Below are 288,358 nucleotides of genomic sequence, written 5' to 3'. Positions count from 1 at the left end.
AAAGAGATTGACAAGACTGGGTCTGTTTAAAAAATCACTCCAAGTGCTGCAACTGTTGGCCTCCTCTGATTGAAAGCGTGGTCCAGCTTCCAATATGGCAGAGTATACTGGTGGCTTAGTCCACTGGAAGTGGGAAGTTCCCTGTGCTTCTTTGGTCCTAGCATCTGGTTGTGTGTCCCCTATGTCAGAATGCCTACTGAATTCTGTTACGATTGATGCTAGCAGAACATGCTGAAATCTCTTGTTCCCTTTCGTCTTTCCTACCTTGTCGTAGAGTTCCAGACAGCTCCAATTCTTTCTCTAGATCCATAGCTCATGCTAGGCGAGCACTGAGAATTTCATTCACTTGAAGAAGAGGTTGTTACAACTTTAATCTGGAGGCAAGCAGCTTGCTTGCTACCCGCTGCTCAGTATGGGGTGGGGGGTGGGGGCGGTCCAGCTCCATCAGATAAAACTAATTACCTTGATCGTTGCCCGAAACACTCTCCCCTTCATGCTGTTCGCTGTTCGTATTGGTTGGCCCTGAGCTGGAGTATGCATGAGGCTTTCTGAGGAAGGAGCCTTACCTATGTGGGGGTGCTCCTGTGAGTATTTTGGGTGATATTTATTCTTCTCTTTTCTGCCCCAGCAGAGAAGGAACTAGCAGAAAGCAGGAGATTGACAATAACCAAGGGAAGAAATAATTGACAAAGCAAGTTCCCTGAGGGTCTAGAAAGGATAGAATTGACAACACAGGCAGAACAAGAATAGCAACATTTTTTCTTCTGTTAAATGGAGAGAAGATGGGAAAGCAAGGACAGCCTTAGATAAATTACCACAGTGCCTTGCAGGTAATCGGGACTCAAATAAATACTTACTGAGTTCAACAGATTTAACTAGTAAGACAAACTGCCAGCTCCTAGTGAATAAGAAAAGATGTCATTGGAACCTTATGGGCAGCAATAAGCCACATGGAAATTTAATATAGCTATTTAGAGCAGAACATTGGGCTGGGTAGGCCCTGTAGTTGAGCAAATAGTATACTCAGTAGTCACCTATTCTTTTAATTATAATAATTACCAAATGTACCTCGTTAGTCAACGTACTAGAACTAACCTGCACCAGCGCGTAAATCCTTTCCCACCTTTAAACGTTTCTAAAAGATTAAGGAAGGAAACTAACGAGGAGTGAGCTCTTAAGTGTCAGGCTCTGTGCCAAATACCCTAATACATTGTAGTTTTGTTTAATTCCTCACAACAACATTGTTGAAGAAAGTGACTCAGAGAAATTAAGTATTTTGCCAAGGTCATTAATCTAGAAAGCAGAGCTGGGCTTCAAACTCAGATTTGCCCTGCGTAAAAGCCCACTCTTCCCCCAGGCAACAATGAAACAGTGCAACCAATGCAAAAGAAAAAAAGAAAAATTTAATCTCCAGTCAATTAATTTCATGCCAGCAAGAGGCCATTCATGTACCTAACAGAGACAATGTCCAGCAGAAAAACAGTCCCACTTAACCTGACTTCTCTGTAGCTCTATAAAGTGTCACAGATTTGTGGGTTTTTTCAGAAAACTGAGAACTTGTGGATGGAGCATAACTTTTTGTTCATCTCCAGACTTCCTCTATTCTGGTGAGAAAGCAAATTTAAAATGCTTCCTATTTCTTTCCCTCTGAATTTGAGGTCCTCTATTATTTTCTGTCATCAAAACTCAGGAAACCTTATTATTTTATTAGGTCATTGGATGTGATTTATATGTCTCCCAGGAGGAGTGACTGCAGAAAGGGAGAGTGATAGGACTTATCAGGCCCGAGTGGACTGAGCTCACCTGTTAAGTTAGCCTGTCTGCCCTGCTCTTGACAGTTATTAATGCTCCCACCTCCTGCCGCTTCCAATGCTTGTTCTTCTGGAGTGCCAATTCTGGATGTTATTGTTATATTGTGGCAACATTTATAGCCCAAACATGCCAGTGGTTTTCATGTCTTGGGCATAGTCCTGCTGTGACAGTTTTCTGGTTGACCCCCTTCCAATGCATCCTCCAAGAAGCCCAAAATGACCAGCATGAGCCAGTCACAGCCTCTGAACAACCAGCATACCCTTGCTTGGGCCACTTTCAAGTTCAAATTGTTTCTCAGTAAGCAAAGCATTGTGAGCTGCTAACTCTCCATTTACCTGACAGTTCCTGCTTTACCTTCATTGTGTTATAACCCTACATGCCTGATGACCCCTATAAGCCGACTATTTGCCCACACTAACAGATGTTTCCTGCCACGGGGTGGGCGAATGGGGACAGTGAGAGATGTGATTTCCTTGTATCAGTCAGGTACACGAGGTTATGCTGTGGTAACAAATGACCCACAGAATCTCAGCAGCTTACAGCAACAAAGCTCTATTTCTCATTCATATGATATGTTCATTGTGGGTTGGCTTCAGCTCTGCACCATATTGTCTTCACTATAGGACCCAGGCTAGCGGAGCAGCCTCTCTGGGGGAACATTAAGTCTGCAACAGAGGCAAATGAAGCATGACAAAACGCAAACTCGTTCTTAAAGCATCTGTCCCCACTTCATCAACCAAGCAAGTCATATGGCCCCTCCTGATATCAGCAGAGAGGGAATGTGAAATCCTCCTTCAGGGAGCAGCACACATTTTGAGCGTTAATACAATGTACCACTCTCACTTTGATGGAGACCTGTCACGACATCACCACGTTGCCTTAGAAGGAGCACCAGCTATGGAGCCCCAGTCTCAAGACCCCACAAGATTCTGCCAGGACAGCAGAGAGCCGCTCATTTTCTCAGCTGCACTTGCCATGTTGAGTTGAGCTCCTCTGACACTGACAGATGGAGCTGGTTTCCTAGAGACTCCCTGAGGTGAGTCAAGGTGTTGCTCCAGGTCTTTGTAATTCCTAGGCTGTATGATCCCGGTACCTGAAGAGGCAGACCTCAACCCTTGCCCAGCACCTGGGGCGGGGTAGGCTGAGAAACTCCTCCACTGGAGGCTGCCTTTCTGTCAGTGAAGGACACTCTACTCTGAGTTACTTCTTTTTACAACCTGTCGGAGACCAAATTAGATCACTTTGAAGGAATACATTATGACCCATCTGTCCATTCGAATAAATCACTGACCTTCCTTTTTTTCCCCCAAGCGGAAGGGTGTTCCAAACAGTTGTCTCTGTGATAAATCTTTACCAGTTTAGTAGTATAAACATGGTTGTGCTTGACATTTTGTACTATGATTGTTTCTGTACCGAAATGTATAGGACTTAAGAAGATAATGCTGTCCTCAGCAACGTGAGAGACATATGAAATAAAGATGATTTAATGATTTGAATTATATTAATACACAGAAAGTGCCTGTGCAGGAAGTTCTTCTAAATATGGTTATTCAAAATCTAGTTGAAAATCATTTCAAAAGTGTTAATAATATAGTAATTTTAAATACACCATTTGGGGGCTACATTTACACAAATTATATATAAAAAATGTGTATATATAGGAAATTTATTGAGTGTCAAACATTTATTACTCATATAAATCAGGGAGATGAAGAGGACCCACTTAAAAAATGTCTCCCATGGTGATATATTGTAAATAGCCTATAATTGCTGTACCATTGTCGTTGAGCTTTTAAACTCACTTGAAACAACTGATATTCCTTTGTTCAAGAAATATTTATGGAGCACCAATCATGGGCAAGGCACTGTTCCAGGCACAGGGGATACAGCAGAGAACAAAGCAGATAAAAATCCCAGCCCTCATGGAACTTAGGTTCTAGTTGGAGGAGAAAGACAGCAAACGAAACATAGTGGCTATCTTCTCTATGCTCCTCCTGACCGCTCTCCAGCCTTCTCCATCCTGATCTGTGCATCTAAAAAGACCACATCAACAAGCTCACTTGCCCTCCCGTCTCCATTGGATTTGGCCAATGGGAGGCATTTGTGACATGAAAGGAGAATCAAGTTGGGGAGTTTATTCATCATGGGAGGGCTGTATCCTTCTCCCAAAGGCGGCCCTCTTCATGCTGCTATCCTCTCTAGATTCCTCTTTCCATTCTAGTAACTGCGCTTTCACTTTGCCCCCACAGGCCTCGGGGTGGCAATGGCTCCCCACCGCCACTGCCATTGTTGCTGGCCCCAAAGCACTACCTCAACCCTCACTGGATTCCCTGCACGTTGCCCACACCTTTGTTAATAGTTCTTTTATTACACTGTCCTAAGATCACCCAGTTCAGGGATGCTGTTTCCTGTTATAACCCTGACCAATACACAAAATAAAGAAATAAATTATATAGTAGTTTAGATGTTAGTGTGCTGTCAAGAAAAACGAAGCAGGGAAAGGTGATAAGGAGTACCAAGTCAGGGCAGGTGGGGGCTCTTAAAATAGTGTGGTCAGAGAAGCCTTCATCAGTAAAAGTATGTAATACTACAAATTTACATATCTCCCAGCAGAACTTTCCTTTCAAAGGACAGCTTGCAAGGAACCACAAAATGTAAAACTGGAATTGAGGAACATCACTGGTTGAAGCAGAGGCAAGAGTAGGGGTGAAGGCTGAGAGCTCTACCACGTGGCCTAGTCCTCCCCCGCCCTCAGGGCTCCACAAAGTCTTTCACCCTTGGCTTCAGACGCACCTCTGTTGACCCTAGGGCTCTGAGATACACAGAACCAAGAGTGATACAAAATATTCAGTCCTTAATCCTCTCCGAGTTTTACGCCACATCATTCCAGAGAGACAGAAAACGACTCATCTCACCCTTAGGAACAGCTTTTATAGAACCATGATTTAACATGATGTCCTCATCTCTCACCCACTGCTGAAAAAAGAAGTAGCCTCACTTGTATTCGTCTTTTCGTCTTTATTTGTAAAATTGACATTAAGGATCTTGTCCCTCTTTTTCTCAATATCCTCATTACAAAGACCCGTATAATAAGTTATCTCAGATCTCAGGACCAGGAAAATGTTTCTCTGTCCTGATAAACTAAGGTGTTTCCTTCTACTGGACAAGGAGAAGGATGTATTCCTTCATGTTCTCCCCTCGGCTGATGGGAATCTCAGAGCTAAGTGTCATGCTCAATTGCTATGACTTTTCTCAAAAATGTTTTCTTAATGTAATTTTCTTTTCTAGCTTCTCTTTGGTTTTTCTTTTATATGTTTTATTGTATTTATGATTTTCTTATAGAAATAGATAGTCTGGAAATAAATATTATAATGCAATCTAATTAAAATATTTTATTTTGATTTTGGTTGACTATTCTTCCTAACTCTATCTATATCAAAATAATCTATAAATTATGAAAACTTTAGCCAATTAATAATTTTTGGTCTCTATGCTAACCAAAATAGGCAATTTGACTGATTTTTCTTTCCCACTTAAGAGACTGTATTTCTTCATTTATGAAAAGAAAAAACAATATTTCTGGGTAATTCATTATTGCCAGGATCGGGTGCTCAGTCCTGAGGGCTCAAAGATGAATGTGGTAGAGACCCTATCCTCAAGGAATTTACTGTCTAGAGTTAAAGTTATTTTATTCTTTCAAACTTCTCATTCAGAACCAGTATTTATTTGTAGTTAAAAACTAATTTGCAAAAGAATATATTTTTGAAAGCAAAATTCGTTTTCCCACTTAGTTCTGTTCTTTCATGCCAACAGATACAGAGATAAAAGAAATAAAAATTCTAAACATTCTACAACCGTAGCTTGCCCCCAAAGAAACATAAGATTGTTTTTACAATACTTCCTGCAACAAGCACTTGCGGAGGCCAGCCAAGGCTGCTGGCAAGCCCCTGGGGACGTCCCACTCCCTTCAACGTCAAATCCTCTTACAGCATTTAAAATCAATTTGGTTTTGAAAGTCTGAAAGCCTAACAGGTCAAGCTATCTTTTTATATCAGTCATAATTCCGAGCAAGTTTTTAGCTTTCCAAGTTTGGTAAATCATTTTATGCTGTTGACTATGTTAAAACTATCCACCAAGATATTTTAAGGCCTCCAGGTGACAGGACCAGCCCCAGTGAATCTCCAACTTCTATGCCACTCATTCATTTGACAGATATTCACTAAGCACCTAGTGTTCCAGGCTCAATACTATGTGCTGAGATATAAAATGGTAAACAAGACAGATGCATTCTCTGCTCTGACGTGGAGCTGCATCTAACAGAGAACAGAAACAGTAAACAAATACTTTAGGTGTGATGAGGGCAAGGATTTTGGTCTGTGGCCTTCACTATCGTGTCTCCCATGCATATGCTAGGATCAATAAATATTTGCTGATTGAGTGGTGATGGGTGGAAACTAGACTTTTGGTGGTGAGCATGCTGTAGTGTATACAAATGTCAAATTATAATGCTGTACACCTGAAACTTACATAAGCTTATAAACCAATGTTACCTCAATCAAAAATAATTTTGCTGAATAAATAGTATGAAAGAGGAAGGACAGAGAGCTACAGGAGCATATGCCAGGGGGACCTCATCTAGCCTGGGGAGCTGAGGAAGGTCATTCTAAAGAAACAGCATTTCATCTGATACTCAAAGAGTGAATTGAAGAGAAAAGGGAAGAGTGACACAGGTGAAAGAAAAACTTTGTTTAAAGGCCCAGAAGTAAAAGAACTGAAATACAAAAAAAAAAAATAATACATACATACAGCCATACCCAGAATGACTGATGGGGAAAGAGCGTAGAGCAGAGTGACAAGAGACGGGTTGAAAAGTTTGATAGAAGCGCCTGCTCAGACGATCTCACCAAGCAAGTTAAGAATTTTATACTCTATCTTACAGGCAACGTTAAACCATTGAAGTGTGTCAGGTAGATGGGCAATGTGATCAGATTTTTATTTTTAAAAGATCCCTCCGGATATAGAGAGAAGTCCTTGTAGCTGATGTTAAAGAATTTTGCCTTCATTCTCATAACCTTCTTATTGTTCTACACTCTTCATTCCCGTTCCTGCTTACTCTGTAATGTTCAGTCTATAAGACATCTTTATCAAAATCCCATATCCCTCCTGTGTGTCCAACTTACCCTTCAGAGACGGCAGCATCATTGTCTCTTAGACAGAGACCTTCTTCACTCATCTATGGTTTTTTACTCCACGTCCCCTTTCAACCATAAACATACCATTTCTTGATTTACAATACCATATACATGTAACTTACATCCCAAGATGTTCCTTCTTCTGTGATGACTCAATACCCATAATATCCAAACAAGCAAATTTAAACTCCCCTGCCTCCAGGAAATCCAGAGCCCTGCACAATTCTGTGACTACCCAGGAAATGCTCACATTCCTCTGTTGTTGTTTGTTCTCTCATTCAAAACTGCTGCTCCCTGAATTTCCCTTATCACCTCTGGCACTCCCATCATCACTTTTATATGTTGCCCCACTAGTCTGCAGGTGCACATTGCCCCAAAACACAGAGCTCCCTTCGTTCCCCAAAGTACAACTGAAGCCTCGAGAACAGAGGAGAATCCCAGGGAAGAAAAGCAGAGCCTCAGTTTGGTTCTCAGCTCTCACTGTTATCACATCCTTTAAGTGGAGGTCCTCAATTGGCAATCTCCTCCATAGCCCCCAGCCAGCTGCTGTGTTGCTGGAACCAATATCAGTTCAATTGAGAGTCTGGCTCCTGCCCAACCTCTCCCCCTGTGTCTATGGCCCAAACATTCCTTTTCCCTTAACCCCAACCAGTGGGGGCTGAACCTGGAAACCCCATAACAATCTGCAAGTGTTGCCAACCTATGCAGAATGCCGATAGCTACTTATACTCCTAGAGGAAAGAGTCTCAGTCCTCTGTGTTTCAACCTCCCTTCCAGACTAGCCTCTGGAATGTACTTAACTTGACAAACCAAAAAGCCTTCTAAAATGTTTTTTTCCCAAATTGAAAAGCAGTCTTCCTTTGAAAGACAATTCTGCTACATCTCCCTAGGACACAGACATGGGGGCAGTTTTTGAAGTAACATTTTTGTTTCACTTTATAGATGTACAAATATGTTTAATGTTAATGGAGAGAAAAATTATACATACACCCACACAAAATTCTCAAATTTTCCAAACTAATTACTCCTAACAAGTGAGAATTCCAGGAGGAACTGGACATGTTATCTCAAAGCAGCCTATGGCAAGCATATTATTTCTTTGGAGTCTTGTATTTTATCTTCTAAAATACACATACATTTTTGCATTCCACTGCATAATATGTCCATTTATTTCAATGTGTAACAATAGTATGAAATACATTTAAACCTGGCCATAGTGCTACAAGTGGGATCCACAAAATTCTATCATATAAAATATAAAATTGCATCATTCCAAGATTATTGAAATATCCAGGGCAAGCCTACCTAGCTAGGAGTTCTGGGAGTCCCCAAGTTATACATACATTTGCATTATCATGGGCAGAACGACATCCTGATACTTTTTGAGAACACTATAGTATGTGATTTATACCACAAAATGTGGTAAGGAGGGGCCAGCCCTGTGGCGGAGCAGTTAAGGGCGAGTGCTCCGCTGCTGGCGGCCCCGGTTCGGATCCTGGGCGCTCACCAACACATCACTTGTCAGGCCATGCTGTGGCGGTGTCCCACGTAAAGCAGAGGAAGATGGGCACAGATGTTAGCTCAGGGCCAGTCTTCCTCAGCAAAAAGAGGAGGATTGGCGTGGATGTTAGCTCAGGGCTGATCTTCCTCACAAAAAAAAAAAAAAAGGTAAAGAATGAATATGGACTAATCAAACTCCACTGTGATATGGAATTTTGGCACTTTTCAGAGTTTACTAAGTGACTTGATCCCACCCATCAACTTTGATGAACATATGATTCAACTTCTTGCCTAAACAAAATTAGAAATTACTACGTATGATAAAAGCCTGATGTCACGTTCAAAGAGTTGAAACCTTAAACGTTTTCTTCACCTATGTCTCCTAGAAAACAGAACCTGATGCAAGGATTAAGATGCTAACATTTTATGTGAGAGGAACAAGCCATGAGCATGAGGGTGATGGAAAAAGGGAAGTCAGGCAAGATGCAAAGCACTGCCTTCAGAGCAGGTTGCTTATCTCAAGATCGGGATGATAATCCTGAAGGAGACTTACTGGGTGGATTCACTCAGCACATGCAAACTCTCTGGAAGAGTAACAACGACAAGCCATACCTTAGGGTAGTCCATGGGAGAGAAAAGAGGAAGAATTGATCTGTCTCCTATCTCGCAGGCTTACTTCAAGAGGACCTAACTCCCACACGCCTCCATTCTCTGGGCAACTGCTCAGGAAAATAGAATCCATTCTCTACAGTGAGGAGTTTTATCTAGGTCCAGAAGTGGAGGGGACTCCAGTGTAGGTAGAATGGCTGAACCAGAAAAAGAAAGAAGTCATCAAGGGACTCTGAGAAGGTTCACAAGGTTTGTGTCCCAGAATAAGCAAGTTATACAAAAAGGTCAAAGTTCTGTCATATTCAACAGTCGCTACAGGATGTCCAACAAAAAAGATTATCATCCTAATCCTAAAATGAATGAATTTCACATAAAGCCTGCATTATTATCCCTCTAATTTGAATTCCTCAATCTATACAATTTTATAGCATTTGCTAATCTGTAACCTTTAAGCTTAGTATTTAATTATGTTTCCTGTACAGTTTTCTAAGTGTTTGTGTAATACTTGCCCTCCCATCATGGGCATTGGACAATTTACAAACCATTATAAGTCTCCACTTCTTCATGAACTCATTCCTTTATAAAGAGTAAATGAGGGCCGGCCCTGTGGCTTAGCGGTTACATGCGCGCGCTCCTCTACTGGCAGCCTGGGTTCGGATCCCGGGCGCGCACCAACACACCACTTCTCCAGCCGTACTGAGGCCGCGTCCCACATACAGCAACTAGAAGGATGGGCAACTATGACATACTACTATCTACTGGGGCTTTAGGGAAAAAAAAGAAGAAAAACAAAAACAAACAAAAAAAAAGAGTAAATGAGATTATTACACTTTGTAAATGTCTGGCACATAGCACTTAAGACATTTTTGATATTGTTACTGTCATAATTGTTATTAATAATTTTTAATACCAGAAATCAATTAATAAAGTGTGTAATATACCATAAATGTTCAATAAAAAATTTTGTTTATTGAATGATCCACATAGGCTATGCTTTTTAAAATAACGCATCTATACAAGAAGGACTGAAACACATCTCTGGGTCTTTTTTGATTTGTCAAATGAAGGGATTAGACTAAATTACCTCAAAACTCCATAAAGTTATTGTTATTTTTAAAGTTATTTGCTATTGTTGAAATATTCACTTGCAATCTCTTCTAGTCACTAGCAAACATAAGTACAACATGTACTATTATGGAGAAATTATGAAAATAAGCACTTGGTGTGTAAGATATGATTCATAATGATGACACAGAAGATGTTCCACTTAGATATCTAACTGTCCTATCAAAATAGAGTATATGCAAAACTAAACTCAGCATCCAACCCCATAAAGCTTTTCTTTTTCTCTCTATCACAACGAGTAGTACATCCATCCACTCAGGAGCTAATGGCAAAGACCAAGGTGTTGGTCTTGACATTTCTTTTAATCTCAACACATCTTGTTATTTCTATCTCCAGTATATATATTTGAATCCACCAAATCCATCTCCATTAGCATCATCTAGTTCCAGCCACCATCATCTCTCTCTTATTGTAACACAGTCATCTCCTTATTTGTTTTCATACAATTATTCTTGAATCCTCTAATCCATTCTCCACACCCCCCACTATGCAGATTTTAAAACCAAATCTATTTTTTCCCCTACTTCTAGGTTATAATCACTCGATGTCTTCTGTGGTAGATTAGATTATTATAGAAAAAATTCTCCCTCCCCAACCTGTCTCCTTAGGAAGATTATACTTCTTGTGCCATTGATGTTGGGCATGGCCATGCAACCTACTTTGGCCAATGGGATGTTAGTTCATGTGACACAGCCTGTTGTTTGCTGTCAGGCATGCTCTTTGTGCTTCTGCCATTATCATGAAAAGAGCTTCCTCAGGGCTGGCCCCATGGCGTAGCAGTTAAGTGCATGCACTCCACTGCTGGTGGTCTGGGTTCAGATCCCGGGCGCGCACCGATGTGCCACTTGTCAGGCCATGCTGTGGCGGCATCCCACATAAAGTGGAGGAAGATGGACACAGATGTTATCCCAGGGCCAGTCTTCTTCATCAAAAAGAGGAGGATTGGCATGGATGTTAGCTCAGGGCTTCCTCACAAAAACAAAAAACAAACAAAAAAAAAGAACTCCCTCAGGTAGCTACTGGCCCTTAGGCCTATGCCCCAGAATGATACATGTGGAGCAGACCCTCTTTACCTGACCCTCAGATCTATTGCCTCAAGCCAAGCCAACTCAGTTGACTTATGTAAGCAAGAAATAAATGCTTATCATCTTATACTCCTGAGATTTGGTGGTTGTCTGTTATGCAGCAATAGCTAACTGATACAGCTTCATGTAAAATTAACTTAAAAATTCTTACTATGACCTAAAAGCCCTATTATGGTTCTCTTCAGCCTCATCTTATAGCATGCTCCCTCTTCTTCCTCCCCACACTATGTTCTAACCACTCTTTCAGTTCTTCAAATATGCCAAAGTCCTGTCCCACCCTGGAGTCTCTACACACATTGTTCTCTTGGCCTGGATGTTATTTCTCTCTCTCTCTCGGTCTAGCCAACTTCTACTCACCATCAATCTCTCCTTATACGTCCCTGCCTCAGGGAAGCCAGCCCTAAAACTCCTCCTCACCCAAATACCAGACTGGGAATCATCCCCATATTACATAGTTCCACCTCACTCTGTGCATTTCTTTCATAGCACTCATAAGAATTGTAAGTTATTAACTTGGGGAAATATTTATTTAATGTTTTTTACACTAAATAGTCAGCGTCATCATATCAGGAACAAAGTCAGTCTTGTTGACTTTTGTACATTCATCACTTGACATGATAAATACTCAAATAAACAACTTGAGTCACTCATATTTCCTTGATGAGTGCAGACTAAAATAGTATTTACACACTGTTTATCTTTTATCAAGTAATGGCAATAAAACTATCATATTTTAGAGCCCTTCAATTGCAGGTTGTTTTGCTTGAGCAGACAATTTTCTAGTCTTTCTAGAATGCAGTGTTCCTCATATTCTTGTCACTGCAATACATCTAAGTACGTCACCACTCTGAAATGACAGCTAACAATCTACCTTTCCTTTTATATCTCTAGTAGTAACATTTCACAAATTGCATTATGATATTCCATATGTAAATAAAAATATTAAAAGAAATTATAACATGCCAGAGCTTTTTTTTTTAACTTTATTTTATTTTATTTTTGTCCCCCAAAGCCCCAGTAGACAGTTGTATGTCATTAGTTGCACATCCTTCTAGTTGCTGTGTGAGCTTATTTTTTAATAAAGGAATTTTTAAATTAAAATGTTGCTAAGAGAGAAGGGTAAAATGAGAAGATCTTGAGTCCAGAATTGTGATAGAAGAGGAAGGGGCATACCAGGTAGCATTTAAAAAAAAATCAACCTGTTATCCCATGTGTGCAAGAAATTGTAATTGTGAGATAAGGGGGCGGGGAGGGAGGAGGGAGGAAGGGAGAGAAAGAAAGGGAGGGAGACAGGGAGGGAGGGAAAGAAGGAAGGAAAGGAGGGAGGGAGGAAAGGAAGAGAGGGAGGGAGAGAAGGAGCAAGAAAGGAAGAAAGAGAGGGAGAGAGGGAGGGTATAAGGGAGGGAAGGAGGGAGGAAGAGAAGAAAGGAAAAAAGGAGACTTGCAGTATCATCAGCCCCACTGGTTGAAACTGGATTGGAACAGAAGCTCCTGTCTATAAAGTAAGTATCCCTCATCAGACTTCTAAAACAGCTGTTAAGGGGTTAACAAACAATCTGAAGGCTGGAACTCTGCCTGGCTACTCTCTGCTAAAGCAGCTGTGTAAGCAACAGACTCTGTAACCTTCAGAGCAGCTGTTAGGAGCAGCAGAGAATGAGGGTCAGCCCATGTGGGAGAATAGGTCAAATCAGCATTTTTGCACAGAAAATTTCAAGGTAAACCTTCTTGCAGACTTTTTTGATAGTACTTTCTATAGTACCTAAAATCTGTTCTTCCACCACTATAAACCATTAGCAAAAAAGACCAAGAAGGCCAGATTTTATCAGGCTTCTCTTCAAGAATGACCTACATAGATGAGCCCCAAAGCACCTGTGTTTCTATACCTGAAGACAAAACAATTTGACGATACACTGAGCTGAATTTTAAGTGTTACTGCATACCATGGCTGGATTCTCTTAGGTAGTATGTGTAAGATACCTAACATTACACCCATGTAGTGAATGCTTATGGGCTGATCCACCCAAAATAGCACCTGTTCCTGGGATGTGTTGTTGCCTCTTCTTAACCATATGATTAAAAGGGAAATTGCCATTTTCTTACAAATTCCAGCTAGTCACCACCACTGATTGGCCCAGGGATGCTTATCTGACAGAAAGTGGATTACTAAGAGTATCCCACATCCTGGACACAGATTATTGGTCTGGGACAGGGTACGTGACATCTATTGAGGTAATTCAAACTTTTCCTTAGGCTCCAGTTTTTGGTTTTTTGTTTGTTTATTAACTCGGGCCTAGGGAGAGTCTTGACTCCTCCTCAGCGGTGCAGTGGGGAGGAGAGCTGCTGGCATCTGTTTTCTGCTGTGTGGTGAAAGCCAGTGTGAGAGAATGAAAGCAACAGGCAGAGAAAAACAGGGAGAAGAAAGACAGACCAACCCAGTGGCTGTCAAGTCCGCATTCCAGTTACCTCTAAAACCAGCTGGGGTCCTGGTGTCTGTCACCTGCAACCCAAAGTTCTGACCAATATACACTGAGATCTAGTAGCAGTTCAATAAATGATGAAGAGTATTGTCGAGTCTATTGACCACAGTTTGGAGAGCCCAAATCAAGATTCTTAGTCTGAAAAAGGATTTCTCACATTTGTGATTTTTCTATATCAAATTCTTACAAATGTGTAAATGCCTGGTGATACTTTGTCAAACATTTGAAGTATCATCTTTTTAAAGAGGAATAAAATTATATAGTGGTGGGAATACCCTGAAATATCCAATAAGTATGGGTGCCAAAATCTGGAATGCAGAGAGCAGCAGACATCATATGGAAAGACACAGAATTGGACTACTCCTCCATAAATGAAAACAATTCTGAATTGAAAACATAACTTAAACTACAGTGTGTAAAATCTACATTAAGATTGTTATTATACTCCTAGCGTGCCAGAATAAATATATGTTATCTGATTATTCCTGTGGAGAATTTCATATACAAAACTATGAAGAGAGAATATATATATATGGTATTAAAATGCATCCAAATGCTCTCAAGCTCTAAGCAAAATAGCTTCCGTAGCTAGGAGTCCAACGTTGTTCTTCTACCCAGGCTGGGCCATTCAGAAGTGTGAAAGAGAGGCTGGCCCAGCGGCATAGTGTTTAAGTTTGCGTGCTCTGCTTTGGTGGCCCAGTGTTCCCAGGTTTGGATCCTGGGTGTAGACCTACACGCCACTCATCAAGCCATGCTGTGGCAGCATCCCACATACAAAATGGAGGAAGATTGGCACAGATGTTAGCTCAGGGACAATCTTCCTCACTAACAACAACCAAAAAAAAAAGTGTGAAAGAGGCAAAACTTGTCTTCAATGTTTTTCTAATGAGCACTAGGTATGTACATCTTTCGAATCTAACTGTGAACACAGTTCTTAGGAAACTATCCTGGCAAAATTAATTGCTTCCTGCTCTGGACTCCTGTAAGATTATGCTTCATGTTGACTCTCCCATATTATATAGTATTTCCGCCTTCCCTGCTGGAATATGAGCTTTTCAAGGGCAAAGGTTGTTTTGAAAAACAATGTGTTAACCAAATTGATTGTTCTCTCCTTGAAAGAATTGAAGAAATGAGTTAAACTTCAGTAGCTAAAAAATTACATTGAGATAAGCTCCTTGGGCCGGCCCCGTGGCTTAGTGGTTAAGTGCGTGCGCTCTGCTGCTGGCGGCCCGGGTTCGGATCCCGGCTGCCCACCCACACACCGCTTCTCTGGTCATGCTGAGGCCGCGTCCCACATACAGCAACTAGAAGAATGTGCAGCTATGACATACAACTATCTACTGGGCTTTGGGGGGAAAAAATAAATAAATAAAATCTTTAAAAAAAAAAAAAAAGATAAGCTCCTTGTATTTCTGTTCCCTGAGGACAAAAGCAGTGGCTGTTTTTGACCATGACCGAAAGTAAGAAATACATTTTACTTTGTCACACAGTACACATGTACAGAGATGCATAAAACCAAAACAGAAATGTCACAAAATAGTATTTATTCTTAAAACATGTGACAAGAGCTGACACCTATTCTAGTCTTTTTTTTTTCTTTTTAATAATAATGGTTGTGGGGGCCGGCCCCGTGGTGTAGCGGTTAAGTACACGTGCTCCACTGCTGGCGGCCCGGGTTTGGATCCCAGGAGAGCACCAGCGCACCGCTTGTCAGGCCATGCTGTGACAGCGTCCCACGTAAAGTGGAGGAAGATTAGCCAGATGTTAGCTCAGGGCCAGTCTTCCTCAGCAAAAAGAGGAGGATTGGCATGGATGTTAGCTCAGGGCTGATCTTCCTCACAAAAGAAATAAAAAATAAAAAAAAATAATGGTTGTGATCCATTAAATCAACTTCATGACCCCTAATGAGTCATGACCCATAGTTTGAAAATGTTGCTCTAATGAGAACTACGGCTTGGTGCATGTCGATCACAGAAGGTGGGAAAGTTGAGTGGAATCCTCAAACCAGGTGAAGCGTCAAAAATAGCCATTATGTCTATATGCTTACTTAACTTACAGGGTCACAGAAACATAAACTCATAGAAATATTAACCCAGAAGCAAAATTTAGAGGACTGATTCTTCCACTCTCAGAATATTTTTCATCTACAGATTACAAGATCTGTGCAAGGTAAAGTAAACAAAATCTCGAAGGATTTATTCATTCCTTCAACCATGTTTTAGGTGTTGGAGCTACAGAGGTGAATGAAAATACAAAGTCCCTGCCCCCATGGAGTTTACATTCTAGTGAGGGACGTAGAGAATAAACACAGACACGTTTAATACAATTTCAGGTAGTGATAAAAGTTATGAAAGAAAAACAAAACATAGTAAGACAGTGATGGGGAAGGGGAGAAGGCTATTTTAGACAGGGTGGTCTGGAAAGGCTTCTCTACAAAGGTAATATTTGAACAGAATCTGAATGAGCCACTCAAATGTCTAGAAAGAAGACGTATAAAGCAGAGGGAGCAGTGAGTGGCATAAATATGTTTGCTAAAGTAAGGGGGTTGTCAGGGAGGTGCATGGTCAGTAGATTTAGCCATCATATCTGGGGTATAGGTGGCCCCAACCACACCCCCTCCCAAAGGAAACCACCATGAACATTATCACTGGCCATCTGGCAGATACAGGCAGTCATGATGGTAACATGTCCTAGCCTCCTCTCCCAGCATGCCAGCTACAACCTTTTGGACCAGGTATGGCCACTTGACCCAAGGTTCTTAGATTTGGGATTGGTTTCAATGCCTGGATAGAAAACAGGGGTTATATCCTGTTATGGGTGAATTTCATCCTCCTCCAAATTCATGTTGAAGCCCTAACTCCTAATGCCTCAGAATGTGACCTTATTTGGAAATAGGGTCGTTGTAGATGTAATTAGTTAAAATGAGGTCCTACTGGTTTAGGGTGGGTCCCTAATCCAATATGACTGGTGTGTCGTTACAAAAAGGGGAAATTTAGACATGAATATGCATACAGGGAGAACAGCAAGTGAACATGAAGATAATCATCTACAAACCAAGGAGAGAGAACTGAAACAACTCTTTCACTCACATCCTTCAGAAGGAACCAACCCTACCAACACATTGATCTTGGACTTCCAGCCTCCAGAACTGTGGGACAACAAATTTCTGTTGTTTAAGCCACCCTGCCTGGGGACACTTTGTTATGGCAGCTGTAGCAAAGTAGTACATCTCCCTTGGGGGGAGTTGAGTGTGTTCTATATGTAGTAAGATGGATGAACTGTGGCACATTTGGCAGACTGCTAGTTGACCTACTTCTGCAGTAAGCATATCCCCACTTTTTAGCTGAGCCAAACTACATTCCCACACTCCAGTGCAGCTAGGTGTGGCCAGATCACTAAGTTCTGGCCAATGAGTTACATAATCAGATGTATTCAGTGGCACCTTGCAGCAGTCTTCCTTAAAAGATAGCTGACTGCTGTCTTTTGCCCTGTTATCTTCCTCTCTTCCTCCTTCCTGGTGGCTGGAATGCAAATGTGATGGCTGTATTTAAACCATGAGCGACATTGGGAGTGGAAGCCAGGAAGGATGAAGAACCGGAATAAAAGGAATAGGAATGTGGGTAACTAAAACCTCCGTGGAGCCCCGTCGTCATACCAACACAAGACCGCCCACATCTGGACTTTGACATGAGAACGTAATGGTCTTTTATCTTGTCTAAACCATCATTTTTGGAGAGGGGGGTACTCTTACTTGCTGTTGAATCTAATCTTAACCAATACAAGCATGCAGAGTGAAAACAGGAGAAAAACAGAACCTGAGGGAGGATTTTGCCTATAGAGAGGGGAAAATCAGATTGAGAAGGAATAATCAAAGAGATGGGGGAAAACCAAGAGAAAATTATATCTGGAAAAGTAAAGGAATATCAAAAAGAGGGGAGAAATAAAGCATCAGACATTACTGAATCAGCTGATAGAAGGACCAAGCAGTATCTAATGGGGGGCCTGTGCTTCTCACACTTTAATGTGTATAGGAACCATCTGGTGTCTTGTTAACATGCAGAATATAATTCAGTAGGTCTGGGGTGGGGCAGTTCTGAAAAGCTCCCAGGTCATGTCAATGATGCTGGTCAGCTTGCAGTGGCAACAGTTTAGGCCAGAGTGGTTCTGGAAGTGCAGGTCTTGAACCAGCAGCATCAGCATCACCAGGGAACTTGTTAGAGATGCACATTCTCAGGCCCACCTCAGCCCTACTGAATTGGAAACCCTGGGAGTGGGGCCCGTCAATCTGTTTTAACAAGTCCACCAGGTGATTCTGATGCCCAAAGAAGTCTGACAGCCACTGGTGAGAGCAATAATAATAATAACAATGACTTCCACAGATGTTGAGCACTGATTGTGGGCCAAGCCCCTTCACACTTTTATTAGATTATCTGATTTGGTCCTCACAACAATCTATTTTATCAGAGGAAACTAAGACTGAGAGAAGTTAAATACTTTGCCAAGGTCACACAACCAGCTAGTGATGGTCCAGGAAACCACATCTGTCTGACCCCTATGTCCATTCTGGGACCACTCTGCCAACTCACCTTCAAGGGTCAACAGTGATATCATCATAAACAATTTCAGCAGGGAATGAAGACGGAAGCCAGACTGCAGTGGCTTTGAAAGGGAGGAAGTGGGAAAGGTGAACGCAAAATAATTTTTCAAAAACTTTGACTTTGAAGGAGAAAAGAGAAAATGAATACTGGAAGGTAATGGAGAGTGTCTCTATTTCTTTGTTTGCTTGCTTGTTTTTAAGAGGAGAAACACTCAGAGATAAAAGAGAAAAAGAGAGTTTCAAGATACAGGAATATGTTAGAGATTTCAGACAATCAAACTTGAGCGCAATCAGGGGAGGATGAATGAGGAGGGAAATGATAACTGCTCAATACAAGTTTGACGTAAGGGAAGCCATATGGTAGAAAAGAAAGCCTATTGTAACTTTTTTGTGTGTGTGTGTGAGGAAGATCAGCCCTGTGCTAACATCTGCCAATCCTCCTCTTTTTTTGCTGAGGAAGACTGGCCCTGGGCTAACATCCGTGCCCATCTTCCTCCACTTTATATGGGACGCCGCCACAGCATGGCTTGCCAAGCAGTGTGTCGGTGCATGCCTGGGATCCGAACCGGCAAAGCCCGGGCCTCCACAGCGGAGCGCGCGCGCTTAACTGCTTGCACCACTGGCCGGCCCCCAACCTATTGCAACTTTGAATGACTTCTGATTAACTAATCCAGACATGCGCTGTAGATTTTGGGGCCCCTCCTGGCTGCTATAAGTTGATAACTTTGCTCTTTTGAGTTCCTTAGGAATGTGATGACCCCTAGGCAGAGAGTCTATGCTGATAGCCATCATCAATGACAACTGAAAGATCAGGGTATAGGGCGTTGCTCCTGTCTCTGAGGCACATCCAGTAAAACTAAAGACTATCAGGAACTAAGACAAGATGTCTGCCTCCACCCGGGGATCAGATGCCTCCCCCACCCTGAGACCAGCCCCCTATATAATTGGCCTGTAGTCTTTTTTCTGTAAGATGGTTCTTTTTGACATTAGTCAGCCATCTTCCCCCTTGCTAGCAAGCTGTAATAAAAAGTCCTTTCTCGGGGTGGCCCAGTGGCATAGTGGTTAAGTTCACACGCCCCGCTTTGGCGGCCTGGGGCTCGCAGGTTCGAATCCCAGGCATGGACCGATGCATTGCTCATCAAGCCATGCTGTGGTGGTGTCTCACATACAAAATGGAGGAAGATGGGCACAGATGTTCGCTCAGGGCCAATCTTCCTCAGCAAAAAAAAAGTCTTTTCTCTACTACCACCTTGCCCCTTGACTATTGGCATGTCTTGCGGTGGGCAGATGACCTCCTCCACCTTGGGTGGTAACAGAAAGATTATTGATTATGTTAGGAAAGCTTTGAGGAAATGGGATATTTATCCAGGAAAGGACAGAGACTTAGTTAGATGGAACGCAATAGTGAACTTTAAATATCTAGTGGGCTGTTATACAGAAGGGGAACAAATCTTATTTTTATAGCTCCAGAGAGTAGACCAAGGGATGGAAGTTACAGGGGACAGATTTCACCTTAAAATGAGAAAGAACAGTCTAATGACTCAAGTTATTGGAAAACAGAATGACTTGCCCTTTGAGATGGTGATTTTCTTGCTACTGAAAGCACTTAGGGAAAAGCTATTTGACATCCCAGAGGCAAGTTGTAGTAAGGATTCCTGTGAACTCCTTGGGGTTTTAAGTATCATAAAATTGTCCTCTATGTCCCTGCACTGCCTGTTGCTCTGGTATACCACCAAGTACAGTTCTCCTTATGGTAAGAAATGTATTCTTTGTGTAGTTTACATCTTGAAGGCTTTCTGCTACAATTTACAAGTAATGGAGTTGGAAAAAGGTGATTGCCTACATCTCCGATATTATCTAAAACAATTCATGTATTTGATGTAATTTAAGTCACTATTTAGACTTAAAATGAGGGATTCTAAATTCTCACTTCTTTTATATATCCTGTTTCTAAACCTCCACTCATTTTCTTTTCCTAGATGATTTTGACTATATAAACAAGTGATTGGATTTTTCTATCATGCTGAATTGGAGTCCTTTTATTATGTATTTTCAGCGTTACTGGCTTGAGCAGATTTTGTTCAGAGCGTTCTGCAGACATCACCATGATTTAATAGGTAGAATGTCTCCCGCATGATAGATGCCATTATTTCCAAAGCAGAGGAAATCATATTTTGACGAAGTTATGAAAAGAAAGTCACAAAACCCAGCACATCTCAACAGATCTCAAATCGACCCTGCAGAGCCTCGATCTCATCTTTTTTCCCATAGCCTAAAGACAGCAGCATGACCTGAAAACTTCCTGGTCTCTCCACTAGGGACAATCAGGCCATTGGAAAGGGAGCCCAAACTAAAGCCCTCTACCCTCCAAGATGATGAACACAACTCATCACGTAAGTGGTGGCTTTTCTGCACACTGGTGAAAGGGCAGAACAAAGGCGTCTGGGGTCGTGCTGGAAAGCGACGCCATCTGTTGCACCTGTTGTGAAGAACAGGTGGTCCTGAGACCAAATTGTAGACTGCAATCAAAAGTTGCCATTTACAGAATTGCTCTCTCCTCTTGGGTTCATATTCATTGCTGTAGCAAGTGCTTTGTGAAACTCGATTTAAACTTATATTTTGCAAACTTTTAAGTGACCAGAACTCTCCATCTCTGAGAGTAAACTGGAGAAATAGGGCATTGACCTTTGGTCTTGGCTTGTGAATTTGGAAAGATGATCTCTAAGGTTACACTCAGGTTTTTACCTTATTTTTATTTTATTGAGGTCACATTGGTTTATGACATTATATAAATTTCAGATGTACATCATTATATTTTGGCTTCTGTATAGACTACATCATGTGCACCACCAAAAGTCCAGTTTCCACCTGTCACCACACATTTGTGCTCCTTTTCCCCTTTCGCCCTCCTCCCCACCCCCTTCACCTCTGGTAACCATCAATCTGTTCTCCTTATCTACGTGTTTGTTTGTTTGTTTATCTTCTACATATGATACACTCAGGTTTTTAACTTGAATCACAACATATGGGTTTGCTTTTGAGCAGAATGTCTTTCCCTTCACATAACTTTGTAATATTTAGTAGAATACAGTAATTAATATATAATTATATATACATGCACATGTATATATGTGTGAGTGTGAACATATTATATACACGAAATTTTAGAACTTACCTCTGAAGCTTCAGATTGAAAATGGCAATTCCACTTGACATATTGTCACATATATTTGCATGCACATATATTATTAGGAACGTGTCAGGAGAAAATGAAAAGAATATATACCTAGTGCAGTCCATTCCTTTGAAATGCTTTAAAGAGAAACAATGTTTTTATATGGCAGTATTATATTGCCAATATGTGAGTCATTCCCAAGACTTGAAGGTCTATAAAATTTATAAACACTATAGTCTAGAAAGGTGGAATTCTAAGATTCTAGGGTACTCCTGAAAAATAATTTGCTGGTGGCCCATACTACAGTATGTCTCAAAAGCTACTATACTTATTTTTCTCGCCTTTTAAAATACCAAATAATCCTCAAATGGGCCTTTTAAATTTATTTGTAATGCAACCGTGGCATTTTAGTTAAATTAGAAGAATTTTTGATAGGGTCATCATTCCTCAAAATATTTGGAAGAACTAGTTTGAAAACTAGTGGAAAATATGGACAAGAAGATTTCTTTCTGACTCATCTCCTGAGTTGTTCTGTGAGTCAGTTTATCTATTCTTCGATTTCATCTTGCAAGGGAAGGGAGGGAGGACGAGAACCTTTCTGTCTTTGTGCCTTTGGAAGTAGGGCTATTAACAGTGGACCACTAGGGGGCAGCCCAGAACTGGCAATCGGGAGCCTTGGGTTTGGTTCTGCTCAGCACCAGCTGTGTCCCCCTGGTTGCCATCTAAACTCTTGGAGCTTCGGTTTCCTCATCATAGCCATGCCAGGATTTTGATATAGCTGTTGTTGTTGTTGTTTTTAGAATCTGTTGAGAATATGACCCACTTGGAGGCGCTGAAGTGCTGGGGCACATGGGTTGGAAACCCGAGGGCGGGCCGCCAAGGTCTACTTGTTTGAGGGAAGACGGAGCCTCCTGGGGACTCTCCATTCTAAGGCACAGTGGCTTGATCCAAGCTCAGTGAGAGGGTTGGGAGAGGAAGGGACTTGGAGCACAGCCAGGGGTGTGCTGCTCACTCAGCCCTCTACCATCCCCTTACATCTAACGCAGCGTGTGATGTGGTCAATTCTTGGGGCAGGGCATGTGTAAATAAATATCAGTCTGTTAATTTGTAAGACATTACCGTTTCAGGGATCAGAATACTCATCTCCCTGCAATCAGAGCATTCTCTCCCTTTGGGAAGACTGACATGAAAAACCAAATGATAATCAGAAGGTTACTGGGTGACACCTGTTAAACATCATCTGGGTCTGATGCATCTGCCTCCCACAGACACAGCCTTGTTGGTGGGACCAGAACATTTGAAGTCTGACAGCTCAAGCCCCCTTTCCGCTCTTGGTGTGGCATACACACTGACCACCAGTGCTGTTTTGTGACATTAGTTTCATCCATGGGCCTGGGAAAATGACAGCTATGTATCTTTAAAAGTACTCAAATAAATGACCCCCGATTTCTCTTCTGGGTTAGTATTTGTGATTCGGTGGAGTCACTAGGCAATAGCAGAGTTTAATGGTAAAGACTCCTGGCGCTGAAGCCAGACTGCTCGGCTCAGATCTTGATGCTGTAACTTGCCATGCCAGCTGGGCAAATTACTTAATCTGTCTGTGACTCTACCTTCATCTCTAAAACTGGAGAATAACAGTATCTGTGTTCCAAAATTGTGATGAAGATTAAGTGAGTTAACACATAAAGCATTTGACATAGTGCTTGCCACATAGTGAATACTTAAATTTTAGCTGTTTTGAGAATGTATTTGCCCATTTTCTTCACAATTTTTTTTGTGGCCTTAATGAGTCTAATATAAGTAATGACTTATTGTGGTCCATAACGAGTTGGTGTTATAACATGGTCCAGTATTTAATATATAGATACTGATTAGTTAGTTGACATAGCCAAATTTTTAGCCTAAGTATTTAGTATGTACATGCTGATGAGTTAGTTGACATAGCTAATTTTTTATAAGTACTGTTATTATTACTATTATCATTGTAATGAATCACAACGCTAAAACAAAACTTTTTTTTTTAATTAATGAGCATGTATTCCTTAAGCACAAAGAAAATAAACATCTACTCTTGGCTGAAGTCTTTTTCAACTAGAGTCATGGCCTTCACAGGGAGACAATCTATTGATCACTTCTGCAGCTGTGCCATGGAAAAAACGAGAACACAAAAAGGAAGCCTTGGGGACATGTTTTGCATGTTTTGCATGAATTAGCAAAGTCCAATGTGAGCTTTCTGCATAAGTGTGTAAGAGTGTGTTTCTGTTCTTTTATTCCCATTCCCATTATATGTGTAATTAAGGAAAACAAATAGTTCCAAAGTACGGGGTAAAAGTTGCAAAATAAAAATGGAGGATAATTTTAAACCACATGAATGGAACTCATTTAGCTGTTCTAAGTGGATGCCACTGGATTTGCTTCTTTTGCTGTTGTTTTTGAACCATTTAATTCATGTAAAATATATCTCAAGCCATTTTTTAATCTCATCTTTTAAGAGTTTAAGACTTAATAAGCAGCAAGCTAAAAATGTAGTTAAATGTGTAAATCATTTGTACAAATAATCGATAATAGAATTTATTTGAGAATATAATAGCCAGTCTAACACTTAATCTTGAGTAAATGCATAATTTGTGAAGGGCTTCATGACTTTTCAAGAAATTTATAAGCACATGGTTAGATTTAGATCAGCGCCTGGGGTAATTTCAGGATATAAAATAATAAAAATATTATAGGATGAATTCTTGAAATTTGGAATATAAAGAGCATGATTAATGCTGTGAAATCATTGTTTTAATTACACTTTCTTTAGCAGTTGGATTATCTCCACTGCCTTTTAATGCCAATTTTTTAAAAATCCCCCTCACATTCATCTCTGTTTCTGGCACCCTCTCCCTGCTGTTTCACCTTTCCAGAGTTGCACATGCATATCATGACGAAAGTTAGGAGCAGGTCAACAGACACTGCCATTAAAAGCAAAAACAAGGGGCCGGCACCATGGCCTAGTGGTTAGGTTCAGCACCCTCTGCTTTGGCAGTCTGGGTTTGGTTCCCGGGTCTGGACCTATACCACTCGTCGGCAGCCATGCTATGGTGGCAACCCACATACAAAATAGAGGAAGATTGGCACAGATATTAGCTCAGGGTGAATCTTCCTCAGCGAGAAAAAAAAATCAATCTTTATTTTTCAATAAGGGCGTGTGTATGGTGGTAGGTATGAATTGGTTTAAGAACTGCTCCCTCCTACTGAAAGTAATGAGAATGGGCTAGAATTCTCCAAGAGATGCCCGCTGAGCACCCAGAGGCAGTGCTCTGGGTCATAGTGCCTTGAGTGGGTCTCCAGGGACCATGGTTTGGCCCTCACCTTAATAGGTTCAGAAACTCAATTTGGCCCGTGTATCTAGATAATCAGCCTCTTGGGGACTCCATTAACCAAATCATCCCAGATTGATGCATAAATCAGAATCCCAATTAATTAGAGTGCAGTGAAAAATATGTACCCTTTCCTGTGACCGTACTGTCTAAGCTGGCCAGGAACAGTGTCTCATTTTGCCCCCTGTTGTGACCAGGGTGCCCAGCACAGTATTTTGCACATAGCAGCCATTCAATAGGTATTAACTACATTTTTTAAAAAAGAAAGACAGAACGGGAGTCAGATCAAGGAAGAGATGTAACTCCGAGTGAAATGTCATCCAAATCATAAAATCATATTCCATCCCACCTCCTCAGAAAACATAGTTGTGATATACTAATTCATACTAGTTTATACTAGTTCTTCAGATAAAATGAATTGAATTCTTTTAGCCTCCTTGGTTTTCATTCTTCATTCTCTTTGTAACTCAGTCTTTCTTAAGAGAGATCACATTATAACTGACAAAGTGTCAACTTTTCCAGCGCTTCCTCTCAGAAACTCAACCCTGGTCAGCTTGCTCAGACTTCCCGGATCTCCCTGGGTACATATCAATAGACAGTCCCTTCGTTCTCGGGGGTAATCTCTTCCAAATTCAGGGTGCCCTCTTCGCCTATGTGTATCATCCACAGAGAGCATCTGAAAGAGGAGCTAATGCTCCATTGAGTCGATAATATATTTCAACACCTCTCTCCCAACCCCAAACAGTAATGGCAAGTCCATGTTAGTGGCCGGTACGCCCTCCCCAGCAAAAAAAGGAAAAAAGAAAAAGAACCTCTTATATCCAATTTGTGAACTCCTATATTTTAAACAAATTGCTATTTGTTACTTCAGAATTATGCATACATATTGACAATACAAATCTCATCCTGTCTGACTTTGGGTCCAGAGTTGTGCAACAGTTTTCTATGTGAAAAAGTTAAAAAATCAAATAATTCCCTCATTCTAATTCTTGACCCAAATCAGGACTATGCGTACCTGAAATAAAGAACCACTTAACTGACACTTCAAGGATTCTGTGGTTGATCAATTACCTGAGCAGCTCTGAATCCTGCTTAGAAAGTGTACAGGAGGTGAAGACCAGATGGTGTCCCCTGGATGATGCCAAGGAATCCTGTGGGCCTTTTCCTGCCCTGGGTCACAGTCTCAAACATAGTATTGAGTTGGGAGGGAGCATGAACAGAAGTCAGACTTCCTCTCTTAGCTTTCTTTCCCAGCAAATGCCTAGGGAAATTTTCCCTGTTAAGGCTGTTACTATTATCTTTATTATTAATGCTAAAAATAATAAAGATAGTGTTGAGAGTTACAATCATTATGATGATGCTAATAATGACTAATATTAATCAAAAGTCTGTTCTGGCCAAGTCTTTCCCTAGTATTTTACAGATATTGTCTCGTTTAATCTTCTGAACAACTCTATGAAGTTTTATCTTTCTCATTATACAGATGAAGAAATTGAGGGCTGGAGGGTTAGAAAGCTTGCTTAAGATCACAAAATAGTGAAGTGGCATAACTGGTATCGGACTTTTGGATTTTTTTTTTTTTTTGGTGAGGAAGATTAGCCCTGAGCTGATATCTGTTGCCAATCCTCCTCTTTTTGCAGAGGAAGATTGGCCCTGGGCTAACGTACGTGCCCATCTTCCTCCACTTTATATGTGGGACGCCTGCCACAGCATGGTTTGATAAGCGATGGGTATGTCCGCACCGGGATCCGTACCTGCGAACCCTGGGCCGCCAAAGCCGAGCACGTGAACTTAACCATTATGCAGAGTGTGGTTTCTTGACTAGTACTTTTGGCCTCTCCTATCTTAAATCCCAGTAGGGAAATTAGTTGCATTACACATACCAACAAGAGAAGCTCAGATTTCTAAAAATCTCATTAGATTGCTTTTTTACATTTACCCTTTGGTCAATCTTGACTTATCTGGGGGCAGCTATGTATAACTAGCTCTCTTGGCTCACTTACCTTTATGCTCTGCTAAACTTTTTATCCCTTTAGGATTTACATTCCATCCTATTAGAAGGAAAAGAGGGAAAACTAAGACAGGTAGAAGATAAATCAGTTAATTGTGTTACCATAACAGCTTTGGGTACAGCTGAGAGACTTTGAAACTAATATATAAAATTCAGCTTCAGAATTATCTATTTCTTTAGTACTTCATTCATCTGGGTATAAAGAGATGAGTCAGCCAGTAGCCAGATCCCACTTACGATTGTGATGTAAATATTAGGGGGGAAAATTGCATCTATTATACTTCTGCCATTGTTGTGCTAAGATCATTGGCTTTATGTTTTTTTTTTATGGTTGGAATTCTGTAAAAACAATTTATGAAGAGCATTTAATTGCTATGAAACCATAGTTTTCCAGTTTCTTAGTATTGACTCAGTTTGTAAAAATGTTTATAAAGGCAAGCTATATTAATTGCTTTCATGTCTATGTTTTCCTATTATTTTGTTTTTCTATGGTTTTTCAGAAATTAGTAATATTAATAACAGAAACATGTGCAGACAAATGAGAGTCTATCCCATTTCTCTCATAGGAAATGAGAGACAATCCACAATTTCCCTTGATGTTTCTTTCCTGAATTTTTCAGTGTTCATTGAAGGAATTACTCTCTAATATCTAAATCCTATTCCTGTGGGTGAGTTGCATTTCCTTCCGCTGCATCCCCAGGAAGACAGAGAATAGTTTGTCATAGGAACAGGGAAGGGTTAACTTATACGCTATGAAATGTTCTGAGTTTGATGTATATGGAGAAGACCTAGAAATTAAATTTTAATAGGCCTCCAGATTTGGGCAGCAATCAAAGATTTTCTCTATAGCAACAATTACACACACCACTGATCTGAGATCAAATATTTATGTCTTCCCCTACGCTAGAGAACTAGCATTTTGCTAGTTACTGTTAATACCAGGGCAATTCAATAGAGGGCAAAAGAGACTAAAAATGTCATTTCACAGTGGAAACCATAAGAGAAAGCAATAACAAGCCTGGAAAAGATTAGGCACAATTGGAAATGAGTCTAAACTGAAATAAAATACTGTATTTGAGTAGATCTTTTTGAGGGCTATAATTTTAACTTCTACTAAAGGATCGTGGTTTTGCCTATCACTAAAACACACACAAAAGGAGACAAAGAAGCCTGATGCTAGCAGGAAAAAAAAAAAAAACTCTCCCCCATTTCCTCAAAGTTCTTTCTTTTCTAGAATTATATGGTTTGAAAAAGACTCTTCTATTGTGCCTTGGGGCAAATGTAACCATTGTAAAAATGAAATATAAACTATACTTTCCTTTGGAAAAACTTTGTTTCCTTTGGTGTTGCTAACGTAGAAAGCAGTAACAGAGTAAATTCTGCTCGTGCAGGATGCCATCCAACAATAGCAATGTCTCATCCACCTTAGAGGACTAGAGCTTTCTTCACATTGCCATCATGATTACCACCACCATGATCACATTACCAATTGCTATACCATAATATCTTTGGGGGTGCAATCTTACAGCAAATTCCCCCAAACAAGGTACTTTTCAGGAACTATTATAGAACTGCCCTTGAAGAATTTATGCTTCAGGAACTTACATTAGATTATGTTGCCATTCTTACATGACTTTATTTCTTTCTGTTCACATTTCTGCTGATTTTATTTGGTTCCAGGGAAGCTGTGAAATTCTGTTATTTTTTCCCATTTGGCTCCAAATATACAAGCCAACAAGCTTCCCTAAGACCTCTTCAATCTGCACTAGGCCCTCGAAACTGGGAATGGCTCCAATGAGGATATGGTCCCTCAGCAAAGTGCTTGTATAATCCAAAAGGGCAGATAGGACCAGAGGCAGGGGAAGATAACTAGTAATAGAAGGCAGTTCTGAATGGATGGCATGCTTGGCCAGAGTTCAGAAGAGGGAGAGAACACTGGTCTGCTGGCGTCTAGGAAGGCTTCATGGAGAAGGGTCTTGAAGTAGGGACAAGGTTCTCAGGTGGCCGAGACTGGAGAAGAGTTGATTTCCAGATGATATAAATAGCTAATGTGAAGGCTGGGAGGATGGAAGGAGTAAGGATGCCCATGGAGCAGTAAATAGATCTGTCTGTCTGTGATGAGGTGTTTATGAAGACGAGAAGTAGGAGATAAGGATGAAAAGGCAGGTTGTCACAGGCTTTGAATGGTGGAGAGAGACTTGATCTTTATTCTCCATTCATGTTGGAGTTGTTAATTTCTAGAATACAGAAGTGACAGGATGAAGATGGTATTTTAAGAAGATTAATGTGGAAGCAAAGTACAGAACGGATGTGAGAGGAACAGAAATTCCCTCCCTGGAATGGGAAGACACATTAGGAATTCCTATAAAATGCCAGGCATCATTCATATTCATTAGCAAATACTTATTGAGTGTTTATTATGCACTAGGCATCATTCCAGGCCCCAGGAATTCACTAATTAACAAAAGTGGGTCCAGACTGTGTGGGGCCTGAAGTTCAAACAATTTGAGGAGACTTCTTTAAGAAAAAGAATACAAAATTACAAATACAAAATTAAAGATAGGGCTTTTGAAGAGGCTCATGCAAGTGAGGGCCCCCGAGATAAGCCTCATGAGCTTATTGGTAAATTTCCATCTGGTCAATGAGACAGACAAGGTATCTACTGTCTCGAAGCTTATGTTCTAGAGGCAATGGGGAGGAAAGATAGACAATAAGCAAGTACACAAGTGAGATATTTTTCAGAAAGTAATACTTGCTTTGAAGAAATAAAATGGCATGATAGAGGGTGAGGAGGGGGAGGGGAGGACAAGGAGAGAACAGATTCTGATGGGCTGTCTGTCTGGAGGGGCTTTCTAGGAGGATGGCCAGCCTTCCAGGCAGAGGGCCTGGAGGAGGCGCTCATGTAGCATGTTTGAGGAACAGATACAAACCTATATGGCAGAACATAGTGAGTAGAATAGAACATTCTAAGAGGTAGGCAGGAGCCTGATCATGTAGAACCTTGTAGGCTACTGTAAAGAGGAGCTGGATTTAATTGTAAGTGCTTCGGTATCTATTGCTGTGTAGCAAAACACCTCAAAATTTAGCGTTGTAAAACAATAACCATTTTATTATCTCTCACAATTCTGTGAGTTGACTTGGCTCAACTGGGTACTTCTTCTGCTTCACATGATGTCAGCTGAGGCTGCACTTATCTGAGGGCTATACCAGGCTGGGACAGTCAAGATGGCTCACTCATTTGTCTGGTGCCTTGGCAGAGATGACTAGACTGCTGGACTCAGCTGGCCACTGGCATGGCTGGGCCTCTCCCTCTCTCTCTCCATGTGGTTTCAGGGTCTCTCCTATGAGATCTCTCCAACAGGATAGGTAGACTACTTATGTGGCAGCTCACGGCTTTTAAAAGTACAAAAGCGGAAGCTGCCATGACTTCTTAAAGCTTCAGCACAGAATTGGCTGCCAGCGTCACTTCTGCTGCATTCTTTTGGTTAAAGTGAGTGACAGGGCACTCAGATTCAATGAGGGAGGTGAATACATGAAGGTGTGAATACTGGGAGACATGGTTCATCAGAGGGCAGCTATCACTGAAGCCATTTACGTTTTAAAAGACCACTTGGCTGTGGAGAATGCATTGTAGTAAGACAAGAATGGAAGTGAGGGGCCAGTTAGGAGGTAATGATAATATCCTCGTAAGAGGTGGTGGTCGCTTCAACTATAGTGGTAGCTGTGGATATGGAAAGAAGTAGATGGTCCTGGGGATGGGGTAAGGAAGGTATGTTCACCCAATAATTAAAAGCATGTCTGGCATATGTTGAAATAAAAAGTAGAGTAAGGTATTAGGACTTAAGTCATCACGGGGTTACTGTGATTTCTTGAGTGGAGAATTGATAGAATGAAAGTAGTGCTTCCAGAAGACTCATGGGGGAGCAGAGCACAGAATGGATTCAGGTAGAAGCTGAGTGCAGGAGAAGAAAAGAGATGGGAGACAGGAGACAAGTTAGCAAATTCATTCTTCCCATGGTCCAGGGATTAGATGCTAAATCCTAAACCGTAGTGATAGCAGACAAAATGGAAAAGGAAGAGAAGCAACAAATGTGAGAGCACCATGAAGACAGAGGTGATAGTACTTAGTGACTGCTTTGATATGGGGATTAGGAAAAAGAATCAGTGATGGGTCCATTAATGGGTCCATTAATCAAGTCTCCAAGCCAGGGTGATGGAGATGGCTGGTACCATTGATAGAACTAGGAAGGTTAAGAGAAGGAGCTGGCTTTCGAGAAAAAGATGTGTTCACTGTTACACCTGTTGCTTTTGGTAGGGCCATCCAAATAGAAACCCTAAGTTGGAAATGCCTTGGAAATACAAAGTTGGACCTCGTGAGGAGTGGAGTGAGAGGTAGGTCTACCTGAATATATGTAGTGGTGCAGGTTGAAGCAATGGGAGAGATGAGCCCTGAAAAAATGAGAGTTTCAAAAAGGAAGGAGTGGTCGGTAGAATCAGAGGCTGTAAAGAGTACTCGGATGAGGGCTGGCCCCGTGGCTTAGCGGTTAGGTGCTCGTGCTCTGCTGCTGGCGGCCCGGGGTTCGGATCCCGGGCGCGCACCGACGAACCGCTTCTCCGGCCACGCTGAGGCCATGTCCCACATACAGCAACTGGAAGGATGTGTAGCTGTGACATGCAACTATCTACTGGGGCTTTGGGGGAAAAAAAAATAAAATAAAATTATAAAAAAAAAAAAAAGAGTACTTGGATGATATAAGCATTGAGTCTGGCAATTAGGAGATCTTCAGCAACTTTTAGAAAGAAAGAATTTTGGAGTGATCAGATCAAAGATCAGCGAGACAGGATTTAGAGACTAACAAAAAGTGAAAGAAGGGGAAAGGGTTTGTGGTGACTGTGGTCCAGACAACTACCTTCTGTTTAGTGACTACCCACTGGGTGCAGAGGGAAAAAAAGAAAAGTGCATGTTTTAGGAGGAGGCCAGCTTTAAAGGAACCTAGGGTGCTGAGTTATCTGTTATCCCTATGCATCAATCTATGCACGAATTGAATTTACTTATCAAGATGAAAAAATGAATAAAAACAAACAAAGCTTTCCAAATTATAGAAACAATAGTTTAAAATGGGCATGGAATTTTTTCTGCTCTGAACTAGAAAGACAGTTGTCCTCCCTTTTTTAACAGAAATTAATCACTCTTTCTTTCTTTGCCAAGAATATAAATACATGCTTTATTCCTTTTTCATCCAGGATATAGTTTCGAGGATCTCTGTAGCGGTGATGGGGGAAAAGAAACCTTTAAAAAAAGAAGGGCATTTCACTGAGTCTTCCTGATTGACTCTTCCTGTATCCTGATTGACTCTTCCTGTATCGGCCAACTTTGACTAAACCTATAGTTTGCTGCACTATACTACCTTTAAAATATCTCCTGTTACAGCTTTGGCAAGGAGATGGCAGTTTTTTTGGAAATGGCTATATTTTTCTCTTTTTCTTCTGTAACTCATTTAGCAAGTCATTACGTTAGTCACAAGGCCAGGCTGCTAGAAGTTTGAGATGTTTCCAAGAAAACTGGGGGGAAAAATGTCGACAACTATAGGAAGCAAAGTTAAAAAAACACCTCTAAATTTCTGAGAAATTGACACACAATTCCAATGGCTTACTCCTAAACTATAATGATAATATATTATTTATTATCGTTCTTGTTATTATTCTGCATTGCAGACAAATGGATGGAAGGCCAGAGTTCTCTAGCTCTGTGTCTAAGAAGCAGTGGTGTGGGATTGGATTCAAGCAAATCTGGGTTTGAATTCCTGCTTCATCGCTTAGTACCTGTGCCAGGGACTGCTAACTGCTCTAAGTGTTCATTGTCAACTTGTGTTTAGTAATAGAATATCCTAAGTTTTAGCAGGGCACATGGCTTCCCAGCCACAGACTACATTTCCCAGTGTCCTTTGCAGTTAGGTATGGCCATGCAACTAAATTCAGGTCAGTGGGATGTGAGCAGAAATGATTTCCACAATTTCTGGGTCATCTCCTTCAGGACAAAGCTACTTGCCCTAAATATTGTCTTTCCCCTTTCCTTAGGCTGGAACATGTATAGGGTGGTGACCAAGCTTTGGCCATGCAGGAGATAGAAGCAGCAATATAAAGGGAACCTGGGTCCCTGAATGACCTCATGGAGTAGAGCTGCTCCAACAACCTGGAATGCTCACATGGGGGTTGTTAAGAAATAAGCATTAATTTAATTAATTAAGCCACTATATTTTGTGATGGCTTTATTACAGCAGTTCAGACTGTAACCTTGAAAATACACTTGCTAGGAGTCCTTGGTATTTTTTTTTTCCCCTAAAACCCCAGTAGATAGTTGTATGTCACAGCTGCACATCCCTCTAGTTGCCGTACGTGGGACGCGGCCTCAGCATGGCCGGAGAAGCGGTGCGTCGGTGCACATCCAGATCCGAACCCGGGCCAGCGGTGGAGCGCACGCACTTAACCGCTAAGCCACGGGGCCGGCCCAGGAGTCCTTGGTATTTAACCCCTCTGAATCTCAGTTTCTTCTTCTGTAAACTGGAGATAATATCTACCTCACATCCTTGTTATGAAGATGAAATGAGAAAATTCACAGGAGGACCAGAGCCTGGCACGTGAGGGATGCATGAGAAATATTTGTTGTCTTCCCTTCAGCCACTTAGGAACATGTGTTTCATGTACCTTTTCAATGAATCTAGAAAATACAGAGACTAAATATCAACCACCTGAATAATATGATTTCCACTGTACAGGAGACACCCTAAGACACTCCAAGTGTTGTCTGAATAAACTCAGGAAGTAATCATGTTAATCAGATGGAGTCTGATTGAGTTGGAGTCAGTTGATGGAGTCAGTTGATCCAGCAACAAGGTTCCCCATGAAATCTCCACTGCCTAGCACAATGCCTAGCACATAGTAGGCCCTTAATAAATATTTATTGAAAGAAGAATTACTCAGCCACAGACCATTCAGAGTGGAGGTTGTGAGTGCTGAGGAATCCTGAGTGATAACACTCCTGTTGTGAGGTTAGGTTGACATTATGTATGTTCAATTCCCTAGCAAATACATGATATATGTGTATATATAATAGGCACTCAGAAGTTTTAATCAGACTTGAAGGCCTCTTCTTGAAGACCAGTTCTGTGTCTTGTTTACCACTGTATCCCAAGTGCACAGCACAGAGTAAGACTAAGTAAATATTTGTTGAGTGAGGAGAACATTGATATAAATGAGTTAGCTGTTTTTGTGTGGATCACTTCCCTCCCCTGACTCCACCCAAGGAGGAAACAGACACACCAAGTGAAGTAACTTGCCCAAGTTGACACAGTTCCTAAGTAGCAGAGTAAAAACTTGAACCAAACCCAGCCCTTCCTGGGTCCACATTTTGAGGTCTTTCCGCTTTCAACCTAGATAGATTCTCTTTCTTGAGGGCAGACTTTGAGACAAGTAAGATATCTGTGCACCAATGGATGAAGAAAAACAACATTAAGGAGAAAGGGGAAGTTAGAAGGAATATTTTTTTCTTTTACAAATTTGCCCATGTCCTACACAACCCCACAGCAGTGGTATTTCTTCCCAATCCTTGTTTCTTAGAGGAGATAAACTGTTCTAAAGCACCCCTCCCATTTTCTTCCACCAATGTATGGTTAACTAGAAATCTTGGATCCCTATGGATAAAAAAGTTTAAATAATTTCTTTAAAGACTCTTTGTTAAGTGGCCACATTAACAAATCTCCAGCCTTCAGCCCTGGGTGTTATTTACACTAGAGGGGAGAAAAAGAGAGAAGCCACCAGCAGGGCTCTCATGTTCTAACTCTAGCCGATTTGCAACACCCCTTACACTTGCATCATAATGTCAGAGCAACAAGGGGCCACTGATCCTCAACAAGATAAGTCACTGCTCCTCAGCAAGGGGATAAGCAGAACTGGTTCTCCTGGGCCTACAGCGGCTGAGGAGTTTATGAATAACTTGGGTAGGACTGGCTCAAGATGAAATTCTGAAGGGAGTAGGCTTTTCTCCTCAACATATCCTCCCCTCAATTTATCTATTCTATGAACCACGACTGTTTTTAGAGGCATATTGTTCTTAGCAACTATCTGATAACCAAGATACTGGCTGACTAGATTTTAAGTTGGATGATTTTGCAGGGCTATTTGTATATTAAAAATGCAGCTGAGGATGAAAAATTCCAGATGAGAAAAATGCCCTTTTGCAGCTTTAGATTCAGAACTGCTTCTGTCACTGACTAGGTGCCTCCAGAAACTCCAAGAGGGGTTTGGAAGCAATTAACTGTTTTTCCAAGTTGTTTCTATTCCTTTTGTGTGTTAAGGAGATATAACCGCCAGACATCCTGAAACTGACCAAGCCTCACCACAAGAGTTATGCCATGACCTTTGCCTTATTTTTAATGCAAAGATCTCTCCAGGAGGGGCTTAGGCCTCATTATGTGGAAGCATATTTTCCAACTGAGCCTGTGCAAGTGAATACCCACCTCTCTCTTTTGAATATTCATTCCCCAACCAAAATAAAAGTTCCTGCTTCCCTTCATTTGCAGACATCATGACTTTGGAGATGATTCCTCATGGCCTCCTATTTGCTGCACATACACTTTGTGAGACTACTTCCACTGGTGTAGAGTCTTATTTAACTCACCAGGAGGCGAGCCCACTTGGTACCGTAACACTTCCTCCATGGTATCTCTGGATACTTGACTTGAAAAATAGAAACCTATAATTGACCATCCTTCCGTATTTCTTCTCAGGACCAACTCATTCCTAAATAAATTAATATTTATTTGTATTAAATATTACATGTATGTGTGTATGTGTGTATGTGTTCCCAGGTTTAGAAAGTTCCTACATGTATTATCTATAAATACTGTATTTGGTCTAAAATATCCATGATGATATTTAATACTTTTTTCTTTCTGTTTTCATTCTTCCTTTTTAACTCCTTTTTTCTCTTACCACTTGTTCCTCTTTTTCTCTAACCTGAATCACAAAGGTGGATGCTGTCCACAGTGGACATTTGGAAACCATGTCAGTTCCTTTCCCATTCTGCCCCCGGATGTAGAGAAGAAAGATGCTCTTAAGGTTTTGCCATCCCAAGTCTAAACTTGTGGATACTCTTGTGAGAAGCTGTAGCCCCAAAAGACAGTAGTAGAATCTACCTTCAATCCAACTTGGTTCTCTGGGGCCATGATTGCTTCTACACGTGGAAGCTTCCATATATGGATGCTTTGCACTCATGCAGAAACCAAAACCACCCCTACATTTACCCCAGTGGTGGTGAAATATATAGACAAAGAAGACCTGCCCTCACCTGAACTTTGTGTCTTCTAAGGTTTGGATTAGATCCTTGTGGGAAAAAATTGTTCTCAAATTAGAACATATAAGGAATGATAATAAGGGAACAGAAATGCATTTGGGGAGGGAGAGAACTTGGGGGTAGATTGGGGTTTAAATTGTTGACTTAGCAAACAGAGGGGGAAAAATATCATGAAGACATTTTGGAATTTGAAGACTTTTGGTAAAAATGCTGAGCCTCTTTTCTGTTTTCTTGCCACTGTGTGTATGGGAGACAGGAGTGGGAGTGGCAGGGAACAGTAGATAGAGCAGGTTGGGTGCAGCCCAGGGAGAAAAGAAGGGAGGGAGGTAGATTTAGGTCAGAGAAATTCCTTGTGAAGAAGAAACAATGTAACTTCTTCCTTTCACACCCACTTTTTAAAATGTAGTCAATCTTCTACTTGGAGTGTGGAGGAGATGTGATAGCACCAAAAGGCTGGTAAAACCAAACCAGACTAAACATGGTACTAAATGGGTGTAAAATACACTTCCTTAGTAACAATTAGAATCCACATGTGGAAAGATAATGAATATTCTCGAAAGTCATTCAAAAGTATAAAAAAAATGCACTTATGATTGTTTAGGAACACTATACTTTACATAAATTGCTAGACAAAAAACTTAATTTATGTTTTGTTATGTTGCTAAAGTTATGTCGCTTAGCTGAGCTCTCATTTCTGGAATCCAAGAGATACACGATAATCCCTTATTACCTACACAGTTCTTCCCCTGGTGTCAACAGCAGGGTTAGAATCCACAGCCTGCTCTCATGCCCCTTTGGCACAGCAGCCAGTGAGGGAGGGACATGGCACATCTGATTATCAAGGATGAGGCAGCCCCACTTCGCAGTAAACACAATGTGGCATCCATGGCTTCATTGTTGGGTCAAACAATAGACACCTTCTGATGTGTTTAGAGATTTTTTAATTTTTTCACATATATATACACCATGGTTGTTTTTTGCCTCTATTATTGAGCATGGAGTACAGAAAGATCCCAGCACAGTGTTTTATATTGTCACATCAAATTGAAAAGAGGATTCCATGTTCAAATACAGTTGAGACATGCTTTGTTAAATAAAGATAAGCAGGATTCATTTTAGGAGGGCTTCTGAGAGGCTTTGCGAATCCCAAAGAAGGGGGAAGGTGTGGAGCATTTGTCTAATGTATTGGCCACTAAACTCTATTTTCATCTTCTTCTTCTTTTTTTTAATTTTTTTCTTTAACCAGATCATGTCAAAGGACTAGAATACTAAATTAAAAGACTTCTGGGGCCGGCCCGGTGGCGCAAGCGGTTGGGTGCACGCGCTCCGCTGCGGCGGCCCGGGGTTCGCTGGTTCGGATCCCGGGCGCGCACCGGCGCACTGCTTGGCGGGCCATGCTGTGGCGGCGTCCCATATAGGGTGGAGGAAGATGGGCACGGATGTTGGCCCGGGGCTGTCTTCCTCGGCAAAGGAAGAGGAGGATTGGCGGATGTTAGCGCAGGGCTGGTCTCCTCACAAAAAAAAAAAGACTTCTATAGAGGCTCAATATGTCATTTTTGTGTTTGTGTGTGTGAGGAAGATTAGCCCTGAGCTAACATCTGATGCCAATCTTCCTCTTTTTTGAGGAAGACTGGCCCTGGGCTAACATCCATGTCCATCTTCCTCTACTTTATATGGGACACCGCCACAGCATGGCTTGACAAGTGGTGCATCAGTGCGCGCCCGGGATCCGAACCTGCGAATCCCAGGCCGCCAAAGTGGAGTGTGCGCACTTAACCGCTATACCACCGGCTGGCCCCTCAATATGTCATTAATCCAACAAATGTTTCAAAACCAGTCAGACAGCCATACTTAATAAGCACCTGTTATGCACCAGGCACTGTCCTAGCTGTCAGGTATATGGGGCGTGAAGGAAACAAAATCCTTGCCCTCAGTGAACTTTCATTTACTCAAGAAAGATAGGCAACACACAGATAAACAAGTAAGAACGTTTCATAAGTGCAGTGGAGAAAATAAAAGAGCCTAATGTGACCCATTTGAGCTGAAAGCTGAATGAAAAGGAGGGAGCCTTGTGAAGACTGGGTGGAATCTTTCAAGGAAGGAGGAACAGCAAATGCGAAGACCTTGACATAGAAACCCATTTGGTGTTCATAGAAGTGAAAGACGACGAGGGTGGCTGGAGAGCTTTCAACAAGGTTCCAGAAGGGAGATGAAAGCAGGGGCTGGCAGGCTCAAGTGAGGGATCACACTTATCCAGCTACATTCAGCGCTAAGCCACTGGAGCCTTTGTTGGGGGTTTGTTTATTTGTTTTTACTTTTTATTTTGAAGTACTTTCCAAGTTACAGAGAAGATGCAAGAATATACAAAGAACTCCCATATACTTTCCACCCAGATTCCCCTACAAACCCATAGTACCACTGTTACCGAGCCAGGCGGGCTCGCCTCCTAGTGCGTTAAAGAAGACTCTACATCAGTGGAAGTTGTCTCACCAAGTAAAGTCCGTTTGCAGCAAATAGGAGGCCATGAGGAATCATTTCCAAAGTCATAGTGTCTCCAAACAAAGGGAAGCAGGAACTTTTATTTGCCATGGGGAGTGAATATTCAAAAGGGAGAGGTGGGTATTCACTTGCACAGGCTCAGTTGCAAAATATGCTTCCACATAATAAGGCCTAAGCTCCTCCTGGAGAGATCTTTGCATTAAAATAAGGCAAAGGTCATGGGCATAGCTCTTGTGGTGAGGCTTGGTCAGTTTCAGGATGGCTGGTGGTTACATCTCCTTAACACACAAAAGGAAAAGAAACAACTTGGAAAAACAGTTAATTGCTTCCAAACCCACCTTTGAGTTTCTCGAGGCACCTAGTGGGTGACACAACCATCTAAATCAGAAAATTAATATTGATATAAACCTATCAGCTAACTGATTCCATTTAATTTCTACAATTATCCTAATAATATCATTTATAGCAAGTTACTTTTTCTTTTGGTACAAGATCCAATCTAGAGTCATGGGTTGCATTTAATTGTCATATCTCTTTAATCTACTTCAATCTGGAATCGTTCTTCAGTCTTTCCTTGTCTTCTGAGACCTAGACATTTTTAAAGATGGCAGGCCAATTATCTTGTAGAATGCCTGTCAGTGTGGGTTTCTCTGACGTTTCCTCAAAATTTGATTCAGGATATGCCTTTTTGGTAGGAATTTCACAGAAGTTATGTATTCTTCTCAGTATGACATATAAGAAAAGCATGATGTTAATTTGCCCATTTCTAGTGATGTTAATTTTGATTAAGGACATGTCTATAGATTTCTCCACTCTAAAGTTATTATTTTTTACCTGTGTAATAAATTATTTTGTCAGTAAAAAGCTTTGAGACTATGTAAATATCCCATTCCTCAATAAACTTTTACCCCTGGTTTTAGTGTCCATTGATGCTTCATGTCTCAACCACTATCACGGTGGTTGCCAAGTGGAGATTTCCTAATTTCATCATTCCTTCAACATTTATTAACTGCAGTCCAATGTAAGAAAGAGTTTTCCATTTCCCCCATTCATTAATTCTTCCACTCACTCATTCATTTATATCTCTGTGGACTCATGGATTCCTATTATATTCAATACATTTTTTATATTCATATATAAATATCATACATAATTTATTCCTTTATTATGTCTCTGGATGCTCAAATTGTCCCAGATTTGGCCAGTGGGAATCCCTTCAGGCTGCATCCTGTGCCCTTCTGATGTGTCTTCATCATTTTTTAAGCTCTTCCTTACTTTCTGGTCCAAGAAAATGTTCCAGGCTCCTCTTGTGCTTCCCCTGCCCCAGCCCTGGCATCAGCCATTTCTCCCAGGAGTGCTGGTTCCTTTTAGTGGGGAATGGCATTTAGAAACCAAGATCTAGGTGCTGAGTGTGGTCATGATTATTAGGATGTTTTTGCTTCTAGACCTTCTCATTGGACTGAGGTAGGATATACACACACATAACATATGTATATAGCATATACATATAACATACACATATAACACGTATAGCGTCTATTTCTATATCTAGCTAGCTAGGTATATATATTTTAAAATACCATGACTTCTCCAATATCTCCAGTTCCAATCAAAACCACAGGATTTATTGTAGCCTTCATCCTTCCATATTTGTACCTTATTTATGTGGGAGATCAAGATTTGGCCACCCTGAAATCCATCTCTTTACCTTGGTTGTTTTCTCTGAGGACATTTGACCTCCTCCACTAACTGCCTAAAGAATTTGACAAGGTAGCTCCTTCCTGGAACAGATCTATCATGATGGCTGTAAAGATAACGTAGGGTAAATGTTACAATAGGAAAGGCACCAACAAGCCCCTCTTATCAGAAGTTCTGTCTCTCTGGCCACATTCTCTGGATGACCCTTCGAAGAGTTGCCAGACAATCATTTACATTTATAAGGGAAATCTCCATTTGTAAAGGTATCTCCCTCTCTGTTTGGAGAAGACAGGGGGATGAGCTCATTTCTAGTGACTTATCAATGTGGAAGGTGAGGCCTTGAGCTACATAATAAACCTTACTCTTGTTTACTGTGCTTTAGTGGTAATCTCCTGTAACTGACTCCCCCCACCCCCAAAATCCTCCTTTGTCATTGGCTGAACATGGTATTTAAGACGAGAATTTCTGCTATTGTGTTGAGAAACGCAGTGTCCCTACTTTCTCCCATGTATACATGTTATTAAACTTGGTATTATTTTCTCCTGCTAACCTGTCTTGTTGATTATTTGGCCAGCCAGAAGAACCTTAAGGGAAAGGGCAGAGAGAGATTCTCTCTCTTCCCCCGACATTTACTTACTTGCTCTTTCCTCCTTTACATAACCAATCTTTTTATGTGTGTGTGTGTGAGGAAGACCAGCCTTGAGCTAACATCCGTCGCCAATTCTCCTCTTCCTCTACTTTATATGGGACGCCACCACAGCATGCTTGACAAGCGGTGTGACAATGCGCGCCTGGGATCTGAACCTGTGAACCCCGGGCCGCCAAAGCAGAGTGCACGCACTTAATCGCTGCACCAGCGGGCCGGCCCTATAACCAATCTTTTAAGTCCACCACTGCTTCCTCACCTTGGAACTCTGCCTCGCCCTAACCTCTCCACCTCCTCAGCTCTGACTGTATCCTTGGTCCCAGCTCTTCAGGCCCTGCCAAGTGTGGCTACCTCAAAAGAAGGCAAAGAAAGAAAACCAATGTTTGGGGCCGGCCCGGTGGCGCAAGCAGTTAAGTGTGCACGCAGTGCTCTGGCGGCCCCAGGGTTCGCCGGTTCGGATCCCGGGCGTGAACGGACGCACTGCTTGTCAAGCCATGCCGTGGCAGCATCCCAAATAAAGTGGAGGAAGACGGGCACGGATGTTAGCCCAGGGCCAGTCTTCCTCAGCAAACAAAGAGGAGGATTGGCAGATGTTAGCACAGGGCTGATCTCCTCACAAAAGAAAAAACATAGAAAACCAATGTGTTTTCTTAAAGGAAAAAATAAAGGAAGAGAAGGGAACAAAAGAGTAAGAGAAAGAAAGACACTGAAGGAGTTTTTCCCCCTTTCTTTAAAAAATAAAATTTAAAACATACAAAAAATAGCGAGAATAGTATACTGACCCCTCCCCATCACCTCACATTGACAATTCTCAGCTCCTGACCAGCCTTGTTTGAACACCCCTATCTATTCCCCCCTCTCTCTGGATTATTTTGAAACTATCCCAGAAATCACAGCATTTCATTTATAAAGATTTCTGTATGTATATCAAAGAAATTTTTTAACTACAATACTATTATCACACCTTAAAAATTCACAATTGTTTCTTAATATCATCAAATATCTAGGGACTGTTCAAATTTCTTCAATCATGGAGGGTTTTAAGCAGAGAAGAAACATATTCAGATAGAGATTTTCAAAGGATCTCCTCAGACACTGAATGGAGAATGGGCTGTAGAGAAGAAAGAAGCAAGTCAGAAAGATCAGTTAGGAGTCTGATGATTGCTTTAGCCATGGATGATAGTTACTTGGTTCAGGGTGTATCATGGGAGATAAGAAAAAGGGGTCAGGGCCGGCTCCGTGGCTTAGCGGTTGAGTGCGCGCACTCTGATGCTGGCGGCCTGGGTTCGGATCCCGGGAGCGCCCCGAGGCACCACTTCTCCGTCCAACGTGAGGCCGAGTTCGGATCCCGGGAGCGCCCCGAGGCACCACTTCTCCGTCCAACGTGAGGCCGAGTCCCACGTACAGCAACTAGGAGGATGTGAACCTATGACATACAACTGTCTGCTGGGGCTTTGGGGGGAAAAAAACTGAATAAATAAAATCTTTAAAAAAAAAAAAAAAAAAAAAAAAAAAAAAGAAAAAGGGGTCAGATACTTGATGTATTTTGGAGACACAGTGAGCCAGATTTGTTGAATAGATTGGATATGGATATGAGAGAAAAAGGAAAGCAGAATGACTCCTAAACTTTTGGCCTGAGCAAGGGACTAGTTGTTATACTGTATTAATTATCTGGTGCTGTGTAACAAATTACCCCCAAACATAATTATTTATTATCTCTTGTGGTGTCTGTGAGTCAGGAATTCAGACAGGTCACGGTAGAAGTGGTTTGTTTCTGTTCCATGTGTGGAACCTTAACTGGAAGGCTCAAAGGCTAGAGGCTGGAACCATTGAAAGGCCCATTCAACTTACATGTCTAATGGTTAATGATGGCTGTCAGCTTAGCCCTTTCCTGTGGCTCTCAGCTGGAGTATGTATACAAGGCCTCCCCATGTGGTCTGAGCTCTTTCACAGCATGGTCTTTGGCTTCAAAAAGTGAGCATCTCGAGAGAGATAGAGAGCCAAGCAGAGGAAGCTCTGCCCTTTCTATGGTCCAGTCTCAGAAGTCACATAACATCACTTCCTCTGTATTCCATTGATCAGGGCAGTCACAAACCCTGCCCAGATCCAAGGAGAGAGAACACAGAACCCACCTTTCAGTGGAACAGTGTCAGTCACGATATAAGAAGAGCATGGGAAACAGATAAGTATTTTGGTGCAGCTATCTTTATAAAGTGCAATCTGCCATAGGTGTTATTCACTAAATGGAGACAGCTTGGGCAATGGTATTTGGTGGTGTCTGTTTTCACCAAGCAGGAATGTAGAATAGACAGTTGGACATAAGAATCTGGAGCACTAGGGCCGGCCCTGTGGCTGGGTGGTTAAGTGCGCGCGCTGCGATGCTGGCAGCCCGGGTTCGGATCCCGGGTGCGCATTGAGGCACCACTTCTCCGTCCATCCTGGGGCCGAGTCCCACATACAGCAACTAGAAGGGTGTGCAGCTATGACATACAACTATCTACTGGGGCTTTGGGGGCAAAAAATAAAATAAATAAAATTTAAAAAAAAAAAAAAGAAATAAAAAAGAAATTAGAATCTGGAGCACCCAAGAGATGCCCTGTTTAGAGATAAAGATCTAGCAGTCAGCAAGATGTAGATAATATTCTCAAATCATGAGACTGGATGAAATAACCTCAGGATAGGGGGGAGATAGGATAGAGGGCTAGAGGTCTGGTAGAGGAGGAGTGGCTGTGAAGCACAGAGGGAATCAGATGAGTCACATGTCCTAGAAGACTAGAGAAGAAGAGTTTCAAGAAGGAGGAAGTAGGATCACTTTCAAGAAGTACTTTCTATGAAGGATTTAAATAGTGAAAAAAAAATCTTAGATGCTTCGTATATAGGGTGAGCTATTCATACAGGGTCCCTCTCCTCAACAGAAAATATAGAATATAAAATATAACTAAACAATAAGCATTAAAAGTAAAGAGTATTAAATGCTAGCATGGGAAAATATAGGATGCTCTGCAAGTGTATATCAGAGGCATTAATACAGACTGGGGAAGATCAAGGAAGTCTTTCAGGAGGAAGTGAAATTTAAGCTGAGACTTGATGGATAAGTGAAAGCCAGTTCAAGATGGGGAGAAGTGCTCCAAGTAGGGAGAATACCTTGCACAAAATCTTGGAGGTATGATAATGAAATCTTCAGACAGTGGAAGGTGATAGAGGTATTGAAGATGCTGAAGAAGTGTTGAGAATAACGCTTGAGATGTAGACAGGGCATCGAGTCATGAAAAAGTAAGCCACCATCCACAGTGCAATGCAAAGCCCTTGGGGAATTCGAAAGGGACGATTCTACCAGATTGTCACATCAGGAGGATTGTTTCTGACCACAAGAAGGAGAATGGATTGGAAAGAATAAGAAAATCAGCAAGGAGGCTTCAGCAGTAATCCAGGCGAGCAATAGCTCCAGCAATTCCAAGAATTCCACCCACCAAAATATTCAACTTTCTGACCTTACCACTTTTGTTCAGTCGTGTCCTCACTTCTCTATCTTTTGGATCCTATAATACACTGTTAAAACCATTCCCTTGCTTATACTCCCCCTCCTTCCTCTGTTGAACTTACCTGGCAAAACCCAACCCTAGTTATAGCCACGTCCACCTATTTGATACGTGGACCTGAGCAGTGGAATGTGCCTGGAAAAAAATATGACCATGATAACAGATTTCATTTTAATTCCTGACCTCATGTGGGTTTTCGGTGGATCCTATGCTATTTCCCTGGTCCATTTACTTTCCAGCTGTCTTAGATAACTATTCCAAACTTTCTGTCTGATTAAACCTCCTTCCACATTCTCACCCCCTGCTAATGACCTTTGTTTTCTATTTTACTGAGAAAATAGAATTTACCAAAAGATACTTTCCAGACCTTGAGGACATTATATTAAGTGAGATAAGTCAGTCACAAAAAGACAAAAACTGTATGATTCCATGTATAAGAGATATTTAAAGTAGTCAAACTCAGAAAAAGAAAATAGAATGGTAGTTGCCAGGGCTGGAGAGGAGGGGAAAATGGGAGCTGTTTAATGAGTATAGAGTTTTAGTTTTGCAAGGAGAAAAAGTTCTAGACATGGACTGCACAACTATTTGAATATATGTAACCCTATCGAACTATACACTTAGAAATGGTTAAGATGATAAATTTTAGGTTGTGCTTTTTTTACCACAATTAAAAAAAAAAAATGGCTTTCAGCCTGCAGCCTGGTCCACTCTGAGCTAGGTGCACTGCACCCACCACAGGTCTCCTGTTCCTGCCGCTGCCTCCCCACCTGGCCATATGGTCTCCCACCTTTTCATATTCAAGCAGAGGTGCCAATGAAAACAAACCAGACCTGTGTGCACAGAGTTAATGCCCTAATAAAACCCCAAGGCAGAAAAGTGAGCATGTCTAATGTAAAGAGTCTCAGAGCTCTTAAAGACTGCAGCCCAGAACTGCAGCAGATGTTGCCAAGTGAGACCATCACTGAGGAGAAGCTGATGGGACTCCTGAACAAGTCTGTGGGAGATACAGAATGGAATGTACCCAAAGGGCTGGCCCAGTATGGCACATGGAGTGACGAAGATAAACATCGCCGAACAGAATCCATGCCCGGACCTGAGTGAGCAGAGGAAAGGTGGCATGCATGCTGCCCAGGGTGGGTGAGATCCGACCTGGTGAGACCCAAGGCCACCTGGGCCTGGAAGAAACAGCAGAGACCTAAGTATTTGGTCCTTTTGCCCCGAAAGATTGAGGGGCCTCAGGGACAGTTTGGGAGAAAAATTGAATGCTGAGCTGGACTCACAGCTCCATTCTTGGGCCCCATCTTGTTGCCTGTCCTGACTCAACCAGAAAGACAGTTAACACTTGTCAAAAGTATGCCTATGGAGCACTCACCTTGAGTTGCCTGCTAATTCTATGAAGTCATCTATGGTTCTTCAATGATAATCTATAGGGGGAAAATGTGTAATTGCTGAAAATAATGAATGGAAATCAACACACAAATAAGTGGTTCTTTGTAAATACCCATTTGTGCAGATTGTTTACCTGCTGAAACAGCTCCATCTCAAAAGTATAATATACCATTTAAAAGTTAGGTCTATAACTCAGGGGTTAACTAACTTTCTGTAAAGGGTCAGATAGTAAATATTTTCAGATTTGCAGGCCACACGGTCTCAGTAAATGAGGCAAAAGGTGCCAAGAAGGCTTAGATAACTCTGTGAGTTGACTGTGAGATAAAAACATGCTCTTTCTGTCAATTATAAAAATATCTATCGATGTTCTAGAAAAGGAGATTTTACTTCTCTTTCACTCACAAAATTATTTGTGAATTAAATGGTAGTGAAAATGGAGGCTATATGGCAAATCAAAGTGCCATGGGGAATCATGCCTTCATGTGGTTTGTCCACTTCCCTCAATCACTGTTCTAGTTGTTGTAGGAAATTATTTCTAATTTCTTTGTAAGTATGAGACCCTCGTGTCTTTTTTTTTCCTGAAACCTCACCTTGCTTTATAAAATGTTATATATTTTAAAATGGAATTAAAATCAAAATAACTTTGAGATTGCATTATAGAAATCCATGCTGCCCCCCTCCCCGCCCCCAGCAATGCCTTAGATTCTATAGTATTGAACTGGGCATGTGAACATTTGGGGTTTTTTGATATTTCCCATCCCGTATGGCAATTGAAGACCAGCTATTGACAAAGCTGTGGATTCCACTCAATTTCATAAACAGAAGAAAAAAAACAAGTAGGAAAGTCTCTTTTTTAAAAAAGCATTCTGCCTACCACTAACCTAGCTGTCCTCACACTGTGGTTCTAATCTAATCCAGCAGTGCAGGTGGTTGTAAGCCTAATTGTTTGCCATGATTCTTCTGCCACTACATGCAAGTAAAGCAGTCCGGCATGAGGGCTTTGGAGACCCATGGGAAGAGACACTTTGTTCCAAACTCTTTGAGTGGAGTTCATTTGCCAACCTTCTCTAGCAAAACAAAAACAAAAACATCTAACTCTGAAAATTTAGTAACCAAAAAGTTATCTGGATTGCGTAATTGCTTTGAAGGGGAGGAAGACTATCCTCTACCCACTCTGGGTCCTTTCTGGCTGGGCTACAAATTAAACTGACATGAGACCCAATAGCAGAAGAAAATCAAACACAGCTTTATAACACGTATACTTGGGAGAGACCCACTGGGTAACTCGAGAAAATATGGTGGAGGTTCTCATCTTAAATACTATCTTCAGCTAAAGACAAAGGAGGATGTTGGGGGTGAGGGGAGTCAGTTATAGGAGATTACCATAAAAGCACAATAAACAAAAGTAAGGTAATTATGCAGATTTAAGGCCTCAGCTTACGCACTGATAAGTTTCTAGAGATGAAGTCATCTGCCCTTCTTCATGGTACAGAGAGGAAGATACCTTTACAAATGGAGATGACCCTTACAAATGTAAATGTTTGGTAAACAGAACTTTGATAAGAATGGGCTTAGCAAGGACCCTCCCATTCTATCCATACCCAGAGTTATCTATGGTGATGGCCTGTCCTGGGGACAGGCTTTCTATCTTAAATCCTTTTAGGCAGTTGGGGGGCAGGGGGAATCAAAGTTTCTTTCAGAGTCTTCTGAGCCTTTACTGTCTTCAGCTCGAAATAATCTGCATACTAGAGTGGCACGTCTTGGGGCAGCCTGCCCTGAACCCCATCACTTTCAAGCAGGGCTACAGGTAATCTGGCCTCAATCCCCCCTAAAAAAAAACTCTAATCTCAAGTTTCTGCCTTTCCAACATTAGAACCCTACTTCCTCAGAACCTAGGTTATCATAGAATCAAAGAGATTAATACCCACATCAAAGACTACTTTCCCATTTCATTTACTCATTTTTCTGCGTGTTAGAAAAATGGATCTTGGGGAATGACAATGAATCCAAAGGGAAACTGGAAAATCAGGTATAATCTGAGTTATCTCTTTACTGGAGCAAATCAACCCAGCCCTTGGTGCCAGCTAGTAAGCTGATAAATCCATTTGTCTCTTCCTTAATAAATAGAGAGCACAAGAAGAAGGAGTTTGCTTTCACCATGAAGGTACAGCAAGTTCCAAGTGCTCTTTTTTAAGATTCTAAACTGACAAAGCATTTTCATGTAGTGGGTGGGGCAATCAGCTTTGGAATCCTAGCCTGATTGCTTATGTATGTGCTCTTGGTTCTTGAGCCCTGTGCATTTACTCAGAGAAGCAATATTACAATGTGGTTAGAGGCCCAGACCCTGGAGTCAGACTGCCCAGGTTTGAACCCTGACCTAATAATGGAAAGATCTGGTATTCGCCATGTACCTTAGTGATCAAACTTAGCACCAGTGATGGTGGTACAGTCTGCCAGTGTACATCTCCTACTGTAATGCCAAATGACAAACACATCTGTCATCTTCTATGACAGATTCTTGCCAAAAATGTTTAACTTGAATCTAATTAAGCCTCTGACTTAACGTCCCGTTTACAGGGAATACTAAATTGAACAATAGCATTACGGGCAAAAATCATGCACAGCTGTTCTGTTCACCTGAAAAAGTCAAAGTCATTGGGGAAAAAAGTCAGGGAATACAATCAATAGCAGTGTGTGAAATGCGATTGAGTGCTTGTATGAAAAGCCTTGGCCATTAAAGACTCTGAGACTTGAATATGGAATGGGTATTAGTTGGTATGAGGGAAATATTGTTAAATCCTTTCTATGTGACTATATTATTTATGTAGGGATGACACATCATGAGGTCTGCAACATTAATGTGGTTCAATGAAATATATACAGAGAGATAAACAGATAAATCATATATAGCAAAATACTCACAATCATTGAAGCTTGGTGGTGGATGTATAGATGTCTTTCATACTATTCTTTTTTTTTTTTTTTTTTGGTGAGGAAGATTGGCCCTGAGCTAACATCTGCCAATCCTCCTCTTTTTTGCTGAGGAAGACTGGCCCTGCACTAACATCCATGCCCATCTTCCTCCACTTTATATGGGATGCCACCACAGCATGGCTTGCCAAGCAGTGCGTTGGTGCGGCGAGGATCCAAACCAGCGAACCCTGGGCCACTGCATTGGAGCACGCGCACTTAACCGCTTGCGCCACTGGGCCGGCCCCTATTATACTATTCTTTCAACTTCTCTATATGTCTGAAAGCTTTCACAATAAACATTTGGGGGTAAAAAGGGTAGCTTCCACAGGTCCTACGAATACATTTACCAATATACCTTCATCTGTATCCATATACTATATCTTCCCAATGGTTTTCATGATGGATGTTTTATCCTGCTTTTTTACAGCAATATCTTCATGTGTATTAGAGCTCATCACTTTCACTTACCCAAGGACATCATGACAGCAATTTTCCCTTCTCTCCCACATTATGACCTGTCCCTCTCTTGGCCCCACATACCCTTCTACTACTGCGCTCTCCATTACCTTTAACAGAAAAACTCAATTCAATTCAATAAATATTTATTGAATACCTACTATGTACTGGCCATATGGTAATAAGCAAAAGACAAAAGCACTGCTCTCATGGAGCTCATCTTCTAGTTGGTGAAGACAGATAATAGACACAGTAAGTAAACAAATGATGTAGGATGTAAGAGAGGGCTAGCTGATAGGAGAAAATAAAGCAAAGTAAGAAGGATGGAGAGTACATGTGTAGAGGTGTCCAGGGTTGCTGACGACCTATATGGAAACTTGTACAGACAAAGCCTTGCACCACGGCACACGGCAAGCAGAGCCTGAGCTAGATTTCAGGGCTCATTTTAGTCCCCTTGTCCAGGCACCTGTGTAGAGTAAACATCTTGCACACCATATGAGATGACTCTGGAGATTTTGCAATTTAAATCGGGTAGCTTTGTAAATACCTTAGATTTTCCTATAGTTAGAATCGGGAGTTGTTGGCAGTTTGAGCAGAGAGTAATATTATCTGACTTATGGTTTAAAAGCATCACTTTGGCTACTGTATTGAGAATGGATTCCAGGGGGACAAAGGCGAAAGCAGGGAAACCAGACAGAAAAATAATCCAAGTAAGAGAGGATGATGTCATAGATGGGATGTTAGTGGTGAAGGTGGTGTGTAGTGGTCCAATTCTAGATATATATTTTAATAGCCTTAAAAGGATCTGCTGATTGAGTAGATATGGAATGTACAAGAAAGAGAAGAGTCAAAGATGACTGCAGGGTTTGGGGCCTGAGCAATCAGAAGGATGGACTTTTGATTATCTGAGATGGAGAAGATTATGGGTAGACCAGGGTTTGGGAGGAAGATCAGGAGTTTGATTTTGGATGTTAAATTTTAGCTGCCTGTTAGAATCCAAGTGGAGATGGATATAGAAGTCTAGAGTTCATGGGTCTCAAGGAGTTTCAGTCTCCTCAGAAGAGCTGTCTATAGTCATTGTTACCACTTCCTCTTCCTTTGTTCTCCAGTGAACTTGTGGTATAATAAGAAATATATTTGGTCTTGGTCTCCAGTTCCTGGCACAAACCTCCCCAAACCCTTGGAATTTTCTGAGTGATAAGTGTCTTTTATCCTTCATAAGGAGCCCCTTTTGAGCTTATGCTAATGAGGTAACTTAGAGTGGCGCTCCTAGATAGCCTCAGGATGGGGCTGGTCACCAGAAAGACCAAGTGATTAGAGGGTTGGAACTTTTAACCCCACCCACTAACCTCTGAGAAGGGGAAGTGGGAGGGTGCTGCAGATTCAGCTCTATAAAAACTCTTTTTTGTGTGTGAGGAAGATTGGCTCTGAGCTAACATCTGTTGCCAATCCTCTTTTTGCTGAGTCAGATTGGCTCTGAGCTAACATCTATGCCCATCTTCCTCTATTTTGTATATGGGGTGCTGCCACACATGGCTTGATGAGTGGTGCATGGGTCTGCACCCAGGATTTGAACCTTCGAACCCTGGACTTGCCAAAGCAGTGCGCACAAACTTAACCACTACACCACCGGGCCGGCCCCCTAAACTCTTGAACAAGATTTGATGAGCTTCTGGGTTGGTGAATTCATTCACATGCTGGGAGGGTGGTGCACCCCAGTTCCATGGGGACAGAAGGTCCTGTGCTCAGGACCCTTCTGGATCTTGCCCTATGTACCTCTTCATCTGGCTGTTCATTTGTATCCTTTATAAAATCCTTTTAATAAACTGGTCAACGTAAGTAAATGTTTCTCTGAGTTCTGGGAGCTGCTCTAGCAAATTAATTGAACCTGAGCTGGGAGTTGTTGGAACCTCCAGTCTTAGCCAGAAGCACAGGTGACAACCTGGACTTGTGATTTGTGTCTGAAGTGGGGGAGGGGGCACAGTTTTGTGGGACTGAGCCCTTAACCTGTGGGATCTGATGCTATCTCCAGGTAGATAGCGTCAGAATTGAGGTAACTGTGGGACACCCAGTTAGTGTCCATTGAGAATTGGAGAACTTTGGGGCTGGCCCCGTGGTGTAGCGGTGTGCACACTCCGCTGCTGGCGGCCTGGGTTCGGATCCCAGGCACACACCAACGCACCGCTTGTCAGGCCATGCTGTGGCAGCGTCCCACATAAAGTGGAGGAAGATGGGCACAGATGTTAGCCCAGGGCCAGTCTTCCTCCGCAAAAAGAGGAGGATTGGCATGGTTGTTAGCTCAGGGCTGATCTTCCTCACAAAAAAAAACAAAAAAAAGAATTGGAGAACTTCTTGGTGGTGTTGGAAAAAACACAGTAGAGAACCCAGTCCAGACTTTTGTCCCCTACCACTTCTCTTAACCTGAGGTCACCAATGACCTCCCATTGCTACAAAGGTCAATTCTCTTCATACTCCAAGAAAACTATTCTAGCTACAGGAAAATTTGAGTCTTATCAAAATCATCTTAGATTCATTCAACACAGGAGACACTTCCTCCTTTTTTGAAAAAATTTTAACTTAACCTCACACTTTTCTGTTGTTCCTCATTCCTCACTGGACACTCCTTCCTTCTTGTCTCTTTTGCTGGTTTTTCCTCATTTTCCCAATGCAAGTATTGGAGTGGAGAGTCCTACAGCTCAGTCCTTGAACTTTATCTCTTTATATAGATGAACTTTCCAAGCATTCTTATCTAGTCCTAAATCTAGTCTATCTCCAGTGTAGATCTCTCCTCCAAACTCTGAACTCATGATGTTTAATCTCAAATTCAAATTTATGGGTCCAAATCCAAACTCCCCCATCCCCTTTCTCTCCTGTAGTCTTCCGTGTCTCAAAAACAGCAATTACATTCTCCCAGTTATTCAGGGCAAAACGTTGGAGTCATCCTTTTTTTTTTTTTTTGTGAGGAAGATCAGCCCTGAGCTAACATCCATGCTAATCCTCCTCTTTTTGCTGAGGAAGACCGGCTCTGAGCTAACATCTATTGCCAATCCTCCTCCTTTTTTTTCCCCAAAGCCGCAGTAGATAGTTGTATGTCATAGTTGCACATCCTGCTAGTTGCTGTATGTGGGACGCGGCCTCAGCATGGCTGGAGAAGCGGTGCGTTGGTGCGCGCCGCATCCGAACCTGGGCCGCCAGTAGCGGAGCGCGTGCACTTAACCGCTAAGCCATGAGGCCTGCCCGGAGTCATCCTTGACTCTTTTTTTCTCTTACCTATATCCAGTACATCAGAAACTCTTATCTATTTATTATAAAAAATCGATTATTACTTATTATAGATAAGAGATTATGTCTATAATCCACATCTACCACTACCACTCTGGTTCAAGACCATCCTCCTTTGTCCGAATTAAAGAACTGGTCTCTTAACTGGCCTCCCTGCTTCTACACTTGCTCTTCTACAGTCTAGTCTATTTTCCATAAAGCAGTCAGAAAGATCCTTTTAAAACATAAGTTAAATTATGCCACCCATTTATTCAAAACTTCCCAAAGCCTTTCTGTATTATTCAGAGTATAAGCCCAAGTCCTTCTGATGGCTAAAAGTGATGTGCAGCACTCCCCCTCCCCCACCAACCCTGCCTTCCTACCACTCCCCTCCTCCATCACTATGCTACAGTCACCTTGGCCTCTCTGCTTTTCCTGAAGACGGTAAACATGCTTGTCCTCAAGGCTTTTGCCTTTGCATTTCCCTGTTCTTAAAACTCTGTTCCTTCAGGGACTTACATGTTTTGTTCCCTCACTTCCCTCAGAATTCTGCTAAAATGTCACCTTATCAGAGAGGGTTTCCCTAACCAGCCTGTATAAAGTCCTTCCCCGCAACCATCGTTCTCCATTGCTCTTGCTCTGCTTCATTTTTCTCACTAGTACTCATCATTTCCCGACAAATACTTCTCTATTCGTCTCTATCCACTGGAATGGAAGTCGGGAAGGCAGGGATGTTGTCTGTCTTTGTTTTTTGTTTTTACTATTAAATCCCCAACACCCAGGAAAGTGGCCAGCATATAGTTAGTTCTCAATAACGAAGAATGAAGAATGATGGTGGTATGTATCAGAACAGTAAGAGTGGAGATGTGTGGCAGCCAGCCTCCAAGACGGCTCCCAACAATCCCTGCCTCTGCTTTTCATGCTCTTGTATAAGCCCCTCCCACAGTGATTAGAGCTGACTGACCTGTGTAACCAATGGCAGCCATGGCAATATGTGTTTTCCAAGCCTAGGTCATAAAAGATATCGCGGCTTCCACCTGGTCCACTCTCTTGGAGTGCTCGTGCTGGGGGAAGTCAGCATCCTGTCATGAGGACGTTCAAGCAGCCTGTGGACAGGCCCATGTAGGAAGGAACAGTGCTCCTGCTAAGCAGCAGCAAGCTTTAGAGAGAACTATCTTGGGAGTGAACTATCTTAGGAGCAGATCTCAAACCCTAGTCAGGCTTTCAGGTGACTGCAGCCCTGTCCAATGTCTTGACTACAACTTCAAGAGAACCCCTTGACTATGCTGCTCCCCAATTCCTGACACAGAAACTGTGTGAGAGGGGCCACCCCCGTGGCGTAGCAGTTAAGTGCGTGCGCTCCGCTGCTGGTGGCCCAGGTTGGATCCCCGGCGCCCAACGGCACATGGCTTGTCAGGCCATGCTGTGGCTGCGTCCCATATAAAGTGGAGGAAGATAGGCACGGATGTTAGCTCAGGGCCAGTCTTACTCAACAAAAAGAGGAGGATTGGCATGGATGTTAGCTGAGGGCTAATCTTCCTCACACAAAAAAAACAACTAAAAAAAAAAACTGGGTGAGATAATACATGTTTATTATTGCTAAGCTGCTAAATTTTGGAATAATCTATCATGCCATAGTCGCCATGATCTCTTTGCTGGTTCTTCTCTGGACTTTTGCACCTGCTTTTCCTTCTGCCTAAAACTCCATTCCCTCAGAGAGTTGCATGTCTTAATCTCTTACTTCCTTCAGGTCTCTGCTAAAACGTCATGCTATGCAGTTATGCAGCAATGCAGCAGTAGATAACAAATACAGGATGTGTGTCAGATATTCAGGAGGTAGATGCAACAGGATTTAGCAACTGATTCGATATGAGGAATGAGAGAGAGGAAGGAGCCAAAATGATTCTCAAACTATTGGCTTGTGTAACTAGCTTGTGCCATTCCTGGATTTAGGGAAATAGGTTTGCGGCAGAGATTATAAACTTGGTTTTGGACCTGCTGAATTTGAAATGTCTAAGAGATATCCAAGTAGAGATGTCCAGTATGCAGGCAGATAATACTATTTACAACACAGAAGAGAGATCTGGCTGGCAACAAAGACCCTGGAATCAGGTCAGCTATATAACTTGCAGGGCCCAGCACAAAATGAAAATGCAAGGTCCCTTGTTCAAAGAGCACATGAGGCCGACCAGCTGCTGAGTCTCCATCCCACCAACTTGTAGGACTGACAAACCACGCTCTGGCTGAGGGTGGGGAAGTTGAGTCAGGCATCACCACTTCCCATGGACTCTATGCTCCAACCCACTTTGGAGGGACAACCTACAAGAGATTGCAATTTCCTTGCCAAGGATGCACTTGCGTAGGGGATGGGCAAGAGATTCATCCTTACCAAGTGGCCCACTGGATATAACACGGCACTGCCAGTCCAGGTCAGGGAAGCTGCCACCATGCCTGGTCCTCAGCTCCAGGACCTGGTGGTCCTGGTCCTGGGTGCGGCAAGGTGGAGGAGGGCGGCAGGGCTGAGGTGCCAGGGAATCAGGGGCAGCTGGCAGCTGAGAACCTGTCCCAGGGAAGCAGAAAGGTGGTGGGAGGCAGGCCTGCTTATGAACTGAGGCATGCTCCATTGTCTCATTGGACTTCAGTTACAAAACAAAAATTCAAAGAGAAGGTTATTAAGAATTTCAAGCCAGCAACCGCAGAGCATTAAGACCCCAAGCATTATGTCCTTCTGCACACAGGACCCTGAGTGAATGAACTGTTCGTACGCCCATGAAACCGGCCCTTCTTAGGATAATAAAGTTAAGACTGAATGAGTTCAATAAGGAAAGATGAGAAGAAAAGAGGCCCGAGGACTGAAGCCAGAGAAGCACCAACATTTAAGGGATGGGCAGAGAAAGAGCATCCTGTGGCCAAAAGTTGTAATTCATCAGAAGACCAGTTAATGAGAAAATACTTGTTTTATGATCCCCAACTTGGAAAAGCTTTGCAAATACAGTAACTTGGCCACATATTGTTAGGCATATATATATATATTGTGTGTGTGAGGAAGATCAGCCCTGAGCTAACATCCACGCCAATCCTCCTCTTTTTGTGAGGAAGACTGGCCCTGAGCTAACATCTATTGCCAATCCTCCTCCTTTTTTTCCCCCCTTTTCTCCACAAAGCCCCAGTAGATAGTTGTACGTCATAGTTGCACCCCCCTCTAGTTGCTGTATGTGGGAGGCCGCCTCAGCATGGGCGGACAAGCAGTGTGTCTGAACCCCGTCTGCCAGTAGCAGAGCGCATGCACTTAGCTAAGCCACGGGGTGGCCCCTGTTAGCCATATTTCATTTCACAAACTATTCACGATATAGACAATAATTTTTCAGGGTCAGGTCAAGGGTGTGACTTACATAGGCCCATTACCTTGGTTATTTTTGAAGCATATATTACTCAAATTGAAAAAAAATAATGCATGAGAGAAGCTGCAGGAAATATACGGATTAAAGGAAAGAATGAAATTTACCAATAATCGACTCATAGCTAACCTAAGTAAATAATTCATTTCCCTTCCAGCAACAGTCACCTCTACATATGAGGACGCCAATGTCTCTCTACAACATTTATCAAGTAAGAAAAATGTAAACACTAAAATCTGTGAAGAATTTCAAGTGACTCATTGAAACCCGTTGCAAAATCAACCACAAGAGTTTTCTAACTGCTAATTAACCTTGAGCAAAGTCTTAGGCCATAAAAACTAGACCATTTGGTGAGAGGACTGTGGCAGGGAGTTGATGAGACTTCGAGAGCTTAAAATTGGTGGGAATAAAAGTGATTTTTTTTTTTTTTTTAATAGACTCAGAAATGTCTCTAGAGGTGGTTTATGAAGCGGCTAAGAGCACAGATTCTGGAGGGAGCTGCTCAGGTTTCAATCTCCGCTCCGCCACCCACTCCCTGTGTGATTTTGGACGTTACTCAATTGCCGCCCCGGTGCCTGTGTAAAAGAGTAGTAACAACTCCTAGGGGTGTTATGCGAGTTAAATGATGGAATGTAAAATATTTAGAACTGTGCCTAGCACGTAAAAAGCACTAAATACACATTTGTTAAATGAAAATTGTGAAAACTGATCCTGTAACCAAAATACCGCTGGAATTTCTACTTTAGTAGGTCTCATAAGCTTTGAGAAGTCATTAAAAGAAACAAATCTTTTCTCCGTCTCATTTTTTTCTTTATTCTCCCAACTTTTCTTGCCCCCTATCTTCACAGTACTGTTGTTTTCTCCCTATATTAAAAACAATTTTCTTTATTCAAAAAAGTTCTTTAAGAGATAAATATAGTGTTTCTTGGATATTTTCTTAAAAGTAATCTCATGTCTTGTAACATATTCACGGCTATTTTCCCACTTATGATTGGTCTCAATGTTTTGTTTCTTTCATATGAAAATATCAAAAATAAGTATATGGGAGAATAAAATACACAGATTTAGTGTTATCGTAATAATCCTGATACTTCAGTGGAAAAAAATATAGAAAGTGACAATGAGAAGTATGAGAGAGACAATATAACAAGAATGTCAAATATATCTTCTAGCCCTTTTGAGAAGCCAAAATTGACCCATCTGAATTCACCAGCTCCTTCAAAAGAAGTTCTGCAGACACACAACCCCAGGAACCTGCAGTTTAAACTACTCCGTGTTTTAAAAGCAGAAATGTCTTTGTATTTGTCCTACTGTTCCTTTTGCTCTCCAGGAATGCATTTTTTTCCTTTCTGCTTTAATTTTGTTTCATTACTTTCTTTGTTTTCTCTGGTCATTATAGTATTTTTCACACTGCTTTAGAATAGAGCTTACATCTCACCAAAGCGGAGGTCTTGGGCTTCTTTTGCCTTTTTGACACGGAAGGCTGTTTTCATCGCCCACATGAGCTGCATACCTCGGCGATCATCTTCCGACCACTCCCTGTGTGTGCTCACCCGGGCAGAGGCAGGGGGCGCTTCGCTCGCCTCGGAAACCTCACTTTATGCGAAATCCTCCTGCCTTTGTGAACATGTTTATTTAGATCTTGCTCTCTTCAGCTTTTTCTTCTATTGCTTATTATCTACGAGTTTTGCCTCTTTTCTCTGTAATCTCACTGTCCCCTTTCTCCCCCAGCATACACTTTCCCCTACTTTGGAGTCAAAGGAATTGATACTTTAAGATCCTCCATTGGTTCCACGTCGCCTTTAAGCGCCGGTTCGGACATGCTCGCCTTCAGGGTTCTTCATGTAAGCTGCAGCAGGATTTCCCCCTCTCCAGTAACAGATGTCAAAGCACGCCAGCCCCGGGATGTGTCCATATATGACCTTGGAACAGAATGCTGCCTCGTTTGGGGGCAACATTTGAGGAACCCTGTCCACTCCCATCCTCGCGTGCTCCCGCCTCCCCCTTTTGAGAGGTCACCCGCGTGCAGAACGCAAACGCCAGCTACTCCCTCTTTTCTCCCGACTTCCTTCTGAGAGCCTAATAAAACCCGCGGAACTTCAATCATTCCGCAGCGAGCCTCGGCTCTCTCACTGGGCATGCTCAGTGGCCAGGCCCCGCTCGGGTGGCGAGTGGTTGCCTTTGGGGTTGGGCTCGGGTCGGCGATCGCCTCGGCTAGGCTTCCCAGAGCGCGGGCGGGACACAGCTGCCCCTGAGCCGGAGCCGGAGGCGCCCCTCGGTCCCCTGCTGGGCGCAGGGCCCCGCGAGAGCCGCGTCGGGCCGGAACCCGGGAGCCCCCAACTTCGCGCCAAGTTCGGAGCCGCCTTCGGGGGAGGCCATGCAAATGATGACTAGGGACGTTTTGCTAGAAATGGAGCAGGAGGAGGAGGACGACGAGGATGGGGATATCGGTGAGCGAGGGGTTCCCCGGGGTGGGCCGGGGCGGGTCCCCGCGTCCGAGGCGGGAACAAGTTGGGGACTACGCCGGAGCGCTGCACCCTCCGCGGGGGAGGTTTGCGGGGACCCTCGGCGGCTGCTGGGGCGCGCGGGCGCCGGGGACGGGGAGGAGGAAGCCCGCGCCGTGCGCCGTCCGCATTGCGGCCCCTCGCGCCCCGGAGCGGGCCGCCTCCCGGCTCAGCTCCGGGCGCGCCCCGGGCCCCAGGAAGGCCGGGGAGGCGCGGGGTGCGCACGGGCCCCCAGAACAGTTTCTGGACCGGCAAGGGACGCAGCCCCTGCCAGTCACGGTAGACACGGGGACGCCTCCGCGCGCGGAAGTTTTGACTCAGAAGCAACAACTTTTGGTTCATTTCCTCCGTCTAGAAGTAGCGCTGGGGATTCCGGGGAGCCCGCGAGCCCGTAGGCGGGGATCGGGGAGCGGGCCCGGGGTTGGAGAGCAGGAGTGTGACCCAACCTGAATTTTTTTTAAGATGAAAGAGGATGCCCGGCTCTGGGAGGGAGGGTTGGGGCTGGGTGGGGCGGCCGGGGGAACGGATTTGTGGCTGCTGGACGCGGGCCAGATCCTTTTTTCAGCAGCAGAGCTCGCAGGGGAAGTGATCGGACGAGGAAGCCCTTTGACAGAGTAGTCCGAAGGGCATTTCCGACTCGTTGTGGGGCCCCTGGAGCTTGGGGGGCAAGCCTGGGGCTCCCCATTTAGAGTTAAAAATGCACAGAAGCGGTAGACGGACCATTGGGAGAGATGTTTAAGCGTAAAAAAGCAAACAAAAGGGGGTGGGAGGAAGTGAGGAAGAAGAATAGGGGGGGAGAAAATCAGGTCCCTAAAGAGAACACTGTCGGGAAATGATGACATATTGGGTCCCTCTAGAAGACTGGCAATTAAATTACCATGCTGGTTTTGTTAAGCAGACTCCGACTCGGTTTCCTGGCTGCCGAATCAGTTTAAAACAGCAGTCTCTGCTTGTGTCCTAAAGCCCTGTTCTTCTCTAATAACTTTAGATGTAACTTAATTTTAGGAGTTAGGTGTGGTTTTTCTTCCTTTCACATTATAGGCCCTGCTCATTTTTTTTTTTTTTTTTTTTAAAGATTTTATTTATTCAGTTTTTTCCCCCCAAAGCCCCAGTAGATAGTTGTATGTCATAGATTCACATCCTTCTAGTTGCTGTACGTGGGACTCGGCCTCGCGCTGGACGGAGAAGTGGTGCCTCGGGGTGCTTCCGGGATCCGAACCCAGGTCGCCAGCATCAGAGCGCGCACACTTAACCGCTAAGCCACAGAGCCGGCCCAACCCTGCTCATTTTTAAATCATTTGTTTTTCCAGCTTTATTGAGATATAATTGACACATAACACCGTAAGTTTAAGGTGTATAACCTGTTGATCTAGTACACTTACTCCAAAATGATTACCATCATAGCGTTTGCTAAGATCTCCATCACCTCTCATAGTTACCATTTCTTTTTTGTGGTGAGAACATTTAAGATTTACTCGCTTAGCAACTTTCAAGTATATGATAAAGTGTTACTAACTATAATCACCATGCTCTATGTTAGATCCCCAGAACTTATTTGTCTTATAACTGGAAGTTTGTACCCTTTGATCAACATCTCCTCCTGCCCCCAACCCCATTCTACTGTTTCTGTGAGTTCAGCTTTTTTAGTTTTCACATATAAGTAATATCATACAGTACTTATCTTTCTCTGTCCGACTTATTTCACTTAGCATCAGGGTCCATCCATGTCGCAAATGTCAGGATTTCCTTCTTTCTCATGGCTGAATAATATTCTATTGTGTACATATACCACATTTTCTTAATCCTTTCATCTGTAGACGGACACTTAAGTTGTTTCCATATCTTGGCTATTGTAGCACTGCTCGTTTAAATCTAAAGAACTGGATAACTTCCTTGTTGACCAGGGACAAATTGAATAGAGGGGATTATACTCCATGGTTTAGCTTTACCTTTCATTCATTTGAGAAGAATTTATTAGTTTTCTTTCCTGTGGAGGGAGCAAATAGTAGTAGTCTTTTTTTATAGGAGAGAAAACTGAGGCTCACAGGTTGATCTCCCTAGCTTGTCACAGAGTTACTTAAGATTCAAACTGAGGTTTTCTGACTTGCAAGGCCTGTGCAGATTAATGCACTTACCACCTGGTCACTCCGGCCGTCAGATAATGTATTATGCTACTATTTAGCAGGCTTTAACAGTAAATTATGACTACATAAAAATATAAATCATAGGAGCAAACTTTAAAAAGTCATAATAGGGCCGGCCCGGTGCGTAGCGGTTAGGTGTGCGTGCTCCGGGTTCGGATCCTGGGCAAGCCCCGTCACACTGCTTGTCAGGCCATGCTGAGGCGGCGTCCCACATAAAGCGGAGGAAGATGGGCATGAATGTTAGCTCAGGGCCAGTCTTTCTCAGCAAAAAGAGGATTGGCATGGATGTTAGCTCAGGGCTGATCTTCCTCACAAAAAAAAAAAAGTCATAAAATTAGCAACATCTGTTTCATAGGAAAATACTCTTGTCTGTTATAGTAAAGTGTCACTGTTTATTTTGAGAATTGTAAATAAATAAGGGTGAAAAACCCAAATGGACTTGAGGTAAGCACGAGGCTCTGAGCTTGGTTCCACTGTGCCATCAATAGATCTCAGTTTAGAAAGAAAACTAACTTGGTCTAGTCTGTGTTTACTTGATGAGGCATCATAAAATTCATCATAAGTGTGTGGCAATAGGCTCTTATTTTTAATTACAGGTGTAATTTAAGCTGGTTTGATCAAGTCAAACAGCGTTGATGTATTTAAGAAAAAGGTAAATATGTCTACCTCTCTTTCACCCTGCCCTGCATAGGTACTGATATTAATTCTTTAGTGTATACAGGGGTCAAGTCAACATATTTTATGTCAGGCAGCAGATATCATGTAACAGGTCTCAGCAATTTTTGGTTGTTCTACAAATTTAATGTGGGCTGCAGTGATTGTATATCAAGGGAAAATGTTTACCATGCCAATGGAAACTTTATGTCATGGTAAAATAATAAGCCTTTTAAAAGATTCCCAGAAGTAGGCTGATGGTGTACAGGCCTTTACAAAATAATTTCCAACTATGGGAGAGGAGACTCTGGCGAAATGACAATTATAATTTTAACCTCTGTCTCTAGTTGTGTAATGTAGAGCTATATTAAAGCTGTTGACTAACATATTTCTCCTAGTACTTGATGATCACTACTAATAGTTGTATAATAATTTAAAACCCACTCAAGTACTGAAGATTTCTATCTAATCCCTTTATGAATGTTAACTTTATAATTCAGAGCAGAGAATTATTTTGACACAAGTTCCTGGGTAAAACATCTGACATTATCATCAGCTAATTTACAAGAGACCAAAAGAAAAGAAAAATAAACTTTTTAAACGAGGCGTGGTCCCTGGTTATGTCTAGAGATGTTTTACGTGCGTATATGGAAGTGTGCCCTCTAGTCTCCTGGGATTTAGGGCCCTTTTTTACCAGTGGGTTTCTGCTGACTTTTGAAGCACTATTCACTACTTAAGTCCCAGGGTTGCCTCCTTATTTGGGATGCACTGATTTAGAGAATCAAAGATGGTAAATCTCACCACGGGCGTCTTTTCCGTATTTGAGTAATGCATGGCCACCAGAAATTGTACTCAAAGGTTTTCTAATGAAGCAACCTATTAGCACGAGAGCATTTTTGCAAAAGGGCACTTAGTTTCTAAATCAGCTCCAACAACCACCACAGATGTTACAGCCAGGGAGTAGGGGCAGGAAATACTTGGCTTGTACCCTTTATTGCACTGGGGCCGGTGGAGATCCATGTTGTTCCAAGACCTGGGGAGGCAGGTTCTATGTACCTGGTGTGCGAAGAGGGGCCTTGGCTGCTTTGCTTCCAGGAGCATGTCCCTGTCTCCGCCCCCCCATGCTTCTCCCCCCCAGTTAATCAGTGAATTGAATTCCATCTCTTCCTGTTGATGTAGAAAGTCATAGAAACATTTGTTACAGCCAGAATGTAGAAATTATATTTAGTATGCTATTTTATTTTGTTTCTTACATTTCTATGGTTCCAACTTTGCTGAGGGAGGAAAAGTATTCTCAAAAAAGAAGGAAATTAGGGCCGGCTCCGTGGCTTAGCGGTTAAGTGCGCGCGCTCTGATGCTGGCGGCCTGGGTTCGGATCCCGGGAGCGCCCCGAGGCACCACTTCTCCGTCCAACGTGAGGCCGAGTCCCACGTACAGCAACTAGAAGGATGTGAACCTATGACATACAACTGTCTACTGGGGCTTTGGGGGGAAAAACTGAATAAATAAAATCTTAAAAAAAAAAAAAAAAAAAAAAAAGAAGGAAATTATCAGGAGCTAATCAGACACTAGCCAGCCCTGGTGGTCTAGCGGTGAAGATTTGGTGTTCTCACCACTGTGGCCCAGGTTATTTCCCCAGTCAGGGAACCACACCACCCGTCTGTTGGTTGTCATACTGTGGTGGCTGCGTGTTGCTGTGATGCTGAAAGCTATGCCACTGGTATTTCAAATACCAGCAGGGTCACCCACGGTGGACAGGTTTTGGCGGAACTTCCAGACTAAGATGGACTAGGAAGAAGGACCTGGCCACCCACTTCTGGAAAAAAAAAAAAAAATTGCCCATGGAAACCCTATGAATAGCAGCAGAGCATTGTCTGATACAACACTGGAAGGTGAGAAGATGGCACAGAAAGACCGGACAGGGTTCTGCCCTGCCCTACACAGGGTCGCAAGGAGTCGGAATCAACTCCTCAGCACTAACAACAAGTCAGATAGTTCAGGCAAAAAGTTTTTTGTTTAGGTGGTTGGTTGCTATGGGTTTCCAGTCTGTCTGTGGTAGAGCTTACTCTCTCATCCCCACAGCTCAGAGTGGGTCTGAGAGCTTATGAAAGAGGCAGCATCTATAAGGTCTCAAAGACCGATTGCTTCCAGCAAACAAGAGGAGTCGGGGATGACACTTGGACCCCAGCTGAATGATTAGGTGGAAAGTGGCGGCAGGAGAGGAGAATTTCCTGTTGTTCCAACAAGTCTTCCACTTTTCTCCTCTGCTTTGGCTCAGACCGTGCCCCTTCCTGGTAATAACCAGACTCACCTCCTCTTTTTCACAGTGGCTCCCCCTCCTTCTAAGCCTGTCACCAACCCAGAAAGCTATTCCTGATCCTTCTAGCTCAAGTGCCCTCCAGTCAATTCTCACACCCCTTATTTTTCTGCTCTGTATGATTCACATTCACCTTGTATTTTGTCTTTGTTCTTCATTAGTTATCCCCACAACTAGAGTGTAAATTTCTTGGGGACTAGGACTACATCATTTGGGTCTTCTAGAGAGCATGCAAAACATCCCAAATGTTATAGACATTCCATTGCTGTATTTAAAAAAAAATTCTCTCTTCCTCACCCTCCTCTAAAATGTAAGCTCCGTGAAGGCAGGTGTCTTGTGTGCTTTGTGTTCTAAGCTATGCCCCTAGTGCCTAGAATGGTGCTTGATATTCAGTAGAAGCCAAGCAAATCATTGTTGAAAGAATGAATAACTCTTTTGAAATAATGTGATTAACAGAACGCTTAGTGGTTTATGGCCCTAGTAGAATTCTCTTCTATTGCACTTTGAGATGCCCTCAGTTATCTGTTATAAAAATGTTGTTGTGCATACTCTGCTAGGTTCTAGGGTCCCTGATGTCCACCACCTCAGTATCTAGGAAGGAGGCAGATATGTGAATAGATAATTGCGGTAATCGGTGATTAATGCTGTAATCAAGATGTGTACCAGGGTGTGTGTTGGTACCAAGGAGAAAGCATGTAACTGTGCTTAGGGGAAGCCAGGATGGCTCTACAGAGGCAGCGTCTGAGCTGGCCCTGGAAGGGATGAAAAGATAAGGGAGGGAGTGGGGCTAGGACAATGGAGTGTCCTGAGCGTTCCTGAATGTGCGATGATTTCTCGAAAAATAAGCCTTCCTGTTGCTCTTGCCTTATTTGCTATGGCGAGGGGATTTTTTATATATATATATATATATATATCATAGGATATGTATATATATATGATGTGTGTGTGATTATGTACATTCATTCTATACTAGGGGTATGACAGCTAAAAAAAAACAAAGCAAATTATCCTTAAAATTTTTCTCTTTGAGCATAGTCAGTCTTGCCCTTTTTCGTAAATCTTTTGTTATTTTCGGTTTCAAATTTATAATCATGATTTATCTTCCATGTTCTCTCAAGTCAAATAATTGCTTTCCAAAAGCTTCCCGAGTCTCCTCTTATAGTTCTTGTTGTTCTTGGGATCTGACAGACACAGCTCTAAAAGAGATCCACACACACCCTTTTCTTTTTTCTCACGTGGTTGTAGCAGTCACATATGTTGATGGTTGTACATTTATTTATTTTTCCTTCTAGAAACCAAGAAATTTAGACCAAAAGCTCCTGCAAAGATTTCTGTCAGAGATACTATTTAAATTCTGACTTTCTTGAAGGGAGATCAGATTACATTAAGAATCCTACAAGCTGGCTTTAAGTTGAAGGATTGTCTCGAACTCTCAAAGTGGTATTTTTAGCAAGTTAGATTTAAATGATTATATTTTAATAAAAGTTTCCACTCTAGCTAATATTTTAGATTTTCTGTTCTTTTTTTTTTTTGTGAGGAAGATCAGCCCTGAGCTAACATCCACGCGAATCCTCCTCTTTTTGCCGAGGAAGACTGGCCCTGAGCTAACATCCATGCCCATCTTCCATCACTTTATGTGGGACGCTGCCACAGCATGGCCTGACAAGTGGTGCGTTGGGTGTGCGCCCGGGATCTGAACCTGGGCCACTAGCAGCGGAGCACGCGCACTTAACTGCTATGCCATGGGGCTGGCCCCTTAGATTTTCTTTTCTTATCATACTTATCAGTTTGCGTTTTGTATGCTAGCTGATTCAATACTTGTTAACAATAAGTTTGTAGTCTTGGAGGGAGAAGCACTATCTTATTCACTTTTGTACCCTCCAGCCTGTGTATCATAATGCTTTTCACATAGTAGAGACTCAACAAACATTTGTTAAAGGACTGTTTTTTAGATTGTAATGGAAGCTTTGAATGTCATAAGGTTTAAGTTGCTTGTTTGATATAACGCATTCGGGGCTGGGTCTGTGCAACAATCACTGGTTTTAGAACAGAAAAACATCACTTCCAATTACCTTCAACCAAAGAAATGTACTTCTTGACTGACTGATAACTGATATGTAAAGACAGAGATTGTGAGAATTTGATACGTAAAGACAGAGATTGTGAGAATTTGATACAATCAAGTGATTATCTTAAGTCATTATCATTATTATTGCTTTTCCTTTAGTTTTGTCTTGCCTTTTAATACTGCAGCTCAATTAGCATCCATCCCGAGAAGCAGCCAGTTTCAAGAATACTGGATGAAAATGTCAACAATAGAATATTTTGGACATGTACCAAAGAGCAATTCAAATATTATTCAGCCAAAACATCAGATGGAACGTTTGCACAGAAAAGTTGAGGGTTAATAGGCAACTTTCTCTGCCGTAGTATTTATTGCTACCCTGGCTACATGTCTGAATGCTAATCGAAGGAACTTGCTGCAGTAAGTTCTTCAGCAGCCAAAAATACAAATGAAAGAAAATACATTCTTTTGTGAAGTCCAGATGTTGCTTTTATATTTAATGCTTCCAATCCTGGACATTGAACTTCTATTTCCCACATTATTTTAAAATACAAATACTTGAAATTGGAAAAAAAAAGGATATTGGTCTTTAAAATTCTCTTTTCTGTAATTTTTATTTTAACTTTGGCAGAACTTTAGCCGTAGGTCAAAGTCATGTAAATATATGTTCTTTCACAAATTACAATTATGCAAATTAGAGGCTTGTTTATAAAGCTTGTTTTATATAAACTAAGATTGTGTTTACATAATTGAATTTTTTTTGATTTCTCCAGACAGTCTATCTAGATGTTTGAAAATAATCTTTGGCTTTGCACAGACAAAATGACGGCTAACTTTTTTTTGCGGCATCACGAAGACACAACATTAAGCTTTTTTTTTCCCTGATTTGTGCTGTTTTTAAGAAAAATTATTTCCTACTAATTCTAAACAAAAATGCACCCTCCCCACATGTAAAACTCAGTCAGACCCTTAACATTATTTTAAGTTTTGTTTTAATTTATATTATGGTTTGAAAGAATTGCCTCCATTTGTTGTATCAAGTTCTTGTTGTTGTATCTTCTGCTGTTACTTATTAAACAAGCCCTGAATGCTTAATTTGTGTAAAACATAAGATACTCTTTCTAAAAAAAAAGAAAAACCAACACACAAAACCCACCATTGTTTCTAAGTGATACAAATAGTAAAGAAACAGAATACATTCACTGATCTTAGATACTTAGGAAAAGTAGAACATTTTAAAGAGAGCGCTTCTTGGTTTCTTTGGGGAAAGTTAATCCCTGAAGAGAGGACAGGGAAAAAAAATTAAAAAGAAGCGGGTGAAGGCTGTGTTGATGCAGAGCCATAAAGAGGGGGGAAGAAAGGCTGGTAGTCAGAAGACCTGAGTTTGTGGTTGGCTTTGTCCTAGAATCTGTCACCTGAGGCGGGTTTCTAGGCATCTCTGAGCCTGTGGCTTCAGCCCTGTGGGGTTACTGGGAGAATGCAAGGTGCTGTGTAGAGTGCTGACTGTGGGGCCTTTTCACTCACACTCCATGAGTGGTGGTTACATCACCATCATAATGAATTCTTTTATTTGAAAGCAGTCATGGGAACAGCTGCTCTTAACCTCAGAGATCTCTAAGTCCTTTCCCCTCAAACATTGCTGTCTGTCTTGTGTTGCTCGGTGTCGCATTATGGATGCAGGAACTGCCCACTAAATGTCAGGTTAAGGAAGATCATGACAGTGGCTGTGCTGCAGACACGTGTATTTAAAGATAAAGGAGTTGAAGAATAGCATGTGGTTTCTGCCAAGAGATAATTATCGTGTGTGTTTTTTCCTATAATCTCACAGATCTTCAGACAGACTGACAATGCTCTCCAAATTCCAGGAAACCTATTTCAGGGGGAATCTCCTTTAGGGAATCTTAGCAAAATGTCCTGGGGGTTGACGCTTAGCAGGCTCCCAATAAATGGCTCATAAATGTGGGGATTGTATTTCCATTGGTAGTACCTGTGGCTTATTCCATTCTCCCAGTTGCTGTCAGGCAGTTCTAACCAAAGTATCTGTGCTCCCCTGTGTCACCATATAATTGTATGCACAAGAATTGAGGCGGGGGGTAGGGGAGGCAGTCTGGTGGTTAAGTTCGAGTGTTCTGCTTCGGCGGGCGGGGGTTCACAGGTTTGTATCCTGGGTGCAGACCTACATACTGCTTATCAGGCCGTGCTCTGGCGATGTCCCACATATAAAGTAGAGGAAGATAGGCACGGATGTTAGCCCAGGGACAATCTTCCTCAGCAAAAAAAGAGGAGGATTGGCCACAGATGTTAGCTCAGGGCTAATCTTCCTCAAAAAGAAAAAAAAAGTGAGGTGGGAGACATGTAAGAAGTGAATAGCTTTTATCACGAATTGAGCCTTTAGAATATCATGGGAGAACAGAGGAGAGGAGGATTAATGATGAGATTCTCAGTGGTCAGGATTCTCCTTGATTCCATAGTTACTACTAAAATGTGGAAACATGGAGGATGGTTCAGAGAGCTCACCATTCAGTGGAGGGAGGGCAGTCAGGCAGCATGTGAGGGGAGCAATCATTGACCTGATGTTAACCTATTTGACTTTTGCATTCTTCCCACTACCCCTTTCCTGGTTTTTGACCATTGCATATGCAGACAGTCAGTTTTGGCCCCTCATTCTCAGAATTGGAGATTATGGTGGGTCTCTGAGAGGAAGGACCTTGTCAGCCACCTTGTTAACCTGCACACCTAAACCCCACTCTCAGGGGCCTATGGAGATGCCTTGGGAATCTACGTCCACTTGGATGTGGAGGGGAGGAGGAGACACTAGGCCCTTTGTTCCCCTCCTTGAGGGGATCCCAAACTCTGGATAAATGTAGGTATTAGAGATCAGGTGAAAATGATCTTTTCTTGAGGTTTGGATTTGCAGGTGAAAACCTGAATTTAATTAGAGGTGCTTATACTGGAGATTAAAAGAAAAGGATGACTCTTCCCTGTGTTCAAAGATTATTTCCTCCATCTATTGTAGATAGCCTCCCCTCGGCCAAGGATGTGGACTGGCATCCTGCTGTACAGCCGCTGTCTGTGGTGAGGAAGAAATGGGCCTCTCTGCTGGCCTGTGGTCCTTTTAATTTATCCATGTCAGCTCCTTTTCTTGCTCCTCAGTTGCCCATCATTGTCCTTAGAGTCCTTTATCCTGCCTCTGTCCCAGTATTTTCATCAGACACTTAGCCTGCTTCTGCACAGAGATAGAGACCTCCGATACTTAAACTTGAGCTTCAGACAGTTATGAGTTCAAATTCTAGCCCAGACGTTCACTAGCTGAGTGACCTTGAGTGATTGACATAACTTTCCCCTCCTGTAAAATGGAGCTAATATTAGAACCCACCTCAAGGATGATTATATCAAAAGTGATATAATCTGAAAAATCTTACTTTGCAGGATTGTGGTACCTGATACGCTAAAAGCCCTCCATAATTAGTAGCTAAAGTTGTTAGTATTATGGGTAGCTGTTTTTACCTATATCTTAACCCAGATTTACCCCTTTCATTTATTACAGATTTCACCTTTCTCCCCCAGGCCTATACCTTCCATTTATACAGCTCGTTGTCACTTTTTGTCTTTTTCATTAAACTGTGAGCATCTTGAGGAGAACTGTCACCTCAGTGAGCAGCTTAGTGCCTGACACACAGTAGGTGATCAGTAATTTCTTGTTGTATGAAGGGGTAAATGAATGAAAGATATTATTGAAGAGCTATATGGTGTGATTGGAAAGGTAGGGTTTTGGATATAGATCAACTCTTGGTCAGGTTCTTATAACTTTGGAGCCTTGGTTTCCATATCAGAAAAATGTAGTAGAGATAATACAGAAGGGGTAACAATACTTACTTTACAGGATTGTTATAAGGCTCAATATATTAATATATACAAAGTATGAGGGATAGTTCCTGGCACATAATAGACCAATAAATAATAGTCACAGTCATTATAAAACAACTAAATATGGAGAAATGTAAGTGACTGAGGTAGCCTAAATTGGATTTTCCAGTACATGCATTTCACAATAGAATTGTTTCATCACTATGAATATATATATAATTTTAGTAAGAAAGGTAAGAGAATATAATGTAAAGATTCATAGTGAGATATTAAATGACAGTTTGATAGCCTTTACACTAAAGAAAATGTGTAAGAAATAAGAACATTTCTTAATCTAGCAAATTTAAGATTTTAGAGTATCTTGTAAGAAGATACAAAGCGTAGTGTTCTTGATATGGACTGCGAAATTTTAATAAAAGCATATTTGTAGTTTTTACTTGTCATTTGAATGGTCAGTTATTTTAAATGGAAAAATTCTTAAATGAGTATGATTTAAAAAATTCTAAGATATGATACAGAGCAAAATGGTGAAAGTGAGGACGTGAACACAAAGAAATTGCTACCCTTATCGTTTGGATTGTTTTGAATTTAGTGGTATGAAAAATGAAAAGAATCTTGAGTTTGCAAAATAGATAAACGAAATAGTGTTTCTCATTTTGTATGTTTGAAGTTTGGGAATGATTCGGCCTGTACCCAATTTTTAGAGCTTAAACACTGCCAGGCCCCCTCCAGCATCAGACCTAAGAAAAGTTAGACATTCCATTCCATTAGGGTAGATGAGAGCAAAATGCAAGGAAGAAGGTGTTTTTTTCTCTCCAAATAAGGTAGAGTTTAAGATTATTTGCTTTATACTTAAGCCTCGCATGGAAGTGACTTTTCAATAAAAGCCGAAATTCCATCCTTCAGTTACTACACTTAGAATTGCTGTTCTTGTCATCCACTGGGTTTCAACCTATACTGCATCCAGAAGATTGCCAGACCAAACCCATACTGCATCCAGAAGATTGCCAGACCATCTCATATTTCCTGCCTCCATTTAAATTTAAATAGTATTTAGTACCCACTGAGTACATGCTTCTATAACAGGCGTAGTGCAGCGTACAAATCACAGAGGAGATATGAACATTTCCACACAGGCCTTGTCATCTGCTGTAAGGGTAAGCAACACAGCGGACGGCTTTTGAGCAATGGGGTAATCATGGTTTTCCTGAACGTTACAGTCGCCTAAACTGTGGCTAGTGGCTTGTTTTGTATTCCAAAATACTTGTTTTGAAGAGTTCAGTCACAGTCTTGACTAACTTATTTAGGGAAAAAAAAATCCCTTTGAAAGCTGACTGTGGAATTTGCTGGCAGTGGCCTTCGTCAGTTAGTTCTGTTGCTCTTTTAGAAAGTCATGTGCATAGAGATTTCGTTTAGCTCAGAGCACTGGATTGATCTTGTCTCACCGACTTTATTAATTCAGTAAATATTTCCTGAAGATGTCCTACTGGTCATGTGCTATTTAAGGTCTGAGGATACAGAACCAGATAGAGAGGCACCTGTCCTCAGTGGAGCTTACATTCTAATAAGTGATAAAAAATAAACCAAAAACTCATGCAGAAATCCATTCGTTCAGAGATTGGATTGGTGGTTACCAGAGGGGAAGAGGGGAGGGAGGAGGGTGAAAGGGATAATTCGGTGCATGTGTGTGGTGATGGGTTGTAATTAGTATTTTGGTGGTGAACATGATGTAATCTATGCAGAAATAGAAGTATACTGATGTACACCTGAAATTTTTACAATGTTATAAACCAGTTACTACAATACACAAAAATTAAAAAAAAATAACTCAATTAATTTTTAATAAAGCTTTAAACTCATAAAAAAAAACCAAAGAAATCCATTCGTTTATCTAATGTCTATTCACCACCTTCTGTGCCAGGCATTGTGCTCAGCACTAGGAATTCCTCAATACACAGGCAGAAACGGCTCTGCCCTCAACAAGTAGGCAGACTGGCGGGGAAGACGAACATGCCAACAGATTGTCAGCAATTTATGTTTAAAGATTGTGAAAAAAGAGACTTAAACCACGATAGCACAGCTAAGAACAGAACTTGGGTAACCACGATAGCACAGCTAAGAACAGAACTTGGGTGTATCCGAAGCCAGTTCAAGGCCCACACTGGGGGATGGTTGACACACAAATGCAGCTGTTATTTTCATAATTCTAAAAATAACATGGCCAGGGCCGGCCCCGTGGCTTAGCGGTTAGGTGTTCGAGCTCCGCTGCTGGCAGCCCGGGTTCGGATCCCGGGCGTGCACCGACGCACCGCTTCTCCGGCCATGCTGAGGCCGCGTCCCACATACAGCAACTAGAAGGATGTGCAACTGTGACATACAACTACCTACTGGGGCTTTGGGGGAAAAATAAATAAATAAAATTAAAAAAAATAAAAATAAAAATAACATGGCCTTAGACTATAAGCTTTAAAAAGCAAGTCTTGGAGAAGGCTCAAGATGTGCATTAGATTAATGTGTAGAACACCACAGATGTGTTCAGGCTCCCAACTCCAGTTGAACGGGGGGAATGCTTCAGGCGGAAGCTTTGTTTATATTGATTTCTACAGCTGTTCATGCACCTTGCGAAGGTGAGCAAGTAGCGTTGTTGCTGTATGGTCTTATGCCCCTTTATTCCTTGGTAAATTGGCTGAAATATTAGCACTGGGTTGGAAAGCAACAGAACTTGGTAGGTCACTCGTAGTTCCCTTATTCTTGTGTAGGTGACTTTAGCATAATCTCCCTAGATTAAGTTAAAGGAGCTGAGAGGTTGGGCTTAAGCACTTCTGTGCAGCTTCCCTGAGTTGACAGGAGGGAAGAGAGAGAGAGCCAGGGACATCTGTTCCCCGAGCTCCACCTTTTCCTCTCCTGACTTGAAAGGGGTAGGGAGCTAGCAGAGGCCCTTTCCTGAATTCTCAGCCAGGACCTGGTTCTTTCCTCTTCCTGACCTGATTGCTGAGGGTGTGACTCGTTCCTGTCAGGAAGTGACTGACTTTGGCTGGGAGTCATAACCAAGCCCTTGAAGCGTGAATCAGAATTTGGCTGAGGGTGGAAAAGCCCCACAGGGATTCTGATGTCCTCCCTCAAGGTTTTTCCCCTTGAGAAATCCTAATACTACAGAATCACTCTCTAAAATGCCTTCCCCCTGAATAGCCCAAGTAGCCTGGTAACAGGGTAATATGATGCAAATTAAAACTTGTTTTGTTTTCACTTGATAGGGCAGAAAGAAACGGATGCAAATTCTGTTTCCATTCACTGTATACAAATCCTGTTATATTTTGTGTTAGGATCTTTCATAAGTGACTGAAATCTAGCAGGCTATATGACTATGTTATTAAACTTATTATATCTGTTACATCTGATTCCTTCCAAATTGGGAATATTTTCTTCATAAACGCCATGGAGATCAAGTGTAACAGATACCAGCATTTACCCTTTGCAATGCTTTTATCTGAACCCTAATGATGTTTATTTAGTCCAGTGTATTTTTTTAACATTTATAAGGCATATTCTACATACAGTAAAATGCATAGTTAACTTTTCAGTTCAGTAAGTTTTGACAGTTGTATAACTACTACCCAGAACAAGATAGAGGATATTTCCATCACCGTTTCAAATCAAGCCCTCTCCCCTCAATCCAGGTGAACACTTAATGACTTCTACTACTGTAAATCAGTTTCACCTGTTCTTGAACTTCATCTAAATGGAATCATATAGAATGTGGTCTTTTACGTGTCCGGCTTCTTTCATTTAGCTTAATATTTTTAGAAATTCCATCCGTGTTGTTGTGGGTATCAGTAGTAGTGCAGTATATTTTAACTATAAGAATATCTGGAAAAATATTTTGAATTAAATCTTGAAGTATTACATCTCTGATAAAGAGCAAACTAACAATACTTAACCTTTTAATACTGTTTTTACTTTCAAGTCAAGTAGTTTTTGGTCTTGGTTATTTTTGTAATCTCTTTAGCAGCTCACACAATGCCTTGCCTATAATAAGAAATTAGCAAATGTTTTCTTAAGTTGGGAGGGAGTGTGTGAGGAAAATTAACTCAAACATCTCATTTTATAGAAATTCAGGTTTTAATTGTGCTGCTGTGATTGTGAAACCAAACTGCTCATTCGTTCTGGGCGTTAGTCCACTGACAGTTTTACTGAGGAGTGTGATGCCGGCTAGAGTGGACTGTTTGTGGATGCCTGCCTTCCGGGTAAAGAATTCAAGTGTAATAATTCATTTTTCCAAAAGGTCACCTCTTATTGATGTTTTTTACTGGTAAAAATATTCTAAAAAAATATTCTTAGCCTCATGTGGTAACCGAAGAGGTCTGAGAATAGAAAAGTAAGCGTTGACCTATCCAAAATGAAGGAGCGACTCAATGTTGTTGCAAGATATTAGATCCAAAATATTTGTTGAGGCACATGTGTTCCAAGTTCGCAGAGAAGTTATTGACACTGATGTTGGTTTCCCTTCCGGATGACTCATGATTTCTTGAGTCTGGTTTCCACCATTAGTCATCTTCACTGCTAGGCTAAAGCAGGCTTTAGACGCTGCCTGGATTCCAGCCTTCACAGACCACCCCCATCCCCACCTCCTTGATTCCTGCCTCCTGACTGACTCAGCCACACCGAGGGCTCTGGAACCAATTCTGATTCCAGCCATGAAGGATTTTAAAATTCAGCATTTAGTGTCAGTCCAGCATTAACCTTGTGTTTCAGTTTTGATAATTTGGCTTTCTTTTGGTTGCCTCAACTCTTTTCTCAGAAACAGGCCTAGGACCCCAGTCTCTTAAGTTCCTCAGGTCCTCCTGTCAATGTCGCCTAGTTGCCTCTGTGCCCTGGAAATGAAGCCCTTCCTCCCCCATGTGGTATTGCCTGTAGTGGACCTTGACAATGGCCTGCCTGTGTCCGCAGATTTAATAACGAGAGCTGTATCTCTGTTCCCTTCTTTAGCTGTTATAAGTGGTACCTCAAATCGTGGGTCCTAAACTGTGATGGAAGTGTCATATTTGTTTTCACTCCACTTCATTTGTCATGCCGTGCTGGCTGCTGTAAGCGGGGCTGTGAGCAAGAGTGGGATACAGTTACCTGCGGTGAGAGATAGGAGACTTAGCTTCAGCCTGGCATCTAAGAAGGATCAAGTGTTTACTGGAATGTGGGAAAACCACCTCCTGGGCCTAGCAGAAATCAGTGCCTGGCAGTAAACAGTTCTATTCAAAAGCAGTTCCCGGATGCTGAGGAGTGACCTAGTTGTGCAGCAAGATATCTGAGCAGAGCTAGCACTCTGTTGCTGATGGCTGTGAGCCACCCCTCCCCATTCCTCAATATGGAAAACAGGTATTTTCCTCAATCTTGTGCACAGACAGCTTTCAGAAAAACCCCCTAGTCAGAATTTCCAATATTTGAAAATGTGCTGGGAATCCAAAAAGTTGAGAACCACTCTTGGCTTATTCCTTCCCTGCTGGACGCTGGTGGCGTTCCTGAACTAGCCTGCCTGTTTATCTCCACATGCTTGGTTACCACATCCTCTTGCAGGTGGCTTCCGCCCGGCTCCCACACTGGGTTTATTCCCAGGCACCTGACCCACCCCGGAGGAAGGCCTCCTTCCTCCCAGGCAGCCTCCAAGGCCACGTCCTGGATCTTTCCTGGGCCAGGCTGACTGTCTTTGGAAATGAAAGAGGCTGTTTGTGAAGGGAAGAAGAACCTCGTCTGCCTTAGGGGAGGGAAATTAGCTATAGGTGAATACACAGGCAAAACAGTCCTGTGTTGTGACAGAACCTAGAAGACGTCTGGTTCAAATTTTAGTAAAACAAAAAAAGATAAATGTGGTGAATATGTAACCTGTCAAGTTTATTGTCAGATTTTTGATAGAACTAGTGTGCGCCACTGCCATTCATTTTATTAAACTTCATGAGCTCTCACATATGAAGTTCAAAACGGATTGGGAAAGGTTCCCTTCTGAATTTTTTATTTTGTGCAATAAAAGTTTACTGTGTTTCACATGCCATTGAAAAAAGTTGATTGTGACTACTGACTTTTAATCTGCAACTAGAATAGAAAAGTATATTAATATTTTACAAATTTTGTATGTAGAAAATCTGTTATCTATACTTATGCTGTATACCGTGTTAATTTATTTGTGACTTTGTCCACAAGTAGTGAGAAATTATTTGGATAATAAAATAATTGTGATAAATTGCTTTGTAGCTTTTTGAAGTCTAAATGAATTTATCGTACATAGGAGTCGCCTTGGGGCCGGCCCCGTGGCTTAGCAGTTAAGTGCTCGCGCTCCGCTACGGGTGGCCCGGGTTCGGATCCCGGGCTGGCACCGACGCACTGCTTCTCCGGCCATGCTGAGGCCGTGTCCCACATACAGCAACTAGAGGGTCGTGCAACTATGACATACAGCTATCTACTGGGGCTTTGGGGGAAAAAAAAGGAGGAGGATTGGCAATAGATGTTAGCTCAGAGCCGGTCTTCCTCAGCAAGAAGAGGAGGATTAGCATGGGTGTTAGCTCAGGGCTGATCTTCCTCACAAAAAAAAAAAAAAAAGGAGTCACCTTGGCCATGCATTCTGAACTTTTAAAAGCATCACTTTCTTAGTATTGTCCAGCCATGACAACCTGGAATAAAGCAGTTAATTTTTCTACATCTCTCTCTCCTGATATATAAAGCAGTAATTGAATTTACCTGCTTCTTGGTCTTATTAGAGATGTTTACAGATAAAAATTTTAGTGTCATTAATTACTGCAGATTAAATGAGAGAGATTCAGAGGTAGTACACGTTGTCTTCTCATTTACAGCAAGTTACCTCCTGGAAATGTGCAGTAGAGAGAAATAACTCAAATCGAAGCTCTTTTTCTCATAGGGATAGTGTGTGTATAAAGGGAGATCATACTGAGGGCCTTTTGTCCTGTGTTTTATAGAAATAATAACAAATGCTTTATTTAATCTAGTATAAATGCTATATAAAGCTTTCCCTGTCTCTTAAAAATTGATTGAACAGGGAAATATGGTAATAATATAGAATCATATTTGAATTTTGACGACAGAATAGTAAAAGTTTCTGTACATGTTCATCATGATTCCTGCCTTATATTTATTATAGAAGACAAATGAATGAAAGCCTTCCCAGGTTGGTGGGATTCAGAACGGCTTCTTAAAGGAGAGTGTCTATTTGAGGCATCTTTGAGGAGACTTCTGGGAGTTTCAGGCAGAGAGGATGACCTTTTTGAGAAACCGACCAGGAAGATGCTAGTTGCTCCATTTCTGTTTTTCATATTGCGTGAGCACTGGTACTACATGGGTTCTAGGGGTCTGTAGATCTATATCAGTGGGCTTGGGGATGGGAGAGTTCTTGAATCACCTAAACCATATGGGAAATGGGTATTATTTGGATATTTACAGGTCTCTGGAGAAGGGAATCCATAGCTTTCATCACATTCTTAAAGGCTGCTTGATCCAAAAGGACTGAATTGCCAGTTCAGTAAAACTGCAACAATTATGATACAGAACTCACAAGTTAAGGTTTGTCAACCACACAGTGCTGTAAAATTGTTAACCAACACTGTTGCCTGTTGAAACTGAAAATCTCTGTTTTCCTGTGTTGTCATCATCAGCTCCTACACTAACATTTCATAAGGTTCACCTGTTTAAAAATATGTGCACTACAATGGATTCCCTTAGGTAGTTGTGTTGGGGAAAGATCAGAGAAGGAGTAGAGAATGTTGTTACTATTTTTTAATATTTCTTGACTTTTGACTTCCTGTTTTAATTAGGAATCTTTGGTCATAGGGAACAGAAAGCCAAATCAAATGGCCTGAATAATAAAGGGAATTCATTAGTGCAATAACCGAAGGGTTCAGAGGTAGTTTTATCTTGTAGCTAAGTGGCAGTGGTGGTTTCCCACCTGTTGATCCTGTATCACCACATCATCCACAGGAAGAAAGAGTTCTGATAACTTCTCTCTTTCCTAGAACTCCCAGCAAATAGCTCTGATGGGCTCATATGCCCATCCTTGAAACTACCACTGTGGACATGAGTTACAGAGTATGTTGATCAGCCGTAGATGAGAGTGGAGTTACTTAAGCCACATACATGAAAATGGGGAATGTGTACATTTCTTTTGAACTTTCGTATTATCTTCTTTTTTTTTTTTTTTAAAGATTTTATTTATTTATTTTTTCCCCCAAAGCCCCAGCGGATAGTTGTATGTCATAGCTGCACATCCTTCTAGTTGCTGTATGTGGGACACGGCCTCAGCATGGCCGGAGAAGCGGTGCGTCGGTGCACGCCCGGGATCCGAACCCGGGCCGCCAGCAGCGGAGCGCGTGCACTTAACCGCTAAGCCACCGGGCCGGCCCTGTATTATCTTCTGAAATTAAAACTGCAGTGAAATAATTTGTCAATTCATTGTACTGAAATATAATTTTTAATATCATAATAATCTAATAGTTTTATGTTTGCTTTTCCTAATATAAAAATTGGAGACATAAGATATTTTTTATTGCTCTGTCTTAAAAACAAACAAAAAATTAAAACGTATTTTTTGGGGGACCCTCATTAGAGCCCTCCTCTCTCTCCTTGGGTTGATGGTGTTGGTGGCTCTTTATAGAAAAGATATTTCGTTGGCTTAATCTGCTTTTTCACTGTGCTACTGCAAATGTTTCTCAAATATCTCTCCAGTATAAAGCAGTAGAAAAGACTCATTGGGAAGGGTTTTCTGATGTTAGAATGACTGAATTAAAATCTTTACTTTGCTTCTTACTGGTTGTGCAACCTTCAGTAAGTTGAATGAGCCATTTTTTTTTTCTCATTAGAAAGATAAAATGAGATAATGTACTTAAAGGACTTAGTACAGTCCTTAGTACAGTGCCTGGGACTAGTAGCTGTTTATATTAGCCAAATTATGCAAATTTCATGATTTCAAGTAAAATTATTATAATATGTACAAGAACTTAATTACAGGCCTTCATGAATGGGCCCATGGCTAATTACCGTGCCTATAGAATGAATCTGTTCATTGTAATTTTGCATAGATTCTCTTGGGTAGGATTCCAGAAATTAGATTGACATTTTAGTAAAAAAAAAAAAATCCAAGAAGATTATTAAGTTGACAGAGATAGCATATGGTACATTAATATTACTAATAAGCATTACTTGTGTTACTGAGTTAGGTCTGAAAATATCAAGAGGGAGATTAGCTTAAAGCACTGAATTTCCAAGTCTGTCTGACGCTAAGTACACAGTACGTCTTTAATTGATTTTATTCCTTGAGTGACTCTATTCAGTTTATACTGGGGCTCACTTTTCATAATATTATAATAGGAATGAATAAAAATGAATATATTCACTTACCTTCTGCAATATGTAGTTCCGATCAGAATTGTTGAATCAGCCAACATTTTTTGGAGCCAATGAGTACAAGACTGAAACCTATTAAAAGTTTACTTTGTGGTTTTTGGTTTTCTTACACTTTCCAGTGTAATCCTTTTTGAGTTTTTCAGGATTTTTTTAACCTGGGTCAATATAGTGCCTGAAATATTTCTACACTTGGGAATTCAAGTCAAAATAAACATTGTGAGGAAAGACTAGTGGGGCTGAGGTTGTTGGGCTTTGGAAAAAATTAAAAAGGCTGACCAGTAGCCTATAATGCTGTAGAGAGGCCAGTTGTGGAAATGGATATGTAGAGGGAATCCTAGTGGATTTAAGGAATCCATTCTTATAATTAACCTAGTGGTATAGGTTGTTAAACACTTGACAAGGTCCAAAAATATAGACTTTTCTCTAAGAATGTTTAAAAATAAACAAGGCATTGATTGGTCTGATTGTTTTGATACAGCCTTGCTTCAAATGGGAGTAGACCGGATGACTTCACATTGGTCAGTTCCATCCTACTTTCTAGTGAAATCCATCAACCCAGGATTTATTAAGTGTCTGCTCTATGCCTGTCAGTGTTACAAACTAAGAAGGTGCATAAAAAGAGTTACATATATTAAATGCCAGGTATAATTATAAACACTTTATATGTATTGATACATTTCATAGTTATAACAATGCTATTAGGTAGGTGCTGTTATTATAATACCATTTTATGGATGATAAAATGGAGGGTCAGGCAAGTTAAGTAATTTGCTGAAGTCACACAGCAAGTAAATGGTGAAGGCGGGATTAGAATTTAGGCTAAATCATTAAGCTGATTCCTGGATAGTCTAGTTATGGATACAAACATGAAAAATAAAATAAGAACAGTGTAAATATTTGATTAGCTAATGCACTGGGGGATTATGGATCTTATTTCATAATCTATAGAATCTCATTGCTATTAATTTTGTTTCATCCACTTGAAAATCCTGCAAATTTCTCCGTAGGTGGAAGGCTGATCTGGATAAGACATGAGTCGTTGGAGTTAATGGAAGGAAAAGTTTTATACTTACTGCTGTAAAGTTACTTTTGTTTTCCCCCTGGCATGCATAGATAATAGCCATAACTTCATTTTGTGTAGCCCTGGCACCTTACAGTTAACAAAGTACTTGTGTCTCACTTGAGTCTTAACAATCATGTAAATTTGGCAGGACATCCATTTTATGGATGAGGAAACTAAAATGTTAAGTCACCCTGAACTGTTGCCAATACACTGTTCTGTTACTCAGTTTAGAAACCTTCTGCCAAGTAGTACAGCTGAATTCTATAGGGAATATACGTGAGTTAGTAAAGAAAGTGTATTTCGTGATAAGTAAACTTTTTAGAAAAAACAAAACCAGCAATTTGAAGTCAATTGACCTGAAGTAATAGGGAGGAATTTGGTTTATTAAGTATTCTGCAAGTTCATAAAGGTTTGCAAATTCGGAAAATCCTTTTTAATGAAATAGAACTCTTCTGATTCTCAGGGATGCAGTCATGCATTTGAAAATTGGTGTTTTTTTCCAAGGACAAATGCATTGGCAGGGCAGGGCCTTCCCATTTTGAGGCATTTCAGGATCTCTCTTCTTTGTTGAAGGTAGGATATGGAGGAAATAGATTTGTTGAGGGAAGAAGAGGAAATCTATCAGGTAATAAACTTGATTTTCAAAAATCTTCATAATATTTCCTGTAAATTTAGAGTAAAGCTTCTGCTGGGGGAAAATGTTAGACACTGATGATTCTCTAAATCATTTAGCCGTTTATGGCCATCTGAGCTCTACATACCACGTGCTGGTTGCCTGCATGCCAATATCTTATCTACTTTTCCTTTTAAATGGCTCCTAGAACTAGTTTCTTTATCCTTGGAATTGTCTTATTTTCTTTGCTAAGTAGCAATGTAATGAACACAGTACCCAGAAGTCTGAAGCACTTAATGAGAAGGCTGCTTACTGAGCAGATCATTAATCTGCAGTTTCAGGTTCATATGGCGCCTGACGAACACCTGTAATGTTTCCTGTAAACTGTTCACACACAAGACTAACGTTGGGAAGCTCACTATTGCCTTTTCATATGTATTTCGGCTAACTAAAGAAATTAAACTGAGGAACTGTTACTAGATCTAATGAAAGGTCATAGATTGCCTTGACAAGTGGGAGCAGAACATTGACTGTATAAGTACTGGAAGAAAGTAACACCAAGGTTTGCCTGAAGATACTTCACGTGAAATGGAAATGAAGAGGTGAAATCTTATGCATACTTTTTGAAGCTAACACTACTATCCACATTACTGAAGCAAATTTCGGTCAGAAGTTTTATTCCATACTCTCCAAATAGTAATTCTTCCCCAGTTTCACCCATTAAGATAAAGGCATAAGAAAGAAAATATGTCAGAATTATCCTTAACTTTTAAATAAGTAGAAGATACAACCTCTGAGAACATGCTCTGGGAGTTCTTGAGTTCATACAACCACAGAATGAAAAAGTAGAGGTGGGATGTGATGAAACCAAGATGGGCTGAATGAAAGAACAGAGCTGGGAGCCTGGAGACGTAGTTTCTAGTTTTAAACTGATTGCTAACTAGTGACCTTGGAATCTTAACCAGTCTGGATATCAGTTTCTTCAAAAGCAGTGTTTCACCAGCAGATCTTGAAAGTCCCTTCCACATTCTGTGATTCTCTAGGCTGCACAGCAAACTATCCTAAAGCTTAGTGACTAAAGCACAAGCCATTTTATTGTATCTTGTGATTTTGCAGAGATTCAGCCGGGGCTCGGCTGAGTAGTGTTCAGCTGGCAGACGGTCTGGTCCAAGACGGCTTCGCTCATGTTTCTCTGACCTTGGCAGGGATGTCTGGAAGGCTGAGCTCAGCTGGGGCTGTTCATCAGAGTACCTCCATGCGGCCTCCTAAGCATGGCGGCCTCAGGGTGTGGGACTTACTACATGGCAACTCAGGGCTCAGAGACTAGTGTTCCAGTGGACAAGACAGAAGCTGCTTGGCCTCTTACGGCTTAGCTTTCGAAGTCACAAGCACCCTTTCCATCAAACTCGATAAGAGGAAGCAGTCATAAGCCTGCCCGGATTCAAGGGGAGGGGACATAGCTTCCACCACCTAAGGAGAGGAGTTTCAAAGGATTAATGGCCATATTTTAAAGTTGTTGTAGTCCCATTCACCATATATGGTCAAGTTTGTTCAACTGTGGTAAAACTTGCTGTTTTAAATTTAGCCCTCTCCAACTCTTGACAAGCTGGAAAAGTCATCCTTATGCCCTAGGAGAGACTGCTGCTGACCAAAACTAACACTCCATTCTTTCTTTCTTGCCCGTTCTCCTGTAGCATTTGCTTATTTATTTAATTTTTTAAACACGTTTTATTCAGCCTACGTCTCAGGGTCTTTGGCTCACTGCTTAAGCTTTTGTAAATTAATGGTGTTATTTAGTATAAAGAATACCGAGATCTTGAAAAGCAGAGGTGGAGAGCATTTCCATGGGCTTGACTTGGGTGAAGTGCACAGGCCGTTTCCCAGCCCTTTCATTTCCAGTAAGTGGTGGCTTGAAGAAGTTGATGATAGTGCCAGCTGCACCTGGCAGAGCACACCGACAATCACAAAAAAATCATTTCAGCGGTTGGACAACAGAGAGAGTAATTTATGATTAAACAACCAAACTGCCTGATTTGATGCATTGTGTTTCCATAATTTTGAAGTTAAATGAAATACTTGCATTCATTTCTCCTGGAGACTTGTATTTATCCTGAATATAACAGGTGGGGTTGTAAAGAAATCATTAAGCAAATATTTCAGGAAAGTGGTCAGAAAACTCTAAGCACTAACACATCTGTATCTTTGAAGATGCTTAATCATTTTTTTAAAGTTGAGGTGATTTTTATTAGCTACAGTTTATAAGACATGACATCTCTCCATTGTTTCTTAGACAGGGGCACATGCTGAAATTTGGCTGACAGTGTTCTCATTAAATACTCATTTCACTGCTGTGAAGGAATTTTGTTACCCAGGCCCGTGAAGCTCAGTATTGTTGGAACACAAAATCATAAAGTGGTATACTTGGACACAGGTCGGGCCCAGCCTTCACATAGAGGGTAGGCAGTTTACCCTCTATTAAGCCAAAACAATTCTCACATTTTTCTGAGACTCAAAGTTAACCATAAGGAGGTAGTGGGGAAAATCAGCATTTATTTTATTTCATTTTTAGTTTTAGTTTTTTTATAATTTTATTTATTTATTTATCCCCCCCCCCCCCCGCCAAAGCCCCAGTAGATAGTTGTACGTCATAGCTGCACATCCTTCTAGTTGCTGTACGTGGGACGCGGCCTCAGCATGGCCAGAGAAGCGGTGCATCGGTGCGCGCCCGGGGATCCGAACCCGGGCCGCCAGCAGTGGAGCGCGTGCACTTAACCGCTAAGCCATGGGACTGGCCCATATTTTATTTTATTTTTTAAAAATGTTATGTTGTGTCATTTCATGTCATTACGTTTTATATATAATGGTCTGGTCATTGACACACATAAACATAAATATAAGTTTTGGCTCTGAGGGGCAAATTACAGTAAGGATATGATTTTTATAATCTCTTTCTGTAAGTTAGCTTTGGAGATTTGTGGAAACCTTCACACAACAGGGATGGTGATTCCTGACTCATTCAGGTGTTGGTGTCTTTCTTTTGAGACTTCCTTAGGGAGAAGAGTTACCACTGTATTGTTCTGGCTTACTCTCTGCACATACTGACATAATTAACACTATTTTATTAAAGGCATATGGTGTCTACATTTGAAACTCGCCACCCTTCCTTGTTCTGTCAAAAAATTGCTTCATTGATGGTGAGATGTTCTGTAGACCAGCATAATATAAATCAAGATCTTTACAGGGAGTAGGGAGCATAATTTGGGCTATTTAATATCACATTTATTTAATTGAGTAAGTATTACATTGTCACAGGAAGAAAATGAGAATATACAGAGGAAGAAAAAAAATGATAGCACCTAATAATGTCTGTTAACATTCTGGTTTATATCAGGAGTGAAATAAAAAATATTTAACAGCCAGTATGGCCCATGCACCAACTAATCAGAATGGACTCTGGCCTTATACAGTGTAGTGTCTGGTTAAAATTGGTCCTGGGTTGTATCCCTCTGGATATTTTCCCATTCGTACGTAGACATGCTATATATTTTAAACAATTAGCTTTATTACTATGGCTCCTCATAAAGTGTCTGGAAAGCACTTTCATAGGCTAATTCCACCAGTTTAAATCTGTGTATGAGATACAGAAGTTGAGTCCACAGAACTGAAAAATAAGATTATTTACTTACTTGTTTCAGTTTACCTTTTTTTTTTTTAAAGATTTTATTTATTTATTTTCCCCCCAAAGCCCCAGTAGATAGTTGTATGTCGTAGTTGCACATCCTTCTAGTTGCTGTATGTGGGACGCGGCCTCGGCATGGCTGGAGAAGTGGTGCGTTGGTGTGCGCCCGGGATCCGGCCCGGGCCACCAGCAGAGGAGCGCCCGCACTTAACCGCTAAGCCACGGGGCCGGCCCTATGAGTTTACTTTTGACTTATCTTGTTAAACATATAATAATGGGAGATTTCCATTTAGTAAATGTAACTTGATATGTACATCTTTTTCTTTTCTTTTTTTTTTTGTGAGGAAGACTGGCCCTGAGCTAATATCTATTGCCAATCCTCCTCCTTTTTTTTTTTCCCCCTTTTTCTCCCCAAAGCCCCAGTAGATAGATGTATGTCATGGCTGCACTTCCTTCTAGTTGCTGTGTGTGGGACGCTGCCTCAGCATGGCTGGAGAAGCGGTGGGTCGGTGCACGCTCGGGATCTGAACCCAGGCCGCCAGTAGCGGAGCGGGCGCACTTAACTGCTAAGCCCCGGGACTGGCCCCTGTTCATCTTTTTCAAAGCAGAGCACATCTGAGGGAAAGTGCAGCCTTACAGATTATCCTCATCCTGCTCATCCCCAGTGGGCTTTCCTATTTGAAGTCAGTGGGAGTCCAGAGCTTGCTTCTCAACCCACTGCAATCCCCCTGCCACCGATCCAGTTGCAGAGAAGAAAAAATAGAATGCAGAAATCTTTAAGTATATAAAGTTATTAATTGTTTGAAATAATTTATGAGAGGCATGTTGATGCCATTAATAACAATGAAATGTGAAATTGGGGGCCATGGAGGAAGCACACGATTTAAAAAGTTTAAGTATTACCTCTAAATCTGCACATGATTACAAGTTCAAAGATACACAATATCATTAACAACCTGGCTTTAAATAATTAACCTCTTGCAACATGACGACACGAAATATGAAAGTGTTCACTGAAGTTATATGAATGTGTTAGATGACTTTAAGTCAGATGTTATTTTAGTTATAGTTATAGGTGGTCGCCAGTATCGTTCCCTTATCTATAAAAGAAGAGGTTTGGACTAGATTATGTTCAAGATTTCTCCCAGCTTACTGATTCTATAATTGTATATTGACAACCCCTATAATGAGACTAGTGATGTTTGGTTTATGCTTTGGATTTGCAAAAGCTCTTCAGAACGCTTCATATAATAATTCCAGAAAGTTCAATCTTATGGATGAGGAGATTGATGGATGCTACATGGTATAGAAAGGAGAAGGCGGTAGGGGAAGGCTTATAGTTTGGAAAGCTGGGGGAGGGTTACTCCAAGATTCTGGAAACCCAAATTTGTAACACAGTTGTCCACATCTCCTGAAGATGGGCCAAGAATTAGGGGGAGAGAGGAGGATGGGATGTTGGTGATGATTGCTTGGGAAGGCAGTACCTGCTAGATCGTAGCTCTGGCCCGGTAAAGATTATTTTCCTGTCATGTTCTCACACAGCTGTCACATGTGGTCAAAGAATCTGGGCCACAGAACCGTACAATTGGATGTTTTGAATATATGTCCTTTGTTTTGACTGTGATCGATGGGGAAATATTTAACTTGGTGGGTTATTTATTTATTTGTGGCCTTAGTTTTGTACCTGTTGCTATAGTTTACTCAAAGCCTACCAAGATCAAAGGTCACCGTGAGAAGAAGTAACATCAACATGAGTCAGAATACCTGGTCCAGTCCTCTGTCTCCCCATCCTCGCCTTTGTTAATAATTGTTGTTTATATTTCCCCGAAAGCATGCATAGATCTTAAAATTTAATTATGGTATAGTGAAAATATGGTATTATATTAGTAACTGATTATTAGTTAGAACTGAGCACTCAGACCTGAGTTGATTTTTGTTTCGTGGAAAGCCCACAAAACAGATAATAGTTATAATAATAATGATGATAATAGTAACTATAAGAATATAATAATAAGCCAATCCTTATTGAGTTGGTACTGTGTGCCAGGTGCTCTTCTAAGTGCTTTACATTAATCATTTACTCCTCACAGCAACCTTGGTTGGTAGGTACTGTTATGATCCCATTTTTACAGGTGAAGAAACTGTGGTGCAGAAGAACTAACTTGTCAAGTGGCTGAGCTGGGACTTGAACCGAGGTCGTCTGGCTCCAGAGTCCGTGCTCTTGACCGCTATGCTGTACTCTCTCCCAGAAGATGGGGCTGCATAGGACTGGACAAGTTTGTTGAAGGCATCATAGACACTAACTACTGCTTGTACTTAAAGAACCAACTCTTTATTGTCACATTTTAAGTTTGTTTTTAGAAAATAATATAATTACTGCTTAGTTTCAATAATTTGTTTGTTTTTTTTTTAAACTTTATTTATTTATTTTTTTCCCCCCAAAGCCCCAGTAGATAGTTGTATGTCACAGTTCCACATCCTTCTAGTTACTATATATGGGACTCAGCCTCAGCATGGCCGGACAAGCGGTGCATCGGTGCGCACCCGGGGTCCGAACCTGGGCCGCCAGCAGCGGAGCGCCTGCACTTAACCGCTAAGCCACGGGGGCGGCCCTGTTTTTTTTTTTTTTAATTTGGATACTCAAATGTTAATCATACTTTGGTGGAGTGAATATAAAATGGTGACATTTAACTTTTTTTACTAGTTACACTTGTGATGAAATGAATTGTGGGAATTTCCCAAAATTACAAATACAAAAGCTTAGACCTGGCTATCAGTTGAAAATGAAGTAGAAATAAGCATTATGACCAAGTTCTTCTATAAACAAACTCAATATATTTGAATGCATAAAAGGAAAGTTTCCTGGTTCTGTTACTGTATATTTTTATCTGAATGCTAAGCCATGAAATAATCACATTTTAAATAACCCTGATCAAGATTTGAGTCATCAAATTTTTAACTTCCTTAACATTTTATAATTGACTGAGAATAAGCTAGTTTTTTACTTAAATTTGCCATATGTAAGTAAATATCTGTTACATTGTAAACACTAAAAAATTCTTACCATAGTTTTGTATGTCCAAATGATCAAAGTCAATGAAACTTTCTTCCTATTTGTTAGTGGTCTTAATTTTTTTTTTTTTGTGAGGAAGATCAGCCCTGAGCTAACATCCATGCCTATCTTCCTCTTTTCGCTGAGGAAGACCGGCCCTGAGCTAACATCTATTGCCAATCCTCCTCCTTTTTTTCCCCAAAGGCCCAGTTGTATGTCATAGTTGCACATCCTTCTAGTTGCTGTATGTGGGACGCTGCCTCAGCGTGGCCAGAGAAGTGGTGCGTCGGTGCGCACCTGGGGTCTGAACCCGCTCCCCCAGTAGTGGAGCGTGCGCACTTAACCGCTAAGCCACGGGGCCCGCCCCTAGTTTGTTCTTAATTTTATAGCATCTTATTTTCTATCATTTATTCATTTATCCCTTTTCTCTCTCTTTCCTTCCCTGCTTTGATTATTCTGGTATTTATTAAGTGTTTAGCATCTTGGAAGCCCTTAATCTTGGTCACCTTTGACCGCCTGGAGAAGATTAGCCATCATTGCCGATTCTCCCTCTTCCTTGGAATTCTTTCCTCCAGTGAAAGCAGAAATGTTGGTGGAGGAGGTTGAAATGGACATTACTCTTTGGCTATTATTCCTAAAGGAATCATTAAGGAATCATAGGATTCTTCTTAATTTAGGAAGAATCATTCTAGAGTCATTTTCATTTCATTAAATTACAGTTTTATTAAATTACAGTCTCTGCTAATTGTGACTCCTAGTTCTGGATGGTGGTTAAAAGGGGAAATTATGACTCCATCAGCTCCTTCTGGATGGGTAGATCTTGCATCTCCTTCTGGCCTAGGTCTCGCCACTAGAATCTTGCAGAGGTTGCATCTCTTCTTATGGTCAGGATGTCATCAGTTTGAGTGTGCATGTGTGTGTACACTACACGTGCATACATGCTGTTGACAAAGATGAGAAAGGATGAAGAGTTAATAGTAGTTTGCCTTTTTTGACCTTATCAAACACCACCGCAGTAATCATTTCAGATTCCGGTTCTTTCCTAGCTTTCTAAACCACATTTACCTAAGGCAGTGAAGGTAATTTATTTTCATATCTGTCTGTCTGTCGTTGCATTGGTACCTTGGAAGGGCAAGTGTTTTCCATTTATTAGATTGTTACTACTGTTAATCATTATAAAATCTTATTATTACTGCCCATATATAAATCAGGAAAAACAAATTTGACTTCTAGCATTCTAATGTGGTTAAAAAAATTCGTGAATAGAGGAAACTTCTTATGCAAATGTAAGCAACTGACAGAATAAATGTGGGCACCAACTCTTGCTATTATATTCATCTTTTGACCTCTGCCACCCTTTGTATAGTCCAAGTAATGACTGTTTGATATTTATTATAAAGCATATTAAATTCCTTGATTAACTGAACCTTTCATTTCTCTTTTTTGTTTCATGTAGCAGTGAAAATAGATTGTTCTATTATCATTCTTGCCAGGAAATTTATAAAATGTACAAAATTATTCATAAATATATTTTAAACTGGAGATATATTAATGTATTATTGGGTGTACTGAGCAGAAAACATTTCTTTTCACATTTGAATGGCAGGCACATGATTATAAATTCACTTCCTACTGAATATTAATCATCAGCTCCATATGGCTGGTGGATAAAGCTGTGAGAGGCAGCTAGGAGATGTAAATTGTTACCCTCATCATGGACATTTTATGGAATTTTGTTTAATGTTTAAAATTGACTGAGTGGCCTTTGAATAATAAAAAAAAATCATTCTTCCTGGGAAGTCCAAGGGAAGTATTGTCTCAAGATGGGTTGTTATCCTTCCCCTGCTCTCTGGCTTCTGTGATCTGGGCTCTCTTGGCCCTCTTCCTGCATCTGACTATTCCCTCTTGGTCTCCTGCTTCCTTGGCTCTACTTAAAACACTGGCGTTGCTTAGCCTGCCAACCTCAGTCCACTTCTGTTCTTCTCTACGGTACATGTTTTCTGGGGGAATTCTTATTCACACTTGCAGTTCATAGGTTCTGGCCTGTTGTTGGATTTCAGAGCCCTCTCCAGGCTGTCTCCACCAGAATGCACCCCCTCTGTGCTTCCTTCTTTCTCATCACTCTGAATTAAATTTTTTTTTTTAATTTATTTATTTTTTCCCCCAAAGCCCCAGTAGATAGCTGTACGTCATAGTTGCACATCCTTCTAGTTGCTGTATGTGGGACACGGCCTCAGCATGGCCAGAGAAGCGGTGTGTCAGTGCGCGCCCGGGATCTGAACCCGGGCTGCCAGCAGCGGAGCGCGCACACTTAACCGCTAAGCCACGGGGCCAGCCCAAAGGTTTTTTGTTTTTTTTTTTTTTGTGAGGAAGATCAGCCCTGAGCTAACATCTGCCAATCCTTCTCTTTTTGCTGAGGAAGACTGGCCCTGGGCGGCTAACATTCATGCCCATCTTCCTCTACTTTATATGGGACGCTGCCACAGCATGGCTTGACAAGCGGTGCGTTGGTGCGCGCCCGGGATCCGAACCGGCGAACCCTGGGCTGCCGCAGCGGAGAGCGCGCACTTAACTGCTTGTGCCACCGGGCCAGCCCCTTTCTCATCACTCTGTTACCCGCCCTCCACCTGTCTGTGACCTCCTCAGTCTGGTTTGACACTGACTCCCCAGCACTCAGCAAGGTACCTGGCACACGGTAGGCACTCAGAATGTGTTCAGTAATTTAATGTTCAGAGTTGAACCTCTTACCCCCCTCCCCCCACCATGAAAAATGCATCTCTCTCAATGAATGGCATCCACCATCCAGTCTCCCCTACCTCCTCCCTCTCCTCACACCACCCTGCTGCTGCTGCTTCTCCACGTCCAGTCCTTTAAATTCTGCCTTCTGTGTTTTCTGAGTCCATTCCCTCCCCTCCATCCCCAATATCCCTGCCTCGCTCCTAGGCTTTAGTGTCTCTCACCTGGACTGTGACCATATCCCTTAGTTCGTATTTCAGCCTTCCAATCTTCTCAGATCCACCCTTCTTCATACTGTTGCCAGATTAATCTGTCCCAAGTACACATCTGAACATGTCACCCTCCTGGACTTACAAGCCTTCAATGAAGAAAACGGCAAACCTTACCAAGACTGCAAAAAGATTGAACTAAATGCCAGAGGCGTTTTCTGTGCTCCTATATGGGAAGACAACACAGGAAAGTGTCCGTGCTTTCCAGGTTTATTTTTTCAGTTTATTACAATGCTAATCAAGATCTCAAGGGAATTTTCTGAGAAAATTGCATAAAATGATTCGCTCTTATAAATTAAATGAGTGCGAATACATAAGAAAAATTGAAGTGAAAGAATATGGTCTTTGCAGTAAGAAAACTTGGTGTTGAATCTTCGCTCCGCTACATATTAGCTGTGTGCCCTTGCAGTTTCTCCCCGCCCTCCATGATGTCTTCCTCTTTAAAATGGCCTTACAATAGTAACTACCTGTAAGAATTTTCATAAGGATGAAATTGACATAATGACAGAATGCATGTTGTGCATTTAGCACAATGTCTGGTACCTAATAAATGCCCAATGAATGTTAGCAGAATCAAAGTAGCATGAAAACCATAGTCACATACACATACACACATGTATACATAATATATAAAGATGGAAGAATTGTAATAGTAGTTGTCTCTATATGGTGGGGTTATAAATTTGTTTTCTTGTCTGTGCCTTTTCTCCATTTTCTACAATTATCATTTGTTACTTTTTAAGTATAAAAGAAATTTTCAGTGACCTTTAAGCAATGAATCCAGGCTCCCTCACACCTCATTCAGTGCCCTCCCTAACCTCACCCCTCTTTACTTCTCTCTTCTCATCTCTCACAACTTCCTGCCTACCTTTTTAGTCACCATGAATCCTGAATTTCTTTATTCCCTTCACACACTGGTTCCTGCCTGCATGCCTTGCTGTCCCCTCTGTCTATAATGTCCACCCCTAACTTTGTCTAGTTTATTGCTTCTCCTTATTTAAGATTTAGCTTAGAATCACTCATCTCTTCAGGTTGAGCATTAAGATCCCTTTGTTAAAGTGATCTGATTTTGTATTTATTTCCCTCAATGGAATGTTTTTCTCCCAAATGAGGACTCCACTAGAAACTGGAAATAAAAGATGATTAAGTTACAGTCCATACCCTCAGGCTGCTTATAATCTAGCAGGTGGAGAAAGACATGTAAATACAGGAAGGTAATAAGTATTGTAGGATCTCTGACCAAAAGTACCTGCAGAGTATAGTGGGACATAAAGAAGGATGCAGTTAGTCTCTCTTGGGGAAGTAGGTGAATTAGAGTAAAGGGTTCAGAATGTTTTCATTCAAGAGGTGATGCTTTGCTGAACAGGTGTTTCCTGGGCAGAAAACATGGGGACGAGTGTTCCAGGCAGGATCCTGGGTGGGAGAATGGTTCAACCTTCAGAGTGGTGGTGAGTTGAGTTTGAGATGGGGTCTCCATGGTATATGGCACATGGTAGAAGCTCAAAAATATTCCAGCTGAACAGTATGTCCCCTCTTGGTGTCTGGCTTCAGGGGTGTGTGAAACCCCAGGAGTTGTATGCAATATTTTATGTGCTTCTAAGAGTTTTTCTGGGGATAGGATCCTTGAATTTCACCTGATTTTCCCAAAGAGTTGCATGGCCTATAAAAGGTTAAAAACAATTCTTTTGACAAATATTATACCACTAGACATGAGTGAGGTGAGGGGCAGAGGATAGAAAATGATTTGAAGATAAACTGTCCCCAGCTACAGCTGGCAGGGTGTGCCTGGGCAGCCACAGGGCAATTAGTCACCTGCTGGGACCACTGAGGGCCCGATCACAGTGGGCCCTATGTAATGGTTCCACACACCCTTTTCTAGCTCCTTTCAGCGAGCAGGCTCATTCCTGCCTCTTTGCTCCAACTAAGCATTTACAGTGTTCTTTCCCTGATAGTGAAAGCAACTCTCCAGGGCAGGAAACGTTATGGGGTTGAAAGACTGGGGAGAGAATGGAAGCACCATATGTTTTATTTTGAAAATAAAGTAAGGAGGTCAATCTGTGAGGAGAGCAAGAAAGCAAATACAGCAATCAAAGCAGTTCAGTGTCAGTGGTATTAAATGACGGCATTAAAAGTCTGCAACAGCATTAACCCCCCAGGGACACTGTAGGTCAGCTCATTCATTCCTCAGTGGCTGATAAAGAGATGTGTGAATTATCCAACTCTTAGAATCCTGCCCAGGCAGATCCAGTGTCCTCCTCCTCTGTCCCTCTGTGCAGCTATAATACTACCCTGTACTTACCTTTGTTCTAGAACATATTACACTGTGGTGTAATTGTTGATATTCTTTTCTTCCATAAGGCAAGACTGGCGCATTTTTGAATGCCCAGCATTTAGGGCTGGGCTCAGGACACGTGGATTGAAAGAATGAACTTGAGTTTTCTAGCCTGAAAGGTAGTGGAGTTCCTAGTTCAGCCTGCACAAAGGAAACCACAAACAGCTGAAGATTTCCATTATCCTTTGCCCAGTGAGACACTCAAGTAAAGGAGCCAATCAAGGAAGGGAGCAGATCTACGGCAAAGATAGGGGCTGCTCTTTTGAAGGGAGGGGTTTGGTGCAGTGTTGAATCTGATGCAATCTCAGACACTATCAGTTTGCTACAGAATGTTGGTAACCACAAGGCAAAGTGAAGGACAAAGGTTATGGGAGGGGATGTGGAGGGCACTGTTGGTCACGTGTGGACTTTTGTCTTAGGAGCACACAAATACCCCAGTCCATCGGCCAAAGTCAAGTAACCTTCAGAAGCATAATGATTAGTTGTATGTATTTTTCAAAGCTCCACACTGGGATGCATGAATCAGGCTCCCCCCTTGCGCGATGCTCAGCCCCACTCAGAGGGATTCCGGGATCCTCAGCTACTGGAATGTGAGGGGAGCTTGCAGAGGGCTTGGAGGAGTAAACATCAAGATTTAACAGTGGGAATGTTAAAGAAGAAACAGAAGGGTGGCTTCATGGTTTTAGATTAATATTTTCTTATTACTGAGAAACAAAGAATAGGAAAATTGTTTGGAACTGTATCATGAGGGCTTCTGAGTTGATGGGGTGAATTAGAACATTGTTGCAAATATCTTCCTGTACTCCTATCATGTTAGCTTTATTAGTTGTAGATAGTTGGTCATTTTCACATTCAAGTCATTTACACTGTTGCCTTCCCAAATTAGATACTTGATCTAAAGACAGAGAGGGAAGGAAACTAGTGCTATTGATTGAGCACCTACTGACAGCAGGCTTGGGGTTTTCCTGCATCTCAGATTTGCAAACATCCCATTTAATACTAAAAGGGTAGATATTATTATGCCCGTTTATTTGTGGGGAAACTGAGGCCAGGAGCATTCAAGATAACAATCATAGGTGGCAATCCTAGGTCTATATCATATGTTACTTCAATCCTGAGTTTGTGGGACTCCAAAGGCCTTTCTTCTAATTTATCCATAAATATGATGAATCTAATGTTTGCTGAGCCTGTCTCATTCTCTATGAGACATTCCAGACTGGCCAGTCACAGGTCCTGAAAGCCTTCACCTCTGAGAACAGCTGTGCATTTGATCCAGTTTGGCACTTATATGTCCAAAACAACCATCTATTGCAGCTTCTTAGCCTGGACAAAGCTTATTTATGGGGCAGCAGATCTGTAATGCATGCTTTCTGGCATAGCAAAAAGAAAAAGAACAAAAATTCATTTCAATATAATAAAGATAAAATTTTAACTCAGATGGTTTACCTTTGGACTGTCTCCACAGTGAAGGAAGCACAGATGGTATGCAGTGTACGAGTGCACCAAGGATCATAGCAAGGTGAATGATTCCCATCCAGATTAGACTTGCTGGTAACCAAACCTTCCTATCCCTGACGTCTGCGAGGCCACATCTTTTTCTGATTGCAAGCGTTGGCTATTGTAGAAATTTTGGAAAATACAGAAAATTGCAAATAAAACAAAAATTACCCCTCATGCTGCTGCCCGAAGAGAAACCAAACATGAATACCTTAGTGTGCTTCTTTCCAGCCTTTGAAAAATGCAGATGTAATTTTATATGTTTTAGACAATACAGTATCCTGCCTTTTCACTTAACTTGCCTTATAAGCATTCCCTAATATTTATTTTTTCATTGTTGTAAAATTTGCGTAATATAATTTACCATTTTACCCATTTTTCGAATGTACAATTCAGTGGCATTAAGTACATTCACAATGTTGTACAACCATCGCCCCTATCCACCTCCAGAACTTTTTCATCAGCCGCATTTCCTATACTTTAAAATGCTTCACAAACCACATTTAATAGCTGTAAATGTGGCCATAAATTTGCTCCCTTTGGGTTAATCAGTAATGTCTTATTTTGCCCTCTTTGCTCCCTTTGTGTTAGTCCCTTTCGGTAATTATGTTGGGTTTTGACTTTTATTGATTTTAAGAAGTAATACACCCTCCAGTGATATAGTAAATGTGGGAACCTGGTCTTGGACCAAAGAGTAAACAGTTTTTAAATAGATCGTTAATGTTGAGAATAGGAATTAATAGGAATCAGCACAGATCTCTGCTGTATTAATTTCATGATGGCTGATAGAAAATAATGGTTAGTTGGTAAAGCTTTACCATGGGGCCGGCCTGGTGGCGCAGCGGCTAGGTGGACGTACTTGGCTTCAGTGGCCCAGGATTCGCAGGTTTGGATCCTGGCGCGCACCGACGCACCGCTTGTCAAGCCATGCTGTGGCGGGGTCCCATATAAAGTAGAGGAAGATGAGCACGGATGTTAGCCCAAGGCCATTCTTCCTCAGCAAAAAAAAAAAAAAGGAGGATCGGCATTGGATGTTAGCTCAGCGCTGATATTCCTCACAAAAAAATAAAATAAAATAAAAACTTTACCATGAGGACACATGTATATATTTGTGTAAATGTGTGTGTACTTTTTTATGTATAGTAAATCTCCCTTCTAAGGTCAAATTTACAAAAAAAGTTAGCATTACTTTATGTTAGACAAAGTGCCATTATCTTCAGCAGAGTTTCATATTTTCATAAGGACATTAAGTATAGGACCACGGGCCCCCTGATAATAATTAGAAAAAGGAACTTTAAAAGCCAGAGGACCAAATTTGGTCTGAGGCTGTCAGTCCCAACATGAAGTGATTAGTATGCAGTTAGGAAATCCTGTAGCTTAGATTCTCAATAATTTCTGGTAATCAGTATCTCAAAATAATTCATGGAGTTATCAGGTCCTTTCATTTATGAGAGAGAGGAATGACTCCTCATTTATCTTATGTCTTTTATGTTGGCAATTCCATCCTTAATTAAACAAGCATTGGCATTTTCATTATGAAAATGGTCTTCCTGGATTTATGGCTGAGTCCATTAATGTAGTGTTTCAAAACTGATTGGCATTAGCCTATAGAGTTACTTGTATACAAAAGCAACTTAAAAATTGATTTTGGAGTGTGTTGGTTTTAAAGATCATTTCAGACATCTGTTCCTCCTGTGTTGAGTCTACTGAATCCACATTAAGTTCTGGAGAACTAACGAATAAACACAGCACACTTCACTTCGTAAGAAGGTGGATACCTATGACCATTCTCTGTATAAGGGGCTCTATACCTCACACTTGCTCTCTCACTCGTTTTCTTCTATATCTTTCAGTATGAAATAATAATGATAATAGCAATTATATTTCTTAAGTGCTTACTGTTAGGCCACGTGTTAAATCCCATTTAGTATTCACAAGAGCCCTATGAAGATAGGCAGTATGATGCCCATTTTACAGATTGGAAGCTGAGACTTTTCCCGATTGATCACCTGATTCACCTCCTGATGCCCCTTGATTGATTCATTCTGATCGTTTCCCTACCAGCTCTAATCCATTCTGCATATCGCTTCGGGTCACATCCATGTGGTTTATAACATTCTTCAGAAACACCTTTGAAGACCCCACAATGCGTAGGGATAAAGCTCAAAGTTCAGTATACCTACAGGTTGGCCCCAAACTTTATAGCCCACAATCTCCTTACAAGAACGTGTACCTCAGACCTACCCTAAGGTGAACCTACTGTGTCCTTTCCCACTTGTCTCCCCTGCTCTGGCATTGGCAAATGCCTATGATTTGCAGGCACTGTGTTAGAATCCTAGGTATGCAGTTGTTGCTTTCAAAACTTTGTCCTCAGTGGCTAGACAGACCTGGACGTAAATGTCTTCTCCTTAACCTTTAGGTATCTAATCCCAGATTGGTTTAGAGCTCTTGTGCTTGGTGAAATTTTCCCTAACCATTTGAGGCAGAAGTGATTCCGCTGTCCTCTGAATGCAGCCTGGACTGACTGTACCAAGGATTTATCTTCAAGTTTTGATCTTCGTTTCATGTGTCTGGATCTTAACCCACTTCTAGGTTGTGGACTCCATAGGCAAAGTCTGTGGTTTTAATATATCTTTGATCTCTAAATTCTAATTTTTCAAAAGAGGATTGATTAATTTGTAAAAATCTATAAAATTTCATAAAGAAGCTTTGGCTTTGGACCACCTACTTTTAATATATTGCATTGTGGCTGAGACCTCATGTATTAAAGTATAAAAAACTGGGTTGGCACACAAATATGGTTTGTTTTTCTGGATTTTTTAAAACCCTAGTGCCAAGTCTTTTTTTTTTTAATTGGATTAATAATATTACTGTGACACCTTCCTCTTCATTAGTTATCAGCACAGGAAGAAAGCCTTTTGATTATAAGCCAGGCCTTAAAAAGACACTAATAAATAAAATATCTTGGGCTCCAGTCCTTCGAGTTATGGGATTTGTTTAGATTACCATAAAAGATAAATGGTGTGAGCAGAAAGAGTTCTGAATCAGGAGGTAGGAAAGCTATTCTAGTCTTGGCTCAAGTCACTTAATGGGGTGATCCTGACTTAGAAGCACTGTGAGCCCCAATTTCTTCACATGCCAGCTGAAGCTATCTGCATCACAGCAGACATAGTGGGGTTTTGACCCATCGAAGACTTTTATGGGTGCCTCTCCGTGTTGTGTTAGTTGATTGCATCTGTGTATTTATTTATATATTGTACTAGTTTGCTAGGGCTGCTGTAACAAAACAGCTGCAGACTGGGAGGCTTCAACAACAGAAATTTATTTTCTGACGATTCTGGAGGCTAGAAATCCAAGGTCAAGGTGTTGGCACATTTGGTTTCTTCTGGCCTCTCTCCTTGACTTGCAGGTGCCACCAGCTCTCTGTGTCCTCACATGGTCTTTCTTGTGTGTGTGCTTCCCTGGCGTCTCTCTGTGTGTCCGTATTTCCTCTTCTTACAGGGACACCAGTCAGATCGGATTAGGGCCCACTCTATCAACCTCATTTTAACTTCATCACCTCTTTAAGGGCCCTGTCTCCAAATATAGTCACATTCTGAGGTACTGGGAGTTAGGGCTTCAACATATAATTTTGGGGAGATACAATTCAGCCTATAACATCTATTTAAAATAACATTCATTTGTTTTAAATTATGTATAGTGAGACTAGTATAAAGAAGAATCCAAAAATAGCCTTCCACCTACATAATGCCTATTATTAAAAAGGGGAGGGTGTAAGTACACGAAAAGGTAATTCAAACTGTATTGAGGAATACAAAGGGAAAAATAGTCCTTTCCTAACCCCCTCCTTATACATGAAGGCAACTTCTTTCAATATGTTTACACCCATGTTTACTAAACAGAGACCAGGTGCATTTCTTTTCATGTCTTAATGTATTATTACAGAATACGGATCTCTCTGTATCTGCATGTGCTCTGTATTGGTCTTCTTTTAAATGGCTACGTAGTATTCCATTGTGTATGACCAGATTTTAATTTAACTGGTCTCCTATTAATGGGCATTTAGGTTGTTTCTAGGTCCCTTCCTGCCCTTCCCTTCAATTACAAACAATGGAGTTGGATTCCTTTTAAAAACTCATGATGGAAAGAATAGTGAAGACCCACCTAACAAAAATAACTAGCCCCCGATTTTGGTGAAGACAGCCTCTGTTTTTCACCTTCCTGTTTATTGGTCCTTACGAGAGTTGTTGTGAAAGGTGTTTCAGTCTTTCTTAGCGGAGGGTAAGTACCTGACCATCTGCCAGTACCTCTCCTTCCTGCCTAATGTGGAAGGAGGGGCTTCCCTTGGTGACCTCAGGTCATCTCTATGCAGCAGTCCCTCCTCCTCAGGAGGAAAGACTCTCCAAGTCATTAACAGGCATCAACTATTTTTAGTTAAGTAAAACAGTTTTTCTTGTAAGAATTGCTGTTTCTGTGCCCACGACGGCACATGAATCCTTTCTGGCTGCTTCCATCCTTTGGAGAGGGGCCAGTTTTCTAATGGAATGTAAGCAGTCTGACTGCTCATCAAGATTTACAGCTGAGACCGGGGTGCCCGGGGCTCACTGGCTTTGCAGACCCTCTGAGCTAACAGGGCAGATCTGAGATGAAGCGCGGTGCAGAGGCCCCGTCCTGTTCTCAGGCCTCCCTCCTTCCCCAGGTCCGGCTCTTAGCCACAGGTACCTTCTGGCATTATTTTATAAGCTGTGCCGCGGTGTAGATGTTCTTTTCTGAAGAACTCCTTTCATTTCTGACTCATTTCAGGAAATGAGGCAGTCTATCAGAGGTGTTCTTCATTTCCAGACCCCCTGGAGAGTTCGTTTTCTCCAGGGATTTCTAACCACATGTGGGCAGTGCTTTATTTACCCAGATGTGAGAAATAGCAGTAATGAACAGTCCTCTTCTAAAGCAACCTTCACTTCCCTGCAGAATCCAGCGTGAAGGCCCAGAGGTAACTTATGTTGTTATTAATGCAAATATTTCTGAGGCTTTGGTTTCGTGATGCTTGTGGACATGCTGTGTGTATGGGCTTTGGTGCAGGAAAAATATAATTTAGCAGCCGATTTAAGAGGTAGTCTGGAGTGTTTCTAATTACCGTTTGTTTAGTTCACCATTGCCTAATAAGTGAGTTTAAGTAACCTTGGGGGTAGGGAATGTAATGTTCATATTACAGTCAACCATGCAAATCAAATTCTAACTAAGTATTGCAGAGAACACACCATGGAGTTATTTTATAGACGTAGTCTATTGAATTTTAAATTTAGAACTGAGAGCATTTTGGAATGGGCATTTTCTACCTGTCATACATCAAGATGAGTTGTGCACATGTCCAAACTCAACCCTACTGTGTGGTACAATCCCATTTAAAATCCCTCAGTGGCCTTTGGCATTCAGTTCTCTTTTTAATTTGACGTAAGAATAAGAGAGGGAGGAACTTAAGGGCTTCTCTTTCCTTCCTTTTCCCATCCTTCACTCGCCATAATAGGAAACTGAGTATTAAGGGGGCCTGAAATAGTCGTTCTCAACCTTGGCTACACCTTGGAATCAGCCTGGAAACTTTAAAAAATACTGATGCCTGGTTCCCACCCCTAGAGATTCTTGTCTGGAATGCAACCTGCCCTGGGATTTTTTTAAAAGCTCCCCAGGGGATGTTATTGTGCACTAAGGGTTGAGAACCACAGACTTGAGAAATCATCTCATCCAGGGGTTCTCAGCCTTGGCTGCAGATGAGCATCACCAGGAAAGCTTTTGAAAGAAACACCGATGCCCCACCAATGGAAACCACATTTCTAGGGGAGGGACCCAGTATTTTTAGAAAGCTCCCAGATTATTCTGATGCACAGCAAGGGTTAAGGTCAACTGACATAATCTAGCCACCCCGTATCATAGATGAGGAAAAATGAGAACTAGAAAGGTCAAATGGCTTGCTCACGGTCAGATCCTAGTTGTTGCAGAAGCAGTTGGGGATTCAGGTCTGCTGCCTCCAACCGGTCTGTCTGCTGCCTAATACCACCCCCCTTATATTTGTCTGTTGTATTTATTGATGCCTCCTCGTCCCTCAGGTGATGATCCTGCCTCCAAGAGGCCTTTTCTGACTCCTCCCACTCTCCTCCCATCCAGTCAGGGTAAGATGCCCTTCCTTTATATTTGAACAGCACCCTTACTTACCTTTCCCTTGGGCTGTCAGCTCCAGGAGGACAGGGCCATGTCTCCCTTGTCCTGTCTGTAACTCTGTAACTTGCTGACATGTAGTAGGGTTCCAGATAATATTTGTTGAATTGAAGTTCCCTAACTTTTTATTCATCAATTAGTCTACATGCATTGCCAAAAATAATCCATTCCTATATGCCAGCTTCTGAAAATAGCTTCTGAAAGCAAACGTTACTTCTTAATCTGTCTACAACCCACTGTACTGTGGGGTCAAGGTCCCATAGACAAGGATTTCCCATCCCTCCCTTCCAGGAGAGAGATTTTTTGGTAAAAAAAAATTTTTGAGGATTTTGATGACAAAATAGTGAAACAAGAGTTTAGTGACCTTGGGGCCGGCCCCGTGGCTTAGTGGTTAGGTGCGCGCGCTCTGCTGCTGGCGGCCCAGGTTCGGATCCTGGGCGCGCACCGACGCACCGCTTCTCCAGCCACGCTGAGGCCGCGTCCCACATACAGCAACTAGAAGGATGTGCAGCTATGACATACAACTATCTACTGGGGCTTTGGGGGGAGAATAAATAAATAAATAAAATCTTAAAAAAAAAAAAAAAAGAGTTTAGTGACCTTACATGTTGCTCAAGGTATTTCTAACATCCAGGGATTTTTGAATGTCGTACTTACAAGTGTGTATGGCATAAGGGAAGGGAGCATGTGCATATTACCTTAAGACAAAAAGTTGGCTCAAGAAAATAATGCTATTTTATGGAAATACGTTTTAAGGACTAAATTATTTGCTTTATCATACTGCATATGTAATTCTGAACAGCCACATTCCATGAGCAACAGCTGAATTAAATCCTTTGGCGTCTCTGGATTAATATGTTAATGTCTTTTCAACTGATTAAGAAAACACTATCAATCTTCTGTCATCTCAGTTTACTTAAGGTCATGCTTGGCCAGTGTCTTATTTTTATTTGATAAGTATTTCCAGATTCGCAGTGTTTATGTTTACTCTTGTAGCTGTAGCAGAGATTTGTCTCAGAAAGCAGGGTGCAGCCAGTATCTCTTGAGCTTACCCGTGGCCCCGAGGCTGCACGTGGGGGAACGGGAAGTAGCTGTTTTTTGTTTGGAGAATTCAAGAGTTCAAAGCTTTTGGAGTCAAGACTGCAAACTAGGCTGAGTTGTAGGGTAGATGTTAAGATGATGTTAAGATGTTGCAGACAGGAGAGAAGAATGACCAGAAAGTGTGACATCATTTTGAAGTCTTAATGAGACTTCATTGTTTCATGCTTTAAAATTGGGAAAGTGGTGGGGTGGCAGCGTGTAAGGGAAGCCAGTGTATATAGGGGAAATCTTCCTAAAACAAATATTCTTAAAAATTTCAGGAGACAGCTAAGTCATTTAGCTGGAGGTAAATGTAAAACATTTTTATATTAAAATAATTTTGATTATATTGTGAAATATAAAGTGCAATGTTTGCGTGACCTTTTTTTTGAGATAAAATATGAAATTTTAAAGAACCACCTCTGTCCAGTCTCTCCTCTGTGCTATTTGGATGAAAAATTAACAAACATACAAGTTTTTGCTAAGTAACCAACTTCTATTATACTAATTTCAGAGGCTCAGCAATACAGTCTGGAAGAGAAAAGAAAGGGAAGGAGAGAAAGGAGGGATTTATTAAATATGTAACACACAGTATTCAGTGTTTTAACACATGTTGTACTGTCGAATCTTGGTAACTGCTCTGCAAATTAGGACTTATTTACACCAGCTTTTACATGTGAGGAGGTATATATGCACCTGTCCACTAGGGAGCAGAGCTCAAATTTGAATCCAGGTCTGTCAGTTTCCAAAGTCCTTGTATTTTTCCACCCAACATGGCCTCTTATGTCATGAGAGTGGAGAAGTTTCCACAAGAGACTTGTTATTGACTATGAGTATTTACCATACTGGTAGAAGTGAGCTGACTTTAGCTTCTCTTAGAGTTGTTATTTAACACCAAAAGTTAACATTTATAAACTTCTATGACACACTTAAAAGCATTTTCTCATAATGGTCTGTAAAGTTCTGACTTGAAAATGATGTGTTGTTATTGCAGTGACCCTCAGAGGGTTCCAGTGTATTCATTGTCATGATTTACAAGGGAAGAAAGGAACAGTCAGCAATGGCCATTTTTGGTCAAAAGACACCGTATCAGGTAGAATTTCGTGATCTGTCTCTCAGACATCACGCATTTGACTTGGGGGAGGGAGCAGAGCAAAATGGTTGATAATTTGCACTTTGCCATGTGATTCCTGAGTTTGAGAATCCTGTCTCTATTACCCCCTGGCTGTGTCATCTCAGGCAGGCCACCTGACCTCTTTGTGCCTTAGTTTCCTTTTCAGTAAGATGGGAACAATAATAACTTGATTGTTCTTTTGAGAATTAAATAACATAAGGCATATAAAGAACTTAGAACATTGTATGATGCAAAGTTTGTGCTCAGTCAATGTTTAGCTATTCTTGGTGGATAAAAGCCGGATGCTACATGGCCCAGTGATCCCACCCCTAAGTATTGACCTGAGAGAAATGACAACCTGGGTCCACATAAGACCTTTTAGGAAAAGTCCATAGACGTTCATTCATAATAGCTAAAACCTGGATACAACTCAAATGTCCATCAACTGGTGAATGGATAAAGTGTGGTACATCCATACAATGGAATACTGTTCAGTGGCAAAAGGAAAAAATTACTGATTCAGGCAACAACATAGATAAATCTAAAAAGCATTATGCTAAATGAAAGAAGCCAGACACAAAAGGCTACATACTACTTGGTTCCATTTATATGACATTCTGAAAAGGCAAAACTATAGAGACGAAAATCGGATCATTGCTTGCCAAGGACTAGAAGTGAGTGGAGGAGATTGACTGCAGAGGGGCAAGAGGAAACTTTCTGGGGTGATGGAAATACTCTATATCTTCATTGTGGTGGAGGTGACATGATTGTATACGTTTGTCAAAACGCATCAGGCTTAAAAAGGGTAAATTTTTGCTGTATATAAGTTAAACCTCAATAAACTTGATTTTAAAAAAAAGTCAGATGCTGCAATATGAACAAAGAATAGTGGGAGAAAAAGGGGTTAGAAATGATCAATAATCCGCAGTTTCAGCAACTGCAGCTGTTCTGCAGTTTCAGTGACTGTATAAGATGGGAGGAATGATTTCATTAATTTTCCTCTCACAGGCTGTGAGTTAGAAAAATGTAGAAACCTATAGAGTAGTTGTGTCCTGCCCTAACATATCTGCTTCTCTTTGCTGTGAGCACTGGTCTGCTTCCTCATTTTTTAAGCCTGCCCATTGGAGCTGTTTCTATTTCGCAGGCACAGGGATCTCCTGGGTTGCTTCCTGGGAGAATCCTGAGGGAGGGCTTGCCATGTGGTGAGGCATTCACGGGAACAGAGTGTTGGTGTTCTAGATGAACTGAGAGTTACTATTCCAGAAACGAAGTAGTTCGAGTACACTTATGGGTAAGGAATGTTATCTCAGAGCATTGTTCATTCATCAGGAGTCGCAGAGGCCCTTGGCACTTTCTCGTGAAACACATGCTTATCTCAGCAGCACTGAGCACACTGGACCACTCCCTCCTTCCTGAAATTCTTTCTTTACTTGGCTTCTGTGACGCTACTTCATCTTGATTCTGCTCACAACTCACTTGCTTTTTTCTCAGGCTCCCCTGCTGGGTCCTTCCCTTCCTATTCCTGGCCTCTAAACTTTGGAGTGCTGAGAGCTTTGTTCTCTGACCTCTTCCCCATCTCAACTCACTCCTAAGGTCATCATTCGTCTCCAGGGCCTTACATACCATCTCTATGTCGATGACTTCTGCATACTTATCTCCAGTCCCTGTCTGTCCCTTGCTTCTCAGCTGCCTGTTTACCTCTCCACTTGGTCGTCTAATAGACGTCTCAGATGTAACATGTCCAAAACCAACTTCTTGATTTGTTTTCTAAAACCTACCTAGACTTCTTCTCTTCTTCCTCATCTCAGCGCTGACTCCACCCAGTTGCTCAAGCCAAAAACCTGAAGTCATCCTTGATTCCTGCCTTTCACTCACACCTCATATTCCATTAATTAGCATCCACCCCAAATCCAGGCACTCCTGATCTCCCAGCCCCACACCTAAATCCAAGCCCAGGCCACCACCAAGTCTTGCTGGGGCTTCTGTGGTCGCTTCCTAAGCCAACCTCCTGTCTCCACTCGTGTACCTCGTGGTCTGAGTTGACACAACAGCCAAGGTAATTCTTCTGTTTTGTGCTTTTATACTACCTGCAGTGGCTTCTCTACAAACAGTATCAAGTCCAAACTCTTAGCCGTGTTGTACTGTAAGGCTCCTTCTACCTCTCTGTCCCCATCTCTTCCCACTCTGCCTGTCTCTCAAGGTGCTCCAGCCACACCGGGCCTCTCAGTGTCTCTTGACACGCTGCCCTCCTGCCTGGAACACTGTTCTCATCCTCCTCTCGTCTCCTTTCACCTCCCAGTCCCTTCCTGTCTAGGATTCTTGCTCCTGTGCTTCATTCAGTTCTCCCTCAAATGCCGCCCCCTCAGATCTGGCATCTCTGACTCACTGACCAAAAATATCACTGTTACTCTCTATCCCCTTAACCTGCTTCATTTGACTTCAAAGCATTTATCTCCACCTGAAATTAGTATATGTGTATTTGTTTATTGCCTCTGTGCCCCGGTAGATCATAAGCTCCATAAAGACGTTGTTCTGGTGCTCGATAAGTATTTTTTGAATGATTGAAGGAATAAGTGAATTTATGCTCTAGTACCCGTATATTAAAAATTAAAGAACCAGGGCCGGCCCCGTGGCTTAGCGGTTAAGTACGCGTGCTCAGCTACTGGCAGCCCAGGTTCGGATCCTGGGCGTGCACCGACGCACCACTTGTCCCGCCATGCTGGGGCCGCGTCCCACATACAGCAACTAGAAGGATGTGCAACTATGACATACAACTATCTACTGGGCCTTTGGGGGAAAAAATAAATAAATAAAATTATCAAAAAAAAAAAAAATTAAAGAACCAAACACCTTCCTAGACCCTAATATCCCTCTCCATCTCACCTCATTTTTATGTTCCCTGTTAAGGCAGATTTTCTAAAATGTTACCTAGATGTACTATAGCTCTCCATTACTCATTTACTCTTCACCCTGTTACAATCTGGCATCTTTTCCCATCATTCTTGTGATGTTACTCAGCGTCATTCCAAATCTATGTGTTCCTGCTTCCAATAGATAACATTCCTTTCCTGTCATACTGGATATCTGAGTATCTTCAAGCAATTTTCCATTCCTTTCTTGAAATTGCCTCTTAATTTGACTTCCCCTTCCCTACTAGCCATTCCATGATAATTGCTGGCATTTCTTCTTTTTGGGACCTCTGAATGTTGAGAATTTTTCAGGGTGTGGCTTAAGCCCTCTTGCTCTACACACTCATCTGTTCCTAGGGCTTTAAAATACCGTTAATGAGCTGATGACTCCCCAATTTATGTGTTCAACATTAGCCTCTCCTGAGTGCCAGAGCCTACATCTGACTGCCTCCCTGATGTCTTTTTGCATGTCTCATGCCCAAGGAGGAACTCTTGATTGACTTCCATATCCCATTTGCCCAAACCTGCCTTTCCACATCCCGTCTTTGCCATCCCAGTAAATGCTACCACCATCTTCCCAGTTTCCCAAGTCAGAAACCGGGGCGTCATCCTTGGTTTCTCCTTCATTGACACCACCACCCCCTTCCCCCAGTACTTTTAGTTCTACCTTCAAAATATATTTTGAATTTGTCTTCTCTGTCTCTACGACTACTATCTTAGGCCAGCTTTGTCACCTGGACCTCAACGGTATCTGACACCTGGTCTGTTGTTTCTGTTCTGGCCACAGGGGAGTGTTCTGACATGCTGTGATGCCACACACTGCTTATCTGTCCACCCATGGTGGAATATGGTGCCTGCCTCCTCTTCAACCTCATTTGGTTCCCCACCCTCCCATCTCTTCACTACCTTCAGTCACACTGACCTCTTTTGATCATATCCTTGAGCACACCAAGATATTTTCTGCTTCAGAACCGTTGGCTTGCTTTCCCTCCTTCTTTGAATGTTATTTCTTTAGCCCTGCATGGCCAACTCCTCTTCATCCTTCAGGTCTCAACTTAAATATCACCTTTCAGGGAGCCTCCTCTGAGCACACTGCCCAAAATACTTTCCTCGTTTACTCTCTATCATAGCAACCTATGTATTTCCTTCTTATCACTAAGCAGAGTCAGTTATTTAAAAAGTATTTACGTTTAGTTTTTATTATGGAATATAAGTTCCGTGAAAAGGGACTTTTTCTGCCTTGTTAGCGGTTGTATCTTCTGCATCTAGCACAGTGCCTGGCACATAGTAGGTGTCAGAACAGGGATTCTTATGTTTATATGTGTCATGTCGTGAGATGCTTGACATGAGACCTTGCCCCCATTTTTTAAAAAGGGAAGAAGTTAAGTTTTTATTTTTGTCAGCTTTATGTAATTAGTTAAAGTTTACATAATTAGAAAATTAAAGACTACTACAAGATTTGTTATGAAAAATAGCAGCCATTTCCCCTTCCATTTTCTGTTCCCCAGAGGCAAGTGTTTTCAACTTTAGCTGATTATTTTTAGTAATTACTTCTATAACTTTAATTAACATGTTTGTATTGCTGCTTATCTGTTTTTTAGTTTTAGACATTATCTATTGATGAAAAAGTGAGTAGCTCCCTTTCATCTTCCCCTGCTCCTCTCTCCTTCTCACACAAACTTTCCCATCCTCCCAATTGTAATTGTATTGTAATTTTGGTAAGATCAATATGCAGTGTTTACTTTATTATAATTGTGTAATTCTTTCCACACAAGAGCCCTGTAATATAGTTTGATTACTTTTCCTGTCAAGACTACACACAGATATTGATTTTTTTCTCTCTTAATTTTTGACATACTTATGAATATTCAACCTCAGACTCTACTCCAGTTGTAATCTCCTCTTAATTAGTCACCCACATAGAGAATCTATCACATTCATCTTTTTGGGGGAAATTCCTCCCAGAGCCTTCTGATCTTCAGTCTGTCTAGGTGCCTCTCTGGGCCCCAGAACAGCCAGGGCTTCCCCTTTATCACCCTGCTGAGGACTCCTTGTGCCTCTCTTGTATAGGAGCTGTCAATCTCTGGAACTTACGACTTACTTCTTTGTTGGTTTACTACTTCATTTTGGTGGAGCCACATTCTCTGGTTTCTTATGGAGAAAGGGTGTAAGAGAGGTACTTTTCTGAGACTTGCAGGCGTGACAATGCCTTTATTCTCCCCTGGCTTTTAATTGATGGCTTGACTAAGTCTATCATTCTAAGGTAGAAATCATCTGTTCTCAGAATTTTGAAGCTTCTACCTTCCAGAGTTGCTTGTGAGAAGTTCCTGCCATTCCGACTTAAAGTCCTTTGTATGAAAACTCTTTTTCTCTCTGGAAATTCCATAGTGATGTACCTTGGTGTAGTTCTGTTTGCATTTAATATGCTGGAAACTCGGTTAGCCTTTTCACTATGGAATCTCCCTTACTCCCACCCCTACCCTTGTCCTTTCTTTAAAGGAAAACAGTGTCCACCAGTTCTGGGAAATTTCTTCCCTTGGTAATTACTTCCCCTCCATTTTCTTTGATCATGGACACTCTATTACTGTTTGGATATTGGCTATCCCAAATTGGCCCTGCAACTCTCCATCTTTCCTGTTTTCCATCTCTTAGTCTTTTTGTTCAGCTTTCTTGGACATTTCCTGAATTGTATCTTTCAAGCCTTCTGTTGAATTTGTTGTCATCTGCCATCATTTTAATTTCTAAGAGCTCTTTTTTATTTTCTGAATCTTTCCCTCTCTCTCTTTGATAGCGTCTTGTCCTTATTTCATGGGTTCACTTTTCTCGGATCTCTGAAGATGCTGGAGTTTTGATCTTTGTTTTTTTAAATGTCTTCTTCCTGTGATTTTCTCTCTCCTCGAAGTTGCTTTGCTGTTTCTCTGTTAGATGCTTTCCTTAATATCCGGAAAGTCTTGCTCTTGCCTCCTGTTTTAGATTAGCTATCTAAAAAGATGACTGGAAGTTCTTTGATAGTGGATGGGGTTTGGCAATTCTGGGCTTCCTTCTAGGGTGACCTGGCTGGGATGTTTGTTTTTGTTTTGTTTAGGATATCCTGGTATTCGTATTTTTAGGTGTTTTTTTTTGTTTGATTGAGCTCATCAGATTTCCCAGAGAAAATATAACTAGTCAGAAAGCTAAGTAGAAGGCTGGGGTCTCAACATTCAGCAGTAATCTTTTGTGTAATCTCTCTTTAGTATGGAAACCCCATTCTCAACTATGCCTGGAATCCTCCAGTCCAAAGATCTTTGTTGATTCTTTTCAGAGAAGACATTTCCAGTCTTCTCCTAGGTGGGGCCTGAGGGTTTAGAGGTAATCACTTGTCTTCAAGGAGTGAGAGGGAGAATCTGAGGGATCTAACTAGTTCTCCAACACACTTCTGCCCAATTCTCCGTCCTACCTTCACCCCCACTTCCAGAGAACCTGGTGTTGCCAGTCCCTCAGCCTCAATGAAATTGCTTCTAGGTGGTCCTACTTTTGGATTGAGCTTTCTCTAGTCGGTTAAGCCAGTTGCCACTTGTCTATTTGCTCTCCATTTTCCAAAATTGTGTTACTGTCTCTTCTGTGCTCCTTGTCTTTATGTGTTTATGTCCTGGTTTTTGAAGAGGGAGCAGAACTAAATGCATGTGTTCAATACTCTATCTTTAAATAAAAGTTTCACTTGACATGAGTTTTTAATTTTTGTTTATGAAGCATTTGATCACACTTGTGAAACGGATTTCTGTGTCAGCTGTGAATCTCCATTTTCACTGACTTCAATTCTTTTCTTACCTACAGTGGGGGTGAGGTATGGTGGAGAGTTCCCTGGGCTGGGAGTTCTATTTCCAGATTTGCTACAAACTATTTAATCCTGGGCATTCTCTCTCATCATTGTTTCCTCATCTATACCACCAGGGAATTGAAATAGATGATTTTAAGGTCTCTTTGTACCCATAGATTGATTTTATTTCTAAGAAGTTGAGATAATCATGTGTAACTGAACACCAGATTAGGAAACAGAGCTACAGCAGCCAACTGGAGAAATGCAAAATTTAACCTTCTCCTTGTATTTGTCAGTCAGTCTCTGTAACTCGGACATCTTTAAAGTCTCAAGTAAAATTGCAACCACATTTCAAGAATAAGCAACTGTTAAAAGGTGTTAAAAATTCTGAATTTTTTTTTTCTCTGGGCTATTTTCAGCTGATTGCAGTTCAGCTCCAAAACATACTTGGATTCATGTTCTCGATAGCTAGATAAAGTGCTAGTTTTGAGCCAGAAAAACAGGCAAGATAATAGAGAAAGAGGTCTGTTTTTTCCCCCTTTTATCCTCTGGCTGGGATGGCCATCCTGGTAGCACCCCACCAGGAAATGTGTCCTTCCCATCCACGCCATGTGTGAGTAGATAGTAGCCTATCTCTGTTTTCTCTCTCCTCCACGTTGCTGTTTCTCAGTGAGATGGAAAGACAGAGAGGACATCACATGTCACTGTGGTTTCGACTGGCGGGTGTGATCACTAACCCTGTGTGCTCAGCAGTGGTCAGCACCATGACTGAGGAGAAATGTGATCTCTGAGGCCAGGGACCTTGTGACCCGGAGACCAAAGGGAGGTTCCTCAGGGCAGCGCTTCACAAATCCAGTTGCACAGTAGAACCACCCCTGCCCCCATTACTAAACCAGTCTCTGTGGGGTGGGGAGTAGGAATCATTTTGTCAGGACTCCCCAGGTTATGATGATACATTTGATCCTTGTACTGACTCTGGGGAACTACCATCTTAGGGATAGGAGGCCAAAAAGAAAATCAGAGTCGTGAGCATTTGCAAAACTAAGGAAAAAACAGCAGGACAGACACTGAACCCGGCACACCAGCCAGTGGATGCACGTATCCATCACAGCAACAATTTCAAACTCACACTGCCTTCCTCAGTCTCCGCTGTGCGCCCTTTCCCCTCAGCTCTTAGTGGATCATCTTGCTTCTGAAATCAGAGAGGAAATGAAAACTTTCCGGGGGTCCTGCCTCAACCTCCTTTTTCTGTTTTCCTCAAAAAAAAAAAAAAAAAAAAAAAGTGTGTGTGTATGTGTGTGTATAATGCATATACAAATTTATGTTTACACTCGTCTTTGCTTTTCTGATTAAGGTTAACCCCTCTGCCTATGCCTCTCTCCATGAGTGATCCCTCCTATGTATTTTTTGTTCACTCTTTTCCATCAACATTTGTGTGTATTGTTTGAATATGTAATATGAATACGTATTTCATCTTATAAAACAAGGCACAACCAACAAAATATACCTTCCTCAAAAGGTTCAAAAGAGACATCTGAAATGGAGCGATGCCTTGGGAACCTTTAATCTAGAGGTGTTAACAGATGCCATGGGCTAGATTACAGGGGAGCGGGCCTCGGGTGGTGCCCTGAATATTTTCAGAAGTAAAGGTCTAGTCGGGGAAGAGACACCAACAGGGGAGCCCAGAGAGCCAGAAGAACCTCTAAAAGAAGGAAAACAAGAAAAGAGAGTCTTCAAAAGAAGTCGTGGTCAGCCGTGTCAAAGATTGTTGAGATGTCAAATAAGGGGGAAGTGTAAATGGGCGTTAGGTTTTAGCAGTGTGTAAGTCTTGGATGACCTTAGCCAGAGCTGGGTGGTGGGTAGTAGAGGCCGAATCCCCATTGGAGGGGTGCCAGCTCACCTAGAGCCCTGGCAGAAGTACTAGGGATTTTGGACTGTGTTATAATGCAAGAGATGCAGTGGGAAAGGCTGATAAAGTTGTTGTGTTTCCTTTTTATGATAGCCTCTTATCTTTATTGTTTTATTCTGATTACCAAAGCATTACGTACTCATTGTAAACGTTTTAAACATTAAAAAATATCACTGAGAAGAATCTCCATAATCGCATTCCCTCATATATAACCACTGTTAATAATTTGAGGTGTTTCCTTCAAGATTTTTCTGTGCACATTCTACCACATACACACACTTATACACATTTATTTTACAAAAATTGGGTCTATTGCATATAGTCTGCTGAAGATTGTATTTTTACCTGTATATTTCAGACGCCTCACTGCATAAAGCAGATGTGTAGTGTTCTGTTGTGCTGTAGTATTCTCTGGGTATTTGTTTTACACATTTTTGCTCTCTCACATAATGCTACACTGAACACTTGTGCATTCCTTTCATGTATGTACAGGAATTTTTGTGGAACAAGTTCCTAAAGTGGAATCAGGGGTCAAAGGGCGTGCACTTTTGACATTTTGATACTGCTACAGTTTCCAAGGGGAGGTATTTTTTTTTTTTTTTAAGATGGAAGAAATTTGAGCATGATGAGGGGCAGGTAAAGAGTAGGTTGCAGTCACAGGAAAAAGTGCAGAATATTCTACAGTGAGAAGGCCAGTGGGAATGGAAACCAAGGCAAGGGAGGAGGCTTTAGGCTGAGGAGGGTGGATAGTGGAAGGGGGGACAGGGTCCCTAGCTACTTGTGCATCTCCAGAGCCTTGCCCAGTGCTGGCATGTGGCAGGCACTCAACAAATACTTGTTGGTTGAATGAATAAACGAATGTAGTTTGGTTGATTTGGCAATGGAACTTAATGATGTATCCATCGGAAAGCATCTAGTTTTCCACTTTTTCTACAAAATATAAGGTTAAGATTTCCTGCTGAAATGGGTGAAGGAGGAGTTGGAGATTTGAAAGGCCCTTCTTGCTTAGTGAACCCAGTCGCCCCGGTCAGCCAGGACTGCTCGTCTAGGCATCTCTTACCTTCCTTTCCAGTCAGCCTGCAAAGCCTGTTGATGCTGGCTGGGAGTCTCTTCTTCTGCTCCCCAGCCCTGTGCAGGCATCAGTTCTCCCTGGATGGGCACTTATATGTTTTTATACCTAAAGCCTTCACACGGAAATGTCCTAAGGGCCGTTTTACATCTCTAAGACCTACTGTAGTGCTTACCTCATGTTGCATGCTAAATAAATGACAGATATTATTTTACATGTGAAAGTCTGATGCTTACATAAACTTGGTACATGAAAAGGAATGACAAGGACAAAAGAAGGCATGAGACGAACTCACAAAGGACCAGTAACTTAAGATCCTGGAACAAGCCTCAGGATTATTACTCACTCCCTAGGGAGAGGCAATCTGATTTAAGTGTCGTTTGTATTATTATTTTTGTAATTAGTATGTTTAATGCATATTTTGAGAAAATTTAAATACTTGCATCTCTGAGGTGATTTAGGTCTATTCAGATGATCTGTTTATTTTTAAAATCTCAATTAAAGAACTATTTTGTGGCTAGAATAGAAATGCCTGACCCTCCTTAGCGGCATCTGGCCCAGCTGGAGGATAATCACGTGATTGAAGTCCCTGATGGGATTCTAAAAGAAATGGCCTTCCAACCCATTAAATAAAGAGCTCCCAAATTGGGATGGAATGTTCCAGTTGGGATCTGCCTGCCTCCCCTTCATCAGCATGCCCCGCCCCCATCTACTGGGGAGAGTGGTAGGAGATCCTTAGCAGCTGGCGACTGAACTAGTGTTTCAAGTTATAGAATCAAAGTGTGGTGAAAGGAGGCACAAGGAGTTGGTTGTTTTTCTGTGGAGCAAAACAGCATGGGTTCAAACCTTCTAAAGCATTATATTCACAGCTGAAAAATGTCGTGGTCAGAAGATAATGAGAGTGACGGTCTGGAGTCATCCACATCACTAGGACTGTCTAGAGAGGCACTTGTGAGGGTTGCAGTTCTGTGTAAAGAGATTAGGACCCCGTGGTGCCGAGACTCCTCCCTCCCCACTGGCGATCTGAGTTTCCCTCAACAGCCACCTATTCATAGCACATTTTCTGGGCCATTGGCAGTCCTTCGGCAGCATGGAATGGCTGGGGCCCGATGTGGGTGCCCCACTTCTGAAGAGTCATCCGAGGCCAGTGGGCTGTTAAAAGGTGAACAGCGAAGAGGATGAGGCTTTTGCTGCCAGAGTCGCACTTGACTCTCTCATTGTGTTATTGCTGAGCAGCGACAGCACAGTGGGTGGTGGCCGAATATAAATTTAAATCACCTCAACCATATAGGCATTCAGTTCTATTTAGCCTAAAATAATATGCTGAACTATTAAACTGATCCATTCAGAAGGAATTTTTGTCGTCTCAGTCTATTTTTAATGAATGGCTTAAAAAATGTACTCATACATTCAAAATTTAAGCAATGGGCATAATTTAGAAATATCTAAATAATACAGTAGAGAATGTATAAAAATGGGATTAGATAAAGTAACGTGTTTCTTGAGTTTTCTTCATTTTCTGTATAGACTAAGTTTATAGACGCTTTCCTAATTATTGATGTAATAGATCATTTAAGAAACCGCCATCAGCATCTTTATTTCTCAACCTATTCCGAAGGCTATACCCCTCTTTAAAAAATGCAAAGAACTTCAGGGAGGTTCAGACAACATTTTTTCCCTCCCATTGTGTGACACTTGTAGCTAATATTTATCTAGTGTTTACTCTGTGCAGGCACCATGCTAGACACTTCACCTGCCACAACTCATTTCATCTTCAAGACAACCCTAAGAGGAAGTGCACTTATCCTTATTTTTCAGGTGCAGACACTGAGGCATAGAAAGGTTGAGTAAGCTGCCCAAGGTCACACAGTTAGGAAGTGACAGGTCTGGGATTTGAATTCACGTATGTCTGAGCCAGCAGCCAGCCTTAGAGAAGCTGTGCATCCATTTGGTCAGTCATTCAGATAATTATAGAATGCCCAACGTGGCCCAGACACTATTCTAGGTGCTTGGATCCAGCTACAAATAAGGCCAAATCTCTGCTCTCGTGGAACTCACATAATATATAACAAGTTATTATTAATTAAGTGCTAAAGGAAAGGACAGCAGGGCAAGGTGACAGAATGATGGCTCTACCCTGGGGCTGCTTAAGTTAGATTTTCAGGGACAACCTCTCCGAGGCGGGGATATTGAACAGAGACTTGAATAATGCAGGAGAGCAAGCTACTTAAGGTCAAGGGGCAGTGTAATATAGTAGTTATAAGCTTGGCCTGTGGGCTCTTGGGTTCAAATTCTGATTCTCCTGCTCATTAGCTGTGTGATCTTGGGCAAAATACTTGAGTTCTCTGTGCCTCTTCATCAGTGATGTAAAGATAGCTATGATACTTATCTTTACCCTATAGAGCTGTTGAGAGGATGAAATGGGTTCATATATAAAAAGAACTTAGCTATATAATAGGCACTAGAATATATTAAGCACTCTTTAAGTGTTAGCTATTATTCTCTAGGCCCTCTGGGAGTGGTGAGAAATAGCTGGTTTCTGGGTAGATTTTGAAAATTCAGCTGACGGGATTTATTGACCAATTGAATGTGGGGGTATGAAGGAAAGGAGTCAGGGATGACTCCAATAATTTTGATCTGATTGATTTGGGGCACATTTACCAAGATGGGCAGACCTGGGTTGTAGCAAGTCTTTTTTTGGGGGAGAGGTACAGTGGAGGGTAGAAATCAAGAACTTTGGTTTGGACATGATAAGACTGAGATGCTTCTTCACATGTTCGTGTTTTGTATATGTTCACTGTAGAAAATTTGGAAAACATATAGACAAGTGGTAAGAAGAGAATAAAAACACCTGATGTTCCACCACCATTATCTTTTGCTTAAATTAATTTTTACCTGCACACAAATTGTAGATCATACAGTACATATAGGTTTCGTTTGTTTTATATACTATTCAGTTTATTGGAACGTGGTTCATGGCAAAGGAGAGTTAAAATATAGGCAAAGTGATAAAAGCCCTAGTACCATGAGAGCCGTCTGCAACCCTCACCACGGAAGTGGGTATGGACTCAAGCCTCTGGAAAGGTCTCTACTTAAGGAGAGTAGAGCATGTAGCAGATCTTGTTTCTGCTCCTCTGTCTAAAGAACCCCCAGCCCTTGCTGCCTGCTACAGTCTAACCCACAACTAGTAGCAGATTTTTTTTAAACTACATTTTTATTGTAAAATACACATAACATAAAATTTACCATTGTAACCATTTTTAAGTGTACAGTTCAGTGGCATTCACACTGTTATGCAACCATCACCACCATCCATCTCCAGATCTTTTTGATCTTGTAAAACTGAAACTCTGTACCCATTAAACAATAACTTTCCATTTCTCCCTCCCCTCAACCTCTAGCCATCATCATTCTGCTTTCTGTCTCTATGAGTTTAACTACTCTAGGGACCTAATATAAGTGGAATTACATAGTATTTGTCCTCTCGTGACTGGCTTATTTCACTTGGCATAATGCCCTCAGGGTTCACCCATGTTGTAATGTGTGTCAGAATTTGCTTTTTAAGGCTAACTAATATTCCATTGTATGCTTTGTTTCTCCATTCATCCTAGGTGGACACTGGGATTGCTCTCACCTATTGGCTATTGTGAATAATGCTGTTATGAGCATAGGGGTGCAAATATTTGTTCGAGTTCCTGCTTTCAATTCTTTTGGGTATATACTATATACAGTTTTATAATCTCCTTTTTCACATCGAAATATATTGTTAAAATTTTCTCTGTCATGAATATTCTTCTACAAAATTATTTTAAATAACTGTATTATGTACTATCATAGCTGTATCCTAATTGATTTAAGCAATCAAGTATTGTTTCCTAGAAATAGAATTATAAGATCAAAGGGTATGACTAGTATTAAAGCTTTTGCTGCATTTGCCAGGTTGCTCCCCAGATAGCTCATACAACCTGACACTGACACTATCTGTATGTGTTCTCTGCGTCTCTCCTAATATTAGGTATTAATAACTATTTTCTGTCAATTTGGTAATTAAAAATGGTGTCTCAATTCCGGTTTTCCTTTTATGCAAATTTTAGTGTTCACTTTCTGGGTTAGATTTTATTTGTAGCTGATTACTGGGGGAAAGATTGCCTCGGTAAACACTCAACTTGTGAAATGACAGGAGGCGGCAATCTATGGGGTCCGTCCTTCTTAGTCTTTCATTGTAAGCCTTTTGCTCTGTGTGTATGTGACAAGCTGCTGTAATAGAGATTTGAGTTCTTCTGTTATTGTGTGATGAATATGTTCTTGGTAGTTATACTTTCACAGTTACCTACTTACAATTCAAAAATCCAAAAGGTGATGAAAAAAATTTTCTTTGGTAATTCATTTGGTTGCAAAACCTGACAGACCTGAACTCATACGATGGAGAAGCCTGACCTCAACCGACATGAGACTACTTATATTTTTTATTTATCCCACTTAGAGTGACTGTTCATATTTTTGGCTGCAAAATATGAATGTGTTTGAGGAAGGGGTGCTGTTCTAGGCCCCACTGGGGGTGCATAATAATATACAATATATGCATGTGAGTTATTTTGTTTTTGAATTCTGAAAAATTCTGAAGCACAGGTTTTGGCATCAAAGGTTTTGGATAAAGAATGTGGACCTATAGTTTTTTTTTCTTGTTGTGTTTTTCTTGTTCTTGTTCTCATCCTTCCTAGGCTTCAAAAACTGATTTTGAAATTAGGCCTACTTTGGTAGTTAAGCACGGAGTTATGAGTCAAATGTGCTTTGTGTTTAGAGACAATAGGAATTTAAGAGGGGTGTCTTCTTTCATCCCCAGGACGTGTACAATCACTATAATCTGGGAACTGACTGGTTGGTGACTAGAACCGAGTTTCGATTGAGCTGTAGCCAACTGCAGACTCAGGGTGGTGGTCAGTTGGGAACGCTGAGGGTCTGAGGAGACCTGAACCAGTTGGACTGTGAAGTGATAGTGGTAGCTTTCCAAGCTGTTGTTGGAACGTATTTCTATAATTAATACCATTTGTCCTTTGTAGAGCATCAGCTGTCTTAGCCAGGCTTTTAAAAAACAACATCAGGGCCGGCCCCGTGGCTTAGCGGTTAAGTGTGCGCGCTCCACTACTGGCAGCCCGGGGTTCGGATCCCGGGCGCACACCGACGCACCGCTTCTCCGGCCATGCTGAGGCCGCATCCCACACACAGCAACTAGAAGGATGTGCAACTATGACATACAACTGTCTACTGGGGCTTTGGGGAGAAAAAGGAGGATGATTGGCAATAGATGTTAGCTCAGAGCCGGTATTCCTCAGCAAAAAAAAAACAGGAGGATTAGCATGGATGTTAGCTGAAGGCTGATCTTCCTCACCAAAAAAAAAACAAACCACAATATCAAATTGGTAAAGTTAAATAAAACTACTTTTCAGTTATATGATGGATTATTGTTAGTTATTAAATTTAAATTTTAAGATATATATTTATTAAAATGGTAAAAGTTGCAGAAATGGAAAAACTGCCTGAAATTCATTGGATTTGCAAGGGGCCCCAAATAGCCCAAACAATTTTGAAAAAGAACAAACTCAGAGGACTCACATTTCCTGATTTCAAAACTTACTACAAAGCTACAGTAATCAAAACAGTGTGGTATTGGCATAAGGATAAACATGTAGACCAATAGAATAGAATTGAGAGTCCAGAAATAAATCTATACATCTGTGGCTAATTGATTTTTGAAAAGGGTGCCAAGTACACTCAATGAGAAAAGAAGAGTCTTTTTAACAAATGGTGTTATGACAACTAGATTTACATGCAAAAAGAATGAAATTAGAGGGCCGGCTGGTGGCGTAAGCGGTTAGGTGCGCGCGCTCTGCTGTGGCGGCCCGGAGTTCGCTGGTTTGGATCCTGGGTGCGCACCGACGCACTGCTTGGCAAGCCATGCTGTGGCAGCGTCCCATATAAAGTGGAGGAAGATGGGCACGGATGTTAGCCCAGGGCCAGTCTTCCTCAGCAAAAAAAGAGGAGGATTGGCAGATGTTAGCACAGGGCTGATCTCCTCACACAAAAAAAAAAGAGAATGAAATTAGACACTCTACTTCACGTCATATACATAAGAGCTAAAACCATAAAACTCTTAGTAGAAAACATAGAGATAAATCTTTATGACCTTGGATTTGGCAATAGGTTCTTAGATATAACTCCAGAAGCATGAGCAATGACAGCAAAAAAAATAGATAAATTGGACCTCATCAAAATTAAAAACTTTTGTGCATCAAAGGACATTACTGAGGAAGTGAAATGACAATTAACAGAGTGGTAGAAATATTTGGACACGTGTATTGGATAAGGCTTTAATATCCAGAATATATAAAGAACTCCTACAACTCAACAAAATGACAAATAACTCAATTGAAAAATGGGTGAAGGACTTGAGTAGACATTTCTCCAGAAAAGATATACAAATGGCCAATAGCACACGAAAAGATGCTCAACATCATATGTCATTAGGGAAATGTAAATCAAAACCACAGCACTACTTCACACCTGCTAGGATGGCTAGGATTTTTAAAAAACAGAAAATAACAAGTGTTGGTGAAGAAGTGGAGAAATTGGAACCCTGATACATTGCTGATGGGAATGTAAAATGGTGCAGCCACTGTGGAAAACAGTTTGGTGGTTCCTTAAAAAGCTGAACGTAAAATTACCACATGACTCAGCAATTCAACTGCAAAGTATATAGCCAAAAGAATTGAAAACAGGGAGTCAAACAGATATGTGTATGCTGCTGTTCATTGCAGCGTTATTCACAGTAGCCAAAAGGCAGAAACAACCGAAGTGTCCGTCAACAGATGAATGGATAAACAAAATGTGGTATGTGCATACAGTGGAACATTAGGCATAATAAGGAATGAAGTTCTGATACATGCTACAACATGGATTAACCTTGACATCATTATGCTAAGTGAAATAAGCCAGAAACAGAAGGACAAATACTGTATGAGTCCACTTATATGAAATATCTAGAATAGGCAGATTCATAGAGACAGAAAGTAGATTAGAGGTTACTGTGGACTGGGGGGAGGGCGACGTGGGAGTTACTGCTTAGGGGTTACAGAGTCTCTGAGGTGATTAAAAAAAAGTTTTGGAAGTAGTGATGATGTCCGCACAACATTGTGAATAGAATTAATGCCACCAAATTGTACACTTAAAAATGGTTAAAATTGGCAAATTATATGTTTTATTTGTCACAGTAAAAAAAGTTTTTTTAGGATGGTAAAGGAGCTCAAAAAGAATTCAGTTGGAATCTGATAAATTTATGATATGCATTGGCTTTTCTATAAAAGTATTAGCTAATCTGGTTGGGATGTGAGAATGAATAATGTGATGATAGTTCCCAGCTCTTCAAAAGGAGACATGTTTAACTTTCAGATATATTTTTAGAGCTGAATTATTGGGGAGGGGTGGTGGGAATAGGGAAAGACAGTGCATAAGAGGAGCTAAACATCACCGGAAATGTAACGAGAGGGAGAAAGTTGTTTACCGGAGCTCTTCTCGGGGAGGGTATTGTTATTTGTAGATGGAGGAAATCCTTCGAGTTACCACGTGGAGTAGGGCGGGGAGGGTGGGATGCCCAAGGGACTCACTGACCTATTCCCCTTTTGTTCTGTTGTGGAGTCTTGTGCGGTGGATAGGAGCATGTTTCTGTTTGAGGCATTGCTGGAGCAGTGGGCAGGGTGGAGAAGAGGCTGAGACCCTCCTTTTTATAAATATTGTCCAAATGTTTGAAGAATATTGTCTTGGAGGGACACTATATTATTAGCCTGGTTTGTGTGTGGACATATCTCATTGTGGCCTAATGCAATACGTTTCTGGAAATGTAAAAACTCTCTTACTATTAGGTAGGTAATTAAAATTGCATTCTGAGGAACTGAAGAGCACTAGTAACTTTTCTGGAGTGACAAAGAGTTTATAATTCATTCCTTCATTTGTTCCTTCACTCACTTATGGAGCATCTGTGATATGCTAGATATTGTTTCAGGTTCTGAGGAAACAAAGTAAAATAAGACAATGGCTTGCCCTCCAGGAGCTCATGGACCTGTGGAGAAGAAAAATCATGACTATACAGTGTGATAAGGGGGGTGCACACCTATCTTTTCCCCGGTTTTATCTTCTGTGGTGGTGGCCGATTGTGAAAGAGGAGCTACCATGTGGTTATTTGAGACTCTGTTCAGTGTAAGCTGCAGATTTGTTTATAATAATCATCATTTTTATTCCTCTCTTTTCCACACTCTAACTAGAAGACCAACTGAAAAATACTGTATTTTAATAACTAGTAATGCAACAATTGGGTTTTTGGACCCCTCCTATAGTGATATGACAAGTTTTACTAGATGTGCAAAGAGCTATAGGAGCGTGAAGGTGAGGCAAGTAATTAACCTGGTACATAAAAGTAACATTGAAATAAAAATTTAAAGAAAGGGTAAAATGAGGGAATGTGCATTCCAGATAGAATGAGGTTGAAAATAAAAAGGATGAAACTTGGTGACTGAACAAATGACAAGAGTGAGAGAAAGAGAAAAGTCAAGAATGGCCCCAGCTCTGACTTAGGTGGGTGAATCGATGCTAATACATTAATCAAGAAGGCAAGCACAACAGGGGAACTTTGGGTCAAGAAAGTTTTTACCATAATGTAGGGAGAACATTTATTAATTTTCCCAATTGCCTGATGGATAGTACTGGGTCTCAGCCATGAGTCAGAAATTTTCTTACCTGAAAATTTGACGTCTTCGTGAATGACTTTTTTCCTTCTTCCCACTTCAGCCATTTCTTCCACTTCCAGAATTATTTGTGTGAGAGAGAGAGAGGGAAAGAAAAAGAGAAAATGCTTTTGTCTTTCTCAAGGTGGGAAAATCAGAGCGCTTTAATGGAAACCATCAACTTGAATTTGGATTTTACATTCCAGGAATGATTAGAGGAGAGTGCCACATTTTTTTTTCATTTAAATATAACAGTCATTGGGCCGGCCGCCGTGGCTTAGCGCTTAAGTGCGCCCACTCCGCTGCTGGCGGCCCGGGTTCGGATCCCGGGCGCGCACCGATGCACCGCTTCTCCAGCCATGCTGAGGCCGCGTCCCACATGGAGCAACTAGAAGGATGTGCAGCAATGACATACAACTATCTACTGGGGCTTTGGGGGAAATAAATAAATAAATAAATATATATATATATATATTATAGTCATTGAATTTATATGCCAGTAACAAGCTGGGGTAAGAGATTGGTCAATCCAGATTCAGCAAAGTGAGGAAACATTTCCTGATTCACATTTCTTTTCATGAAATTTCTAGCTGACAGTGCTTAGGACATTGAGGTCATTCAAAAATATTTGCTGAATTAATGTTATCTTCTTCTATGTTTAAATTTATTTTATAATTAAAAAATGGAATGAATGGCAGGGATAGTCAGTGTAAGAAGTCAGAAGGAAAAATTGGTGCCTAACAAGGTCAAGGATGCCAAAATTTATTGAAAATTGAAGTAAAGAAATAATAGCTGATATTTCTATAGTACTTAACAGTTTTCAAGTCACTTTTATATATGGTCGGTTAGTTTATTCTCCACAATGACCTTTTGATGTAGGTATTATATTCTACATTTTATTGATGAGGAAACTGAGACATAGGGTTAAATGATTCGCCTGAAGCCACAGGGTTATACTGTGTAGAGGTCTTACACTTCAAGTCCATTGCCCTGTGTAGTAAAACATAGCCAACCTAGCCTTTAAAGAAACTCTCCTGTCTTTGTGTTTTATATTTCACTATTAACTTTCTTTTCATTAATAATGACTTTTGGGCCTCATTTTAGAATCTCATTGTAATATTACAGGGCCTGTAATCTGCAGGCCTACAATCTCTGGATAATATGAGAAGTAGATTTCTCACTACCTAATTGCCACCAAAACGCTGTAGATCCTGTTAAAAACTGAGGCCAGAGAAAGAGACACTGGAAGCTAGAGACCAACTATGACTGCCACAGGATGATGTGAGACCTGGGGGGTAGGGTAGGCTCAGCAGTAAGTGATGTAGGGAGTGAGACTGGGCAGGTCCACATAATATCTGGAAAGTATGAAGTGATAGGAAATGGTGGCTCAAGTGTGTGGTTGCTTTAAAAATAGTGACTGATGACTGCTGGCATTCAGGTCAAACATCAGGTGTATGCTGAGATCCAGTTTTCAGAGACTTCTAGTCAAATGGGAAGAGAGTTTCAGGTACAGGATTGTCTCGCAGATCACGAGATTTCCTGCCCAATCTGGATATGTGACCACATCTTCATTCCCAAGGTGATATGGGCCACTCTTTTTATTTTTTATTTTTTTTGGTTATACATTCACTAAATCATGGAATTCCTGAGGATAGTTTTTATACCCTCTTCATCTTGGTGTTTGTACACGTATCACCTAGCTCTATCCTTGGCACATGAATACCTTTAGCCACTTGCCAAAATATTGTATCTCTTTATTTATTTTGTGGAGCTTTTCCATTAGTTTTTCTCATTGTAACTGCTATATCAATAAATTTCACTGCATTGTTTTTTTCATTATTTGTTTTTCAAGCTATCTTAATCTGTTATTTGTTAATACTTTTTTGACTTACACTCACAGTGCTATTTTAATTCCTTATCAACTTTATGTGTGGCATCAGGGGGCCACTTGGAATTATTTAGAGCAGCTCAGGAGCCAAATTAGTATATTAAAAAAGATGTCTAACTTTGGAATCAGACAGATTCAGATTCTCACTGTCATTTCTAGTGGTTCACTTCAGGCAACTAATAACCTCCACTTTTTCATCATCTGTGAAAACGAGGATAAAAATAGGATTAAGTAAGATCAGACCTTTAGAAGCGCCAGGCACAAAATAACACACTCAGAAAATTTCTCTTTACATTTCTTCATATCACTGGATCTGTGTACATGAACCTAATTTATATTTATATAGTGCTTTATTTTTTTACAACATCCTTTTGAATAGTCATTTGTATCCTTTGCACAACCCTGTGAGATAATCAGGGGAAGTAGTTTTATCGCTAGCTTCAGATAAATAAACTGAGAATAAGTGATTGCTCAGCATCACATAGGTAAGTTGCAGAGTCAGGACTTGAACTCAGTCAATTGCCTTAATCCATGCCCAGTGCCCTTTGCACCAGGCCGTGGTCTTTTTTTACCTGCTGTCTCTCATATGCTCACTAGGTCTCTGATCATTTCAGTGGTAACCAGTCACCATAATAAACACGTCATTTGGACCCAACCACCTGCCATGTTGGTGCTGTAAGCTAGACGAAGTGTGGATGCCTAATTCTGATTATTTTTATTGCTAGGGTACTACTTATCAGGCACTTTGGGTTTTACCCATGAGTTTCCTGAGAGGTTGTTTTGTGTTTCTGAAGGATAATAGATTATCTAAGTTATAAAATTGTAGATAATGGCTCTTTTTATTGGCCACTGTGAATGAGTCTCAATCATCTTTGCAGTAGAAGTTATCTCTGCTTTGCGATTGGGATAATAAGTGTTTGTTACTCGGTTTCTGATTGATAGACAAGTAATCATGTGATCTGCAACTTTCTGGTGAGGTTTCCAGTGTTCTGTTATTAATCTGTTAATGTGACTGGACCTCTAGACGTTTCTGTTGGACTCTTCATTTTGTACTGCCAAGTAAGTTATGTCAGAACTTGTACCACCAATGACTTTATTGCTTCGATCTTACTATACTAACTGCATTCTGTTTCTTTCATTTTTAACTAATTGTTATGTGATTAAGTACTGTTAAATTTAGGAAAATATTTAGTGGTTTTCTTTTGACTTAAATCCTCTATTATTTGATTTTTGCCTGCAGTAAGCCAATTGATAATGTGTGTGTACAGTGTTTTCCTCAGTATTCTTACCATACTCTGTAAGTCTGTCTAGCCTAGCACTTACTAATTATGCTAAAATTAACATTTGTCATGTCTCAAATTGTTTTCCTCAAGAAGAGGGATCCTTATCTAGTTCTTCTTGGTATCCCCAGGGCATAACAACACAATGACTATGCAAAATATAAACTAGGCAATGAATATTTGTTGAACATGGCTTTCAATTGCACTTTCTTTGTGCATCCATACAAAATTCCATTGACATGTCAAAACCAAAGTTTTTCATCATATTAGAATAGCTGGTTTTCAGTTCTCTAGTTAGCTTTTTGATGAACAAATAACATAGGGGTACCAAATACTTTTTATATTCCAAGTGCAGAAATTAACGAACTAATCATGATACCATTCAAGGTGGTACTTTTGTAGTATAAATCAAGGCTTTGTGACAATACTAAAAATATACTTCAAATTATTACATTTAAAAACTGATGTATATAAAGAAAGAAATAAAATGAACATGTTTGCCTTTTTAAATTTTCTTCCCTGATTCTACCCCTATGAAAATAAAAAGCCCTCCAAGTGTCACCTTGAATTTGACTCTCTTATTTTTGCTGAGAAATGAACTTTTTCAGTTGTTATATTACCAGAAATGAGAATCAGACAGTAACTGGAGACTGTGAGTAGTGGAAGGATAATTATCATATTAGCATCGTAAATCACTTGCTTCTCAGTACTGTATTAGGTCATGAGATCAACAGCTGCGGCTTTGTTCTACCTAGCTGATGTTTCAATAAAACCATTTCTGTTTTTATTCACTCACATTTATAGTTCCTCCTTTGTGTTGACATTAACCAGTGAATCTATTAGTTTCCATTACCAGCAGAATAACTGAAACTATAAATAGTTCTGTATTTTCTCTCACAAATCCTTTCAAGCTGCATAGATGCCTTTAATTTGATAGAACATCTGGGTAATGCATCTTATTTCTCCTCTGTCTTTAGGCAAAATGCATACTTTCTTAAGCCTGTCCTTTCATTAGAGAGGGAAAAAAAAATCAACGATAGCAGTTCTGTCCCATCTGTTGACCCCAGATACATAATAGATAAGTTGGGCATCTAATTATAAAGGAATCCAGATAAAATCCAAAAGTCCGGTCACTCCATCAGATTTACAATACTTATTTAGAAAATAGCTGCAGTATTGTGTTTCATTGACTTGCTAGTTCTGCCAGAAAACAATGTATCCTAAATACCACAGATATAATTTCTTCAGTACCTGTCTTAATGCTATAAAAAGATTGGGTCTTTTCTTTCTAATGTAAACTAAGCTGCAAAACACCAATGTAAAACATACGCTCATAGCCAGATATATCAACGTATTTTAGCAAGTTTTAAAGGTGGTCTGCAGGAATGTAATTATTCTCCGCCAAGTGTTGTTCTGATATTAGAATAAACAGCTTATCACGTTACAGTTCTCTAAGTGACTGCGGTAATTGCTGTCACCCTCCTGGAGTTCTCAGAGGCAAGCACCTTAATTTCAGCTTTGGTTGCAACTCTGCAAATCTTGGCTCACCTCATCTGTTTCCTGTTTCTGCTTCAGTTGACATCTATGGGTCCTTTGATGACCTCAGTTTTTCGGGTTAGAATCACTTGTTTGTGCTGTTGTTTCTACTGTCATTTCCTTTCAGTTCATAGACATAGAATGATATGAGTTCAAAAGACAAGATTCTGAGTGAATCTAAAATCTAATCCAGATATTGGAATGTTTCTTAGTAATGTGCCAAACCTAAGTATTTGGTAGCTGAATTGTTGGCTGATATTTGGTTTTGTTAAACAGTCACTTAGAGCTGCCCTATGAATCTCTCCTGTGCTTGCTCAGCTCTCTTTTGGGCCATTGAAGGGAGTTTTTCTAGATCGATAGGAACCCAGCCTTTTCTTTCACAAAAGCCTCTAATGAATTAAAAAAAAATGGTATGCATTAAGAAAAAAAGTCAGTACACAGTCAAGAGAACATCACACTTTATACAATTAAAAGTAGTTTCTAACATAATTTAATGCTTATTCCATACCCAGTCTTCCCAGTTTTGATAAATGTCCTTTACAGCTGGTTTGTCCAAGGTAGTGATACCGAACCAAACCTCTTAATCTCAAGTTCATGTGCCCAGTGCACAGCAAGCCAAACACTGGGGTATCAGTGCTTGGAGATGGAGAAAAATGTATTCAAATTGGCCAAAAAGAGAAAGTGGGAGCATGGGTTCTCTCAAGTCCACCTTAACAAGAGCAAAAAGCAGGGGGGTTTTATAGAGCTAGGGGGCTTGACAGGAAGAGGTTCGGAAAAACAAAGGGATCACTTCCGATAAGCCCCTGGGCAATCTGACTTCTGGGCTTTAATGGCTGCTGGGGGCCCGGCCATCCCGTCATGGCAACCTCCCCAAAGGCATTCTCTTCTGCAAGACAAGCTCACAAATCTGCAAAGCAAGCTCACAAATCCTCACGATCCGTGAGACACCCCTCAAGTTAAACAGGAAAACAGCAAATTACTTATTGAATTATCTACAGTAACTCTTGGGTACCTGGCTTCAAGTAGGATCCAGTTAAGTACCGCATATTGCTAATGGTTGTCGTGATATTGTGATTTATAATAAAAAAATAGATATTTGATCTTCCTCCATTCCTGGCAAGGTTTTAAAAACTCCTAAAACCCTTGGAATTTACTAAGAGATAAGAGCAATAAAGGTGTCTTTTGTTATATTAATGAGGTGACTTTTGGAAAGCCCCTAGGTAACCAAAAGATGGGGGCTGGTTGCCAGAGGAACCTACCTTGTGATTAATAGGTTGGAACTTGCATCGCATCCCCTGACCTCCCGAATGGGGAGAGGGGCTGGAGGTTGAGTCAGTTGCCAATGGCCAATGATTTAATCAGTCATGCCTATGTAATGAAGTCTCCATAAAAACCCAAAAGGACGGGTTTGGAGAGCTTGTGCATTGGTGAACATGCAGAGATTCGGGGAGATGGTGCACTCAGAGAGGGCGTGAAGCTCTGCGTCCCTTCCCCTGTACCTTGACCCACGTACCCCTTCATCTGGCTGTTCATCTGTGTCCTTTATAATACCCTTTATAATAAACTGGTGGATGTAAGTAAATGTATGTCTGAGTTCTGTGAGCTGATCTCACAAGTTAATTGAACCCAAGGAGCGGGTTGTGGGAACCTTTGATTTATAGCCATTTGGTCAGAAGCACAGGTAACAACCTGGACTTGGAATTGGCCTCTGAAGTGAGAGGGGACTTGTGGGACTGAGCCCTTAACCTGTGGGATCTGATGCTATCTCCAGGTAGAATTGAGTTAATTGCTTGATGATGATGTTGGAAAAAACACACATTGGAGTTATGTTCCTTAGGGCTCTTTAAGTCTTTTAACAGTCTGCCTTTTTCATGTCATTGATTAGTTGAAGAGGCTGGACCAGTTGATAAATGAGAATATTTATTTAAATTTATTTGAACATTTAATAGTCTTTATTTAAACGTATTTAAATATTTAAGAATATTTAAGTTTATTTAAGAATATTTTCCTACAAGGCAAAAATTACATTGTTAGACTTTTCAATGTTAATAATTTCTTAATATAACCCAACACTTTAACAATATTCACATTTTCTCAAAAAAAAATTTTTTTTTTTTGTGAGTAGGACTAGCCCTGAGCTAACATCCAATGCCAGTCTTCCCCTTTTTTCTTGAGGAAGAATGGCCTTGAGCTAACATCCATGCCCATCTTCCTCTACTTTATATGGGATGCAGCCGCAGCATGGCTTACCAAGCGGTGCGTCGGTGCGCGCCCGGGATCCAAACCGGCGAACCCCGGGCCGCCGAAGCAGAGTGCACGCACTTAACCACTTGCGCCACCAGGCTGGCCCCTCAAAAAATTTTTTAAGTCTTTTACATCTGTTTTTTTTTTAAACTAGGATATGATGTAGAACCACACACTGGAAATGGTTGTTTTGTTCTCTCAGTGTTTTTTAATCTGCAGCAATCCCTTTTATTCATGTCAGGAACTGGTTGATGATACGAGACGATACGAGACTAGTGTCTTACAGAAAGACCCACCTTCTGGATTTGGTTCCTTGATCCCTCTAATGCTATGTTGTCCAATACAGTAGCCACTAGTCATATGTGGCTATTGAGCTTTTGAAATGTGGCCAGTCCAAATTGAGGTGTGCTGTGAGTGTAATACACACATTGGATTTCTAAGACTTAGTATAAAAGAAATGTAAAATATTTCACTAATAATTTTTTATATTGACTACATGTTCAAATGATAATCTGGGTATATCAATTTAAATAAATTATATTATTAAAATTACTTTTACCTGTTTCTTTTTCATTTTCTTAGTGTTTCCACAGTAGTCTCCCCTTATCCACAGTTTCACTTTCCACGGTTTCACTTACCCTTGGCCAACCACGGTTTGAAAATATGAAATGGGAAAATTCCAGGAATAAACAATTCATAAAGTTCAAATTGTGTGCAGTTCTGAGTAGCATGATGAAATCTCGTGCTGTCCTGCTCTGTCCTGCCCAGGACTGAATCCTGTCTTTGTCCGGGTGTCCACACTGTGTACGCTACCCGCCCGTTAGTCACTTAGTGGCCATCTCAGTTATCAGATTGACTGGCGGTATTGCAGTGCTTGGGTTCAAGTAACCCTTATTTTACTTATAATGGCCCCAAAGTGCAAGAGTAGTGATGCTGGCAATTCAGATATGCCGAAGATTAGCCATAAAGTGCTTCCTTTAAGTGAAAAGGTGAAAGTTCTCCATTTAATAAGGAAAGAAAATAAATCGTCTACTGAGGTTGCTAAGGTCTCTGGTAACTTGTATTACAGTATATTGTTATAATTGTCTTATTTCATTATTGTTAATCTCTTAATGTGCCTAATTTATAAATTAAACTTTATCATAGGTATGTATGTATAGGACAAAGCATGGTGTATTCAGGGTTCACTACTCTCTGTGGTTTCAGACATCCCCTGGGGGTCTTGGAACGTATCCCCCATGGATAAGAGGGGACTACTGTACTGGAAAATTTTGTTTGGCTCCCAATATATTTCTATCAGATAGTGCTATTCATCAGATTTTAAGATTTTATTTATTTATTTTTTTCCCCCCAAAGCCGCAGTAGATAGTTGTATGTCATAGCTGCACATCTTCTAGTCGCTGTATGTGGGATTCGGCCTCAGCATGGCCGGAGAAGCGGTGCCTCGGTGCACGCCCGGGATCTGAACCCGGGCCCCCAGCAGCGGAGCGCACGCACTTAACCGCTAAGCCACGGGGCCGGCCCAATTCATCAGATTTTAAATCAGAAAATTGCTACTCCGAAATGACTCCACATCAATTCCCTGAGATATAGTAGAAAAAAGAACATCAACAGGCTGAAGTGTTCCTTAGCTAGAGTTTTGTAACTTTTAGTTGCTTGTCCTTTCATGTAGAAGCTAAATGATTTTCCATGGTGCTCTAGCCTGGAGCATTTTAAGACCTAATATCCTACAAGCATGGCATTGTCTGATAGATGAAGCAGCCGCTGAAGATTTTGTGTCCCTGAGAGCTGAAAGTGTTAAATAATGGAAACCTGTAAGTGTGCCACGAATGCTAAATAGAGTTGGTAAGCTAGTGCTGCTGATTTAAAAGAAAAAAAGTATATGAGCTAATGAAAGTTCATGCTTCATTTATTTATTTATTCGTTTATTTTTAGTGTTGGAAAACCTCGAAGAGACGATTGTCTCCAATTTTGGAGCATTGGAAAATCAGCCTGATTTCCGAAGCCCGGAGTTTGTGAGTACTACTACTCTGCCTTAAATTTGTATCGGTTAGCTAGAGGTTTTTCACAAAATGGAGAAAAAGTGTTTTTTATGAATTCTTGCCTTCCGTGGCTCTAGATCTGGCACAGGTCCTGCTGGCTGTGACTACGTGTTCAAAGTTCTGGTTCCCTGGGGAACAGGTTACTGAACTACGTGTCGGGAGATCATGCTCTGTAGGCTCGCTCTTCATACTACATGTAATTGCAAATGGGAACTCATTCTGCAGTAAAATAGCATTGTGTTTCTGAAACTCGGCCTTTATTCATTGATATCCTTGCTATCAGTTTCTGCTGTTAGTAATTCTGGAAACCAGTCTTTACTGAGCACAGGCAGGTACGTTGACCAGTCTGATTCCCATTTCATTCTGGAGCCTTCGGTAATACAACATATATAAATATGTCTTGTAGGGCTGGGAATATTCTATTGGTTGTTCCTACCAAGAGGGGAACTAAATGCTCCCGATAAATTAGACTCATTAAAGATTAGCTATCGTTCCTACCCTTAAGGAATTAAAAATCTTATTAGATGCTACTGTGATTTTATTAATGCCTTGTTTAAAGAGAATGAAACACATATAGGATGTCTTGTACAGACTGTCCTTACTAAATAGATTTTATATTAGGCTCATTTGGAGAGGGGGATGGGAAGAAGTGTTTCTCCATATTATTGTACCAGAGATGTGTAGGAAAAACACGCCAAGATCCACTTAGATTTACTGATTTTTGCCGCCTGCTGCAAATGGGCTTGTCTACCACTTTAGCAATGCAAAAATCTTTTTTAGCCTTAATTTCAAAGTGTGATATACCGTCGCCACTCCAGTAATTGGCAGAGCACAATTGTATTATTGATAAAGACAAAAAAAGAACTCATTATATACTGTTCCTCTTCTCACTCACTCACTATGGATTGCCCACTCAATTCAGCCAAGAGTGAGGAAACTAGGCAGTGCTCTAGACTGAAAAGGGATTGCGCGTGTAAAACTGTATCCACAATGCCATTTTATTTCAAAGTGTGGGACTCCTGTGGTGTTGCAGCAGATTGCCTACTGTGAAAATCACTTGGATGTAATAGAAAGACATAGTATTCAATGACTTTCTTATTATATTCAATGAGATTTTCAGTGAAGGAAAGTTGTGAATGCTTACCAATATTCCTGCATCTTAAAGTAGCAGAGTAGTTTGTGATTTTTCTAACTTCAGCAGTTAAAGCCCCAAAGCAGAATTGACACAGATACTTCACATTTGAGGATGATACTGGTATAAACTCATGGAGCTGGTTCTTTTTTGTTTTGTTAGTTTCTATCTGCTTTTCGCTGGTAATCTTTAAGCAACATATCTAACCTAAAAAGAGCTGTGTGCGATAAGGTGTTGGTGTGCCTGGTAAACACATATATAGTTCACACCCATTCCTTGTGTGAAAATAAAAGTAAACAGATTTTAGTATATTATGATGTTTGAGATTGGCATGCTTCAGCCAGCAGTGTCTTTGCCACAGACAGCCTGCACTGGTTATTACACTGGTAATCTTCCACCTTCAGTGTTAACTTCTTGACTGCCACATTTTCCTTTTCAAGGTATGAAGACTGGTGAGTCTGAGCTAGAATGAGCGATGGGGGAACTAGAGGGTCACAGAATACATTTGCTGTTTTGAGAGACTTGTCTTAACCATGAGTCTGAGCAGACTCAAGGTGGAAGGAAATTCTTAGGCTAAATCCCCATATTTATGGTTTTCACTGTGATGCCTCAAGAATATCTGGAGTCATTTCTTTAGACCGCATCAGTGGAGTTGAAGTTATAAGTCACCATTTCCTTATACATGTCAGATTTCTATATCCTGGCTATTATCTTTCTCTAACTGGGTGTTCATACCATGTTCAGGAAGAAATTTGTAGTTTTCATGTGCTTTATAGATTTTCACGTGTGATGCTCATTGCATGCCACATCTTTGCATAGCACGTGCATAGCTGCCTGTATTTCTCACATCACTATGGCTTGTGTACTCCCAGTTCCATTATAAACATATTATACAAACTGCTGTCTCCATGGTAAACAAACGGGAGGTGTAGAAGGTGCCTTGAGAATAGGGTACTCGAGGGAATCAGGCGTGGTATTTAAGGGTAGCCTTTTTTGTAGGCGGAAAGCTATAGCATCCGTGAAAACGGTGGCTCTAGTCCTGGAGGCAGGCGGATTGGGCAAATGTCAGGACAAAATCAGGTAAGTTGATCCAAAGCAAAGTTTTAAATCAGAAACAGGGGCGACAATACAAACCTGGGAGTAAAAAGAACCCAAAGGCAAAGAAAAATGGAAACAGAAATAAGACTGAGAAGAAGAAAAGGAGCTGAAAGATTAATATTCTGTTTTCCTCCATCTGGCATTTTGGAATGTCCAGCTGCAGTTTGCTGAGTTGAACTGAAGTAAAGCAAGGCAAAGACCCTGTTTACTCAGGCCTTATCCTCAAATAGTTCAGATTTTAGGAGGATCAAGAGCCTAGTGTTTTTATACAACAGAGTGTATTTATATAGTTTGGCCAGCAGGGAGAACAAAATGCTTATCATTATTAGTTTGTTTCCTTCAGAATTTCTGTTTTTTCTTTCGTTGGAAACAAGGCCTAAGAGAGCAGTGTTGGTTGAGTAGCCTTGGTTACCAGCATAAGCACATTAAAGTTCTCCTTCACAGCTCATGTGTCTGTAATGTGACTGGTCAGGCAAAGCTGGTGCTTTACATAGAGTCTGTGTAAATCATGGGTAAATAAATGCTGTTGTGAATCCTCCATGTGGCCTGAAGATAGCAACCCACCTTGTTCTTGGCAGGGCCCACACTGGTTCTCCTTCTCTGTTCCCTGCAGAGTTTGTCCATTGATGATCTGTCATCTGCATACCTGCGTTTCTCCTTTCCACCTTTCATTCCACTTTGCAGACTGAGGCAAGTGAATTTAGCCAAACCATGCTAAAATGTTAAGGGGTGAACAGAGATGTAGACGTAAGGCGTGTGTGTTTTTGCTACCCCAGAAACTTGCGAGGAGCTGGCAACACGTTGAAAGTAGACATAGACCCACTCTGTCCCGTGCTGGTTTTTTCCTCTAATATTTTTGTTATCTTGTCTAACATTATCTGTTCCCTTGTGTCAAGAACTATAATTCATCACATTGTAATTTTCAAAGCAGTTAGTTCAAGGGGGATCTAGTCAGGGAAATGGTGGCATGGCCATCTGGAACCATGTGATGGGTGACCGTCATTTTGGGACATGGACCCTGAAAATAGACTGGGTGCATGATAATAGGTATCAGAGTCTGGGGAACAAGATCAGCCGTAGTGAGGCTGGGGAATCAGTACCAGAGACCTAGGTAACCTTGCAGAGTACAGAGTTAGAAGCAGAGCCTGCAGAACTAGGCAGCCTGGTTAGAATCAAGGATGGGGAGCCATCTACATGGCAATGGAGCAGATAAAGGTGGTTCTGTAATATGGTAGCATGCAGATGGAGGGCATCCCAGGCTCCCCTCTCGTGCTCCCAATCTCAAATCTGGTTAAGAGCAGAGGAGATCTGAGGGGCCCGTTCGGGGTCTCAGCAGTCGTGGCTGGCCCAGTGGACCCCAGGTTAATTCCAAGCCCCAAGGTGTGGGGAAAAAACTGGGGATTGAGAGGTCGGTAGGAGGAAAGGAAGGGTAATGGTCAAGGCTCTTTCTAGAAACCCTGCCTCTGTTGGCACTCACCCAGGAACTCAATTGGGCCTGATTGCCAGAGTACACATGGGGTGAGGGATGTGTGTGGGGAAGAAATCTGATCTAGCAGGGGTGAATCTGCTTGCAGCATGCTGGCTAGAAACCAGGCTGTGGTCGACATGAAAATACATGGAAGGAAAGAGAAGGCTAAGGAATTATATTTTATGATCTGAGTCTTGCTGGTAATACCCTGTTTTCCGGCCTCTCCAGAACTTGAGGTTTATAGATAACTCTCCTGACTTTTTAGAGGAGGAAGATTCTTATCACCTATGTCTCGTGCCAGTTGATGATTTCCTTTGTTTAGCTTCTACCAAATTTAGAGTAAATAATAAGAAAGAGTTAGGGCTGGCAAAAGAGTATTAGGATTACAATAGGATAAATCAGGGAAGATGATGAGAAAATACAGGATTTAGAAAGACTAAACTAGAAAAACAGACTTAGGAAGATGAGGATTAAAGTGGAGCAAATACGTGTCCCCTTCTTTCAGCACTCATGGTTATATAGACAGAAGGAGGCCTGAAGAGTAATTATCCCATTTGAGATTTTGTGTAACTGGCTCCGTTTTGAGGGAAGATACTTTATACTGTTTATTTATTTATACTAATTTATACTATTGATTCTCTTAAATTCAAATTTGACTGTTTTTAACCAGGTGAAAATAGATGTGATCCCCAAGAAAGAGTTAAAATGTTAATTCATTCAACAAATATTTGATGTCTACTATTTTAAGCACTAAAGTGAACAAACAGAAAATCTCCCTGCACTTGTGGAGCTTACATTTTGGTGGAGGAGGCATAAAACACAAATTGAAGAAGATACTTAACATGTCACATGATGTATAAGTCCTTTAGCGAAGAAAGTAAAGATTGTCAGGGTGTGTTGTGGGGAGGGTTACAGTTTTAAATGGGGGTGTTAGGGCATATCTCACCGAGAAGGTGACAAGTGAAAAGACCTCAAAGCAAGGGTACTGGAGCAGACTATTTGGAAATTTAGATGAAGAGCATTCCAGGCAGAAGGAATAGCATAGACAAAGATCTTGAGGTGTGGGAATTTGTGACATGTTTGAGGAAATGGAAGGAGGCCACCGTGACTGGATAGAATGAAGGATGGTGAAAATAGTAGATAGTAGGGACTCTATAGGCTACTGTAAACACTTTGGTTTTACTCTGTGTGAGTTGGGAAGTTATTTGAGGGTAAGCCTTTGGAGGATAAACTGGGGAGGTTTTGAGCAGAGGAGTGACTTGACCTGACCTCACCTATGTTTTAACAGAATCACTTTGGCTTGGGTGAGAATAGACTATGGAGGAACAAGAGCAGAAGCAGAGAGACCTACTGGACTTTTCAGGAATCCAAGTGAGAGATGGTGTTGGCTTGGTCCTGAGTGTTAATTATGGCAGTAGTGAGACATACTCAGATTCTCAGTATGCTTTTTTTTTTTTTTACCCTAAGGAAGATTTGCCCTGAGCTAACATCTGTTGCCAGTCTTCCTCTGTTTTGTATGTGAGCCGCCGTCACAGCCTGGCCACTGACGAGTGGTGTAGATCGTGCCTGGGAACTGAACTTGGGCCAACAAAGTGGAGCGCACCGAACTTAACCACTAGGCCACTGGGGCTGTCCCTCTCAGTATGTTTTGAAGGTAGAACCAATAGGATTTGTTGACAGATCAGATGTGAGGTGTGTGAGAAAGAGCATTAAGGATGACTCCAAAATTTTTGACCTGGAAGACTATGGAAGCAGCAGTTAGAGGGAAGCACGTGCAGAGGAAAATCAAAATTTTGTTTTGTTTGTGTCAAGTTGGAGACATCCAAGTGCAAATGTTGATATACATTTGGATATATGAGTCTGGAGTTAAAGAGAGGGGTCCAGCTAGAAATCTGGGAGTTGTCAGCACTCAGATGGTGTTTAAAGATAGGGGTCTGGAGGAGAGCAGCAAGGGAGTGAGATAGAGTAAGGAAGAGATCCTGAACTGAGCCCTCGGGGCTCCAATGTTTTACACGTCAGGGAGATGAGGAAGAATCAGCAGAGGAGGCTGAGAAAGAGGAGCCAGTGAGTTAGAAGGAAAACGAGGAGAGTCCTGGAAGCCAAATGAAGAAAGTGTAAAGTAGAGGGGAATGACCCGATGCTGCTGATGAGGATGGGCATTGGATTTAGTGACATGGAAGAGACCTTGACAAGAGAAGTCTCAGCTGACTGGTGGGATCCAAAACCTCATTAGAGAGGATTTAAAATGGAATGGGAGAAAAGCAATTGGATACATGGAATTTAGATAACACTTTCAAAAGTTTTTTCTGAACAAGAATGCAGAAAAAGGGGGATATTATCTAGAAGGGGATTAGGGTGAAGAGAGTTTTTTGCTTTATTTAGTTTTAAGATGGCAGGAATTACTGTTTGTAAGATGAAGGGAATAATCCAGTAGGGAGAGAAAATCTGATGAGGTAGGAGTGAGAGGGGAGAATTTCTAGAATGACATCCTTCAGAGGGAAGAAGGGTATGGAATCTGGTCCATAAGTAGAAGGGTAGCTGTAGAGACAATTCATTCTTAGAAGTAGGAGGAAGCCAGAGTATTGGGGCACAGGAGGAATTAAGTCAGTAGATTTTCTAGTAGGAGTTTGTTGAAGTTTTTTCTTGATTGCTTTTTATTTACCAGTGAAGTGGGAAGCAAGGTGTTAGGTAAGATTGAGGAAGGGAGAGAGAGAAAAAGGTATGGAGCAGTTATCTGGGAGTAAATGCACTGGGAAATGTAATATGATTGCCTGGCAGCCCTAAGAGCCCACTTGAGGTTGGTGAGTGTGATGGTTGTGTGCTTTTCCCATTCAAGTCCAGCTTGGGGGAGCAGGTATGGAGTAGGCAAAGAGGTGGATTTAACCAATTTGGGGATTTCTCCAAGTCACTTCAGCAAAGCAAGATAAGGGTAAGAGAGTTACAGAGTTTTTGTAAGAGAGTAGAGGACCACGGACATGAGGAAGGTGAGGCAATAGGATCAATAGATTTAGACCCTAGTGGGATTTGATAATTTTTGGAGTTGGGGTATTGGAGAGAGTGAAGTAGAAAAATATGAGGTGATAGTTGAAGAGTCAGATGTTTATAATTGAGGGAGGAGTTACAGTAACTGGTAAAGACAAGGTCTGGGATATGAACACTGGAATGAGGGGCTGAGGCTGGGTGGAGTTGCAAAGACAGGGTGTTGGAAGGATAACACGTGTGGATATGGAAATTCCCAAGAATTATGTCAGGAATGATGTATTGGAGAAATAATAGTGAGTCAAAGCTTAAATCTCCAAGGAATGAGGGGCAGTAACTCAGGATCAGTAGGTGGCTGCAAAAGGAGATGACTAGAGAGGTAGGAGGAATATCTGGAAAGTGGCAGATAGAAGCCAAGAAGCAGATGAAGTGGTGAGTAGTTCTGGGGGTTGCATAGTGATTCACTTGTATCAGGATTTCTCAACATCAGCACCACTGACCTTGGGGCAGGATTTGTCTTTGTTGTGCTGTCCTGTGCATTGTAAGATGTTTAGCAGCATCCCTGGCCTCTACCCATGGGATGCAAAGGACCCTCTCCCCAGTTGTGACAACTAGATATCTCCAGACATTGCCGGATGTCCCCTGGGGCAAAATTGCCCCCAGTTGAGAGCTCCTAAGGTAGATGAATACTGAAAAGGCATTGAGGTCACTGGTGTCCTTATACAGAGCTATTTCTAGGGAGTGATGGGGATGCCAGTCTAATCCAGTTTAGAGTGGATTATGGAATGAACATAAGAAAAGAAAATAGAAAATACCGACCTCTCATTCAAGGAGTTTGACTAGGAAGGGCTGGAGGATAAGAAAGAGATAACTAGAAGAGAATATGAAAGCCAGGGATGATTTCCTTTTGTCAGATGCAGAGAGTTGAACAAGCTTAAATATTGATAAGGAAGATCCGTGTGGGAGGAACAATTGGATCTGAAGAATGGCTTTGAAAAGGGCTGTGGAATGGTTTCCAGAGCACATGTGAAGGAGTGAACGTTAGATAGGAGCAATGTCTCCTAAGGTACAGGAGTAGAGGGTTGATGCTGTTGGTTTGTGGATTTGACAGAGAGAAGCTGAGGGAGTTCTCATGTGACAGCTTCAATTTCGGCTGTTGAGAGTGAAGAGAACACTGAAGGAGTTGGCATTTTGAAATGTTGTGGAGAGCAGGAGACCAAGCTGAGCTGGAAAAACCTAGAAAAAGTTCCAGGATTTCTGGGCAGGGGTGAGGGCCTGTGTGGGGCTGATGATGAGCCTGAATTTACAATGATACCAAACTGCCTTTCTGTGGCTTTCTCCAGCATCACTCAGACAAACAACACGCTTCAGCCAGAGTTGGGGCTTTGCTAGATGGGCATGATGGAGAGAGTAGAGTTGACCAAAGTGTTACTGAAATGATGAGCTGTGAACTGTAACCTTAAAAAAGGAGGGGAGGGAAGAAAAAGAGGATCTGCAGATTGATTAGAAAAAGTCGTGGGGCCTCAGAAGTCATTGTGAAATGAGTAGGAGATGTTAGTTGTGGTCAGGAGGAGAGATTGTTGAATAAGTGATTTTGGAAAGGGATTTTTTCAAGTGATGACGAGGTCCAGGATGGGACCATGGCAGTTAGTGCATGAAAAGGAGAAGATCATTGGTGATAAGAAGTCAAGTTACTGAGGGACCAAGGTGCATCAGTCATGTCTGTGGACGCAGATGTCCTTCTGGTATGATGGAGGCCTCTGAATGGAGAGGGAAGTGTAAACCAGGGGCCAGATGGCCAATGAACCAGGAACGGAAGCTGGGAAGTGGGAGATGATAGGCTCTAGGAAACTCTGGGGTATATTTACTTGCATGGACCTAAAAGGAACTGATTTTCCCCCAAAAACATTGAGGAGTAATGGTCTGGAAGTGACACATAGAACAAAGAGAATATCAGTCTTACTTCCTTGCCCTGAAGTGTGAAAGGTGTGAGAGAATAATCAAAACCAGCTGCCCACAAGTCTGTAGATTTTTGTTTGTGGGTTTTGTTTCAAAGTGGTCGGTCACGTTTTGTTTCCAAGTGGGTTCAAGCATCCCTTTTAATCTTTGTTTTTCCCCCAGAAATGCAGACTTCGTTTTGGTTATTTCTGGTCTAAATGGCCCTGAGGCAACTTAATTGGTGCTGGGGCTCTTAAGAGAGATTATGGTTTATTTTATGGTCAGTCCAAGATCTTTCTGGCTAATCCCAGAAACCCAAGTAAATCCCAAGGTTGGCCTCAAGCTCCCAGGATCTTCAGGATGCAGAAGACTGGGAATAAGGCAGAACCCTTCCACTCGAGCATTTCTTTACATGGACTTGCAACTCGTGTGCCTTCTCTAAACAGAGAAACAGGGGGCTTTGCCCTGTAGCTTTTGGCACTAAGTTCATCAAACTAAAAGAGAAAAGAAGTCAACCAAAAAAGGAAACCAAACAAAGGAACGTTAATTCACGCAAAAGGTTTCTCAAAAGGGAAAATGAGATCACAGATAAACTGGCTAGTAAGAATTGCTAAATTGGCCCGTTTGCTCTGGTAGGAATTCACATGGCATTTCAACTTTGAAAGCTTTCTGTGCATTCAAGAACAAAAGGTAGTGGAATGTGTACTTTGGCTGAATATGGAGGAAACCGGACCTACTCCTTTGCTTTATGTGGCTGATGCAGAAGCTACATTTGTGGATTTGTTAGGATTGGGGGGTAGGAGCAAAAATAGGCAGTTCAGCAAGTAAAGATCTCGGTCAGAAAGTTCTTTCTGAGTCACTTCTTTGGAATGCAGAACGTATTTTCCCAGAGAAACAGTCATAAATGGTGATTAGGTTTCTAGGCCCCACCAGGCCAGACCCACTAAAGTCAATTTAACTCAGTGCTAACCAATTATCATTCTGTACTAATAATCCTCTGGAACATTCCAATCTTATTTTTTCCACTATTACTAAAAAAATGTGAGAGTAAAACTAAAGTCCAGAGTGAGTTGACGCTTGTGAAAAAATGCTTAGCGTGATGAGAGAGAGATTGACTTTGAGTTATGTTAGACCCTGAAGAAGCAGTGATCAGTCCAAAACTTGAGGACGACAGAGATGACAGAGAAAAGAGCTTATCAGCGTCTATATTATTTTGTCTTTTCTGTTAATGAAGGTGAACTTTAGATTGAAATGATTCAAGCCCTCGTGAGGGGCTATCGAAGCCCATGCCGAACGAGAATGTTTTAGAAAGGGATATAATTGTTCCCAAGGAGTTTAAATTTCCTGGCTAGGAAAATTGTGTGTCAGCCAGGGTATTAAAAGAGCTTGTAGATTTGCTCATGGAACCACAGTTGGTAGTCTTGAGCTGACATGGAGACTGGGACAGGTGCCAGAATAGTGTAGGGGGACAAAGGTGACCATTTTCAAAAAGGGGTGGGGTTAGGTAGAAGTTGGGCGTAGGCTAATTCTGATAAAGGGAGAGACATTGAAGCTGGAACGTTAATCTCCAGGAATAGCACAGAATGAGATTTTTAAGTAGATGGTTTTGTGAATGTTAGAAAAAGAAAAGGTCATCAGGAGCCAACGTGAGCTCAATAAAATAAGTCATGTCAAGCTGAGCACATTACTTTTTTTTTTTAAATGGGGGCTGATAGACGGGTAGAACGGGAGCAAGCCACAGACATTTTTGTGTGTTTTGATTTTAGCAAGGTAGATGGAAAAATCATATTTAAATATGGAATGAAGAAATGTGGGCCTAGTGAGAGTGTGCTTGTCTGGGCAATTGCTCTTACCAAGACTGGAATAATAGATGGAAATCAATTTCTAGAGGAGACGAAAATCAATATGAATTAAAGTAAGCTCCTGCTCCTAATTCATAAGTATCAGTTGCTTAAGATCGTAAGAGCGGAGGCTAATGACTGATCACGTGAAAAGGCTAGGTAGCTGGCTAGTTAAACTCAGTGTGAATCGAGCACGTAATAACAATGTCAAAAAGTTATTGCAAATCTAGGTTGCATTGTACCTATGTGTCCAGAACAAAGAAAGTACTAGGTTTCTCCCCTTCAGTATTGGTAAAGCCGCCTCCCATTCTGGATGCTCCATTTTCAGGGGAAGCATATTGAGAGGTGAAACATCAGCATGGTGGTGGATCCTGACACTTAGGCAAGAACATGACAACAAGTTTAAATATTTGACAATAGTAATTGGTGGATGGAGTTGCAAAATACAGTATGAAGACCCACAAATAGAAGGTATATATAGGCAGACAGATGTTATTTCAGTAGAAAGACTTTCTCATAATTAAAATGCCTTAACTACTTGGAGTAGTTCAAATGCAGCTGGACAGGATAACAATCTAGGCAGGAGATGATGAATGCTTGAACCAGGATGTGTCAGTGAGGATGCAAAGGAAGGGCATCCATGTGGATGTGTAGCAGCACCTGGTGGCTGATAGAAAGTGAGGAATGAGGGAAAAAGAGGATGTTTCTGGAAATATACCACCCCACTGAGTTATGTGTGGCTCACTGATGAATCTGAGTTGCTTTCATTTTATTATTTTTTCCCTCATTCAATCTATCATCATCATCATCAACCAAATTATGTAATTGATTAAAACCCTTTCCTCCATATAACAGTGTTCATTCTACCTGGTTTTATTCCCCTATTTTCAGAAACCCTTGACTGTAAAATGCTTTGTGAATTCCTGTCCTGCAAAGTATCCCATTTGAAATTCAACAAGCTATCTATTATCTGGGGAATGTCAAGATTAATTTCACAAAAACTCGCGTGAGGAAAGCAGGGAGCCCTGGGCATTCTGAGGGCATTCTGAACAAAGATGTGATATCAGTATTTACCATGGAAATCATTTGATTATAAGTCATCTAGAAGCATATCACAGTAATGGCCAAAAAAGCCCAGAGAGGCAAAAGAATTGAGTTAAAGTTGAGAGTCTGCTGGTAAATAAGCTGACCGTGCCGTGACCTAAAAAACAGCATTAATGTAAAAAGTTGTAATAAACATTTAAAGAGAAACACAGAACTTGGTGGAAAAGTATACCCAATATGAATTCACAGGATTCCTGGAAAATTGAAAATGAGAGACCAGTGGGATTTAAACTGTAGCTGTTCCTTTCATATTCTGAACTCTTAATTAATTTGGAAGGCTTTAAGGGCTTGGGAAAGATGATTTAAAATCTTTTTATTTCTGAAGTCCCACTAGTTAACTGTAGTTTTCCTTATTTCAACAAATAATGATAAAAAGTGCATCTTTACTATAAGTTTCAAATGTATTCCTTAAGTCTATCTCTCTTAAAAAAAAAACCAAAAAACTATAAATGTGCTTTTACCTGGAAAACTCTAATGGCTCCTTCAAAAGGAAAATGCATTTACAGTTCCTTCTCCCAAGTCACTTTTTGAAATGTGGATAAATGTGAGCTGACAGATTCTAATAACTACCAAAGAGCATTTTCATTAATTATAATGAACCAACCAATAATATGGATCTTTACGGTGTTAGTATGAGTTAGAATGTATCAAGTCAGGAGCATACTTGTAGCTGGAGTAAAATTTGGCTGCTAAAACCAGATCCTTTAAAATAAAAACACATAATGAAAATTTTAACAGGTCATTCAGTGATGCTAATGGTATCACCACCATTTCATGTACTTCTGCTAGTCACAAGTATTTTTAAACAGTAAATATACTGTCTTGTGAAACAGGAAGTAAGAAGGTTGAAGAAGAGAGAGGTGAATGAGATGAGATACTTCTGAGACTTTGAAAAGTGTTTTTACTTTTTTTTTCTTTGTAAGGGAAAGTCATTCTAAAAGTCCCCCCAGAAAGCTGAGTGTTAAGATGGAATTCTAGGGAATTAGAAGCCCTGTGTTCCTACGCAGCTCTGCTCTCAGTCCCCCATGGGCAAGTCGCTTTTCCTTTTAGGACTTCAGTCTCTTCATGTATTAAAAAAACAGAAAAATCAGAAGATTTCCTCACCGGGGTGTTGTTCAGTGACTGCACAGTGACTGAAAAGCATTTCAGTTATCTTAAAAGCATATTCATGAAATAATAATACAGTGAGAAGTCTTATCTAACATTTATGGATGCTTATAGTTGACAAAGCACATTGCAGGTGCAGGGCTAGCCAGCCTTGAAATGGCCACAGCCCTACATTGCTCAGCCCATCCGTACCCCTTCTCATTCCCTTTCAAATGAAATCAGACTGTTGGCATCAGAAATTGGTCGTGTTCTCCTTAGAAGAGCACTCAGGAGCATTTGTGACTTCTGCTCCTGAGAAAGTAGTTACAGGCACTTAGGTGTCTACCAAATTATCAGTGGGTTGAGAATTAATCATACCCAGCAATATTGTAAAATACCAATAGTGCAGTCTATTAATAAATAAATATGCTGAGCACTTACTAACACTTGGTAATAGAATTTTCAGTTGAACTAGAAATAAGACCTATTTAAATTATGCACTATTTTGAATAAACCACTATCAGCTTCACTACATTTTGCAGTAAAATTTTCATTTATTCAATCATTTAATATTTATTAATCAATGTGCTTGAAGGAATGCCAAGCAGTATATCTCAGTGTTTACCCTCAAGGCCAGAGTGGGTGTACTGTTGCCTCCGTCCCCTGCACATTGTCTTATTATGTGACAGATGTTAGTCGTGGGGCTGAGGAGTTGAAGGAAAGAATATCAGGCAGTGTGCAGTGTTTGATGAGTTCCAGCCGCACTTACGATGAAAGTGCTAGAGGAGTTCAGTTAGGACGGCTGTTCTCCACTCCCGCGACGCGTCAGCATTACCTCGAAAGCTCTTTTAAAAAGTGAAGGCCCAAGCTCCACTTTCAGGTGCTAATCTTGGTCTTGGTTAGAACCTGACTATGTCTCGATCAAGTTTACAAAGGTGACTCTAATGTGCAGCCAGGTTTAAGAATCGTTGTCTTTGAAACATTAGATTTGTATTTTTGAAGGAAGTGGTATATAGCTCAAGCTCGAAGAGTGTGTACATTTCAGTAAGTGCTGAAATCGGTATCAAAATCTATACCAATCAAGGTTTTACCAGAAAACAGAACCAGTAGGATATATGCATGCACAGACACATGTAAGTGTGTATGTATGTGTGTATATGTGTATATATCTATATCACTGTAAACATGTCTGTACATATATGTGTATATATCTGTAGGTAGGTACGTACATGCATGTGAGCATGCACAGAGAGAGAGATTTATTAAAGAGATTTATCACAAGTAATTGGCTTCTGTAGTTATGGGGTCTACTCCATAGGGCACACTGGTGGGAAGGGAAGACTGGAAACTCTTGGGCAGGGGCTGACCCTGCAGTCTATAGATGGAATTTCTTTTTCTCAGAGAAGCTTCAGTTTTCCTCTTAAGGCCATTTGATTGGATGAGTCCCACCCAGATCATTGAGAATAATCTCCTTTACTTAAAAGTCAGCGGTTGTAGATGTTAACCACATTTACAAAATACCTTCACAGCAGCACCCAGGTTAGTGTTTGATTGCATAACTGGGGACTGTAGCCAAGCTGATGCATAAACCTAACCATCACCGTGGATACACTACAGGAGAGTATCCTAATAGCATTCCACGAACAAATAAATGACAGTGGAAACAAATGAGGTGCTCAGTCTGTATCGAGCATAGAGTTGCTCTAGGGGAGTGGGAGGAGATGAAGTTAGAAAGATAGTTTAGGGTCGAATATAGAAATGTTGGACTAAGGGTTTGGACTTTTGAGCTGAAAAGACAAAGCAATGCTATAGCAGCACTGTCCAAGAGAACTTTCTCTGATGGTGGAAATGTTCTGACTCTGCTGTCCAACACGATAGCCCCTTGGCACATGTGGCTGCAGAGACACTTGAAATGTGGCTAGTGAGACAAAGGAACTGAATTTTTAGTTTTGGTTCGTTTTAATTCATATAAATTAAGTAGCCACATGTGGCTAGTAGCTACCCTATTGGACAGTGCAGCTGTAAAGAGATCAGTCTGGCAGAAGTATACAGGATGCATTGGAAGGAGAACCAGAAAGCAAGCAGTCCATTTACACGATGCTTATAGTCCCAGTGTAGGGTGGGCGCAAGCAGGGAAAGTGGAAAGGAAGAGAGATGTGAAGTGAGCGAGAAGGGAATCAAAGACAGTCTTGTGGTTGGCCATTTCTCTCTTTCTGACCGCTTCTCTCTCTCTCTCTGGCCATGTCTCTATCTTTCCAGCCGCTTTCCCTCCACTTCTCTACCTTCTTGCTTTCCCCTCTTCTTCCACCCAAGCCTTCTCTACCTGTTAGATTTCCTGACAGCTCATCCCAGCTCGTCTTTCTCACATGCTTTTCTCACACTCACTTCCTTAGCTTCAGTTATGAGCTCTATGTTAAGAACTCCCCAATTCATACTTGTAGTCTTAGATCTTTCCTCTCAACCCCAGACCCCTGGTATCTCCACTTAGAGATCACACTCTTAGGCTTCCCCTCCTAATCGTATTTCTCTTCCAATTTTCTGAATTTTGGTAAATATAACCCAAGAATCCTCCCGACACCTTGTTTCTGACTTGCTGATTCTAAGTGTAAGTTAGAGCTTCTGTCTGTCCCTTTCTCCCCATCTCTGTTGCTACCTCTGTAGAGTAGGTTGCCACCTTTCATCTCTGGACTTGCACGGTCTCCCCATGACTGCTTTTGCCACCCACTATCTATTCTCTAAACAATTCCTTTAAAAACAGAAATCAGATCATTTCATTTCTTCTGTGATGTGTAATGGAATGAATTTTCCTCCCGTTGCTTTATCTGTCATATTATAAAATGTCACAGGATAAAGGGTTAATTAATTTCAGTTGATTTATTTAATAATATTTATCCATTTAATATTTCTATAACCTATTAAGCAGGTACTATTGGGAAATATCACTGAAATATCCCTTGGGGCATATATTCTAGTGAGAGAGACAGACATTAATCAAATAATTATACAAATAGGTAGATAATTAAAGTTGTGAGACGTGACCTTTAAGGAGTATCAGGTGCTTTGAGAGTATATAAGGAGGAGACCTAAGCTAGTCAGGAAGGTCAAGGAAGGGCTCCATAAAGAGGAGTTAGCGAGGGAAAGGCAGATAAGGAGATTCTAGGAAGTGGGAACTGCGTGTGCAAAGATAGGAGGGGAATACTTTACTTTGATGGAATACAATGTAACCACTAAAAACATTAATGAAATATAGGAACTGACAATTGCATTGGCATGGAATTTTCCAAGCTATCTGAAGCAGCCTTTGAAAACCAGCAAGACTGAACCTTTATAAAACTTGAATAAGGTGGTTCTAGTAAACACTTTGACTTGAGTATGTTATCTCAGATCAATTCAGCAATTCTCTTAGCTTACTTTCCTAGGTGTTATAGGTTAAAAACAAAAAAACAGGTTTTTTTCTTCATTGTTGTAATCAAATTACAATGATAGTATGTATACATAAAATAGTCAGATGATGTTATTATGTATATGTATTGTATTATACTATTATAATTTATATAATGTGAAGTTAAGAGCCAAAATGAATGGTCTATAAGAACAGTGATTCTAAACTTTTTATATTATACTTTACACTCTTAATAAAATATTGACCCCAAAGAGGTTTTTTTATGTGGGTATATCTATTGATATTTACTGTATTAGAACTTAAAACTGAAAAGATTTAAATATTAATTCATTTAAACATAACCAATAATAAACTCAGTACACATTAATATAAATAAGATTTTTATGAAAAATAACTATTTTCTAAAAAAAGTTAGTAAGAAAGGTGGCATTATTTTACATATTTTATGGATCTTTAAGAGAAGACAGCTGGATTTTTATGTCGGCTTCTGCAGTTGTAAGTTGCAATATGTGGTTTTGGTTGACGTGTATGAAGTAGATCCAACCTTACACAGATAGGTAATCCAAAAAGAGAGTATTTTAAAGCCTTTTCAGGTAATTGTGGATATGCTTCTTTGATACCACATTAAAACTTGACAAGTGATAGTTTCTTAAAGGTTGGTTGCAAACCATATCAATGAACTTTTTGTTTATTAAAAACCTATCCTGCAGTTTGAATAGATCTTTACCCAAGCTTGGTTTTTATCACCATGCATAGGGCTGTTGGAAAATATTGGTTCACTGGGTTAAGTAGCTTTTACAAAGGTTGACCCATTTCATTATACAGTATGAGAAAAACTATATTCGTTAGCACACCTCCATTCTCATCAGGAAAACCATTGAGTATTGGGAAGCTGTCAAGTTCACAGTGGTGAATACAAGTTGTCCTAAATTCTAATATTTGCTTGAAAGCTCAAATTTTATCATTAGCGATAAATATTACCAGTTGTTTTCCTTGAAATGACAGTTTCACTTTGTTCATTTTTGGGACAATATCTGCTAAATACCCAAGTCTATATAACTGAATTTTGTGTCAGCTGTCTGTCAAGTAAAAGTGTCTGCGAAAAAAATTGGCAACTCAAAAATTGCACAGGCACTTTTCTTCAACACAACCATCTTACTTTGCTGTGCAGCAGAAGTGCTTTATGGGTACTGCCATTTCTTCACACAGAATGTTAAAAAGCTGTGTCCTCAACCGTCAGGATTTAATAAAGTGAGTAATTGTTACAGCTTCATCAAGAACATTCTTAAGTGACTTTTTTTACCGTATGTGAAGAATACAATGTTGAGTAGTGCAGTTTGGTGCCACTGCTGAGTTGTGCTAAGATGCTGGTAGTTTTACACACCATTGCTTTTGCACCATCATGGGAGATGTTAATACAATGAGAAAGATAAATGACATCTTAGTATTGTTATAAAAATAGTTATGACCCCATGGGCCCCTTGAAAGGGTGTCAGGAATCCCCAAAGGTCCATGGAACACACATCCCTTGGCACAGACAGTAGTATAGTGAGGGAGAAAGAAACATGAACCCAAGTTGTTAGGAAGGCTTCATGAGAGAAGAACTGAGCTGGACCTTGAAGGAGAATTAAGGTGTGGGTAGGTGGTAAGGAGAGGGGAAAGGGATTTCAGAAGGGGAAATCCCGTGGGCAAAGTAGTAGAGGCAGGAAGCAGCACGATGTAGTCAAAACACTCATGGGAAAAGATGGTTAGGAATGGGGAGTGATAGTTAATAAAATGGTGATAGTTAATAAAATGATAATAATAGAATCAGATTATGAGGGATCTTGAATACCCATCTGAAAAGTTTGTACTTTGTCCAGAGATTGCTGAATTCTTCTGTGACTTGGGTTTAGGAACCTCCAAATGGTGGCAGTGTTTAAGGTGAATTGGCAAACGGCACAGCCGGGTCCAAGGAGACCGACTGGGATGTTAATTGTAATCTACTTAGTATGAGCCAAGAGCACAGACAAGAGTGATGGCAATGCAGGTGGGAGAGAGTGAAGTGGAGACTAATTGCTTCAAAGGTAGAAGTGATATGAGAACTAAAGACAAAAAAAGTCAAAGGTTACCAATATATTATAGTTTATAACCCCAATTCTTTGCCAAGGACCTTGTCTCTTAGGGAAATGGGCAAAAACTGAGTGTCTCTATGTAAGGTCTCACATGAGACTTTTTTCTCTCAGAAAAATCAGAATGCGTCCTTTTTTCTGATAACAAGGACTGTATCATTGAACATGTTTCCTTTTTGCCCTGCTACCGGGAGGATTTGTGCCAAATGTCATGTTAAAATCACAACCATGACAATTGTCTCAACGGTTAGTACATTTTCTTCCTCCTCCTTTCTCTGGCCCTGATTTTCTCTCTCTATTTACAATTCATTAGTCTTATTGTTTTCATTCTGTTTGATGCCAGATGTCATAAGACCTCTTTTGAAAGAGATTGGGGGAGGGGAAGAATACAATTTAATGATGATATATCAACCCTTACCATATTGTATTCATTTCTGGAATGGGGCCCTTTGCTTCAATCACGTTTTACTCAAAACTTGAATGAAGCTAAAAAGCCTCTGACATCCAAAACCAAAGCACCAAGGCTAAATTTCAAAGAAATTCAACAAATTCAGTCAATCTAGTTGCCCAATTCAAAGCAGATGAGAAGCAGTAAATAAAAGTGAACTACCTATTAAAGACAGGTAAATTGATAGCAAAAGAAGTGACCCACCTTGTTATCTGAGTAATGGCAGAGAGAAAAATGCAAGATACAGGTGGAAGTTCCCAATGATTATAAAGTATGTGAGTGCACCCATCACAGCTAGTAATCAATAAAGAGCTGTTATGTGTTAAAATAGACAACACCAACTGCTCACATTTATTGAGTTTTTACTGTGTTCCAGGCTCTGTGCTTTACATGCATCATCTCACTTAATCTTCACAATAACTCTGCATTTCTTTCCATGATTTCCTCCTTTTTATACATAAATAAATTTAGTTTTAAGAGATAAAATATATCCACAAAGGCACTTGGCTAGTTGTACAGAGTTGTGATTTGAACCCAGCTCTGCCAGATACCAAAGCCCATGTTCTTTATTCTTATTTTGGGCTCCCTTTATTTTTACCTCCTTAATAATCATAATCATAGCTAAGTTATGTTCAATATCCTCTCTTTAAGAAATCAAAAAATATTATGTACTATATTTGAGAAAATTTGGAGCACAAAGAGGTTAAAGTAACCTTTTTGTTTTGCTGAGGAAAATTTGCCTTGAGCTAACATCTGTTGCCAATCTTCCTCTATTTTATATGTGAGCTGCTGCCACAGCATGGCGATTGACAGTGGTGTAGGTCCACGCCCAGGAACTGAACCTGGGCCAGTGAAGCAGAGCATGCCAAACTTAACCTCTAGGCCACTGGGGCTGGCCCTGAAGTAACCTTTTTTTAATTGGTATAAAGTGTATCTGAAAATTGATTTCCTCAGAGCACTTTATTTCTTGAAAATTCCCAAAAATTGATGGGAAGAGGATTTTGTAAGGTGTTATTTATTATCTATAGTCAGTTTAAAACAGTTTTGCACTGTTTTAAATGAGTCATGTGGTTTTTTTATTTGGTTTTGAGAACACCTCTGTGTCCTTGTTTTCATACCACAAAGAACGGCCATTCTTGTAAACTGCTTCTTGAGTTAGAGGAGAGAAAGTAATATCTTTATAAACATTACCAACTGATAGGAGTTGTCACAATCCTTTGCTTTGCTGGGCACTAGATGCTCTCATTTGTTTTTCTTCCTCTTACTTTGAATGAGGTTGCAAATATCAATTCTCAGAGAAGTAGTCAGAGAAGACTATGGCCAAGGGATTGGACGTAACAGTCTAATGAGGGATCTACAGTTGATGACAGGACTTTTGTGCTGCAAACCCTGAGCAGCTGAAAAGCTACAAATAACTGAGGGCAGTTCTTAGATTAGAAATGGAAACCTCCAGTGAAAGATGAAGGCTCTCTGGGGAGTGACGGAGTGAAACCTTAAGGGAGTCTGAAGAAGAATTATATGGGAACCCAAAAGAGATTAAGACTTGTTGCCTTAGTTACACCCTCAGTTATACCTTATATATCTTCTTCAGCCCAAAAGTCTGAGTACCTATAGCTTGAAACTCCCTTTTCTGTTCCTTCTCAGATTATAATCACCTTCTATGAGACTGGCTCTTCATTCAAAAGCATAAAATTTCAGGGACTGGTAACCTGGGTCACGTGTGACTCAGGTGGCTGAGAAAACGGGGAAAGTTCACAGCTATGGATTTGATGAATGAGAACTACCAGTAAATATTTTTGAGTCATAAACAGTTAGTTTTCCAAGAATTGAAAATAGATATGCTCAAGACAGTTGAAGTATGGTTAACTAAGAGAAGAAGGTAGATGGAGGGGAACCTGAAGTCAAGCTAAAATGATTGTTCCTTAAGACTAAGGATCTTAAAATAAGTTGTAGATAGAATATTGTGAAAGTCCATTAAGTCATGAAGGATCTGGTGTAGGAAATGTATTTTGGTTCTAACTGATTCCAGAATGTAAGATTGGGAGCTATTTCTTAAAAGTCCAAAAGTGTAATTTAGGACAACCATCTTGCCTAGGTGGAAAGCCTACAGAACATTCTTTCTCAGGAGGTGGTACAAAGTGAAAATGCTAATAAGTTCAAAAAGGTTTTATGAATGTTAAATCTGTAATGGGATGTTAAGGCAAAGAAGACACTTGGAGGATATTGAAACCTTAAGAGGTTAGCCTCTAGGGGGATAATCATTCTGTCTCACAAACATCCTCTTGTACCACCTGTCTTGTTTTAATACATCTATCATTTTATCTTTCCTAAAACTTTATTGGGAATATCTTACAGCTTCATCTCACACACATTTCTTTCACCAGTGTTACCACCGCCAGATGAGCACAGTGCAAACAGATGATGGTTTCTTCTAGAAAAGGAAAAGTATGAAAACACTGTTACCCCGTCCTCTGGCCCCATAAGACATTAACCACAACCCTGCTAACCACTATAGACATTTTCACATTTTTCCTTTTTTGACTCTTCTTTACTTGTCCCTCTTCTTTTCTGTGGATTACCTTTAAGGAAGGCTAAATGGAGGTTTTAAAATGGTGGAAAGCCTGTGGGAAAACAAGAAAGCAAAAACAGTTTGTAGTCATGCTAATAAAAATCCCAATCCCAACTCTAACTGTGGGTGTAAGGAAAAGGTTCAGTCTGAGTCCCTCCCCTCTGGGAAGGCTCCTAACTAAGCATCTTCCTGTAGTAGAAAGCTTATTATCTACCCTAGTTACTTACCTTCTTTTAAGGAAGCTTTATTTTAAAGGTCATTAAAAGTTCTATTTTCATATTTCCTCAAGCCTGGTTCAGAAATTTTAAGAATATTTAAAACCATATGAGAACTGCATTTGATGAAACTGCTTCCTTGGCATGGACTAGAGGCAAATATTTAACAATAATTATGCTTGAGACATTATGCCTTCACCCTCACCCGGCATCTGAAATGGGATGTTCTAATAATAGAACTCTAGAGTTTATTTTAACGGAAGCAAAGAGAAGCAAAGGCAAAATGCATATGCCAAATCGGGAGGCCGTTGGCATGTGAACATTCCCTTGTGTATATAACAAAAAAAAAAAGAGGAAGATTTTCATGGCACAATCTAATGATATTTCTAAGTGGGCTATATCTATCTTTGATGAGAAATGACTGAAAATAAGAAGTTTAGCTATTTGGGACCTAGTTATAGCCATTTATCAGTATAAAAGAGCAGGACGGTTTTTTAAGAATTTGTATGTCAATTTTTAACTTGCAACAGAAATAATTTATAAAGTAAGTGCTAAGTTCTAAATTTTAAAAAAATACACAAGTTAAAATATATAACTGATATTTGGTAGTTATTCAGGTGGCGTGTAAACTATAATGGAAAGTATATCAACTGGGGGGCAGTGACCTCTAAAACTAGGATTGCTCATTCCAGTTCAATGTCTACATTTCAGAAAATGTGTCAATACTGTTGAACCCAGGGCTGGTTGACAGTGCCCTAAAATATTTCTCCCTTTCCCTATTGAGACTTACTTGGTAATCCTGTGCACCTCTTGTATATTGCCGTTCAACCACTTTCCCCATTTGCTTGTGTGGTCTTTGGGATCTCATAGGTAAAACCCAAGAGAATCTACTGGAAAGGGATTAAATAAGAAGATAGTTCAGTTAGGTCAAGAATAGTAATTGGCATTTCACAAAAGCAGTAATTCAATTAGGCGGTATCTATAAAAATGTTAGAGCTCTTTAATTAAAAAGCGCAAATGAGAAAGAAATATTTTGACTATTATGGGAAAAGTGAAAAAGACTGATATCTAGTGAGGGTGGAAAAAGGCACTTTCATACTCTGCTGGTGGAAGTGTTCATTTTTATAAATATTTTGGATGACAGTTTAGCAGCCTATATATCAAAATCTTCTAAAAAGGCCATGCCAGTTAAAATCTGCTTCTAGAATTTAGCCTAAGGAAACAGTAATTGAACATGTGCACAAATACATATGTACAAGGATGCTCCTTGTAGCAGTGTTTATAAAAGCAACAAATTGGAAACAACTTATGTGTTCATCAGTGGAGGAACTGTTTAAATCATATTACAGCTATTAAACATGATGATGCAGAGCTTTATATCAAGCTAGAAAAATGTCTGTGATAGATGTTTATAAAATAATATGTATAGTATGTTACCATTTTGGTTAATGTGTATGCCTGTGTGTGTGTGTGTGTGTGTGTGTGTGTGAAAACCCAAAAGGATGTACTCAATATTGGCTCAGCTCATCTTTGGGAAACGGGATTACATATGACTTTTATTTTTTCCTTTATACTTTTTTGTATCTTCAGAATTTTTTTGTACTAAGTATACATTACTTTTATCATCAGGAACAAAACCTATTTTTATTCTAAGAACTAAGTAAACCATGCTCCTGCTACTTGCCAAGTCTCAGCAGAGAACAGGGTGAACAAGACTTGGCCACTGGCCTTCAGAAGTTAATAGTGTGGTTAACAGAGTGGGAAGGAGATGGTGTGATTTGTGCAAAAATCATTCTGGGCCACTCCTGAGTACACTTGTATCATCACAGACTCACCACCAAGGGACGTTATTGGAACATCGTTGACTCTGTAACAGACTTGGATTCCTCAATTCTGGATACACCCTCCTTGAATGAGCCCCTTTTCCACTGCACTTGTTTCCTGTCAACGCAGTCCTGAATGCCTGGGTGCAGTCAAAAACATGCTCACTCATCCCCCACAACATGCCATTTACTGAGCTGACTTCCTTTGTGGCTTCCCTGTGTGTCCACATACTTCTCTTTATCCTTGTTGCTAATATGTTTCTTCCTTTCTTCCCACCGGTGCTTCTCACAGCACTCCTCTTTCCACCTTCAGCATCTAGCCTTCCAGACCTGCAGTGCTTGGCATTTTTCTTTGCACTTTGCATTTTCTCACTATCAGTGTTCTTGTAGGCTGAGGAGGTGACCTAAATAAAAGGAATAAAATTTGACCTGGTCTCTTCTATGTCTGCAGTAAGTTTTTGCACAATTGTGCCAAGGTAAAAAAGTTCCATTATTGCTTATGTCTTGAATCTGCCTGAACTCTGCTACAGTTAGGGAAAACACTTAGGGAATAGATCTATTCATAGCTGCATGGCATGGAAATAAAATTTCATTATGTTCCATGTTTTGTGATACCTAAATATTTACTTAAAGGCATTTGCTTCTACACTTTTGTTTCCCTAGAACTTGCTAAGTGCATGGATTCAGGGTTTACTGAAAAATAGAAGATCCTGTATTTTCACTTTAGTTCTCTGCTGTGATTAAAGGTTTTTTTTTTCTGTTGTGTTCTTCTTCGAATTAATTACTTTGTTTTGCTGGTCCTAAAGACTGCAGAGAGCCACATGTGTTTTCTTTCTTTTTTTTTTTTTTAAAGATTTTTATTTATTTATTTTTTCCCCCCAAAGCCCCAGTTGATAGTTGTATGTCATAGCTGCACATCCTTCCAGTTGCTGTATGTGGGACGCGACCCCAGCATGGCCGGAGAAGTGGTGGGCGCCGGGGATGCGAACCCGGGCTGCCAGCAGCGGAGCACGTGCACTTAACCCCTAAGCCATGGGGCCGGCCCCACATGTGTTTTCTACATTCACGTATCAACTGCTTTTTAAATTTATTATGTGAGTGTTTTGATATTGTTTATTTTTTGTGGTGTAATTCCTAATATTATTGTTAGACAATGAAACTTTCTTGCATCCTGCTCTGTGTAAAGGTCAAGACCATTAGCCCAAAGAAGCCTGCAATACTTTTCAATCTCATAGTAAACAACAGCCATATCAGGGCAGGAATAGACTATTTGGAAATTCAGTCAGACCAGGTCACTTACTGTCCAAGTTTCCAACACCCTTACACATAAACAAGAGTTTGAGCAAAGACCACTTTTTAATCTGGATCTCAGACAAATAATTTAAATTCAGCATTGTAAACTCTACGGGACTTCCAATCTTGGTTTTGCAGAGTTATTTGAGAACCCATTTTGTAGACACTTGAGAAGTGTGAGGTTGGACAAATGTTAAGCAGCGAGTTATTTCATGGACTCACCAAGTGCTCATGCCAGGATTCCAGGAGGGTGCTTGGTAAGATGGGCTGCTCCCCTATACCTGACCTAAATGCCACAGAGCAATACTCTTAGGCAGCAGTGTCCCAGATGCTCTCATACCCCAGCCCTTCTTCAGATGTAATCATGTAACCCTGCATATACCTGAAGCATCAGGGAGAAATCCAATGCCTTATTTCATTCAGAGATTGCTTATGAGAAATTTTCCTACCAGGTAATTCCTGGAAATTGCTCATCGTTGGACTTGTCTTTCTGTCCACCAGGAAATTCGTTCTCAACCACCTGTCCTATCGTACGGAGGTCTCAACCAGCTCTAGGGACAGGAACTGATACCACATGTACTTCTAGCTAATAGCAGAAAACCGTATTTTTTCATGTTCTCAAACTTACAACTGTAGCTTGAAAGCGCTTGGCAGAGTAATTTTGCTGCTTGCATTTTTATTCTGATTTGATTAAGGAGGATCCTGCCCCTTATGGGCTCTTTTGCTGAAGGATCTGCCCCACAAATAAAAGGTGGAGAGAAGCCAGCTGAGAGAAGGGAGGCCTGGAAAACATCACTGTGTGAATCACACCTGACCTCCCTTCTTCTCTCCTGCGCTACTCGGCCAAGCTCTTAGTTCTCAGATCGCCCCTTGGTCAGACCACGTGTGTCTCCTCTTCATCCCAAGTGTGAAATGTCAACACCAACAGCCAAAGACAGAGGAGGTCAGGTCACTATTCCGCAATGGTTGGCAGCATGGTTTTGGTTTATTTTGATACAATGACAAATGAACATAGGTAGTTTTTTTAACTACTGCAGCCTTTAATTTTTAATACAGTGTTAGGTCTGGTTGCTGCAAATGAGTAAATGATGCTAGATTGGTGGAATCTAGTATTCTCGGGACCAGAGAGGGCGATGAGTTGAATAGATACAACGTAGTATAGACTCCAAACTGTAATTAGAAATTTACTTGGTATTTTTTTCCAGGAGGAAAGAAGTATTAACAGCTAGAGACTCTGTTTACTTCCTTGGTGTTGGAGACATTTTTGTAAGACCCTCAGGGTAACAATTAGTAAGTAATTCTTACACCCTGATAAGTGTAAGAATTAGTAAGTTTCCTAGCAGGAAAGTCAGTAACCATAGATAAGCTCTGATCTCTAAAATGTTTGTACCTGATAAATTTTAAACCTTCTCTTCAAGTGTTTTTCAATTTAAGCTGCTGCACAGGAAAGTTGGGTTTTGGGTTTCTTGTATTTCATTTCGTTGCCATTTGACTTGATAGAAAAGACTAAAGATCATGTTTTGAGTAGATTCCCAGAGAAGGCATAGAGGTCAGGCCTTGAATAATCCATCTCTGAATAATCAGTAACTTGAAGATTATCAGTATTTATCTTGAGAAATTATTGAAATTTTACTTCATATAAAGCAAAACTTCAGGAGAGGAATTATTTTTTTAGTTTTCTGTCATTTCAGTTTCCTGTTGGGTGAGTTAGGCCTGCAGTAGAACTCATTACTGAAAAATCCAGCCTTTTTTTTTTTTAACAGCACAGTTTTGTTCGTAGATCAGTCTTTTTTTATTCAGCCTAGTTCCCTTGTTTGTTACCTGTTCTTTCCAGCCCAGGTTTAGTTTCTCCTTTCTTCCCAATTGCCTAGTGGAATGTCTTCTGCCAAGAGATGGGAAACCTGGATTTCACGACAGTAGAAGGGCAGTCTTTTCCCTGGCATTGCATTCTAATAATACTGTATCCGAGTTTGACCTAGTTATTTCACTCAGACAACTGTTACCAAGTCTGTGGGTTTTTTTGCCAAACAAAGGGCCGTGGTCTTCTATCACACATGAGAGATGTGCATGCAGACCATGTTACCTGGGAGCCAGCTGCCAACCTGTGCAGCTGAGCAATGTCCGTGCGAGGAGGAGTGCCCGGAGCTGTGTGCAGGTGTGCTTCTCATTCCAGGCCTAATTCTTCAGAACTTGACTTCAGTGAGCTCCTGCTGAATGCCACCAAAGGCAACAGAGTGTGAACTACAGGGAACAAGTTGCTTTTGTACACTTTTCAGATATCTAATGTTGACCAGGTTTTTGTGACTATGACTGTGTTCCACCCTGCCCCAACTCCTCTTTGCCATTCTGAGAAATTATTCATTGTTTTGTTTCCCTCTATATAGAATTTTCCTCTAGCAACTGCCCTGCTTGTCACCAGTACTAACATCTTCATTGAAAGGAAGAGAAATTGAAGGGGGCTCGAGGACTCTGTGGCTGAAATGAAAATGAGAGGCCTTAGCATTTTTGTGTAGCTTTAAATACTCTTAAAGAAAGTTTATTGGTCTTAAATAGCTAAACCGCAAATAAAAGAATTGGATAGTGGCATCAGCCTAAGACATGGGTGTGTTTGTTTCCCTGGCCCCTCAGTGCCCTGGCTAGGAAAGGTCTCCAGGCAAAGTCACACTTTTGTGGTTAGCATCCCTGGTTAAATGCGGCTGTGATGAAGATGTGTTGAGTTAGGTTACATTAGCAGTGTGCATTCTGCAGGTGGAATAACCTGCTAAATGGGAGAAGCCTCGAATACTACTAAAAAACCTTGACACCCTCCCTGGTGGAAAAGAGGAAAGAAATGACAAGTGTCAGATTGTATACCTTTAGCAAAAACTATGTCTTCTCAAAAGTGTGAAGAAAAGGAAGTGGTAGTAAAATTAGGTGATTTTTGTACAAATTGACACTGACTGCAGAGGAGAATTAATCATACTTAATGATTAAGTGGTTCTGCCAAATGACTGCAAAATGCAATCTCCCCATGAGTTTTTAATTAAAAAAATTTGAAAATTTGAAAATATTACTTATCGGTTAAAAAGCAGTCTGGTTCTTAAACAACAACAAAATTCATGTAAGCATCCTGACAAGCTGTGTGAGAAACACAAATTCAAATCTTTCCTTAGATCAAAGTAAAACAATTCTGTCCAAATCCATATGGCAATCGAGATTGTTTTAAACTGTATTAGGGGTCGGCCCCGTGGCTTAGAGGTTGAGTATGCGCACTCTGATACTGGTGGCCGGGGTTTGGATCCCGGGCGCGCACTGACGTACCGCTTGTCTGGCCATGCTGAGGCGGTGTCCCACATACAGCAACTAGGAGGATGTGCAACTGTGACACACAACTATCTACTGGGGCCTTGGGGAGAAAAAGGGAAAAAAAAAAAAGGAGGAGGATTGGCAACAGATGTTAGCTCAGGGCTGATCTTCCTCACACACACACACTAAAAACTGTATTAGGTCTGTGTTCTGTTGTTATTTCTTTGTTTTTGAGCTATATGGCTTTTAAGTTCTAAATTAAAGGCTCATTTATTTTGTTGTTGTTGCTGGTTTTTTTGTTTGTTTTGCTAGGAGTAAGGGGGTATCTTTTGTGGATCTGGGGACAAATACCAATAACTGGTGTAGCTTTTGTGTATATCAAAGCATCTTCTGGCATTTGTTTAAGGTTATAAAGTGATACCTTATATAAAGGAGTGAGGTCCTGAGAGAAGTCATGAAAAATGATAAAAAGGTTAGAAAATACGACATAAAAAGGATGAGATTTTTATAAACAGTACTTTGTCTTAGATTTTTCTTCTTGTTAAATGAACTTCAGCCCTTCAGATAGGCACCTCTGGTGACTATGTTCACTTCCAACTTAGTACTCCTTTTGCTGTTGAGGTGGAAATAATTCTGGGATGATTATGTTAAAATACATAATACTGATATTTTCCCATGTGTTTGTAAAATAATGCTAAACTGCTCAATTCAAGGACTTCCTTTCACCAAGAACAGATTATGCTTGTGAAGATCGTGGTGCCCATGACCTCTTCTTGGTCAAGGAGCTAGCAATGGATGTATTTCTCTTGCTCTGTAAATGCATCAATGTACCTATTAAAGCTAGAAAATAAACACTTATAAATTGGCACTTTTGCAAAAAATTATATTAAAATTTGTTTTTCTGTTCCACACAGGCAGAATTTAATGGAAAACCGGACTCCCTCTTTTTTAACGATGGCCAGAGAAGAATTGACTTTGTTCTCGTCTATGAAGATGAAAGCAGAAAAGAGACCAATAAAAAGGGCTCAAATGAAAAACAAAGGGTAAGTGTTTTTTGCTATTTTTCTTTCTTTTTATTCCTTATAATATTGTGAAATGAAAAAAAGTGTATTTTTATGTAAGCAACAAAGTGAAACTGGTGTTTGAAATATCAAGTACCAAACACAGCTTTATATTTGCTCTGCTTGTCATTCCCCAAGACGTGTTAAGAAATTTTTATTTTTTAATTTGACCCGGAAACTTCCTCAGGCTTGTAACCTCAGTTGGTTTCACAGCTGAAGGCAGACTTGCTTCCAAGGAATTGCACTGTCTGTCTGTAGAAGAGATTTACATTAAAAGCCCACTTGGCTGTTTGCAACTAGGTGGGAAAGGAAGCTGGTGATTAATAATGACAGCAAGAGTGATAACAGCTAGTGTTGAGTATATACTCACTCGTGGACGGTACGTGCCTTTTGCATGCATTTTCTCATTTAATTCTCATATAACCTATGAGGTACATTCTATCATATCATCATAGATGACAGAATTGACCTTTAGAGAGGTTAAATTAAATGATTGCCCAGAGTCATGGACTCTTTTATAAGAAATAGTGGAACCATGGTTCAAACTCTTGACGTAAATCTAGAACCTGTGCTCTAGACCTCTCCATTTTCCATCACCTCCCTTCCTTCCTTTTCATCCATTGCCAGTCAAGCTGCTCCTTCATCCCTTTCCTTTGCTTCAAGCTCTTTCAGGTAACAGGGTCACCTTTATGTCAAGATATGAAACCGTTTAGTAGGCTGGGGTTATAACAACTACCTGAATCTTCTTTACCTGAACCCAAACTGTATTAAACTCAGACAGGACCAAAAAAGACAGCATACATGTAAGTGTCACTTTTAATCACTTTGAAAATCATTCCCTCATTCTTTGTTTTTTCTCACATCTGTGCTGTTATACCACACAACTTGAGCTGTCCCTCTCTGGATTTTCTCTCTGAAATAGACCATTCTTAAATCTATCGATTTCTGCCCATTCTTTCAAACCAACTGATGAAACCGGTTTAAAATGAAGCGATCAGTCCTGTGTAGTTTTGGTTTTTTGTTTGTTTTGGAAGGGGTAAGTTTGGAGGTGTGTATTTGCGTGATGTCACAGAATAAGCCCAGGCGTTGGAACTTGACATTCAAATTCTGATTCTGCCACTGTATCGTCTGGAGTCATTCTAGTTGATATAACAAACTGGCCTCAAATTACAGTGGCTTGACACAATAAAAGTTTACTTATTGCTCATGTCAAATCAAATGTGGCATCCCTCTTTGACATGATGGTTTGGGGGTACTGGTGGGGCTCTGTTCCTTGTGGTCGTGTAGGAAACCAGGCTGTGACACAGAGGCTTTGCCATATTCCATAGGTAGTTTCTAAGATCACCCTAGGCACCAACATAAATAGTAGATAGGCTAAGAGAGAGGATGGAGAGAGTACTTGTGCTTCTTTACTACTTTGGCCTGGGAGTGACAACATTAATTATGTTCACATTCTCTTGGTCAGAGCTCAGGAAGGTGGAGAGTGTAGTTTCTGGCTGGAAAGCTGTTTCTCAGTAAGAACTCCACACTATGGAAGGAGAACACGAATCTTTGGTGGACTGCTAGCTTGTCTTTGCCACAGCTACTAACTGGCTGTGTGACTTAGGTGAATTTTCTTATCAGCATGGTGTTTTGTTATTATTTTTGAGATGCGTGTTATTTTTACATTTTGACATCTAAAATCAGGGTACATCTTACAAATGGTGTATCATAATTTCATTTGCTGAATTTTTTCTTATTGGTACATAAAATATTGCCTCATCACTCAGTCAGTGGCATCTGAGATTCAGCAAAATGGGAATCCCAGTACCTAATCCAAAGGATTATGGTTAGGGTTAAATAAAATATTATATAGAGGTGTTATATAAATTTTCAGCACATGGTTGGTAATAGATGTTAATTCCTGTACCTTCTCTTTTATCTGGCATTTTCTTAAAACAAGGCACTGGTATGAAAAGGCATGACACTCCTTCTGTTATTTCATTAGAGTAAAATAGCTTAAAGTACTTTATCGTTTTCCTGTGGACATTAAGATATATTCTATGCAGTCATAGTCACAATCATCAAATATTTATTAAGCATCCATATGCCAGTGGAACTGCATTGAGCACTATATAAAGTAAGTTAAACAAATCTAATCCATTAAAGTATTAAAGGAAACAGTTCTGGTTTTAAACAAGAGCCTCACTGCCATGGTGAAGGGGCCCTAGAGCTGCTTACATTATTAATAAGTTCTGCATTTGCTTTACACAGAAACGGAGGTCCCAGGGTAACTCATAAATCAAGAGAAAAAAGTCATCATTAATTTGGCAATCCCTGAACTCATGTATAGATTTACCATGATGTTGGTTTTTATAAGCTGTGCTTTGAAGTATTTTGAGTCTCTTTTTGTACATATTACTTAATTTAGACTCTGCTGGAATTCAAAGCTCAGCTTGGAATCACATTTTTATTAGTTGGAAAAACATTTGCAAGTTCTATCATACTCCCTATTAGGCTTATTCAGGATTTAGGGCAACACCAAGGAAAGGCAATTTCAAAATCCTGTTTTCTGTGAGAGAAAAAAAAATTATGTCTAAATTATATTAATTTCCTAAAGTCGACACCAAGGTTGACTTTGCCAGAGGCTGATCTAAAGAGTATTGTTAAATACTTTTTTAAAGATGGAGAGAGCCGGCCCCGTGGCTTAGCGGTTAAGTGTGCACACTCCACTACTGGTGGCCCGGGTTCGGATCCCGGGTGCGCACCGACGCACCGCTTGTCCAGCCATGCTGAGGCGGCGTCCCACATACAGCAACTAGCAGGATGTGCAACTACAACATACAACTATCATAGTACTGGGGCTTTGGGGAGAAAAAGGGAAAAAAAGGAGGACGACTGGCAATAGATGTTAGCTCAGGGCCAGTCTTCCTCAGCAAAAAGAGAAGGATTGGCATGGATGTTAGCTCAGGGCTGATCTTCCTCAAAAAAACAAAACAAAACAAAGATGGAGAAAGATAGAAGTGATGGGGCCACAAACATGAAAAACAGAGAGGAGTACAAGGCTGCATCTTCCCATAAGCAAAAGAGAAAATATTTTTCTAGCCAGACCCCCAAATAGCTTGTAACTTTGTCCTCTTACATCAGTGAAAATACTTCAGAATATTCAAATTATAAAGCTTCCTTTATAATTTTATTTATTTATTTATTTTTCCCCCAAAGCCCCAGTAGATAGTTGTATGTCATAGTTGTACATCCTTCTAGTTGCTGTATGTGGGACGCGGCCTCAGCATGGCCGGAGAAGCGGTGCGTCGGTGTGCGCCCGAACCCGGGCCACCAGCAGCGGAGCGCGCGCACTTAACTGCTAAGCCACGGGGCCGGCCCACACTTTCCTTTAAAAAGCATAAACCATTTACATTTAGATGATGCATGGGGATGCTTATAAGTTGTTTCAATAATGTGCTCAGTTATCCAGGACTGTGCTTGGCACAGAATCAGAATCAGTTTGAATGTTTTTTGTTGCAAGTAACTGGAAAACCAAACTCAAAATGGCTTAAATACTAAAAGGAAATAATAATTTTCTCATTTAAGAAGTGGCCTGGCGGGCCGGCCCCGTGGCTTAGCAGTTAAGTGCTCGCGCTCGGCTGCTGGCGGCCCGGGTTCGGATCCCAGGCGCGCACCGACGCACTGCTTCTCCAGCCATGCTGAGGCCACGTCCCACGTACAGCAACTAGAAGGAAGTGCAGCTATGACGTACAACTATCTACTGGGGCTTTGGGGGAAAAAATAAATAAAATTAAAAAAAAAAAAAAAAAGAAGTGGCCTGGAGATAGGACCATTTCTGCATTAGATAATTTATTGGATTAATGAGGTCATCAGGATAGACTCCTTTTAGTTCTCATAGTTTCTAAGGCTTGTTTTAAGTTTTCTCAAAGGAAGACCATATTATGACAGTTTTGCTCTACCTTTGCCATCTTTTTACTTCTTTCCTTTTCTTATCCAAGTGCAATGGCTAAGACCTCTTGGATAAAACCAGTAACACGTAGTAGTCACCATTGTAATGTTCCTGATATCAATGGGAATGTTTCTAAAATTTCACCATTAAATATTACACTTGCTATAAATTCTTAGTAGTTTTCTTTTAAAAGGTTAAAGGGGTTCCCTTCTAGTCCTAGATTGCTAAGAGTTTTTCTAAGTAGGTTTTAAATTTTATCCAATGCCTTTTTTTTTCCTATCAAGGTGATCACATGGCTTGATTTCTCATTAAATCTTATGTGCATTAAGTATGTGGTTATTTGTGGCTAGTGAGACGATGACTAACTCAAAATCATTCATTTTTGGCTTCAACATGTAATGTATAATTTTTATAGTCATTAGCTTCCTACTTATGCTAACACTATGTTAACATAGTTTATTTATAATTCATTAAAAAGTATTTGAGGACACTTACAGAAATGTATCACAACTAAAAGTAATTAGGTGAGGAAATCAGGGTGACAGAAATGTTAAAGGCCAGAAAAATAAAATGAAGCCATGTGTCATAGTAATAAACAAAATAATTTATTATGAACCATAAGGTCCTATATAGAAGTTAGAGTTCAGCTGCAAATTTGCCACTGAGTTTCCTAGTAGCCAGAGAAAATAGGGGATCTTATCAATAACGTGGTCTAAAGTTTCAACACAATAAAAACAAAACTGATTATTCAAAAGTAATATAATGTTCTGGTCTGAGGATCCCCCAGAAAGAAATTTTTCCCATGAAGCCTCATAAAGGGGAAGGCAGGATTCAATAGACTTAACGCTGGCATACCTTCTCCACATTGAAGAAACAAAGGGATGGCAGAAGGGGGTTACAAAGAATCGGAACAGTATAAAAAATTACCTGGAAATGACATATTTGCCACAGATAGTCCATAAATTGGCAACTTGAGGCTCATATTAGGACAGGTTAAGAAGAGATGATGGCAGCCAGTGTTGGGTGGTTTCACCTTCTCAGATCACTTTTGGTAGGTGCTCTGTCTTTTGTTGTAGGGAACGAAATCAGATCTAGCTTCAACTCCTTAATACTTGAGACTAAGGCAGGGAGCTCTTTATATTTTTATCTCCCTCCTTTATACCCTACTTGCTTATACTAAGATTGTAGGTTAAAAGGAATAAATTAAATTAGAATCAGCCGTTTCAAATTGCAGCTATGAAATGTGTTGCTGGTATAAGCATGTGTGATTTTATTTTTGAGTGCTCAGCACAGGAGCAGTGAAGCCAAATCTTGCTTCTTATTTCCAAAATGGGAAGTATCCTTGGGCCCAATCCTGAAAACAGACAAACAGAGAACAGTGAAATCCTGAAAAGTAAAATCTGATTGCTTCATTTCATCTCACAAAGATGTGGAGAAGAGAAAACCCTTTTTCCCGTTGGTCCTTCTGAGGTCTGGCCTTAGGTTTGAATGAAGAAGCTGTCATTTGCCCTGGTCTCAACAGTCACCCGTGTCTCACTTTTCTAGAGGGTCATCTAATAAATAATCATAAAAGAATAGCTGCTTATGTGCACAGAAAGGAGTGTCCTAAAAAACAGTATTTCTTAAACTTATCTGATGATGAGTCATCTGCTTTGCTTGTTAAAACTAGGTTATTCAGGCCCCATCCTATACCTACTTAGAATCTCCAGGAGGTGGGCCCAAGGATCTGCATTTTAAGCAAGCATGCCAAATTGTTCAAATAAGCAGATAAGTCTGGAAAACACTGCCAGAAAATGTTTACGGTAGCAGTTATCTCAGCTGTAGATTATAGGTGATTTTTTTTCTTCTTGGAAAATTTCTGTTTCCTATGTTACCATTTATTTATTTATTTTTTGTAATTACAAACCAAAATGTTTGTAATGTAACCAAAAATGTCAATGTAAACAGAAAAGTTGGAAGTGAACTTTAGCTAGATATTAACTTCATTCTATGCTTATCCTTTAGAATGCTCATCTATTCCTGTTCCCTAGTGAACACACATTATCTACTTGAGGAAAGCCCTCATCAGATCGGTCCACTAACATTAAATGTTTCGTCACCAACGTGTGAATTTAAATTAAGTCCCTATTAAATAATTTATTCCGCTTACCAAACCTTCTTGAGCACATGATATATAACTAATAAATAGCACTTAAAGTAATGAGACAGTAATTTTTTGCACAAATTAAGTGCCTTGACTTATTTCTCATCCATCTTTCTAGGCTTAACAAAGATTGGCAAGTTGGAAAATACAATGACAGTGCCATCAGTACTTTGCCTAACAAAGCTATAAGAGTATTTGAAATTAATCTATGCATGTGTTTCATTAATCCCGACTGATTTATGCTTTGTCATCATTACAGTGTATTCAGTAATTTTACTTCTTAGACATTGCAACCCCTGCTTTTTGTGCTGAAAAAGCTGGGTGACATAAAGAAAATGATAGATATTGGTGTTTACAATCAGTATTATTACTGTATAATTCACGAGCAAATCCTTCCCAACAATGACTTTATTAAGCCAAATGGGATGTGTAATCTAAGGTGCTTAGGGACAGAAAGCTTTCTTAATTATGCCAGCCTGTCCTTTGTGGTTTTGATTGCTTTATTCTTTGTTTCTCTAACAGCTCAAGGAACCTCTTAAAAGAGGTATGAATAAAATTCCAGTTTTTGGAGTGGGATGGGTGCTCCTGTCTTCTTTCACTTTGAACCCCCAGTCCCAGCTATTACAGTATTCAACAGTAATAGAATCACATGCATCTTTTTATGACGTACATAGGTCGTCAATGACTATAGTCACTTTGGTGTTACTAGAAATAAGTAAAAAAAAAGATAGATTCGGGTTGCAATGCCAATGAATGTGCTCCCCTAGTGATAGAGAGCCAGTGAGTTTAGTTTAGTCATTTTGTGCTGCCAAATGCTGATCATAGATTATAAACATAGTTTAGGTTCTTATATGTAAGGTTTTCCAACAAGGCATGTAGATAATTTTTAGTTAAAAATTTTGTGGCATTAGATATTCATTTATTCAACAAATATTTATTGAGCAATGGCTGTGTCAGGCAATATGCAATATTAATTTTCTTTCATTTTTAACATGGAAGACAGCTCTACTCTAATTTTTTTAAATGTCAAGAACACTGTTACTTATCCAAGTGTAAATTCTACGGAGAAGTAAAGATGATGATTTCAAATTAAATAGATTTAAGCAATCTTTTCTTAAGTAAGCAGTCTTTTCCTATATATGCCTGTTTGACAAATATAGCACATATGCTAATTTACTTTAGCTACTTGACAAACCATGAAAACTGGTTTGATCAATTTTAAAATTATTCCCCTAGTTCTTTGTGAATTGCTGTGCCAAAGGAAAATAACAAGAACTGTCGCATTAAAGTAACACCAAGGTGATATATTAACATGTTTAAGCAAATAAAAATGTCCTATCCTTGATTCAACTGTTTAAGTATTTATAGTTACTGGTAAAATAGAGGGCATTATAAACCAACTCCAAGGTCTACCAATTATCTTGAGAGAAATCAGGTAAATACCTGAGGAGTTCTTTGTAAAGAACTAGATCAGAACTAAAATAGGATAAATTAGTTCAACCTTTCTGGAGGGCACTATGGCAATACATATTAAAGAACTTAAAATTGCATACACTCTTTGCTTCTAGGACTTTATCCTGAGGAGGTAATAATGGACGCTCAAAGATTGTTCTACCAGGATTTTCATAATAATGAAAAATTAGAAACAACCTAAATAGCCAACAATTTGAGATTGGTTAAATAAATTACAGTGCATCTCCCTGAGAGAATATTATCAAGCTATTAAAATGAGATTGAAGAGAAGTATTTTTAATGTTTTCTACATCTATGATATTCATGTGTGCCGTATACTCTTATTAGTGACTTCCCTTATTACACACAGAAATGGGGCAAAAGAGGGAGATATAAAGATGTGTTTACATCCTTCAGAGAATGAAAAGGATATCCCTCCATCCAATATCAAAGAAAGTTGTCCAAGGACCAAGATGACTAAGAGGTATAGAAGAGTCAAGAAGAGGGAGGGTTGAGTGACTCAGTGTTAAGATCCATTTCCTGGAGTTCTATAGTAAAGTGGTGTCATGGGTGTCCCACTGGAGGGATTAAGGTGTCATTGTATGCACAGTGTGGAGGCCAAGTGGGTTGGGGTTGCCTATTTTTATTCAGATGTTTGGCATTAAAAGGAGAGGTGAGCCTCTAAGGCCTGCAGGGTAAAGAGGATTGATTTACGTATGTATGTATGAATGAATGAATAAAAGGATAACGATGGCTAACATGTCTACAGGGCTTATGTCAAGCATCATGCTGAGGACATTATACCCATGATCACATTTAATCCTTAAGAAAACCCAGGATGAAGTTATTTCTTATCTCATTTTTGAGATGAAGCCACTGATGCTTGTAGAGTTTATTTGTCCAGTGTCACAGAGCTAGCAAATGGCAGAACCAGGATTTGAGATTTGACTCTGATTCTGACCATTATGCCCAGGAGTAAAAGGAAAACCCAAACTACAAGAGCTAAAGGAAGGGGCAGTTTGTAATTTTATTTATTTATTTATTTTTTCCCCCAAAGCCCCAGTAGATAGTTGTATGTCATAGCTGCACATCCTTCTTAGTTGCTGTATGTGGGACACGGCCTCAGCATGGCCGGAGAAGCGGTGCGTCGGTGCACGCCCGGGATCCGAACCCGGGCCGCCAGCAGCAGAGCGCGCGCACTTAACCGCTAAGCCGCAGGGCCGGCCCAGAAGGGGCAGTTTGATAGACTAAAATCTGGCAGGAGAGAGTCCCATGCAGGTGAGGAGGAGTTACAGCCTCAGGTTAGAAATTCCACAGAGGAGGAACCGTGTCTATCTTGCACTATGCAGCATGGTGCAGTCATGGTTGACACAGCTGATATAACCAAGATAAGAGTAGTTTGTGTTTGGTGTTTTTGATGACAGAACTGCCTTCTGAGGGTGCTGGTTCATTTCTGCTCTCTGAACCGTCCCCCTTTTGTCATCTAGTAATTCAGACTCCAAGGTGTCTGGAAATGACTTCATGTTCTGGATGCCCTGAGCTGTCTGGTGCTAGTACACTCCACAATTAAACTTGCTCTCTTCTCTGTCATATCCTGTAATACCTGTAAGTAAAAGTTCGTGGAACATTTTGGGGGGCTCAGGAAAGGGGAGCCCAGTTGCTGCACTGCATTAATTTGTCTTCCTCAGTCCATTCCCACAGAACAGGCAGCTGTTGATCCGCCATCCACTCAATTTATGCATTCATTCATCAGACATTTATTGCTTATTTATTCTGTTGTTGGCCTGTTCTAAGTGGCAAGGATATCAAGATGAAAAGACAAACATGTCTAGGGGTGGGGATGGTAATTGAAGAGCAGGCAGGGCTGTGGAAGGATTTAATACTTTTTTTTTTTTTTTTGGTGAGGAAGATTGGCCCTAAGCTAACATCTGTTGCCAGTCTTCCTCTTTTTGCTTGGGGAAAATTGTCCCTGAGCTAACATCCGTGCTAGCCCCCCTCTATTTTGTATATGGGACGCCACCACAGCATGGCTTGATGAGCGGTGTGTAGGTCTGCACCCGGTACCTGAACCTGCAAACCCTGGACCACCAAAGCAGAGCGTGCAAACTTAACCACTATGCCACCGGGCTGGCCCCTGGATTTAATACTGTTAAAGATGAGAAACATTTAAGGTGATTGTTGGCTGAGTAAGAGCAATAAAGAGAAGAGAATGGAGAGAAGAAGAGAAGGTATTGCTGAAAGAAGCTCAAGAAGAGATAGGAAAAGGATGCAATCTTCTGACACCAAGAAGAGAGATGGCGTCCAGCTGTTGATAAGTAGACAGAAAGATACCTGCAGGAGTTGACAGTGAGTGGCTGCCATTTTCTCTGTGAGGAAGGAGGCAAGGTCACTCACAGAGTCTGCTGCTCTGGGAATTAGGTGGGTAATGTGAGGAGGACCTTGAAAGTTTGGAACAGCTTCCTGATAGATGAGGAGGGGAGCCAGGAAGGATACGGCTGCACATCATGGTGGGCCTAGCTGTGATGGGAACCGTGAATTTCTAATAAGGCCAGTTAACACAGGTCTGTGATTTCTTTTTACCAGCACTTAATAGTTAACAAAGCCATTAAGCCACAGGAAAAGCTCCTCTTTTGACTGATTCTTCTATACTTCTAACTAGAAGAATATTTGTCTACAAGAACTAAGATCCTTGGGTCTGAGCCTTCACATCTTAACTGAAATTATTCCTGACTGGCTTCTAGAGGATACAGAAGACACAGGCCTGGATCCTGCTTATGACTTGCTAGTGGGTTGCCCCTTGTACAGCCTCAGAGTGAGTCATTGCCCCTGGAGGAGAGGAAGTCACAGTGTCCAGTCTACTCAGAACACCTGCTCCCTCCACCCTACAGTGATTTAGGTTTTAGGCTAACAGGTTTCCCCTAGTTCATGGCTACTCTATCAGTCAGGAGACTTACTAGCAAGTAACAGAGATGAGCTCCAATTTAAGCAGACAAGGAGTTTATCAGAAGAATGTTAGGGAGCTCACAGGTTCTTCAGAATGGTTGGACAAACAAGCCTGGAAACTAGGCTACCAGAAACACTGCCCCAAATCCCACTGCAGAGCCTATCTGGGAGAGAAAGCATGGTTGCTCCCCTGGGCCTAGAGCTGCGGCTGGCACTGCTGGCACCACTGACCAACAGTGGTCCTGGCATACTCCTGCCAAAACCTGTGCTATCTCTGGAACTGGCGTTCACTCTCCCAACCACCCCTGAATGGGTTCTGCTTGGCCTGACTTGTTTGCATCACTAGCTTCTGATTTGGAGTCCAGAGTGAGTGATCTCATTAATAGGGCCGAGCTCGTGTGCCGATAGCTGAACTTCATGGGAGACAAGGAGCTGCAGTGTCTATATTTTTTTCTGCTGTAGTGGACGTGGGCTCTGGTGGCAGTTGAAATGTTGGATGGCCATAAAGAACGACATGTCCATTACAGTGCTATATGAAACACATGAACAAATGTTTCAGTCCTTCTGTATTGGACGAAAGTCTTAGGTCACTGGATGCTGAGTTTCTCTGTAGTTCCTCTCTTGCAGACTATTTTAAATTCTTTGAATCTTCAGCACTTTGCAGGATATTCTCAGAAAATATTCGTAGAATGAATTAATAAGTGTTGAGTATATTCTTTCAACAAACATGTCTTGGGCATATACTCTGTGCCAGGCACTATGTTGAACATTGTTGGCAGGATCAAAAATGCTTGTATGCAATAGTAAAGAAAGAAGCAATCAGGAACAAGGACTCAGCTACCTTGCAAGAATCAAAACATGAGGGTTAGGATCTAGAGTGAAGAAATACTGCTTAAATATGAACTAGGTAGGATGAGTCTGAATCAGCTTCCCAAGTTGAGGTTGGGGATATGGCAGATCAGGGACAGAAAGGGCTGAAAGACTTAGCAGGGTGAATTGCAGAGATGGCCGGGGTGGGAGGCAGGCAGAGTGGACAGTCCCCTGCTGGGAGCAGAGTGGGAAAGTTGCACCTCAAGCTCTCCTGGTTCTCATCTGACTCGGCTATTTCTAGGCAGGTTGCTTGTTCATTTTTAGGGGAGTTGTAGCACTTGCTGGTTTTTCTCTAAGTGACTATTGTATGCTCCAATTGTAGCAAGCAATTAAATGTGTTATATTTGTAAAGCGTAGAACAGTGTCTGGCATGTTGTAAGTCCTATATAACCATTTATTAAATATATAAAATAAAGCAATTTTCTGTTTCTGATACTTCCACAAAATATGTTAGGGATTCCACTTGGTCTCACATTTAGCCAAATGCCAGGTGTATTTTTTCATCTTCTGACCTTTGGCCTTTTTTGTACAGCATCTGCTTTACATTTTTTAGGTGCTTTCTGTATTCTAGGCACTGTCTGTAGCACAGCAGCTCAGCCCTTCCTCTGCCCATTTAGAGTTGGCAAATCATATGGATGGTGCTCCCCAGGCAAAGTGGCCTGACGGCCAGACCCACTGGATTCCCTATGCCTTGATCCAGTAATTCCTTTCTATCTTATCAATTGCTGAAGTTAAAAAAAAAACCTTTAATCCGGCTTTTTCCATGGTCTTCAGTGGGAGAGTTGGTCCCATTCACCTCCTGTTATTACTAGAGATGGAAATTGTAGTTTCTGTGGTTTAAATCATATAATCCTCATGAGAACCTCACAAGGAAACTAACGAGGTTTTCTCCATTCTGCAGATGAGGAAAAGGAGGCCAGGAGAGTTTAAGTTTCCTGCCAGAGGTCAAAGAGCTGATTAGTAATGGCACCAGCATTTGAACACAGGCAGTCTGGTTTTAGAACTTGTGTGCTTAACTCCTATGTCCACTCATTTTCTTCTTTTCATAAAGCGGTATAACTGCTTCATCATTAAAAGCATTCTTTTAAAAGGTCAAAGGAGTGTCCACATTTACATACTTCCCTTACAACTGAGAACACAGCTTGGCATAAGCCTCGCCAGATAGAATTTAATATCAATAAATACAGTATGTTCTATAGCTTTTTAAATGGCCGTGTAGCATGGACAGATATATTATCAATGAATTTGTCCCTTATTTTTGTAGATTTAGATTTTCTTTTGTAGCTTCACAAGCATTTCAATCTTGCAGAGAGAAAAATTCCCTTGAATTTTGTCCAAATTGTCTGTGTCAGTTTATTGAAATTGGTCACGGCATGCAGAGATGAAATATATGCATTCAAAATTGAACCATTTGAATGTCTGGTGTGGAAATAAAATTTTAAAAATCTAGAATGTCAGATCTGGGCTATATAACTCTGGTAAAGGACATCAGCGAATGGGAGTCAAAAAACTTCATTTGTGTGCAAAACCTCTTTGAAGCCAAAAAAAAAAAGTCCTCGGAATTGTGTCAAAGCCAGAGACTTTTGTGCACCTCAAATGGCCAAAGACTCATGGGGACAACCAAAGGCCTTCCAGAGTGCTAAAGGAATCCAGGTATACTCCACGGCCTTCCGTCTGAGGAATCTAACGCCCACTAATCACCAACAGCCAGGGCACCTTCATTGCTTCTGTGCCATTTTAAGCAAATGTCTCTCTTCTTCAGGCTCAAACTGGTTTGTTGTTTATTTTTTCTTAAAAAAAAAACCTTTTTCTGCCCATGGTAAAACTAAAGGCCTAACATATTTCCCAATTTCTTTTGACAGAGAAGAAGACGAGCATATGAGTCGAACCTCATCTGTGATGGTCTGCAGCTGGAAGCAACAAGATCAGTAAGTGTCTGTCTCTTTCCAACCTTTGGTTGACCATTGCTCTGGGGAACCTGCATGTCACTTGGAATGCTGGAATAGCATTTGAAAAATGCAACCCCAGCCACACCTTAGTTGAGAGAGGAGTCAATCAAAATCTGCATTATAGAATGTATGCGGTCATATGTCACTTAACAACAGGGATACATTCTGAGAAATGAGTTGTTAGGCAATTTTGTCGTTGTGTGAACATCATAGAGTGTTCTTACACAAACCTAGATGGTATAGCCTACTACACACCTAGGCTATATGGTACTAATCTTATGGGACCACTGTCATATATGTGTGGTCTGTTTTTGACTGAAACGTTATGTGGGGTGTGACTATATTTGTTTCTGGTGAAAGCAAGCAGATATTTTTTAATAGCCAAAAAAGAGATCATAAATACATGTATAAATCATTGTTTTCTTCTTCTTTTTTTTTTTTTTTTTTTTTATTTATTCATTTTTTTCCCCCCAAAGCCCCAGTAGATAGTTGCATGTCATAGGTTCACATCCTTCTAGTTGCTGTACGTGGGACTCGGCCTCACGTTGGACGGAGAAGTGGTGCCTCGGGGCGCGCCCGGGATCCGAACCCGGGCCGCCAGCATCAGAGCGCGCGCACTTAACCGCTAAGCCACGGAGCCGGCCCTGTTTTCTTCTTTTAAGAACCTTTTTAAAGATTTTTTTTTTACTTAACAAGCAATATTTTACGAAAAAAATGACAAAATGTAGGAATAGTGACAATAAAAATCATCTGTATCTTAATTATCATAAATAATCTTGTAGTCCTTCTAAACTTTTTTTTTGCTCAAATATATACATTTTTCTCTTCCAAAAAGAGGAATTATTATTTCAGTTTTTTAATTTGCTTTTTTCCCTTTAATATATAGTAGATGCATTTCTATATCAATAAATATAATTCTTTGACATCCTTTTTTTTAAAGATTTTATTTATTTATTTATTTTCCTCCAAAGCCCCAGTAGATTGTTGTATGTCATAGTTGCACATCCTTCTAGTTGCTGTATGTGGGACGCGGCCTCAGCATGGCCGGAGAAGCGGTGCGTCGGTGCACACCCGGGATCCGAACCCAGGCCGCCAGCAGCGGAGCACGCACACTTAACCGCTAAGCCACAGGGCCGGCCCTGACATCCTTTTTAATGGCTGCATAACATGATATTGAACAGATATATAATAAACTAAACAGTCCTTTTCTAGGTTTAAGAAATTAAAAAATTATCATTATAATAACACTGCAATGAATATTGTAGTGTTTTTATTTTTAGTCACTAATTTGAATGGAGTGGTGGGCAAATTAACAAGTTTGCTTTTCTTCATTTAAAATATTAGTAATTTTATGAAAGAACTATGATAAGGATTTTAATTACTTTCTCAATGATTTGAACCAAGAAATTATCTTTAAGGCAAAAATTTATACTGGTTTGCAAATCTATTTTTATTATAGCTTCACTTTTACCAGCATCCTGTGTGTGTGTGTGTGTGTGTGTGTGTGTTCACGCATGCATGTGTTTTAACTAGCAGCAACATAAGAAAAATCTATGTGTTTTAAAATTGTGAAAATAGTTGGTTTGATTTCCTAGTTTGTATTTTTATTTTTCCAATATAGGTTTTGGATGACAAGCTTGTATTTGTAAAAGTGCATGCCCCGTGGGAGGTGTTATGTACATATGCTGAGATAATGCACATCAAATTGCCTCTGAAACCCAATGATCTGAAAACCCGGTCCTCAGCCTTCGGTAATTTCAACTGGTTTACCAAAGTCCTCCAAGTGGATGAAAGTATCATCAAGCCAGAGCAAGAGTTTTTCACTGCCCCATTTGAGAAGAACCGGATGAATGATTTTTATATTCATGATAGAGATACCTTCTTCAATCCAGCCACCAGAAGCCGCATTGTAAGTCTAAATCAAATTTAGTTGCTGTCTTGGGGTGATTTGGAACCTGCTGTTGAATAATTAGTGGTTTGGTTTGGTTGGTTTAGTTTTGTTTTTAAAGCTGCCAAAAGAAAGGAAAAGAAATATGCCTACGGATTCCTGTTACAATAGTAAACAACGATTGGTTAGTTACACTGTATAAACCACACATTCTATTTTGGAATCTTTTTAGGTTTACTTCATCCTTTCTCGGGTCAATTATGAAGTGAAGGGCAACGTTAAAAAGTTTGGGATCAACAGACTTGTAAACTCTGGGATCTACAAAGCAGCTTTTCCTCTCCATGATGTAAGTCAAATGGCAAAAATGAAATAAAATACGTAGTGTCTATCCAGTGTTAACAGGGAAGGGCGAATCTTCCTGACCTTAGGTTTCTTCCTCACTAAAATGAAGATAATATATTGCAAGATGACAAACTCATTTAGGGCAGGAACCAGGTTGTATTGTTCACTGCTGAATCCCAGGCATAGATAATGTACTCAGTTTGAGTGAGTGAGTGAATGAATGAATGAATGAACAGTAGCTCTCCCATAGTTAGTGTGCAAAGCAGTGTAGATTAGCAGTTAAGAGCATGGACTCTGGGGCTGAAATGCCTGCTCTGCCACTTTCCAACTGGATGACTGTGTGAAAATCATTTAGCTTCTCTGTTCCTTAATTTCCTCATCAGTAAAATGAAGATAATAATAGTACCTACCTCATAAAGTTGTGAGGATTAAGTAATCCATGTCAAATGTTAGAACAGTCCCTGGCATATAATAAGTGATATATATGTGTTAGCTATTTCCATAATTACTGACAGATGTTATTATCAACCAGAAAAGTATTAGTTCTTTGTAAGCAAAATATATATTAGACCTTCTCATTTATCATTTTCTGTAATTCAGACTTTTTCCTCCCTGAAGTACCCTTTTCAAACTGTGCCCTGGAATATCACAGGGCTTTTAAAAAGGCATCTGTCAGGGTCCTTGTCACAATGGCAATATGGCAGTGTTGACATTTTTTCAAGACTACGTTCTGAGATGACAGCAACTCCTCAAATTCAAGAGCACTTCTCTAGCCGATAATATCTCTCATGAAATGAAATTTTTAAAATGTGACTGCTTCAGATCCTTAATGATTCCATAAATGCAGGGATGTTATATCTAAGCTCTTTAAATAAATTCTGTCATTGAAATAAATTAAATACTACATTATATTGCACTGTTATTTTGTTACGTTCACTATCAATTTATCTGAATCCCTAAGTCCAAAGAAAGTAGAGACTGAGATTGATAATTGCTACTGTGTGGTACATGGATTTGTGGATGAAGACAATATTGAAATGTACTGTATAAGAGAATAAAACTAGGACACTAAACAGCTGCTTGATACACATGCATTAATGGAAGACAGGAAGCTGGGCGGAGAAGCAGACGCTGAGATTCCTGGCTGAGAAAACCAGCGTAGCAGTCCGGCCTGACAGTCTGTGTGTTCTATATTTGTGCCCCAGCAAAATTAGCAATTATAGCATGACATGAACTCTGGGGACACTAGCAAATAGCTGTCACGACTGTTCATCTGGGATGCCAAGGTTCTATAGGATTCAGTTGGAATCTGCCTGTGCTCAGTTCTTGGCCTCTAAAGCCTCTTGTAATTGCAGTGATCCCACATCTAGGCTGAGGAATGATCTCGTGTAGTATTTGGGAAGGGAGGTGAGTGGAAGTCAGGACCCATGTTAAGGCTTGGCTGGGTGATAATCTGATTCTAGTAAAGGAGGAAGGAAAATGAATCAGGTGAGAAGAAGGGTGACTGAATTTAAGCAGAGGCAGGAAGTTTTGTTTCTTGAATAAGCTATGTGTATAACATGATGTCAAGCTTCTTTGTTGTTTATATTCTACATGTTGTCACAGAATAATTGCTGAACTGGGGGACAAAGAAGCCTGGGTTTTAGCATTGACCCTGCTGCTAACCAGTTAAGGCCCTGGTTTCCCCGGTTGTCCATGGAGGGAGCTGGACTATTAGGTGTTCCTCCGTTGTGGCAGTTTTGGCACTTGAGCAGCCCAATTTTTCGTTATTTAGGACTGGCCCACTTATAGGACATTAAGCATCCCTAGGGCTCCCACTAAGTACCAAGTACCTGTTTCCCAGGATTGTACCAACCAAGCATTCCTCCCCACGCACATTCACAGATAGCTCTCATGGGGTTAGTAATACCCCTGGTTGAGAATCAGTAAAAATTACATGGTAGGGGCTGGCCCGGTGGTGCAAGTGGTTAAGTGTGTGCACTCCGCTGTGGCGGCCCGGGGTTCACCAGTTCGGATGCCGGGCACGCCCTGACGCACCGCTTAGCAAGCCATGCTGTGGTGGCGTCCCATATAAAGTGGAGGAAGATGGGCACAGTTGTTAGCTGTTATCAGAGGTTCGGGGATTCGATCGGAGACGTAAAAGACACTTTCCACTCCAAACAAATGGGCTGAAGGTATATTTTATTATATAGAGGATAGTAAAGGTGACAGTCTGCAAACAGATCAAATAGGTCAAATATTAAGAGGAAAAAACATCAGCCCGACTGGAAAGGGAAAACACCCACATCGGCTGAAGAGAAATGACACAAATCAACCGGAAAGAGAAACACCAGGTTAACCGAAAAGAGAACACATCAAATCAATTACTTCATATCAAATCAATTACTCACAACATCCACGCCCCACTGCCGGGAGAGTCCTGTCAATCGACACGGCTGGGCAAGGATCACACGTCCTGGGCAAGGTGTCCCTTCCACAGGTGGAACTCTCACCCGGTCTCAGTTTCTAGCAGTTTTTATACCATCAGTAATTTTTAGAGTAAGCAACTACAGAGTTTGCAGAGCAAGCATTTAGTGTTCCCATGCACAAATGGTTATCAGTGGCGTACGTGCACTGAGCCCCCTGGCTAACGTCCCAGCCCAGTAGTTGCGTACGTGCATTGTTCTCTTTGGTTATCGTCCTAGCCCGGCACAGATGGCCAGTCCATCCCGTGCTACGACGCTCCAAGAGCCTTGAAATGTTACAACTTGCAACTCCCTCCGTGAGAGAAGGGCCAGTTCCCACCACGCAGAAAGCAGCCTTGTATTTCTTTTTTGTGCTGGTGGCTGTAGGTCAATGGAGCGGCCAAACATGGCTGTACTCATGTCAAGACATTAGCCCAGGGCCAGTCTTCCTCAGCAAAAAGAGAGGAGGATTGGCAGATGTTAGCACAGGGCAACACAAAAAACAAACACACAAAAAATTACACAGTATTTCCTTCCCTTTTAGCAAATGAGGGCCCCTTATTCACAAATGACTGTGAAGTGTTAGTATCACATTTAATAAACAGATTTGTGAATACATAGTGATTGGGTTGCTCACTTGTTTGCTTCTGCTTCCCAGTGCAACTTTGGCCGTCCATCAGAGGATCTCGGCTGCCCTAATGAACGGTACCTTCTGTACAGGGAATGGGCTCATCCTCGAAGCATATACAAAAAGCAGCCGTTGGATCTTATCAGGTGAGTTGGTGTGGAGGGCGCTCCAGTGGGAAGGGCTGAGGGTTGCCCTCATGGCATCTAAATTTGACAGTACTCAAAGAGTATTGCCAACCGGGGAAGCTCACTCAAACCTCTGATCTTCGTTGTCCAGGGTTTTTATCAAGGCTTCGTTACTAGACATGATTGATTGAGTCACTGCTCTCATGGCTCAGTCTCTAGCCCCTTCTTCTCCCAGAAGTCGCTCCAATATCACATGGCTAAAAGCCCCAACCTTCTAATCACGTGGGTGGTCTTTCTGGCGTGGCTAGCCTCCATCTTGAGTCATCCCATTAGCACAAACCATTTAAGAGTCCACCATGAATAACAAAGACGCTCCTACATTGGAAAATTCCAAGGGTTTAGAGATTACCTCCCAGGAATTGGGACTATAGACCCACCAAATTCTTCATTACACAGGAGTAAATGTTAGATTTAGCTTAAGTGGTATGTTAAGAGATATAAATTTTCACTGCTTTTCTGTATCTGCTGTTTGATATTATTTCACTGTATCATGTGTATATAATGTCTAGCTCGGCATTTCCCTTCTCAAAGCACCAATGTCGGCTGCTCTCCAGAAGCTTATGATGTTTGGGCAAGGCTGCTGGAGAGAGACCAAGAACAACCAACCAAACAAACAAATAAAAATGAGCAAACAAATGAGTAAACAAAGTTTTTGATTGAAATGAAATTTTCGTAACACAGTGATGAGATGGAGGGTGGGGGGGTGGGAAGTGCGTCAAGAAAGTTATCCTTGAGTAGGTGACATATGAGCTGAGACCTGGAGAGTAAAAAGGGGCCAGTACTTTGAGGATTTGTAAGAAGTCATTCGAGGAATAGAGGCAGCTTGTACAATGGTTCTGAGGCACAAATACATTTGGCAAGTTTGAGGAAACATTGAAGACCAGTGCTAATGTGAAAGAGAATGATGAGACACAAGGTTAGAAAGGGTGTCTGGAGCACAGAAGGGAGTTTAGACTTGAAGTGCAATGAGAATCAGTTGTAATAGTTCAAGCATTCCCATTTTGCAAAGATAGTGTGGAGAATGGATAATAGGGGGGCACAGGAAGTGGGGAGATGGTAAGAGGCTATTAGAGTGGGCCAGAGGAGAGATTGTGGGAACAAATTTGGAATGTGTCTTAGGAGCAGAGTTGACAGGACTTGGTTGTGGATTGGATGTGGAGGGTGAGAAGAGGAGAGTCAAGGCATCCCCAAGTCAGCCTGGAGCCAAGTGCCTGTTCTTTCTACAATAGCTCAGTGCCCCATGCAGGTGCCCATGTACTTGGGGATGTCTCTTAATCTGAAAAGTGAGCGTTTTAAAACACTGAATAATTTCTGTTTTGCTTTGATTTACATTTTATTATGGGAAATTTCAAACTTATACAAAAGTAGAGAGAATAGTACAACAAACTTGCATATATCTGTCACCCAGCTCCAAAAATTATAAACTCATAGCCAGTCTTGTTTCATCTTTATCTCTGCCTCCTTCCCTTCTCCTCCACTGGATCATTTTGAAGAAAATCTCAAATATCATATCATTTCATTAGTAAAATGACAAGATATTTTTTTTTTAGTGAGGAAGATCAGCTAACATCTGGTGCCAATCCTCCTCTTTTTTTTGCCAAGGAAGACTGGCCCTGAGCTAACATCTGTGCCCATCTTCCTCTACTTTATATGGGACACCGCCACAGCATGGCGTGACATGCAGTGCGTTGGTGCATGCCCGGGATCCGAACCCACGAACCCCAGGCTGCTGAAGTGGCATGCACGCACTTAACCACTTGCGCCACCAGGCAGGCCCCACAAGATATCTTTTACGTACAACCAGAATACTCTTTTTTATGTGAGGAAGGGCAGCCCTGAGATAACATCCATGCCAATCCTCCTCTTTAGCTGAGGAAGACTGGCCGTGGGCTAACATCTCTGTCCATCTTCCTCCACTTTTATGTGGGACGCCGCCACAGCGTGGCTTGACAAGTGGTGCGTCGGTGCACGCCCGGGATCTGAACCGGGCCGCCAGCAGCAGAGCGCGTGCACTTAACCACTATGCCATGGGGCTGGCCCCCAGAATACTCTTTTTTAAAAAAAGTCGCATCATAATCAGTGTTCACATTTCCTTGATTGTCACAAAAAAATATTTTTTGATAGGTTTTTGGTTCAAATCCAAGCAAGGTCCAGATGTTGCAACTAACATATCTCTCGAATGTCTTCTAATCTGTAATTTCCCGTTTCTTTCTTGTTTTCCTTGCAATTGTGAGAGCTTTTTCCATTCTCTATTTTGCTTATTTCGTTCTCCTCTATTGTGGTGTTAGACTTATTCCTCTGTCGTGGGTATTTGCTTTAGCTAAGTAATTTTTTTTTATTGAGGTAACATTGCTTTACAACATTATATAAATTCAGGTGTACATCATTGTGTTTTGACTTCTGTATAGACTACATCGTGTTCACCACCAAAAATCTAGTTTCCATTCATCACCATCCAAATGTGGCCCTTTACCCCTTTCACCCAACCCTTAACGCCATTCCTCTCTGGTAACCACCAATCTGCTCTTTGTATCTATGTGTTTGTTGTTGTTGTTTTATCTTCCACATGTGAGTTAAATCATACCGTATTTGTCTTTCTCTGTCTGACTTATTTTGCTTAGCATAATACCCTCAAAGTCCATCCATGTTATCGTAAATCCTCAGGGAAGGGAAACAAAAGAAAAAATAAATTCGGACTACATCAAACTAAAAAGATTCTGCACAGCAAAGGAAATCATTAGCAAAATGAAAAGACAACCTACTGATTGGGAAAAGCTATTTGCAAATCATATATTTGATAAGAGGTTAATATCTAGAATATATAAAGAACTCAGACAACTCAACAACAACAAAAAACAACCTGATTGAAAAATGGGCAGAGGATGTGAACATATGTTTTTCCAAAGAAAACATACAGATGGCCAACAGACACATATTCAATATCACTAATTATTAGGGAAATGCAAATCCAAACCACAATGAGATATCATGCACCTCATGCCCATCAGAATGTCTCTTATTAAAAAGACAAGAAATAACAAGTGTTAGAGAAAAGGAAACCGTTGTACACTGCCGGTGGGACTGTAAATTGGTGCAGCCACTATGGAAAACAATATGGAGATTCCTCAAAAAATTAAAAATAGAGCTACCATATGATCCAGCTATTCCACTTCTGGGTATTTATCCAAATAACACTAATTCGAAAAGATATATACACCCCTGTGTTCTTTGCAGCATTATTCACAATAGCCAAGACTGGGAAGCAACCTAAGTGCCCATCAGCAAATGAATGGATAAAGAAAATGTGGCATATATATACAATGTAATACTACTCAGCCATAAAAAAAATTAGCTAAGTAATTTGATCCTCACCTAAAAGCCTGATCTGATTGAGGTTTGACTTTGTGCAAGAATAGTTGATTTGTGGAGTTTTGTACTTCAGTCAGAAGGTACATAATGTCCAGTTGTCTCTCTCTTTTGTGATGATAGCAGGCATTAATGATTGTTGCCTAGATTTATTATTTCATAAGAGATTTTATTTCATTATTACATTTGGTCATATTCTGATTTCCTCCTTCATTTACTGGCTAGATTACAATCATGAAGAGGCACTTTCTATCATTAACTCTGGTTATCCTGTAGAATAAAATTTTAAAAGAGGATGTTTGTATATATGTAAATGTTGGAAGTTGACATTCATGTGAGGTTTTCCTTTTATTTCCTTTTATGTTAAAGCTATAGCATCTGATGACAGTGTGATGCATTTGATGGGTTCTTAATCATTCTATATGGGTTGGTGGTTTTTTTTTTTTTTTTGGTAAAGAAAACAATTCCCCAATATTTTGAGTACTTTTTGCTAAGGAAAACACGTTTAATTATTCCCTGTCCTTGGTCCACATGTTCCCTTCGTTGCTTCACACTAGTAACCCCTTGAGCATTCAGGGTGTGAAACCTTCATCTGTGGTTTCCAGAGATTACCAGAGGGAAAATGAACTCTTTCCCCAAAAGTAAACCAAACAAAGCAGAAAGAGCAATCTGGAGGAAACAGACTTGGCACAGAAAAAAAAAAAGAAACGAAAAGTTTCCCAAAAAACTCCCTCAGAATGATGAGAAGATATGGTAGCCACAAGACAAGGACATGATTCTATAAAAAAGGATCATTGAGAATAAAATGTGGCTCTTAGAAATTAAAAATGTGATGGAACAGAAAAACCCCAACAACAATGTTGGAAAATGAAGTTGAATAAATTGTGCACAACATAGAGAAAAATTTAAAGAAGATAGGAAATAAAAGGCGGAAAAGATAAAGATTAGAAGATCAGTCCAGGAGGTGAAATGAACAAATAATAGGAGTGCTAGAAACAAGAACAGGGAAAATGTAAGGAGGAAACCAGAGAAATACTTCCAGAGAAGTATCTGAAGCACTGTACTGAACAACTGAACGCCATGAGTCTCCAGAGGGAAGGAGCCTTATTGAGTGCTCCCAAAGAATGAAAATAGAGCCATCAGGCCACGACAACATGACATCTCAGAACACTAGAGACAGAGAGAAGATCATATGAGCCTCCAGAAAGAAAACAGGCTTCATATGAAGGAGCAAGATGCAGAGCACCATTGAACTTTTTGACAATACTGCAAGGTAGAAGAAAAGAGAGCAATAACTTCAAATTTCTGAGGGAGGTGATTTTTTCAATTTACGATTCCATATATGGCCAAACTGCTAATTAAGTGTGAGGAATTTTCACAGTTTTAAATACGCAAGGTGTAATGGAGGAGGTACACCCCCAAGAAAGAGAAAGCCATGGAATCAGTAAACAGATTACCAACGTGAGAGAGGGACCAAGAGATGCCAGATGACAGCTCTGTGGCAGGGCCAGCAAGTCATTAATCCAGGTTGGAGGAGACCTGAAGGGATTTATTCAAGGAGATAAAATTGATAGACTACCTCATGTGTTAGAAGGTACCCAAAAAGTTACACATTGGGGGAGGGTCTGGATTTGAACTGTTGATAAGCACATGGAAAACTAAGCAATGAATCACCAAGACAGTTACCAACTCCAGGAGAAACCAAATACTGGGCAGGAAAGAAAAAGTAAGCAGATCAGACGATTTGATTCAGCTGTGAATAGTCTTTACAGAATCATAATAATGTAAAGCCAAGGATATTGATCTAATGAAAATTATAATGTAACTAGGTTGAGAGGATGGAGGAATGGAGGTGTGGATGTGTAAATGAGACAGGAAGTTGAAAGGCAGTATAATCCTCATCTTCCAAAGTGGAAAGTCAGTAGGCGAGACATAAAACTGAAAAATCAATAAGCTACACTACAAGTATATTATTTAGAGATATGAAGGTAAACATTCCAAGAATAAGCTATAGGATTTGAAAGTCTCTGACATGGGTTGCTTCTGGGCAACAAGAAATGGGGGAGGTTGTGCGGGACCGGTCCTTTTTTTAATCAGTCTTCTAGAACTATTTGACTCTTTAACGAATGTATAGTTATAACTTTGATAAAAAATCAAAGCTGAATTTTTAAAAATTGGTGGTAAGAATTGGGATGTTTTTGGCAGAGAGAGAGAGTGATCAGAGAAGATCACATTTGAAGAGATCCTCATTATTCCTAGCCTTTCAGCAAGAACCAGGAGGTAGCCTTCTGTTTAAGATTCAAAAATTCTTTCTGACCACCTTGCCTACAATGTAACGGGGTACCTTTGGAAATAATGAACTGCCTGTCACAGTAAATATCCAAGCAAAGGCTGCCTGATCAGCTCTCTTAATGGAGCAGGATGTTTTTACTATCGGGGGGTGGGACTTTACTATTGGGGTAGGCAACTTCTAACACTCTTTCCAATTTTAAATGTGGCATTTCCAGGGTGGATGGTTTGATAAGAACATACAACAGAAAGTCGAACGGCAAAGAGTCGAAGACATTGTAAAGCCATTGGCCAGGCTTTTCTCTCCCAGGCACTATCCTGAGCCTTCCATTTGCCTGCTGTCCATAGCCAGATAACAACCCCCCAATCATGGGAAAATGGACACACTTTGTTTTTCCCGCCTCCTGTTGCATGTTGGTCTCATCCCTTCCTTTTCCCCATGGATGTGGCCTACACCGAGGCCTGTGACTATGGAGCTGGTCTCAGCAGCCCTGTGAGCACTGGTCCAGCCCAGGGATGTTCCTGTCTGAAGTCCCTCGGGTCTCCAGGTTGTTCTCAGAGCTAAGTCCCCACTAGGATAAGCCAAAGGAGCTTGCCCAGCTCCATACTGAGCCGGAAGTCTGATATAGGCCTAAGTGGGTTAGGATCATACAGGATCTAAGGAAATCTACGGGTTCTACCAACCAATGCTGAGCCAGAAGTGAATCCATCTAGGAAAGTATCAACAACAGCATAGTCACCTGAACAATCATCACCTTGCTTTCTCCTCCTCCCTAAGCCTTTTCTTTCTGCCTAGCTGTATTTTTGTCCCTTTCAGGAACAACCTGGCAGTGCTTCATGCCTTCCTTCTTCTAATCTTGCCTACCTGGCCTCTTTCATTTTACCCCAGAGCACACCACTGATCACTTTTTAAAACTTGGAAAAAATAGAAGTACCAGATACAAGGCATACAGGGCAGTGGATTCCTCAATTATATCCATCCTGCCCTCTCCCATTCTCACAGTGAGCTTTATAAATATTTTGGTCAGAGAGAGACATTCCACTACTAATTATTATTATCATCATCATCATCATCAGTCATTTTCTTGTTATTATTTGTGATTTACCTTATATTTGCTCCAAGGAAGTACCCTAGACAAACAAAAACAGGTAACTGTGAGCAGATTGTTCATATTCATTTGTTCATACATGTTAAGAATGATCTTTTGGAGAATGTGTCAAATGTGCTGATCTTTACAAAAAATGATGGTGATCCTCTGTTTGTTCCACATTCAGCATTTTCCCCTCCTTTGCTCTATTCTAATTTACTTTGCTTCAGCAGGCTAACCAGTGATCAGAACTTCTGTGATATGTAAAATACTTTTTGTTTCATAGTGGACTTTGGGGTCTGCTATGAAAATGAATATGTTTTAAGTGTGAAGTCAGAAGTTTAAGCTTAAAGCCTCCTTTATTTAAAGTCAGAAATTAATATTAGGATGAAGCTGCAGAGTGATTATTTGTGTCTATTTTCTAAAAATAACTTCTGTCTTTCTTCAGGAAATATTATGGAGAGAAGATTGGAATCTATTTTGCTTGGCTGGGTTATTACACTCAGATGCTTCTGCTGGCAGCAGTAGTTGGAGTGGCTTGCTTTCTCTATGGACTTATTCATCAAAATAACTGTACATGGAGGTAAGCTCTCTTTATTCCTGTTACCACGCTGAAAAGTTGATTAGACATAAAATTATTTTCAAGGTCTTAGACTGTTTTAGTAAAAGAAGACTCATCACGGAACACTTACTGCTTTGGATAGTATACCCCTTTTGTTCTGAGTATAATAACTAAGCGAAGTGGAAAAAATTTTTTCTTAGATAATGCAACCCAGCCTCTGACAAGAATATTACCCGTAGGAAACACTCCAGTATTTTAAGACAGTACTTTGTTTGCAAAAGAAGGGAGGTCTGAAGGGAGGATCGTCCTTGAACTTCTGGCCCCCAGAGGAATGTTGCACTCAGCCCTACAGATGGTGGGCCAACAGCAGCTCTGATTTCTTCAGGGTTTCAATGGCAAAACTGGTAAAATTGGTGTTTTTATGCTTTTAGAAATGACTTTGTAAAATATATTAAGAAATATATGTTTAAAAACTTAAGTAAACAGTACTTTTGTTTTGTTATACTTTTAAAAAATTAGCCCTTACAAAGATAGGGGAAAAATAAGTGATAAGAATTAGTTTGTGCTCGATGTTGGAATTCAAGTACTAGCTGCACTGTCGAAAAGGAAACACATGGGTGCCAGAGCACTGAATTTCACCATCCCTGTTTGGAATTGCGTCATTATCTTCTGCTTTTGGTGGTCTCCACTTCCAAAAGGGATGCAGCACTGAACCAGGCATTTTCTCTTGTAAATTTGGTCTCTGTCCAGGTGTAGCAGCCAGATCAAAATTTCTGGGCACCAGTGACGAGCTGGTAACCAAATTTTTCTAGCCCCAGGCATATCAGCCTGGCTCTGGAGGCAGGAAGCTTACATGGCAGCTTTGACGTATAGGCATAATTAGCCATTCTATTTAACAGAGGATTCTGAGTGTTTTGTACCCATTATGACTTCCTAGCTAGAAAGCTGCAGATGGTCTTTGAAGTACTCTACTCTTCACTGAAAAAGAGTTTAGGGCCAAAGGCCGAATGTTGATACCTTTTGTCTAAATTTGTCTTTGGCTTCTCTATTGTTTTGTATATCGTTCCAACCAAAAAAAGGCATTTCAAAAATACACTTTCAAAGTGCACGAGTAGCATTTTTATAAGGTTGCTTGCATGGTGGTTCTCATTATAATTCATTTTGTAAAATCACCATGACAGTCACACCACGTATTTCCTACACTATTCCACACAGATTAATCTACAGAAAACTGGGGGAGGGTCTTGGGGATATACTCCCTGTGCTCAAAATTATGTAGGCTTTAATTATTTAATTATTATATATTTTAAAAGCATTTAAAATATATGCATTTTAAATATTTTCAGTTAATTTTATTACCTACTGAGAAGATTCACGAGAATAGAAAATGTATTTAAGGTATAAGGAATAATGATCCATCACCCAGTTTAAGAAAAAGAACATACTGTTACCTGTGAAGCACTTTGCTCGATTGTATCCCTCACTTTCTGCTTTGGAAATAACAACGATACTAAATTTTGATTTTTATTATTCCTTTACATATACTGTATATTCTTTATCAATATAATATTGTATCCCTATAAAATATATTTCATTTTTTGTGCTTTTGAAAATATCTATGTGTAAATGGAGGATGCTATAGGTATTTCCTCTTCTATCAAATGCCTGTTTTTTAAAGCTTATGCCCAGCTTTAAAAATAACAACTTTATTGAGATGTAGTTCACGTACCATAAAATGCATCCTTTGAAAGTGTACAATTCAGTGGTTTTAAGTACATTTCCAAACTGTCTAATTTCAGAACATTTTCATCACCCCAAAAAGAAACCAGTACCCTTTAGAAGTCACTCCCTAACCCACCTTTCTTTAGCACCTGGCAACCACTGACCTACTTTCTGTCTCTATGGATTTGCCTATTCTGGACATTTCATGTAAGTGGAACCATACAGTGTGTGGTCTTTGTGACTGTCATCTTTCACTTAGTGTAATGTTTTCAAGGTTCATCCATGTTGTAGCATGTATCAGTATTTCATTCCTTTTTGTGGCCAAATAATATTCCGTTCTGTGAATATACCAAATTGTTTATCCATTCATCGGTTGACATTTGGGTTGTTTCCACATTTTGGCTATTATGAATAATTCTGCTATGAATATTCATGTACAAATTTTTGTGTGGACTCATGTTTTCAATTTTCTTGAGAATATACCAAAGAATGGAGTCACTGGGATATACAGTAACTCTATATTTAACATTTTGAGAAACTGCTGAGGTATTTTTCAAAGTGGCTACACCATTTTTACATTCCCATTAGCAATGTATGACAATTCCAGTTTCTCTACATCCTCATCAACACTTGTTTTTATAGGCGTTTGTAAAATATATATATATTAGCCGTCCTAGTGGGTATGAAGTGATATGTCCTTGTAGTTTTGATTTGTATTTTCCTAATGCCTACTGATGTTGAACGTCTTTTTGTGTGCTTATTTGCTGTTTGTATATCTTCTTTGGAGAAATGTCTATTCAAATCCTTTGCCTATTTTAATTGTGTTGTCTTTTTATTGTTGAGTTCTAAGTCTTCTGTATATACTCTGGATAAAAGTCCCTTATCAGATATATTGCAAATATTTTCTTCCATTCTGTGGATATCTTTTCATTTTCTTGATGGTTTCCTTTGAAGCACAAAAGTTTTTAATTTTAATGAAGTCCACTTTACCTAATTTTTTTCTTTTGTTGTTTGTGCTTTTGGTGTCATATCTTAGAAACCATTTGTAATCCAACGTCATTTTCTCAATGTTTATCTTCTAAAAGTTTCATAGTTTTATGTCTATGATTCATTTTAAGTTAGTTTTTGTAAATGGTATGAAGTAAGGGTTCACCTTTATTCTTTTCCAGGTATACGTCCAGGTGTCCCAGCACCATTTTTGAAAAGACTATTCTTTTCCTATTGGATTCTCTTGATACCCTTTTCAAAATCAATTGGCCATAAGTATAAGTGTTTGTTTATGGTCTCTGACTTCTTTTCCATTGATCTATATGTCTGTCCTTTATGCAAGTACCACACTATATTGATTACTGTAGCTTTGTAGTAAGTTTTGAAATTGGAAACTTTGAAACTTTGTTCTTTTTCAAAATTCTGTTGGCTATTCTGGATCCCTTGCATTTCCGTATTAATTTTAGAATCAGCTTGTGCATTTCTGCAAAAAAGCCAGCTGGGATTTTGATGGGAATTGCATTGAATCTGCATGTTAGTTTGAGGACTCTTGCATCTTAACAATATTAAGTCTTCCAATCCATGAACATGGAATGTCTTTCTATTATTTAGGTCGTCTTTAATTTCTATGAACAGTACTTTGTAGTTTTCAGTGTACAGGTTTCACACTTCTTTTCTCAAATTTATTCTAAGTATTTTATTCTTTTTGATGCTATGGTAAATGAAATTGTTTCCTTAATTTCGTTTTTGGATTATTCATTGCTAGAGTATGAATATATAATTGCTTTTTGTATTTTGATTTTGTGTCTTATAATCTTGCTGAACTGGTTTATTAACTCTAAATTTTTTTGCTGGATTCTTTAGGATTTTAATATACAATATCATATCCTCTGCAATAGAAATAGATTTACTTATTTCCTTCCAATCTGGAGGCCTTTTATTTATTTTCCTTGTCTTGTTGCGCTCACCAGAACCTCCAGTCCAATGTTGATCTTGGGAGGAAAGCATTCAGTCTTTCACCATTAAGTATGATGTTTGCTATGGGTTTTTCATAGATGCTCTTTATCAGATTGAAAAATTTCTCTTCTATTCCTAGTTTTTGCCCATTTTTCTGTTAATATGGCGTATTACATGATTTGATTTTTGTATGTTGGACTGTCCTTGGATTTCTAGATACCTCCCGCTTGATAATGATCCTCTTTATATGTTACTGAATTTGATTTGCTAGTATTTTGTTGAGAATTTTTGCATTTATATTCATAAGAGACATTGGTCTGTAGTTTTCTTGTGATATCTTTGGTATCAGTGTAATACCGGTCTCATAGAATGAATTGAGAGTTGTTCCCTCCTCTTTATTTTTAGAAGAGTTTGTGAAGCATTGGTCGTCTTCTTTAAATCGTTGATAGAATTCACCAGGGAAGCCATCTGGTCCTAGGAATTTCTTTATGGGAAGTTTTTGATTACGAATTCAGTCTCTTTACTTATTATAGGTCTGTTCGGGTTTTCTATTTCTTCTTAAGTCAGCTTCAGTCCTTTATATCTTTCTAGGAATTTATCCATTTCATCTAGATTATCTAATTTGTTGGCATATAATTATTCATAGTGTCCCCTTATAATCCTTTTTATTTTTGTAAGGTCAGTAGTAATATCCCTCCTTTTATTTCTGATTTTAGTAAATTGAATCTTCTCTTTTTTTCTTGATTAGTCTAGCTAAAGATTTATCAATTTTGTGGATTTTTTTAAAGAACTTTTTGCTTTGTTGATTTTTTTGTTATTTTTCTGTTTTCTATTTTATTTATTTCTGCCTTTTGCCTTTTGATTGGACTGTTTAGTTCATTTACATTTAATGTAATCTCTGATAAGTTTGGAGTTACATCTGCCATTTTTCTCTATGTCTTTTTTTCCTGTTCCTCTATTACTACATTTTTTGGTGTAAAATACATATTTTCTAGTATATCTTTTAATTGGTTGCTTCTTTTACTCTAGTTTTTTGAGTTATTTTTCTTAAGTGGTTGCCCTGAAGATTATATATAACATCTTATTTTAAAACAATCTAGTTCAGATTAATGCCAACTTAATTTCAATAGTATACAAAAACTTTGCTTTGGTGTAAGTCTGTTCCCTCTCCCCCCTGCCCTTTGTGCTGTTATTGTCATGCAAATTTCATCTTTATGCAGTAAAGCCCACAAACACATTTTTATAATTATTATTTTATGCAGTTGTTTTACATCAGATAGGAAAAGAAAATAATTACATGCAAAAATATATTTACACTGTCTTTTATATTTACCCGTATAGTTACCTCTGCCAGTGCTCTTTATGTCTTCGGGTGGGTTTGAGTTACTGTCTAATGTCCTTTAATTTAAGCCTGAAGGAATCTTCTTAGTATTTCTTGTAGGATAGGTCTGCTAGCAACTGATTCTTTCAGATTATATTTATCTAGGAATGTCTTAATTTCTCCTTCATTTTTTATGAGTAGTTTTGCTGGATATAGAATACTTGGTTGACAGTCTTTTCCTTTCAGCACTTGGACTGTATTGTCCCACTGCCTTCTGGCCTCCATAGTTTTTGATGAGAAGTCGGCTGTTAATCTTACTGAAGAGCCTTTGTATGTTTTGAGTCACTTTTCCTTTTCTGCTGTCAAGATTCTCTCTATGTCCTTGTCTTTTGATGCTTTGAGTATGATGTGCCTGTGTTTAGATATCTTTGAGTTTATCCTGCTTGGAGTTTTCTTGGATATACAAATTAATGTTTTCATCAAATTTGGGAAGTTTTCAGCCATTGTTTCTTCAAATATTCTTTCTGCCCCTTTCTTTCTCTCCTGTCCTTCTGGACTCCTATTATATGTATATTGGTATTGTTAATGATGTCTCACCAGTCTTTGAGGCTGTGTTCACTTTTCATTACTTTTTCTTTCTGTTTTTCAAACTGGATAATCTCAATTGACCTAGTTTTAAGTTAGCTGATTTTTTCTTCTGCCAGTTCATATCTGCAGAGGAGCCCCTCTGGTGAATTTTTCATTTTAGTTATTATACTTTTCATCTCTAGAATTTCCACTTGGTTCTTTCTAATTTTTTTCTATCTCCTTATTGATATTCTGTATATGGTAAGGTGTTGTTCACATACTTTAATTCTTTAGACATGGTTCCTTTTAGTTCTTTAAACATATGTATAATTGCTTATTTAAGTCTTTGTTGTCTAGGAAGTCCAACATCTGAGTGTCCTCAGGGACGGTTTCTACTGAATGCCTCTGTTCCTTGTGTCATGGCCACACTTTTCTGTTTCTTTGAGTACCTTGTAATTTTCTGTTGAAAACTGGGCATTTAAAATATTATAATGTGTCAGACCTGGAAATCAGATTTTCCTCCTCTTCAGGGTTTGTTGTTGTTTCTATTTGTTGTTGTCATTGCTGCTGCTGCTGCTGTTCATTTAAGTTACTTTCCTGAGCTAATTCTCTAAAGTCTGTTTTCTTTATTGCGTGTGGCCATTGAAGTCTGTGTTCAATAAGCTTAATTGTCAGCTGATTGGACAGTGATTTCTTTATATGCCTGGAGCCAGTCATTCTTTGTGCTTTTGCCAAGTGGCTCTGTGTTTGTGTGTTGGGAAATGCCTTCAACACTCCAGCAGGCCATTTGCAGCTCTTCCCTATTCTTTACTTTTTGCTTATGCAGAACCTCGAGGTCAGCCAGAGGTGAGGAATTAAAGTTTTCTCAGGTCTTTCCTGGCCGTGTGTACTGTCCCATGCATGCACTTGGCCTTCTACAATCCTAGGAATATATTGGAGCTTTTTAAAGCCCCCTATGGACATCTCATTCCCCAATTTTTCCTTTTGAGTTTTTTGGTCAGTGTCTTGTTAGCCCCTACTGGTATCACTGCCTCAGGTGGTTGCAGTGTGTTTTGAGAGGTTCGGGGGATTCGACTGGAGACGTAAAAGAAACTTGCCACTCCAAACAAATGGACTGAAGGTATATTTTATTATATAGAGGAGAGTAAAGGCAAGAAGTCTGCAAACAGATCCGAATAGGTCAAATAATGAGAGGGAAAAACATCAGATTGATTGGAAAGGGAAACACCAAATCGACTGAGATAGCAGCAGATTCAAATAGATCATATAATAAGAGGGAAAAACATCAGATCAATCAGAAGTGACTGCTAGGCTACCACGGTTGTGAGGCTGTTGGTTGTTAAGGCTACCATGAGGCTGAAGATGTGAGGATGGGGCTAGGTCAAGTTGAAATGCCACAAAGCTCACTATTATTAGCCATTTTGCCTCAAATAGACACTCGTCAGATTGCTGTAAGTCTTTGTTTAATTTCCAGAGTTCTGTGGAGGTTAATTTTGACAAATGTTGCCGGTGTTCTTACTGCTTTCATAGAAGAGCAGATTTTCCAAGATCTTTGCTCAGATATTCTAAAAGTGCTTCCCATGCCCATTTGTTTTTAACTGACTTATTTGCAAGCCCAGCTAATTACACAACTCCAGTCCTATTCACATAAGAGTCCCTCTGAATGGCTTCTTCTAGAGGGAGCAGTGTGCAGCCTATTCTTAGTTTGTTGTCATTTTCTTGCTAATTTGTAGGAGTTCCTTAAATACTCTGGTGAATAGTCCTTTGTCATTTTTATGTGTTGCAAAACTTCTACCAGTTTGTAGCTAATTCTTTTTTTCCTCCCTTTATGGTGTATATTTTAATGAAGTTCTCACTTTTAAAAGATTTGAATGTATTGATATTTTCCTTTATGATTTATGCCTTTTGGTTTTTCATTTATGGAATTTCTCCTTACTGCAAGGTTATCTGGATATTTTCCTATTTTTTTGTAATAAGTTGGTACTGTTGCATTCTCATTTTCCACCTGGAATTGATTTGTATATGATAGGCTTTAGGGGTTTGATTTCATATTTTTCCGTATGGATATTCTATTGCAGCAGCCCTGTTTATTGAAATGTCACTTCTCACCTTACTGATTTGCTGGGCCAGCCCTGTCATAAGTCACTTTTTGTACATGCATAGGTCTCTTTCTAAACTCTTTATTTTGTTCTCTTGGTCAGTTTTTCTTAACCTATGCCAATAGCACCCTGTTCTTTAGGAGTGTCTTGTCTGTTCTGAGCCCTTTGTTCTTATTGAATTCGCAGCTTAAATGGGGGAGAAATGACATCTTTAAATAGATTCTTCCGAATTATGAACATGATGATGTATCCATTTATATAGGGCTTCTTCTCTCTTTCAGAACAGTTTTATAATTTTCTCCGTATAAATCTCTTATACATCTTGATTCAGATTTATTCTTGGGTTCTTTATATTTTTTAAGCTATTGAAAAATGGTATTTTTTAAACTAATTCTTAATTGTTGCAGATCTATAGGAGCACGATTCCTTATTGTGACTCTATGTATATTTTGTATACTGATTTTGTGTCCAGCAAACTTACTAAAGTCACTTATTCTCATGATTTATCTGTAGGTTCTATTAAGTCATCTATATAGACAATCTTATCTGTTAGTAATAGCATTTTCTTTCTTTCTCGCCAATCCTCCTATCTTTGTTTTTCTTGACTCGCCCATGCTGTAAGGACCTCCAGTGAAAAGCATAGGTGATAGCGGGATCCATCATTTTGTTTCTGATCTAAAGGAAATACTTTCAGCATTTTACCTTTAAGTATAATGTTTTTTATGGGTTTTATGTAGCAAGGCTTTATCAGGTTAGTGAAGTTCGTTTCCATTCCTAGTTTTATAAGAATTTAGTCGAGTTTAGTTTTGTTTTCTTATCATGAGTGGATGTTGGATTTTATCATGCTGCTAGAAAGGAAGTCCTGTTCATTAAAATTTTTTAAATTAAATTTTATTTTTCTCTTTTCTTTAGCAATGAAATTTGTTACGGTATTGGCGCTGAGATCATAATGTGTCCTCAATGTGATCGGCTTTGTCCGTTCTGGAGACTGAATACTACTTGTGCATCCTCAAAGGTAATTTTTGTTGTTCCAAATGTTGACAAGTAATGAAAGATTTTTTTTCTTCTAAAAATTTTAGTACAACGTAGAAATTATATTTTTTTCTCTGAGGAATTCAGAAAGGTAATTTTCCACTAAACCTTCATTCTAAAAGGTAGATATGGAATGCGTGTGTTTAATTCTCTTTTACAAATAATAAATTGAGATTAAAGCCTTATCTAAAATTTCCTGAAGGGTCAGTGAGGAGCTGTGGAATTGAAACTATTTGAGTATTTCAAGTAATCAAAGCAGAAATCTCAAACCCGGCTTATCTCCTGAATACTATTTAATAGGTTTACTATTACAAGTATTTTCCTTAATTCAAGTGAGTGGAAACCTGAAATTTGTACTTGTGTTTTCCCACTTTTAAAGTGTGCTGAAACTATGCTTGGATTTTTAAGGACTTTGCTGGTCAGATTTAGACTGTATCTATAAATATGCATAAGAAAGGTTTTGTATATCAATGATAACAGATACTTTGTCTCAAAACATTCCCACAAATCACATCTGGTTCCCCTTATATATGCAGATGGTCTTGAGCTATATGACTTCTTAAAATCCAGGAGATTTAGGACAAGCATTGAGACTGGAGGGAGCTTACTGAAAGGCATGTCAGAAACTCTAGACAGGAAGAAAGATAGTCAGCTTGCTTCACAGAATTTTCCTGACAACTTTGACATATTATTCTCCCTTGTCTTGATCTTTTCTCTGTCCCCTTGTTTTGCCATGAAAGTTTAGGAATCTTTATACGACCTCAGAATATTCTGATCTACTCCACGTAAGTCTTATTCTAAGTGAATACATTGCTATTATAGTGAGATCACTTTATATTTTATAATTTGCAAAGTTCTTGTACTTATCACTTTTGACACACAAAACAACCCTGTGAGATAGGCAGAACAGGTATAATCTCCATTTTACAGATTAAAACACTGAGGATCTGAGAGATTAAATGATTTCCTCAAGGTCACCCACCTAGTAGCTGACAAAGCCAGAAATTGACAGCAAATCTGCATTTCTTGCCGCTACTGTGTTCTCAGCAGCTGACAGTAATATCAGGCACATGACTCACAAGTTGAGCTGTATGTTTGAAAAATTATTCCACCACTTAAGATGATTACAGGGTATTGTCAACACATGGATTTTTACACTTAATTTATGAATTAAAATAGATTTCATTGCCCCACCCCCCAAAACCAACACAAATTCTAGACTATAAATATCTGTCGTAGATTACACAGAGTAACAGACTTGAAGCTAATAAGAGGGTAGCTGCCTTCCAGTGATGTTGCCTCATAAAGATCACTAGTCAGTGCGTATCCTCAGGCACTGGATTTAAAGCAAATGCCGGCAATAATACCGGAAGCAAATTGTGCCCCACAAAGTACAATTGGGAATTCTATTTTCCTTAAGAAATTCTCTCTTTTACACCCTCTGCCCTCATCTCTTCTTTCATTTCTTCTGCTCCACCCACCCAGCCTTCAGCACGTGACTCTCAAATATGTCCCTGTGGACATTTTTTTTCATTGTTTTGGAAAAAGTGAATCTTTCGTTGTATTCCAGTTTCCTGAAGGATCCCCTGAGTCTTGTCAGAGTGATTTACAAAGGAAGGAAGCATATACAAGAATATGAGTAAAAGAATGAAATGAAAAAATTAAGTTAAAAAAAGGAGAAAAAGAGAGCACCTTTTCATGCTTTTCTGTTTGTTGGTTAATTCGGTCATTTCTTCATTCATACATTTATTTATGTATTCATTTCTACCTCTTTCTTTTGGAAAGAGATGGAATATTCACTAACTGACGTGTATGCTAAAAGATAACAAATTAGAAATAGAAATATAAAATCAGGATCAAGGAAATGAAGAAACAGTTATGGGAATAATCAGGATTAATATTGTTTTTGTGATTGAGCATTAAATAGGGTTCTTAGCTTTTTGGCTGGCAAGATAAAAGGGAAACATGGTAAGTTATAATATTTTGTTCTTAAAAATACAGTTAAAAATTTTGATTTTTTTCCTTTGCTGGGAGAAAGCCTAGCATAACAAATGGTCACTTTTCTAGATACTAACTGGTTCCTCTGCTTAAAATCGTCCTGTCTGCATATGCAGCTCTCTTTTCTTTTCTGCTCCATGTGACTAAAGCAGTATGTTGACTTGGGGCTGCTCTTAACACAGTTGTCTTTCCCTCTCTGTGCTGTCCTGCCAAGCAAGCAAGCTAAGCTAAGCTTCGGATCAAGAAAGCCCCTTGCTTACCTTCTCCCTACTTCCTGCTTACATGTCGCTCTTGGGGCATGTAGAACAGAGAGGCCAGCCCTCTTATTCTTTCTCTTGGAGCCTTGATTCTTCCACATGTAACAAAAATGGTAACTTCCTCCAAGCCCCCATCTCCCTTCGTAGGAGTGCAAGGCACATCCCTCTTCTTGAGCTAGGCAGCTGCGGAGATCTTGGCATTACTAGTAAACCTGCTTTTTCTTGCTACTCCTGTTTTTGCCTCGAGCACTGACAGATGTGCTTCTAGTGGCTTTTTCTCAGCATAGTGGGGTGAAGAATTCACAAATAGGATTTTTTCTTTCTGGAGTGGGTGGGCAGAGGTATCAGGGCAAGTAGGGAGGTATCAGATAGAGGAAGGCTTGCACTGAGTCCTGAGAGAGGAGTAACATTGGGCAGAATCTTCAATAATCCCATTATAACATGCAAAACTATTTTTCGTAGGACTTTTCTGATGATAATGGTCAGTAAGGGGTAAGGCATAACATTAAAAGAGAAGTTTGAGAAGATGGTTCTGTGAGAGTCAAAGCTAAGAGATTTGAAATATATGGTCCATGGAATCCCAGGACTAGAGGAGTTAGGTGGAGAGCGTTGTTGCCCAGAGCTGTTGCTCATTGATTCTGTCTTGAGCTGGATTATTGAGAGGAATACTTGGATGACAGTTTGGGATTGTGCTTTCTAATCAGGGTCTATATGGATGATTGAGGGGCTTCTATATGCTTTGGAAAACAGATATATGAGAAGATGGTTAGGAGGATATTCTTTTATGCAAATATGTAACTAATATTTTTATGTAGATGAAAGTTTACCTGCTTTACATCAGTATAAAGGGCAACCCAAAAAGTTACCTAAAACAAAGTAGAGTTTTCCTTAGAAGCAGCTTGGAATTTTCTTTAACATTTGAAAACTTTGCTTTTTTTTTTTTTTTTTTTTTTACCGATAGCTTCTTTTTCTACTCTGTCTTCTTTACTTTTCATATGATCTATCATAAAGTTGATATTATATATATCTTCCACTTTTTCCATTAACTTTATGGATTTTTTTTAGGAGATGTTAAAATGCTCACTAATGAAAAAGTAGTAACTAATTGAAAGATTTTCCAGGAATTCATAGAGGGAGATAGACTATGTATATACTAGCAAAAAGATGAAACTTAGCAGAACTAGTGAATAGAGGCTTCTTTGCACAGGTATGTCATTTATTCATTCGCGGTCGTTGTACCCATTGTAATGTCTGCAGAAGCACCTGTGCATCCTTATTCTGATGGAGGCCTCTGTCAGTGAAGGTAGAAAAGCCATCATTGAGTTTGAGGGAACAAAGCTCTCCTGGGGGAGAGCCATGTCAGAATGAACCCCAGCTTTGTACTTCTCTTAACAAGAACAGTTAGAATTCAAGAACTTACTCTCTGACCTGGGTGGGATGATGATAAGATGCAAATCATAAATCTAAAAGTTGTTTGGAGTTCATTGTATTCATAGGGCCATACTACTTCCTCAATTCATTATGACAGTTCATAAAAAGAGGCTATTATTCAAAAGCATGACAGAGGCTTTAAACAAAATGGAATCTTAGAAGCTATGCCTATTTCTTTATCACGGTCTCGAAAGATTCCATTGGAAAATGCATTCTGTTAAATACAGCAAAGGCTGTTTGCTTTCAAAAGCATGAGAAATCCCATCTGTAAGTATGTAGTAGATATGGTGATTGTGAAACTAGGTATCAGCTTTAAAAAGAAATTCAGACTGTAGAATACACAAAGCATTGCATAAGTGGAGAACAGGATTCATGTGTATGTCATTATTATATTTTCCAGATATTGTGCATCTTTGACAGTTTTGGAACTCTAGTCTTTGCAGTATTTATGGGGGTATGGGGTAAGTTATTTTCATTTTTTTCAGTTTACTTTTGCCTCTTAACATAAAAAAAAAAAACCCTAAGATCATTCAAGCACCCAATTTAATGACAGTTTACAGTTTTATATAGGCTGTCACTTTTGAACTTGGGTTGCCCAAGTGTCAGCTCCCCTGGAACTCCATTTATAACTCTTAAGGCCATTGTATCAGTTACTATGTCAAAAACCACCTCAAAATGTAGTGGCTTAAAACGCACGTTTATTGCTTCTTATGATTCTCTGCGTCAACTGGGAGGTTCTTCGGGCACGGGCTGGCTCCGCTGGTCCCTGTAGTTAGCTAGCAGCTCCATTGGCGTCGATGCTCTGGCAGTCGCCAGGCTGGTTTGGTCTGTGGGGCCCAGCTGGGCCAGCTTGTCTTGCTCCGCATGGTCTCATCCTCCAGTGGGCTGGCCCAGGATTCTTCAGATGGTGCTTTTAGGATTCCAAAGAGAAGCAAGAGAGGACATCAGTGTTGATGGTTGCATCAAGTTTGCAGATATCTCATCAGCCAAAGCAAGTTATGGCTAAGCCCACAACGGTGTGAAGAGGTGGGAGGACTACCCCAGGGCTTGGATGCAGGGAGGCGTGAGTCACTGGGAGCCCTTATTGTAGCAATCCCCACAACTGTGATTCACCTGACTTGTATGAGGTTAGGGTTCAGAGGAAGCAGCAACACAGGGATTACAGGTAAGTTTTCTTTTCTATACACCTCGATATCAGTGCATATTTAATAAGTATGTGCTACTCTTATAATAATTCTATTTAATAAGTAGAACAGATATAATCCTGAAGAATATAATTTGCATATAGAAGGTTTAATACTGTATTTATACTATTTACTTTGAACAGCATCATTAATGTAATGAGACAATTATTTTCTTTAAATGCAGACTTTTAAATGTTTAATTGATGTAAATATTCTACCACAGAAGAAAAAAATTACCATTTTCAAAGATAAACACATTTCCAATTTCATTGCGTAAATCAAGGGGAGATAGAGTTCAGGTTTTAGATAGGTGGGGGAAGAAACAACCAGGTCTCTTATTTTGAGACGACAATACATCAATACACGGGACTCACAGAAACAGTTGTTTACAGGTGTCCTTGGTAGTATTTCTCTTTGCAGAGGTGGTGCCTATGAAAGGTCACCAAATGCATCACAGAACAGACAGTCCAATTATTAGACGTGTTAGTTGCCAGACCTGGATAAAGTGAACTGTAAGATGGCCATACTTATCTAAAAATTACATTGTCATTCAGACATTTAGCATGTTTGGGCTGAAGATCAAACACTGACCAATATTTGACACATAGAAGAATAAGGATCAAATTCATGTATTAAGTTCTTCTGTACTCCTCCATTGTAAAATACATTTTTTTTTCCAGCAAGAGCATAGGTGCTGAACACGTGGGTGGTGAGCACCTTTAACTACTGTCTCTTAACCTTAGCCTCAGCGCTGATTAATAATCTATAAAATTCTAACGCATCTATTAAACTGCATATACTAATGGATGCTGATAGCCCTAATTAAAAAAGACATTCTAAATGAAGCAAAAATACATACTAATTTTGACACTGGAAAAACAAACCTCAAATTCCTAGCTCTCTTTGCTTTCTGTGATCATTAACTACACCCTGTTTATAGAACTGACTTAAGCCTTTTGAGCTGCTGATTTTATTTCATCAGATTTTAGAATGCAGAACACACTTCAGCACTGCTTGTCGCACCATATGTGTATCTTTAAGGATATGTATGATGAAGTCTTTAAGTGTCTTATATTGCTTTTCTTGTTACCTCTGCCTAATGAGAACTACTGCTGTGAACCTCTTTATAGAAAGTCTGAAATTGCAAAATTGAAGAGACAGGAGGATCATTGAAGTTTTTCATATCACCATCATCATATTCCTGTAGCTTCTCTTGTGTGTTCAGATGTATGTGGCACTTAGAGTATTTTTCTGCTCCCTAGGAATTATAAAAGTTAAGGGTAGAAAACCTTTTATAATAAATGTAGTGCAAATCATGTACTTACTTGAAAAACGTCCATCCACCCTTTTAGGCCAAGCCAGCCCACCCATTCATACCGACTCACAGAGTCCTAAATAGCAACCCCTGGTTGAAGTAAAGGTTCTGAACATATCCTCCTCTCCTCAGTCCTTGTTACTTCTTAGCTACTTCTATCTGATTCTCCTTGGCTCCAGGCTCTTGGCTGCATGATTACAATTTTTAATTTTGGCCTTTGAGTTCTAGGCTGGGCCTAGTGGTTTCCAGAAAAACACCAGACACCTGGCTCATAAGAGTAGGAGAGGGTGAATCAGGAAGCCTGACTAGCTGCACTTGGAGATTAGGAAATGGCTGTTGCAATTGTTCATTCCAGATCTCTGCTGTGCCTCCTGGGTCCACACCAGCAAATAATGCAGCTCCTATAGCCACCTCTGCCTCCATTCAACTTGGTTTCTGATTTAAGTGACACACAAATGCATTTGGTGGGCATTTTTTTAAATCATATCTGGAAGCCTAGCTGCAAGAGAGTCTGAAAAATGTAGTTTTTGACCTTTTAGTCTTTCATTGAGAAAGTTGGAATAAAGGCTGAGCAAACTCATCTACCTTATCTACCTCTGTGAGTGACGAGGTCTCTATAATTTCAAGGCCCAATAAAAGGTCCCAGCCCTTCAGCAGGGAACTCTTATAGCAACCAGAACACTCCCACAATGTACCTCTTGTCCTTAGATGTTGCTGGATATAACCACCAGCACTTTACTTATCTGATCACCTTTTGTGTACAGTCATGCATCGCTGAATGATGGGGATACGTTCTGAGAAATGCATCGTTAGGCAATTTCACTGTTGGGCAAACATCATAGAGTGTACTTACACAAACCTAGATGGTATAGCCTTCTACACACCTAGGCTATATGGTACTAATCTTACGTGACCACAGTTGTGTACACAGTCTGTCATTGAAACGTCATTATGTGGCGCATGACTGTATATAGGCCTCTTCTTCATCTGATGCATACTTTCTCTAAACGTAATAATATCATGATTAAAAGGACAAGCTGCTCTTGATTCCCAGGTCCTAGGCAGCCTTCCCTCTTCTCTCATTATATGTTATGTAAGAGTCCTAACTGTGTCCCTCTAATCAACAAGAGCTTCGTGGTGTGTGGTTTGCCAGAGAATGTAAGTACAGTGCACCCCACTGGAGCTCTACCAGTGGTTTCTTTACGGAGAGAGAGCATAAAATACAGAACAGGAAATTCCTGTCCAACATTCATACACAGTCACCCCAGGTCCTGGTGCTCAATCTGGGACACACATCAATGTGAGTCAGCAGTGACCTAGCCCAGGAGTGTTCCAAAACAGTGGGTGGTTATACTAAGCTACCAATGTCTTCCATGGACCCTGCAAAGTCCTTGGCTGTGTGAAATGAGGAACTAAGAAACTCCCCCTCATTCCTGCAACTCCCAGGGTTTTCACCTTCAAGGTTGAAGGTTTGCTTACAACTCATTATTTTTCATCAGGTCATTTCTTGCTTGCATGGCAGTCCTATGACTTCCTCGGCAGAACTGCTCTTGAAGTTCAGGATTTGGTAGACAGTAAAGTTCAGGATTTTACCCCTTATGTAAAAGGATAAAAAGGAGGAAGGGGAAGGGTATCCACTTGTTCTTCCCTTATAACACTGGTTATAATTGCTTATGTTGCTTTTTGTGAGAAAAGTAAATTTATTTTCATAAATCGTCTCCTGTTGATACTATTACTAGATAGATACTGAGTAAATAAATATCTATTATCCTTCCATTTTAAAGATGAGGAAAATGACACAGAGAGATTAAGCAAATTACCCAAGGCCCCAAAGACAGAAAGTGACAAGCATGAATAAGAGCTCTGCAAATAATTTGGTTGTCATCAAGCCTTTAGATCATTGACAAAATGCAGTGTATGTTAATAAAGTTGTAGCAAGCTTTTAGAAAGATGCAGAAATATTTATTTTGATTGATATAATTGCACTCTTTTGTCTGGGGCTCTGAAAGATAGGAATGGGTTAGAAAATGTTGGTTTTGCCTCACCTGACACAGGTATAAACCCTTCTTTCTGTAACAGGAATAAGTGAGCACCAGGCTTCCAGCCTCATTTTAACAGGCTTGGGAGAGAAGTCCTGGTTCCTTCATTTCTACCTGCCTGTAGGTGCCAAAATGCACAGGACTTTGATGTCCTTCATCACAATGTTTGAAGATGTAAATTCATGAATGTAAGCTGCTTTTCTTATAGAATGAAAAGTAACTTTACTTTGTAGAGAAGGTAACTGAGGATTTTCTCCATTGAAAATCAGTAAAAGAATTTCAAAAACATCTGTATTTCTAATATTTAGATTAAAATTGCAAAATTTAGAGGGATTATGGGAACACAAGAAGATATCTAGAGTGGCTTCAGGGAGATTTGTCCAGGCTGCTGGGCTCATAAAGAGGCCATACTGGGCCAGACACCCCATCCCATCCATAATCCCTTTCCTGAGGTTGGGAAGGGCCAGACTTTCCCCTGGTGTGTGGTCCTGGTGCTTCGAATGAATTGTGAGGTGAAGAGACCACACATGATGATTCTTTCAGTCTGTCTACCCTGAACTCCTCCCAGCAGTCAAGGAGCTAGCACTATCACAACCTCACCAGTAAACTGTCACATCCTCCATGGATTATCTTCATCTCATGTTATCCGGGCCCAAGTGGACTGGAGTAGCAGAGTGGTGGAAAATGGGCGGTCATGCACAGAGAGGAGCAGCTGGAGTCAGCTGGGCCCTGTGAGTGGATGCGACCATGCTTCAGGGGGCCCGGGTGGTGGGGGTCCTCCAGTTCATTCATTCAGCTAATGTTTATTCAGTGCCTGCTGTGTGCTAACGTTTTAGCTGTGAACGAAACAACATCCCCACCCTCGTGAAGGTGGCATTCTAGTGAGCCTGATAAAAAATAAACACAGAAGCAAATATAGGTCAGGATGCATGAGTGCTATCTATTTTGAAGTGCAGAAATTGAGGTCAGCAGACGGAATAAGTGCCCTTTTTGGGAGAATGTACACTACCACTGGACTGATTTCATAGTTACAGAGGGGGAGACAGATTGAAAGAACTTCAGGGGTGGAGGGTATGTGCAATGCTGGTGATAGAATTCTCAGGTAAATTAAAAAGGAGGGCTCTTCTGTTTGGTGGGGATGCGTGGTGTTTATTAAGGAGATGCTGAGCCTATGTCGTGCTGCTTCATATGCAGCCCAAGAAGGGTTGGCTCATGGGTGACTTGCTCCTCCCAGCAGGGGTCTCTCTGGGGAGTATCTGCCACAGGAGGCCAGCATGGGTCAGGTGGGGAGCAGGACCAGTCAGTCACAGCTTGGGCACAGAGTTACCTAATGGCCTCAAGGCTTTCGTCCCATTGATAGCTCAGTTCCCCCTGGGTGGGGACAAGGGCACCAATGGCTGGGCAGTTTCTCAGTATGGAGGCACCCTTCTCCATGCTGAATACTCAACAGTGTGGGCCCCTTGCCTTGGCTGTGGTCTTGGCTAGACAAGGTGGTGGGATAGCTGAGTTAATGAGATGTGGGTGCCACACTTCCATTCTCACAGAGAGGTCTATTTTTGAAGGTTCTGGTCAGGGAGCACAGATACTCTCTTAGCTGTAAGTGAGGAACAAGCTCTTTCAGTCTGGGAAGAAGGTACTAAGTCTGGGCCGGGCCCGTGGCTTAGCGGTTAAGTGCGTGTGCTCTGCTGCTGGCGGCTTGGGTTCGGATCCCGGGCGTGCACCGACGCACCGCTTCTCCGGCCATGCTGAGGCTGCGTCCCATATACAGCAACTAGAAGGATGTGCAGCTATGACACAACTATCTACTAGGGCTTTAGGGGAGAAAAATAAATAACATAACATTATAAAAAAAAAAAAAAGAATACTAAGTCCAAGTACACAGGAAAGATGCACGAGCAGAAGAGAAAGAGGGCTTTCCTGAGGGGAGCAGCCAAATCAGTCCCCCTATCTGGGGTCTGACAGGCGAGCCAGCTAAATCCATCGTAAAGCCAGTGGATTACAATGTAAAGTACAACTTGGCAAGGGGGATGATTCCTATGTAAAGCGGCTAGGAGGCCTCACATAACTCCTGCACTGGGCTTCAGAGTTACAAAGGGGGACTAGCTTCCTTCCAGCTCCCCAGCCCAGTAGGAGATAAGAAGTGGTCTCCCCCGCTAACTGAGTTCTATGCCTCTGTTAACAGCAGCATCTACAGCCCTGTCTTCCCTTGTAAACCTCCGGGTAGCCACAGTGATGGCATCGTGAGGGTTGGTGTACCCACAGAGACAGTGTGTGGGGCAGAGGGCAGTTACTAGCATTATGTCCCGGAGGAGTGCCAGAATCACACGCTGGGAAAGAAAGCAGTGATAACATCTAAGCAAAGACTGGGTGCTGTGGTACAGAGCTGAGGAAAGGTGGGTCATGGAGCAGGCAGCTTGGGGCAGTACCATGTAGAAAGAAGAGCCTGGGCTCTGGAGCCACCAATGCCTGGGTTCAATTCCTAACTCCAACACTGTCATCTCAGGCGTGTAGTTGAACCTTTCTGTGCCTTTGTTTCTTGGTGTCTAAATTGGGATAGTGATAGCAATTACCTCAGAGGGTTGTGGGGGCCTTTACAGACACTATGTCATTAAGCTCACAGCAGCCTTTGAGGTAGGTTCAATTTCCCCCATTTTACAGAGAGGGAAATGGGGGTTCAGAAAGTTCAGTAGTCATATATCTAATAATTGTCACAACCAAAACTTGAACTTCCAATGTCCAGGTTATTTCTCCTCTCACTCACGGTTATTGGAAATTAGTAAAGTCCAAAACAAACACTGTTGGGAAGTGGGTGCTTTAAACATTTCCATTGTCTTCGCCACTGGGAGTGTTGAGTTCAAGCTCTTCACAGCCTCTCTTGGCTCTACTGCAGTGATTCTCAATCCTGACTGCTTAGTAGAGCTGTAAAAAACAAAAACAAAAACGAAAACCAATGCACAGGTCCCATTCCAGACCAATAAAATGAGAATCTCAGGGGTGGTGTCTGGACTCCGTGTTATTTAAAAGCTCCCAGGTGCCTCTCATGTGCAGCCAGGGTGAGAACTACCCCTCCACACCTCGTTTAGTGATCTCGTCCACTCATGGCCCCAGTTACCACCTAAAACAGTAAAACTTCCTGGCTCAGCCCAGATCTTTCTTCCGAGTTCTGGCCTTTCACCTGCCTACTGGACGTCTCTCCTGTGGCCTGCAGGCACCTGATCAGAACTGAACCAGTTGTCCTCTCTCTCAGAGTTGCTCCTGTTACTGCCCTTAGTTCAGGGAATGGCACTGGAGTTTAGGACATCACCCAAGCCAGAGACCTGGCCGGCCTCCATGACCTCTTCCTCCTCCTTCTATCACACCTGCATCCATTTCATCTGCCTGCTAAACATGCCATCTTCTCTCCCCTGGCCAAAGCAGGCCTCCTCACATCCCTGCTGGTAGGTCTCTCTGCCTCTCGTTTCTCTCTAGACCACCTTCAATGTCTGCCCCACTTTTAAGTTAAAATTGGAACTCCTTTCAAGGCACACAAAGTGCTTTGTGATGTGCGCCTGTGGATCTCCCCACCTGGCCGCCCCATGTTCCTCATCACACCGTATGCTCACTTCCAGACTGTTTGCAGTTCCTGGAAAGTACCTGGCTCTCTGTGGCCTTCTTGCCTTTGCACGTGTAGCTCCCTAGGGGGAAATGGCCTTAACATTCCACCTTGACCCGATCAGCTCTTAGTCATTTCAGACCTCACTGCAGTGGTCCCCTCCTCTGGGAGAGCCTTGGTTACATATTCTATCTCTGTGTGCCCAAAGCAACCTGTGCTTACCTTTATCATAATAGTCTAGTGTAACTATCACTTCACCATCATTCCCACACACCTAGGAGCTCCTTCATGTAGGGCCTGTGTCTTTTTTCTCTTTATTCTCAGCACATAGTAGAGACTCAAAAAATATTTGTGGATGAAACAGTGGTAATTCCAGAATATCTAAGAAGGGCTTAGTGGTAGCAGTCTGCTTGGAAGAAGGGCCTAGGGATTTACCCTGAAACTACATTTTCAATTAACTTTTAATTTTGTCTTAGAATTTTAAGTTAAAAATCTTGAGAAATGATGAAGATTTCTAAAAATTATTTTATTCTTACTTTAGACAAGATTGTGAAAAATATCAGTTTTCCATATTTAAGAATATTATTATTTTAATTTGGGGTGGGTTGAGTGGTGGTAAACAGAGAGATTTGGTGTCTACTGAAGAGTCCCCCACACCAGGCCCTTAGGAAGGAAGAGAGGGAGAGGGATGTAGGCAAGAGCAGACTGAAGGAGGGACGGTGAACTGCTTTTGAATTATGATAGTTATTTGTCGTTTTTAGTTGGCAATCAAGTGCTGGTAGCAGATGCTTTAGCATTAGACACACTCACATGCCTTCTGACCATCACATTATTACCTTTCCCATAAGCTATAGTCTGTGTTCATAAGTTGACTAAATTATCAACATTTTCTAAAGAAAAACAACATTAACCCATTTTTCTCTCTTTAAATATTAGTGGCACCTATAAATTAGATTTTACTGACCATATCCAAAAGTATTATGGATAACTAATATTGTTCAATACAGATTTCTGAACCATCAGTCATCATTGAAGATCCAAATGATGCTATTCTTTCTCTGTTAGTTACCTTGTTTTTGGAGTTTTGGAAGCGGCGCCAGGCGGAGCTTGAGTATGAATGGGACACTGTTGAGTTACAGCAGGAAGAACAACCCCGTCCAGAATATGAGGCACGGTGTACTCATGTGGTGATCAATGAGATTACTCAGGTAAGGAGGATGTGATTTAGATGCGATTTAGTGCAAGGGTTCTCAACCTTGGCTGCACATTGGAATCACCTGGGGACCTTAAACAATATTGATGCCTGGCTTCCATCACTACATACTCTGATGGTACTTAGTGGCCTGGGGTGTGTTCTGGGCACAGGAATTTTTTAAAGCTCCTCTGGTGATTCCAATGTGCAGCCAAGGTGAAGAAGCACTGCTTAGAACAGTGGACATGGGAGATAAATGAGGTTCCTTCTTTTATAATAAAAGTAAAAAAACAAAAATTAGACTCTGACATAAATGGGTAAGACAAGATGCATTGGTTTGTGTCCTTTCTGAATACCAGTAAAAAATGCAAAAAAAAAAAAAAAAAGTAGACTCTATGACATAGATGTTTAAGAAAAGCTGCATTGGTTTTTATAGTTGATTCTCAATTTTTCACATGCACCTTCATTATTATAGCCCCTCTTTTTTTTTTCTTCTTTCTTATTTACTAGTCTTTTTTTTTTTTTGTGAGGAAGATCAGCCCTGAGCTAATAACATCCATGCCAATCCTCCTCTTTTTGCTGAAGAAGACTAGCCCTGAGCTAACATCTATTGCCAATCCTCCTCCTTTTTTTCCCTTTTTCTCTCCAAAGCCCCAGTAGATAGTTGTATGTCATCGTTGCACATCCTTCTAGTTGGTATATGTGGGATGCCGCCTCAGCATGGCTGGACAAGCAGTGTGTTGGTGCATGCCCGGGATCCGAACCCAGGCTGCCAGTAGCAGAGCGCGTGCACTTAGCCGCCAAGCCACGGGGCCAGCCCTACAGCCCCTTTTTCATCCTAAACTAGCTGCCCCTTTGTGTTGTACTAAGCCTCAGTCACTGCTCCACCTTCTGGTTGGGATGTGCACAGAATAGTGTGGCTCTTATCCTAAGGTAGGAGAAAGGATGGAGGAAGAAGGGAAACATTTTTTGAAGTTTAACTAGGTTCAGGCACCATGCTAGGCATTTTATATCATTGGAAAGGTAAACTTGTTGCTGCAAAATAAAAAATAAAACTATATATCTCTGTATAAATATTCCAAAGCCAGTGGAAGATGATTTTTGAATCATCTGCATTATTGCTTCTTTCCATCAACAGAAAATTTAGAGGTGATTGTACTGGCAGTCATCAGCATAAGGACAGTAGGTTTTGAATACGAATAACTCTTGGAAACAAAATGCTTTTACCAAGAGCATCTGAAAACATCCCCAACTATAGATTTTATAAATTGAATCACAGATTTACAGAATGTCGGCTCTAAAATAGACTGGAGGGAACAGTTCAACCTCCTCATTTTATGAATGGAAAAAAATGAGGTTCAGTTATCAACAGAAGGTGACAATTGTCTTTTACAATGTAACAAGCTTCAAATAATCTCCATTATGAGTACTTGCCACTGTTTACTACGGAAGATGGAGTCAAAGCATGTGTTGTTGAAAGGTTGTACATTCAGAAACGAAAGCTGAAACTTAGAAAAATTAGATGTTTATAACATCTTTTGAGTACTGGAAAACAAAAGCTTACAATATTGGCAGCATAGGAAAAATACTGAAGAAAAGACAATTTGGTAATTTAAACCTGCCAGTTTTAAATTTAAAATTGCCAACTAATGAGTTAAATTTCCGTTGGAACGTTGCTTGTTAAAAAAATGAAGATGAAGGTTCAAGTTTCTTGACCTTTCTTCCTCATTTGACTCTTGTTGGTAATACATCCTCTGTTGGTTTAGAGAGGCCTGTAGTGTGGTGGTGAAGTCTTGGGAATGCACGAGTTGAATTCAAATCCAAACACAGCAGCTTACTAGCTGAATGATCTTGGACAAATTATTTAACTTCTCTGTGCCATAGTTGCCTCAACTATAAAATGGGGATCAAAGAGTTGCTTCCTCGTATGATTGTAGGAAGGATTAATTGATTTAATGTGTAGAACCTGCTTAGAATAGTACCTGGCACAGAGTAAATGCCATGTAAGTATTGGCAGCTATTCTACAATAGCTACTCTTACAATCCAGGTAAATCTTGAGAAGTACTGATTTCTTCTCTTAAAATTTCAAATATAGTCATATAAACTATAAAATGGAAACTTTAAAAATTCTTTAAAAATTCATAGTTATGCCGAATTAATATATAAAGCTCAACTAAGAAACACGTAATAGATAACGTAATATTTGCAGACATCTGTGAAGTTTTTTGTCCTGCATGGGCTCTGTGCTATCATTGCAGCCACTTCTGAAATCGAAGACAAGCTCAGGAGTGTAGCTTTACACCTTGGCCTCGTCGGATGTCCAAACTCCTGAGCTCAGGTCCCGGCAGATAAGCAGTTTATTATTCACGCTTACATTTTCAACAAATATGGAAATGAACACTGCACATGTTTTGTTTCTATGTTTGAAATTGTTAACAAACAACATGCAATTAAATTAAGGAGGCTATGTTTGAAAACTAAATTAAAAAAAAATTAAGCCAAGGATTTAGTGAGTGATTAGAAGAAAAATCATTTCATTGGCGTGAACCCCTTGATTGAGTAAACTTCTTTTTTTTTTTTTTGATTAGGAAGAAGAGCGTATTCCCTATACTGCCTGCGGAAAATGTATACGTATAACCCTGTGTGCAAGTGCTGTCTTGTTCTGGGTAAGAGTCTGTCACAAATTTTTTAATATCTAATTTTATGTATGTATTTATGTATGTATGTGAGGAAGATTAGCCCTGAGCTAACATCTGTTGCCAATCTTGCTCTTTTTGCTGAGGGAGATTGGCCCTGGGCTAACATCTGTGCCTATCTTCCTCTACTTTATATGGGATGCCGCCACAGCATGGCTTGATGAGCGGTGCGTCAGTGCACACCCAGGATCCAAACCTGCGAACCCGGGGCCACTGCAGCAGAGTGCACGTACTTAACCGATACGCCACCGGGTCAGCCCCTTAATATCTAATTGTATTTTATTTTATTTTTGTTTTGTTTTGTTTTGTTTATTGCGGTAACATTGGTTTACAACATTGCATAAATTTCAGGTGTTCATCATTATACTTCTATTTCTGCATGGATTACATCATGTTCTCATGTTCACCACCCAAATACTAATTACAACCCATCACCACATACATGTGCCTAATTATCCCTTTCGCCCTCTTCCCCTCTGGTAACCATCAATCCAATCTCTGTCTCTGTGTGTTTGTTGTTATTATCTACTACTTAATGAGTGAGATCATATGGTATTTGACCTTCTCCCTCTGACTTATTTCACTTTGCATTATACCCTCAATGTCCATCCATGTTGTCACAAATGGCTGGATTTCATCGTTTCTTATGGCTGAGTAGTATTCCATTGTGTATATATACCACATCTTCTTTATCCATTCGTCCCTTGATGGGCACTTAGTTTGCTTCCAAGTCTTGGCTATTGTGAATAACGCTGCAATGAACACAGGGGTGCATGTATCTTTATGCATTGGTGTTTTCAAGTTCTGTGGATAAATACCCCAGCAGTGGAATAGCTGGATCGTATGGTAGTTCTATCCTTAATTTTTTGAGGAATCGCCATACTGTTTTCCATAGTGGCTGCACCAGTTTGCACTCCCACCAGCAGTGTATGAGAGTTCCCTTCTCTCCACATCCTCTCCAACACTTGTTGTTTCCTGTCTTGTTAATTATAGCCATTCTGATGGGCATGAGGTGATATCTCATTGAAGTTTTGATTTGCATTTCCCTGATAGTTAATGATGTTGAACATCTTTTCATGTGCCTGTTGGCCATCTGTATATCTTCTTTGGAGAAATGTCTGTTCAGATCTTTACCCCATTTTTTAATTGGGTTGTTAGTTTTTTTGTTGTTGAGATGCATGAGTTCTTTATATATTTTGGAGATTAACCCCTTATCAGATATAGGGTTTGCAAATATCTTCTCCCAATTGTTAGGTTGCCTTTTCATTTTGTTGATGGTTTCCTTTGCTGTGCAGAAGCTTTTTAGTTTGATGTAGTCCCATTTGTTTATTTTTTCTCTTCTTTTTTTTTTTTTTTTGTGAGGAAGATCAGCCCTGAGCTAACATCCATGCCAATCCTCTTTTTGCTGAGGAAGACCGGCCCTGAGCTAACATCTATTGCCAGCCCTCCTCCTTTTTTTTTCCCTTTTTCTGCCCAAAGCCCCAGTAAATAGTTGTATGTCAGAGTTGCACATCCTTCTAGTTGCTGTACGTGGGACACAGCCTCAGCATGGCCGGACAAGCGGTGCTTCGGTGCGGGCCCGGGATCCGAACCCCGGCCTCCAGTAGTGGAGTGCGCGCACTTACCGGCCAAGCCAGGGGGCTGGCCCCTGTTTATTTTTTCTGTTGTTTCTCTTGCCCGGTCAGACATAGTGCTTGAAAATATGTTGCTAAAACCGATGTCGAAGAGCTTACTGCCTATGTTTTCTTCTAGAAGTTTCATAGTTTCAGGTCTTACATTCAACTCATTAATCCATTTTGAGTTAATTTTTGTGTATGGTGTAAGGTAAGGGTCTACTTTCATTTTTTTGTATGTGGCTGTCCAGTTTTCCCAACACCATTTGTTGAAGAGACTTTGCTTTCTCCATTGTATGTTCTTGGCTCCTTTGTCGAAGATTAGCTGTCCATAATATCTAATTTTAAATGTTGAGGAAACTAAAAACCAAGCTGGAGAATATGTAGCCTAATAGGGAGAATTGTTTCCAGAGAATTACTTAGCCACCATGTGGAGCAACTCTCAAGGTTTCAAAATATTGATCTTTTCTCAGTGGTTCTTCAGAGTTCTTTCCCGTCATTTGTTTAAATCAGATCAATGGTTTGGGATTTTCCAGTTTCTGGAGAAGAGACCAAATGGGAGGCAGTCAGAATTCTAAAATTTTCCAACAGTAACAATTAAAATAAAATGTCTAGGAGTAGCCTTAACAAAAAGATAATAGGACCTATCAAAGAAAACATAAAAACTACTGGAAGACATAGAGGTCTTAAACAAATGATTCTCAATAAAAAGATAATATTTCTTAAATATCAGAACTTATGAAATTAATTTTTATTATTAATAAAATCATATTAGTAATATAATGAGATTTTATTGGCTCAAGAATAGCCAGATTAGCGAGTAGGACGTGAAGCCCAGATACAGACCCTGATATCAGTGGTAATTTAATATATGAGAAGGGAGGCATTATAAATCAGTGGGATAAGGAAAGATTATTCAGTAAATGGTAATGGAACACTTGTTAGCTATTTGGGAAAAAAGTAAGGATTGAAACCATACTAATAACCACATACTGTAGTAAGTTACAGAAACAAAGTAACAGTATAAAAAACTAGAAATAAATATTGATGAATATACAATCTCTAGATGTAAAAAGACTTTCTAAACCTAATAGCAATAGAAGAAGTTTCAGAGGAAAATATTTAAAGATTTCCAGACATCAAAGTCATCCTAAGTTTGAACAAAACACCAGAAGAAATATTGTCAACAAATAGGGCAAAGTGTTAATATCTTCAATACATAGAGTCTGGAGCATTTCTAAGATAACACTAAAGATCCCAGGAGCTAAGGAGGCAGAGAAACATGAATACACATTCACAAAAGGAAAAATATCATGGCAAATGTCAACTCTCAATAGTAATTGAATCGGTGCACATTAAAGTGAAATATGATTTTTCACCTCTTAAGTGATAAGGCTTAGTGTGTGTGAGGATGAAATGCAGTGATCAGCTCCTCTCTCATACCTAGGCTGTTGGAATTGGACACTGCTCTGGCCTTCTTAGAAGCCAGGTTGTCAGTACATATCAAGAGTCAAAAATATTCATATGCTTTAATCCACTAATTCAGCTTTTAAAAACTTTTAATCAGGAAACATCTCAAAATGGTAAGTAAAAGTAAAGAGTTTGTCACAGACGTATTTATTTCACATATATATATACATCTTAGCTAAGATATCCTACTTCCAACCCTTCGTACAGTGGAATATTGTGCAGCCATGAAAAAGTATGTCCATGAAAATATTTTATGACATGTAAAAATGTTATGGTTATGAGAGGCTTAGCGAAAGGATAAAATTAATGTATAAAATGATTTTCAGTATGCCAACAATGCATAGTTTTGAAGGAATTATGCCTATGTGTAGATAATAGATACATTTTTTCCTATTTTTCTTTGTATTTTGTTCTTTATTTTGATAGTTAGGAGTCTTTCAGTTGTAGGTGACAGAAAATCAATCTCTGATTAGTTTAAACATCAACAACAAAAATGAGAGTGAATGGGATTTATTGGCTCCTGTAACTGAAAATCCCAGGTTTGAGGTATGGCTTCAGTCAAGGATAGATACTGCAGCCCAGATGATGTTATGGGCTATGTTTTGTTCTGTCTTCATTCTGCATATTGTGATCTCCTGGTATGGTGGTTCTAGGCACTCCCTTATGGTCACAAAATGGCTGCAGCATTCCAGATCTCACGTCATATCCAAGCCAAGAGAGATTTCTTTTAGCATCTTCCTCTATTGACAGAGGAAGCTTCCCTGTCTCTTTCCCGTGGGCACTAGCAGATATCTCCTCACATCTCAATGGCTCTTATTAGGTTGTCTTTGAATCAATTGCTGAGGCCAATAGGAAGAGATACCTATTTGTCTCAAGCCAATTAGGATCTACCTCTGAAGTCCAAGGAAGCAGGGGAGAGTCCAGTCCAAACCACAGGACTGCAAGTGGAGGAGCGGTTATTCCCCCAAAGCAAAATCTGGGTCCTCTTCTAAGACTGGGAACAGATCCAGGGCAGCAGAAGCAACCAGTATCCACTACAGGGTACTTTCAAATTTTCTACGATGAGCACGCATTAAAGTTATGATCGGAAAAGTATATTAAAGTATAATCAGAAAAGATATGTAAGAAACTTGAGGAAGGAGAAAGAAAAGCTTCCTGGCTTCCTATGAAGAAATATCGAACCCATCAAGTGCCCCGAAGAACTATGGAAACATATCAAGTTTGTAAAAGCTCTGAAATGAATTAGAATTCATTACATAAACCATGTGGGAGGCAGTGCCATGTTGAGGTTAGCGTGTCTTTGTAGTTTTTGAGTATCTCAGTTCTTTCACTTACTATTTGCTTAATTTGGGGCAAATTGCTTAATCTCTCTGTGGCTCCATTTACTTATCTGTAAGAGAGATATAATACTACCTACCTCACAGGGTTGTTGTGAGGATTTGAAAAGTAGATGTGTGCTGAGGTGAACAGTAAGCATTTAAAGAATCTTAACTATTAATAATTACTTAATACTTTAAAACATTATTATGAAGATAATTTTTTAAAATACGTACTATTTAAATGACCTTTTCTGTGTTGTGCTGAGGGAATAAGACTCAATACAGCTTCTCTAATAGTACATTTTTCTCAACCTTGGCTAATTTTCACATACACTCACACACACACACACACACACACACACACGTTATTCCTTTCACAAATATTAAGCCTTAACTATGAAGGAAAGGAGATAATGAGAGAGATTAGAAGAGGAAATATAATGCCTTCTCTACACACTCGTGGCTCAAAAAGTAGGAAAAGCATCTTGCTAACTCTTTGGTTGCCATAATCATAGCTAACATTTATGTGGTATTTTTCATGTGCATTTTAATGTTCTAAGTGTTTTTACCAGTAGTAACTTGTTGCGTCCTCACAACAATCCTATAAGTAGTTGCTATTATTATCCTCCTATTATATGGATGAGGAAGTGGAAGCCCCAAAAGGTTAAGTCATTTGCACCAGGTCCCACAGCTCGTGGCAGAGCCAGGATTCAAATGCAGGAGTCGGGCTCCAGGACTGCGCCTCTAATCACCCCCCTTTACTGCTCTCCACAGGTGGAAACCAGCCTCTCTCTTCGACTGTAAACAACATGACATTTGCTTGGTCCTGAAATTCACATTCTTTGTAGCTTTTCTCTCTTGTGGTAGTCATCACAAGCAGTCAGCTACATGGAGTACATACTTCTGGAATAAGTCCAAGAAAGTAGATATAGGGAAAACAGTTTAAAAATGGGACTTTTAATGTGCATTGTTCAGTGGCCACAGGAAACCTGCCGAGCGAGGAAGTGAAATTCTACTGCATGCAAACTATGCTTCTAGACACCCCTTCTGACATTGGGTCTCTGCAGTCAAAAATGCAGTGGATTAGTGAAATGAATCTTGTGCACATGCAGGTATGAATAACTGCCAGTTTAAGATCTTAACATCTAAGTGTGAAAAGTGTGTGAAGCTTCTATCAGCAGAGACCTGCTGTCATTTCCAACAGCGACCTCGGCACCTCTGCAGCTTCATTGGTCCCGTTCGGAATCTTACCTGCTATGGTGGCTAAGACAAGAGCTTGCACCTCCTGACCCTTGAACCCGTGATGAGTTCTCTGTTGGAAGGAAACATATCCTCTTAATAGATTATAATTGAGTAAAAAACACTAATTCATAACCTAAATCTCTAATTATAGAAGGGATGTTTTTACTGGTTCTGCTATACACAGACTTTTTCCTTCTACCAGAACCTGCTACCAGTAATTCCATTTTTACTCCATCTGAAGATGCACTCGCTCTTTCTTTTTAGTAGACCTTCTTTTTTAGAGCAGTTTTAAGTTTACAGAAAAATTGCACAAAAAGTACAGAGTTCTCACATACCCCTCATGCCCTGCACGCAGTTTCTCCTCTTGTTAACATATTACTTTAGTGGGTGTACTCTCTTTTAACTTCCATCAGTCCTTTTCCTTTCTTTGAAATTTACCATGCCCGATTTCCACCTCCCTTGTGGCAGTTTTGTGAGATTTACATCACTTCAAACATGCACCTTGTCCATTTAAGTGTGAGGCCAATTTTCTTTTTTTTTTTTTTTTTTTGGTAAGTAAGATTGTCACTGAGCAAACATCTGTGCCAATCTTCCTCTGTTTTCTATGTGGGACACTGCCACAGCATGGCTTGATGAGTGGTGTGGAGGTGCGCCTGGGATCCAAACCTGTGAACCCCTAATTGTGGGGCCAATTTTTAAGTATAAAAATACGATTATGGGGGCCAGCCCAGTGATGTAGTAGTTGAGTTCGTGCGCTCTGCTTTGGTGGCCTGGGGTTCATAGGTTCACATCCTGCGCGTGGACCTACACACTGCTTATCAAGCCATGCAGCAGCGGCATCCCATATAAAGTAGAGGAAGATGGGCACGGATGTTGGCCCAGGGCCAATCTTCCTCAGCAAAAAAGGGGAGGATTGGCAACAGATGTTAGCTCAGGGCTGATCTTCCTCACACACACAAAAAATGATTATGGGTGAGTCTCATGCTGCTGTTTTTATTGTGTTTTCAGATCCTACTGATCATCGCTTCGGTTATTGGGATCATTGTCTACAGGCTGTCAGTGATGATTGCATTTTCTAGAAAACTTCCCAATGCCTTTAATGGAACAGACCCAATCCAGAAGCTTCTGACTCCACAGACAGCCACGACCATCACTGCTTCCATCATCAGCTTTATCATCATCATGATTCTGAACATGATATATGAAAAAGTGGCAATCATGATTACTAACTTTGGTAAGGTCCTGCTATAGCTCAGATCATTCCTAAGACATTTCTAGGACCTGGTGAAAATAGAGACTGTATCTTTTAGGCATTTTAATTTCAGGATGTTACAATTTTTGGAAAATTTCAAGTGTAAATGTATTTTCTCTAGCTTGTATAGGAAATGAATTATCTACAGCTTTGCTTTACTAAAAGGGACAAAGCAAAGACAATCATTAGAATGTCCAAGCTCTGTGTAAACAGAGCAGTGCTGAATAATATTTTCAATTACATTAGATCATGTACCCTATTGTTGAAAGTAAATGGTCTCTTTATTGCACATAAGTGGAATAGTGTCATGGTTCCGGTGGCAAATATACTCCTCTGTTGCTGAGAGGACAAGTAATACACTGTTGCATGTCTTCCCCCCATGCTGTTCATTTTAATATAGATCCATTCTCATCAGCTCTGGCTTTTGTAATAAATGTTTCTTTTCTCTGGCTTGTATCCCAGGCAGCTGCTTAGTGGCCAAAGTTAAGTGCTTCCCACCCGCTGCATATGCCTGGGTCATTCTCCAAATGGTCTGCTTAGTGGTCATCTTGTGAAAATGATCAGACCGATTTAAATGCTAAGCTAGGAGGATGACCTGTTTTATCTTCCCCAAATGCTTCTAGCAAGTTGCCCCTTGTTTTGTTTGTTTTCTTCAGCAGACCTACCTTATTGCAATTCAGGAAGACAGGAGAATATCATTTAGCAAGCTATTCAAAAATAATTTTCTGTCAACTTAGACCTGAGAAAAGACAGTTCTTGCCCATTTGATAGCATTGTGCTTGTAAATTCTAAGGAAGAGTTGAATATTTTTTGCCTTGTGGGGATATTATATTCAGAGGGGGGTGCGGTGGGGGGACTCTTACAACAGTGTGTAAACTTGGAATTAACGCAGTAGCTATATTAAGGAATTCAAAACAGCTTTAATGGAAACAGTGTGAACTGTATTTTTTTTTACCATGTGAACTCATGTATCAGTGTCTTTGATTAGGGTCTCAAAGCTGTTCACAATTTTTAAATCCTCCTTCTCTTTGTTTTAACTACAGAACTCCCAAGGACCCAAACCGATTATGAGAATAGCCTAACCATGAAGATGTTCTTATTCCAGTTTGTCAACTATTACTCTTCGTGTTTCTACATCGCATTCTTTAAGGGCAAATTTGTAGGTTATCCAGGAGATCCAGTTTATTGGCTGGGAAAATACAGAAATGAAGAGGTGTGAATATAGAACTGTATTCTCTTGACAGTTGTAGCTGCTTCATGTTTTCTCTCAGTTGCCCAGTGAACAGTTTTTTCGTTGTATATTCCTTAGATTTTTTTTTTAGTCTAAACAGAATATCAGAAAAAATAAAATTAATGACTCTATTTCATGTTAGACCCATCTAAAATTTAAATGAGATTTTCTTAACATTCCAGTGTGAGCCAGGTGGCTGTCTCCTTGAATTGACAACGCAGCTGACAATAATCATGGGAGGAAAAGCAATCTGGAATAACATACAAGAGGTGTTACTTCCGTGAGTATTAAATTGTGTAATCTTGGGGATGTGATGAGAGATGGAACAGCCCACCCATCCAGGTCTTTTGCCTACATGTCCACATAGCTAAATGCCCACTTCTAAAATGGAGTAGACTTGATGCTTATCAAAGGTCTCCAGACAGGATGGTCCCAACCAGTGGTGTAAATATATCCACTGTTTAATAATTATGTTTAAAAATCTCCTTTTTTTTTTTTTTTTTTTTTGTTGTTGAGGAAGATTCGCCCTGAGCCAACATCTGTTGCTGATCTTCCTCTTTTTTGTGTGTGGGCCACTGCCACAGCATGGCCACTGACAAGTGGTGTAGGTCTGTGCCTGGGAACCGAACCAGGGCCACTGAAGTGGAGTGCACTGAACTTAACATCTAGGCCACCAGGGCTGGCCCCAAAAGCCTCCCTTTTTATATTTACCATAAATCCCCATCTGCTATAGTTTATGCCTGTTAGCCCTATTAGTTGTTGGTGGCTGACTGATGTAGCCCTTTAGGAGATGGCCCTTGTTGGGGCTGTGAACTAAGGATTTCCACAACTTCTCACAACTTTCTCCTCCCTTTATACCATGCATTTAAAAACCAGTAATAATAATTTGTTGAATTCCTAGTATGTGCTAGTCACTGTATTAAGTGCTTTATGTATATATATATATATATATATATATATATATATATATATATATATATATATATATCATGTAATTTTCCAAACTATCCTTATTTTGATGTCCCTTTTGCAAATGAAGACTATGTGGCTTAAAGAGGTTAAATGACTTACCCAAGTTCACATTGCCAATAAGATACTACTATAGGATTCAAATCTAAGACCCCATGACTCCAAACCCACATGCCTTCAAGAATAGAGATTCTCTTATGGTCCTAAGGCACAGGGTTCCATGTGATAAATGTCTAAAATAAAAGAGATAAATGTCTAAAATAATAACCACAAGGCTTTTGACTGGTCTTTCCCTAAAAAATGAGAAGAACAGATGCTAGCTAAGGTCATACTGTCCTTTTAAATTTTTGCTTAAGCCTGATCCCATATCAGTGGAAAGTCCTAGGCCATCTGCAATTTCTGGGAGCTTACTGTATTAGTTTTCTATTGCTGCTGTAACAAATATCCCACACAAAACAACACAGATTTAACATCTTATGGTTCCTGAGGTCAGAAGTCTGCCCCAGGTCTCACTGGGCTAATGTCAAGGTGTTAGCAGGGCTGTGTTCCTTTCTGAAGGCTCTAGGGGAATCTGTTTCTTTGCCTTTTCTAACTTCTAGAGGCCATCCACATTCTTTGGCTTGTAACCTCTTTTCTCCATCTCAAAGCCAGCAATGTTGCATGTCTTCAACTCTCCTACTATAGTCACATCTCTCTCTCTCTCTCCCTTCTTTTCTACCAACCTTTTCTACTTTTAATGACTCTTGTGATTACATTGGGCCCACCTAAATAATCTTTCTATCTTCAAGTCAGCTGATTAGCCACCTTAACTCCATCTGCAACCATAATTCCCCTTTGCCACGTAACCTAACATTCATATGTTCTTGGGGTTAGGATGTGGACATCTTTGGGGGGACCATTTTTCTGCCTACCATACTTAGCTTTTCAAGATAGTTTCTGGCTCTGTGTTTCTTTTCTCACAAAATTTTTGATCTCTCTCTATCTTGCCTCCCACATCTGTATTCTCTTCTGCAGGCCAACCTGAATGTAGAGTGTAGCCCCTCTCCTTGGTGTCCTCCAAAACCACTCACACAAGCACGCTTTACTGATGTTTGGGGCACAGAGGCAGAAACTCAAAAAACTTTAATTTTGAAATAAAAATCCTCCATCTTTTTAAAGACTTTCATCCCACCGTACAGCTGGCATTTTTTTTAAGCACCCTTCGTTGTAGGCTCCAGTCTCCTGCCATTTGACTTGTTTCTCTACCACATACAACTTCCCTCTCTTTCTTTCTCCTCCCTCCCCTTTCTTCTGTGTCTCCCCCATTACTAAGTTTTTCTGTTCATTTTCCTTGTAGAGCAGTTAAATTATTTTTTCCCTGTTTTTATAGAGCAGAAACCTCTGGGTTTCAGTGTGTCCTTCCATATTTCTTCACCAGGCATTCATCCTCCAACTTCAATATGAATTATCAAAGTCTGTCTCTAAACAAAGACATCCCTCTCCTCCCCAAAAGATTCTGATCTTAGCTGTGAAGTTAATATTTTTTTTTAGCCTACCGTGCAGTAAACAGCCCTTACCTTCATTGAGCTCATATGCAGATTTTTCCAGATGAGTAAAGGTAGGTCATGCACAAATACTGTGTTTGTATGTGAAAATAAATAGAGGAAAGGCTTAACTTAGATTATTAAGAAGCGTTTTCTGAAGGAAGTGGGTTAATTATTTAACACTGAATTTTCATGACTAATTGGTTGTCAGTGAGCTATTTTCTGATTTAAATATTAGGGGTGGAGGGTATATTTCCTAAACTGGTACCAAGAAATTCATATGAAATGAAACTTGTTCACATGGCATATTTTAAAATAAAGGATGTGCTATAGTATCCATGGTCTGTTTGTGCCTTCACTGTAAGTGAGTTGCATTACTTAATTGTTGCATTACTCCATTGTTGCAAATTACAGTAACCTGAACTTTGCCTTGGGTTATTTTTACCCCTGGCCTAAAAATTAGGTGGTGTGGTTTTAAATGATCTTTCCCTTGTTTGAAAACTGGAAATGCTAAATATTAGCCAAATTAGAGAGTGACTTAGGCTCTTCTCATCACAGCTGCTTGTCTTTGCATAAGTGCTGGTTTCCTTCCTGCTTTTTTCATACAAAAGCTTAACATACCAACGATGTATCAGTCACTCTTGCTACCTACATCCATCCCAAAAATATATAGGAAGGGAGAGAAAAGCCTTATAAATCAGCGGCTGTCTCCACGCCATTTAAATATTTCAAGGAACATAGTGAAGTGAGTTTCACCGTAAACTTACCTTCCTCCACCTCCCAAGCGAACTTGGGGTCCTTGACTAGGATTCTTGGAACAATTGAAGAAGCCTATCTGGCACTGTGATCCAGTTCCCTTTGGGCTCTCTGTAGCATCTAGAGCAGTACCTGGCATTTCGTGGGTCCTCAGTCAGAAGCACCTGAGGGGACGAGTGACTCATAGCTTCAAATACATAACATCAGTAAATTAATAGAATTGTTTGTTGGACCCAGAGAAAAAGCTCAGAGCTCTTTGGTCTTCCCAGGCTCACTCAGTATTTTGATATTTGAGGCATTCCTGGGAATTTTATTGACAAATGACTGGTACAATTCCTGCGTTAAGCAACTTACTCTGGAGAAATTTTTATGATAAAATGTTAAGGAAAATAGATTTAAATATCCAAAATGCTAGTAGCATCGTTCTTTGGTGTTTATATAATGGATGGCTGTAATTTTCTTCCTTGATATGTTTTCTGTATTTTCCACAATGGATATGCACTATTATGTAATAAGAAAAAGTGAACTGTTATAAGAGAAAATATCCCTTCTCCAGATATGATTTGGCTAGAGGATGAACCAGAGACATACAATAAGAGAATCCTAATACAGGCACCCCTCACTGGCCATACTCACTCTTTAAATTCGGGAACAGTAAACTCAGGAATAAAATAGATTCAGTTAGTGAAGGATGCTTGTATTCAAAATTAGCAAGTTGGAATACTGTAGTATGTCCTAAACAGAAATGGTGATTATTCTGTAGTATGTGGATTAAACACGATAACGAAGATACAAAGACAAAATGAGGTGTAAAATGCTTCACACCATGCTTTACATATGATAGGTACTTAGTCAAGGGCAACTTATCATGCTGCTGTTAATGCTAGTATGCATGGTAAATTCCTAAAAAAATTATTTTGTATCCCCTAGTAGAGGGAGGAAGCGTCCAGCCTTGGCCAGAGGAAGAAGTATCTGGCATCTGTATTTTTTAAAAGTTCCATAGGTGATTCTCATGTACAGTCAAGATCGATAACCCCATACTGGAATCATAACCGAATAGAAAACCCAAAAGACCAAGGACAATGATGGATGGACTGCAACCCAAGATTTCCTACTGCAGATGAGTGGTTCAACTCAGGAACACTGAACAAGAGGCTCAGAGTCTGTAGCTCAGAAAAGAAGGACTTCTAATATGACCTCATGTGATTGGGTGGGGGAAGCCAGTACAGTACAAGAGGGAAGCACCAGATGAGTTAGTCATGCAAGTGGTGGCCAAGACAGATGTTTCATCCTGAATCCAAATTGTGATGGATTTGGGGCCTCCATAGTAAAAGACTTGCTCTTTGGAGCAAGCGTGCCCCTCTGGGGCAGAGAGAGGATTCAGCAAGAGGCTGAGGCTGGAAGTGGGAGGCAGAGCAAAATGTAAAGCAGTAGAAACCAGTCATCTCAAGTGAATGCCATCAAGGGTGATGGACATGTGCGGCCCTCGTTACCAGCTGTGTCACAAGGCCCCTGGAATGGCTGTAAAACTGCAGATTCCGGGCCATCCCTCAGACTCGACTGATTATAGAGCTTTGGGTTGGGGCATAGGAAGCTACACTATCAACAAGCACTGCACATCGTTCTGAAAGGTGCTGAGGTAAGATCCACTGATCCAGACAGCGTTGTGTCCCCGAGCCAAGAGTCTAAGTCACTTAGGTCTTATTTCCAGCTGGCTTCAGCTAGTATAGCCTGTATTGGTCAAGAGAAAATCCCACACAGGGGGTTTTGATGTGTTAGGAAGCGTGCTAAATACCTTACCTGTTTTAAATCATTGGATCCTGACAGCAACACTGGGCAGTGTTGGCTTTATCACCCCATTTCATTTGAATTTGACTGAAGTTAAATAGCAAGTAAGCAATGGAGTGTGGGTTCCGATTCAGGGGTGCCTGAGTCCGTATCCCCTCCACTTTCCATGGCTTCCTGCCGTGTCCCTAATATCGTAGAAGAGAAAGAAGTGGGGAAAGATTGCGAAGCCAGGGGCATGTTCTGTTGTAGAGAAATCTCCCCTTGGTAAACAGTGGGGAGAGGCCAGTGATGAGTCAACACTGAGGTCAGTAGCAGTGGGAAACCCAGCATGGTGAGCTCTTTGTAATTCATATCTTACCCCGCGTGTATGCTTGTGCGCAACCTGCCCAACTGTCTTTACAGTAGTGTGAAGCCTTCTCATTGTCCAAATTCGAAATCCATACAAACATGTTTAATCAGCCAAAGCTTAGCCAGATGTTTATATCTGTATTTGAAGTTGTTTGTTGCTGTGCCTCTTCTGATGAGCTCCACAAATAAACCACAAGCCAGCTGTTGCTTTAAGGGACAACGGTTCTCCCTGCTACAGGTGCATACCTCTTTTCACTACCAACTCTGATTCCTTTTCAGGACAAAGTGCCATAAAAAAGGGAGCTTTGAGAAAGAAAAAGACATCACGTAATACAGACAACAGACAGCTCTGGGCAGTAGTATCCAGTAGTGGGCAGAGCGCTGGGCCGCCAGTTGAGGCTGTGTTTTCTCCTAGCTCTGCACTGTGACTTTGAGACAGCGTTTCGCTTCTCTGCTCCTTGATTTGTTCAGCTTAAGATAAGGTCTTGTACCTGTTTTATCTAATGTCGAAGTATGGCACTTTTTTCTCAGTGACCCTCAATGGCTCCCCCCACTTCCTTCAGAATAAAAAATGCCCAAATCCTCACAATGATCTCTTAGGCCCCAACCCCCCAAACCACCAGACTTGTTTCCACCAGCCTGCATGCGTCTGTCAAACGTGGGAGGCCTCCTCCTGCCTCCTGGTCTCTAGTTGCTGTTCCCTCTGCCCCTTTGCCTCCTTCATAGCCTCCTTCACATGTCACTCTTAGTGAGGCCTTCCCTGCCACCATCCCCACTCCCCCACCACTAATGCAGACACTCTCCATTCCTTGCCCCACTTTATTTTTCTCCACAGTACTTATCACCAGCTCACAGGCCATGTCTTTCTTTTATTTCTCTGCAGATGTTCATACTGGAAAGACCATTTTGAATAAGAGGAGGGACATGAAAAAAAAAGAAAAGTTAATCAAATGAGGGAAAGTATCTTTTAAAAACTAAACTGCTCACATGAAAAGGAGGTAGGAGAAAAAATAGCAGTTACACTTTTGATAAACCCAGGTATATAGTCAGCATTATTTTTCAAAATATTCTGGAGTAGGGAGGCAGAAATGAAATAATTTAGCGTGAAAACGAGAAATTAATTTCTTGGGAAGATTGTGTGTTCAGCTTCAAGTAATGAGCAAAATATTTTTATGACCTCGTTCTGATCATATTCTAATTTGTAATTGGATCTTTCTTGGCAGCTGGGTCATGAATCTGATTGGACGGTGTGGCACAGTTTCGGGTGCAGAAAAGATAACCCCCCGATGGGAACAGGACTACCATCTGCAGCTCATGGGCAAACTTGGATTATTTTATGAATATCTTGAAATGAGTAAGTCCTTACTGAAGTTTTAAGTGATGTAAATTATACTGGAGTGTGTTTGGGATCCCAAGAGCATCCATTATTAAGCCAAATAATTATCTAGTGTATTGAAATGAAGAGGAGTATGTTTTTCTCCACTAGATAAAATTATCCAATCAGGCTTTCAAGTAAGGTGACTGTGTGTATCTTTGTCAGTATTTATGTTGTACAGAGCTAAAGATTTATTACCAAGCAATGAAATAGAATATTCATTGAAGTACACGTTCACCATTAATTCTCAGAGCATTCTAGCCATGTTGTCTGAGAATGAACTCAGAACTATTATTAGATGTGATTCAGCTTGGGCTGGAGTCCATGCAGGCACAGCTGTTAGCCGAGACTCTTCTGAACTGAGTCATTTAAGCAAGGCTGTACAGAAAGCCTGTAGGAGCATGCTGCTTGGTGGCAGGAGTGATCACAGGGTCTCCCCCTTCACGCTTCACACCTGCCTTTGACAGTGTGTGAGGTGTGAAATAAATATCTGTTTCTTCTAACCAGTGGTTTCTGCTTGGTTCCTTGAGTGACCTCATGGTTAATCACTGGCTTGAATTCAGAACCATTTTGCTGCTCTGGAATTAAGATTTAGCACAGCTCTCCTCCTAGTTGAATGTCTTTGTCCATTTTGTAGTATTTGCTAGGGCTCTGTTTCTCTTCAGTTGAACTTGATTTTGAGCTCTCAGTTGCCTTTAAATGGATGCATCTCAAAATAGATTTCCATAGGAAACACTATCTTTTCTATTATGCATGACACGATTATGTCTCATAGAAGGCTAACAATTTACATGTTTTGTGTCTGTGCCCTTTCAGCTAACCGTTGCATTGAGTTACAGTATTTTTAAGCTTAGGAGAATAGAAAAGGAAGCACAACATTTTGGTTGACAGGCCTTGCATTTATGCATACAGGTTTGTGTGTTTGCAAAGACACCATTCTTTGTGGTTCCTGTTTACAAGTCTTCACGTAGAGCGTGGTTTTTATTAAATCGCATTCTATATATAAAATAATTGCTTTTAAAAATATACATTATACATGGAAACACATCTGCTTCCTTCGGTGAGTGAAAGGTTCATCTTGTAGCTTCTTCAGTCAACAATACTTTGCAGCCTGGAGTCTGATTTAAGTTTCATTTTTGCTTTCATATGTTTCATGACCAGGTTCAATTAAGGGTGTAGCTGCAGTACATAATGTAGGCTTTATATTTATTTATTTATTCTGTTTATTTTCAAAAAGGCTGTAAGATAATTACCTGTTATTCCAAAATGAGTCATAATTGTAAATATTTCTTATTGGAGCTATTATCAGAATTAAAAATAATAACATTCTGGGACAGAATATCATTTGTTATTTTAGCAGGAAAAAAACCTTGGAAAAAAGTTATTTTTCTGTAGTTGATTATCAAATAAATGGCATTGAGAGGAAAAGTTATATGGTCATGCTTTGGGGAGAAGTTAATATGACTTTTAAAGTTTCATAGTCTCATGAAAATAATTACTAACTAAATAATTCGGCCTCACCCTACCCTATAAGAAAGGATGGAATAAGAACTGTTATAGACAGATTTTTTAGATTTATTAAATTGTTTTTCTATTATCCAAATAATGAATTAGAAAAATTAATCCATTTCTGAGAGTAGGCAGTCTGTTATTCTGTATTCAACACCAGAGTGAAATCTATTTTTTGTTCTTTTAGTTTGTGGGAGATAGAATTTTCAAGTGCCTCTTGAATTATTTTTGTTCCTCTATAATAAATATAGAGTGCCTTTCACCACAGTTTTCTCCTTCCTGTTTTTCCCATGTTCGTTAATGATACCACCGTCTACCTTTTTAATCAGCCTCCCTGCTGCTGAAGGGAAATGTCTTCTGGCAAACCACCCTGGAGCCCTCCGCCCTTGCTTAGGCCTTGCCGCCAGCTACTGTCTCTGTTCCCCTCTGCCCGCAGAGGGAACTAGAACTTGCCTCTGCCTGAAATACCTTTCTCTTCTTTTCTACATGAGGAATTCTGGCCAAGCCTCAGCGGTAACCCTCAACTTTTCACGCAGATTTGCTGCTCTTTTCTCTAGGCATTAACAGCACTTGATTCCTGTCTGACGGTATGTGATTGGGTGCATGCGTCTCTCCCTGGCTAGACTGGTCCTTTTGGCGGTAGCTACCAAGGCCTTTGCATCTTTCAGTCCTCAGCTGGAGCACCACTGCCTGGACCTGGTACTCATAAATATTTATTTAAATGACTTGAGTTTGGAGTTTCAACACACACATATAACTGTTCGTTGAATTTACATTAACGTTGCCCCAGCCACCACCAAGTTCTGTGTAGCATACGTACTTGGGGGTTTTTTTGAGTCAAATTTCTTCTTTATGTTATTTAGTGAATTTCCCACCATCCTTTGAAATCATTAGAGTAACCCTGGGGTGTTAACCAAAATTGCCTCCCCACATGTGTGGTCCTGACTTCTGAGAACTCAGACATGGAACATAAGAGAAACAGTCAGTCTTAAAATCTGGAAGGCGTCAAGTACCGTTTTGTCCTTAGAGCACTGCATAGCGCTGACACCAGTCTCTCGGGAGCTTGATGATGCCTTCCCAGTGGGCAGGTGCCACAATCAAGTGCAGTTTCAGAATAGATTTGAAAGTGATGAAGTGGGCCCTGTTTGTCTCCGGCTCTCCCTCTTCCACCTTGCAATGTTCACTTGACCTTGCCTTCTTCTAAGTTAATTTTTAAAAATCTATTAAAACAATGGGCTTCGTATATAATTTTCTCCATTAATTTACTGTAATTAATACCAGCTGTTCTTCAGCATCTCCTCGCACCCACCCCTGCTCTCCCAGGACTCAGGCCTACCTTCCCCCTCCTCCCTTATCTCTGCTCTGTCTCTGCCCACCACCTGCATTGATGTTTCCTCATCTTTGCAGGATGAGCTTTCCAAAATGGCAACTAGGTCACTGGGGAAGCTTTGCAGGCCTCCTATCTCTTTACTCATTCATTCATTCAGCCAATGAACATTTATTGAGCACCTGCTATGCCAAACACTGTATCAGTTGCTGGGAATACCAAGATGAGTAAGGCTTGGTGCCTGCCCTCACAGAGCCAAGTGACGGGTGGAGAGTGCTTGGTCGATTGTTAGGAAGGTGAATACAAATCAGACTTCCTAGAGCAGGTGGCATTTGAACTAGATTTTGAAGGGTGAATGGAAATTAACTATCTAAAGTTTGGTAGGGAGAATGGACATTTCATGCAGAGAGGTGGACACATTTAAAAGTACAAGGGCATGAAACAGCTTGGCCAGATCAAGGAATGGCAAGTAAAGTATGGCTAGAACAAAGGATCCATAGGTGGGAATATCAGGTAAGCAAGGGCTATATCATGACAAGTCTTTTGTGCTTAGCCAGGGGACTTGAACTTATCCTTAAAGATATAGGGATACATTGGAATATTTGCAAGCAAGAGAATTGCATGATGTTTATGTTAAAGAAGGTCAGATTACTCTGGCAGCAGGAGGGAAGATACTATTTTGGGTAGAGTTCATATTTGGTGGGAGGAGGCTATTTTGGGAGGCTGACACTAGGTAACTCAGACAACAAGTGATAAGTGCCTAAATCAAGGCCGTGAGGATAGGAATAGAGATAAGGAGACAGATTTGATAAGTGTTAAGGAGGTGAGTAGGATGGCAGTTGAGGAATAGAATTGTTGAGATAACTCCAGGAGCCTGAATGTGCAGGAAGGAATAAAAGGAGAGGAGCTGGTTTCGAGGAAATTGTTCGGTGTTGGATATTTTGTGTGTGAGGTGTCTATGGGACATCTGAGAGGCGATGTCCATTAGAAAGCTGGATTCGCCAGTTAGGAGCTCAGAGGAGCTGCGGGTGAGGCCATGGGGGTGATTCGGCATGCCAGGCAGAGAATTGATAATGAGGCCATGGGGAAAGGGGATATTTAAAGGGTGAATGGGGCAAGAGAAATCCACCAAGAGAAGGGAGAATAACAGAACAGTTGAAAGAAATCTAGCAGAGAGTTGTGTCAACACAGAGAAGGCTTAGAAGGCGATAACATTGCTTAACAGGGATTTGAACATTGACTAAAAGGAGCATGATGAAAAATATAGGGGCTGGTGGAAGCAAGAGCTAAAGCCCACACTTAATTGCTTGACTGTGGGGAAAAGTGGAAGAAGCACTATAGCTAGATAACCTTTTTAAAAAAATGTATACATACACGCACGCATGCACACCCCTATCTTGGCTTTCTTTTTTTTGCAGGGAACAATTTGCCCTGAGCTAACATCTGTTGTTGCCAATCTTTCTCTTTTTTTTTTCCCTCCCCAAAGCCCCAGTACATGGTTGTATATCCTAGTTGTAAGTCGTTGTGGTTTTTCTATGTGGGGTGCTGCTATAGCATGACAACTGACAGACAGGTGGTGTGGTTCCACGACCAGGAAGCGAACCCAGGCCGCCGAAGCAGTGAGTGCCAAACTTGAACCAGTGGGCCATCAGAGCTGGCTCTATCTCGGCTTTCTAAATTTAAGTAAAACAAAAATCGAGGAGGAAAAATATTCCACAGAGACAGAAATGTTTGGCCATATCGAAAGCTGCCTAGTAATCAAATAAATGAGGACTGAAAATGTACATTGTCTTTGGAATATGCCCCCACCAGCAAAGTTAGCAAGAGGATTTGCAGTGCAGTGGTGGGGCCACAGCAGGAGGTAGGGCTTTGAGGAGGGAAGGAGTGGTGGAGAAATAATCAGTATAGGTACTTCTTCAACAAACTTGACTATGAAGGGAAGAAGAAAGCATAGAAAGTATTAGAGAGCAATATAGGGTCATGAAAAAGTTCCAGGTGAGGGTTATCTTTGTTTTTACAATGGGTGTTTTTTGCCTTGCTGACTTGATAAGTCTTTTTTGTTTTTGTTCTTGGTTTCAAAAGTTTAGAAAGTTCTTCTCATCTGACTATCAGAACAGATTATATACCATGTTGGTTTTTTCTGGTATTAATCAAAAAATTTTAATCCATCTGGAACTTATTTTGGTGTCAAAAATTGAGGACTCTGTACCGGTTTTTCCAGTGATTTAGCTAATTGCTCCAATACTTGAATCCACTGATTTGAAGTATCACTTTTATAATATACTAAAATCCCATAAATATCTGCATCTATTCTTGAAATCTGTTCTGCTTAATTCATACCTTCTGTTAATGCACTAGTTCCAAACTGTTTAAAAAACTGTAGCATTATAATATGCATTAATATATCCTAGAGCTGGTCTCGTTTTATCCTTTTTCAGAATGTCCCTAATACTGTCAATTCAAACATCCCTCCTCATTATTTTACTTGTGTATATTTCTTGAAGAACTTGAGCATCACCTTTCAGCTTTTTTTCTTAAATCCATTTGGGATTATTAACTAAATTTTCATTAGAATTCTAGATTATATTTTGGAGAAAAAAAATTGATGTGTCCCCAAACTTGAGTCTGCCGAATTAAGCGTATAGTACATCCTACCATTCACTCATTCATTCATCATTTGTTTTTCTTTATTTTTTTAAGTCAATTGTCATAGCAGTCTAAACATTTCTCACTAATTTTTTCCTAAATGGTCTGTGCTTTTGTTGTCATTATAAATGGTATCTTTTCTCTTTTGGATTTTTAACGGGGTTTATTACTAATATAGTCCTAATTTCTGGCTTCTCTTGAATAATAAGGAGATCTGGCGACACTGGGCCCTCATTCCAAAATGGCGACTATGAGTGGGTCCCTTTCATTAGGACATGCACTTACCAGTTTACCACAGTTGACTGCACCCACGCCACACATTTCTATTACTTGCCTGGCCCCTGTGGGTGGATGAGTTTATTTAGGCTTAGGTGAGTCGTAGACACAGATGTTGACATCATTACTTGGTGCTATGCTGGTGACCCTGTGACATCACTAACTCTGGTCTTTGCCTGACTTCCCCGAGTATTATGGCTCCTTCCTGGCCTGTGGACCTGCCAGATGTTTCCAGCCTTATCTGCTCTCATGCAACACACCTTGGCCTCTCAGACCAGAAGCAAATGCCAGCTCCTCCGACTTAGCCACCCCCTCCACAGTCTTGCCCTTCCTGGTGGTCTCTGCTCCTTGTCTGAGCAGTAGTCCTACAGGGGCTGTAACTTTTCCTCTCAACTTTTCCTCCTCCTTCCCTACCAGTTAGGAGGGAAGGGTCTAACACTGAAAAGTTTCTTTTTTAGATCTTCGCCCTTATCATTTCTAGCCTCTGACTCCCCATGGTACAGCTGACCCCAGATCTCTGCTGCAGAGATAGCAGCATCTATCTATTGCATCTATAGCAAGGGCATAAATTACAGACAAGGAAAAATGAACTCCTAAGCCACCACTTGAATTTTGACCCACTGTGACCACATAGACTGTAACAACTTCAAGATAAAAATTCCTAAAGAAGGATTATGTTTTGACTTACTAAGACACTTTTATCACATACATTTCTGTGATTTGTAATAATACCACAAATTCTCTGAATGCGCTGCACTTGCATTCGCAGACTCAGGGGAGCTGGCTCACTTGCCTATTTTCAGCATATTTCCTCCAAAATTCTGTAAGCATAGCCTTCTCAAAGGTACATGTCTTATTTCTTTTTAAACAGTAGATACTTCTACAGTATTCCTTTTTTTAAAAATCTTAAATCATGAATCATCTTCCAACATTGTATTGTTTCAACATTGAGAATGAATAATATGCTTAGATTGTCCCAAGTTTATTACCAGCAAACAACTTTGGTTGATTACAGATTTTTAAATATATTATTCCTATTAAGTGTATACATGTGAAAGAAACAGGCTATAATTAGTCTTCTTTCTAGAGATTTCATATTTGTCTTTTGTTTGGATTCTTTCACTGTTGAATGTTATTATTACCACAGATGTCTTTTCTCTTTGGGATTTAGTTTGTTGTTTGCCTTTCTCTTTCTTTATAAGAGTAAAGGAAAATATGTTGTCCTTCCATCCATCCACCCCTCCATGATGTGTGTCCATTCCATTGACAGTTATTCAGTTTGGGTTCGTCACCTTATTTGTGGCCTCTTTTCCACTGGCCCCTCTGTTGGCTCTGGTGAACAATATATTGGAAATAAGAGTGGACGCGTGGAAAATGACTACCCAGTATAGACGCATGGTGCCAGAAAAAACCCAAGACATCGGAGCATGGCAGCCCATCATGCAAGGAATAGCAATTCTGGCTGTGGTGACCAATGTGAGTAAACTTAGGCTTCACAGAGTAAAGACCTTGAAAAGTCCAAAAGTGCATTAGGGTTGCCATTTAAGGAATCAAATGTTTAGTATTTTTGAAAATGGGAGGAAGATGCCAATACTATCATCTGTATAAATGACATAGTTGTTATAACTGTAATTGTTATTCTTTTTTAAGTATATTTTAATTGTTTATTATTATTCTTGACTTAGAAAGTCAAGACCTCTTACAGAGGCAGTTGCTAAGAAGAGTAACCATTTATACTTTTGTTGCTCATTGCTGAAGTTTATATTCAATAGAAACATGGTAATAGTAATAAGTACTAACTCTTTCAGTCCTCACATGACTATAAAAGGAGTTATCCAATAGTGCTTTTATAATGGAGATAGAAATCCATCCATTTAGAGTTTGAGGATCCTAAAATAAGGGCTAACATTCCACCATATTTTACTATACATCCCAAACTATCAAAATATGAATTATTTGATGATGAAGTATAAACACTTTGTGCATTCCCAATCATGTGTTACTTTCCTTGTCCCCTAGGGCAGAGGTTCTTCAAAGAGGCGGGTTTAGAGCGAGTCCCATCTTTCCTCCCCACCCCACTCGTTGGTCTTTGCCAACCACTCTCTCTGGTCATTAGCTAAGCACCCTCACGCCCTGCATAATATCCCAGCTGTGAGGGAACAGAATTCAGTTGTATATAACCTGTATTGATTATGGACCAGTGGGAACGGTCTTTTTTTTTTTTTTGCACAGGCCAACAGGGAGCTCTCAGGCAGAGCAATTCCCATGCCAGCCCATCAAGGGATCTCCTTCCCTAGAAATACCTTTAAAACCAGGGTTATTTCCTCCCTTATTTCACTCCCTAGTCACAGTCTCTAACAAAATGATATCCCAGTTTTAATTTCTTAATCAAGCCACACTTGCCCTGAGTCCCCCAGCGTTTTCCCACAAGCACTTGTAGAAATAGAACAGAATTTGGCAGTGCCTGTGGGTCAGGCCCCTGGACGAGGGAAGTTGCTGAGCCCTGCAGACTCTGGCATCAGACCTGAGCTCCAGCTCCTAGCACTGCAGCTTCCCAGCTGCATGATCTTGCGCCAGGCCTTAAAACTGCAGAGCTTCATTTTATCATTTGTAAATTGAATAATTCCTATCACATATTTTAAAAATATTATATACTACCAAGGGTGGTTAGGGAATTCAGTGAGTTAATGTGTGGAATACACAGAGCCTGGTCCTCATGGAATGTTAGCTGCTGCTATTTTATCATCTTTATTACTCATCATCATTAACAGTGACTCCATGTAGACTTGGACAGGTGTCTAAACTAGAGGCACAAGAATTTTACAATGTGTCACTATCTGGACCACAGTTACAATTTTACACAATGAACCAGGTATCTGGAACCCAGCTGTCAGCCCCCCACTCCCGCCCCAAGAACCCTCAATTTATCTGAATTGCATGCTCTCCCTACTTTTTGGAGAAAGTTGCAGATCACGCACAAAAAACTTCTAGGTTATGTCAGTTTCCATTTACCTAAATAGCCCACACCTTCAACATCCACTGTGCTGCAAAATGAAGACTGATGTTCAGAAATATGACAGTGAGGCCTTTCAAGTTCCATAGTCATAAAAGGATGAATCTGTCATGTTCAATATGCTATACAACACTAAGCAAGGCAGGAACATGGACTCGTGTGCTTTAGGAAAATTTTCAGCAGCAGGGTTTGAAACTAAAAGTGTTTTTGTTTGACCTTCAGCTAACCAGAAAATTCAATTGACTCATACTCCCCATTCCTCAAGCATCCTGGTTTGATTGTATTAGGCACCTTTTCCTGGTCTCCCCAGCATGGCTCCACTCCATTAGCACAGATGGAGTATTGGCTTTGTTTCTAAGGCTACTCTATGTGAATGTGTGTGTGTATACACACACAGGCGCACACGCGCCTGCTACTTGGTGCTACTGGTTCTTATCCAGTAGTTGTTTTTTCTTATAACTTAGGCATCGTTTTATTATACTTGAGGAAAACTGCTTCTTAGATCATTAATTAAACTATAGACAATCCTTTTTTCTGTATTATTAGGCTTTATTACAGCTTCCAAGATGCAGGTCCTGTGTATGTTTGTATACGTGTATATAAGAATTAAACACGTATATTATCCTTTCACTTACCTAATGTGTGCCTCCACAATCTAATGTGCACCAAAAAGGCTAACTTTCCATAATAGGAGAACTTTTAACTGTAGGAAGAATAGAATAGCCAGCAGAAAGATGAGAATGGATGTCAAGCAGGAGTTTGGTATAAAATCATTCATTTTAAAGCTGCTGGTTCAATAAATAAGCCGAATTGACACTGTTGTATCATGCCAGGGCATCTGCTATTGAAGACTAATTTTAATTTATTTTGATATAAATGGAAAATTGTGTTCAGAAGAGCATGGAAAATGAGGCCCACTGCATTTATTTGTACTCTAGAAGCATGTCTCAAAGCAGCTCAATTCAGGAGGAAAAAGTATCTTGTCAGAAGACAATAGAATTTTCTTCCTTGTTGGAATTTTTGTAGTTTCCTGAAGCCCATCTGCAGGTGATTCTATAAAAACCTATCATTGAGTTAAATGATAACAGGAAATTTTAATCTATTGAAATCTGGAAAAAGTAAAATATTCTTGCCTTACCCTATCACCACCATGACCACCACTGACAGGCAGGCACACACATACACATACACACACACACTCACAGAGATAGTTCACTTAAGAGGAAATGACAAAGCTGATTCTAGTAGGAGAAATTTTGCCACAGAAAAGCCCCTTAGTTGTTTTTCTTGCTTTGCCTGAGATCTTGTTTGTTGGCTTGTGGTCTCGCTGTGGCTAAACCATATGTTCCGATGAATACTATTAAAAATTATCTTGTGCCAAAAATATGTCTGTTCTGCTGCTTCAATAAATGACTGAATCATTTAGCTTTGTTTATTCACATAGAATTTGGATTAAAGTATATTCTTTACTTTCTCTTTCCTTTAAACCAGTTTTACACATTGGAGAGCTTAAAGCCCAAATTAAAGAACTTTAGAGAAAATTCATGTAATTCATAATAGCTTTACATCCTAATAGATGTCAGCCTGACACAGACCCAGGTTTAAGATCGACTCATATTTATTCCTTTAATCTGGGAACACGCTAAACTTTGTTTGTTATTTGATAATTTGTAGTGTGCATAACTTTATCCGTTTAATCTTTTGGAAGTTCAGAGGCTTAGACAATAGATCTAACAAAATAGACATCATTGCTTGACTGTGAATGGAACAACTCCAATATAGTTTCCTGCTACCTACATTTTATTAAAATTAATAAAAAATTCTTGCTGTCTAATAATGCAACATCCATAAGTATATATGGAGAGTTTGAAATAAATCAGACTAGGGTTGCCTTGTCTAAATAAGTCAAGATACATTTGAAGGCCATTATTTACTTAGATCAAGGAAAATATATTATGCAGTTTACATTGTATTTTTAAGAGGCAAGTGATAAAATCAGTTTTATATTGATTATTTCCAAAGGGAATTATATAAAGCCAAACTGTTTTCATAATATTGACCTTAGTATTACATATACAAAAGGGCCTTCTAAATCTAAATCATAAAAGAAAGATTAAAATTATATCACGTAGAGCTCGAAGGTTGATTTTTATTATATCAAGTAGAACTCCAGGCCTTTGCTTTTGAACTGCAGGTGGAGTTGAGGACATTCCCTTAGAATTAAAGACTCAAAGATTTGAAAACATTCGCTACTATATCCATTTGACAGGAAAGAAGGTTTCTGAATCTTTAATTTAAAAAAAATCAAATCATGAAAATGTAATTCTGGTATGTTCATTAACTATAGCTAGAAAGGCTGTAAATTAATGCCCCCTTTATTGTTTTCCTACCAACACAGGCCATGATCATTGCTTTCACATCAGACATGATCCCCCGCCTGGTGTATTACTGGTCCTTCTCCGTTCCTCCCTATGGGGACCACGTGCACCACACCATGGCGGGATACATCAACAATACGCTCTCCGTCTTCAGCATCTCGGACTTTAAAGACAAAAGCTATGAAAATTCAGACTCTGAGTTTGGTAACCTTACCACGTGCAGGCAAGTTCTGCTTCCATATTTAAAAATGCATTTCATCTTTTAAAGAACTTTTATTGTCATGTAATTCTATTTGGTATCATTTAAATGAAATTCCTAGAGACATTTTTTCCTAGGTTTCTTTTCAATCAAACTTAAAAAAGGATAAGATATAAAAATTAATACAGACTAGGGTTAGAACTTTCAAATCAAACCATAAAGCAAGATTTAAAGATGAGAGTTTCAAATGATTAGAGGGACACTGATCCCAGAGAAAAGTCTTATATCTGAGAAATGAAGAAACTCTAAGAGTTACAAAAAGCAAGATAATTCAGTTGTTATGACTGTGTTATTCAAGCACAACCTGATGATATTGAATGATGACAAACTAGCACCCTCACTTAAAGAAATACAAAGACAGGAAATGTAAATACTTCAGCCTAGCCTCGCAGTATTCTCTAAAAACATTCCAAAGCTGTCTGCATTGAGTTCAGTAGCTGGTAAGTATACTTACAACTGTGGACAGTATACATCAACTAAATTACCAGTTGATAAAGTTTGTTGACTATAGGTCATAGAGTCTTTTTTAATCAGTCTTAAACCTAAAGGAGGCTTTAAATTCATTTTGTTCAACTAATGCCTTCTCTGATTCATATTCTCAACAACATAATCTAGAAACCAGAAATAAGACCCAAATCAGTGTTTCAGCGTTACACATAGTAGAGCCTCCTCAGAGTCCCACATTGAATCTGCTCATTCTTACTTTATATAATTCTAAAGAGTAATTAAACTCTTCTAGGTCTAGTAGGTTACAGGCAGAAAATTAGAAATGTGCTACCTGAGGGAGATAGATTAACAGCAGTAGCACATAACACCTGACAGCAAAAAAATTAGGTAAGAAAATTATAACAAGCAGGTAGTACTCTGTATAGGGAGAGATAACCCCATAGCTGAGTGAACCCTGATGACACCATTATATAAATAAATTTATAAACATGTTTCTGAAAATATCCTAAATTGTTTTAGATATATTCTTTCGAGAAAGCAGGGATAAAACGCTGGCAAAAAAAATTTAAGATACTTTTGTTCTTTCTTACAAAAATGAAATGTCATTACCATCATCTCCCTATTGTATGTTAAATGAAGTATTACTGGAGTAGTTATTTGAGGGTTTTATCAACAAATTGAACTCTTGGAGAAAATTTATATGATGTGCAATTTAAGAGAGCATTGCATTAAATATGACCTCTCTTAAAACGGGCCCTTGTTTATAGTATTTGATCAAAAAGAATTATCTCCTGACATGCCTCCATTTTGTTTCCAGGTATCGTGATTTCCGGTACCCTCCCGGACACCCACAGCAGTATAAACACAACATCTACTACTGGCACGTGATCGCAGCCAAGCTGGCTTTTATCATTGTCATGGAGGTAGGAGAAGTCTACTTTGAAATAGTTTATAAGACAGTGTATTTGCAGACCTTTTATTAGCTTTCAGGTGTTGCCAACTCTGACTTAAAATGTGCCGTACATTCTTATCTCTTGCTAATCATTATTTTAGGATATCTATTAATCAGATTTGACCTGAGAATACGCATAATGCTCTCATTAAGTAAATGAAGTTGGTTATCTGCTTTAAAAGTTAAAAGCATGTTGTGTTTTGGGGGATTCATTTCCTTTCGGTTCAGTCTTAATTGAGTGCCATTGTTTCATTTGGGGCATCGGGCTGCATGTTAGACTGTGAACGGGCTTATTCAAGACGAATAAGATGTGATCTCTGCCCTTGAGAAACTTTTGTTGCTAGAATAGTTTTATTTGTATTAATATTAAGTATTTTTATTGCATTTTCATAATATACCTTCTTATAATAGTTTTTTATATCCCTAAAGTTAACTAGCTCTAAAAAATGACTAAGGCAGCTATAAATTTAAAATTAATCTAGCCGACTTTACTTCTTCCCCTGAGTGGATAACTACTACCAAATTCCAAAGCCTCAGAAGTTGCTTGATTGGTGTGGTCAGTTAGGATTACATTTAGCTGCAAGAAACAGAAAGCTCATCTACAGTGGCTTAAAAAATTACGGTTGAGGGGCCGGCCCAGTGGCATAGTGATTAAGTTCGCGTGCTGCACTTCAGTGGCCCAGGGTTCACAGGTTTGGATCCTGGGCGTGGACCTACGCACCACTCATCACGCCATCCTGTGGCAGGTGTCCCACATACAAAGTAGAGGAAGGTGGGCACAGATGTTAGCCCAGGGCCAATCTTCCTCAGCAAAAAGAGGAGGATTGGCAGCAGATGTTAACTCAGGGCTAGTCTTCCTCAAAAAAAAAAAAATGTACAGTTGAGGGGTCGGCCCAGTGGCATAGTGGTTAAGTTGGGGCACTCTGCTTCAGTGGCCCGAGGTTTGCAGGTTCGGATCCCAGGCACGGACCTACGTACCGCTTATCAAGCCATGCTGTGGTGGCATCCCACATACAAAATAAAGAAAAATGGGCACAGATGGTAGCTCAGGCCCAATCTTCCTCAGCAAAAAGAGGAAGATTGGCAACGGATGTTAGCTCATGGTCAATTAAAAAAAAAATTACAGTTGATTTTTCTCACATAACAAAGTTCACTAGAAGTAAGTAGTTGCTCCTGAATCAATACCACTCACTGATACAAGGACAGTATCTCTGATTCTCCAGGTTTTCTCTCATTGTATGTCACTTCATGGTTGTAATATGACTGCTCCACCTCCAGATAACACATTTATGTTCCAGGTAGGAAGAAGAAGGGCAATGCTTGCCATATCTGTTCCTCTTGCCAGAAGCTCCCAGAGCAGACTTCCAGCTATATCTCATTGGCTAGAACTGTAGCACATGGTTCCTCCCAGCAGCAAAGTAGGCTGAGACAGGAGGTATTTAGTTTGCTCTGAATAAAATCAGAATCTGTTAGCAAGAAAGAAGTGGGATAGGTACCTGGCTTTGATCATTTTTCTAGTATTTTTTTTAATAGCTGCCAAACATTAATGGAAGAGGAACATAATTCCTCATTAGCTCACCATCATACGTGGATTCTTGAAGTACAGTATCTGATATATCAGCAAGAGTCACTACTTTATATTCAAATATGTAGTTGTCAAAGTGTTTAGACTTCTGCTTTTGATGTCATGGGGACTGAATACTGTGAGGGGCCATCCCCCTGTAAAACATGTAGAATCAGCTTAAAACATAATTTCCTTTGCATTTTTGAGCTCACTAGAAGGGAGGAGAATCTACAAAGAGGGAAAAAAATGGTGATGGGCTGAAATAGAGCAATGAGCACCCCTGACATTCAGCAGTGCTCTGAGAATGAGTGCTATTGTGAGTGCCTCCATCTAAAAGCTCAAGGAGACCAAGCCTTGGGTCAAAAGTGAAGTAGAAGAGCTGAGCTTAAGATTCTGAGATTTATCCGGGGACCCAAAAAGGACTAAATTTGCTTCAGAGCAGAAGGAAATGCCTATCTTCTTTGGAGAAAAGTGTCCTTGATTTAGATCCCAGGTTTTTCTCAGATTGAGATAATCAAATATGAGCTTACAATCAAAGATCAACGATGACAAGGAGAAATAAAAAAAAAAAAAAATGGGGGCTGGCCCAGTGGCATAGCAGTTAAGTTTGCATGCTCTGCTTTGGCGGCCCAGGATTCACTGGTTCGGATCCTGGGCGTGGACCTACTCACCACTCATCGAGCCATGCTTAGGTGGCGTCCCATGTAGAAGAACCAGAAGGACCTACAACTAGGATACACAACTATGTACTGCGGCTTTGGTGAGGGAAAAAAAAAAAGATAAAGGAAGATTGGCAACAGATGTTAGCTCAGAGCCAATCTTCCTCAAAAAAAAAAAAAAGAGAGATTCAGCAGAAAAAAACAACTGATTTGGACCCTCAGTAACTTCAAGAGTTTGAATGATCAGATAAGGAATATAAATTAACTGTATATGAAAACATTTAAACAAATAAATGACAGAATCAAAAATGGGCAAACAATAAGAAACTATAAAACATTATAAGGCAATTTTGAAACATAAATAAAACTTTTAAAAATAAAAATATATATTGCTGAAATGAAAAAATTAACATATGGATTAAACAGAAGTTTAGGCAAATACGAAGAGAGCGTTAGTGAATTAGAAGATAGGTCTGGAAAAAATTACCCCTAACACATCACAGGGAGATAAGAAAATGGAAAATACAAAGAGGTTAAGCAATATGGAAGAGAGAATGAGAAAGATTATCTTAAAAAAAAATCATAGAAGAAAAAAATGGAGAATAGAGGAGAGGCAGTATTTGAAGAGTTAAGGGCTAAAGTGTTTCCAGAGTAGATGAAAGATATCAGTTGACAGAGCAGAAAGCACAATATATATCAAGCAGAATACAGAAATCCACACTTACCACACAGTGTAAGGGGAAGGCAGCACACCAAAGATGAGATCTTACAGTTAACCAGAGAAAAAAGACAGATGACTGACAATAAAAATTAAAATGAGAATGAGAGTAGGCTTTTTAACAGCAACAATGGAAGCCAGAAGAGAGTAATCTAATATCTTCAAAATGCTAGAGAAGGCAGCTGCAAACCTAGAATTATAGCAAAACTGAGTAATTGAACAATCTTTCCACAATGAAGACACCAGGCCGTATGGTTTCATGGGAGAGTGATACCCAAACTTTCTAGAACAGATTATTTTAATCTTACACAAACTCCTCCAGAGGTCAGAAAAAGGAAATACTCTCCAACTCCTTTTAGATCCTAAACTCAAAACATAATAGAAAGGAAAATTATAAGCCAATCTCCCTAATTACATAGATGCAAAGATCTTTTTAAAACGTGCAGACAAGCGGCTGGCCTGGTGGCACAGCGGTTAAGTGCGCATGCTCTGCTTTGGCGGCCCGGGGTTCGCAGGTTTGGATCCCGGGCACCGATGCACCGCTTGTCAAGCGATGCTGTGGCGGCATCCCGTATAAAGTAGAGGAAGATGGGCACAGATGTTAGCCCAGGGCCAGTCTTCCTCAGGAAAAAGAGGAGAATTGGCATCGGATGTTAGCTCAGGGCTGATCTTCCTCACAAAATAAATAAATAAATAAAATAAAATAAAATGTGCAGATGAGAGGACATCAAACCACATTGGCTTTATCCCAGAAGTGCAAGGTAACATAGAAAATCCACATATCTATAAATATAATCTACCTCAGAAATAGATGGGAAAAAAAAACCTCTCCTTCCTACAGTATCAACTTTTGCCTCTTTACTATGGAATTTTCGTCATTCAAACACACTAATATCTCTCTCATCTCAAAATAGTCTCCACCCTCACATTACCTAACTGATCAGAAGCATTTGACACAGCTGATCTCTCTCTCCTCCTTGAAACTCTTCCTCACTTGGCTCCTAGGAAACACATTTTCTAATTTCTGTATTTTCTTCTTGATTTCTTTGCCAGTCCCTTCCTTCTCTTCTCCTTAATGATCTTGGGACTCATTCCTTGGTTGTCTTCTTTTCTCTCTGCTTGCAGCCTTGATGATCTCATGCAGTCCATTGGCTTTAAATGCCATCTATATGCCAGTGACTCACAAATGGATATCTCCAAATTTCCTCTCTCCTGAACTCAACCCATGAATCCAACTGCCTACTTGACCTTTCTACTTGGATATCTAACAGATATTGCAACTCTACTGCCCCAAATTCCTGAATTTTCTTAAATCCACTCCTGATGTAATCCTCCCAACCCTGCCCTAAATCTGTTCCATTCACAGTCAGTCTTTCCCTTTTCAGTTATGGCAGTTGCCTCTCACCAGTTGTTTAAGTCAGAATTCTTGGAGTCCTCCATGTTTTCTCTCTCTCTCTCACCCCACATTCAGTCCTATTGGCTTTTACCTGGAAAATATATCACAAATCTGACCATTTCTTACCAGCTCTACTGCTACCACCCAGGTTGGAGCCACCATCAATTCTTGCCTGAATTAGGGCAACAGTCTCCTAACTGGGCTCCCTATTGTCTTCATATCTCACTCAGAGTAACCAAAGTCCTTACAATGACATACAAGGTCTCACACAATCTAGTCATGCTCTGTTACCTCTCTGATGTCACTTCTCTCCTCCTCACTCTGCTCTAGCCTTGCCATTCCTGGAATACATCCTGCAGGCTTCCACCATATAGACGCTGCACTGGCTGTTCCCTTTGCCTAGAATGTCTTTCCTCTTGATATTTATCTGCATGGCTAATTCCCTCACCTCCTTAAAATCTTTGCTCAGTGAGGCATATTCAGACTAATCTGTATAAAATCTATATAAAATTCACCTCCCGCCATAACACTCACAATAACTCTTACTCTGCTTTACTGTTTTCTCATAACTCTTATCACTTTTTAGAACCATGTATAATTTGTTTGTTTTTAATTATGTTTATTGTGTATTATCTCCATCCCCTTCCTAGATCAGGGATCTTTAAATAGTGAATAAATAAAAAGGTGTTCAACTTCATTAGTCATCAGGGAAATGCAAAGGAAGACCAAAGTGAAAGTCCATTTCAAAATCACTATGTTGGTTAAAAAAAAATGTCTGGAGGCCGGCCTGGTGGTGTAGTGGTTAAGTTTGTGCACTCTGCTTCGGCGGCCGGGGGTTCATGGGTTGGGATCCCATATGCAGACCTACACACCACTCATCAAGCCATGCTGTGGCGGCATCCCACATACAAAAGAGAAGAAGATGGGCACAGATGTTAGCTCACGGCCAGTATTCCTCACCAAAAAAAAAAAAAAAATGTCTGATAACAAGTGTTGGCAAGGATACAGAGCAGCTGAAACCCTCACACACTGCTGGGGGGAGTATAAGCTGGTATAACTGCTTTGGAAAATACTTTGGTACCATCTTGAAAAATTGAACATTCATGTAACATAGAGTCTCAGCAGTTCTACTTGTAGGTGTATACTTTTGAGAAACTCTCACAGATAAACTCCAGAATCCAAGCACAAGAACATTCCCAACATCATTATTTCTAATACAAAAACTAGAAACAAGCCTTTGATAGAGGAACAACCTTTTGATAGAGGAACGAATAAATTATAGTGTATTCAAACAGTGGAATATTATACAGAAGTGAAAATAAAAGAAAACGATATACATATACTTACACAGATAGGATAGTGTTTACTTCTGGGGAAGAAGCCTGGGAACCAGAGAGAAAAGGAACACACCCAAAAAAATACTACAGCATTGTCAGGGTCATGGCGAGTGATAGAGATTTTAGATATATTCTTTTCTACATATCAAATAGTATTCTTGAAATTTATAAAGTAAAAAAATATAGCTACTTGGCAGAGCCACATTATGGCAGGAGAGATTGGATGTTCATGTAGAATGCTCACCACATATACTGCTCTAATGACCAGCAAAATAAATGAAAGGAACTCTGTGTTCCCCTCCATTTCTCTGTGATTGACATTTTTCTTCTTCTCTCCTTCAGCATTTCATCTACTCTGTGAAATTTTTCATTTCATATGCAATTCCAGACGTATCGAAAAGCACGAAGAGCAAGATCAAGAGAGAAAAATACCTAACCCAAAAGCTTCTCCATGAGAATCACCTCAAAGATATGACAAAAAATTGGGGGGTCATAGCTGAGAGGATGGTAGGAGTAATAGATAACAATTTACGACCAAAATTAGAATAAGAGGTTTATGTTCTGAGAAGCACTTTAAAGAATAAAGAATATAGCTCTGTCAACGTATATTATGAATCACTAATGAGAATGTTTAAGTCAAGTCATTTTGGCAAATATGAGTCTTAACTATTGCCATTTTCATGTAGATTATTTTTCAGTTTCAGCTACCGATACAGGAACTGGAAAACGTAAAACTTTGATCAAGAAGGGCATAAAATTAATCACCTGGAAAATCTAAAATGTTACCTTTTTTTGATAAATTGGAATTTCACTAACAAAAAAGTCTCTTAGTGTGTTTAAAAACCACCCCTTCTAAAACAGAATGGATTCTTTTTTCCCTCTGTTTGATTACTTTCATTTCCTTTCTGTTCTCAAGCACGTGATCTCTTATTGTCAGGCAGGGTTTCATTTCTTCACTTGGCCAGATCTGTTCCAGAGTTATCTTTCCCTTACAGCACCATCATTAAAGACTAGACATGCTAGCTTTGTGTGATTAAAAATAGTTAACTCAGAATTCAGTTTGAGTGCTGTATTAAGTGGCAAACAGACTCAAGAATTCACAACATTTAGGTGTATTATCACATCCCTACAGAAAAGGAAACCTCAGTGAATAAGAGGAAATAGTTTCAGTCTTCATTTTGGCCTATCTTTCCATCTCAGAGAAATACTCTTAATGAATTGGAACGACGATAGCAAGGTTCTGAGGTGTATTTGTGCTAATCCACAGTGACACCTTTTATCTTCCAGGAGCTCTCCTGGAATGTTTTGTGCCTAATCAATGTTGACTGCTTTGCAAATCTCAAGGGAGTAGATGACAAAAGCAGAGAAAGTTACAGATTCAAATAGAGTTGTAATTCATATTGATCAGGATAATTAATTTACTTCTTCTAAAGATGTGTAGTTTCTTGAAAAAAATGAAATCAAGTGATTAAAATTACATTTTTATCAACGTAATGGTCCGGAAAAGATAAGCCCATCAATTTCCCACCAGTTGCCCTTTATTCATTAGATACAAGAGGTCCAGTATTACACATCACAAGCACCATTGTGAATGGCTCACTACACAGCCATTGTGACATGTCGGTGCTGTGCATGATTAAGAGAATGGAGAGTTGCCCTCATTATGAGCCACCCTGTGTCCCGTGTGTTGCCTTTTGGCAGGGATTCTGCACGTCCAAGTGATCAGCATACCAAAGCATCTGCCATAGTGAAGGTAGCTCATTGTAGCCCCCATTTTCTTATTCCCAGCCTGGTAACTTGTTTGTAATTGCATGTTTGCACCAGGAGAGCATTCGCGGGGAGCAAGGGGGAGAAACAGGAGTATGCCCAGATTATTCCCAATCAAGACAAGAGACTCTGGATTTGATTTAGCTTCCAGCCTCCCCTAAGGCCAATCAGGCCATTAAGGGTAAGCAAAGAAAGTGGTTTGGTCACAAACCCTGCCATTAGCTAGAGGTAACTTCCTCTATCACTATGTATCTCTTGCCCTTGATTTGTTCAGCTCATCAGTCTTTCCTGCGCTTCACTGCCTTTTCGGGTGCCAGGCCCTCTGGTAGGCTCTGGAGAAGACACAGGGCCCACACCCTCACCCTTGACTGTAACAGGGCCTTGCTGGGTGCAGGAGAGGGTGTCTTGCACCAGGTTCTTGCTAGACGGGCCACCACCCACTGGGATGCTGCTAAATGCTCAGGTGCCCCAGGAGCCAAGTTGCTCAGAATCCCAGCAGCAAAGGAAAATGAAACATGTTTCAGTGAGTAGATTTAGATGCTTGTTATCGTAGAGTAGCTTAACTCCAGGTCACAATTCTAAATGCCTGCCATGAATGTTAAAAAACAAAAAACAGTATTTATGTAGGCTTCATCAAAGCAGTATTCTAGACTTTTGAATTGTCCCAGTGGATCAGGGACAACATTTCACTAACTTGCTTGATGATGTTAACGATATGATCAGAGAGTGCTCACGACAGGCACGTGAGGTATGACTGCACAGAGAGTGAGAAATTAATTTCTTCCCAGTGGGGAGGCTGTTTCTCATCGTGCACAGCCTGGAGGGCGGTGCACTGCTCCTTTCCCGCTCACCTCTGATACTGCTCCTGGAAGTGGGGTCGCTTCCTCTCGTATTACCTCTTCTCTTCTCTGAAGTGTATGACTATCTCCTAGTGTTGGATTTCGCAATTACTCACTGTTTATGGACGCATAGGAAAGGAAATGTTTTTGCCTTATCTCCTTGTATATAAAATAGAACTTCCAAAGAAGTGTGCATTTACGTTTTCATAAATCATCCTTCATAAATCGTCTTTATAGTTTAAAATGTGCTTCTGTGGACAGGAGGGAAAAAACCTCTACATTTTTAACGGCAGCAAATGTGATGTATGACACTGCCAATATTCCCAAACAGCTACATTTTAGTGGGGGATGCAGGGTCACCTGTGACACCGACGGTGTTAATGTAAGTCTAGTGCTGACTTGTCGGTGCTAAAGAAAAATGTGGGACTGTGTCTGCAGGCAGTTGTGGGCTGGATCTGTAAATGTGAGCAGAGGCAGCACCCCTAGAAAAAGGGTGGGTGTGGCAGCGGACCTGTGAAGGGAAAATCGGGCCCTAGACCTGCCCAGTGGTAACCACTAGAGACATTTTAGTTTGTATATTCTTTTGTAATGCCTGTGAATTTTAATGGATTGAAGCATTAGACCAAAATACTCAGGGGATTTTCCTTTAACGATCCCCCTCAGAAGCTGTCATTTCTGTTTGAAAACAAAACAAGGCCGTCTTGTAAACTGTTTGTCACCAAAAGTCTTCTCTTTTAGTTGCACGTGCATCTTGAATGTAAGAAAACATTAATTCACAATATGAGGGTAGAATGTGCTCTCTTGTTGAAACACTTCTTGTACCATTTTATCATGTTCATATTATATTTTAAGGTGAAACGTTAAAATGTATAAGCAGCTTAACTAACGTAGAACTAACTGAAACATACGTGACGCTTTTCATACACTATGGCATAACATGTAAAGTTTGTAATGTTTTGTGAATTTCTGTGCATTTTAATGTTCTTTTATAATTATGAGCATTTCAATAAATTCATTTTTAAAAACAATTCTGTGGTCTACCCTGTACTTAATTGTCTTAAAGTTTTTAAGAAAGAAGGCAAATCTATATTTGCTATTTACCAATTATGTATCGCTCAGATAACAAATGTGTACTTTTGGGTAGATTGTATCTAAAATTATATTTTCACAGCCTACACGTACTTTGAAACATGGTTTGTGTGGGAATTGGGGGTGGGGTTTCTGCCAGGGCTGCTGCATATGGTTGTTGGGACTGAGCCCCGTCCAGGGCATGAAGCCTGGAGACTAGGTGGGCCCACCTCTGCCCACCACGCCAGGTGCCCTAGTGTCAGGCTGCCTCCGCACCAGGAAGAGGTGCTTTTCTCTAATTGCATGAAGGTGGCTTCTGCATGCTAAACCACGATCACAGGGGCCAGTGTCACCCAGAGAGGGCACGTCTATAATAAGTCTCAGAAAAGCTCTGTTTGGACGTGCCATGGCCCTGGGTATACAAAGGGGAATTTATGGAGAATATAAAGGAAAATCTCCTTACAAAAATCAACTTTTTTTTTTTTATCCTGGACAACATATAATCCAGATTTTAACTCATTCTGTCCTTTGATTTTTTTTCACTAGCTTAAATCTCCTTAGGCTTCTAATAAGACTTTAAGTCAAATGTAATCTATAACTGGACCAACAGGAAGAAGCCTTTTCAGATCCTTAAATGCTGCTCTTGGGACCAGGACTAATAATGTTATTCTTCCCTTCAAGCAATTTTAAGTCCAGCAAAGGGGCAACTAGAAGTTAATTTCTTAAGCAAAGTACCCCCTTCTCCTTTGGGGGGATGAAGAGATCTTAAATAATTGGTATTTATCTGACCTCCCCACACCCCAAGCAGCATGCCAGCTGTTTACTTACATGTTATCTCACTGCCAACGTGATTTTAGTGCAGACAAATCTTAAGTAGCTTTAAAAACAATGATTATAAAAGAAGTATATGAATATAAAAGAAATGCAACTTTAAGAAATCCCAAGCTGTACAAAAGGGCTGTGCGGGAAACCTAAGTCCCACCCTCACCCCACCCCAGCCCAGCTCCTCCTCAGAGGTCCCAGGAAGTGTAGTTGGTGCCATCAGGGGCACTCTTTTTGCCCAAAAGAGACTTCACAAATTTGCTTTGGTTTTAAAAAATTACCTTAAGTGTATTAAATTTGCAGATCAGAAAAGCTAGTTCTTTCCTTAGGCTTTCAAGTTCAGCCCAAATCCTATTCTTTTCATACATTTAGCAAATTCTGCCATTTTTAAGGGACCTTTGAATGTTTGGTTCCACTTGCGAACTTAATGAAATGCTTTAATATATCTTAAACAGCAATTATAAATCTAGTCTATTCCATTTCCTTTTTAAATTCTCCAGTTTTCCCACCAACTGTGGCCAAGAAGCTGTAAGTGGAGGAAGCGAACACTCGTCTTTCTCCTACTCTCCTCCTTAGAGGATGCCTTATGCAAAGCCAGTTAGACCATGTCCTCCCCTGACACCCTCCCTTACTGAGAGACTGACTATACAAGTGAACAATGGCCAGACCGTATATAAAAATAGAACTCTGGGGGCCGGCCTGGTGGGGCAAGCAGTTAAGTGCGCGTGCTCCACTGCGGCAGCCTGGGGTTCACCAGTTCGGATCCCCCAATTTGAACCGGTGCGATCCCACCGGTTCGCACCAGTGCACCCCTTGTTAAGCCATGCTGTGGTGGCGTCCCATATAAAGTAGAGGAAGATGGGCACGGGTGTTAGCCCAGGGCCAGTCTTCCTCAGCAAAAAAGAGGAGGATTGGCATTGAATGTTAGCTCAGGGCTGGTCCTCCTCACACACACACACACACAAAAATAGAACTCTGACCCACAACCTGCAGCAACCAGCCCAGGAAACCAACCCTTTATCTACAATAATCAGACCAGGAAGCTGGCCAGACTTGTAGGAAGTCAGACTGTTTTATCTCTAGTGACAGTTTAGAAAGCCAAACAATAACCCCTGAAACAATCAGCCCCAAATGCCCAGGACTTGACTAATAACTGATTAGTTATTAAGCTATTAAGCTTAATAAGCTTCCCTAATTTTCATCCCAACTTCCAATTTAGGACCAACCAGAGAAAGGCAAATATGCTCCCCTAACCAGTCCCGTAGGATGTCCTGCTCCTAGTTAGCCTGCCTCCAGCTTCCCCATGTCAACAGCCTCCCGTCAGGGCACACCTGGAGCCTCCCTTCTTTCCACTGTAAAGCTTTCCTGTTCCTCTGCCCTTCTTTGAGTCTCTGCCAAAATGCACTTGATGGTAGCTGACTCCGTTGCTATAGGGAGCTCAGAATAAATAGACTTGGCTTGTTCTCATTTGGTTAGTCTTCATTTATTTCATGTTACTATCTGATACAGGTAGGGGTGTGTTTCCTGGGCATGTAGGACAAACATGGTAAAGTGTTACTTTGGCTAACTCTTGCCCTTGAGTCATATTGAGGTTGACCAGGGAGGGAGGGTTGGTAATTATGGCAGATGAATCTTCTGGAAGTGTAGATTGGACCACCAGAAGTGACACTGTGAATTTTATAGAGTTTTGCCTTTGATAGGCAATGGAAGACCTATAAAGACTTCAGAAGGGAAAACTGGAAGCAAGTATCTCACCTTTGTCCCTGATGAAGACTGATTTCTGTCTAAACTCTCATTCCTCTGAGATGCTCTCTGAGCCTGGGCACCTTCAGATTCCAGAAGGAGTTTGATACCAGTTCTCACAATAGGGAGGCTGCTTTGCAACATTCCTGAGGTGAGGGGACAAGGAGAGTTAACCTCACCTCAGAGCCTTCAGATTCCACAGGGCATTCAAGCATAAATTGGAGGGAAAACAATCCTGAGATAACCTGCTGTGGCCGTCACAATTTCATTTTATCTGGGGAGATGTTTTCCTTTGGTTATGAAACAGAAGATTTTGTCAATACTCTTAAAAGACCAATATTTCCATTTCCCAACAAAAAAACATAAAGTAGATGGCCCTATAAACCCCTTGCCTCATTTCCTAACACTGTTAATTACATCTTTTGCACTGCTGGCATGATTTGATTTTTTTGTCATTTCATCTATTGGAAGAGACCCCCACGGTCACCTGTCCCTACCGTTCATTACTCATTCACTCATCTGGGCACTATACCATGATCACACCTACTTCTTGCAATTAGAACCACTTCAAATGAGAACTCTGAAGCAAGTAGACTGTGATCCCTAATCTTGTTCAGCGTGGATAAACACATTTATGGTTACAAAATACCCTGCCATTACTTTCTCTCTTCTCCGTGTCACTTGTAGTGAGTCAGTGATGAGCCTCCATTACTGATGAGGAAACCGCGGACAAGTTGCCTGCTCTGTGGTGCAGAACAAGCTGCACGTGCTGAGCGCACCAAAATTCAAAGGCTCACCTCACCCCTGGGGCTTTTCTCCTCTACCTTGTTTTGAAATTAACAAATCAAATTTTACCTTCAAGTACTTTGGGTCCTTTGGAACAATCTGTATCCACTATCCCAGGGCTCTAGCTCCAAAATCAAAATCGTAGAGCAATCCTTTTTCCACAACTGGATAGAAGAGGAAGGCAGAAGGCAGTCTAAAGAGTCCAGAGAAATAAAGACGCTCAAGCAAAAGAGCAGATCTCTCAGGAGACTCCAAGTAGTGGAAGCTCCAGGTCCCTCATTTCTGCTAAGAGAAAGCCACTGGGTGTAACTATGAAAAAATACTCTATTTTGGTTGCACCCCAAAATACTTAAAAGCAAACATATGTAAGGAGCAGCTCCCAGGAAATTGTCTCAATTGCCCTTTCCATTGGTGGTGGTGGGGCAGATACAACTCCAGGGGCCTCACTGGGGCCCAGAGAGAACCATCACGTTAATGCTCACCCTTCGTTAACAATGAGGTGGGTAGTGTTCTCTTGGGACTCCTTCAACTTCCTTCACAGGGCTAAATCACTTCATTATCTTCCTCATTTTAATCTAGGAGATTGCACTGAAAACCTAGAATAAAACTTTTCCCAGATAATATTCTTCCATATCACCCATTCAATGTGAACAGTGTGATGGTGGCACTCCGCGTTATAAAAGGAACAGGTCCCTGCATGTCTCTTTGAGGCTCTCTCCCTGAGTCTTCCTGGGCTCCAACCCTTTGCAGCTTGTCAGCTTCGATAATACCACAGTATCACTGTTTTCCAAATCTTGTTCTGCTTAACATCTCCATTCATTCGGTGGCACCTAATTGCTTAATATTAGTTCCCTGCTTTCTGCCAGCTGCTGCACCTAAAGGTTATAAAGTACAAGAGCATCCTGCTCACAAACCAGCCCTCGACGCTGCAGCCCATGGATGCAGCCTGGATGACCAGTCTGTTACAAACATCTTTTTTCTTCAGTCCTCCATTTTCTTAAGAACTATCTGGCTATGCTACAGCAGTCAAATTAAACCAAATCTTGGTCTTTATTTTCCAGCTGTCTGTCCTGGGCTGCATAACTTGATGAGGCATGCTGCAGTTTCTTTTGTGTATCCTGACACATTTAGCACATATTTGTGCATATATATATTGTGGATTCCAGGCTGTTTTGCTAGGAAATCTTGGGGTCCCGGGGGGGGAAATGTGACCAGAAATATCAGTGGACTAGCATGCAAAAAGTGGTCAGAAGTACAAATCCTAGTGCTGTTTAGAGACCCTCTGCAAAAATATGGTTGTCCATTGATCCTGCAAGCCATATGCGGGGAGAAATCTCATTAAAGATATTTCCTTCAAACAAGGAGGATAGTGTACTTATTCACTATTGTATCTATAGCAGCCCCAGCAAAGAGTAGATGTTCAATAAATACCTGTTGAATGAATGCATGCTTTACCTTCCTTGATATCAGGTTTTTCCAGCCAAGAGATTTAGGAAGCATACCCAGGACAGTAGAATAATGTTAAAATGGAAATGACAGCTAATAGCTCAAGATACCAAATCAAGATGTGTAAAGCTAGAGGTGTTGGTTTGGTACAATGGCTGAGTGGTCAGAAGTCCTGACTGTGAGCTGTGAGGGAGAGTGTCCTATATCTCTGTGCTACAGGTGCTGCTACTTCTCCAGCCACCACTGACAGCTCTCTGCTGGCCGCCAACAACCAGCCCACCACTGAAGTGAGTCACAGCCCAATATGCAGCTACAATTGCCTTCTGAGGTGGGTTGACACCAATGATTTTGTCACAGGACAACGTAAAAGGCCAATGAAATGGATCTGGGACTCTGAAGCCCTCCGCATATGCAAATGCTGCATGGAACAAACTCCTGAACTCATCTGCTGTGTGGTTCTCATGACTGATTCCTACTTGATCCCTCCAGTTGGAGACACCCTCAACCGGAGGCAGATTGAGCAAGGCTATCATGACATTGGTGTCCTGTTATTCCTCATCCATAGGAAAATGGTAAAAGGGAGTCGGTCTGGGCCCATTTGAATTTCGGCCTTTAAACAAATACTCAAAGGTAAATGCTGGCTCTCATTTTCATTCAGCCTAGCTGGAAAAATAAGTACCAGGCTATGCAAGATATGGTTTGACTGCCATATTTGACACAGATTTGTCCATAAAATTAGACTTTTGAAAGAACCAACTCTTGACTTTATTGACCCATTCTACTATGTCTTTATTTTCTATTCAATAATATCTATTTTATTCTTTTCTATTTTCTTCAAGTTCACTCTGTATTCTTCTTTATCCAATTTCTTAAGCTAGATTCATTCAATAATTCACTCAACAAATATTTGTATCTATTTTGTGGCAGGCATTGTTTTATATACTGGAAATAGAGTAGCGTTGCATGGCTCATTAATTTTCTAATATTGGCGTTTAAGACCATCAGTTTCCCTCTAAATTCAATTTTAAATGTAATCTACAAGCTTTTGTATCCACAGGTGTTTTTTAATAGTTGTTGTTAAATTCTAAGTATTTAAAATTTTTGTTCATGTTTTGTTTTGCTTTTTAATCTGAAGTGACTTTCATTCTTAAAAGGTTTAATCTCCTTTTTACCTAAGAGATATTTTGTTGTGTGATTTGAAATTTCTAAACAGTTCTTTTGTATGATCAAGTCTGACCTTAATCACAGCACAGCAAGAAAAGTTTCTTATACTATAAAACTTATTTTTTGACACTTGTCAAGATTTGACTTTTAAACTGGTATATAATCTACTTTTGTAAATATTCTATGTGTGCTTAAGAATTTATTTCTCGAATGATGTCAGCAAGATGGTGTAAGAGGAAGCTCCAGGTCCTTGTTCCCCCAAGGAAACAACAAGTAAACAACTACAGACTAAAATAGCTTTAGGGGAGCTCTGAAAACCAGTCAAGGATCCGCAGCAACCAAGTGAACACTCAAATCAAGAAAAAGCCCGTGTCAGAGATATGATTTGCAAATATTTCCTCCCAGTGGGTAGGTTGTCTATTCATTTCATTGATGGTTTCCTTTGCAAAAGAAAAGAAGAAAAGAAAAGAAAAAGCCACACTCGAAATGGTAGGAAATTTTGTCATGTTTCTGCTCAACTTTGCCCCATCTGCTCTCTGATGTGGCATAGCATGGTTGGGAAGAGGTACCCAATGCCAGGTTCCCTCCCACTGGGACGAAGGAAAAAGAAAAATGTTTGCAACCTTCTGGCCTATCTTTTGGCGGCCCAAGGAACTGCTTTCTGTCTCACCGGACCCAGAGTTCAGACAGGAATGGAAGCACAGTTTGGATATTGGGTTGAAAGCCATGGATGGCGAGCAGGCAGCTGGCCATGTAAACAACAGCAAGGGGACTTCAGACTTGGGAACACCTGGGAGCAAGAGAGTACCATAGAGCATGTGGGGCCCTGAAAAGCAGGAGTGAGACTCCTAGGGAAATTAAGGCATTTATAAGCAGCTGTGTTTACAAGGCTGCTCGGGGGAAAAAAGCACACACACAGGCCCAGAGAAGACACATGCCGGGAAAAGGCCTAAGAACACCTTAAGCCTTCAGACTGGCCTGATTTGGGGATATCTTCCTCCTCGCAGAGCTAGTTAGCAAAGACTGGAAGAGGCAGCTGTTTTGTTAAATGCCCAATTTTCAACAAAAGATCATAAGGTATAAAAGAAACATGAAGTGACATCCCCAAGATGGTGATGTAGGAGACCCTAGCCTCCATCTCCCCATAAAGAACAACAATTAGACAGCTATCCATGGACAAAACCAGCTCTGGGAGAGCTCTGGAATTCAGTTAAGAAGTTTCAGCAACATAATGAACAAAAACCTGAGACTAACTGCACAAAAAGGGAAGGAAGACAGCTTCATTTTGTCTGCATCATCCCATCTCCCCAGCCGACATTGTTCAGGGCCAAGAGGGAATTTCCCTGCTAGAAAGAGTTCTCTTCACTGGGAAAGGGAGAGTGCGATGAGTAACCAGCTTCCCCAGCCTTTTGGGACACTGCATGAAGGTCCCAGTTCAATTTCACCCCACACAGATGGGCAAAGCTGGTATGAATAGAGATAGCTAAGAACCAAGAATAAAAGCAGGGACTACCAGGAGCAGCCACACAACAGAAGTGATCACAGTTTACAGTGACCTGCTCTACAGATAAACCCAGCTTTCACCAGAGAAAAAGGAACCAACGGCCAGCACAGCTGCTATGGGGCCCCTGCAGATTTCACCAGCTTTCACCCCACAGGTGAAAGTCTTCCCTTACTGAAGTCATTTGCATTCACTGATGCCTGCCAACTCAGTCCCTCCCTGCTCTCTTCCCCCATCAGCCTCCCTGCCAACTGGAGCCCAGGAACCACACCGGCAGCCAGCCCAGGCTTCTGTGGTTGTGAGAGTGACAGATGCCAGCCTAGACCTCCCTGGCTGACCCCCTCCACCATGTGCACACTTGAGGCTAGCTCCTCCAGCTGTGCACTTGTACGCTGCTAGTCTGATGCACATTACCAGCCTCTATTGCAGTGCACAAGCCCAGGGGGAGATTGTACAGCCATGGGAGAGCACACCAACAGCCAGGGCCATGCAGCTGCCAGTGAGCCTGTAGTTGGCCCTGGTCCTTGCTACCTGCTCTGGCCCCCATCACTACACAACTGAACTGACCCTTGACACTACACGGACAACTGCAGCTAATCCTTGTAGCTGAGTGTATGCATACCACTGGCTCCAATCACCACCCTGCTGCCTGCCCTGGTCCCTAGCCACTGGACATGAAGGCACCACTGAGGACCCCAACAGCCTTGCAGCCACTGTAGACCACCCACATTGTTCATCATGGACCACACAGTTGTCAATGCTATGGACCCCAGCAGCTTGAGCTGAAAAGACATCATGCCCCCCTGGACCCAGTGCCACCACACACCCCCACACGTGGCACCCTACATCATTAGACCTGGGATCACAGCACACTCCAGCATGCCCCTACCTGCAGGTGAAAGTCTTCCCTTACTGAAGTCAATCCATAAAGTCTGGAAGAGGTGACTGTTTCTTCAAATATGCAGACACCTCTCCAAGGATATAGGGATCACAAAGAATCAGGGAAAATGACTCCACCAAAAGAATACAGTAAACCTCTAGTAACTGGCCCCAAATAAATGGAGATCCAGAAATTACTTGACAAAATATTCTAAATAATTGCTCTAAAGATGCTCAGAGAGCTACAAGAGAACATAGATAATTTAACAACATCAGGAAAACAATGCAAGAAAAAATTGAGAAGTTCAACAAAGAGATAGCAAAAATAAAAAACATAAAAAAGAACCAAACAGAAATTTTGAAGCTGAAGAATACAACTTAAATGAAGAATTCAGTAGAGAGCTTCAACAACAGACATGACCAAGCAGAAAGAATAAATAAGCTCTAAGACAGAGCCACTAAAATTATTCAAATCAGAGGAGCAAAAAGAATGGAAAAGGGAAAGAAAGCCTACATGATCTATGGAGTAACATCCAAAGAAAAAATTTGAGAAATATTAGAGTTCCAGAAGGCAAAGAAAGGGAGAAGGAAACAAAACTTATTTTAAGCAATAATGGCAGAGAACTTCCCAAATCCAGAGAGAGCTTTGGATATCCAAATCCATGAAGCTCACAGGTAACCAAACAAAATCATTTTAAGAAGATCCTCTCCATGACACATTATAATAAAACTGTCAAAAATCAAAGACAAAGAGAGAATCTTAAAAGCAGCAAGAGAAATAAAGCATGTAATTTACAAGGGAACTCCCATAAGGCTATCAGAGGACTTCTCAGCAGAAACTTTACAGGCCAGGAGAGAGCAGGAAGATACATACAAAGTGCTATAAGAAAAAAATTGCCAACCAAGAATACTTTACCCAGCAAAGCTGTCCTTCAGAAATGAAGACAAGATAAAAATTTCCACAGACAAAAAGAAGTTGAGGGAATGTGTCACCACTAGACCTGCCTTCCAAGAAATGCTGAGAAGAGTTCTTTAAGCTGAAATGAAAAGACACTGATTAGTCAGGTGAAAACATATGAAAATATTCAACACACTGGTAAAGGTAAGTATAAGTCAGATTCAGAATACTCTAATACAGTAATATCGTGGAGTGTTAACCAGTTAACTCTAGTATAAAAGTTAAAGAACAAGAGCATTAAAAATAACCATAGCTACAATAATTTGTTAATAGATACACAATATAAAAAGAGAGAAACTGTGACATCAAAAACATAAAAGGAGGAGAACTAAAAGGGTATATATTTATATGCAATCGAGATTAAATTGTTAGCATAGACTGTCAAATATATAGGCTATTTTATGTAAACCTTATAGTAACAACAAAGAAAAAAACCTACAGTAGATACACAAAAGATAAAGAGAAGAGAATCAAAGTATACCACTACAGAAAATCATCAATTCAAAAGGGAAGATAGCAAGAGTGGAAAAAAGGAACAAGCAAAATACAAAACAACCAGAAAACAATAAGATGAGATTAGCAAGTCCTTACCTATCAATAATTACTCTAAATATAAATGAATTGAATTCTCCAATCAAAAGACAGAGGGTGGCTGGATGGATTAAAAAAACAAGACCCAACTATATGCTGCTTATAAGAGACTCATTTCAGCTTTAAGGACACAGATAGGCTCAAATTGAAAGGGATGGAAAAAGACATTCCATACAAGTGGAAACCAAAAGAGAGCATGGGTAGCTATACTTATATCAGACAAAATAGATTTTGAGCCAAAAATGGTAACTAGAGAAAAAGAAGGTCATCATATAATGATAAAGGGGTCAATTAATCAAGAAGATATAACAATTATAAATATATATGCACCCAATATTGAAGCACCTAAACATATTAAGCAAATACTAAAGATCTAAAGGAGAAATAGAAAACAATACAGTAATAGTAGGGGACTTCAATATCCCACTTTCAATAATGGATAGATCATCCAGACACAAAATCAAGAAGGGAACATTGGACTTGAACCATACTTAGATCAGACGGACCTAACAGACATATATAGGACATCCCTTCCTACAGCAGCAGAATACACATTCTTCTCAAGTGCACATGGAACATTTTCCAGGATAAATCATGATAGGTCATAAAATAAGTCTTAGCAAATTTAAGAAGATTGAAGTCATACCAAGTATCTTCTCCAATAACAATGATATGAAACTAGCAATCAACAATAAGAGAAAAGCTGGAAAATTCACAAATATGTGGAAATTAATAACACACTCATGAACAACCAATGGGTCAAAGAAGAAATAAACAAGGAAATCCAAAAATATGTTGAAATAAATGAAAATGGAAACGCAACATACCAAAACTGCTACAAAGCAGTTCTAAGAGGAATTTTATAGCAATAAACACCTACATTAAAAAAACAAAAAAAGATTGAGCCAGTCCTGATGGCCTAGTGGTGACATTGGTGCTCTCACCACTTTGGTGGCCCAGGTTCGTTTCCCAGTCACAGAACCACACCACCCATCTGTCAGTTGCCATGCTGTTGTGGTGGCTCACATAGAAGAAATAGAAGGACTTACAACTGGGATATACAACCATGCACTGGGGCTTTGGGGAGAAAAAAAAAGAGGAAGATTGGCAACAGATGTTAGTTTTGGGTGAATCTTTCCCTGCAAAAAAAAAAAAAAAAAAGATCTCAAATAAACAACCTAACTTTACACCTTAAGAAACTAGAAAAAAAAGAACAAACCAAGACCAAAGTTAGCAGAGGAAGGAAGGAAATAACAAAGATCAGAGCAGAAATAAATAAAATAGAGACCAGAAAAACAAAAAAGATAAACAAAACTAAGAGCTAGTTCTTTGAAAGGATAAACAAAATTGACAAACCTTTAGGTAGACCAAGAAAAAAAGAGAGAAACTCAAATATATAAAGTCAGAAATGAAAGAACAGACATTATAACTGATGCCACAGAAATACAAAGGATCATAAGAGACTACTATGAACAATTATACTCCAGTAAATTGGATAACCTAGAAGTAATGGATAAATTCCTAGAAACAGACAACCTGGTAAGACTGAATCATGAAGAAATAGATAATCTGAACAGTCCAATAATGAGTAAAGTTTGAATCAGTAATGAAAAAACTCCAAACAAAGAAAAGCCCAGGACCAGATGGTTTTACTGGTGAATTCTACTAAACATTCAAAACAGAATTAACACCAATCCTTCTCAACCTCTTACAAAGAATTGAAGAGGAAGGACCACTCCCTAACTAATTTCATGAGGCCAGCATTACCCTGATACCAAAACCAGATAAGGACACTACAAGAAAAGAAAACTAGAGGCCAAATTTCCTGATGAATATAGATGCAAAAATTGTCAACAAAATCTTAGCAAACTGAATTCAACAGCGTGTTAAAATGATCATACACCATGATCAAGCAGGATTTATCCCTGGGATGTAAGGATGGTTTGACAAATCAATAAATGTGATACACCACATTAGAAGAATGAAAGTTATAAATCATATGATCATCTCAATAGATGCAGAAAAAGCATTTCACAATATACAACATTCCTTTCATCATAAAAACTCTCAATATATTGGGTATACAAGGAAAGTACCTTAACACAATAAAAGCCATATATGACAAGCCCACAGCTAACATTATACTCAAGGGTGAAAGGTTGAAAGCTTTTCCTTTAAGATCAGAAACAATACAAGGGTGCCCACACTAACCACTCCTATTCAACATAATAGTGGAAGTCCTAGCCAGAACAATCAGGAAAGAAAAAGAAATAAAAGGCATCCAAATTGGAAAAGAAGAAGTAAAACTGTCTTTGTTTGCAAAAATTAATAAGTGGGATTACATCAAACCAAAAAGTTTATTCACAGCAAAAGAAACAACAAAATGAAAAGGCAACCTATGGAATGGGAGAAAATATTTGCAAATCATATATCTGGTAAAGGATTAATATCCAAAATATACAAAGAACCTATACAACTCAATAGCAAAAATACCCCAAACAATCTGATTTAAAAATGGGCAGAGAATCTGAGTAGACATTTTTCAAAGAACGTGTACAAATGGCCAACAGGCCGTGAAAAGGTGCTCAATCACCAATCATCAGGGAAATGCAAATCAAAACCACAATGAGATATCACCTTACACCTGTTAGAATGATCTATTATCAAAAAGATAAGAAATAACAAGTGTTGGAGAGGATGTGAAGAAAAGGGAAACCTGTGTACCGTTGATGCAAATGTAAATGGGTGAAGCCCCAATGGAAAACAGTATGGAGGTCCCTCAAACAACTAAAAGTAGAACTATGATATAATCCAGCAACCCAACTTCTGGGTTATATATTGAAATAAAATGGAAACAGGATCTCAAAGAGATATCTACACTCCCATGTTCATTGCAGCATTATTCACAATAGCCAAGATATAGAAACAACATAAGTGTCCTTAGATAAATGGATAAAGAAAAGGTGGTATATAGATACAATGGAATATTATTCAGTTATAAGAAAGAAGGAAATCCTGCCATTTTTGACAACTTGGATGGACCTTGAGGGCATTATGCTAATTGAAATAAATCAGAAAGAGAAAGACAAATACTGTACAATATCACTTATTTGTGGAATCTAAAAAAGCCAAACTCACAGAAACAGAGAGTAAAATGATGGTTACTAGGGGCTGAGGGGTGGGAGAAATGAGATGATGGTCAAAGAGTACAAACTTCCTGCTATAAGATGAATGAATTCTGGGGATCCTAGATCCCCAGAATTTTGTAATTTTTGCAAAATATACAGCATGGTGATTATAGTTAATAATACTGTATTATATACTTGAAAGTTGGTAAGAGAATAGATCTTAAATGTTCTCACCACAAAAAAGAAATGGTAATTATGTGATATGATGGAGGTTTAACTAATGCTATGGTGGTAATCAATTTGCAATATATTAGTATACTAATTCAAAACATGGTACACCTTAAGCTTACACAATTTTTTTTTTTTTGTGAGGAAGATCAGCCCTGAGCTAACATCCACGCTAATCCTCCTCTTTTTTTGCTGAGGAGGACCGGCTCTGAGCTAACATCTATTGCCAATCCTCCTCCTTTTCTTTCCCCAAAGCCCCAGTAGATAGTTGTATGTCATAGTTGCACATCCTTCTAGTTGCTGTATGTGGGACGCGGCCTCAGCATGGCCAGAGAAGCGGTGTGTCGGCGCGCGCCCGGGATCCGAACCCGGGCCGCCGGTAGCGGAGAGTGTGCACTTAACTGCTAAGCCACGGGGCTGGCCCTACACAATGTTTTATGTCAATTATATCTCAATAAAGCTCAAAAAAATTAAAATACAAGAGAAATGTTTTTAGGAGTGCTATTTGCTTGCCATGTTTATAACTTATTTCTCTAAGTGGATGTGCTGACCATTCTATAAATCATATAGAGAAGTTACTAAAGACAGATGTAATAAAGAAAAAAACAAAACAAAAAACAAAGAAATAGGTTAACATGGGCCATTCAAAGGAACAAAATAAATCTCCAGAAACCGACTTTAAAGAAAAACAGGCTTTGGAATTACTAAACAAAGACTAAAATAACTGTCTTAAGTATACTCAAAGAGCTAAAGAAAAACATGGACAAAGAACTAAAGGAAATCTGGAAAATTATATTTGAAGAAAATGAGAATATCAACAGAGAGAAATTATATAAAAGAAACAAATTTTGGAGGTGAAAAGCAATAACTGAATTGAAAAATTCATTAGAAAGACTCATTAGTGGACCAAAATAAGTAGACAGAAAAAAATTAGCAAACTTGAGAATAGGTCATTTGCAATTAGCCAGGATGAGGAACAAAAAGGAAAAAAAATGGAGAAAAATGAACAGAACCTAAAGGGACACCATCAAGCAGACCAATATACACAGTATGGGAATCTCAGAAGAAAAAAGAGAGAAAGTCAGATAGCTTATTTGAAGAAATAATGGCTGAAAATTTCCCAAATTTGAGGAAAGACATAGATATACAAATGCCAGAAACTCAATGAACTTCAAGTAGGACAAACCAGAATATACTCACACTGAGACATATAATCAAGTTGTCTAATGAATACAAGGAGAGAATCTTGAGAAGAGCAAGTAAAAAGTGACCCATCACATGCAATGGATCCTCAAGATTACCAGCAGATTTCTCAGAAGAAACCTTACAGGCCAGAAGGCAGTAAGATGATATATTTAAGGAGCTATAAGAGAAAACCTGTCAACACATAATTCTATATCCAGCAAAACTATCTTTCAAAAATGAGAGAGAAATTTGGACGTTCCTAGATAAACAAAAACTGAAATAGTTCCTTAACACTAGACCTGCCCTAGAAAAAATGCTAAAGAGAGTTCTTCAAGTTGAAATGGAAGGACACCAGACAGTTACTCAAAACCACACAAAAATATAAAGTTTTCTGCCAAAGGTAAATACATGGACAAATATAAAAAGCATTATTATCACGATTTTGTTTCATAAATTCACTTTTTATTATTCCACAGGATTTAAAAGAAAATGATCAAAAATAATCATAAATCTATGTTAATGGGCATACAATATATAAAGATTTAATTTATGACATAACACAAAGAGGGCAGAGATGTAAAGGAGTAGTTTTTGTATGCAACTGAACTTAAGTTGGTAACAGTTTAATATAAATAGCTATAACTTTAGGTTGTTACATGTAATCCCCATTGTCACCATAAAGAAAATATCTATAGAATATACACAAAAGAAATCAGAGGCAAATCAAAATGTGTCACTATAAAAAATCAACTAAACACAAAGGAAGGCAATAAGGGACACAAAACTATAAGACATACAGAAAACAAATAATGAAATGGCAATAGTAATCCTTCACTATCAGCAGTTACTTTAAACCTAAATGGATCAAAATTCCCAATCAAAAGACATAGATAGGCAGAATGAATGAAAAAGCAAGATCCAACTATATAATGTCTACAAGAGACTTGCTGCAGAGCTAAGGACACACATAGGCTGAAAATGAGAGAATGGAAAAGATATTCCATTCAAATAGTAACCAAAAGAGAGGAGGGGACACTATTCTAATATCAGACAAATAGAGTTTAAGTCAAAAACTGTTACGAAAAACAAAGACAGACATTATATAATGACAAAAGCGTCAATTCATTAAGATATAACAATTATAAACATAGTTGCAGAAAACATCAGAGTGCTAAAACATATGAAGCAAACAGTCACAGAATAGAAAAGAGAAATAGACAGCTCTACAAAAATAGTAGGAGACTTCAATATCCCACTTTCAATAATAGATAGAAAAACTAGATAGAAAATTAATAAAGAAAGAAAGAACTTGAACAACATCATAGACTAACTAGACCTAACAGACGTGTATAGAACACTTCACCCAACAATAGCCGAATACACATTTTCCTCAAATGCACATGGAACACTCTCTAGATAGACTATATGTCAGACCAAAAAACAAGTCTTATAAATTTTAAAAGATTGAAATTATATAAAGTGTCTTTTCTGATAACAAAGGAATGAAACTTAAAATTCAATAGCAGAAGGAAAACTGGAAAATCCAAAACTATGTGGAAATTAAACAACACACTCCTAAACAACCTCTGGGTCAATGAAGAAACCACAAGGAAAATTAGAAAATATCCTGAGACAAATGAAAATGAAAACACAACATACCCAAACTTATAGGATTCAGTGCAAACAGTGCTAATTGGGAAATTCCTAGCAGTAAATGCTTATATTAAAAAAGAAGAACAATCTCACACCAACAACCTATATTTAACCTTAAGGAACTAAAAAAGAAGAAAGTAAACCCAAAGCTAGCAGAAGGAAAGAAATGATAAAGATTAAAGCAGAGATAAAGAAAATAGATATTAAAAAACTAATAGAGAAAACCAATGAAATCAAGAGTTGATTGTTCAAAAAGATCAACAACATTAACAAAACTTTAGCTAGATTGACTAAGAAAAGAGACAGAAGATTCAAATAACTACTATCAGAAATGAAAAAGGGGATGTTATAACAAATTTTACAGAAATAAAAAGGATTATAAGAGAGTACTATGAACAATTATACACCAACAAACTGAATTTCCCGGATGAAATAGACAAATTCCTAGAAACACACAATAGAAGAATTAACACCAATCTTCCTCAAACTCTTCCAAAGAATTGAAGAGGAGGGAATGTTTCCAAACTCATTGTATAAAGTCAGCATTACCCTGATACCAAATTCTGACAAAGATACTAAAAGAAAAGAAAACTACAAACATATCTCTGATGAATATTGCTACTGAAATCCTCAATAAGAATTTAGCAACACATTAAAAGGATTATACACCATGACCAAGTGGGATTTATTCATGGAATGCAAAGATGTTTCAACATACAAGTATTAATCAATGTAATACACCACATTAACAGAAAGAAGGGAGTGGGAGAACCCATGCAGAAAAAACACTTGACAAAATTTAACTCCTTTCCATGATATAAACACTCAATAAATTAGGAATAAAAGGTAACTACCTCAACATAATAAAGGCCGTCTATGAAAAGCCCAGAGCTGGGCCTGCCCCGTGGTTTAGCGGTTACGTGTGCACGCTCCGCTACTGGTGGCCTGGGTTCAGATCCCAGGCGTGCACCGATGCACCACTTCTCTGGCCATGCTGAGGCCACATCCCACATACAGCAACTAGAAGGATGTGCAACTATGACATACAACTATCTACTGGGGCTTTGGGGAAAAAAAAAAGGAGGAGGTTTGGCAATAGATGTTAGCTCAGAGCTGGTCGTCCTCAGCAAAAAGAGGAAGATTAGCAAGGATGTTAGCTCAGGGCTGATCTTCCTCACTAAAAAAAAAAAAAAAAAAAAAAAAAAAAGAAGATGCTGAAAAGCCCACAGCTAACATCATACTCAATGGTGAAAGATTGAGAGCTTTTCCTCTAAGATCAAGAACAAGACAAGTGTACTTACTTTCATCACTTCGATTCAACATAGCACTGGAAGTCCTAGCCAGAGCAATTAGGCAAGAAAAAGAAATAAAAGGCATCCAAATTGGAAAGGAAAAAGTAAAATTATCTGTTCACAGAAAATATGATTTTATATGTAGAAAACCCTAAAGATTCCACACACAAAAAAACCATAGAACTAATAAATTCAGCAAAATTACAGGAGAGAAAAATCAACACACAAAAATCAGTTGCATTTCTATGCATTAACAATGAAAAATCTGAAAAGGAAATTAAGAAAACAATTGCATTTACAATGGCATCAAAACCAATAAAATACTTAGAAATAAACTTAATTAAGGAGGTGAAAGACTTGTACACTGAAAACTACAAATCATTGCTGAAATAAATTAAAGAAGACACCAATAAATGGAAAGACTTCCCATGCTCGTGGATTGAAAGACGTAATATTATTAAGATCTCACTACTACCCAAAGTGATTGATAGATTCAGTGCAATCCCTGCCAAAATCCCAATGTAATTTTTTGCAGAAATAGGAAAATCCATCCTAAAATTCATATAGAATATCAAAGGACTTCGAATAGCCTAAACAATCTTGAAAAAGAGCCAAGTTCAAGATTTCACATTTTTTTTTTTTTGGCTGAAGAAGAGTTGCCCTGAGCTAACATCTGTTGCCAATCTTCCTTTTTTTTTTTTTGTATATGAGCCGCCACCATAGCATCACCACTGACAGACCAGTGGTGTAGGTCTGCACCTGGGAACCTAACCCGGGCCACTGAAGCGGAGTGCACTGAACTTAACCACTAGGCCACTGGGGCTGGCCCTCACAATTCTTGATTTAAAAACTTGACTATAAAGATACAGTAATCAGTAAGATACTGGCAAAAAACATGTTAAATCTGCTTAGATTTTTGTCCTGTATTGGATAATTCAACATCAGAAAGTCTTGGGTATCTAATTTTGCTTTTATTGTTTCTGCTAACGTTGTCACACGTGATGGTTTATTTCCTATGTGTTTTGAAATTTTGAACTGTGAAGTCATATTTGGGGTTTAATCTGTAAGAGTCCTGCAGAGGGGCCGGCCTGGTGGCATAGGGGTTAAGTGCACATGCTCTGCTTCGGTGGCCTGGGGTTCGCAGGTTTGGCTCCTCGGGGCACACAGACACACTGCTTGTCAAGCCATGCTGTGGCAGGCATCCTGCATATAAAGTAGAAGAAGATGGGCATGGATGTTAGCCCAGGGCCAATCTTCCTCAGCAAAAAGAGGAGGATTGGCAACAGATGTTAGCTCAGGGCTAGTCTTCCTCACACACACAAAAAAGAGTCTCGCAGAGACTGAGATAGGAGATAAGCCTCCATGGGGGATGGGCCTTTGCTTTGCCCAGTGCCCTGGGGTCTTCTCAAACCAGAACCACTTTAAGTCCTCAGACTAGGGTTTCCTAAACATTCAGGTAGTATAAATTCAAATCCCAAGCCCACACATGAGAAGACCTCAATTACATCAGGGAAGACATCTTTTTTTCAACTTGGAGCTTATGCCATGATAAGCAAGTGTCTTTGTCACTTCTCTTTGCCAGCAGGTGGATTTTTTTTCTAGTCCATTCTTTCATTCAGAATGCATCCCTTGAAGTCTTGGCTTTAGAGGAGTCTATAAGTTCCAATTCCCTATCCTGTGTGGGTCCGAAGCCTCGTCTTCTATCTCCTGTTCAGCCATTAAAAGGAAAGCCTCTTGGTTACTAAAATTGACAAATGTTCCCCAGGAAGTCAGTGCTTCGGGATGCACTTGCCAGACAGGTTTCCAGCTCCTTCTTTGATTTTGGGCCCTGGAGATTTTTATATTCTTGATTTCAGCTATGTGTTTAAGGGATGCTTGTTATATTTTATCTAGCATTCCTAGGAGTATTGTATCAGCTGGCCTTTCAGGATATTTACTCTACCACATTGGCAAAATTAAAGGGCCATGCGTTATTGTTGTAATAAAGAAAAAAATAATAATTTCCTTAAAGAAATTTCATTTTCATAAAGAAAATGAAAACATAGAGGAGTCTTAGACCAAGGTCTACTACTATAAAATCTTTATCAGACTTACAACTCCTATGTTCACTTCTGTTATCTCTTCTTTGTTTCCCAGGTTGCTTTAGTAGTAAACTACTTAAAATGAGATGGACCTGGGTGCATAAGTACAGTGCTACTGGGGGGTGGAGGGTGGGGCAATTTTTTTTTTGTGAGTGGAAGTGAGGTGTTTTTTGTTTTGCTGGGAAAGATTGGCCCTGAGCTAGCATCTGTTGCCAATCTTCCTCTTTTTTTCTTCTTCCCCAAAGCCCTTGTACATAGTTGTATATTCTAGTTCTATGTCCTTCTAATTCTTCTACGTGAGCGGACACCTTGCTCTCAGACTTCTAGCCTCCAGAACTGTGAGACAATGAATTTAACTGCTATGGACTGAATACGTCCCCCAAAATTCCTATATTGAAACCCTAATCCCCAATGTGATGGAATTTGGAGAGGGGGCCTTTGGATGGTAATTAGGTCATGAGAGTGGAATCTCCATGATGGGATTAGTGCTCTTAAGAAGAGGCACAAAAGAATTTGCTTCCTCTCTCTCTCCCTGCCATGAGGATACAACAAGAAGGTCCATCTGCAAACCAGGAAGAGGGTTCTCATCAGGAATCGAATTGCCCCCAGAACTGTAAGAAATAAATTTCTGTTGTTTAAGCCACCCAGTCTATGGTATTTTTGTTATGGAATCATGAACTAAGACATTAAGCCACACAGTCTGTGATACTTTGTTACAGCTGCCCTAGCAAATACAGATTTATATAAAGAAAGAAAGAAACAAGCAAACAGTGATGATGAACAACCAGGAGGTGCTACTTTGAACTGGTAATTCATCTCTCTGAGATGACATTTGTGCTGCAACCTGAATAGTTACAACGAGCAAACCACGCAAAAATCTGGGGAAAACTCATTCCAGCTGGAAGAAATTATAAGTGCAAAGGCTCTGGAGCAGGAATGAGTTTGCTGGTAAAGCGCTTATCTCTTCTACCTTTTTCTTACCTTGAACATGGATGATATAGATGTGATGTCTGGAGCTGTAAGAGCCATCTTGGGACCATGAGTCAAAAAGCATAAGGTCAAACACCAACATACTAAGGATGACAGAGAAAAAAGAAAGAATCTGATTACTACATGGAATCATTAAACAGCTGCACCAATACCACCAACCGCCTACTCAGGATTTCTTGTTCTTTGAGAAAAATTAATCCCTTTTTGTTCAAGGCACCATTAATCAGTTTTTCCATTACTTGGAGCCAAAAATATTCTTAACAGACATAACATTGTACAATGTGGTAAGGATTACTGGACTTTGAAGGTTTTTAATCTGGGGAATGACAAAATCTGATTTAAGTTTTAAAAGAACGTTTTGTGAAATTAAGAATTGTAAAAAATGTGATCATAGAATTCCGGAATAGATCTTTTAAGCTCTGTATGCCAAGATAAGCTCAAATTTTATTCTAAATGTAATGGGAAGCTACTATAGGAAATATCAAATCTGATTTGTATTTTTTGATACAAATTTGTATTTTAGATACCCTCTGGTTGCAGAGTTAGGAGATCAGTTAAAAGGCAATTGTAGTAGCCAGGAAAAATATGATGGTGAATTGACAAGGGTGATATCAGTAAAGACACAGAAAATTGAGGGGAAAGAACATTCTGGTTGCTACTAGAAGGAGAGAAACCTGTTAGATAGCTCTCAGTCATCATAACGAAGGATAATGGTACCTGATGGATTTGGGAAACACTTTTGGTGTAGTCTTGAAGAACTTGCTAATGAACTGGAGGTGGGATGAAGAGAGGCAAAGACAGGAGTTGAGAATAACTCATTTTTTGCCTGAGCAAGTAGGTGGATGGGGATGATACTGTGTAGAAGAGGTCGGTATAAAATTGAGTTCTGTTTTCGTCATGTTAAGTTTCAGATCCTAATAAGACTTCCAAGTCAGGATATCAAGTAAGCATTGGGTATATAAATGTGGAGTTCCAGGATGCCTTGAGACCTACATATGTAAGTTTGGATTCAGTTGCAGGCATGCATAAGACTGGATATGATCTCCGAAAGAGAGAAAAGAAGATCGTCCCAAACCAAGCTCTGGCACTTGTCAATCATTTAAGCATTGATCAGGGAAGGAGGAGGAAGAGCCCAGAAGGAACCGTCATGAGTAAGGAAGAAAACGAGAATAGTGGTTATTGTGGAAGGCAAGAGAAGGTGTTTCAGGTGGGGGGAGGGTCATCCATTTCAAATGCTGACATGTCAAGAAAGGTAAGAAAGACGGGACATTCAGATTTGGCAAGATAAACCTTGAAAACACAGTTTCAGTGGATTGATGGAGTCAGAAACCCCATTTAAGTGGGTTGTAGAAATCATTAGCCATAAAACAAGAGGAGACAGTGACCATAGACAATTATAATGAGAGACCTGGGAAAAACACCTGTACATCCCCTGAGGCCTACATTCTTTTTGCCTGCCTTTTTCACTGTTTTTTCTACTGTTTCCCTTTGTGCTATGTGGTCCTCTGGGCTAGTGACCAAAGCCCAGTGAGAAGTAAGTGGTCTGGGAGCCCCAGGTGTGGTGGTCCTGGGCGGGCAGTAGATGCTGACAGTCAAAGACAGAATTCTGAATTTTCTGACTCTATTGTATGTCACATCTTCAGCCTAGATCACCTTCATTGTGCTCTTTCATTTAATTAGTTTCTCAAAAGCAGCAGAGAACGAGTTGTGTTTGTGTCAGTTTATTTTAATGTATAATGAGCGATTCAAATGATTGCACATCACACATTCAAATTTTGTTGAATGTGTAATCGTTTAAGTGAACACAGGTGCCACGCGCCTGGAAAACCACCCCCTGTGCTTCTCGTGGAAAGAAGACGATGTACTTGGCTGTACAGAGCTTAATTTCTTTTTAATTTGCGTTCTTCCTCAACTGCTTTGTTTCTTCCATCTGGTAAAGCATGCTGAACCCTGGGTGCTGTAAGGTAGATATTTGGCCCAACAGCAAACCTGAAACCATTCTTGAACACACATGAAACAGCAAGCTTGCAAATATGGAGTGTGTTTTTAACTTTGGGGATGAAAAATTATAAATCCGTGCTCTTTACAATTAGCATTTTCAGGAAGGTATGAAACCCTGGAAACAAGGATGAAAGAAATTAAATGATCCTCTTTGATGATGTTCCTGTGAGGTAGGAATAATGGCACTACAACTTCTTTCATGTCACTCCTGACAGTTTAGTATCAGTCTTCCCAGGCGAGCTAACGTAATCAACTCTGGCACGTTTGACTGTCGCGCTGACTGGCGTGGCATGATTAATATGACCATGTTATTTCATAATTAATTTACCTTTTATTTTTCAGACAGGAACTACATCTAGTAACATGAAAGCACTTGGGGTTTCTCTGAATAGGCTCCTGAACTGTTTATACCTCCGCATCACTAAATCTCAGTTGAAGCTCAGATGTAGGACCCAATTCATTCTCACTACCTAACCTGTTCCAGTCACTCTGGGGGAGTCAGGAGTCCTTGTGCACTACCACAAGTAGGTATCATCAAAGAAATTCTTCACCACTAATCACTTGTTACACCTGAATGCACGGTAAGAATCAGCTGAGAAACCAGGGTTTCTCAAAATGAGGTATGTGGACCACCTTCATCAGACTCACCTTAAGGGCTTATTAAATAGTATCGATTCCTGTTTGCCACCCCACTCAATCAGATCTTTGAAGGGAGCCCTGGCATCTGCATTTTTAATAAGCCCTCCAAGGGTACTTAGGCCCTCTAATACTTAAGAACCATTGAATTAAACTGTTTTATATTAGCCGTCTTTACAGATGATACCACTTGCTTGTCAATAAGCCATTTCCAGTGTGTGCGGGTATGTGTATGTATAATCTTGGGTCCTGCTATATCGTAATTAGGATGGGTGTCTACACCCTCCTCTTTAGGAACACCGGTCTCATAGACTCTGCAAAAGGAAGTAATGTATCTAGTGGTCATGATGCCACCGCACCCTTCAAAACTGGTTTGGTGTGAGCTGGACCTCTGACCCAAGCTGAGTCAGTTAGAGCCTCTCTCTTAATAATTCAAACTGAGATAAAACTATAGTAATTAGTGTAACTAAGTAATTAGTGTAACTCTCCAGTCTATATGACTGGAGAGTCATATAGACCTTCAAGGCTGGGAGTTTGGGAACAGTGGACGGATGAGCAAGCAAACAGAGCTATACCACAGTGAGAAGCAGATGTCCTAAAAGAGGTAGAAATGAAATACACTGTGAAGAGAAAGAGAAGCTAAGTGTGGGCAAGAGAGAGAAAAGAGAAGAACAGGAATCTTTGTCCCTACAGACTCCTGGTTTACAATTCCAGACTCTCGTTAGGTTCAGCTATACTTCCAGCTCTTAGATTCCATTTACTTAAACTGGTGTTTATTTGTTTCTGCTCCTTGAAACCGAATGGCCCCTAAATTCATTAGGGATGCTTGGCTTTTCAATGTTCAGGATAAGCTAAGAGAGTTCCTAGTCTATTACCAGGACCTCCCTGGTAAACTAGTGAAAAAACAAAAGTAGGTCAACTCTCCTGGTTTTTTCTTTGGAAATCTTCTCTTTTATACTCCTAGGCAGAATTCAATTAAACTCACAAAGCAGAAGGGTTGCAAGGCTCTAGCGAGACTAGCTCTCTTACTGTTCCCTGTCTCCCTTTGGAAAAGTCGAGGGACAGGCTGGCGGGAAAAAGTCCAGTTGCCTTCAAGGGTCATCCATCTGCTTCGAAGCCAACAAATACATCCCTATCTTGAAAACCTGTAGCTGAGATCAACTAAAAACAAAGCAAAAAACCCTGAAATCTTTGCTTAAAAAATAATAAGCAAAGGGAAAAAGATGCCAGTTGACCGTGGCCAACACCTGGCTGGCTTGCTAATGGAGTGCTAGGAACTCAGGCCTTATCCACTGACTGCTCATTAGGCAGAGAAGAATTTTCATTTCCCCTCCAGACAGATTCCAATGATCAGAGGGAAAGCTTTGAGAAAGGGATGGCATTCCACTCTCCCCCATCCATCCTCCTTTTCCTTCCCTCTCTTCCACTCCTCCCTCCACTCTCCTGGCAGCTGTTCCAAGAAAAGGAGCTGGGAGCCGGAGGGGGTGCCCAGGCTGGTCTGTGTAAGCACAGGCTGTGCCAGGTTTTCAGCTGCAATTAATTTTCCAGATAAGCTCTAAACCTCTGAAACGCATTTGAAATTGAGATACTGATACAGTTGTCAACCACCGGAGAACACAACCATAAATCTTGAGTACAGATAGTTGTTTGTTGGTAATAATGAAGTACAATATACATTTAATTAGTGTGAGATTAGTAGGAAATGTGCAGTGTTATAAAACAATATTCTAATTAGGGTTGGGGAAATTGTTTGAATACGATTTGTGCAGTACATCAAAGGAGTTCTTACAAAATACACTGAAATCTGCTTTAACTAAGCAGAAAAAAAATTCAAAGAGACAAGGTCTTGATGCTGTTGAATATTAGTCCCAGGGACAGCACCAGATTAAAAACAAATGTTTGGTGGAAGTGGAGTGGTCAGCCCAGGGGAAAAAATGGAATCCCAATGTGAAGGCCCTAGCTTGATTGTTAGTAAAAGTCCAGGCTGTCCTCACACCTTAGTTTATTTTCCTGTGAATTTATGCTCTAAGCTCCCTAACTTCCTGTTCAAACTCATCATCTGTTACCTGGGAATGCCGCCTGTGCCCACATCCAAGGATGCTGTGATTAATAATGCATTTCTTACGTGTCCCCAAGTCCTGCAAAGGAATCAGTAATCTAAATGGACTCTGTCAAAGAACAATAGCCTAGTGGAAAAAATGCATCCAGGTCAGGAAATTTACAGTCTAATTCCCGCCTTGATTGTGATTTTCTGTGTGACCTTGAGAAGTCAATTAACATCTCTGTGCTTCAATCTCCTTATCTGAAAACTGAGGATAACAGAGTTTCATCTGGGCAACATTTTATAGATCTCAGATAATTCCTATATTATAATGAATGTGAGTAAAAAGTGATGGGAGACCACCAATCCAATCTAATTAGGCATGTGTGTGGTGATGGATTGTAATTAGTATTTGGGTGGTGAACATGAGAACATGATGTAATCCACGCAGAAATAGAAGTATAATGATGTACACCTGAAATTTATACAATGTTACATACAATGTACCACAATAAACAAAAACAAAAACAAACAAACAAAAAAAAGTGATGGGAGAAAAGATTATGTGTTAACCTCTTCCTCTCTGTCACATACTCATACACACACACATATGCACTCACATACACATATACGCACATGACATAACAATTGGAAAAAAACAAGGAGTAGTCTCTTAGCTTATGGAATTGGTTTTTATTTATATTTTAAAGGGACTATGAAAAGACTTCAGGGAACTTAGTATTTAGAAATAGTTCATTTGGATTGTAAGTCAGAAAATTTCCCCTGGATCTAACAATCCACTTTAAAATGGTAAAAATAATCTTAACATCTTCCTAAAATAAAATCTAGATAATAGGAATTTTTTGAAGCTGCTCTTTTGGAAAAATAGAGCCTATGTATATTTTAAAATTCTAGATTCAAAAGATCAAGTATAAAGTTTTTGTGTGATTTTTGGGCAAGTTAATTAATCCTTCTGTGGCTCTGTTTCCTATTTACAAAAACACTGCTTTACCAAGAAAGTGGTGAAGAATAACTTGGCCAAACTAACCTCATTTTTCCTCTTCATTTGGAGATGTTATTATACGAATGTAAATAATATAGAATTTCATTGCTGGTAAAGTCCTTAAAAACCAACTAATCTAAACCCTTCCTTTTGTAGATAAACAGACTGAGGCCCGGAGAGATGAAATGACTTGTTCGAGGTCACACAGGTGGCCAGGTTGTGTCTGTTCCTGTGCGTGTGTTTTTGTCACAACGCAGCTGCCTCCTGGGTGTGAAGGAGTTCATGCCCCTCCGACCAATAAACAGAGGAATCTGTTCAGAGCCAACGGGTACAATTTGTCTCAATTCTGCAGTACTGCATATTTGTGAAGATATTGCCAATTTTTTTTTAATATTGAAAATATATCAGGTGATATGACCATTATTTTGACAGTCAGAAATTCCAGAAAGAGGAATTAACAGCTTCTCATTTTAGGACACCTCATAACACTATTAGGAAGAGTGATTTTGACATTTTTCTATGATTCGGTGTGGTTTGTCGTAAACACCGCATTTGCTTAGCTGAAATCTATTTTAGCCACCCTTGATGTCTGCAGAGAAGCCTCACCAACTTAAGATGAAGTTCACACACACTAAACAAACTGATGGCAAATTGGCCCTCAGGGATCGTACCTACTAAGTACGGGTTTCTTTTATGGCATATTTTGCTTGTCCTGTCAGCCACTGGGAAGGACCTTTGACCACAGGTTCATTTAATCCTCAGCTAATATTCATCTTCTAAATTTGATTTACCCACATTGAGTGAAGTTAATAGATTGTAAGGGTGGTTCCCTAGTTTTGGATTCATATACCATGAAAATTCTGCGCTTACCTCTGTACCCCACCGAAATAGGGTTTCCGACTTTTAACTTCCAACTTTTTATTTTGCTAAGAAGAGAAACATAGCTAACGAATTATCACCATCATTTCATAAAAGAAACAATTTAAACCAAAAAAAGAGAAAATATCACATTCTCAAAATAAAGAAGTCTTCAAATGAAATACTTTGACTTTATGAAACACTGGCCACCACGTCCTTGTCTTACAATTAAGCAGTGACAACTCCATTACAGAAATCATCAAATGAGGTGTATTTCAGATGTTTGGTCGACTGAGAACTTAAATGTATCGGACAAAATGCATGTACGTTATCGGTTTTATTTTCTCGTCCTTTAAAGCAGGTCAGTGAATTGCCTGTGTTAATATTTAACAAATGCAGATGTATGAGCTGCACCCCAGATCTTTCGGGAGAATCAGAATCCTGGGTGTGATCTTATTGTGGAATGACAGCAGTACAAGGAGCCGAGCAAAATCACTGAAGAACATGTAAAGTCTTTGTATCAGGACACTCCATTGGCCCAGCCCAACATCAATGAGACAAGGAGATATACACTCTCTGCTCTTGTGGGAGACACTACAAAGTCACACAACAAGGGTATGGATGTCTTGTAATTCTATAACAAGGGAGGGAATAAAGAATTGGAACATAATCCAATCTGCTACAGCTTAATATCTGAAAATGTGCCATACTACACAAATAATGATGGCGTACTTCATCATCCAGGCAAGTAGGCAAGATTTCTATTCTTCCAAATAACTATTTCCATAGGAGTGTTTCCAGAGAAAGGGGCACATGTTAGCAGGCCTACTTGCTGGTTTCCATCTTAAGAAGTAGATGGTCCGTCACAATTTATACCAAAAACAATGTTTGTCTCTCATTTTTCTTTTTAATAATTTTCCTAAGTCCTTAAGATGCATTGTACCATCTCATCATTTAGACGAAAAACTTCTCAAGGGCAGCCTTGTCATAGATCTGCTGTGTAGAACACAACAGCAATTTATGCATCTGTTTACTAGGGCAGTGGTTCATTAAATCTGACTCCCAGAGAGTAGAGCCTGGGAACTGGTTTTTTTTGGTGAGGAAGATTAGCCCTGAGCTAACATCTGTTGCCAATCCTCCTCTTTTTGCTGAGAAAGCCTGGCCCTGGGCTAACATCTGTGCCCTTCCTCCTCTACTTTACATGGGATGCCGCCACAGCATGGCTTGACGGGCGGTGAGTCGGTCCGCGCCTGGGATCTGAACCTGTGAACCCTGGGGCACCGAGCGCGCGAACTTAACCACGAACTTAACCTCTACGCAACCAGGACAGCCCCTGGGAACTGGTATTTTTTAAAAGTACCTCCAGGTGATTCAAAAGTGCAGCTAAGGTTGAGAACTATTGGCTGGGCCTTTGACTCATGCTTGAATAAAAATACCACAAAGAAGTTGTACCACACACTAAATCCCCCTGTGCCAGAAGAAGCTACAAAGCCAGTTTGCAAGAAGACAGGTTGTGTGTAAAATTTCCTCTGGGGCCCACTCAGACCAGCAGCATCAGCATCACCTGGGAGCTTGTGAGAAATGCACACGCCTAAGCCCCTCCACAGACCTACTGAATCAGGAAATTATAGTTTAAAAGATCCCCAGGTGATTCAAATTCACATTAAAGTCTGAGAAGCACTGCTGAAAATCTTCAATCCTAACTAGGCAAGACAAATCAGTCTCCCCTTAGAATACTTTCCTCTTATCAGGTTTCTGAGATTTAAGTCCAGGATTCAGCATCAAGAATGTTGCAAGGGAATTAATTACTACAGTGAGATATATATGTAACATAGTATAGTGTAATGTAGTGCATAATATGATATGATATGATATAATATAATATAATTTTTATTCCTTTTCAAAAAAATTTATTTGCAGAGGAGGAAATCTTAAATTGTGTTAGGAATAGACGGAGTAGCATCAACTACCCAGCACACTAGTACTTCATTGCCACTTTATCTCACTGTGGTGGAGATAAAATAGATAAGGTCTGCTCCTTGCCTTTAGGCTACTTACATTCTAAAAAGAGATGCTGACAAGTAAATAACTAACCAGAACTTAATGTGGTTTAAAATCCTGAACTAAATGGAATCAGATTCCCTGGGTTAAAATTCTGGTCCCAGCTGAGCAATTTTAGACCAAGCACCAAACTTTTCTGAGTCTCAGTTTTCTTATCTACAAAACAAAAAAAGGAATAAAATAAAAATAAAATCCTAAACTAGAAATACAGCAATGTTTTAGGGCAGTGACTCGCAAATGTTAATGTGCTTTAGAATCACCTGGAAAGTTTGTTCAACCACAGATCGCTCCAGTCCCAGAGTTTTCCAGTGAGTCTGTGGTGAGACCTGAGGATTTCCATATCTAACAAGTTTGCTGCTCGTCAGGGACCACACTGAGAACCGCTGGAAACAGTAAAAAGAACAGAATGCTGGGATTCACGTGGGTGGCAAAGGATGAGCCAAATGTTGACAGGCAGAGAAGAGAGAGAAGTGCATTCCTGGTAGGCACAACAATCGGAGTGGGGCATATCTCAGGATCTGTGGGAGTCTGCCATGATTGGAGCTCAGGGTATGTGAAATGAGGAATAGATGAGACTGGAAAGATGGGCCAAGGCCAATTCATGGAGGGTCCAGGACAGCAGCAAAGGAGGTTGAAGTTTATTCTGTGGGCACTGAGTAGTGATGGAGGGGATTTAAGGATAAAAAGATTGTTTTTTAAAAAGAGGCATGATCCAAATTTTACTTTTGGAATAGTAGTTTAGGCAGAGAGAGGCAAGAGAATGGAAGTCAGGAGAGCGGGTGAGAAGCTATCCCAGTGATCAAAGAGAATGATCCATAAATAAGGCCACTGCAAGAATATCTGGTGACCTTCATACTTCTGGGACGCACTAGGAGAGCCCATGATTGGACAATGACAGAAAAGAAGGAGGGTCATTTGTTCAATACGTATGTAAGGAGCTCTTGTCCTATTCCAAGCGCTGCGCTAGGCACAGAGGAAACAGCAATGGAGACAGACAGGGTTCTTACCCTCATGGAGCTCTTGGACTAGCAGGGAAGGTAGACAAGGCAATAAGGCCAGTAAAGAGGAGGAGAGACCATGGCACAACATGTGTGTGATGTCGGAGCTGGATGGGGGCTTGTTGCCTCACTCAGTTTGGGGAGTGAAGGGAGGTTTCTGGTGGGAGGGACACTTAAGCTTAAAGTTTTCGATGGCCAAAATGTTTAACAGGGCCTAGAAGACACTGCACGTTCTGGGCCCGCTCTTTATTTTCTGCTAATTGTAAGTTATTGTTTCTCTTACTCTTCACGCCCTGGAACTGGACCTCTTTCAATTCTTTCAGCCGCGGGCCCTTTGTACATTGTTTTCTCTTGGCTTGGAATTCTCTTATCTCTCTTACCTAGAGAGTTATTTCTCATTCTATGAGGTTCACCTTAAATGTCACTTCCATAAAGGTTTCCCTATGCCTCCAAGATGAGATCAAGACCCCTGTTTTACACTCTGAAATCTTCCTACATTTCAGCTTCCTAGCATTTATCACAATGGTAATTAATTCATTCTTTGAGGATTATTTGTTTAATGCCTCTATCCCCTATTAGAGTATAAGGTCTGTGGGACATTATTTTGTCTTCTCCATACCTGTATTCTGAGCTCTTAACACAGTATCTGGAACGTTAAGTATTCAGTATTCTATTTCATAAATGAAAACTGAGAACTAAAAAATAAAAAGGAGTAGTTAGACAAAGGAGTTGAAAAGGCAAGAGACAGCAGGCATGGAGGCCCTGAGATAGAACAGAGCACTACTCAATAAAGGAACTGCAGAGAGACCAATATGGTTGGGTTCTAGGCAGAGAGAAGTGAGAGATGGGCCCAAAGAGGCAGTCAAGGGGAAGACACTGAAGGGTTTGAAACCAGGGAATCTCACACCAGATCTGTTTTTAAAAGCCTACTCTGGCTGCTGTATGGTTTCCCCAGCTCTGGTTTAGAGGGAGCAAGAGTGAATAATGATATCATTGGGAAGACTTTCCAGGAGTCCGGGTGCTAGTAACATTGGGTAGGGAGGTAGCAGTGGGAAGGGAAAGATAAGGACACTTGGGCAGGACCTTTAGGAGATAGTCCTGATAGAGCTCGATGGTGGATTGGATGTGTGGATGAAGGAGAGGAAAGGTCATCATGGTCGACACGCAGGTTTTGGGTTTGTAGGGATGAGCAATGCCATTTACTGAGATGGGAGCAATGAACCTTCTGGGTCATGTGGAGCTCCTCCTAGCAATGACCCAGACTCCTTCTAACTAAGAGCACAGACACATAGACTGTAAGAGGCTGAGACTCAGGCAAACCTAGAGACACAGAACTTCAGAGACCACCAAAGGGACCTTAGAGGCCATTCCAGAATTTGTGTATGTGTGTGTGTGTGTGTGTGTGTATGTGTATATTATATATAGAGTGTATATACATATTATATATAGTAAATATATATATAGTTGCACACTGAATAAATAATAAATAAAAATTATTTGAGAGGCTGGCCCCGTGGCCTAGTGGCTAAATTCAGCGGGCTCTGCTTCAGCAGCCCAGGTTCATGGGTTCAGATCCTGGGCGCGAACCTACATCACTCATCAGCCATGCTGTGGCAGCGACCCACATACAAAATAGAGGAGGAGTCACAGATGTTAGCTCAGGGCCAACCTTCCTCAAGCAAAAAGAGGAAAATTTCACAGGTGTTAGCTCCCGGCAAACCTTCCTCAGCAAAAAAAAAAATTGAAAAAACTGTTCTGCTGCTAAAAATATCAATCACCACTGTGCTGTGCCAATGTCCTTATACCTTGGTAGATCGACAGGTGATATGCAATCTCAATTTGGTTAGTTCATATATTAGTGTGATTGTAGATTTCTTTTTTTTTTTTTTTTTAAAGATTTTTATTTATTCAGTTTTTTTCCCCCCAAAGCCCCAGCAGACAGTAGTATGTCATAGGTTCACATCCTTCTAGTTGCTGTTCGTGGGACTCGGCCTCACGTTGGACGGAGAAGTGGTGCCTCGGGGCGCTCCCGGGATCCGAACCCAGGCCGCCAGCATCAGAGCGCGCGCACTTAACCGCTAAGCCACGGAGCCGGCCCTGATTGTAGATTTCTATATCCAGGGGTGGATATTTTTCTTCTAAACCAGTGGTTGGCAAAATTTTTCTATGAAGGGCCAGATAGTAAACATTTTATGCTTTACGGATGATACAGTCTTTGTTACAACTATTTGACTCTGCTATTGTAGCTCAAAAGCAGCCACAGACATGGTTAAACAAATGAACATGGCTGTGTTTCAATAAAAGTTTATTTGTGGACACAGAATTTTGAATTTCCTATAATCTTCACATATCACAAAAATATCCTGCTTTTGAGTTTTTCAACCTATTAAAAATGTAAAAACCATTCTTAACTCACAGACTACTCTACTACAGTATTTGGCCCATGGGATGGAATTCATGGACTTCTATTTTAAATGAAGGAGTTTTTCACAGAGACACAGAGTCACAAAGTATAGAAAAGCAAGCTTTAATGCCATGTCCTGGTCTTATGTAATCCAATGGTGAAAAACGGAGAAGATTCCTAGCCAAGAAGAGAAATTAAAGTTTTTCACGATTCCAGGCAGTTGTACGGTGCTGAAAGCAGAGACGTGAAGGGGGAGCCATTCCATGTCGTCTGTTTGGGAGCAGCAGATCTCAGCGGCCCTAAACTGGGGTGCCTCAGGCTGCCAGGTGCAGTTCCGACTCATATTCTTATTCTTACTCAGGATTCAGGTGCGTCAAGTGCACCAGGCCTAGTAACTCACCAATCCTTTTAACATATAAAGCTAAATGCCAATCACATTCTTAGTTTTCAAGCATAGTGCTGGTACCTAAACTCAAACCGCTCTATTATCATCGGGTTGGGTAAGCTAGCCTTACATAAAAGACCTACAGGCTTCAATGACTTCAGGGACAATATAAAGACTAAAGAAAGGTAGTGTCATTATGAAGTGACATTTGCTTAAGGAACTTTGAGTTATCTCTAAACCAATCTCCCAGGATCTCCTAGCAAAACTGACAAGTTCAAAAGATTGTCCACAGACTAAGAATAGGTATATCATCAGAGCTGGACATACATATCACCATATACGCTCATCATTGCTCTCATTATAAATAAATTATAACTGTATGTATATAATTGTTTACATCAAAGTGTGTAACTTCTGGACTATGAACTACTTGAGGCTAGGGATCTTACTCATCTCTGAATATCAGTATCTCCTATAATTACTGTCACACAGATGATGCCTAATAAATGTTGGTTGAATGAGTTAATAAAAAGGTCATAATGTTATTAAAATTGTTAGTAGGGGAAAAAAGTAATATATGCTTTTGTTCCAAAATACAAAACTTCATCTTAAAATAGACACTGAGGAATATACTTTGTGTATGCACCTCTCTATCAGAATTCTCTGGAGACTAAGGAAGTCTGTGATAAAATAGAGGCAATAAATAAATAAATAAATAAATAATAGTATTTCTTGCTTACTTACCTGAGGACCAAGTGGGATTTTACTCTTTAAATCCCTCTGGGAAAACACTGCTCAATCTGCTTACCCAACGGCCATTCCCACCCCCTTCTCTCTTGCCACCTTCCACAGCACAGGCAGAAAAATGTAGAGGGTGAACTTTCTTAGTCTCTGCAACAGACAAGTCCATGTGACCACGTTATGGCCAATGAGCTGTAACCTGAAGTCTCCCAGGGACTCCTGGGAAATATGTGCTTTCCTCATAAAGGGTCTGATAACTGGCACCAACTTTTTCTCTTCTTCCTGTTCCAAATGTGTGGCAACAGGAACCAATTTGCAACCGTGAGGATAAGGCCAGAAGAACGCAGACACAGGTCTGGTGTCATCGAGCTGCTCAATTAACGCCTAAATCTTTCTATCTCCAGATTTCTTAGATAAGAAAAAATAACCAAATTAATTAAAGCACTGGTAGATAATATTCTTTTTCTTGCAAATGAACACACTCCTAACTGATGCAAAGCCTATTTTCCAAAACAAGAACTCTTAAGCGCCAATTAAGTAATCTCCAAATGTTACAACACAGTCACTAAAGAGTATCTTACTACTTTCTGTATAACTAAAGGTTATTTGGAGGTCCTTTTTAAACTTCTGGTCCCCCCGGTCTATAGCTATTTAAACCAGTGCCATTCACTGTGTCTTTGGCACCCCTTTGTACTTACTCTGAACACCAATCTCTCAAGAAAATTTTAGTTTCTTCTACTCAACAATCTGAAGCACAAATAAGTTAATATTCTATAATTTGTTCCCCTCTTAAATGATGTGAATTTTTTTTATTTATTCAATTTCTTTATGACATATTTCCAAAAAATATATAAGGTAACTTACATCAGAAATCTTATACAAGAGAGTGATATCAGCAAGAGGGCAGACTAGTAAGCTCTACACCATCATTCTCCTACAGAAACACCAAGTAAACAACAAGTTACACATCAAAGTAGCTTTGGAATAATTCTAGAAACCAGTTAAATAATTGCAGCAAACAAGTGAATGCCTAACCAAGAAAAAGTCACACTCAAAAGGGTATTTCATGGCATTTCTGCTCACTCTTGCCACATCTCCTCCCTGGTGCACTGAGGTATGTTTGGGAGGAAGAAGCCCAATTCCTGGTTGCTGCCTTGGGATAGAAAAAAAGAGAGTGGAACTTGCTTGCAACATTTTGGCTTGTCTATGGGATGCCTGAGGGACTGGTTTCTGTCTCACCTCACTCAGGGCACAGATGGGAAGGGAGGTAGTGTGGATATCAGGTTGGAGGGCTCTGGATGCAGTGGTGGGCATGAGAGCTGCAAGAATACTGCAGACCTGTGGACACCTGGGTCAAGAGATTATGGGCAGAGGAATACAAAAGAACATCTAAGCCCTTGAGAAGAAGCTGGAGTGAGACTATAGGAAATTAAGACTTTTAAAAGCAGCCATTTATATGGGGAAATTGGGAAAAAAGTACAAACACACATCCAGGAAGATATATCCCCAGAAAAGGCCTGAGAGGAACTTGAACCTTCATGCTGAACTGATTAATGAAGGTTTACCCCTGCACAGAGCCAATCCACAAAGATTGGGAGAAGTGCTGTCTTTTTTCAAAAGCCCAATTTTCAACAAAAGATCACAAGGCATACAAAGAAATGGGAAATATGGCCAATTCAAAAGAAAAAACAGTACTTCAGAAACTGAAACTAAAGAATCACAGGCCTCAGACTTACTTCACAAAAACTTTAAAATAACTGTCTTAAATATGCTCGATGAGCTAAAGGAGAACTGGACAGACAAATAAATGACATCAGGAAAATGATATAGGAACAAAATGAGACTATCAACAAAGAGATAGAAATTATAAAAAAGAGCTAAGCAGAAATTCTAGAGCTGAAAAATATAGTAACTGAACTGAAAAATTCACTAGAGGGGTTCAACAGAAGACTTGAACAGGCAGAAGAAAGAATCAGCAAACCTGAAGACAGGACATTTGAATTATCAAGCCTAAGGAGCAAAAAAAAAAGAGAATGAAGAAAAGTGAACAGAACCTAAGGGACTTATGGACACCATCAAGTAGACGAATATATACATTAAGACAGTGTCAGGAGGAGGAGAGAGAAAGGGGCAGAGAACTTATTTGAAGAAATAATGATTGAAAACTTCCCAAATTTGAAGAATAACATGGACATACAAATACAAGAAGCTCAATAAACTCCAAGTAGGAAAATCCAAAGAGACCCACACCAAGACTCACAATCAAACTGTTGAAAGTCAAAGAGAAAGAGAATTTTGAAAGCATCAAAAGAAAAGTGACTCCTCGTGTACAAGAAATCCTCAATAACATTATCAGCAGACATTTCAGCAGAAATCTTGCAGGCTAGAAGGCAATGGCCTAATATATTTAGTGCTGAAAGAAAAAAACTGTCAACTGAAAATACTATATCCATAAAAACTGTCCTTTGAAAATGAGGGAGAAATTAAGACATTCCCAGATATAAACAAAAACTGACATAGTTCATTACCATTAGATCTGCCCTACAAGAAATGCTAAAGGAAGTCCTTCAAGTTAAAATGAATGGACACTAGACAGTAACTTGAAATCATATGAAAACATAAAGTTCTTTGGTAAAAGTAAATATATGGACAAATATAAATACCTGTATATTGTATTTTTAATTCATAACTCCACTTCTATTTTGTCACAGAATTTAAAGACAAAAGCATAAAATATATAATAAATTTATGTTAATGGGCACACAATATACAAAGATGTAATTGCTGACATCAATAACAAAGTGGGGAGGGGCAGAGATGTAAAGGCATAGACTTTTTGTTTGCAATTAAATTTGAGTTAGTAACAGTTTAAAACAGATTATTATAATTTTAGGATGTTTTATGGAATCCTCGTGACAATCAGAAAGAAAATACCCATAGAACACACACAAAAGAAAATAAGAAGAGAATCAAAACGTGTCGCTACAAAAAATCAACGAAATAAAAAGGAAGGTAGTAAAGAAGGAAATGAGGAACATAGAGCTATAAGACATACAGAAAACAAATAACAAAATGCCAATAGTACGTCTTTCCATATTAGTAATAATTTAAATGTAAATGGATTGAATTCCTCAATCAAAAGACATAGATTAGGAGAAAGGATTAAAAAAAATAGGATCCAACTATATGCTGTTTACAAGAGATTCACTTTAGATTTAAGGACATGCATAGATTGGAAATAAAAGGATGGAAAAAGATATTCCACACAAATAGTAACAAAAATTGAGCAGGAGTGGCTATACTAATACAGACAAAATAGACTTTAAGTCAATAACTGTTACAAGACGCAAAGACGGAAATTATATAATGATGAATTCAACAAGAAGAAATAACAGTTATACTGTTATACTTTACGAATCCACATATATGAGGCACCTAGAACAGTCAAAATTATAGGTATTGAAAGTAGAATGGTGGTTGCTAGGGACTGAAGGGAGGGGGAATGGGGAGTTGTTTTTTTTATGGGTATACAGTTTCAGTTTTTTTAAGATGAAAAGAGTTATTTAGATTGGTTGCACAACAATGTGAATGTACTTAACACTACTGCAGTGTACACTTAAAAATGGTTAAGATGGTAAATTTTATATTATGTGCATTTCAGTAAAATTAAAAAATTTTAATGACTTTTACAAAATATTAGTAAAATAGACAAAGTAATTAACAACCAGGAATAAAAAAAAATAAAAGAAAATTAAAATATTCTAGCCTGTTAGTTAACATGGCTCCTGTGCTTAATCATCATAGCTTCCCGTCATCCAGGGCAAAAAGGGAAATATGGTAGGTTTCATAATTCTTTTAGTGAAAGGGGAATAAAAATTAGTTCTTTGGAAGAAGTATGGTTTTCCTTGGCATGAAATCCTGATCTATTTCTTTGTAGATAGCCTATTATTTTGCTTGTGTTTTTGTATTTTCACTGTTCACTGAAAACTTTTATGATTTTTCTCTTTGATACACAAAATTTTACTATAATGTGTCTGTCTGGGTCTTTTTTCATCTCCCCAGCCTCTGGTGGGCACTATCAATCTGAAGATTTATGTCTTGGTGGGGAATTGTTTCTATTATTCTTTTGATTATTTCCTCTCCTTTATTCTTTGTGTTCTCTTCTGCAACACCCGCTATTCTGTAGCATCTGCCATATTGATATTGAAGTTTCTGGAGCTATCTTCCACGTCTCTATTTTTCTCTCATATTTTACCTTTTCTCTTTTGCTTTATAATCTGGAAGAATTCCTTAATAATTTTCAATAGTGCTACTTTCTAATTGGTTCTTTAGTTATCTCCTTCTTCTACTGACAATTTATATATTATTTATCTTGATGATTTTTTATATTTATAGGATCCTTAATTGGCTCTTTTTAATAATAAGATCTCATTTTGTGGATATAATATCCTCTCTTGCCCCTCTAAAGATATTAATTATGACATTTTAAAAGCTATTTTTGCACCCTACTAACTCTCTTTGCTCAGGTGTTGACTTTTAAGTTTCTCTGTTGAGCCTCTTGCACGATGTAGCTTTCCTTAAGTGGTTAGTGATTCTTAGTTGTGTGTTCATCTTTGTGGTTGAGACTCCCTAGTCTCCTCTCTGTGGCTATTACTTTTATTTATTGCATCCTGACAGTGGCAATTATGGGCCAAGTTCTTAAACTCCATGTCCTCATGTCTTACCTAGTGTGGACATTGATTTTCCTAGTGAAATTACATTGCAAAAGCTTAAATAAGTAAAGTTCTGCAGACAGTCCTCAAGGTATGGTATACTTAATAGAGGCCAACTTTTTTGGAAAGTATTCTTTTCTAGAATTCTGGTATTCTTGTTTATTACTAATACCTAAATTAATACGCCTATTACCTTTGAAAAAATTCAGTCTTGCCTAGATCATCTTTTTAAATAAGACTTGACCAATCCCTTAAGGAAACTCATAGGGTGAAGATTAGGTGTGGATTCATGGAAGAGAATAACATTTTGAGTTAAATTTGGTAGTTCTATAGTTATTCATGGAAGGTCAAGGGATGAAGGTGTTTTGGGTTAGGTTTTGGTGGAGGTGGGTTTTTTCCCCACATGTTACTCTGAATTCACTCTGGGACTAAAGCCACTACTTTTTGGAAACTTGAGAACTATAAGCAATGTTGATGATGGTGAGGAGGCCCAGAGGCAGAGCGGGACCTGCTATTTTAAAGCTGCAAGGTATTTTTCTGTTTCTTTGCAGATAAAGATTTGATTTAACTTTAAGAACAGATTACTTCTTTTTGGGGGGAAAAATTTTTAATAAGACTTTTGGTTATAAAAAGGTAAGGTTTGTCTTCCAGAGTAGAGGGCTTCTGATCTGAATAACAAGGCAAAAGATCATTTTCTTTGTGGGTAGAATTGATTCTCATCAGTTGTTTCCTTAGGAAGATTGGTGCATTCTAAACACAAATTTAGACTCTATGATCTCTGAAATTATTTTTTTTCTTGGGAACATTTGTGTGTCTTATATACACAAAACAAGACATGAAATCTCCTCTTACCTCTTGCTTGTGAAGGAACCCTGAAGAGCACTGGATGGCACAAAGAGCAAGGAGTGCTGAAACTCAACCTATTCTCTGAAGTGTTTCGAGACTTACTCTGATGTTATTGTGACATCAGAATCAGCCTCAGCAGGATGGACTTCCACCCAAAATTTGTTTTGGGTGTGAAGACTGATAACATCACACAAATACCAAGAGAGTATAAAGAGATTTATTATTATGTAGTGGAGGCTTTCTGGGGCAAGCAGGGCAGGCCTCCCAAGCAGGCCCAACATGGCTCAGGAGAGAAAGAAAGCGAGACTAGCTTTGGGTTTTTATTGTGGTTAGGGGATGCAGCTGGGGTGAGGGTTCCCCTGCGCAGGCAAAGACTTGCATGGTTTGAACCTCCCCCCACCCCAAAGGAGGGAGCACTCAGACTTGCTCATAGGCTTTCTCAGATGTGGGGTGTAAGAGGAAGGGGGAACGATGAGGCCTAAGAACTGCTTGAAGTCAGACATCAACAAATGGAGTCAGACACTTTATTGTAGAGGTTAAACTATTGGTTTTGTGGAAACTCTAGGGCCAACCCCTTTAAGTAAGAAGTAAGTTCTCCTTATAAAAATACATCGTTTCAATTACCAATCAATCTGGGAAGATGTTAACCTGGTCCAGGAAGAAAAAACACTTGGAGAGGGGCCTTAAACTGTGCTACAAAACAAATGGCTTTTTTTCTGGAGCCTCGAGGAGTCTGGCAGCTTGAAGGACAGAAGGGGAGAAGCTCAAGGGCACCACTCCTGGGGTCAGAGCAGGGAGCCTCTGCAACTTGAAGACAGGCCAGGGGCTGGGAAGAGACTGTCTGGCAGGGGACTGTGGCGGGCTTGAGCCTGGGATCCTGAAAGCATTGTCATATGTGATTTCAAATGGTCTATGCCACAGTCCTCTGCATTGTACTCAAGCCTTCAATCAAGTCTTGTCAAACAGGGAGCCTGGTCCCAGCTACCGCGGTGGGGAATCTAGGGGCAGGCTTACACATCTGTGCCCACACCTGAGCAAAGCAGCGTAGGGAGAACTGCAGCCCCTGGAAGCAAACCCATCTCAATGCAGCAAGAGGAGCCTGCAGAAGAGCTACACAGAGGTCGAGGCCAGACGGCCAGCTAAAGTGACAGCCGGGCCGGCCCCGTGGCTTAGTGGTTAAGTGAGCGCGCTCCACTGCTGGCGACCCGGGTTCGGATCCCGGGCTCACACCGACGCGCTGCTTCTCTGGCCATGCTGAGGCCGCGTCCCACATACAGCAACTAGAAGGATATGCAGCTATGACACACAACTATCTACTGGGTCTTTGGGGGGAAAAAATAAATAAATAAAATCTTTAAAGTGACAGCCAACCAGGATACACTGGTGGTAGACGCAAGCACGAGAGAGTGTTCTCAGAGATACCCGAAAGAAAGAAAGAATGCAATCTCTATAGGCAAGTGGAAAGGGGATTCAGATTGTTGAAAGTTGGACTTACAAGGGAAATGAAATGTGGGACAGTTCGATTACACAAACACCAAATAATAAATGACATGAAGATAACCTCGAAATTTTCCTTCTCTTGATAATTTCAAAAAACTTTTAATAAAGAGACTAAATGTTTTCACAAGAAAATTCACACAATACTATTAGAACAGAATAATATTCAAGATTCTTGGTATCTCCTTGACAGACCAAAAAACTTACCCCAGGAACACAATGAGTAAGAGGCTCTGCTTGAGGACAGTAATGAGCTATCATGGACAGGCGACTAGGTTGTACGGTAGGAAATATTTAGAAACATTACATAAAATTTATATTAATCAATAGACACATAGATCAATGGAACAGAATAGAGAACTCAGAAATAACCCTACACGAGAACGGTCAACTGGTTTTTGACAAAGGTGCAAAAAACAGTTTTTGAAAAGACAGTCTTTTCAACCAATGGTACTTGGGCAATTGGACATGAAAAAAGAAACTGAACCTCAACCTAAGTCTCAGACCTTATACAAAAATTAACTCAAAATGAATCATAGACTTTAATGTAAAACATAAACTGTAAAACTTTTAGAAGATAACGTAGGAGAAATCTTGGGGATCTAAGGCTTAGTCATGTCTTCTTAGACTTGACACCAAAAGTATGATCCATAAAGGAAAAAAATCAGTAAAGTGGACTTCATCAAAATGAAAAACTTGTGCTCTGTGAAAGAGCCTGTTAAGAGGATAAAAAGATAAGCTGGAGCCCGGGAGAAAATATTTGCAAACCACACATCTGACAAGGGACTCATATCTTAGTATATAAAGAACTCTCAAAACTCCACAGTAAAACAAACAAACAAACAAAAAGACAATCCAATTAGAAAATGGGCAAAAGACACAAAGAGACATTTCACTGAGGATGTATGGACAGAAAAGAAGCACATAAAAAGATGTTTGACATTACTAGCCGTTTATGAGGAATGAGCCTTAAGCCTGGCCTCAGATGAGTAGGATTTTATAAATTAATAGAAGTATAACCTGTAAGCTCAAAAGTCCTATTGGATCCCAACGACATTCTTTGTTCTAATATCTTTTGTTAAAGTTTAAATTTTTCTGCAAGTTATATATCACTATGTCTAGTATGGTTCTGTTTATATATATATATATATAACTAGGAAAA

General features: G+C 40.2%; 1 protein-coding gene across 2 annotated transcripts; it reads left to right on the top strand.

The window, feature by feature from the left end:
* The first annotated feature begins 58,193 nt into the window (after positions 1 to 58,193).
* On the top strand, positions 58,194 to 246,526 carry ANO6 (anoctamin 6). Of its 2 annotated transcripts, XM_004428921.3 has the most exons (21): positions 58,194 to 58,609; positions 100,449 to 100,511; positions 130,092 to 130,171; positions 158,906 to 159,034; positions 172,257 to 172,322; positions 173,965 to 174,252; positions 174,464 to 174,577; positions 177,676 to 177,791; positions 185,022 to 185,156; positions 193,701 to 193,803; positions 197,907 to 197,967; positions 206,702 to 206,844; positions 209,418 to 209,495; positions 216,178 to 216,403; positions 217,465 to 217,634; positions 217,835 to 217,932; positions 224,260 to 224,390; positions 231,440 to 231,645; positions 235,581 to 235,783; positions 237,084 to 237,189; positions 243,235 to 246,526. In XM_004428921.3, exons 1-21 carry the CDS (start codon positions 58,537 to 58,539, stop codon positions 243,439 to 243,441), a joined length of 2,796 nt encoding a protein of 931 aa, XP_004428978.1. In that variant the 5' UTR covers positions 58,194 to 58,536; the 3' UTR covers positions 243,442 to 246,526. The 2 variants fall into 2 exon arrangements, with proteins under 2 accessions (XP_004428978.1, XP_087298653.1); XM_087442527.1 differs by lacking the exon at positions 100,449 to 100,511 and having other exon boundaries at positions 58,198 to 58,609.
* The last annotated feature ends 41,832 nt before the right edge of the window (positions 246,527 to 288,358 follow it).

Source organism: Ceratotherium simum, chromosome 17 (genome assembly GCF_057802395.1).
Source record: "Ceratotherium simum simum isolate JZ-2026a chromosome 17, ASM5780239v1, whole genome shotgun sequence".
Lineage (NCBI taxonomy): Eukaryota > Metazoa > Chordata > Mammalia > Perissodactyla > Rhinocerotidae > Ceratotherium > Ceratotherium simum.
Note: the sequence above shows the minus strand (reverse complement) of the source record. Positions and strands in the feature narration are given on the sequence as shown.

Excerpts from the sequence above, each read along its gene's own strand:
- ANO6 (XM_004428921.3), top strand. The coding sequence starts at position 58,537 with ATGCAAATGATGACTAGGGACGTTTTGCTAGAAATGGAGCAGGAGGAG. Across the intron at positions 174,578-177,675 it reads CAGCTTTTCCTCTCCATGAT|TGCAACTTTGGCCGTCCATC; the intron begins GTAAGTCAAATG and ends TCTGCTTCCCAG. Across the intron at positions 177,792-185,021 it reads CAGCCGTTGGATCTTATCAG|GAAATATTATGGAGAGAAGA; the intron begins GTGAGTTGGTGT and ends GTCTTTCTTCAG.